At 44.4% G+C, this 288,358-nt stretch overlaps 5 protein-coding genes and 1 pseudogene across 5 annotated transcripts; 5 read left to right on the top strand and 1 right to left on the bottom strand.

Annotated features, from left to right (window-relative positions):
• The first annotated feature begins 19,048 nt into the window (after positions 1-19,048).
• LOC119979700 (pleckstrin homology domain-containing family S member 1-like) lies at positions 19,049-25,311 on the top strand. The gene is made up of 6 exons (XM_038822251.1): positions 19,049-19,154; positions 20,098-20,145; positions 20,802-20,926; positions 21,882-22,003; positions 24,534-24,665; positions 25,287-25,311. The coding sequence occupies exons 2-6, from the start codon at positions 20,133-20,135 to the stop codon at positions 25,309-25,311; spliced, it is 417 nt and encodes a 138-aa protein (XP_038678179.1). The 5' UTR covers positions 19,049-19,154; positions 20,098-20,132.
• Positions 25,312-31,570: 6,259 nt separating this feature from the next.
• Positions 31,571-52,434, top strand: LOC119950839. The gene is made up of 10 exons (XM_038773680.1): positions 31,571-31,646; positions 32,915-32,983; positions 34,704-34,820; positions 36,689-36,793; positions 38,193-38,254; positions 39,703-39,771; positions 45,349-45,447; positions 47,581-47,704; positions 48,730-48,814; positions 51,273-52,434. Exons 1-9 carry the CDS (start codon positions 31,611-31,613, stop codon positions 48,787-48,789), a joined length of 741 nt encoding a protein of 246 aa, XP_038629608.1. The 5' UTR covers positions 31,571-31,610; the 3' UTR covers positions 48,790-48,814; positions 51,273-52,434.
• Positions 52,435-120,047: 67,613 nt separating this feature from the next.
• Positions 120,048-165,818, bottom strand: dclre1a (DNA cross-link repair 1A (PSO2 homolog, S. cerevisiae)). The gene is made up of 9 exons (XM_038822043.1): positions 165,364-165,818; positions 146,215-147,849; positions 144,372-144,505; positions 142,217-142,335; positions 138,230-138,373; positions 136,932-137,077; positions 135,260-135,414; positions 122,502-122,643; positions 120,048-120,633 (listed from the first exon to the last, which is right to left on the bottom strand). The coding sequence occupies exons 1-9, from the start codon at positions 165,767-165,769 to the stop codon at positions 120,455-120,457; spliced, it is 3,060 nt and encodes a 1,019-aa protein (XP_038677971.1). The 5' UTR covers positions 165,770-165,818; the 3' UTR covers positions 120,048-120,454.
• Positions 165,819-165,992: 174 nt separating this feature from the next.
• nhlrc2 (NHL repeat containing 2) lies at positions 165,993-256,555 on the top strand. The gene is made up of 11 exons (XM_038822044.1): positions 165,993-166,210; positions 185,354-185,506; positions 199,033-199,488; positions 201,896-202,017; positions 203,851-203,980; positions 222,321-222,414; positions 225,775-226,003; positions 232,977-233,099; positions 233,743-233,952; positions 244,295-244,505; positions 253,425-256,555. The coding sequence occupies exons 1-11, from the start codon at positions 166,063-166,065 to the stop codon at positions 253,679-253,681; spliced, it is 2,133 nt and encodes a 710-aa protein (XP_038677972.1). The 5' UTR covers positions 165,993-166,062; the 3' UTR covers positions 253,682-256,555.
• LOC119979589 lies at positions 251,536-252,538 on the top strand (annotated as a pseudogene).
• Positions 256,556-280,679: 24,124 nt separating the features above from the next.
• On the top strand, positions 280,680-282,036 carry adrb1 (adrenoceptor beta 1). Its single transcript, XM_038822045.1, has one exon. The coding sequence runs from the start codon at positions 280,725-280,727 to the stop codon at positions 281,835-281,837; it is 1,113 nt and encodes a 370-aa protein (XP_038677973.1). The 5' UTR covers positions 280,680-280,724; the 3' UTR covers positions 281,838-282,036.
• Positions 282,037-288,358: the final 6,322 nt, after the last annotated feature.

Here is a 288,358-nt window from a genome sequence, read left to right as displayed (position 1 = left end):
TTTGGGGCTCTTTTAAGGGCTCGTAGTGGTGCTGTTTGGACTTTTCCCCGTGTGGGAACACTCCTTCTCAGATTCTCCACCGGTGGATGGCCTGGACTAGGAGTGGAGCGGTCAGAAAATCGGCTTTGGAAACTTCCGGTTGCGGCTATGCGGAGCTAAGCCGCACCGCAGCTCCCGCTACTTAAGGACTTTTGGGCAGATTTGAGGGCCCCAAACGGCGCTGTCTCGACGAATCCCGGTGGGGGAAGGTGTCTAGAGGAGCATTCCCCATAATTTATGGTGCTCACCCGGAGTGGGGCAAAGGAAAAAGCTGCAGCAGCTCCCCAAGAAAAGCGGGGGAAGAAGGACAAAATGGCGGCCGGCGGAACACCCGAGGGCTGGTGGAAGTGGGTGCAGGAGCAGCAAGCCTCTCTTCTGCGCTGTTTTGCGGAGCTGAAGGCTGAGGCTGAGTTGCTGGACTCCCTGAATGCGACTACCAACAAGCTGCTTGGGACCCAGGCGGCCCAGGAGGTGTCCATTCGGGAGTTGCAGCAGCAGGCCGCTGAGCGGGAGGAGGAGGCCGTGGTCCTCGTGGGGAAAGTGGAGTTGCACGAGGCACTTCTCAAAAAGTGGCAAGACTGCTTGGAGGAGCTGGACGTTCGCACGAGGCGAAAGAATTTGAGGATCCTGGACCTGGCGGAGGGGTTGGAGGGGTCGGATCGGCCGTTGTACGTGACCACGATGTTGAGCTCGTTGATGGGAGCGGGGTCCTTCCATTTGCGCCTGGAGCTTGAGGGAGCTCACAGAGTGCTGGCCAAGAGGCCTAAAGCAAATGAACCCCCGCGGGCGGTGCTGGTGCGGTTCCATCGATTTAGTGACCGGGAGTGTGTGCTGCGCTGGGCCAAGAAAGAGAGGAGCAGCAAGTGGGAGAGTTCAGTAGTGCGAATCTACCAGGACTGGGGTGCGGAGGTGGCAAAGCGGCAGGCCAGGTTCAACCGGACGAAGGCGGTGCTGCATGCCAAGCAGGTCAGATTTGGAATGCTGCAGTCTGCGCGTCTGTGGGTGACATACAAGGACCGGCACCACTACTTCGAGTCCCTGGAGGAGGCGTGGGCCTTTGTACAGGCGGAGAAGCTGGACTCGAACTAGGGCCTGGGGACACACTATGGCCATTGCTGTTATCGCTGTTGCTGTTCTTCAATTTTGACACGTGTTTTTTTAATGCTGGTTTTCTTTTTGCTCTGTTTCCGGGTGGGTCTGTCTGTTGGGTATGGTTGTGGGTTATGTGGGGAATGTTGGGGGTTTGTGTTTTATATGTTCTCTTCTGTACGGGGCTGGGGGTTGGGGTGAAACTGGATTTTGGGGAGCTGCGTCAGAAGGGTGGGGTGTGGCAGTGTGAAAGCGCGGGCTTTCCTCTGGTTTCCCGCGCTGTGGGGCAGGGGGGGCGGAGCTGGAGGTGGGGGCGTGGCCTCTACTGGTTTTCTTTCCCGCGCTGAGGTGTGGCAAAAGGGGGATGACCCCGTGCCGGGAGGGGATGGGTTTTGGCGGGAGCTGCCGGGTCAGCAGAAGTCAGCTGACTCACGGAAGTACCATGGAGGGTGCGTCGCGGCTAGGAGGGGTCCTAGCCTGGGGGGGTGGGGGGGATGGGGGGGGGATATCGGGTTGCTGCTGGAATGGCCAGGAAGGAGCTGGTGTGGGCCGGGGGGGTAGAGGAGAGGCGTTATCGCCATGGGGAACGGGTCAGGCGGGGCGAGCTGGCCTGGGGCGAGCAGTCGATAAGCTATGGCTAGCCGGCAGGGGAGAGGGGCGGGTTGCCCTCTGATCAGGCTGATTACCTGGAACGTGAGGGGGCTGAATAGGCCGGTTAAGAGAACTAGGGTATTTTCTGATCTGAAGGGGCTGAAGGCGGACGTGGCTATGCTCCAGGAGACCCACTTGAAGGTGGCGGACCAGGTTCGTCTGAGGAAGGGGTGGGTGGGGCAGGTTTTTCACTCAGGAATGGACGCGAAGAACCGGGGGGTGGCGATTCTGGTGGGGAAGAGGGTGGTGTTCGAGGCGGCTGAGGTGGTGTCGGACAAGGAGGGCAGATATATTATGGTGAAGAGTAGGCTGCAGGGAGAGAAGGTGGTGCTGGTTAATGTATATGCTCCGAATTGGGATGATGCCGGCTTCATGAGGCGCTTGTTGGGCTGCATTCCGGACCTGGAGGCAGGGGGCCTGATCATGGGGGGAGACTTTAACACAGTGCTGGATCCCCCACTGGACCGGTCCAGTTCAAGGACGGGTAGGAGACCGGCGGCGGCCAAAGTGCTGAGGGGGTTTATGGACCAGATGGGAGGGGTGGATCCCTGGAGGTTTGGGAGGCCGAGAGTACGGGAGTATTCCTTTTTCTCCCATGTCCATAGGGTCTATTCCCGAATAGATTTTTTCATCCTGAGCAGGGGATTGATCCCAAAGGTGCAGGATGCCGAGTATTCGGCCATAGCGATTTCAGACCATGCTCCGCACTGGGTTGATCTGGAGATGGGGGAGGCGCGGGACCAGTGCCCGCTCTGGCGCCTGGATGTGGGGATGCTAGCTGATGAGGAGGTGTGTAGGAGGGTACGGGGAAGTATTGAGGGGTATCTTGATACCAACGACACGGGGGAGGTCCGGGTTGGGATGGTCTGGGAGGCTCTGAAAGCAGTGATCCGGGGGGAGCTGATCTCCATCCGGGCCCATAGGGAAAGGAGGGAGAGGAAGGAGAGGGGGAGACTGGTGGGGGAGCTTCTGGATGCGGACAGGAGATACGCGGAGGCACCGGAGGAGGGGTTGCTGGGGGAACGGCGTAGTTTGCAGGCCAAATTTGACTTGTTGACCACCAGAAAGGCGGAGACACAGTGGTGGAGGGCGCAGGGCGCGGTATATGAGTATGGGGAGAAGGTGAGCAGGATGTTGGCGCATCAGCTCCGCAAGCGAGATGCGGCTAGGGAAATTGGTGGAGTGACGGATAGGGGTGGGAATGTAGTGCAAAAGGGGACAGAAGTAAATGGAGACTTCTACGAGGAACTGTACCGGTCGGAACCTCCGATGGGGAGAGGGGGGATGGAGAGATTCATGAACAGGCTATGTTTCCCAAGGGTTCAAGAGGAGCTGGTAGAGGGGCTGGGGGCGCCGATAGAGTTGGAGGAGCTTGTCAGGGGGATTGGACAAATGCAGTCAGGTAAGGCGCCGGGGCCGGACGGGTTCCTGGTGGAATTTTATAAAAAGTATGCGGATATGGTGGGCCCCCTGTTGGTGCGAGCCTTCAATGAGGCATGGGGGGGGGGGGCTTTGCCCCCGACAATGTCGCGGGCACTGATCTCTCTGATCCTGAAGCGGGATAAGGACCCCTTGCAATGTGGATCATATAGGCCTATCTCGCTCCTCAATGTTGACGCTAAGTTGCTGGCGAAGATTCTGGCCACCAGGATAGAGGACTGTGTACCAGGGGTGATACACGAGGATCAGACAGGATTTGTCAAGGGACGGCAGCTCAACACGAATGTGCGGAGACTGCTAAATGTTATTATGATGCCGGCAGTGGAGGGGGAGGCGGAGATAGTGGTGGCGCTGGATGCCGAGAAAGCGTTTGATAGAGTTGAGTGGGGGTACCTGTGGGAGGTGCTGGAGCGGTTCGGACTCGGGGAGGGATTCATCAAATGGGTGAGGCTGCTCTACGCGGCTCCGAAGGCAAGTGTAGTTACCAATGGAAGGAGATCGGAGTACTTTAGGCTCTACCGTGGGACCAGGCAGGGGTGCCCCCTGTCCCCCTTGCTCTTTGCACTGGCGATTGAACCTTTGGCTATGGCGTTGAGGGAGTCAGGGAGATGGAGGGGTCTGGTGCGGGGTGGGGAGGAACATCGTGTATCGCTGTATGCGGACGACCTGCTGTTGTATGTGGCGGATCCAGAAGGGGGAATGCCGGGGGTGATGGAGCTGTTAGCGGAATTTGGGGGCTTCTCGGGCTATAAGTTAAATTTAGGCAAGAGCGAGGTATTTGTAGTACACCCGGGTGATCAGGAGGAGGGAATTGGGAGACTCCCATTTAACAGGGCAGTGAAGAGTTTCAGATACCTGGGGGTGCAGGTGGCCAGGAGTTGGGGGACTGTCCATAAGCTTAATTTCACCAGGCTGGTGGAGCAGATGGAGGAGGAATTTAAAAGGTGGGACATGGTGCCGCTATCGTTGGCGGGTAGAGTGCAGTCAGTCAAAATGACGGTTCTCCCGAGGTTCTTGTTCCTTTTTCAGTGTTTGCCCATCTTTATCCCTAGGGCCTTTTTTAGAAGGTTTACGAGCAGCATCATGAGCTTTGTTTGGGCGCATGGGACCCCGAGGGTGAAGAGGGTCTTCTTGGAGCGGGGTAGAGATGGGGGGAGCTGGCGTTACCCAATCTCTCGGGGTATTATTGGGCGGCCAATGTGTCGATGGTGCGTAAGTGGGTAATGGAGGGGGAGGGGGCAGCATGGAAACGGATGGAGAGGGCGTTGGGGTGCTTTCCTCTTTTGTTGCGCTGCTGGCGCACATGTTCCCTGAACATAGCGCTGCGCTGTCTCGCTCAATTCCTGCCAATCTGGGGCATTCTCCTCATCTAACTGTGTTCCAAAGGTGCTTTGGAACCCATTCTACACTGAAAGCAACGATTGCAGCTTCGCAATTTGCTTCCTACACTTTGCGTGATCCACTGTGCTCTGTCTTTGCTCAGTGGTGGCAGCGTGGAGTGCTCTTAAAGCTGCTTTTAGGTCAGAGCATTGCCTCTGCAATGCCTCTACCTGCTTTTCTGATTCTTCTCGTATCAGGACTGCACGTTGCACATCCTGATAGGCTTTTTCATACTGGGTCTGGGAACTTCTCAGATGGGCTAGACACGACTGATGTGCCCTCTTGGCATCATCCACCTCTCTACCCTTCTCTGCCAGCTTCCCTCTTAGCTCAAGGTTTTCCCTTTCGATGTCCCTGACATCCACTTTACTCATTCTGTTTCGTTCCTCTAACTCTGCTCGGAGCGTCCGAACGACCTCCTCAGTGCCTCGCAACTGTGCCAAACAGGACACGATTGCCATCGGCTTGCGTGCTTTACTAAGATTTTTCTTATGAATTTGAGAGAGGTTCTCCCACCAAGTATGTCCTATACTCCCGGGAACTGTCTCCTCATTCATACTAAACTCATTCCAAAGGGGCCATCCTTTCCCTTTTAGATACTTGCGGAGTTCCAGCTCCCATACAGGACACTGGCCTACTCTGCTACTGCTGGTCGCTGCGACCACGAACTGCTCTGGGTTCATGAGGCGTTTCATTGCCTGCATGGCCATTTCCTCTTTCTGTCTTAATTTGGAACAGGGGATGTTCTGGTAATGTTTTAAAAGACGGGTAAGGCTTTCACTATGTTCCGCTTAAAAACTCCCGACAGTTTGTCGCAACAAAAATCTCTCAGGTTAACCTTACAACCCTGTTAGTTACGCATGCACGAAACACACTTCCGAATTATCCTTATTGATTTGAACTCCTTGAACACTTGTGATATTTCCTTTTTTCCAATTAGATTTCCAATTCAAATTTCTGGGTTCTCTCGGAATGGGGGTGCCACTTCTAATCGAGTCCCGTCTGGATGTCGCCACTAAATGTTGCTCGTTTTGAGTAAGTGTGCTTAACACTCACTTGGCTCTGTTTCTCTTTTATGCTCTGGAGTCGCCAGGTGCCGTAAAAGACACCGTCACAAGTATCAAGGTCAAGTTCAAAGCAATAAAACTGTACACCAATTAGTAAGTCCAAAACAATTAGAGTTTATTATAAAACAATTATAATAACACTCATGCACACACTAAAGACTAACTTACTTCTACCATTAAACAACTAATACTTATCTAAGAAGGAACAGGCAAGGTCAGGGAACAAGGCCTTTGTTCCGTTCTGGTCTGCAACTTCGGGTTACTATCGGTCGGCAAGGGTATAAGTAATGCCTGGGTCAAGTAGCGATCGTCGTTTGGCACTTACTTATCGATGGCTACTGCTCGACGGCTGGTGTAAAAGACAGGAGTGTGGAGGCTGGAGTTGGAGGCCGGAGACAGGAGACTGAACCATGTGCAGAACCTCTCTTTTATAGGTCCCAGGGGGTCCGTGCCCCTTGGGGCGGGCTACCTCACCTGCTGGGGATCAATTGGGCCTTTTCCCAATCGATATGATTTGAACCCCCCTATCCTAGGGCCGTTCCTTGATGGCTGGGGCGGTTCTTAGGACTCATTGTCCTGGCTTCGCTGGCTCCATCGTGTCTGCTTCGCTATTAAAAGTATCGATTGATACTTGAGTGTATCTATTGTGCCTGGGACTGTCCCGGTATCACCTCATTAATATGTAAACTGTTTTCCCATTTACAGCGCTGCCTGAACTCTGCAGCTGTCGGGAAACCGGTTTTTGCAAGTGTCTCAATGCTGAATGCTTCTGCAAGCTGTTTGCTCTTTACTATGTCCGTTTTTCCCTGTACTCTTTGCAGTCTTCCATTTTGTATTCACTGGTGTCCATCTTAGATGGCTACAGGAACCATAGGTTCGTCCCGGGGAACATTGATGGGGGATTTCAGGGTTGGCACAGAGCGGGCATCAGACAGCTGAGGGACCTGTTTATTGATGGGAGGTTTGCGTGCCTGGGGGAGTTGGAGGAGAAATTTGGGCTCCCCTGGGAAACATGTTCAGGTATCTGCAGGTAAAGGCATTTGCTAGACGGCAGGTGGAGGGATTCCCTTTGCTTCCCGCGAGGGGGGTGAGTGACAGGGTGCTTTCGGGGGTCTGGGTCGGAGAGGGGAAGATATCTGATATCTACAAGGTTATGCAGGAGGCGGAGGAGGCGTCAGTAGAGGAGCTGAAAGCTAAGTGGGAGGGGGAACTGGGGGAACAGATCGAAGACAGGACATTGGCTGATGCCCTGGAGAGGGTTAATTCTTCCTCCTCGTGTGCGCGGCTTAGCCTCATCCAATTCAAGGTGCTGCACCGGACCCACATGACTGGGACGAGGATGAGTAGGTTCTTTGGGGGTGAAGACAGGTATGTCAGGTGCTCGGGGAGTCCAGCGAACCATGCCCATATGTTCTGGGCATGCCCGGCACTGGAGGAGTTCTGGAAGGGGGTGGCGAGGACGGTGTCGAGGGTGGTGGGATCCAGGGTCAGGCCAGGCTGGGGACTCACGATTTTTGGGGTTGGGGTAGAGCCGGGAGTGCAGGAGGCGAAAGAGGCCGGTGTGCTGGCCTTTGCATCCCTAGTAGCCCGGCGAAGGATCTTGCTACAATGGAAGGATGCGAGGCCCCCAAGCGTGGAGACCTGGATCAATGACATGGCGGGTTTCATTAAGCTAGAGAAGGTCAAATTCGCCCTGAGAGGGTCGGTACAAGGGTTCTTTAGGCGGTGGCAACCTTTTCTCGACTTTCTGGCTCAACGATAGGGTACTGGGACAGTAGCAGCAGCAACCCGGGGGGGATGGGGGGGAAGGGGGAGGGAAAGGGGGAGGAAAAGGGGGGGGGGTAGACGATGACTATGTTTGTTTATTTAATTTTAATTTATTTTTAAGTTCTTTTGTTGTTCATTGGGGTTGGGGGGGTGGGGGGATGTGATACATGCGTCGATACGGTCTGGGGGGTGTTACAGTTATTATGGGTTATTTTGTTGCATTTCATTGTTTGTCGTTATGTTTTATATTTTCTGTAAAAAATTCCAATAAAAATTATTTTTTAAAAAAAGAATCAACCTCTTTGTTGTAAGTCTGAGTCACCCACGATTTGCCTTTTGATGTTTATGCTGTGTAATAGCATTCTTAATTCCGGACATCATCTAACAAACTGAACTAACTTGTTTGGAGAAAAGTGATGTGGGTAAAAAAGTCACAAAGAGAATCTTTCCTGATGGGAATTGTGGCTTCATGAATTCTAACAGGATATAAGTACAGAGTTTTCAACATGCAAAAGAAGGCCATTCAACCCATTGAGTCTGCACTGGCTCACCGAGAGCATTCTACCTAATCCCACTCCCCTGGCCTGAGCCCTGTAACCTTGCACATTCTTTCTTTTCAGATATGAATCCAATTCCCTTTTGAATCATTGATCGACCCTGCTTACACCACCCTCTCAGGAAATTCGCTCCAGAATCCAACCACTCCCGGTGAAACAATTTTTCTTCACATCACTTTAACTCTTTGTTCCCATTACTTTGAGTCTGCACCCTCTAGTTCTTGATTCCCCTTGAGGGGGAACAGTTCCTCTCTATTTACCCCTCAGGATCTTGAATGTCCTGATCGCGTCTCCTCTCAGCCTTCTTTCTTCCACGGAAAAACTCTCCAATCTATCCTGATAGCTACAGTTCTTTATCACTGGATCATTCTTTTGAATCTAATACCTTCAGATCTTTCCTCACGTATGATAGCCAGAACTAGATGAGGCATAGCTAGAGTTTGAAACCAGTTTGACATGACCTCCTTCCTCTTGTATCAATGCTACTATTAATAAAAGTGAGGGTACAATATGTTCTCTCAACATGTTCTCCCACCTTCAATGACTTATGTACATATACACTGAGGTCCCTTTGTTGCCATACCTCCTTAAGAGTTTCTCCCTTTAGTTTGTATCGCCTCTCTATATTTTCCCCACCAAATGAATTTTCTCTCACGTCTCTGCATTGAACTTCATCTGCCACATGTCTGCCCAATCCACCAACATGTCCAGGTCTTTTGAAGTTCAAGATTATCCTCATCACAGTTGACAATGTTTCCAATCTTTGTGTCATCCGCATATTTTTAAATCATGCCCAGCACACCACAGTCTACGTCATTAATATATATTAGGAAAAGTAAGGTTCCAACAATGAATCCTGCAGCACTCCATGACACATCTTCCTCCAATTTGAAAAAAAAAACAACCATTTATTATTATTCTCTGTTTCCTGTTTAGGCAAATTCTTACCCAAGTGCCTACTTTCCCTTCTATTTGATGAGCTAGAATATTGTTCACAAGTCTGTTGTGTGACATTGTACCGAATTTCTTTTGAAAATCCATACAGACCCCGTCAACAGCATTTCCCTTATTAACCTTTACTGTCACCTCCTCAAAAACTCCAACAATTTGGTTAAATGTGATTTTCCTTTAATTATCTAAGAACTCTTTTGATTTCTCCAAAACTCTTGTTTCCAGACATTTCCCTGCCACTGATTTCAAGCTGGCTGGTCTGTAGTTGCCATCTTTCCACTTTTACTCTTTTTTGAACAAGAATGTAACATTTGCAACTCTCCTCTGGCACTAGAACATAGAACATAGAACAGTACAGCACAGAACAGGCCATTCGGCCCTCGATGTTGTGCCGAGCAATGATCACCCTACTTAAACCCACGTAACCCGTATACCCATAACCCAACAATCCCCCCATTAACCTTACACTACGGGCAATTTAGCATGGCCAATCCACCTAACCCGCACATCTTTGGGCTGTGGGAGGAAACCGGAGCACCCGGAGGAAACCCACGCACACACGGGGAGGACGTGCAGACTCCACACAGACAGTGACCCAGCCGGGAATCGAACCTGGGACCCTGGAGCTGTGAAGCATTGATGCTAACCACCATGCTACCGTGAGGCCCCTATCCGTATGTCGAAGGAAGACTGGAATTTTTATCACCAATGCCTCTTGATGCGACCATCAATTCACTCTGAGACACGAGTTGGAGTAAATTATGGCTTTAATCGGCTTACAACTGAGCCTGCCTGCGACTGCACGATACTGAGGGCGGTCTTGCAGGACCACAGCACTTATACTCCCTAAAGGGGGCGGAGATAGGGCGGAGCCCTGTACATGCTCCTCATCTCCCCCTGTGGGCAGAGCCGCACAGTGGCTCACAGATAAGGCCCACAGGGACAACAGTAAGGTACAGTGTGAATTACTAGTTACACATTCACCACGCCTCTGAAATTTCCACTCTCACCTCCTTCAGTATTCTTAGATTCTTTGCAACCAGCCCTGGTGCCATATCAATTTGGAAGACAGCCTTTCTAACACCTCATCCCTCTCAATTGTCAATTCTTCTAGTGTACCAGTTATCTCATCTCTCACCTCAGCCTGGGTAGCATCTTCCTCCTTTGTAAAGATAGGGGCAAAGTACTCATTTAATGCCTTCATGACTAATCCTGCCTCCACATGCAAGGTCCTATTTATCCTTAATTGGCCCTACTCTTTATTTTACAACCTTTTTGTTACTTGTATGCTTATGGAAAGCCTTCCCTTTTATGTGAGATGCCAGTCTCCTTTCCTGCTCCCTCCTTGCTTTTCCAATCAGTTTCTTCACTTCTCTTCTGGTCCTTCTATATTCTGTCAGATTCTCCATTCGATTTTCTACCTGACATCTGTCAGACATGCTTCTTCCTTTCTACCTGCACCCCTATCTCTCTTGTCATCCAGGGTGTTCCAGATTACGAAATCCTACCCTTCAAGAGAATATACATTGACATTGCCTGCAATGCTATCTCATTGAACGTAACCCCATTGTTCAGCCACCGTCTTTTCCACCGACAGTTGATTCCAACTCCCTCAACTCAGATGCAGTCTCACTCCATCAAAGTTGGCTTTCCAGCAATTAATTATCTCTGCTCTGAAAATGTGAAAATGGAGAATACAAATATATATTTTAAATTATCCCTGCTCTGGATTGGTCCTTATTCTTTTCCATGGCCAGCCCAAACCTTATGATACATTGGTCACTGTCTCCTAAATACTCTCCCACTGATATTTGATCCATTTGGGCCAACTCATTCCCCAGAACAAGGTGCAACAGTGCTTGCCGTCTCAACTAAATACTTCCACTCGCTGGTGGTCTATACATACACCACTCATTGTCATTTTTTCATTCCATATCTCTAGCCAGAGAGATTCCACCCTTGACCCTCCTGAAACATCCTGTTTCTCCAGTATATCCAAAGATTCTTTGGGAGGCAAGGGATGAGATTGCAGAGCCTTTGGCTTTGATCTTTGAGTCCTCACTGTCCACGGGGATAGTGCCAGAGGACTGGAGAGTGGCGAATGTTGTTCCTCTGTTCAAGAAAGAGAATAGGAATGACCCTGGTAATTATAGGCCGATTAGTCTTATTTCCGTGGTCAGTAAGTTAATGGAAAAGGTCCTGAAGGTTAGAATTTATGACCATTTGGAAAGATGCAGCTTAATCCGGGATAGTCAACACGGATTCGTGAAGGGTAAGTCTTGCCTCACAAGTTTGATTGAATTCTTTGAAGTGGTAACTAAGTGTGTGGATGAAGGTAGAGCAGTTGATGTTGTATACATGGATTTTAGTAAGGCGTTTGATAAGGTTCCCCATGGTCGGCTTATGAAGAAAGTAAGGAGGTGTAGGGTAGAGGGAAATTTGACCAATTGGATAAGTAACTGGCTGTCACATAGAAGACAGAGGGTGGTGGTGGATGGAAAATTTTCAGACTGGAGACCAGTTACCAGCGGTGTACCACAGGGATCAGTGCCGGGTCCTCTGCTATTTGTGATTTTTATCAATGACTTGGAGGAGGGGGCTGAAGGGTGGGTCAGTAAATTTGCTGATGACACCAAGATTGGTGGAGTAGTGGATGAGGTGGAGGGCTGTTGTAGGCTGCAAAGAGACATGGATATGATGCAGAGCTGGACCGAAAAATGGCAGATGGAGTTTAACCCTGATAAGTGCGAGGTGATTCATTTTGGTAGAAACATTTTGAATGCAGATTACAGGGTCAACGGCAGGGTTCTGAGGAATGTGGAGGAATAGAGAGATCTTGGGGTTCATGTCCACAGATCTCTGAAGGTTGCCACTCAAGTGGATAGAGCCGTGAAGAAGGGCTATAGTGTGTTAGCGTTTATTAACAGGGGGCTTGAGTTTAGGAGCCGCTGGGTTATGCTGCAACTGTACATGACCTTGGTGAGACCACATTTGGAGTATTGTGTGCAGTTCTGGTCACCTCACTTTAGGAAGGATGTGGAAGCATTGGAAAGGGTGCAAAGGAGATTTACCAGGATGCTGCCTGGTTTGCAGGATATGTCTTATGAGGAAAGGTTGAGGGAGCTAGGGCTTTTCTCTTTGGAGAGGAGGAGGATGAGAGGCGACTTTAGAGAGGTTTATAAGATGATGAGGGGGATAGATAGAGTGGATGTTCAGAGACTATTTCCTCAGGTGGATGTAGCTGTTTATAAGGGGGCATAACTATAAGATTAAGGGTGGGAGATATAGGAGGGATGTCCGAGGTAGGTTCTTTACTCAGAGAGTGGTTAGGGTGAGGAATGGACTGCCTGCTGTGATAGTGAAGTCGGACACTTTAGGAATTTTCAAGCGGTTATTGAATAGGCACATGGAGCACACCAGAATGACAGGGAGCGGGATAGCTTGATCTTGGTTTCGGACAATGCTCAGCACAACATCGAGGGCCGAAGGGCCTGTTCTGTGCCGTACTGTTCTATGTTCTACTGTAATACCATCTTTAATCAATGTCGCCATTACCCCTCTCCTCCCCCACTTTCTTGTCTCTCCTAAATATCTTGTACCCAGCAGAAGGATACGGCGAAGGATCTTGCTACAATGGAAGGATGCGAGGCCCCCAAGCGTGGAGACCTGGATCAATGACATGGCGGGTTTCATTAAGCTAGAGAAGGTCAAATTCGCCCTGAGAGGGTCGGTACAAGGGTTCTTTAGGTGGTGGCAACCTTTCCTCGACTTTCTGGCTCAACGATAGGGTACGGGGACAGTAGCAGCAGCAACCCGGGGGGGGAGGGGGGGGGAAGGGGGAGGGAAAGGGGGAGGGAAAGGGGGGGGGGGTAGACGATGACTATGTTTGTTTATTTAATTTTAATTTATTTTTAAGTTCTTTTGTTGTTCATTGGGGTTGGGGGGTGGGGGGATGTGATACATGCGTCGATACGGTCTGGGGGGTGTTACAGTTATTATGGGTTATTTTGTTGCATTTCATTGTTTGTCGTTATGTTTTATATTTTCTGTAAAAAATTCCAATAAAAATTATTTTTAAAAAAAAGAATCAACCTCTTTGTTGTAAGTCTGAGTCACCCACGATTTGCCTTTTGATGTTTATGCTGTGTAATAGCATTCTTAATTCCGGACATCATCTAACAAACTGAACTAACTTGTTTGGAGAAAAGTGATGTGGGTAAAAAAGTCACAAAGAGAATCTTTCCTGATGGGAATTGTGGCTTCATGAATTCTAACAGGATATAAGTACAGAGTTTTCAACATGCAAAAGAAGGCCATTCAACCCATTGAGTCTGTACTGGCTCACCGAGAGCATTCTACCTAATCCCACTCCCCTGGCCTGAGCCCTGTAACCTTGCACATTCTTTCTTTTCAGATATGAATCCAATTCCCTTTTGAATCATTGATCGACCCTGCTTACACCACCCTCTCAGGAAATTCGCTCCAGAATCCAACCACTCCCGGTGAAACAATTTTTCTTCACATCACTTTAACTCTTTGTTCCCATTACTTTGAGTCTGCACCCTCTAGTTCTTGATTACCCTTGAGGGGGAACAGTTCCTCTCTATTTACCCCTCAGGATCTTGAATGTCCTGATCGCGTCTCCTCTCAGCCTTCTTTCTTCCACGGAAAAACTCTCCAATCTATCCTGATAGCTACAGTTCTTTATCACTGGATCATTCTTTTGGATCTAATACCTTCAGATCCTTCCTCACGTATGATACCCAGAACTAGATGAGGCATAGCTAGAGTTTGAAACCAGTTTGACATGACCTCCTTCCTCTTGTATCAATGCTACTATTAATAAAAGTGAGGGTACAATATGTTCTCTCAACATGCTCTCCCACCTTCAATGACTTATGTACATATACACTGAGGTCCCTTTGTTGCCATACCTCCTTAAGAGTTTCTCCCTTTAGTTTGTATCACCTCTCTATATTTTCCCCACCAAATGAATTTTCTCCCACGTCTCTGCATTGAACTTCATCTGCCACATGTCTGCCCAATCCACCAACATGTCCAGGTCTTTTGAAGTTCAAGATTATCCTCATCACAGTTGACAATGTTTCCAATCTTTGTGTCATCCGCATATTTTTAAATCATGCCCAGCACACCACAGTCTACGTCATTAATATATATTAGGAAAAGTAAGGTTCCAACAATGAATCCTGCAGCACTCCATGACACATCTTCCTCCAATTTGAAAAAAAAAAACAACCATTTATTATTATTCTCTGTTTCCTGTTTAGGCACATTCTTACCCAAGTGCCTACTTTCCCTTCTATTCGATGAGCTAGAATATTGTTCACAAGTCTGTTGTGTGACATTGTACCGAATTTCTTTTGAAAATCCATATAGACCCCGTCAACAGCATTTCCCTTATTAACCTTTACTGTCACCTCCTCAAAAACTCCAACAATTTGGTTAAATGTGATTTTCCTTTAATTATCTAAGAACTCTTTTGATTTCTCCAAAACTCTTGTTTCCAGAAGTTTCCCTGCCACTGATTTCAAGCTGACTGGTCTGTAGTTGCCATCTTTCCACTTTTACTCTTTTTTGAACAAGAATGTAACATTTGCAACTCTCCTCTGGCACTATCCGTATGTCGAAGGAAGACTGGAATTTTTATCACCAATGCCTCTTGATGCGACCATCAATTCACTCTGAGACACGAGTTGGAGTAAATTGTGGCTTTAATCAGCTTACAACTGAGCCTGCTTGCGACTGCACGATACTGAGGGCGGTCTTGCAGGACCGCAGCACTTATACTCCCTAAAGGGGGCGGAGCTAGGGCAGAGCCCTGTACATGCTCCTCATCTCCCCCTGTGGGCAGAGCCGCACAGTGGCTCACAGATAAGGCCCACAGGGACAACAGTAAGGTACAGTGTGAATTACTAGTTACACATTCACCACACCTCTGAAATTTCCACTCTCACCTCCTTCAGTATTCTTAGATTCTTTGCAACCAGCCCTGGTGCCATATCAATTTGGAAGACAGCCTTTCTAACACCTCATCCCTCTCAATTGTCAATTCTTCTAGTGTACCAGTTATCTCATCTCTCACCTCAGCCTGGGTAGCATCTTCCTCCTTTGTAAAGATAGGGGCAAAGTACTCATTTAATGCCTTCATTACTAATCCTGCCTCCACATGCAAGGTCCTATTTATCCTTAATTGGCCCTACTCTTTATTTTACAACCTTTTTGTTACTTGTATGCTTATGGAAAGCCTTCCCTTTTATGTGAGATGCCAGTCTCCTTTCCTGCTCCCTCCTTGCTTTTCCAATCAGTTTCTTCACTTCTCTTCTGGTCCTTCTATATTCTGTCAGATTCTCCATTCGATTTTCTACCTGACATCTGTCAGACACATGCTTCTTCCTTTCTACCTGCACCTCTATCTCTCTTGTCATCCAGGGTGTTCCAGATTACGAAATCCTACCCTTCAAGAGAATATACATTGACATTGCCTGCAATGCTATCTCATTGAACGTAACCCCATTGTTCAGCCACCGTCTTTTCCACCGACAGTTGATTCCAACTCGCTCAACTCAGATGCAGTCTCACTCCATCAAAGTTGGCTTTCCAGCAATTAATTATCTCTGCTCTGAAAATGTGAAAATGGAGAATAAAAATATATATTTTAAATTATCCCTGCTCTGGATTGGTCCTTATTCTTTTCCATGGCCATCCCAAACCTTATGATACATTGGTCACTGTCTCCTAAATACTCTCCCACTGATATTTGATCCATTTGAGCCAACTCATTCCCCAGAACAAGGTGCAACAGTGCTTGCCGTCTCAACTAAATACTTCCACTCGCTGGTGGTCTATACATACACCACTCATTGTCATTTTTTCATTCCATATCTCTAGCCAGAGAGATTCCACCCTTGACCCTCCTGAAACATCCTGTTTCTCCAGTATATCCAAAGATTCTTTGGGAGGCAAGGGATGAGATTGCAGAGCCTTTGGCTTTGATCTTTGAGTCCTCACTGTCCACGGGGATAGTGCCAGAGGACTGGAGAGTGGCGAATGTTGTTCCTCTGTTCAAGAAAGAGAATAGGAATGACCCTGGTAATTATAGGCCGATTAGTCTTATTTCCGTGGTCAGTAAGTTAATGGAAAAGGTCCTGAAGGTTAGAATTTATGACCATTTGGAAAGATGCAGCTTAATCCGGGATAGTCAACACGGATTCGTGAAGGGTAAGTCTTGCCTCACAAGTTTGATTGAATTCTTTGAAGTGGTAACTAAGTGTGTGGATGAAGGTAGAGCAGTTGATGTTGTATACATGGATTTTAGTAAGGCGTTTGATAAGGTTCCCCATGGTCGGCTTATGAAGAAAGTAAGGAGGTGTGGGGTAGAGGGAAATTTGACCAATTGGATAAGTAACTGGCTGTCACATAGAAGACAGAGGGTGGTGGTGGATGGAAAATTTTCAGACTGGAGACCAGTTACCAGCGGTGTACCACAGGGATCAGTGCCGGGTCCTCTGCTATTTGTGATTTTTATCAATGACTTGGAGGAGGGGGCTGAAGGGTGGGTCAGTAAATTTGCTGATGACACCAAGATTGGTGGAGTAGTGGATGAGGTGGAGGGCTGTTGTAGGCTGCAAAGAGACATGGATATGATGCAGAGCTGGACCGAAAAATGGCAGATGGAGTTTAACCCTGATAAGTGCGAGGTGATTCATTTTGGTAGAAACATTTTGAATGCAGATTACAGGGTCAACGGCAGGGTTCTGAGGAATGTGGAGGAATAGAGAGATCTTGGGGTTCATGTCCACAGATCTCTGAAGGTTGCCACTCAAGTGGATAGAGCCGTGAAGAAGGCCTATAGTGTGTTGGCGTTTATTAACAGGGGGCTCGAGTTTAAGAGCCGCGGGGTTATGCTGCAACTGTACATGACTCTGGTGAGACCACATTTGGAGTATTGTGTGCAGTTCTGGTCACCTCACTTTAGGAAGGATGTGGAAGCATTGGAAAGGGTGCAAAGGAGATTTACCAGGATGCTGCCTGGTTTGCAGGATATGTCTTATGAGGAAAGGTTGAGGGAGCTAGGGCTTTTCTCTTTGGAGAGGAGGAGGATGAGAGGCGACTTTAGAGAGGTTTATAAGATGATGAGGGGGATAGATAGAGTGGATGTTCAGAGACTATTTCCTCAGGTGGATGTAGCTGTTTATAAGGGGGCATAACTATAAGATTAAGGGTGGGAGATATAGGAGGGATGTCCGAGGTAGGTTCTTTACTCAGAGAGTGGTTAGGGTGTGGAATGGACTGCCTGCTGTGATAGTGAAGTCGGACACTTTAGGAATTTTCAAGCGGTTATTGAATAGGCACATGGAGCACACCAGAATGACAGGGAGTGGGATAGCTTGATCTTGGTTTCGGACAATGCTCAGCACAACATCGAGGGCCGAAGGGCCTGTTCTGTGCCGTACTGTTCTATGTTCTACTGTAATACCATCTTTAATCAATGTCGCCATTACCCCTCTCCTCCCCCACTTTCTTGTCTCTCCTAAATATCTTGTACCCAGCAGAAGTTAATGCCTGGCCCTCCCTTCTTTGAGCCAGTCTCTGTAATAGCAATAATAGCAACCTTCCATTTGTCAATCTGTGTGCCTAGTTCACCAATCTTACTAACCACACTCTGTGCATTCACATACATACACATGATTTCTGATTTAGGCTTTTATTAACTTTCCGCCTGACTCTCACCCCATCTAATGCCTATTATAGCCTTCTCTTGTTCTATCAAACTCTCCAAGTATTCTGTTTACCTTGCTTCTACTCTCCCATGTATCCTCCTTATCAGTTCATTCTTCCCAGCACCAGTTTATCCCCACTCCTGTCAGAATTTCTCTCCCAGTTCCTCATCTCCCTGCCAATTTATTTTGAACCCTCCCCAGCAGCACTTGCAACCCCTCCCACGAGGGTCTGATTGGTCCCAGCCCTGTGAAGCTGTTAAGCCGTCATTCTTGTATAGGTCCCACTTGCCCCAAAACCGGCCCCAATACAACTGCATACATCTCTTGGCCTTCCATTAAGTCTGGACGATAACAATTAGCAGGCTGATTCCATTTCTCAGGGTGTCAGAAGGAGGAGTGATCTTTTATCACAATCATTTCTTCTATTTTGCACTGACTTGACTCCCTCGGGTGTAATAACTGCTCAATTCTCCGTCGTCGAGATGCTCCATTTTGCCGTCAGCCCGGGGGTTTCCCGACGGCGTGGGGCTTCCCCACAATGGGAAACCTCATTGACCAACCAGCGTAACGGAGAATCCCGAAGGCGTGACGTACCAGAAATCTGTTGCGGCAGGATGAAGATGGGGGCAGCAGGGTAGCATGGTGGTTAGCATAAATGCTTCACAGCTCCAGGGTCCCAGGTTCGGTTCCCGGCTGGGTCACTGTCTGTGCGGAGTCTGCACGTCCTCCCCGTGTGTGCGTGGGTTTCCTCCGGGTGCTCCGGTTTCCTCCCACAGTCCAAAGATGTGCGGGTTAGGTGGATTGGCCATGCTAAATTGCCCGTAGTGTGCTAATAAAAGTAAGGTTAAGGGGGGGGGTTGTTGGGTTACGGGTATAGGGTGGATACGTGGGTTTGAGTAGGGTGATCATGGCTCGGCACAACATTGAGGGCCGAAGGGCCTGTTCTGTGCTGTACTGTTCTATGTTCTATGTAAACCCACCCCATGACTCCCAGCAGGATTACTGGACAGCGATCAATAAGAAAAGAAAATCCCGCACGTTTTTCTGGTCAATAGACCCACAAGACATAGGAGCAGAAGTAAGCCACTCGGCCCATCGAGCCCATGGCTGATATCACCCTCACACCCATTCTCCTGCCTTCTCCCCATAACCCCCATCCCCTTAAATTAACCCCGCTGAGCAGGATGTCAGCAGTTATTACACCCGAGGGAGCTGTGGTTTTATGGAGGGTAATTAGAATTTGTCCTCCCAAAACTTTCCACATTTTATGATGTCTGGCAACAGGTGAAATTAAAGGATGGGAAATCACCGCAGTGGTGGCCGGAAAATCCCACAGTGCTCCTTTAAATAGAGAGGGGAGTGGTAGTCAGCAGCAACTTGAACTGTTTCCTGAAGGACAGCTCAGTACCAGGTAGAGGAAGGAACCCAGTCAGTCACAAAGCGAGAGCTACTCCACAAGAACAACTGGATTGGTGAGTGCTCCACTCAAATGTACCCAGTGACAGCGAAAGTTGTATTAAAAATGCTGACTTTTCGGATATTATTGAATGTGAATAACCGGTTGGTGTGGCAGATAGCAATTGCAGCGAAGAAGGAGAATTAGTTTAATTGCAACAAACACCCATTAAAATGACTGGGTTTAAAGAAATGTAACGCATTTTCAAAATCTCCGTCTAAAAGTTGAAAGGCATTTGCCTCTAACCAGTCAGGGCAGCTCTGTACACTTGCAAACAATTAAATGTTATCTTAACGAGGCAATGTTGCTGGTGATGTTTCAGGATTAGGCCAGTTTTACTGGACGTGTCCCCCCCACCACCATCCATCTGCCCGACACTATTGGTTCAAACGACCTTTCGGGGTTTAGCTTGCGGTGGCTGGAAGGTTCCCCAATCTGAATTTTGGCACACAGACCGAACCGAGGCTATCTTTCCTAAGGGGTGTGAATCCAGAGTGAGCATCCAACTAGATCCTCTCTAGTGAGACTCCCTCCTCCATTCATCCTGGTTCTACTTGGCTTCGGAGTTCAATTGGGATCCGGATTCAGGATTTGCACGGCCAAATGGAAAATGACCAAGCGGAGCAGAAGGGGTTGGAGTGGTGGTGTTAAAATAAAATGCATCCAGGGACAGCGCTGTCTGTGGAAGTGGAGAGGTTGCACATGGGCTGCACATGGGGTTTGACAACTGGTAGCAAACCATGTCTAAACTCGACCTTTATAGTTTATGAATGGCGCTGGGATGTTTAATGTTAGTAAACCAGAGTGTCTGTTCTTCAATCACATGCTGGCATTCTTGTACTGTTAGATTGAGTATTTAGATCGAATTGATGTTTCTAATTCTTTCCCAGCAGTGTATTATATTTGTATTATACTTATGTTTCTGGTGCACTTTAGTTGATGATCTATTTCTTCTCCAGATTGTTCAGTTCTAGTACTTGTGCTGACTGTGAAAATGGCGAGGAAAGGTAAATATTTTACGTTATTCAAATGATCCATTGGTAAATGTTATCCATGGACAGCAGCCATGTATAATCGGGTGATTTAGCTTGAATTGGGGCTTCAGAGTATCATTGGCATATGGGGAGGAAATCTGCCTTTGCCAACTACTTCTAACAAAGGTGGAATTGCACATGCATTTGCTCCCACGGAGTCAGTTGTCATCAGAAGTGCTTTTTCAATTCCCAAATTCTTTATTTTTTAAAAATGAATTGGATGACCTCTCATTGTGAAAAGGTTTGATGGGTGTGAGCAAGGATAAAAATCGAGATGATGAAGTTCTTTGTAATATTATTAATTCTAGTTTGTTAAGATCATGGAGATGGTACCTGTGCAATGCAACTGGTCTTTAATTGTGGAAGTTGCAGAATTATATTATAACCTGAAGAGATTCTAAACTTAAGGACCTTTGCTTGATTTTTAAAAAAGTAAAGTGCTTGGTGTTTTTTTTTTCTTGCTCGAGCCTGAGTGTGACAGGATTGCGAGAACGAGAAGTGATAGCAAAACTTGCATTTTGTTTTTGGTTTTAAAGAGATTATTTGTTCTGTTGGTGTTTAGTATAAGAGACAACATTTTTGGTTATTATTTCATACCACTATTTGTATTACATGTTTTTTAAAAATAGGCACCCTCCTGTCCGCAGTGTTTTACGTTGAAGCAGAGGGCAACCAGGATCACATCAGTGAGAGTGAGATTTGTTTTGAAGGATATCTCATAAAATCGCCACCAAACAATAAGATGAGAATGCAAGTATGTTCAATATATTCGTTGAAATTTTACTTTTGGTGGCAATAGAAGTCCACTCTTGGAAATACTGCCACAGCAGCCTTCTCAAAACCGAGAATCAATGCAAAATTGCAATACGGGGAGCAATCTGTACCACTTCTTGTGGTATTTAACAATTGTCTGGTGCAATATCTTGCATAGGCATTTCTCAAAAAAGGAAAATAATTAGCATCAATTGTTAGCAAAATTTCTTTCTTGTATTCACATGAATGAACTCAGAACTTCAAAATTTAGAAAGTAGTTCCTTTTTTAAAAAACTTGAAGACATGTTCCATTATGGCGATGGACAGATTGTACTGCCAAAGTACGTTTAATGATCTCAATTAGCATACCCAGGATATGTTGATCATAAATGGACTTTCCTTTAACAGGAATACTATTGACATACTACAGACACATTCCCACATGTAATTAATTTGAAAGCGAATATGTCATTCACAAATCGGGAACAATATGCTTCCGAGAATGATACTGCAGTTATCTACACTTTATCTCAAGTTGGTAAAATTAGTGTAAAATTATATATTGTCATTTGCTTTTTTAAGCTACCGCTAATAATAGAGGGGAAATAAAATGGATCCGAATTACCAAAAGAATACTTTTAAAAAGAGAGTAGTTTCAGTTGACCTTTATATTGTTGTATACTGCAGCTACGCTGTAAAAAAAAAAATGATTTCAAGTCAACATTGTAAAACTACTGGAGAAACTCCTGTACTCATTTAAGATTAATTTAAAATATTTTCATTTAAAATTTGTACAATTGCCAACATTTCAATGAGGATTAAGCATTCTGCCAATGCTTATGAGCATAAACTTATTTGACACACTGCCATTGACTAACTGAACATAGGTGTAAGCTGTGAGTTTATTTTTGCAGAAAGTTTGGCGTTGTTGTGAACACCCTTTTACTGTTCTTTAGACATCGTGGAAAAAAAGATACTTTGTGTTGACAGAAAAGGAAGGTGAACACATTTTGAATTACTTCAAATACCAAGAAGACAGTAGAAAATCACCTCCACTCGGAAAGATGCACTTAAAAAAGTAATTATTTATTATTGATATGAATAGATATGTAATTCCTTTTCATGTAGTTGAGGTTTTCCAGTAGAGTGCTCATAGAGGATCTTTCAAGTGCCAGATTCTTGGAAAAATGTATTATACTCAGTCATATTTGCCCATTGTTGACAACTATATTTGACAATTTAAATTAATATTGCCAAAAGAGGTAGACCCTTCAAAGAGACATTGATTTGTTTTTAAGTAGGATTAGTTCCACTAACAATCCATCATATCTACTATTTTTCCAACCTACGCTGCAAGAGACCTTTCCTTCCGTCAGTTTTAGATTCCAAGCTCTATTTCCACCAACACTTTCAACATGCAGTGTCCCTGATTCTTGACAGCTACTCTTGGTTTTGACTTGTGACTTTCTATGTACGATATTGAAAGCAGGTGAAGTACAAGTAAGAGATGTCTAAATGCAGTAAGGGTATCCTTCGGTGTCATTCCCATCAATTTGTAACAGAGTCGGCCAATAATATATTACAAATGTTTGTTAAGACTGTTATGTTTTGGGACTGTGTTTTAATGAAGGTTAAATTTCGGGGTATCATGTGATTGGTTCTTAATTCTCGTGATAGCAAACCTGGGTGGTTTGATTGTTAAAGCTTAAAATGGGGAGATGGTGCAGTTGCTTTACTGGAAAGCAGCTGAAAGATGTTCAACTTGTAGAAAATAGCAGAAGTATCTGTGTTGGCAGTGGATAGACTATTAATTTCCAAACTCCTAGAGAGGTGTTCAGAATGTCAGGTTGTAAATGATGATATTTTAATTCCAAGATAAACTGATGGTGGGAATCTGATAGATAGCTAATCAGCAATTCTACTTTGATACAAGGTGCAGGTGGTTCACATTTTAATGCAGATGGACTTTGAGAGACGATGGGTGAGCAAGAAGCCATTGTGGGATTGGATTACAAGATTCTCCTGAAAGATATGCCTGAATTTCATAAACTGATCAGTCTGCAAAGATCCAAGAGAAAAAGAGGCAGCCGGTGGAGGTAGCCAGGCTTTATGGTTCAGAATGCGAGACTGCGGGTGGGTGTTTCTGCTCGAGTTAAAAAATACCATATTTGTGAGAATTTTAAACAAATCTGGAACGTTTGCCTAACTTGAGCTGCAGGAAGATTTCCAGGAAAACCCTCATCGTGAAAGATGGTTTGGGAGTTACCAGGCTAGGATAGGAAAAGAACAGAAATACATCCTCATGGTATTGAAATTAGATCTTATCACACGCTTATTCTAGATGGAGATTTAAGACCTGAATGCTAAAGGAAAGGTCAGAGTGCCACCCTTTGTCAAGGCAGAATTTGCCCATGTACGACATCAAGGGGCTTTAACAAAACTGAAGCCAATGGAAAAGGCCTCCAACGGTTAGGACATAATGCAAAGGAAGTTTGTTGTGGTTGGTGAAATCAATGCCGATATTCTCACGGGAAGGAGTTCCACTCAACCCGCTTTTGCTTCATTAACAACCATTTGTGTGTGTAGGGCCAGAAGTGGGGCTGTTTACTGATTTCAAAACTTGGCTCTCTATTCATAATTCCTAATAATGCAGCCATCTAAACTGGCCAACAACAGGACCTCGATAATAAACAAACATGAGCTGACAAGTGGCAGGTAATACTTATAACACAAAGTGCTAGGTAATGATCACCTCAAAAAAGAGTCCAGTCACCTGTTCTTGATTTTCAAGAGCACCATAATTGATGAATATGTCCTGGAGGTCACTATTGCCTGAAGCTGAATTGGACCAATAAAGTAGCACAGCAGTAGAGCAGGTTACATCAGCAGAGCTGGGACTGGCTACTTTACAAATCTCAAGTTAGGAAAGTCATTGCATACACACCAATCACCCAGAGATATGTGATCATTTATTGTTGATTACTAATAATAATCTTTACTATTGTCACAAGTAGGCTTACATTAACACTGCAATGAAGTTACTGTGAAAAGTCCCGAGTCGCCACACTCCGGCGCCTGTTCGGGTACACAAGGGAGAATTCAGAATGTCCAATTCACCGAACAAGCATGCCCTTCAGGACCTGTGGGAGAAAACCGGAGCACCAAGAGGAAACCCACGGAGACACAGGGAGAACGTGCAGACTCCGCACAGACAGTGACCCAAGCCAGGAATCAAACCTGGGTCCCTGGCACTGTGGGGCAACAGTGGTAGCCACTGTGCTACCATGCCACCCATTCAGTGCCTCACTAAGGACTCTCATGCCCTCTCATCAATTTGATTTGTTGATTTTTGTTTTCTTAAAAAAAAGACTATAAATAAGATATAGCTGGGACACTAGGTGGAGTGGGGCAAAGCTGTAAGACCGAACAAGTCAATAAAGAACAGCTTTGTGACTTGTCTTTGGCTTCATTTAGCTCCAACAGCATTCAAGATGTCTGTTTGATATTTCAGTTTGTCTTATCCCTATTTTTAAAAATATGAAACTGTACAATGTGAAATGCAATTGGGGTTCCAGTCGTCTGATATCTCTTTCCCTCTATTTGAAAAGTATTACAGAGATATGCTGTGGACCAGACAACCATGAAAAATGGAATCTGATTAAAAAAATGTTTAAATGCACCCCTGGGGGTGTCCTTTTTCTGAGGACAGAAGAAAGAGAATACTTTTTTATTGGAGAAATGTAAGTATGAAGGACTTAAACTATTTACAGTTGGAATTTTAAGAATCAATTGAATGTATTTGAAGTTTTTGAGGAGGAATTCACAGTGCATCTAAGATTAGCTAAACACTCTTAAACAAAACACCCCAAGGATTGCTATCTTGGTGATAAGACATCTTGCCTCATCATTGACCTGAACAAATTGAGCAATATATCTGATCATTTGCATCTCTTATTGGACTAGTCTAAATATTAAACTGAAAGCAGGTAGAGTACATGTTAAAAGTGTCTAGACACAGTACGAATTTGCTTCAACTTCTTTCTATCATTTTTGTTTAACTAGGAGTGCATGGAAAGACTCAGTGCAATACGTGCCACAAACTAATTTGCAGTCAGAATGAAGCCTATTTTACATATTTGAGCTGAAATCACCAGGATATAAAAATGTCAATAATGTTATGGTGATACTTTCGTAAAACTGATCTGAAGGAGGAATTGATTTTTTTTTTAAACCAAAATTTGTTCTGTTTGAGAATAACTTTTAGATATCTGCATAATTCTTATTGGCAAAGGTTTATTTGAAAGCTGCTTTGTAGATGTCATTTTGACAGTGTTTCTCTTGTAATGTTATCCTTTTGTCAGCTGTATTCACATTTCTACAGCCTAGGAGACTGGTGAATGCCTTAATTATGGCCACAATCAGTACTTGAAGGCCAAATTTCAGGTCCACTCAGACATCATATTACGCTCCAACATCTCCGCTGCACCGTAGCCTCCACTCAGCATTCCTAATTTTTTTTTAAAAATAATTTTTATTGAAATCTTTACAAAATATAAACATCACAACAATATTAACAAAACAACCGCGGTAACAACCCAAGAACAACACCCACCCAACTTCAAAAGCAGCTACAAACAAAAGAAAAAACAAAAGAACACCCAAAACAACAAAAGGGAAAGAAATAACACCCGCCACATCCCACAAACCCATGTACACAGTTCTCCCTCCCACCGAACCAAACACCCCCCCCCCCCCACCCCCCAGTTGCTGCTGCTGCCGGAAGTCCAGGAAAGGCTGCCACCGCCTAAAGAACCCTTGTACTGACCCCCTCAGGGCAAATTTCACCTTCTCCAATTTAATGATCCCCGCCATATCATTGATCCAGGCCTCCACGCTTGGGGGCCTCGCATCCTTCCATTGGAGAAAGATCCTCCGCCGGGCTACTAGGGACGCAAAGGCCAGAATACCGGCCTCTTTCGCCTCCTGCACTCCCGGCTCCACTGCAACCCCAAAAATTGCGAGTCGTCAGCCTGGCTCGACCCTGGATCCCACCACCCTCGACACCGTCCTTGCTACCCCCTTCCAAAACTCCCCCAGTGCTGGGCACGCCCAAAACAAATGGGCGTGGTTCGCTGCCCCCCCCCCCCCCCCCGAGCACCTAGCACACCTGTCCTCGCCCCCGAAAAACCTACTCATCCTCGTCCCAGTCATGTGGGCCCTATGCAGCACCTTGAACTGTATGAAGCTAAGCCTCGCACAGGAAGAGGAGGAATTCACTCTCTCCACGTCCCCTCCTCAATCTCCTCCCCCAGCTCCTCTTCCCATTTACCCATCAGTTCCTCCACCGAGGCCTCGGCTACCTCCTGCATCACCCGGTATATGTCCGAAATCCTCCCTCCTCCAACCCACACCCCCGAGAGCACCCTGTCCAGCTCCCCACGTGGGGGCAGCAAGGGGAACCCCTCCACCTGCCGCCTGGCAAACGCCCTCACCTGCATGTACCTAAACATCGCCCAAACTTCCCCTCTAACTTCCCCAAGCTTGCGAACCTCCCCTCCACAAACAGGTCCCTCAACCTCCTAACCCCTACCCTGTGCCAGCCCAGAAATCCGGCATCAAAGCTCCCTGGGACAAACCGATGGTTCCCCCATTTTGGGGCCTCCATCGAGCCCCCCACTTCTCCCCTATGCCGTCTCCATTGCCCCCAAATTTTGAGGGTAGCCGCCACCACCGGACTCGTGGTATACCTCGTTGAAGGGAGCGGCAATGGCGCCGTTACCCACGCCTCCAGGCTCGTGCCCACACATGATGCCACCTCCATCCTCTTCCATGCTGCCCCTTCCTTGTCCATTAGCCACTTACGCACCATCGCTGCGTTGGCAGCCCAATAATACCCACAGAGGTTGGGCAACGCCAGTCCCCCCCCCCCCCCCCCCATCCCTGCCCCGTTCCAAGAACACTCTTCTCACCCTCGGAGTCCCATGCGCCCACACAAATCCCATAATACTCCTGTTGACCCGCCGAAAAAATGCCTTCAGGATAAGGATGGGGAGGCACTGGAACAGGAACAAAAACCTCGGGAGCACCGTCATCTTAACGGACTGCACCCTCCCCGCCAGTGACAGCGGTAACATAATCCCACCTCTTGAGCTCCTCCTCCATCTGCTCCACGAACCTTGTGAGGTTGAGCTTGTGCAGGGACCCCCAACTCCCAGCCATCTGGACACCTAGGTACCTGAAGCTCTTCCCTGCCTGCTTCAGTGGGAGCCTACCAATCCCCTCCTCCTGATCCCCCAGATGCACCACGAACAACTCGCTCTTGCCCAGGTTCAACTTATACCCAGAGAAACCCCCGAATTCACTAAGAATCCTCATCACCTCCGGCATCCCCCCCCACCGGGTCGGCCACATACAGCAACAGGTCGTCCACATAAAGCGACACTCGATGCTCCTCCCCACCCCGCACCAGGCCCCTCCAGTTCCCTGACTCCCTCAACGCCATGGCCAGGGGCTCAATCGCCAATGCGAAGAGCAAGGGGGACAGGGGGCACCCCTGTCTCGTTCCCCGGTACAGCCAAAAGTACTCCGACCTCCTCCTATTTGTGGCTACACTCGCCATCGGGGCCTCGTAGAGCAGCCTCACCCAACGGATAAACCCTTCCCCAAACTCAAACCTCTCCAACACCTCCCACAGATACTTCCACTCAACCCTATCAAAGGCCTTCTCCGCATCTAATGCCACCACCATCTCCGCCTCCCCTTCCACAGCCGGCATCATAATAACGTTGAGGAGCCTTCGCACGTTCGTATTCAACTGCCTTCCCTTCACAAACCCCGTCTGGTCCTCATGAATGACCCCGGGCACGCAACCCTCTATTCTTGTGGTTAGGATCTTTGCCAGCAGCTTGGTGTCGACATTTAGCAGCGAAATCGGCCTATATGACCCGCACTGCAGAAGGTCCTTGTCCCGCTTCAGATCAAGGAAATCAGCACCCGTGACATAGATGGGGTCAAAGCCCCCCCCCCCCGCCCCCGACTCGTTAAAGGTCCGGACCAACAGGGGGCCCAACAGGTCCACATACCTTTTATAAAATTCCACCGGAAACCCATCTGGCCCCGGCGCCTTCCCCGACTGCATGCTCCCTATCCCTTTAACCACCTCCTCCAGCTCGATCGGCGCCCCCAGTCCTTTCACCTGCTCCTACTCCACCCTCGGAAATCGCAGCTTGTCCAAGAAGCGCCCCATTCCACCCCCTCCACTGGGAGTTCCGACCGGTACAGTTCCCCATAGAAGTCCCTGAAGACCCCATTAACATCTACCCCCCTCCGCACCACCTTCCCAGCTCTATCCGTCACTCCCCCAATCTCCCTGGCCGCGTCCCGCTTTGGAGCTGGTGTGCCAGCATCCTGCTCGCCAGCAGCCCCACCAGCAAGCGCCAGAGCAGACGTTGGTCCCTCCCTTCCCCCAGCCCGAGGTCCACCCAGTGCGGGGCATGATCTGAAATGGCAATGGCGGAGTATTCCACATCCTCCACCCTCGAAACCAGCCCCCTGCTCAGGACAAAACAATCAATCATAGAATAGGCCTTATGTACGTGGGAGAAAAACGAGTACTCCCTGGCCCTTGGCCTCGCAAACCTCCAGGGATCCACCATCCCCATCTGGTCCATAAATCCCCTCAACACCTTAGCCGCCCCCCCCCCCCCCCCCCCCCCCCCCCCGGCATCGCCCCAATTTGCGGCGTAAACATTCACCAACACCACCCGCTCCCCCTGCAGCTTACCACTCACCATCACATAACACCCGCCACTGTCAGCCACCACATTTAGCACCTCAAACGACACCTTCTTCCCCACCAGGATCGCTAACCCCCGACTCCTCTCATCCAGGCCTGAGTGAAATACTTGGCCCACCCATCCCTTCCTCAGCCGAACCTGGTCCGCCACTCTCAGGTGTGTCTCCTGGAGCATGGCCACATCCGCCTTCAGCCCCTTCAGGTGCGCAAACACCCGGGCCCATTTAACCGGCTCATTCAGCCCCCTCACATTCCAGGTTATCAGCCGGATCAGAGGGCTCCCTGCCCCCCTCCCCTGACGATTAGCCATAACCCATCCCTTGCCCACCACCGGCCAGCATCCCCCGCTCTGCCAGTTCCCTACGGCGGCAACTCCCCCCCTCCAGCACCCCCTGCATCCTCCAGCTCCTTCCGGACCATTTCAGCAGCAACCCGGTACACCCCCCCCCCCCCCCCCCCCCCAAGGCTAGGACCCCTCCTAGCCGCGCCCCTCCCTCCATAGCACTCCCGTGAGCCAGCTAACATCTGCTGACCCCAGCGACTCCCGCCCTACCTCCAACTCCTCCCCACGTGGGACTACCCCTCCTCCATCGTACCCGTCAACGGGTCCTCCTCCCCCCCCCCCCCCCCCCCGCTCTTGCGCGGGAAAAGAAAACAGCCAGCAACGGCCCGCGCTTCTCAGCCCCGACTCCGCCCCCACCATCTCCCAGCACGGGAAACCCGAGAAAAGCCCGCGCTTTCTCCCTGCCCAGCCCCGCCTCCTCTAGGGCAACTCCCATTGTCAGTCCCCCCCACCAGCTCCCCGAACTCCCCGTTTACACCCCTGCCCGAACCCGTCCACCAGACCCATACAGAAAAACCCATACCATAAAGACATAAAGACATCACCCCACCCACCCTAAGGCCAACCCACATCTTCCATTAAACCAAGCAAATACAAGTACAGTATTATACAACATCCCCCATCTTAGACCCTCAATTTGAGTCCAATTTCCGGCCTGCACAAAGGCCCACGCCTCCTCCGGGGACTCAAAATAATGGTGCCGATCCTTATAGGTGACCCACAGACGCGCCGGCTGAAACATGCCAAACTTCACGCTCTGTCTGTGGAGCACCGCCTTTGTCCGGTTAAACCCGGCCCTCTGCTTCGTCACCTCCGCACTCCAGTCCTGGAAGATCCGCACCACCGTGTTCTCCCGCTTGCTGCTCCTCTCCTTCTTGGCCCACCGGAGCACACACTCACGATCCACGAACCGATGAAACCGCACCAACACCGCCCGCGGCGGCTCGTTCGGCTTGGGCCTCCTAGCCAGAATTCTGTGGGCCCCCTCTAACTCTAGGGGCCCCTGGAAGGACCCAGCCCCCATCAGCGAGTTCAACATAACCACCACATAGGCCGCCAGGTCCGACCCCTCCAGCCCCTCCGTGAGGCCCAGGATCCGCAAATTCTTCCTCCTCGACCGGTTGTCCAGCTCCTCGAACCGCTCCTGCCACCTTTTATGGAGCGCCTCGTGCATCTCCACCTTCCCCGCCACGGCCACGACCTCATCCTCCCTTTCAGAGGCCTGCTGCTGCAGCTCCCGGATCGCAGCCCCCTGGGCTGTCTGGGTCTCCATCAGCTCCCTGTTGGTTACCTTCAGCGACTCCAGCAGCTCCAACTTAAGCTCCTGGAAGCAGCGCAGCAGAGTCGCCTGCTGCTCCTGCGCCCACTGCCTCCAGTCCTCAGGGCCTCCGCCAGCCGCCATTTTGTCTTTCTTCCCCCGCTTTTCCAGGGGTGCTTCCACCGTTTTTCTCCTTACCCCACTCCTGGTCCGGACCATAGGACCGTAGGGGTCGACTCCTGTCCTCTTCCCACGTTGGGATTTGCCGATAAAGTTCCGTTGGGGGCCCTGAAAAGAGCCCCAAAGTCCGTTTTCAGCGGGAGCTGCCGAATGTTTAGCTCACCAGGCTAAATTGCTGGCTTTTAAAGCAGACCAAGCAGGCCAGCAGCACGGTTCGATTCCTGTACCAGCCTCCCCGGAGAGGCACCGGAATGTGGCGACTAGGGGCTTTTCACAGTAACTTCATTGAAGCCTACTCGTGACAATAAGCAATTTTCATTCATGTGCGGCTTAGCTCCGCATTGCCGCCACCGGAAGTCAGCATTCCTCATTTCAATGAACCAGCAGGACCCCAGACTTGTATCGTGATCTGTGCTGAATTATATTTGCTCAATGAAGGCACTAAGGAGCTGAACCAAAAAACTTTGGTCCCTCTAACCTCATGGAGGGGGAAACTTTCCAGGGTTCCTATTCCTGCTAGAATGGTTAGGGTGCGGATATAGGGCCTTACACAAGACATGATATGCCTAGGCTGGGCATTGTTTGCTTTCCATAATCAGGAGTCAGTCAGGACTCCTACATGAAACATTCATGGTATGCAGGAGTGAATGTTGCAACTAGCCTGAGCAGGGAGTCACTGAAAATGAGTTTCGATGAAAGCAGCTTCATTACAAGACAATGTTGATTTTCTCGATGAAACTGTTCGCCTGTCTATTGGGCTGAAGTGAATGCTTTTTCACAACAGCTACTAAAACTATCTTATCACAAGATTATTTTAGATAAATTACTTCTGCAAGGAAAAGACAAACACTTCATCTCATCCATCTGACAATCCAGCTTTCGCAAAATATGTTCATGTGAAAATAGACAGAAGTTCGCAAAGTTTCTGTCAGTTCACATCTAATGGATAAATCATGAAGTTAAGGATCAATTGACATTAAACAGAGCAACGATATTGGCTAGATAATATTTTGAACCCACTGTTGTAGTTGATTTTTTTGTTGTTGTGCTGTTCCTTCCACAGGGAGTCTGTACAATTATGGCATGCCACAATTGAAAATGTACTCTGCATGAAGACAGTGCCACAGTCTGAGGAACAAACCCAGGTAGCAGAATATATTGACATTCTCAAACGTTCACAATTATTTAATAATATGTGCAAAAACAAATGCGGCCAGAATTTTTAGGAAAGGAACACATGTGCAATGCATGTATCAGTTTTATCTACAGGTTAAATTCCAACTGAAAAATGTTATTTAAAATTGGACAAATTTCATTGAGTCGCTTTAAATTCAAAATCTAAGATTTAGTAATTTAATTTTCATCTTGGTTATTATGGCTCCATGGGTGGCACAGTGGTTAGCACTGCTGCCTCACAGCTCCAGGGTCCCGGGTTCAATTCCGCCTCGGGTGACTGTGTGGAGTTTGCACTTTCTCCCCGTGACTGTGTGGGTTTCTTTCAGGTGCTCCGGTTTTCTCCCTCAGTCCAAAGATGGATTGGCCATGCTAAATTGCCCCCTAGTGTTCAAAGGGTTAGGGGGAGTTACGGGGATAGGGTGGAGGTGTGGACTTAAGTAGGATGCTCTTTCCAAGAGCTGGTGCAGACCCGATGGGCTAAATAGCCTCCTTCTGCACTGTAAATTCTATGATTATATGATTAAGGAAAATAATACGGTTAACAAATTAAGCACCCGCCGCAAGATCGCCATGAACAGGATGGGGACCATGTAAAGGTCCGTTGACCTCGGGTGGGAATTTCCAGTCACTGGGTAGGCCTGACTGAAGAATCCCGCCCAATAAATCAATTATATTTGAAGTTAATATGTAATTTTCCATTTATTGTCTGTTCATTGTAAACCTACAAAGGGTTACAGAAAAGCACTTAATCATCCAAGACATCTTATTAAAGTTGTCACATTCCAGATGACGAAAAACATTTTTGAGGTTCTCATTGCCAGTACTGAAATGCATATTTCATCACCATTTCCTGCTTACTTTTCATTCCATACTCCTGTGTACATATTTTTGTTGTAAATACTCAGCAGGTCAGGCAGCATTTGAGTGAACATTTCAGGTCAAGAACCCTTCAGCGTAACATTTATTTCAGATTTCTAGCATCCACAGCATTTTGCCTCTATTGTTCTACAGATATTTATTACACAGGAAATAGTTTGTGAATGAATGCTCCGGGTAAAGTGAATCATTTGCGATAATGTAGCTGTGGTCCGTAATTTTCTGTCCTCTTCATTTTACTGAATGATAATGTGGGGTGGGTTTTCCTGGCCCATACCACTCTATAATAATGAGAGGTGTTTAACCAACCCATTTTTCATGCTGGCCTAACAATTGCTGATCATAGACTTCTTGTCTGCAGGACAGTTCAGGAAAATCTGAAGAAACCTCTACAGCGGACAAATCCACTTCAATTCCAGAAGTAACGGAGGTAACACAATCTGTTTATATGCAATATTTGAAGTGTATTATGAAGTAATGATATATTTTACTCAAGGAGAGGGACATAGAGGATAATGGATAACAATTTATTTATTTTTCATTCATGGATGTGGGCATCACTGGCTGGACCAGCACTTATTTCCCATCCTTAATTGCCCTCAACTGAGTGGCTTGCTAGGCCATTTGAAAGGGTACTTATGAGTCACCCACATTGCTGTGGATCCGGAGTCCCATATAGGCCAGTCCAGGAAGATCAGATAAGTGGGTCAGGTTTTATTCCCTAAAGGACATTGGCGAACCAGATGGGTTTCTATGACAATCGACAATGGTTCTTGATTTCATGGTCTTCATTAGACTTTCTAATTGCAGATTTTCTTTGAGTTCAGATCCCATCAGCTGTCGTGGTGGGAATCAAACCCAGGTGCCCAGAGCATTACCCTGGGTCCCTGGACTTCTAGTCCAGTGGCAATACCACTGTATTGCCACCTATACCACCACCAGGAATTTCGGGTCCCGCCCATGGCGGGAATCACCGTTGACTTCAGGCGTGGATTTCACCGGACCAGATAATTCAGGCCATAGTTACTGAATACTGAGGCTTGAATGGAGCACAAACTTCAGTGTAATCTGATTGTGCCAAATGCTCTGCATGTGTAATATAATTTCAATGCAATGGTGGGGTGCATAAATGATTCTAGAATCTTCACAAGCAAAGCAGTTATCAAAACAAATTATTTTGAAAGCTTGGAGGCTTTTTTTGGGATATGAGTATTTATCTCGTGCATTTCCTGTCGCCTTAACTCATAGTTAGAGAAAATCAAATGCCGATGAACTGTAACAGTAATAATTGATTGATTAGCCCATAGCTACTCCGGTGAAGCTACTGTAGCATAATGGTTATGTTACCAGACTAGCAATCCAGGATTAAAGAAAGACATACATCTGCACCTTTCAGAACATCCCAAAGTACTTTATAAGACAATGAAGGACTTTTGAAGTGTAGTCACCGTTGTAATAAGGGCCGGGATTCTCCGCTGCGAGTCCACCCCGCTACTGCTGCTAGCGAGGGCGGATAATTTGATGCTCAGCCAAATCTCCCGTTCACACAGCGAGCCCAGAGAATCCTGCTACCGTGAACGGACGGAGAATCCCGCCCATAGAAAATGTGGCAGCGATTTTGCCTACAGCTAGCTCCCACAAACAGCAATATGATCATTACCGGATAATTTATTTTTATTTGCATTGTTGATTGAAGGATAAATATTAGCAAGGAGATAAGGAATGAAGTCCTGCTCCTCGTTCAAATTGTGTATATATGAGGGCAGAATATGTGAAGGTAGATGGGTTCTCCATTTTAATATCTCAACATAAAAATGGTCCACCCAACAGGCCAACACTCCCAGAATGCTACGTAGAGTGCCAGCCTCCATTTTTGTGTTCCAATTCTGGGGCGGTACGTGAATTTGCAATCTTCCTCGCGCAACCCTAATACAGTTAAAGAAAGGAAGGCTGTCCTTACCCAATCAGTTCTCTATGTGACTCAAGAGCAACAGCAATATGGTAAACTTTTAATTGGAATATGGTCAAAGTGTATTGTGTTGACTGATCTGTACATCTTATAGTGAAAGCACAGTGAATGGTCTAATTTGAGTTGTATATTATCGATTTAAACTGGCTTCATTAATAGGTCACTTTATTTTGGTTTACAGAGTCACAAGAGAAAAAGTGAATGGATGAAACAAAAGCCACACGTTGAACCTTCTTCATTAGAAGAGGCCATGCATATTTATGATAGACCCAGATCAATGCAAAACAGGTTGTCACAGGTAACACAAGTGCACATTTGTAATAGTCAGTTCCAAGTCACTTTCCATGTAATTTTTAGAATTATTTTTAAACTGGCAAAACGTCTGTGAGGTAGAGATGTTTACGTATTCGTAAAATATTGCCATTTGAAGATCAAAGATAACCTGAAACCTATTTTTATTGGTACTTGTTACAATCCCTGTGGATACCGATAACTTTTAAAAAAAGATGTGAATTCCCAGTGACCTACGCAAAGAAGCGCAGTTTTAAGACTCGTACTGTAACAAAACAAAAATAAACATCAACCAAACATTTCTTGGGAGGCAACTAAGGCACTAAACAACAGAACAGGCATCTCCCCTTTAACTTAACATAATGCCATGTTTACTCATTACACTGCACTCTCTGTAGACTTATGGTCTTAAGTTTACAGTCCAACTCCTCTCTGCATTAACAGGATCCCTTCTCCCAGCTTCACCAAGGGGAATCATCCACTGTCCATTTAATTAAAATACTGTGGATGCTGAAAATCTGAAATAAACTAGGTTCTTTTTACTCAACCCTTTGAGCAATGGACTCCATGTTCTAAAGGCTCTGCCTTGCAATTCCGTGGTCTTTTCACAATCTTTGCTTCCTCGAACACGGGTTCCATTCACACCAGCCCTTCACTTGGTGGTTAATCCAAAAACAGGCCTTTTCCTTCTGCTTGGCATAGGAGCAGCTGTGGTGAGTCTCCCCTAACTCTTTCAGTCTGACTGACTGGGAAACTAGTTTGCAGCAGGAAGACTGGCTGCTTCTTTGCATCCAGGTGTTAAAGCTGCAAGCCATTCTCCAAATCCTGACTGATTTGGAGTAATTACCCAAGTTACTTGACTTCAGTGTGCTACTATTCAATACAGGATGTCAGAAACGTTACATGAGCTAACTTAGTGAGCTGGCATAACTAAAATCTAGGCATTATTTTCAAAAATAGTTTCATTTTTAAAATCCGTTTATTACAACTTTACAAGTTATTTCACTTACTGGAAGCCTGCATCTATAGCCCGCTCCCTTTTCTAGTGGCTGGAATCCACCGGCCATTGGGATTCCCTTTTCCCGCTGGCAGCGAACCCCCACCCACAGGAAATCCCATTGACAAGCAGTGGGAAGGGAGAATTCCGCCTCCTGTGAACAACGTGCCGCTGGGGCACCGGAGAATTCCGCCCAGTATCTACTCTGGTATAAATTCTGTAACCCTACTATTTATAGGGTTATTCCTTCTAGATCAAGTTCGGCCAAATAAATATTAAATTGCACCTAATTGTATATCAGGTTTTTAATTGGCAATGTAATTCCCATCTTTGCTTAGAAGTTTAACTGATTATTTAAATTGGACTTTGATCAGCGTGCCTGTATTAAAAGCACAGGAAAGTGAGAGCTTCTATATAATATTCACCCAGGTGCAATTGAAGTCCCAAATAGAACAGTACAGCACAGAACAGGCCCTTCGGCCTTCGATGTTGTGCCGAGCAATGATCACCCTACTCAAACCCACATATCCACCCTATACCCGTAACCCAACACCCCCCCCCCCTTAACCTTACATTTTAGGACACTACGGGCAATTTAGCATGGCCAATCCACCTAACCCGCACATCTTTGGACTGTGGGAGGAAACCGTAGCACCCGGAAGAAACCCACGCACACACTGGGAGGACGTGCAGACTCCGCACAGACAGTGACCCAGCCCGGAATCGAACCTGGGACCCTGGAGCTGTGAAGCATTTATGCTAACCACCATGCTACCGTGCTGCCCTCAGCATGGTAATGGACACAGCAAATGGACACAATTGTTTAGGAAAGGTGTAAAACTACTTGTTTATCACTCAGTTTTTTTTACTATTCACAGCCCAATCAACGGCCAGTTCAGATGGAAAAGCTACGTTCTCATTCACTGCCTCCAGAATTAGAGCAGTCAAGTATTTATGATACACCAAGGAACATCCTGGCAGCTGTAAGTGTCATGGGTATTTAAAAATTTCTACTCATCTGTGTCGGAATTATTGTAGTTCCTATTTTAATATGTTATGTGAAAATGCAACTTGTCCCTCGATGAGTATTGATAACATGTTAAGGATGGGTTAATATTTACTGCACAATAACATATTTTTTAAAAGGATAAATTATTGAACTATCAACTCCCATCTAGGAACCCTAATTGTCATGGCTGGCATTCAAATGGGGTTCATTTCTTCATAAGCATACGGCATCTAGCATGGGTCACCACATTGGCAATGCAACAAACTACAAATCCCAGTTATCATCCCGTTCCCCAGCTCTTGACCTTTGCTATACTGCTGTGGGTAAAAACCAAACACTTTGAAGAGAGGCATCACTGCCCAGCCTGTTCATATCTCCGAGCAACTGATGGCAGAGTTGCACTCGAAAATGTTGCCCACGTTTTCTGCAAATCTAGGAAGGTTTGAGAACCCCCAGAGGAAAAAAGAGAAGGGAGAAATTAAAGGGTAGAGTATCCATGCTCTTATCAGATGGAGGCTGAAGCAGATGTAAGAGGCAATAATGTATCAAATTCAGGAGTGCTTAATGCTGACGTCAGGTGTTGCACAGTAGCACAGTGGTGGGGGAGAACGGTAGCACAGTGGTTAGCATTGTTGCTTCACAGCGCTAAGGTCCCAGGTTTGATTCCCGGCTTGGCTCACTGACTGTGCGGAGTTTGCACGTACTCCCCCTCCCTGTGTGAGTTTCCTTCGGATGCTCCGGTTTTCTCCCACATGTCCCGAAAGACGTGTTGTTGGGTGATTTGGACATTCTGAATTCACCCTTGGTGTACCCGAACAGTTGCCGGAATGTGGCAGCTCGGGGGTTGTCACAGTAACTTCATTGCAGTGTTAATGTAAGTCTACTTGTGACACTAATAAAGATTATTATTATTAAAATGGAAAATATACCATTCACCAGCACTGACATCACTCAACCGGATGAACATAATTGAACATGTATCATTTTTAGGGTAAATGTGCTTAAATTCCTCCTGATCATTTAGACAAGATATTAAGAGGACCATGAAATGTCAAGATTTATTTCTAGAAATTGATATTAAGTCCAATGATAATACTTGCAGGGAAGTGAAATTATATTCAGGAAACATTGTTTGTAAAAGTTTACCAGTGATCACAAATGGAATTATACAATAGACCAACTAGAATCCTAATTGTTAATTGACCAAAAAAAACACCCAGAAAGAACCAACATTTTTTAATACCTTGAATTTATTACGTATTTCTTGAGGGTCCGTGACTCTAATGCCAGCAGTTCTGCTCAAATGTTCAATATGCCTTATTTGCATTAATATTTCAAAAACTGATTTTAAGTATTTTTTTAAACAAATGCAGCAATGGAGAAAAGAAAAGACAGCATCTAGTGACTCTGGGATCTACATGTCCATGGCTTCAATGTGAGTTGTTGAAGATCGTACAAATGGGTTTGCATGGAAACTCAATATCCAAATAAAATCTCATGGTATTTTTATTGAATAGTTTTAAAAATGCGTTCCTCTTTCCTAATACATCGTCAAACTCCCCCTCCATATGGGCTTCTAATTAGAGGAAAATAGCCTAGAGTGTAGATATGATTGGTTTTAGTACTAGCCAAATATTGATCCCTTTTAATGTAAAAACAGAAGATGCTTGAAAAAACCTGCAGGTCTGGCAGTATCTGTTGAGAGATGAACAAAGGTAACATTTTGAGTCGGTATGACTTTTCTTCAGGGCCCTTTTTCAAAGATCGAGAAATTTGGCCACGCAATGGCCGAAATCTTCTATCCTTGTTTGCGGCCAAGAATTTCTGGTGCCGCTGCAAGCGAATGGTGGTTTGGCCGGAATGCCAAATTCTCCATTCTCAATCGCAACCAGTTCCGCCACAACCAAGACCCGAGGATCCCGCAAAGTCTAAAGAATTTTGTCAGCCTCTAATATGGCAGTTAAAGAAGAAGTCATTGCCAGCTGGAAGTGCATCATTTAACATATTGGTAAAGGCCATCTGGCAAAGGTTCTTAGTAAATCACCAGAACTAATTCCACACCAGCCTGGTCTGTCTTATTCATGTAATTAATGACTTTTCAAGTTGTCCTTCAACTGACTAAAACAGCTTGTTACTGTTAATGATCATCAGTTGGCATAAATGTAGTTATAGATATTTTAGCACTTGTTATAAGACACCATTAAACATTTTGATGATTATATGCTTGTTGGAATTCACCAGGAGCAAAATGTAATTCAAATTCATATTCAAATATTGAAATAGTTTAACCTGTTAAAGTTAGCATCTATGTTAATGATGTCCTTCCACTATATAGGCACACAGATAAGTAACATTCACGCCACACAAGTGCCAGACGTTAAACTATTTCCAAAGGGGGAGAACCTAACCATCGTCCTTTAATATTCAATTGCTATTGCTAAATCCCCAGTAGCCACATCCTAGTGGTTACCATTGACCAGCAACTGAACTGGACTAGACATACAGGGTGGAATTCTCCGACCCCCGCCGGGTCAGAGAATCGGCGCTGCGCCACGCGAATCACACCACACTGCCCCAACGCCGGGACGGAGAATCGGCGCCGGTGTGGTTGGCAACTCTCTGGCTTCAGGCCGGCGCGCCGATTCTCTGGGCCGAGCGGCCGTCAAGGATTCCGCACCTTCCGGGTGGCCCAACGCCGGAGTGGTTCACGCCACTCCTCGCCGCCGGTATTGCCCTCCTTGCCGGGTAGGGGAGAATCCCGCCCCATATGTATAGTTTGTTCTTTGAAGGATATTGAAAATGGTAAACTAAGTGGCTTTGTAGCATCAAGTTCTGATAATAAAACAAAACCAATGATATATCCATGTTATATTTTCTTGACAGTAGAGACAGTATCAGCACAATCTCATCTCTGATAGAGGAAGAAGAAGAACATCTTATGAAAGAAACCAAGTATGTACATCTGACAATTATATTTAGATGTGTGTGATAAGCTATAAGTAATCAATGAAATTTAAAGTCAATTTTCAAATGTCATTAACATGAGTTCTAATTTTCCAGTGCAGAATAGAAATGTAAGATCTTTTGCTCGCTTATTTACAAGTGCTACAGATTATTTTGATTAATTGTTTTAAGTCTTATTATAGATACAAATTCACAAGTCCTGTGCATGTGGCAGTGATATTGGCATTATGCTGTCAATACTTTCCATTGCTGTCCCTCCAGAGTTATGCTGTGTCAGTACAATGCCTTCTTATTTTCGAGTGGGACAGCCATATGCTTTCCCATAGAGCAAATTTCTCTAAAAAGACTCCTGTGAATCATGAGTCTGGACCATTTCCCAGTGGGGCCCACTTGCACCTGCTGGCAGCCTGATCTCGCTAGATGCACCAACCCACAGAATCAAGACGTGTCCTACTTGGGGCATGTACACCATATGGAGTCCGCATTCCTTCCCCAGCCATGTCAATGTTCTTGTAAGGAGTGGGCAGAGGCTCTGAATGGGAAACCTCAGGTTAGATAGGGAACCATTGTATGAGTCCTGCACTATTTCTGAATAATTCCATTGGAATTATTTTGAAATGCAATTATTGCAAAATGGACAGTTGTTCCTTTCATGCACTGTCCTCAATGCGCACTACATTCAGCAACAAGATAAATGTTTACTGTAATGATGTTTACGGGTGTAATGTTGGCAAGGGTACTGGGAGAACTTCCACCTTCCGATCGTGCTATTGATTGTCAATGTCCATCTGAATGAGTAGACAGGATTTCAATTTAACATCTTATCGAAGGAACAATGCCTCCATCAATACAGCATGTCCTTAGTACTGCATTGGATGCCAGACTAGATTGTGTACTCAAGTTCTGGGTTTTTAAAAAAAATAATTTTTATTCAAATTTTTCAACAACATGTTTTCTCCCAACAATAAAGTAAACAAGGTGTAGAAATAAACAGAAAGAAGGACCCCCCCAATACAAAGCAAAAAATTAATAACAATACAAAAAAGAAGAAAATAGCAAACACACCGTTGCAAAAACAAACCCCTTGCGCAAGAAGAGGACGAGTTCACCCTCCCCAGGACGTCCGCTCACGTCCCCTCGTCGTATTCCTCCCCTAGCTCCTCCTCCCACTTCACTTTCAGCTCTTCCACCAAGGCCTCCCCCCCCCCCCCCCCCCCGCATCACCTGATAAATTCCCGAGATCCTACCCTCACCGACCCACATCCCTGAGAGCACCCTATCCTGCACCCCCCTAGGTGGCAGTAGCGGAAACTCTGCCACCTGCCCCTTGACAAACGCCCTAATCTGCATATACCTGAAAGCATTCCCGGGGGGAGGCCCGACTTCCCCTCCAACTCCTCTAAAGTCGCAAACTTCCCATTGAGGAAAAGGTCCCCCATCCACCTGATGCCTGTTCAAGTTCTGGATTGCCAGTCCACACACTATGGAATCTGAAGGGACAATTTCACCAACTAGCTGACAAAACTATACAAGAGATTTAGCGTTATATTTCCAAAAATTAATGTCGAAATGTTTCACTTATTTCCTGGATTACAACATCATAAGAACTGGAGCAGGAGTAGTCCATCTGGCCCCTCGAGCCTGGTCCGCCATTCAATAAGATCATGGCTGATCTTTTTGTGGACTGAACTCTATTTACCCGCCTGCTCACCATAACCTTTTATTCATTTACTGTTCAAAAATATATCTGTCTTTGTCTTAAAAACATTTAAGGAGGTAGCTTCTGCTTCACTGAGCAGGCAATTCCACAGATTCATGACCCATTGGCACAGACAATTGACCCTGTGCCAGGGCACTGCTTATAGAATTATAGAATCCCTATACTGCAGAAAGAGGGCATTTGGCCCATCGAGTGTGCAAAGAACCCCTGAAAGAGCATCCTACCTCGATCCATGTGACCTTGAGGTCGCCCAAGGTTGGAAATGACCCCGGGTCTCTGGCGCTGTGAGGCAGCAGTGTTAACCACTGTGCCACAGTGCTCAGGCGTGACCCTCTTTCTCCAAGGGGCTATCCTTACATCTGCGCCCCCAGAGGAATCCCCTCGACTGCTTCATGCCTGCCAAAACATGTCATGCAGTGACATCACGTCGACGAGGAATGAATATTTTGTGAGGGGGGGATCATTTGGAGGGGAGGCGGCGCTTATAACATTGAAATGTTTTCAAATTTATTCAACTGAGGTTCACACCCTTTTTGGGCGTGAATCCCATGATGTTGCTGGTGTGGGCGGAAAAAATCGAGAAACGCAATCTCTCTGGAGATAATTTGGATTCCTTTGAGATTTTCCGCCCGTACTGCCAATCCAGCGAATGGTTAGTGCAGGCACAAGGTCGTGCCCTCTATTTAAAATCCAATTGCTTACCTGAGAAGAGAAAGCAATTCATTACCAGCATTTTAAAAGCATCGGACAGTTTTTTTCATGTCAGTGCTTTGTCATATTGACACTGATTGTCAGCAAAGATTTTCAGGACACTTTCTTTCTCCCTCAGACTTGATTATAAATCCCTCTTTTTGGAGAGCATCCGGTGCATGGGCTAATATTAACTCGATCACTTGGACCCTCTGCTTTCCCACCATCTCCCAACCTGAACCTGCTCTCCTAAGCCAGCGTAAAAGCCCCTCCATCCTCCCCAAAAGGGAGCGGGTTGCTGCTTTAAATATATTACTGGGGCCCAATTGCAATATTAATCAGAGGCCTGAATGGGCGACCAGTGACTTTGACTCCCCTCTCACTGCTGGTGACTCGAATCAGCACTGACTCTCTCCAGAGAAGAAATCATTCTCATAGGTTCCCTCCTAATGCAAATTTCTCATTCCCCCACTGGGCGTAGTGAATCTGACTGGGCTTCAGACAGAGCTCCAAGTGAATGCATGTAAATATGGACCGACCATTAAGATGTCTCCTGATTCCTGAGTTCACTGACCACTTTGGGTTCAATCAGGCCTTGAATTCAAATCTAGTCATACAAATAAAACAAAAGCTCCCTCCCTGTCGATTTAGAATAAAATACGTTTGTGTAAACTCAACCTGTTTAGAGCGGACACAAGTTTGTAACACACACTTGGCTAATAATTGGCAGACTCACTAAGAAAGTTTCATTGTTCCCGTGAATACTAAAAACCTTTGCCAACACAGTAATAGTCTCTCAGGATCTCTTTATGCTGACATTAGGTACAGAATTTACGTCTTCATTAACCAAAATACTTAAGCTCTCAACACAGATAGGAGCATGACGGTGTCCATGACTAATCACTTTTAACATTCTGATGACTATCAATATTTTTCTCTTAATATGAAGTTAACTTAATATTCATAAACTTTTGAGAACAGTTATAGGGTTCAAATAGAATCCATTATTAACAAGAAGTGGTTAGTCATAGTTAAATTATTTATTTTGCACTAATGCGCAAAAAAATTTCAATGAAAATACCAAGACATTTTTAAACATTTAAGAGAATGTCAGCTCAGCGTAACATCAAGTCAATATGCAGGACTAGCTCAAATCACTGGCCTCCCCATTATTCTCTATCTCTGCAGCTTTCAAATTGCAGTCTTCAGGCTGTAGGTCAGTCCAAGCCTTGGACATAGCCGTCAGCAAAACCACAGCAACAGCAACTCATTTCTGTGTGTGCTTTTGTTTGTTCCTGTGTGAATTGGTCCTCCAGGTTTATTTTTATCCTTCCGCCCTAAATTAGAAATCGGGCTCTCTCAATATTGGCCGCTTGGGAAATATGCATTTAAATGTTATATATGTGACCCCAGGGGCCTCGCGTATGCAGTTCAGTAGACCATATAAACAAAAATTTTGGGCACTTCTCCACTGATGAATTGAACCTATCCATCTATTCACTGACTATCATAAATTTGTTATGATAGAGGTCAGTCTATTTTAATACATTAAAATCTGTGAGTATGGTGGTAAAATTGTTGATTATAGAATATTTTAGGCACAGGACTTGTTTCCTATTTTGTTTTGTTCCTTGGTCTGCTTAAAGAACCTCCCCACATTCATCACATTAGCTCCAGAGACAAACAAAAGAAAAACAATGGACTCTGTTTTGTTTTCTTTCTCTCTCATTTTTTGGCGTTTTATTTTCACAAGAAGAGTAGTTCCATTTCCTGTGCCCTTTTACCAATTTTACGTTGCGCATTAGATATTTTTATCTAAAGTTATTTCTTTATCAGTTTTAAATAAACTCTACCAATGTTTCTCACTCTGCTAAAAGCCCATATAATAATAGTGCATTGTTTCATCCATCAAAACGGAGAGCACGGTAGCATGGTGGTTAGCATAAATGCTTCACAGCTCCAGGGTCCCAGGTTCGATTCCCGGCTGGGTCACTGTCTGTGTGGAGTCTGCACGTCCTCCCCGTGTGTGCGTGGGTTTCCTCCGGGTGCTCCGGTTTCCTCCCACAGTCCAAAGATGTGCGGGTTAGGTGGATTGGCCATGCTAAATTGCCCGTAGTGTCAGGTTAAATAAGGTTAAGGTGGGGTTTGTTGGGTTACGGGTATAGGGTGGATACGTGGGTTTGAGTAGGTTGATCATTGCTCGGCACAACATCGAGGGCCGAAGGGCCTGTTCTGTGCTGTACTGTTCTATTCTATTCTAAAACCCACAATAGCCCCGGTTACAGAACACAGATTGCACTGGCGTGCGTCTGGTGCAAAGCCAAGTGTAAGTTGTCCCCAGTCGTCTGGTGGACTGCTTACTCCATGGTCAATCTTCCAGCGCCCAGATAAAATTTAGCAGGCAGTAAGATTGGTTGAGCAGAGCTCCACTTCCCAGGGTAAAGCACAAACCTGAAGCCGGAGGTGTAACGCAGATCTATTGCTGCTGAACGGCCTCGTTACCAAATTACTGATCATCAGTCCGGTTTTAAATACATATAATATAAGCTATAATCGCCTGTGGCAAAAAACTACCGACGCAAGCCTTGTCAATATAGTTTTGTAAATGGTCACTGAACCTATTGAAAAACATGCATGATTGACCTTCCAGTCCCATATGAGGATGAGTAAAAAGTTCCCATTTATTTGCATGGATCCAGTAAAATCTTGGGTCTGGTTTTTGCTGCACCGAAAACACAGAAAAGTTTTGGATGAGATTTTTCCCGATTTTGACCTCCAGTGACTGTGTGGAGTTTGCACATTCTCCCCACGTCTGCGAGGGTTTCCTCCGGGTGCTCCAGTTTCCCCTCAAAGTCCAATGATGTGTAAATTAGGTGGATTGGCCATGCTAAATTGCCCCTTAGGGCCCAAAGGTTAGGTGGGGTTGTGGGGAGTGGGCCTAGGTAAGCTGCTCTTTCAGAGCGTCGGCGCTGATTCTATGGGTCAGATGGCCTCCTTCTGCAGTGTAGGGATTCTGCGATTATCTTTTGCTCGGTCTTGGAGTATCTTTTTGAAAGATTTTTAGCCTTGTGTGGAGGGTCAGTGTGAATCTCAAACCCTGACTGACAATGTTTTCACTAAGTAGCTGTCAACATTTGCAAATTTATTTTACTCAGCAATGATACAGAAGAAAAAAAGTTGGGACGATTTGATGTTACCATTGGCCAAGATATTATCAAAAATCTGCAGTTTGAACAAATAGATGAGAGAGTCTGGTAAGTAATTGCCTGTTTTTTATTATTTAATAAAGATATCAAATTAAAGGAAAAAAATATATTTTTTAAATTGTTTCATTAATTGTCACTGAAAATCAGGTTGTTAGTCGCTGTGTGTAATTTCAAAATAAAAATATTCACTACATTTTCTCAAACGTTTAAAGAAAAAGCTTGCACATTGTTGCTCAGGCATTTGAGGTGGGGATGGACAGATATTTGTAGCCAAGGCTTGTACTGGTCGACCAAGCAGGCCTGATAAAATGGCCGCCTGTATCATCCAGCACCGCAAGCAGTGGCAGAAGCGGCTAAGCACAATCTCTGGAATGGGTCTTTATGCTCTCTTATGTATGCTACAAAAGGTACTGCCCAGGATGCTTACAGCAGCAGCTTTCAAATATAAATGCAGAATTAATGATCAGAACATAGTTTTGAGTTTTCTTCACAAGGGACGGGATGACAGGCGCTGGGAACGGCCTCACTCCGTTCTCCAGAGGACGTTTTCGGGCATCCCAGTAGTGATGGGTCTCTAAAAATATGGAGGCAATTACGGCAGCATTTTAAAGCGGGGACAGGCTCGAGAATGATACCGATCAGGGACAATCATACGTTTGAGCCGGCTAGGGTTTAGGGGATGGGTAGATCGGGGGATGGCAGTAATGGGGGATTTGTTCCTGGAGGGGTGGCTTGTGAGTTTGGGGGCATTAGTGGTGAAGTATGGGCTTATGTAGTCGGATGCATTCAGGTATTTACAAGTCTGGAATTTTGCGAGGAAGATTTATTTGAGTTTTCCGGTTGCACCACCTGTGGCGTTGGTGGAGAGGGTACTGTCGCTGGCCAGTTTGGAGTATCTTCAAGTATCTAGGGGAGTCTGCTGGCGGAGGATGGGGCCTCACTGGAGGCGGTTAAGGCAAAATGGGAGGAGGAGCTAGGGGGTGAAGTGGAGGAGGGAGCTTGTTGTGAGGCCTGATGGAAGGGTGAATGTCACATCGTCGTGTGTGAGGCTTGGGTTCATACAACTAAAGGTGATGCATTGGGCGCACTTAGGAGGGAAAGGGTGAGTCAGGTGTTTGAGGGGGTAAAAGATAAGTGTGAGTTATGTGGGAGGGGCCCAAGGAAGCATATGCATGTGTTTTGGGTGTGTCTTAAGCTAGCAAACTTTTGGGGCTCTTTCTTCAGCACCAAGTCAGCGATCATAGACAGGGAGCTGGATCCAGGTCCCCGAGAGGCCATATTCAGGAAATCAGAGTTGTCGGACTTGCAGGCAGGAGCAGGGGCAGATGCTTTGGCCTTCCCCTCGCTGACTGCTTGCAGACGGTTCCTGCTGGAGTCTAGGTCACCTTCTCCACCCGTGCCTTGGTGTGGCTGGGGTATTCTCCTGGAACTTTTGTATTTGGAGGAAGTTAAATACACACGGAGTGGGTCGATTGGGAAGTTCAATATACGATGGCAACCATTTGCTAGGTATTTTAAAGAGCTGGTCACTGATAGCTGTTGGGTGGAGGGGGGCTGGGGGGGCACTGTTCATGTTTTTCTATTTGTGTACACATTTTTAAATGTTCAATAAAAGCAATTCACACGTGATTTGTTTAGAACGGTAATCCTTTGAGCTGGAGGAACAGATTTTCTTCACGCGCGTAGTTGTACAGTTGCCTGGGTGGTGTACATTGAGAAAAGCCAACAAGAGAGAATTATTAGGCTTCTAATGAAGTTTTCAGACTTCTGACCAATTAAAGGAGCAGTCAGAAATTAAGGCTGGTTACAGAAGTATGATTCTCCCACACATTTTTCCTCAATTAATCTATCCAGGCAGGCAAACATTCATATGCAAGGTCCCTGCCCTGAAATTCCACCCCTTCCCCCGCTCACCCCCTTCCAGCTCACCAAGGCAGGTGTAAGTTTCCATAAACTACTCGTGTACTGCCATCAAAACAAAACAAGCTTCCATTATGACTAAAAGCTCACGCCAAGGGAACTTGTGAGTAATGAGGCTGGTGCCACCTTGTGGTTTATTTTACATTAGCCACCAGTTTTCAATGCAGGTATCTATTTTTATTCTAACGTCCAATTCCGCTGCTACATTTCCTTCAAATGATCAGTGTCCATTAACAAAATTCTTGTTCTTCTTGGTGACAGTGTCATGTCTTCAGACAAAGAGTGTCCTTTTAATTTTGGAGATCAATTCTTGGCAATCAACAAACTTCAGATCAGTAATGTAAAGGAAGTCAGCATGTTTGTCAACAAGTCGATGGAACAGGAGGTACATCACATTCTAGCTGTACTGAATGCTATCTGCTGTTTAACTGTGTTATGTTGAAAGATGCCTTGGTAATTTGATGGTTGAGAAGATCCTTGAGAATGTGTGATGGCAGCAAGTCCCAGAATAATCCCCACCAGGAACCTTCACTTTGACCCTGTTGGGATATGTTGGGCCTTTTCTGCACACAGATGGCGAAAGCTCACATTACCACCAAGCACCCATCTGCTCTTGGGTGCTGGTAAATGCAATGTTATGTTCCTGTTTGGGCAATGGGGGCAGAGTATTTTGCCCCCATCACCCATCGTCCAAGAAAAAAGTAATCAGTGTCCCCCTGGTCCCTTTTATAAGGGAACTACCTACAGTTTTTTTTAAAGGAGGTAGAAATTTAAGGAGAAGTTCCAGAGGTTAGACTAGAATTGGAGGAATAGAGAGTATGCAGGAGAGGTAATACATCGGATCAGTGGAGGTTGTGGATGCAGTGGGGTGAGGCAGGAGAGGGATGAAAAGAAGAAAGAATTTGTATGCATTGAATCATTTCAAATTGGTAAACACGAAAGCTGCATAGTTCCAGGTATCTTGCTTGTTACTAACTAACATGAGTGATTGTATATGCACAGGGTAGCACAGTGGTTAGCACTGCTGCCTCACAGCGATAGAGACCCGGGTTTAATTCTGATCTTGGGTGACTGTCTGTGCGGAGTCTGCACGTTCTCCCCGTGTCTGCGTGGGTTTCCTCCGGAAGCTCCAACTTTTTCCCACAGTCCAAAAATGTGCAGGTTGGGTGGATTGGCCATGATAAATTGCCCCCTTTGTGTTCAAAGATGTGTGGGTTAGGTGGATTGGGCACAATCAATGCGCTGGGTTACAGGGATAGGGTGGGATAGTCAACCGAGATAGAGTGCTCTTTTGGAGTATCGGTGCAAACTCAAAGGGCCAAATGGTCTCCTTCTGTACTGTAAGGATTCTATGGATATTTTGCTGTATTTCTGGAACTGTAGTTTCACAGAACTGATTTTATTCCCCAGGTAACAGTCACGATATTGAGACTATCTGAAACACCAAAATGTGGCAAAGAGGGGCATTGAGATAAATGAAGGAAACTAATAAAACGTAAGTCATATTTACCCATTCACAGAAATTTAAGCTACTTATAAATGGCCTTTACAATTCAGATGACCACTGCTTGTGGATTGCTTTATTTCCTTATCTGCAAATACTAATATGTGGTACCACAGGGATCGGAGCTAGAACCCCAGCTATTCACAATCTATATCAATGATTTAAATGAGGGAGCAAAATGTAATATCTCCAGATTTTCTAGATGACACCAAGTTGGGTGGGAGGATAAGCTGTGAGGAGGATGCAGAGATCCTTCACTGTGTTTTGGGCAAGTTGAATGAGTGGCAAATGAATGGCATATGCAGTGTAATTTGGAGAAATGCAAGATTATCCACTTTGGTAGCAAAAATAAGAAGGCAGCCTATTATCTGAATGGCCATTATTTAGGAGAAGGGAATATGCAGTGAGACCTGGATGTCCTCGCACACCAGTCACTGAAGGTAAGCATGCAGGTGGTAAAGAAGGCAAATGGATGTTAGCCTTCATAGTGAGAGGATTTGAGTACAGGAGCAGGGATGTCTTACTGCAATTATACAGGGCCTTGGTGAGGCCACACCTGGAATGTTGTGTGCAGTTTTGGTCTCCTTATCTGCTTGAGAGGGAGCGCAACAAAGTTTACCAGACTGATTCCTGGGATGGTGGGACTGACCTATGAGGAGAGATTAAATTGGTTGGGATTCTATTCCTGGAGTTCAGAAGAATATGGGGGGGGATCTCAAGGAAACCTATAAAATTCTAACAGAACCAGACAGAGTAGATGCAGGAAAGATTTTTCCGATGGTGAGCGTGTCCAGAACCAGCGGTCACAGTCTGAAGATATGGGGTAAACCATTTAGGACTGAGATGAGGAGAAATGTCTTCACCCAGAGAGTGGTCGGCCTGTGGAATTCATTTCAACAGGAAGCAGTCAAGGCCAAAACATTGTATGTTTTCATGAAGCAGTTAGATGTAGCATTTAGGGTAAAAGGGATCAAAGAATATTGGGGGGAAGCGGGATTAGGCCAATGAGTTGGGTAATCAACCATGATCACAATGAATGTGCGGAGTCTGCACGTCCTCCCCGTGTGTGCGTGGGTTTCCTCCGGGTGCTCCGGTTTCCTCCCACAGTCCAAAGATGTGCGGGTTAGGTGGATTGGCCAAGCTAAATTGCCCGTAGTGTCCTAAAAAGTAAGGTTAAGGGGGGGTTGTTGGGTTACGGGTATAGGGTGGATACGTGGGTTTGAGTAGGGTGATCAGTGCTCGGCACAACATCGAGGGTCGAAGGGCCTGTTCTGTGCTGTACTGTTCTATGTTCTAATGGCGGAGCAGGCTCGAAGGGCCGACTGGCCTTCTCCTACTCCTATTTTCTTTGTTTCTAGCTTCTGACTTCTGTGAATCAGGCTGGAGAAGGATATAACCTATATCTTACCTGTAACAATGTAAGCCAGAAATTCAGAAGCACAACATTTTGTTTTCAGTTTACTTTAGCTTTTCTTTTTGAGAGAACCTTCTGTGAAAAATGTGCACATTATTCCTTCATTATGAATAAATATCCAGGTTGGTGTAGGAGAGTATTCTAGGGGTCATGGTTCATAACGCATCAAAGGCCCATGATCAGTTTCACAAGGCTATAGAGAAATTAAATGGTGTGTTGTGATGCATAGGTAGATAGTTAAATAAAAATACTTGCAAGCTATTGAGATATACTCATTGAATATATTCAGGGCAAGGATTGATAGATTTTTGGGAATCAGGGGGCTTGGGGACAGTGCAGGAAGGTGAAGTTGAGGCTACAGGTCTGTCATGATTTTGTTGAATGGAAGAGCAGTCTCGCACGGCCAAGTGCCCTATCCAGCTCCTATTTCTTTGATGGGGTTCTCCGGTCCCTCAGCCGCATGTTCCCCAGCCGTGCGCCATTCGCTGGCGGTGAGATTCTATCTTCCCACTGCTTGGCAATGGGATTTCCCATTGTAGCCACCCCACGCTGCTGGGAAACTAGCGGGTCGGGGTGCACTGTCGGCGGGAAAAGTGAATCCCAACAACCGGTGAATTCCGAATCTTAAGTTCTTACACAGATTTTTGAAATCTAACTAGGGAAGTCTAAAGTTTAAGGAAAAGGTAAAAGATGCAAGTTCATTACCGTGGGCTGCATGGTAGCACAGTGATTAGCACTGTCGCTTCACAGCACCAGGGTCTCGTGTTCGATTCCCGGCTTGGGTCACTGTCTATGCGTAGTCTGCACGTTCTCCCCGTGTCGGCGTGGATTTCCTCCGGGTGCTCTGGTTTCCTCCCATAAGTCCCGAACGACGTGCTGTTAAGTAATTGGGACATTCTGAATTCTCCCTCTGTGTACCCGAACAGGCGCTGGAGTGTGGCGACTAGAGGCTTTTCACAGTAACTTCATTGCAGTGTTAATGTAAGCCTACTTGTGACAATAAAAATTATTAAAAATACGTTCTTTATTTTACAGGGTTGTATAATCAAAGTGCTAATGGTCCAGGAACGATCGCCAGTTCCGATTGATTCATCGAGCAACAATTCATCAGTATTTATTTTTATAACGTGTTCTTCTCAACCTTAATACTTCACACCATTAATGATTGGTGTTGAATAGTCCTTCCATTTATGTGGTCGAAGTGCATAGAAACCTACCACATGTTCACCTGACATTTCCTTTATTATCTCTAGGTGAATGCTGTGATCAAATATAACAGTCTTCATTAACATTTAACGACCCTCAGTGATTTCTGGGCACCATTAGTAAAGTGTCCTATTTATCCAGCTGTGTTTTTTTAAGATGAACTCCCAGTACATTGTGATTTTAAGACTATTTAATTACTGAAATGCAAATTGTGGAGCTTTTGGTGAGCTTTAAGCACATACATACCAATACATTGTAAAGTGCTTAGTTTGTATCCTTTTTTTTACATGTTTATGCTATTTATTTTAAGAGGACAACAGAAAGATGTATTAACATTATTGCTGCTGCTAAAATTTGTCCTCCACTACTGACATGCACTTTATACTTAACCTTCTTATCCCACCTTTGCAAAATAATATTATTCATTGTGACAAGTTTAGGTACAATTAAATAGATTGATGCATTCAGATTAGTTGACAAATGTATATTTGTTGCAATTATAGTCAAATTTAGTGCAGAATAGAATTAATACTTGAATTGATGTAGCTGAATTGAAGATTTATTTTGCCATGTTGTACTATAATTTCCATGTCATGTTTAAATTGCTGCAACTTAAAATAGTCACAAAACACATGGTGTAATGCATGCACTACTCTGCCTCTTGTAGCTCAATAACTGCATGAGATTCTTCGGTACTGACACTGAGCCCCAAAGTTCCACTGTCTCCCGAATTGACATCCCACAACTTTATTAAGCACCAAAATTCTCTGTGCACCTTCTCAAAAGGTTTTGAATTCTTTACTCCAAAAAACGGTTCCAGTTCAAGCTGAATCCAATTCATGGTTCCCCAAAAGAGACATAGTAGATTCAACTGTGTTTGGAGCAAGCAAGGAGCTGAATTACGGGCTTGCCCCGTCCACTGTGCGCATTGGCTTTGTAACTCTTGAGAAAGGAATCATTTGTTTTTAATTAAATACATTTTTGAATTCTGCACCTTTTTTTTTCTTTTCGGACCTGCCGCATATAATCCAGGCTTACACTCGGGCGACGGGCTGGGGAAGAGCTGCATTGTTGATGGTGCCGTTGTTCAGATGAGCAGTTAAACCACCTGCCATCTTAAGTGCACGTTAAAACGTCACAAGGTTTGAAGTCAGTCGAGGTTGTTCTCTGCCCTGGCCGATGCTTATTCCTCGGCCAAAATCACCCCAACAAGTTATTTGGTCATTTGTCATTTGCAAGGTGTTATATAAAACAGGTGCAAGGGAAAGAGCTACTTTCAACCAGCAGATTGGGTACGCAACGTGCCTGAACCCTCGGGTGGAAGGACTGGTTCATTAATGTGCTGCGAGTTAATTGCACACCCTGAAATACGTGGCCCACTCCCATTTGATGGTATTGAGTTGGCACAAAATCAAATGCTTGGAGGGTGACTCAGCCAGCAGAACGTAGGTCCAGGGAGAGATGGAGTCTGTGGTGGTGAGGGGTGGAGCTGAGATTGTGGCGAGTGGAGGTTAAAGTCCAAGGTGCCAGCAGCTCACAAGGTTGCCAGGGCATAGAGCCCTGATTCACATGGGTCAACGGTTGTGAGAATTCAGGCCCATATTTCAGTGATGACTATCATGGCCGGAATTCTCCAGCTGTTGGGATTCTCTGTTCCCGCAGCAGTGTACCCTCCCAACCGTGGGTTTCCCAGTGGGATGAGGGAGGGGGCATCAGTGGGAAATCTCATTGATGTGACGAGAGTACAGAATTCTGCCGCCAGTGAACAATGCGCCATCAAGAAACACGTGGTTGGGAGACTGGAGAATCCAGCCCAGGTTAAAAAGTTTAGAGTCAGCTAACTACTATTGGATGTTTCATTCAAAGTTTTAATTTCCAATAAGGGGCAACTTAGCATGGCTAATCCACCTACCCTGCACATCTTTGGGTTGTTGGAGTGAGACATACGCAGACACGGGGAGAATGTGCAAACTGCGCACAAACAGTGACCCGGGGGATTGAACCCAGGACCTCAGTGGGTGAGGCAGCAGTGCTAACCACTGTGCCATCGTGCTGCCCTTACACTCACAAAGTTTTGACCTACCATGGAACAGTGAATGACCACACTCAGACTTTATAATTACTTAAAAAGCATTGTTTTGCAGACATTTATCAGTTCTTTTTTATTTTCACAAAAAATGTCCTTTAGGGAATACATATTCTAATGTTTTTATCAATAATAATGCTGTTAAATATAATATACAATAATTGCACTTCTTCAATGCTCACAATGAACCCATCCTTTAAAATTCTATGGATTCCTTAATACAATTTACTATACTTGCTTACAAGTTACCAAAGTTTTATCCCAATCCAAAGCTATAATATTATTCACAGAAAACAATTGCAGTTTGATCATTAGTCATTCATATTTTCAGGTAACATTTCTTGCTCAGGGGGTCCAAACTGATACTAACATTGGGTTACTTTAAATTAGTACTTTGGGATGCTGTTTTGAAGTACAATGGCAACAAAAATTGTTATTTTTTAAAAATATTTTTTTTTATTCTCCTTTTTCGCATTTTCTCCCAAATTTACACCCACCAACAATAAACAATAATCAGTAATAAACAATAATCAGTAACAAATATGTCAATCCCCATATCGATAACAACGATCCCATCCTCCCACCAAACCCAAAATATTCGCCCACCTGTTCACATAAACTGACAAAAAGGAATCAGGAATCACCCATGGCCACCATTAACACCCAACGCCTCGCTCCCTCCTACCCCCCCCCCACCCCCCCCCCCAACTAATGTTCGATGTTATCCAATTCTTGAAAGTGCATTATGAATAATGCCCATGAATTGTAGAACCCCTCCATCCTTCTCCTCAGTTCAAACTTAACCTTCTCAAGAGTCAAGAATTCCAGCAGGTCCCCCCGCCACTCTAGGGCACAAGGTGGAGAGGCTGCCCTCCAACCCATCAGGATCCGCCTTCGGGCAATCAACGAGGTGAAGGCTACAACATCTGTCTCCGCACCCGTTTCCAACCCTGGCTGGTCCGACACCCCGAATATGGCCTCCCGGGGGCCCGGGTCCAATTTCACGTGCACCACTTTAGAAATTATCCTAAAAACCTACTTCCAGTAATCCTCCATCTTTGGACAGGACCAAAACATATGAACGTGGTTAGCCCACTCCCGCAACATTCACACATATCTTCTACTCCTTCAAAGAATCGGCTCATCCTCGCCCTCATGAGGTGTGCTCTCTATACCACCTTCAGCTGTATCAGCCACAACCTCGCACATGAGGTGGAGGCATTTACTCTCTGGAGAACAAAAATTGTTCTGATGGAATGTTAGAGGGTAAAGGATTTCAATTTGAAATTAAATGAAAATCGCTTATTGTCACTAGTAGGTTTCAAATGAAGTCACTGTGAAAAGCCCCGAGTCGCCACATTCCGGCGCTTGTTCAGGGAGGCTGGTACAGGAATTGAACCCACGCTGCTGGCCTGCCTTGGTCTGCTTTCAAAGCCAGCAATTTAGTCCTGTGCTAAACCAGCCCCTTCTCCCATACCCTTGCACATTTTTCCTTTTCAGAAAATAATCCAATTCCCTGTTCTCAGGCAGTGAATTCCAGATCTTAACCACACTCACAGCATAAAAGCTTCGGGTGTTTCCATTAATCTTCAATGTGTGCCCTCTCATTCGCGATTCTTACATCTTAAGGAACAATTTTTCTCATCTATTTCCAGATCTTTCATGATTTTGAATACCTCTAGCAAATTTCCTTTCAGCCTTCTCTTCTGCAAGGAAAACTGTCCCAACTTCACTAATTTATCTACGTGAAGTTCCTCATCCCTGGAACTATTCTCAAGAATCCTTTCTACACTCGCTTTAGTGCTTTCACATTTATTTATATGCCGCCTTTCAGGATGTCAGGATTTTGCAAAGTGATTCACCACCAATGATGCTCTTTCGAAGTGGAGTCAGCATTTTGTGCACGTTTTGTGCATTACAAAGTATCAGAAACAGCAACGGGACATTTTTTTTTTTTTTTAAATAATTTTTATTGAAGAAATTTTTCAAAATACAAACATTTTAACCCCCCCTACATTTACATTTAAATTATAACAAAACAAAGTCAAACCCCCCCTACTTAACAAGAAAAAGAAAAAGGTCCCCCCCCCCCCTACTCACGCGTCCCCCCCCCCCCCCCCCCGCGGCGAACCGACAGTCAGACCAACTTATCATTTCTAGCAGCGTCCTCGGGCAGGCCTTGCCCGTGCCACCACCGCTACCGTACTTCCTTCGTCTTTGTCCCCCCTCCCCCCCCCCCCCCCTCCTCCCCCCTCCCTCCCGCCCTCCCCTCCCGGGTTGCTGCTGTCACGGCCTCAGTTTCTATCTCTGATCTAAGAGGTCCAGGAAGGGTTGCCATCGCCTGAAAAACCCCTGCACCGACCCTCTCAGGGCGAATTTGATCCTTTCCAATTGGATGAAGTTTGCCATGTCGTTTAACCAGGTGTTAACACTTGGAGGCCTTTCGTCCCTCCACTGAATCAGGATCCTCCTCCGAGCCACCAAGGACGCAAAGGCTAATATTCCAGCCTCCCTCGCCTCCTGTACCCCCGGCTCCACCCCAACCCCGAAGATCGCAAGTCCCCATCCTGGCTTGACCCTGGACCCCACCACTCTCGACACCGTCCCTGCCACCCCCTTCCAGAACTCCTCCAGTGCCGGACATGCCCAAAACATATGTGCATGATTCGCAGGGCTTCCCGAACATCTAATACACCTGTCTTCACCCCCGAAAAACCGACTCATCCTTGTCCCCGTCATGTGGGCTCTATGCAGTACCTTAAATTGAATGAGACTTAGTCTCGCACATGACGATGACGAGTTGACCCTCTCCAGGGCGTCTGCCCATGTCCCGTCCTCTATCTGTTCCCCCAGCTCTAACTCCCACTTATCTTTCAGCTCCTCTACTGGTACCTCCTCCACCTCCTGCATAATCTTATAGATGTCCGAGATCTTCCCCTCCCCGACCCAGACCCCTGATAGCACCCTATCACTCACCCCCCTGTCGGGGAGCGCGGGGAACCCCGCTACCTGTCGTCTGGCAAATGCCTTCACTTGGAGGTACCTGAACGTGTTCCCCGGGGGGAGCCCAAATTTCTCCTCCAGCTCTCCCAGGCTCGCAAACCTCCCCTCTATAAACAAGTCCCTCAGTTGTCTAATACCCGCCCTCTGCCAGCTCTGGAATCCCCCTCCTGTGTTTCCCGGCGCAAATCTGTGGTTCCCTCTTAGTGGTGCCCCTATCAGACCTCCCACTTCCCCCCTGTGTCGCCTCCACTGCCCCCAGATCTTGAGGGTGGCCGCCACCACCGGGCTCGTGGTATACCTCGTGGGAGGGAGCGGCCATGGTGCCGTTACCAGTGCCCCTAAGCTTATGCTGCCGCAGGACGCCCTCTCCATGCGCTTCCAGGCTGCCCCCTCCCCTTCCATCATCCACTTTCGTACCATCGATGTATTTGCCGCCCAGTAATATCCTGAAAGGTTGGGTAACGCCAGCCCTCCACTATCCCTACTCCGCTCCAAAAAGACCCTTCTAACTCTCGGGGTGCCATGTGCCCACACATACCCCATGATACTACTCGTTACCTTCTTGAAAAAGGCCCTGGGGAGGAAGATGGGCAGACACTGGAACAAAAACAAGAACCTCGGGAGGACCGTCATTTTAACTGACTGCACCCTCCCTGCCAGCGACAGCGGCACCATGTCCCACCTCTTAAACTCCTCCTCCATCTGTTCCACCAGTCTGGAAAAGTTCAACTTGTGGAGGGTCCCCCAGTTCTTTGCCACCTGCACCCCCAAATACCTAAAACTTTTAACTGCTCTTTTGAAGGGGAGCCTCCCAATTCCCTCCCCTTGGTCTCCCGGGTGTATTACAAAGACCTCACTTTTCCCCAGATTTAATTTATATCCCGAAAAGTCCCCGAACTCCGCTAGTATCCCCATTACCTCCGGCATTCCCCCCTCCGGGTCTGCCACATACAACAACAAATCATCCGCATAGAGCGAGACCCGATGTTCCTCCCCTCCCCTTGTCAGTCCTCTCCACCTCCCTGAACCCCTCAGTGCCATCGCCAACGGCTCAATCGCTAATGCAAAGAGTAAGGGAGATAGGGGACATCCCTGCCTAGTACCTCGATGGAGCCCAAAATATTCTGACCTCCTCCCGTTTGTTACCACACTTGCCATCGGAGCTGAATAGAGCAGTTTTACCCACTTGATAAATCCCTCCCCAAACCCAAACCTTTCCAACGTCTCCCACAAGTATTCCCACTCCACCCTGTCAAATGCCTTCTCCGCGTCTAGCGCTACCACTATCTCCGCCTCCCCTTCCACTGCTGGCATCATAATCACATTTAACAATCTCCGGACATTTGTGTTAAGTTGGCGTCCCTTCACGAACCCCGTCTGGTCTTCATGGACTACCCCTGGCACACAGTCCTCTATCCTGGTTGCCAGGACCTTTGCTAACAGCTTGGCGTCAACATTCAGGAGGGAGATGGGCCTGTAGGACCCGCACTGGACCGGGTCCTTGTCCCGCTTCAAAATCAAGGAGATCAGGGCCTGCGACATTGTTGGGGGCAGAACCCCCCCCTCGCGCGCCTCATTAAAGGCTCGCACCAGCACTGGACCCACCAAGTCCACAAATTTCCTGTAAAACTCCACCGGGAACCCATCCGGCCCCGGCGCCTTCCCCGCCTGCATCTGACCTATCCCTTTAATTAGCTCCTGCAGCTCTATCGGCGCCCCCAACCCTTCCACCAGCTCCTCCTGTACCTTTGGGAACCCCAATTTATCGAGAAAGTTCTTCATTCCCCCTCTCCTCTTCGGCGGTTCAGACCTATACAATTCCCTATAGAAGTCCCTAAAGACCCTATTCACCTCTTGCCCCTTCTGCACTACGTCCCCACCCCTCTCTCTCACTCCCCCAATCTCTCTGGCTGCATCTCGCTTACGAAGCTGGTGTGCCAGCATCCTGCTCGCCTTTTCCCCGTACTCATACGCCGCACCCTGCGCCCTTCTCCACTGCATTTCCGCCTTCCTAGTGGTCAGAAGGTCGAACCTGGCCTGCAAGCTACGCCGCTCCCTTAATAGCCCCTCCTCTGGTGCCGCCGCATATTTCCTATCTACTTCTAGGAGCTCCCCCACCAGCCTCTCCCTTTCCTGCCTCTCCTTCCTCTCTCTGTGTGCCCTTATGGAGATCAGCTCTCCTCTAATCACTGCTTTCAAGGCCTCCCAGACCGTCCCCACCTGCACCTCACCTGTGTCATTCGTACCCAGATAGTTCTCAATGCCCGTTCTCACCCTTCTGCACACCTCTTCGTCCGCCAACAGCCCTACATCCAGGCGCCACAACGGGCGTTGGTCCAGCGCCTCCCCCATGTCCACGTCCACCCAATGTGGTGCATGGTCCGATATCGCAATGGCCGAGTACTCCGTGTCCTGCACTCTCGGTATCAGCCCCCTGTTCAATACGAAAAAATCGATCCTAGAGTACACTCTGTGGACGTGGGAGAAAAAAGAATACTCCCTCGCCCTAGGCCTACCAAATCTCCATGGGTCTACCCCTCCCATCTGCTCCATGAACCCCCTTAACACCTCTGCCGCTGCCGGCCTCCTATTCGTCCTGGAACTCGATCTATCCAGCCCAGGGTCTAACACCGTATTAAAGTCCCCTCCCATGATTAGGCCCCCTGCCTCCAGTCCCGGGATGAGGCCCAGCAGGCGCCTCATAAAACCCGCGTCGTCCCAGTTCGGGGCATACACATTTACCAGTACCACATTCTCTCCCTGCAGCCTACCCCTCACCATCACGTACCTGCCCTCCTTGTCTGCCACCACCTCTGCCGCCACAAACGACACCCTCTTTCCCACCAAAATCGCCACCCCCCGGTTCTTGATATCCAAGCCTGAGTGGAACACCTGTCCCACCCACCCCCTTCTCAGGCGGACCTGATCTGCTACCCTCAAATGAGTCTCCTGCAGCATTGCTACATCAGCCTTCAGTCCCTTCAGGTGTGAGAAGACCCTTGATCTTTTGACCGGCCCATTCAGCCCCCTTACGTTCCACGTGATCAATCGGGTCGCAGAGCGACCCGTCCCTACTCCCTGTCGATTAGCCATGTCTTGTCCCTTGCTCGCCCCGGGTCATCCCTTCTTTTCTGACCCGCTTCCCATAGCGATGGCCCCCCCCCCCCCCCCCCCCCACCCCCCCGGCTCTCCCCTTCTCGTCCCTGGTCTTTCCAGCAGCAACCCTGTGTCCCCCCCCAGCCCCCCCCCCCCCCCCCCCCCCCCCCCCCCCCCCCCCCCTGGCTAGGACCCCTCCTAGCCGCGATGTACCCCACATCGTACTCCCGAGAGTCAGCTGGTCTCCGCTGACCCGGCTGCTCCTGCCACATTCCGACTCCTCCCGGTTCACCCCATCTGCGCCCGTGAAAGATCCCCTTAAAACCCCCGAGAAAGACCCGCATAATCAACCCGCTCCCCCCCCCCGTCCCGTCTCCCCAACTTAACGATATAAATACCCAATGGCAACTAAATACATAAATACTTAACTACATACTTAAATAACAAAATAATTAACTAGCTATCAACTAACAGTGTGCCCAACCATCACCCTCCATCAAACAGTATAAATAACCGCAGATAACCATAACCCGAAAAGAAAAAAAAGAACAAAAAACCCCCCCAAGCACCCAAAGAAAAAGGGTAAGAGGGGTAAATAACTAAGGGAAATTGGAAACGGGAAGAAACACCCCATAAGAAGCCAACGACCCACAATAGAGATTTCAACAGTACAAATATACAGACACACCCAACAACTCGAAACCTTCAAAATATTCAGAAAAGTCAACCGTTCGAGAAAAAACACCCCAAACAATCCACGAAACTGTTACCCAGTTCCGACCTGGCCTGAAAAAGAAAAGGGCCACTTGCTCAATCAAGAGTCCCCCGGCGGCTACGACCGCCGGTGCTCCCAGGTTTTAGTTCGTGTCCAACTTTTCCTCTTGTACAAAGGTCCAGGCCTCCTCTGGGGACTCGAAATAATGATGTTGGTCCTTGTAGGTGACCCACAAGCGCGCCGGTTGCAGCATTCCAAATTTGATCTTTTTCGCGTGTAGCACCGCCTTTGTCCGGTTGTACCGGGCCCGCCGCTTTGCCACCTCCGCACTCCAGTCCTGGTACACCCTTACCGTCGAGTTCTGCCACTTGCTGCTTTTCTCCCTTTTTGCCCACCTCAGGACTTTCTCTCGATCACTTAGCCGCTGGAACCGCACCAGCACCGCCCTCGGGGGCTCGTTTGCCCTAGGCCTCCTGGCCATGACCCGGTATGCCTCTTCCAATTCCAGGGGCGCCGGACCGGCCCCTTCCCCCATCAGGGAGCTCAACATCTCCGCCACATATCCCGGGAGATCCGACCCCTCCAGGCCTTCTTCCAGGCCCAGGATCCTCAAATTTTTCCTCCTCATCCGAGTGTCCAGCTCCTCGAAGCGGCTCTGCCACTTCATGTGGAGTGCCTCGTGCACCTCCACCTTTGCCCCGATGACTGTGGCCTCCTCCTCCCTCGCGGTCATCTCCTGCTGCAGATCTTTAATCGACGCCTCTTGGATCGCCTGGGCTCCCACCAACCTGGTGGCCGTCGCGTTCATGGACTCTAAGAGCTCCACTTTCATCTCCGTGAAAAAACGGAGGAGAGTGGCCTGCTGCTCCTCCGCCCATTTCTTCCACTCCTCCGATGCACCGCCGGCCGCCATTTTGATTTTCTTCCCCCGCTTTTTTTGGGGAGCTGCTGCCGTTTTTCTTGCCGCTCCGCTCCGGGTACCGACCATAAAATCGGTCTAGTTCTCCTCAGGGGACCTTCCCCCACCGGGATTCGTTTTTTCAGCGCCGTTGGGGCCCTCCAATTGGCCCAAAAACACCTTTGTTGCAGGAGCTTCCAAATGTGCGGCTTAGCTAGTCATAGCCGCAACCGGAAGTCAGCAACGGGACATTTAACCCCTCTTAACAGTCTCACAGATGGTACATTGTCAAATGCATTCTGAAAGTTCAAGACAATAATGTTCACTGGACAGCTAATAATAATGATAATCTTCATTGTCACAAGTAGGCTTACATCAACACTGCAATGAAGTTACTGTGAAAAGCCCCGAGTCGCCACATTCCGGCGCCCGTTCGGGTACACTGAGGGAGAATTCAGAATGTCCAATTCACCTAACAGCACGTCTTTCGGGACTTGTGGGAGGAAACCGGAGCACCCCGAGGAAACCCACGCACACACGGGGAGAAGGTGTAGACTCCGCACAGACAGTGACCCAGCTGGGAATCGAGCCCGGGGCCCTGGCGCTGCAAAGCAACAGAGCTAACCACTGTGCTACCGTGAAGGACAGCAAGCAAGTTCCCAGGGTTGGATGTCTAATCAGAGGCCTGCAACACTGGACAGGATCCACAGATCCCATCCGCAGAAATGATTATGGCTGAGGCTGCAGCTCAATAACGATGCCTGTGAGATGAGGGCTGATGGCTCGCCAGCCAATTAGTGGGAGCTCACCTCCTAGTTGCGTCTAGCCTCCTAATTCAACAGGCAGGGCAGAAAGGGCAATCTGAAGATATGAAAATCCTAGTGGCATCTGTAGTTTGGCTCTAAATGTATCTTTAATTTACCCTATTGACTACCTGCCACTGTTGGGCAGGTAGCTACTGCTGCTTACAGAGTCTGCCACCGGCAAATGCACACGGAGCCCAGAGCATGGTAGCTCGGTGGCACGGTAGCATAGTGGTTGGCACTGTTGCTTCACAGCCAGGGACCCAATTTCGATACCCGGCTCGGGTAACTGTCTGTGCGGAGTTTGCACATTCTCCCCGTGTCTGCGTGGGTTTCCTCCGGGTGCTCCATCTTCCTCCCACAAGTCCCGAAAGACGTGCTTGTTCGGTGAGTTGGACATTCTGAATCTTCCCTCTGTGTACCCGAACAGAGTTAATGTGAGCCGCCTTGTGTTACTAATAAAAATTATTATTATTATGTTGGAGAGACAACTAAATATTCAACTTTGAATCTTTTCTTACGGGCACGCGCCCAGAGAGCTGGGAACATGCCACCCAACCTGAAAACACCAGGTTAAGAAACTTGCATTTTATAGAATCTCTGTTGTGCTATTGTACCAAATGAAACACAGATGTTTTGTGGCTAATCATCCTATTTCAAAATGCTACAATTGTGAAACTGATCCAGGGGAAATGCATCTTCTGTGACCAGGAGTTAGCATGAAACATAAATACAGTTGGAATGCAAATCTAGAATCTTGATGATCAGTACCTGAAAAGAGCTAAAGCCATACCATGATATAAACGGCAAGAAGAATTTCCAACTCCCTGTTGTAACACGGGTTAGAAATCTCCGGTTCCCCAGCCACGTGCTTCCCAGCCATGCGCCATTTGCTGGGGTTCTATATTCCCGCCACTTGGCAATGGGATTTCCCATTGAAACCACCCAATGCCGCCAGGCGACCTGCTGGCGAGGGTGCGCTGCCAGCAGCAGGAAAAGTGAATCCTGACAACCGAGGAACTCCGACCCTGGTCTATTGCAACAAACTAGAAGTTTCAGCTAAAGTTTTCCAATGATACTATACCAGAAAATTAATGAATCTAACACCTTCTCAATGCAGTCAGACCCCTTTCATCAATTTAAAGCAAAGAAAAATGTTGGTAGCACGTCAGGCACAAAGGCGATTTTGTAATTTGCAACTTCCAACAAGCGTTTTGGGCACCATTAAAATGAATGCCTAAAAGGTCGACCATTGGCTGACCACCTACAATTTCCTCAAATTTGTGGGAAGTCCAGGCCACTTTCGCAGTCGTATAAAAGAACACACATTTGCATAGATTGACTCCACCATTCCCCATTTATAAGCTCTCCATTTAGAAACTATTGCTCATGCTAAGGAAACTAAAGTCCAGGGCAACCCAGTGAAATTGTTATGTCTCATTTTTAAACCTTTCCCCAATTCTGTTTGAAAAGAACACAATTTGAAAGCACTTTGCTGACAACACTGGGTTTAGTGAAATTCTGAGGTATTATTTCGACAATTGGGGGCAGCAGGGTAGCATGGTGGTTAGCATAAATGCTTCACAGCTCCAGGGTCCCAGGTTCGATTCCAGGCTGGGTCACTATCTGTGTGGAGTCTGCACGTCCTCCCCCTGTGTGCGTGGGTTTCCTCCGGGTGCTCCGGTTTCCTCCCACAGTCCAAAGATGTGCGGGTTAGGTGGATTGGCCATGCTAAATTGCCCGTAGTGTCCTAATAAGGGTAAGGTTAAGGGGGTTGTTGGGTTGCGGGTATAGGGTGGATGCGTGGGTTTGGGTGGGGTGATCATGGCTCGGCACAACATTGAGGGCCGAAGGGCCTGTTCTGTGCTGTACTGTTCTATGTTCTATGTTCTAAAAGGAAATTATAAGCATTTTCTTCTCTCATTTGTATGCTTTTGACTTTTCTGCTATAAATGGTTGAATAATCTTTTTGACCTTTCTCCAAATAACTCTGAGTTATTAAGCACATTAGCATAATTTTAAAAGAGTAATTTAATAGTAAAAATGCTATCAGAAGCCACCATATTTGAATAAAATCAACATGCAACTTCCTCTCAGCTTCAGTTCAAGCAGTTCATGTGCCAAGAATCACAAGGTTGCACAAAAGCTTATCCTTGCTTGCAATAGACAGTATCAAACAAGTCTGACTGCTGTGTTGAGGCCAATTGGAAAGGGTTGTAACAGTTCCAGTTCTGGGTTTTGTATTTTGTACGAAAACAAAATATTAGAGACTGACAGTAAAAGTTTATTATTATCCGTCGGGGGGGGGGGGGATTCCTCCGTTTTGGCAGCAGCGCACTCACGCCCACGGATTTCCGGACAGCGTGAAGGTGTCCACAATGGGAAACTCCATTGGCCTGCTGCTGTGACAGAATACAGGTGTGGCGGGACTGAGAATCCCGCCATGAACATTTGCCACGGCGAAGAGCCTCTCTGTCCCAGTCAAAATGGCAGACATGCCCAGAAATCAGTAGTCCTGCCCCCGAACATGGCACCGACACTTTTCTCAGGGGTAGGAATAGGTACAGGTTGGGGGTTTCAGATACACGTTACACAGAGGCAGCTGCCCATTTAAATCAGCAACTGCCTCCACTCCAATTGGATTTTAGTCTCACCAGTCTTTGAAATGTGAGGTGCACAGAGAATACCTGGGAGGACGAGGTCTGAATTTTATGCATTTCATTGGATAGCTGTTTGGGGAGGTGCAGCTGCCCTTGTGGAATTGGCTTTAAAGCTTGTCTCAACTGCCCCAGAATTGGCAAATGCCCAATTCAAAGTCTTGCTTTAACCCAAGGTTTTGGAGGGTGGGCCTACAGGACTCGGCGGACAGTTTCTTTTGCTCCTACTGACTCATGAATCCTGGTGCCAGGAAGAACTTTGTGCTTGAGAAAGGTGCATTAAGGCAGCCCGGTGGTGCAGTGGTTAGCACTGCTGCCTCACGGCGCTGAGGACCCGGATTCGATCCTGGCCCCTGGTCACTATTCGTGTGGAGTTTGCACATTCTCTTCATGTCTGCCTGCTTCTCACCCCCACAACCCAAAGATGTGTAGAGTAAGTGGATTGGCCATGCCAAATTGCCCCTTAATTGAAGAAAAATGTAAAGGTGCATTGCGTTTGTGTGAAGAATGTACAAGATGGGCATGATACCCTTGCCCTTGCACATAAATGCCATAGAAAGCAGTTAATCTGAGTTGCCAATGGCCAGACGGAGGAAAGAAGATCAGGAGGATAAGGCTGCTGTCGGCGCACAAGGAAGGAGAAGGAAAAGTAGCAGGGTAACCACGTACTACTTTTTGGAAAAGATGTATAGACCTAAGACATTGTTCCTCAATATGATAGAGAACCAGTGCCAAAGGTAACTGGTAAGCCTTCAGGTGCTGGTAGATATATGTTGCATGGTCCAGCAGCAACTCGAGCCACACTCTAATGCCCTGCCCATGGCTATAAAGATAACCATCTCTCTCAATTTTTAATCCTCAGGCTCTTTCAAGAGACTTGTAAAAGGCAAGGAACCATGCAATTGAATGCAAACAATGCAGTTCAAAGCTTGTAGGCTTCTCAGCATGCACAGAGGTTTGAGAAAGTTAAACGGGAATGATATTGACTGCGAAAAAAGCATTTCAGAGGTTTCCAACACTTCAAAGGAAAGGCCTTTATACTTCATCTCACAGATCTTTGCTATTGACATGCTGGAAATGAAATCAAAGGGTTCCAACACATCAGACAAAGACTTTTGACAACAACTTGACATGCTGGGAGACAGTTTAATGAATGAAGACCTGCCACACGACCCTCATCCCAGGAGAGACCCACAATCTGAGGCCCTCCAGTCCAGCGTGAGCACCCCCTATCCCCAACTTCCCTGAAGGACCCCCCCTTGGCAGGTAAGCATAGTGAGGGTACTTACCCCCTTGCCCCCAATGGGGTCTGACCCCACTTGTCAGGACAAGGAGAGATTGGCGTCCGCGGGACCTCAAGCTGGGGGAACAGGAGCAAACCGGGGAGGCTGGAGATTCCGGCCTCAAACCCAGTAATTATATTTAAATCCATGTTGATGATCTGTGAACAGTTTTTCACCAATTCTGGCTAAGCAGCTGATCAAGCCAGGTGCAGCAGGTAGGGAGACTCACAACGGGTTTGACACCCGATTCAATGGACCATCAAGGGCTAGTGGCCTGTGAATTGGGGCCCTAGAATTAAAAGTTGAATGATAACCATGAAACAATTGTTGTAAAAACCCAGGTGGTTCACTAATGCCATTCAGGGAAGGAAACCTGGCATCCTTACCCAATCTGGCCTACATGTGACTGCAGAGTTGACCCTCAAAGGCCTTCAGTTGCATCAAATCACTAATTCCTATGTTTCTAAGATGTCTACAAGAAGGCCACACCATCTTCTCAAGGGCAATTAGGGATGGACAATGAATGTCGGCCGAGCCAGCAAAGGCCATGTCCCATGAATGAATTTTTAAAATTACTGGGAGGATTTTTCCACTTGTGAGAGAGACCAAAACAAAAGGGCAATGTTTAAGTATAAAAGGTCTGCTGTTTAAGATGGAGAGAATGTTTTTCTGTCAAAGGGTCATAAGTATATGCCATTCTCTTCCTCGGAAAGAATAGAAGCTGGATCATTCAATTCCTTCAAGGCAGAGTTCGACATATTTTTGATAGACAAGCTAGTCAAGGATTATGGGGGGGACAGTCAGAGAAGTAGAATTGAGACCACAGCCAGATCAACCATGATCTTATTGAATGGGAAGCCTGCTTGAAGGGCTGAATGGCCTATTCCTGCTCCAAGTCTCATGTTTCATGGAATTCCTACAGTGCAGAAGGAGGCCATTCGGCCCATCGAGTCCGCACTGACCCTCTGAAAGACCACCCTACCTAGGGCCACTCCCTTGCCCCATCCCTATAACCCGAACTAATCTGCACATCTTTAGACCCTAAAGGGCAATTTAGCTTGGCCAATCCACCTAACCTTCACATCTTTGGAATGAGGCAGAAAACTGGGGCACCCGGAAGAAACCCACGCAGACAGGGGGAGAATGTGCAAACTCCATAGACAGTCACCCAAGGCCGGAATTGAACCAGGGTCCCTGGCATTGTGAGGCATTAGTGCTAACTACTGTGCTCCCATACCGCCTTCAATGTGACACAAAGATTGCGAACCAGCTTGCTTACTCTGAGACTATTACCATGGAGAGTGATAGTCAGTAACTAGGGAACAGAATTTGGACAGGGAACCGAAAACAATGGCTTCCAAATTTGTTGCTGATCCGGTGCTGAATGTCAAATACACACACTGTATAACATTAGAGAGAGATGGTGATGAGGTGGAGCTGGGTGTCATCAGCATACTAACACTATTCAACATAAACATAAGGACTAGGAGCAGGAGTAGGTCATCTGGCCCCTCGAGCCTGCTCCGCCATTCAATGAGATTGTGGCTGATCTTTTGTGGACTCAGCTCCACTTTCCCGCCCGAACACCATAACCCTTTATTCCTTTATTCTTTAAAAAACTATCTACCTTGATCTTGAAAATATTTAATGAAGGAGCCTGGGCAGGGAATGCCATAGATTCATAACCCTTTGGGTTGTGTCCTAAATCGACTTCCCCTTATTTTGAGGCTATGCCCTCACGTTCTGCTTTCACCCGCCAGTGGGAACAACCTGCCTGCATCTATCCTATCTATTCACTTAATAATTTATATGTTTCTATAAGATCCTTCAGATGGTTTCACCAATGGGCAGAAAATTGATGAGAAATAGGAGGAGGCCTATTCACCCTGCTGGTGAATGTAAATGGAACCAAGCGAGAGCAGTTCCACCTAACTGTGTAAGCGTGGAAACATATTGAAAGCGGGTGTTGTGGTCAAGTGTGTCAAAAGCTGTTGACAAGTCAAGAAGGATGATGAGAGAAAGTTTACCTTTGTCACAGTCACATAGGATGTCATTTAAGACTTTGATGAGAGCTGTTTCGGAACTGTGCTAGAGGCGAAATCCTGATTGGAGAGATTCAAAAATGGAGTTCCAGGAAAAGTTGGGAACAGATGTGAATGGCAACAACATGCTCAAGGATTTTTGAGGCTTCTCTTTTGCTTGTTAACGTTTGAAAATTGTGGTCCTGCACTAATTACTTTATAACATTTCACAAGCTGTACCTATCACATCACCACTTGGAAGGCACATCCACATCGAATGTAAAGTTTCTATCTTGTGCAAACTGGACCTTTTTAAAAGCCCTGCATAGTTAACACCCAGAATTTTGTTTGCACATCTCTTATCACTCTTCCTGTCTAGAAAATCAGTGCTGAGCCAGTTTTATACAAATATATAAACTGAGAATAAATGACTTACCCGTGAGTATTGAATCATAATCCTCAGCAAATGTTAGGACATTCCGGAAAGCCTAAAGTGTATGAAATGCTGTTAAGTTTCAACATGGAGTTTGGAACACTCGACACTGTAAAGGACCATAAAAAATAGCCATCTCCTATTAGCAAAGGCCCTTCCACCAGAATGAACCTGATTTCTCACGATGTAGCAGCCGTGTGTCTCTCTATTACTTCCAGAGAAAGGTATTGGTTATAATTTGTTCATACTAATCATGACATCCAGTCTAGGGCTTTCAACATTGTGGACAGAAGACATTAGCAACACATCTCTAATGCAAGGTAAATGAGTCACCTTCAGAAAATGCAATGGCTATCTTGGAAAACAAATAAGAAATGTTCCGTTTCTATGTGGATTAAATGTGTTGGGTGGAAAAAGGGTTTATGTATATTGACAGGAGAAAAATGAATATACCGCCAAAGTAAAAGGCAGGCAGTGCAAGTACACAACAGTGGATGGTCGGAGGCAAAAGTGTACAAGGCAGAACAGGTGCAGAACATTGGAAGGATTAACACATAAATGATAAGGCCCACAATCGCCAGGGGACCCAGAGCACAGTGAATGGTTTTGAGAGGGGATTACATGGTGGGGTTGGGGTGGTCACTGTAGGGGGTGGGGTGAGGAGTGATGGTCAGCAGCCAGTGCAATGGGGTAGCTCTCAGCAGGCCCCCTATTTCCAATGCCAGATCCCTCAAACGAGAAAGCACACAAGCACCCCAAAAGCGTTTGCTTTTCGGTTTTCCCGCTTGCTGCTAGGCAGTGGTGGTGGATTGTGGCTCTTAAGGGCCTCAATTGGCAATGGGATGGGAAGGATGTCCACAAACCTTCTTGCCTCAGTCCTAATTGGGTCCAAGACGAGAAGTGGCAGGGCCTCACCCGTCACTCTCCCACTGGATTAAATGTCCCCTGCACCATCCACTCAAACCCACCATAGGGGGAGTGCATTAAACTTCAGCCAAAATTTTTAAAGAGATTCACAGAAAGTAAGAGAATGAGAGTATTCCAATTGAGAGCATTACGTAGAAAACTACAAGAACAAATCTTCATTAGTTAATTAATTGCATCTAGTAGCCAAGACTGAATCCTTTTCTTTACATTCTTACCAGATATATTTGTTAATATTTATAATAAACTTTTGAAGTTTCAGTGTTTAATTTTTTTTAATGTTTTTTTTTATAAATGTTTTTATTGGGTTTTTGAACAAGGTATAATTACTGTTATGTACACAGAATAAGAAACATATATCTATATATAGACTAACTGGTGGGGTACTGTGCACCAGCTCGACAGCGGCAGCTCTATGCATCTGGCCGAATTATTTACACCACGTAAGTTCGCAACTGTTTGTGGGGGGGGGGGGGGGGGGGGGGGGGGGGGGGGGAGCAGGGGGGGGGGGTGGGGGGGACTGGGGGGAGCAAATATACATTTGGGTGCCGGGGAGATGACCACAGTGTGCGACACCTGGCCGGGCCGCGTGCCGCTGTCGCCCGCCTCTCCCGGACGGCTCTCGCCGCCGTCCCCCGCTCGCCTCCGCTGCTCCTCCTGTCCTCCATCCCCAACCTCCTCGTTCCCCGCTCCTGGAGATGTTGGCACATTTTGGCACCCCGTGTCCTCCTTCCGGCTCCCGTTTCCCTGCCCCCCGCTCCATCCCGCTGGTTCTCCTCTCCTATCCCCCCTCCCTCCACGGTTCGCCCCTCCCTCCTCAAGTTCAGCTGTCTCCCCCCCCCCCCCCCCCCCCCCCCCCCCCCCGGGGTTCGCCTTTCTCTCCCTTTCATGCCTTGGCTACCTTCCCCTGATTCTTAACTAAGTTCTCCTGATTTTTGGCTACCTGGCTATTCTTCCTCTTGTTCGTTGGCCACAAACAGGTCCCGGAACAGTCGCGTGAATGGCTCCCGCGTTCTGTGGAAGCCGTTGTCTGACCCTCGGATGGTGAATTTGATTTTCTCCATTTGGAGAGATTCCGAGAGGTCAGACAGCCAGTCTGCAGCTCTGGGTGGTGCTGCTGACCGCCAGCCAAACAGGATTCTACGGCGGGCGATCAGGGAGGCAAAGGCAAGGGCATCCGCCCTCCTCCCCAGGAATAGATCTGGCTGGTCTGAAACCCCGAAGACCCCCACCTTCGGGCATGGCTCCACCCTCACTCCCACCACTTTGGGCATTGCCTCAAAGAAGGCTGTCCAGTACCCAGCAGTCTGGGGCAAGGCCAGAACATGTGGGTGTGGTTGGCCGGGCCTATTTGGCACCGTTCACATCTATCCTCCACCTCCGGGAAGAACCTACTCATACGGGTTCTTGTTAGGTGGGCTCTATGTACCAAGTTTAGTTGCGTCAGGCTGAGCCTTGCACACGTGGCGGTGGAGTTGACCCTATGCAGTGCCTCGCTCCAGAGTCCCCACCCTATCTCAATCCCCATGTCCTCCTCCCATTTCTTTCTTGTTGCGTCCAGTACGGTTTTGGCCTTTTCTGTCAGTCGGTCGTACATGTCACTACAGTTCCCTATACTTGCGTCCAGTAGTTCTTCCAGTAGTGTCTGTCGTGGCGGTTGTGGGTACATCCTTGTCTCCTTTCGTAGGAAGTGTTTGAGCTGCAGATACCGTAGCACGTTCCCCCTGGCTAGCCAAAAGTTCTCTGTCAGTTCGTCCAGTGTTGCGATCCTGCCGTCCGTGTATAGGTCCTTGACTGTCAGTGTCCCTCCGTCTTGTCTCCACCTTTTGAAGGTGGCGTCAGTCAGTGCTGGTGTGAACCTATGGTTGTTGCAGATGGGAGCTTTGTCAGACATTTTGGTCAGGCCAAATTGATGCCGCAGTTGGTTCCAGGATTGGAGGGTGGCTATCACCACCGGGCTGCTGGAGTGTTTTTTGGGTGGGGATGGGAGTGCTGCCATGGCGAGGGCCCGGAGGGAGGTCCCCACGCAGGAGGCCTCCTCCGCGCGCACCCACTCGGCCTCTGGCTCCTGGATCCATCCCCTTACTCGCTCGGCTGTTGCCGCCCAGTGGTAGAATTGTAGGTTTGGGAGGGCTAACTCCCCCCTGGATTTTGTTTTTTGTAGGACCTTCTTTGGGATCCTAGCATTTTTACCCCCCCCCCCCCCCCCCCCCCCCCCCCCCCCCCCTTTACGAATGCCATGATTAGCTTGTCCAGCGCTTTGAAAAGTGCCTTGGGGATGTAGATCGGGATGGATCTAAACAGGAAGAGGAACCTGGGCAGTACGTTCATTTTGATCGTCTGGACTCTCCCCGCGAGGGAGAGTGGGAGTGTGTTCCATATTTGCAGGTCCTTTTTAACTTCCTCCGTCAGACTGGTGAGGTTCCATTTGTGGATTCCTTTCCAGTCATGGGCTATTTGGATCCCCAGGTAGCGGAATTTGTGTCGGGCTTGTTTAAACGACAGTCCCGTTAGTGCTGTGCCCCCCCCCCCCCCCCCCCCCCCCTTGCGGGTGTACTGGGAAGATCTCGCTTTTGCTCATGTTGAGTTTGTAGCCCGAGAAGGCTCCACACTCTTTCAGGAGCGCGATGATTCCGTCCATGCTGCTTTGTGGGTCCGAGATGTAGAGGAACAGGTCATCTGCATAGAGTGAGACTCTGTGCTCTCTGCCTCCCCTTCGGATCCCCCTCCAACTTTTTGCTGCCCTGAGCGCGATTGCTAGCGGTTCGATCGCTAGGGCGAACAGCAGCGGGGACAGTGGGCATCCTTGTCTGGTGCCCCTGTGCAGTTGGAAGTATTGGGAGTTGGTGTTGTTGGTCCGTACGCTCGCCATGGGAGTGTTGTATAGGAGCTTTACCCAAGAGGTGAACCCTGTTCCAAGCCCGAACCACTCCAGTACCTCTATGAGGTATTTCCATTCGACTCTGTTGAAGGCCTTTTCTGCGTCCAGGGAGACGATCACCTCTTGTGTTCTCTCCCCGGAGGGGGTCATTATCACGTTCAGCAGGCGCCTGATGTTCGAGGTAAGCTGTCTTCCTTTGACGAAGCCCACCTGGTTCTCTGTGACCATCTCAGGTACACAGTCTTCTAGCCTTTTGGCTAGGATTTTGGCCAGTATTTTGGCGTCTGATTTCAGCAGTGACATGGGTCCATTTGACCCACATTCCGTTGGGACTTTGTCTTTCTTAGGTATCAGCGAGATTGAGGCCTGTGCTAGCGTGTGTGGCAGTGTGCCCCTAGCTAGCGGGTCTGTGAACGTCTCTCGCAGGTGCGGGGCCAGCGCTGTCGCGAATTTTTTGTAGAAGTCCGCCGGGAATCCGGCGCCTTCCCCGTCTGCATGGAACTAATGCTGTCCATGATCTCTCCCAGTGCTAGTGGTGCTTCCAGGCCCCATTTTCTGCCCTCCCCCACGACTGGAATGTCCAGTCCTTCAAGGAACCGTTTCATCCCAGTCTCCCCCCTTGGGGGCTATGAGGTGTACAGGTCTTGGTAGAAGGCCATGAAGGTTTCGTTAATCTTTTCTGGTTCTGTTTCCAACGTGCCTCCGGTACCCCTGATTTGTGCAATTTCTCTGGTGGCTGCCTGCTTTCTCAGCTGGTGTGCCAACAGGCGGCTGGCTTTGTCTCCGTGTTCGTACAGGGTCCCGTGCGCCTGGCGGAGTTGGTGCACTGCTTTCCTGGTGGAGAGCAGGTCAAAGTTCCTTTGTAGTTCTTTTCTCTCCGCCAGGAGCTCTACGGTCGGGGCCTCGGAGTATTTACGGTCTACCTCCAGTATGGAGTCGACCAGCTGCTGCCTAGCTACCCTTTCCTCCCTATCTCTTTGTGCTTTGAAAGCGATGATTTCCCCTCTTAGTACGGCATTTGACGCTTCCCAGAACGTGGAGGGAGAGACCTTCCCGTTTTGGTTGTTCTCCGTGTACTCTGCTATGGCCCGCACTATCCTTTCGCTGAAGGCCTTGTCAGCTAGTAAGGCACCGTCCAACCTCCATGTGGGGTGCTGCGCCCTGCCCGTCTCTAGCCGCACATCCATATAATGTGGAGCGTGGTCTGATATCACAATTGCGGAGTACTCCACTTTGTCTATCCCTGGAAGCACCGTCTTCCCCACCACAAAGAAGTCAATTCTGGTGTATACATTATGTACTGGGGAGAAGAAGGAGAATTCCTTCTCCCCCGGGTGGGTGAACCTCCAGGGGTCCACCATTCCCATCTGCTCCATAAAGTGACTGAATTCCCTTGCCATGCTTGAGGTTTTCCCCGTTTTGGGGTTTGATCTGTCCTTCTTTGGGTCCTGTACACAGTTGAAGTCCCCCCCCCATAATTAGTCGATGCGTCACTATGTCTGGGATTGCTGCCATGGTCTTTTTGATGAAACACGTGTCGTCCCAGTTGGGCGCATACACGTTGACTAGTACCACCGGTGCCCCATCCAGGGCCCCGCTGACCATGACGTACCGTCCTCCCCCGGGTCTTACCATCCTTGTCGCCCTCATCGTCCTCTTGCCGATCAAGATCGCCACCCGCCTGGCCCTTGTCCCATAGCAGGGATGGTAGGTTTGTCCCACCCAGCCCTTTCTTACCCACAGTTGGTCCTGCTCGCTCAGGTGCGTCTCTTGGAGGAAGACTATGTCGGCCCTCATATTTCTGAGGTGGGTGAGGACTCTGGATCTCTTCACTGGCCCGTTAAGTCCCTTTACGTTCCAGGTGACTATCCTGGTGGGGGGCTTCTGCCCCCTCGCTCTGTCCAATTCTGGTGGGTTGTGGAAAGCTGTCTTCCCCACTAAGTTGCCCAGCATCTCAGCCACGTATGCTGTGGGGTTTCTACCCTCGATCCCCTCCGGCAGGCCCACTATCCTTACATTTTGCCTTCTCGAGCGGTTTTCCTGGTCATCTACCCTGCCCTTCAGGCTCCCCTGTGTTGCGCCGAGTCTCGCCACTTCCCTCTCCAGGGCCGTGACCCGGTCGCTCATGTCGGTTGCTGCTTTCTCCAGCTCCTTAATGGTCACCTCCTGGGCTTCCAGTTTCTCCCCTTGGGCATCCAATTTCCCCTCCAGTCTGGTCAGAGCCTGCTGCACCCCTGACATGGCCCTGGCCACTGCTGCCTGCACTGCGGCCTCTATGTTTGCTTTCACCTCTGCCTTGATTACCTGCAGCTGCTCCCTCAGCACCTCGGTAAAGGCTGCCTTCCAATTCCAACCCCCTCTAGCCCCAGGGGAGAGGGCACCTGTCTGTCCAGCTCTTTTTGATGCGGCGATACATCCGTTCCGCCGCTTTGTGCGCTGATTCGCTCGCCTGAGCTGGCTTGCCCCTTATCCCGTCTGCTTCTGGTGCTCCCTCCCCCTCTGCCTTGGCTCCCTTCTGGCATTTTTTCCTCCCCCTTCCCTTTCATCTTTTCTTCTCCCCTTGTTTTTCTTTTCCCCCCTTTTCCGCACCCTATTTTTATTTTATTTATTTATTTTTTGTCTCTTCCCTTTTTTCAGTGTTTAATTTAAACTGATTCATATTAGCATTCAGGTTAGGTGTCTCCATATTGCAACTGCATGTAATGTCTAAAAGAAAATTTCCAAAATAAATAGCCAAATGATTGGAAACATTCTCGTAAACATTATTCAATAGTCCTGTCTTACCTTAATAATTCGGCTGTTAGTTTGCCGAATGTTATGATAATTAATTTTTTGTGGCAAGCTTTAACAGACCATTGACCCTGATGTGACTTTGTCTTCTATTCAGATCACAATGACAAAATGTAGCGCCTACAGTATTTTGCCTGAATTGATTATCAACATTTTATTCTATGGTTACATTTATTTCACCTATTATGTCATGCGCACTTTAATTTAATTATCTTTTACTTTTAATAAATGATTCAGTACTGGTTCTCCATCCGTCAATCTCGGGAGATGATGGACTACACCCGGGGTGTTTGTCACTTCTCTGTTGAACACTGTCTGTCATGGCTGGAAAGGCTCAGTCATGAGTGACAGTCCTCTTTGCAGCTGGCACAGATGGCCCAAAGTTGACTGATGTTTTTTCTTTCCAGCGGGCTCTTTTTAACATCTCACGAACGTGTCATTAAGATATTATAGATTGTGCTGAAAAAAAGCTCATCTTTCTTTTAAAATGGACTCAAAGAGCCTTCAAAATGGCCACCAAAATACACCTGACCTTCTACAACTGTAATGTCTGTGAAGGTTATAATAATAATATAATAATCGTTATTGTCACAAGTTGGCTTACATTAACACTGCAATGAAATTACTGTGAAAATCCCACACTCCGGGTACACTGAGGGAGAATTCAGAACATTCAAATTGCCTCACAGCACGTTTTTTGGACTTGTAGAAGGAAACCGGAGCACCCGGAGGAAACCTACACAGACACTGGGAGAACGTGCAGACTCCACCTGACAGTGACCCAAGCCGGGAATCAAACTTAGGACCCTGATGCTGTATTCATGAAGGCCCCTCGCCAGAGGTGGGGTGATCCTCAGGTTAAATTACCAGCAGTCAGCTCCCTCCCTCAAAGGGGAAAGCAGCCGATGGTCATCTGAGATTATGGCGACTTTACCTTTACCTTAGTTTGTCAGGCTTCTCGAAGTCTCCAGGAGGATTACAAATAAACATACCCATACTTGTGAAGACATTTGACATTCAATGTGCATTTCCACGAGGGTAAACAGAAACTCTTGAACTTAGTTAGTAACTTTATTACTTTTGCTTAATTAACCTACAACAGGTTGTAATAAACTAACCATTCATGGTTTAAAACTAAAGCTTTGCAGCTGAGTTATTTTTGAAGTGATATCATGGTTGTGTTGTAATTCACCGACTGGCCACTAGGAGTCTCACTAGTATATAAGTGTATGTTAAAGTCAGCTGATCTCAGACTGGCTGGAGGAATTTGAAGAGAAAGGTTGCTTGGCATGATTTTACTGTTTTTCATCCATTGTCTTGTATATATAGTTTACCCACAGTTAACGTTAATAAATCTTTATAGCTTTAGCTACAAGTGTTCTTGTAATAAATCAGGCCATCTGACAAGAACGTCACGTGGTACCACAGCCGGTTGTATTAAACACTGAAAAAAAAACTATCAGCCTGCCACAGAGGCTTGAAGATTTTTCAGACTGCAGAATTAACTGCATGGAATTGTTGACGCCACCAAAAAGTCTCAGCTTTCATGGTAATGTGGGCTGCAACTGGCAAGTATTTAAACAACAATTTAATCTGTTTCTTACTGAAGTAAATTTAGAAGATCAATCAGATTCACGTAAGGCAGCGATGCACCTAACAGCAGCAGGGCCAGAAGTAATTATTGTGTTTAGTACGTTTAAATTTGCAACTGATGAAGATAGTAAAAATTTTAACAAAGTAATTTGAAGATTTGATGCCCATTGCAGCCCTGGAATGAGTGATATTTATGAACGCTGTGTTTAGATCACATTTACAGAAGACAGGAGACTCCATTGATTTAGAGTTGAAAGCTAAGACGTGTAATTTTTCTGCGGTGGAATCTTCCATGATTCCGAACAGATTGTTTTTGGTGTGAATAAAAATAAGCTGAGGGAACGGTTGCTGAGGGAATCGGAGCTGTCTTTGGAACAAACAGTTAAGATTTGTCAGGCTCACAAGCTAGCAACACAGCATTCCAAAATGTTTCTCAATAATGGCGGCGTCTTCTTGAAGGACACCTCTTTATTGAAGCAGGTTGAGGCAGGACAGCACCAAACCGACTGGAGTCTTCCCAGCTTCAGGCAGGTGGTAATGAAATGTGAAAATCTCTCTCACTGTTAGAAGTAACCGCTGTGCTTGTGCACTACACCAATCGAGCGAGGTAGCCAGTAACTGTTTCTTTCTGCATTGTGCCAACATAATCTACTAAACTGGAGTGCCCTCTATGGCAGTGTATCGGCCTGGGTAAATAGTACGACGACTCGGAGTTTCCCAAACATCAGGACCCATCTCTCAGCATTGTCAGCATTGTCCAAAGGAATGAATGAAACCAGTATAGCTCTGTACAAGCTCTGCTGCAGATGTAGTCAGGAAGCTGCCTAATGGATGACAGATTATCACCTATGGGACTTCGTTCTGGATTTTCTATCAGAATCACTACAGTGCAGGAGGCCATTGAGTCTACACCGACCCTCTGAAAGAGCCCCCACACCCCCACCCTATCTCCGTAACCAAGTCACCCCACCTAACCTTTTGGAGACTAAGGGACAATCTAGCATGGCCAATCTACCTAACCTTCACATCTTTGAACTGTGGGAAAAAAAAGAGCCCTGGAGCAAACCCACGCAGAAAAGGGAAGAATGTGTAAACTACACACACAGTGACCCAAGGGTAGAATTGATCCTGGTCCCTGGCGCTGTGAGGCAGTAGTGCTAACCGCTGTGCACCATGCCGTCCTTCTGGTTTACACTGTTAGCCTTCTCCTCAAGGCAGTGAAGCCATTTACCCATCTTTGGAGGTCTGACTTGTAGGCACCGCAACATAACCACATGCCAGTGGTTATGCATCTGAGGACCAGGCCTCCTCAGAGTTCCCTGTAGTTTACATACCTCACCATGGGGAGGCACTACATCGGGCTATGTACTGCCGACAGAGGCTTATGCACTCAGCTCTCTTCACAATTGTTATACTGCTAGTCAGCAGTGATAACTGAAAGCAAAAGGTAACAAGCAGACTGACCACTACACACCACCCACTACAATTACACACTTGATGCATCATATCAACTAGAGACATATAAATACTGATTAATTGACTAAAATGTCAGAACATAAATTACGGGTGATGTATATCATTAATACAGCGCACTATAAAATAAATAGGGAGAAAACTGGTGCGGAGTATATATACTGGAATACAATGGGTGAATGGTCAGTTTCCGTACTGTAATTTCTATATACTTCTATGTGATATACGGCTGTAAGATCTTTTACTTCCATCAGAATAAGGACAATTTAACACATCATCAGAAATGTGGCATTTTCTATAGTACTCCCTCAGTGCTGAATTGAATTGTCAGCCTAAGTTATGGTGGAATTTTAAAGCCTTTTCCGCCGTTGGGATTTTCCCGTCTCGTCAAAGTCAGTGGACCTTTCAGGGGCTCGTTGCATTTTACAGCCCTGCCCCCGTCACTATGGGGCTGTAAAATTCCACCCAATGTGTTGAAGTCTCCAGAGTAAGGCTTGAACCCATGACCTTCAAATGCACATTGATTAAGCAATTAATGCAAGACTCTAATATGACCTTTTCTTACGAGTCATCACCTGTTCAATAGGCCCCATTTGAACGAGTGAGGAAGCCCCGCATCTATTTAAAATTTCACTAGGATTCATTTTAGTGTTAGCAAGCACCCAATTCCTTTAATTTATACTAGTGCACCGGAAAGACATGCTGAAATGTCTCTTAGAAATCCAGTCACATTCATCGCAGTTATGCTATGGTGTTCCATTGCGCTGCACTGATTCATTTTATCTCACTACACACAACTATTATAATTAGTGAACTAATACGTTTTGCAAATGTCACTCTACTGTGAAAAGGCAATTAGCTTCAAGGAGCTAATTAACACTAAGGAGACAACTCCAGTATACTTCAACTGATAAGTCATACAGTGACAAAGTTCACCATGAGAGTGCATCTCATAGTTTTCAATAATTTGGCATAAGTACAGGTCAAGAAAGAACAGATTTGATAAACTGAACAGCGTGCTGAGCACAGAACCCGATTGCAGCTCAGAGGGAAAAACACAAGTGCTTTGGTCAGCTATTTTTAGAAGCAACAATTACATTGGCACTCCACTCTGTGAGTGCTAATCTTGCTTTTATCCTAGATCCAGCTGAGAATTACAGAGGAAGAGATAGCATCCGTCATTATAGGATACTCAGATGAGGGCAGATATATTTACTTTCTTTACAGTACTTTAAAGGGTTTTCTGGTGATTGAAATAGGATTATGTGAGAGTTCATACATTTTTTTTACATGTGGAACTGTTTCATAAAAACAGAATTAAATGCAAATGCACAAGAGTTATTGTCCAATGGAACAGACTTGTGCTTGGCAATTGCTTGTATCTCATTCACCAAAAAACACGCACTGGCAATTTATGCTCACACACCATTTTAGCAACAGTTATTAACATTAACACTTCAAAAGAAATTCGGGCCCATCATTTGCTTCCGATAACATTTAGCTTAATTCATGGGTGTCCTTCAGGAAAATAAACCTGACATTCCACAGGGTTTGGCATAGATTTGACTCCAGTTCACATGTCGTGGTTAACCTTTAATGTTCTCAAGACAACTAGGGATGGGCAATACATGCTGGTTTGTCAGTTGTCCACATTTTTGATTTTTAATTATTTTTATGGGATGTGAGCGTCTCTGGCTAGGCCAGCATTTGTTACCCATCCTAATTGCCCTAGAGAAGTGGTGGTGAGCTGCCTTCTTGAATCAGTGCAGTCCATGTTGTAATGATGTATAATGTAGGAAGTGTAAAGGATGAACAAGGTGATGTTCTTGTATCTCAACACTAGATGGCACCACAGAGTAGCTCCTAGGATTCTGGAAGAAGGAGTTAGTGAAAGGTTGAGGTGTTAGTTGTATTAGAGAGATATTATGGATTCTGTAGCATATATTCAATACTGTTATTTTCTTAGCTATTACTTAGTAAGTAGATGGAAATCATTTAAAGTAATGTAAATAAATTAGCTTTGTTTGAAATACATAGCTTGATGTTCTTTGTCAGCAGTACAACTTTTAACTACCTTGAGGGACTCAACAGGGGACATTACACATGTAAGTGTAGGTACATCCACTGTGCTATTAGGGAGGAAGCTCCAGGATGTTGACCCAGACACAGTGAAGGGACGGCAATATATTTCCAATTCAGGATGGTGAGTGACTTGAGTGAGATCCTTCAGGTGGGGTTCCCATGTATCTGCTGACCTTGACATTTTAGGTGGTAGTGGTTGTGGGCTAGAAAGGTGCTGCCTAAGCAGCTTTGGCGAGTTCCTGCAGTGTATCTTGTAGATGAGACACACAGATGCTACTGAGCATCGGTGAAGGAGGGAGTGAGTCTTTATGGAAGGGGTGCCAATCAATCAGGTTGCTTTGGGGCAGCATGGTGGCACAGTGGTTAGCATTGTTGCCTACGGCGCTGAGGACCCGGGTTTGAATCCCGGCCCTGGGTCACTGTTCGTGTGGAGTTTGCACATTCTCCCCGTTTCTGCGTGGGTTTCGCCCCCACAACCCAAAAGATGTGCAGGATAGGTGTATTGGCCACGCTAAATTGCTCCTTAATTGGAAAAATAATTGGGTACTCTAAATTTATTAAGAAAAAAAAAATCAGGTTGCTTTGTCCTGGATGGTGTCAAGCTTCTTGAGTGTGTTATGGGCGAGGGTTTAGAAAACTCCAAAGTATATCATGGAGTTCAGCTGACCTACAACTGTTTATTGATTTTGGGTATGATGAGCACAAGGGCCTGCCTTTCAGATGTTATTCAACAGAGGCCTTAAGCACTTTGAATCAAAAACAAAGTTTATTCTACGAATTTAGTTAACATTTTTATGAACACACAGTCTGCATTTTTATCAACTACAAACATAAATACCCCACACAGCTACAGTACTCTATGAATAACCCTTAATAAATTCCCCCCTTAAACTGTTCCAATTTAATAACAATACCCCATAAATTAGAAACCCCTTTTCAAAGGGGTGGCCCAGCACACAGCACTCAAGACCTGGTATGGATGCTGATGTGCCCTTTCCAAAACAGCAGGTTTGAATTTCTTCCAGAAAACAATTATTTATTTTCAAGTTATCAAGCAGTCTAGAAACAGCTTTGAAAATGCAGATGGAGAAAAAAAACCTTCTTTCAATTTGTGCAGAACAAAACCAGTTCAAATTCAAAGGGAAAGTAAAGCTCAGAGCCACAGCCCAGCTCACAATTCAAAAACAAAAGTAAAAACCCAGAGCCACAGCCCAGCTCCACCCACATAATGGCATCACTGAAGCCATGTGATAAGCCAAAACATTTCTTAAAGGAAAATTCCTATGACAAGTATTGTTGGAGCTGCGCCCATCCAGGCAAAAGGGAGTATTCCATCACACTCCTGACTTGTGCCTTATACTTGGTGGGCAGACCTTGGGGTGTTAAGAGGTGGGTTACTCGCCATAGGATTCCTAGACTCTGATCTGCTCTTGTAGTTACAGTATTTATACGGCTATCCAGTTCAGTTTCTGGTCAATGGTAACCCCCAGGACATTGATAGTGGGGGGAACTCAGTTATGGCAATGGCGTAGAATGTCTTGGGGCGATAGTTAGAATCTATCTTATTGGAGATGGTCATTGCCTAGCACTTGTGTGACAAAAATATTAATTGCCACTAGTCAGCCCAAGCCTGGACATTGTCCAGGTCTTGCTGCATTTGCATGTGGACTACTTCAGTGTCAGGAGTCACGATGATGCAGAATATTATGCAATCTTCAGCGAACATTCCCGAATTTGACCTTATTTTGGAAGGAAGGACATTGATGAAGTGACTGAAAACATCCAAAAACAAATATTTCTATCGGTTTGCCATTAATCTCAAAGGGTTGTAAAACCATTTTTACTTATTACCTTTACAATCCTTAAACTTCAATCTAGTCAATGCTTTACCAATTCATAACAGTTTTACTTTAGCTTACTGGTCCTGTCGATTTATGTTCACAATCAACAGTCCCAGTTCATTAAACAATCTCCCAATTTCTCTCTTCGTGGTATCAGCCAATTTCTCAGCTTTTAACTAATTTAAATTAATGGCATATTTTTGTTATTTTATCTTCACCATAGAATGTTCTCTATTTGTCAGTGTAATTGATTTTATTTCATTCCAGCATAGTTCCTCTATTCATCCAGGCTAATTCTCCTGTCCTTCCTTTGTGACAATCCCATAACTGCAGGTAGTTGGGTGGAAACAACAATTCTGGAACTTAATGCAATGAAGAATGAATCATTTTGTTTTCCTGTAACAAGAGAGACTTTTAAATCCAATCAGTAATTCAACATTTACAGGCAGTCCCTGACTTTACGTCGTTTGAGTTACGATGAACGACACTTCAAACGTTAGCAAATGACATCCCATTTCGACTTTGCAATGTCGGTTTTGACACTACAGCAACATTCATACAGCGCATTGATGTTCAACGCCGCTCATCAGTATGTCTGGACAGGTCGAACTGTCTTTATTTGGTTGGAGACGAGTGTTTTATTCTGTTAAATTGTTTTTGGCACGACCGTCATGATTTTACTGCATTTATATGCTTATCTTGTATTTAATATGCGCTCAGACGCACAGTCATTCAAGATTAAATAGGCAACTGACAGTCATCAAATGGCTTCATTATATCCCACACACTAACTCAGGAACTTGTGCTAAGGAACGCAGGCGACAACAATCCATTCAGCGACTTGACAGGGCAAGAGTTGAGAGCATTTAACACCGCTAGGTGGCCTATGAATAATTTTCAGCCTTGGTTCAGGAACCAATCCCCTATTTATCCCAGTTATCCCATCGTTCCTATGGGAAAATCAATTCCAATTTATGTCTTTTCGACTTACAATGTGGTTTTCAAGAACCAGTTGTGTGGCAAGTCTGACTGTAAGGCAAGCGTAACTCCTGTACACGCACCCTTCATTAAGGCTCCGACCTGTTATGATCATCCTTCACCTATCTCAACTTATCTTAACTCAACCTTGCATGCTGTTGTTGAACAATGAAGCTTCCTGAAAGAAGGTCACATTGTCCATCAATGTTCTGTCCCACTTTGCCTCCTTTCTTTAGGCACTGACTCTTTGGATTTTCAACCTTTCAGGATGCTCAGTGGGTTGAGAATTAAACAGCTAATCTGTCAGCTAGATTGACAAGAGAATTCGCACTTGGTGTAGGGGGGGCATGGAAGATCTCTGCTTGTCCTTGGTAATTTCAGGAGAAGAACCACAAAACCCAGGATAAAACAACATTGAAGACATCTGTACTATTTTTAGAAGATCTCCACCACTCCTGGCAAAGATCTTGGCCACATGCATAGAGGATTGTGTTCTGGGGGTAATAGGGGAGGACCAGACGAGATTTGTTAAGGGACAACACCTGACTTCCATTATTAGACGGCTCCTAAATGTGATAATGATGCCTGCGGAGAGTCACAAGGTCGAGGTGGTGGTGGGATTGGATGCAGAGAAGGCCTTTGATCGAGTGGAGTGGAGGAACCTGTGGGATGTCCTGGGAAGGTTCGGGTTTGGGCAGGGATTCGTGAATTGGGTCCGGTTGCTTTATCTGGCACCGGTGGCAAATGTAAGGACCAACCAGGTCCGGTCGGAGTATTTTAGTCTATGCAGGGGGACAAGGCAGGGGTGCCCACTCTCCCCATTACAGTTTGTCCTGGCCATAGAGCGTTTGGCAATAGCACTAAGAACATCAAACATTTGGCGGGGGATAGTGAGAGGGGGGTGGAGCCTAGGGCCTCGCTCTATGCGGAAGATTTGCTCCTGTATATAACAGATCACTTGGGGGGACTGCAGGAGTATGGGGAAACTGGAAGAATTTGGCCGGTTCTCAGGTTATAAACTAAACATGAGCAAGAGCGAGGTGTTCTCGATCTAGGCAAGGGGGCAGGAGAGGAGACTGAGGGAGATGGCGTTCAAAGTGGTGGGAAGGAGTTTTAGGTATCTGGGGATTCAGGTGGCTAGGGACTGGGGTCAGGTTCATAAATTAAATTTGGGCAGGGTGATTGAGCAAGTGAAAGGGGACTTCCGCAGGTGGGGTGTGACCCCGCTGCCATTGGCGGGGAGGGTACAGACTGTGAAAATGACAGTCCTCCCAAGATTGGTGTTTGTGTATCAGTGTCTCCCAATCTTTATTCCCAAATCATTTTTTAGGAAAGTGAATGTGGCGATCTCGGGTTTTGTATGGGCTTGGAAAGCCCCGAGAGTGAAGAAGGCCATTCTTGAGCGGGGGCGCGAGGAGGGAGGCTTGGCCTTTCCGAACCTTATTAACTAATACTAGGCACTAATATTTCAATGGTTAGGAAGTGGGTAGTGGGGGAGGGGTCGGTGAGGGAGCGAGTGGAGGCAGCATCTTGCAAGGGCACAATTCTGGAGGCTTTGTTCATAGCACCTCTGCTGTTCTCGCCGGCTCGGTACTCCACAAGCTCAGTGGTAGTGACAGCCCTGAGAGTGTTGGGGCAAGGGAGGTAGCACATGAGACTGGAGGGGGCGTCAGTGTGCTTACTGATCTGTGACAACCACCGGTTCGCTCCAGGGGGGATGGCTGGGGGCTTTAGGAGGTGGCAGCGAGCAGGGAGTGAGAGGTTTGGAAATCTCTTCATTGAGGAGGGGTTCCTAAGCCTGGAGGAGCTAGAAGACGAGTATAAGCTGTCGGGTGGGAATGGATTTCGGTACCTGCAGGTACAGGATTTTGTCCGGAGGCAGGTTCCAAGCTTTCCTTGCCTCCCTCTAAGGGGACTGCAGGATAAGGTGATGTCTAAAACAGGGGTTGGGAGGGGGTTCAGAAATATCTAAGGAATTGATGGAGTGGACAGGGGTCCCAATCGGGGAGATGAAAAGGAAGTGGGAGGACGAGTTGGGAGGGGAGTTGGAAGCTGGGCTATGGGAGAAGAGTCAATGCATCCTCGTCATGTGCCAGGCCCAGCCTGATCGTATTCAAGGTGGTCCACAGGGCTCATATGACTGTGGAACGGATGAGTAGGTTTTTTGAGGAGGTGGAGGACAGGTGTGGGAGGTGAGGGGGAAGTCGACGCATCATGTACATATGTTTTAGGCATGTCCGAAGCTGAGGGGGTTCTGGCAGGGATTCTCAGATCTCATGTCAGAGGTCCTGGAAGGCAAGGTGACTCCGAGTCCAGAGATGGCAACATTTGGAGTGTCAGAAGATCTGTGAGCCCGCGGGAGTGAGGGGAGAAAGGCCGACGTTTTGGCCTTCGCCTCCCTGGTGGCCCGGAGACGGATTTTGCTGGGATGGAGGGACTCAGAGCCTCCAAAATCGGGGGTGTGGGTCAGTGACCTGGCAGGATTTCTCAGGCTAGTAAAGATTAAGTTCGCCTTAAGCGGGGTTCAATACAGAGGTTCACTCGGAGGTGGCAGCCGTTCATCGACTTCTTTCAGGAAAACTGGCCATCAGCAGAAGGGGGAGGGAGGATTGGGGGGGGGGTTGAAAGGCATGGCAGTGAAGAATAGGGGCGGGGAAGCTAAGGTATAGGTAGCTAGGAGATAGGGTGGGGGGGAAGTTGGGTATGTTACTGTCGGGTTTTTGCGTGTGTCGGACCACTGTGTTATTTAGAATGTTAAAATGTCGAAATTATAAATGCCTCAACAAAATGTTTTCTAAAAAAAAGAGATTTCCACCACTCTTCTGCTACAATGGAGAACAGAAAAAAAAAACATGGAAAATCGATTGTCTCTGTGTCAGCCTACCAATTTACCCTGGAGATCATCAAAATCCGGTAGCTATTTCAGATTTCCCACTTGCTTCTGAAGACAACAAAGATCCAGCCACTGGGAAAATGGCTTTCACACATTTGAGCGAATGCAAGGATTCTTCTCCATCCACTCACAGTCACTTTAAAAGCAGACATGTAGCACTAAAAGCATTTTCCCTTCTTTGCACAGATTTAAAAGAATGAAAGGCAGCTTTGTACTTGATTTCTAAAAGTTCATCTTCATATAAAGACAGGTCAGCACAGGGAGTGAACTTTCAGACAGGTTAGTGGAAAGCAAGTGCCCAAGTTTGAATTAAGATGATTTGAACAGCCTCCCACATTTGCATTATTCTTGTGATCATATGATCTAACATATAGGACAGTGTAATGGTCCATAGATAAATGGCTGGGGTTTTCCAGCCATTCTCACCAGCGCGATCATCCGGTCCCACTGACAGCGACATTCTGCTGCAGGTTCTCTGGCGACAGAGGGTGTGAACAACAGGAAGCTTTGTTGACTGCGAGGGTGGTGGGGGGGGGGGGGGGGGGGGGGGGGGGGGGGGGAGGAGGGGGGGGGGGGGGGGAGGGGGGGGGGGGGGGACCAGAGCATCCGGAGGAAACCCACGCAGGCACGGGGAGAATGTGCCGACTCCGCACACACAGTGACGCAAGCCGGGAATCAAACCTCGAACCCCTGGAGCTGTGAAGCAACTGTGCTAACCACCGTGTAACCGTGCCACCCCTATAGCTAAATAAGGACGAGATCAGTGAATGAAATAGCTGTCTTTATTTTGAAGAGAATCAGCATATTAAAGGAAGGAAGCTACGTTTCAGTTGCACAGATCCTTGGTTCGGCCCCATCTGGAATCTTACACACAGTTCTGATTGCCATACCTCAAGAACGATATCTGGGCTTTGGAGGACATGTAGCACAATTTTACCAGATTAAGGCCTGGGGACAGGGTTCAATTATGAGTTATAACCTTGGCTTCTATTCCCTTGTGTTTGGAAGGTTAAGAGGCAATCAAATTGAAGTGTTTAAAATGGTAAAAGGATTCAGTAGCACGAGATAAAAAGAAGCTACTTCATCTGAAGAAGAAATTTGGAACAAAGAGGTGTAGTTTTGAAATGAGGCCTTCCAGAAGTGAAAGCAGGAAGAACCTTTTGCACGAAGTGCTGAGAAAATGTAGCATTCTCTCTGCCAAAAGGCAGTGGATGCTGTACCAATTGAAATTTTGAAGTTGGAGATTAAGAATTTTATTAGGTAAGTTTAGCAGAGGATTGGATCAAAGGGTGGATACATATGGAGTTGATCAGCTGCCATCTAATTAAATGACAGAACAAGCTTGAGGTGCCGAATGGCCTACTCCATGTTCTTACCATGGAGTTGGCATTTGGTTCTCATGGCATAATTATTTTGCAGCAGCATTTCTTTCATAAAGTGAACAGTGATCATTCCCATATACAATAAACTGCAATTCAACTTGTGCTGAACATTAACTGCAATTCAAACTGAGTTCTACAGCGTGTTACATTTGCCTCAGTGACATTGGTTCAAATCTATCCCCTGCTGATTAAATGAATTTCCTTTCCCTGCTAGCTAAAAGGATCACACGCGAAATGAAAGGGCAATCTGAAACCAGTCCCCACCAGGAGTGTGTCACTGCTCAAACCTGCTCATAATGCAGTATAAATCGACAGTAAAGTGGTGTTCCCACTCAAAGAAGTAGTGAGTACTGCTTTGAGGAATTAAAGCATGTTGTTGCGGCAGAGGACAGGAGCTGTGCTCAGTATTCAGCTACAATATACCTAGGAATATTTGATGCCGATTGCAAAAGTTACACAAGCATAAAAATGAAGCATCCAAACATATATTTATGTAAATCCTATGAGCACAGCTTCAATCAATCAAAGTCACATTTACTTTGATCTTGGATTGAAATAAACAAACTCATCTCAAAAATGAGTTCTTAAAATCCTTCAAAAGCAAATAGATTATAATCAGACTAGAATAAACAGGCTAACCAGAATCCTAACAATTAATTTCCCTGTGATCCCCAGGAGAGTACATGTTTTGAGTGGTCATCTACTCCTATCCAAACTATAACCTTGTTCATTTATTTATTTATTTATTTATTTTTATTCTTTTTTTTTTCAACTACGAAATACGGTGCAACCGGCTCGCGCCGTCCAAGCGGAAGAGGTACGACACACGCACGGGAGCTGTGTGCGACCCTTTAGTCCTTCCTTTCGTTGCCAGAGAAAGTGTGTTCGGCCACAGGAACGGGACCGCAGTGCTAGGAAAAGCCGACACTGAGGACTCGGAGCCTGCCCGTTCCAGGGCTCGAGATATTGCCACTGTGATCTGCTCGAGAGAACAAAAACGCGCGCCTCGGCCTCACAAGTGCTGCGAGCATTCTCGGTCCATGTCCGTCTGAGACTCGAGGGGGGGGGAACCACTCAGAATGGGGAGGGTCAACCGCTCAGCCTGAACACCAGCCCATGTAGAGCTGGCCCGCCGAGGGCCCTCCCACGTCGGACACGACCCGCCTAATCGTTCGAGGTGACCTTGTTCATTTATGATTTATGATTTGATTTCTATGCCATGACTGTTGTTATATTGCATCTTACTGGATAACCTGAACATTCGAAGTCAGAAAGCACCACCAGCTTTTCTCGACGATAAATGCAAGTCAACGAAGATCAATATGATGTGATTTTGTTACTTATGCTGCCCCCACATAAAATACTGATGACTTTTAACATTTGTGTTACCAATAAAATGCATACTTGTTCCCAATATAAAATTTTACATCAGGTACTCCTATGTACCTGATCCCCAGTGTAACTGGGATGTCTGCAGATTGTTACAGAGATGTGGGCTATTTTAGATTGGGGATATCTTATACTCAGATAAAGGGTAGAAAAATCTAATTTTCAGTACAGTTGGTAGAGGCTGCAACTGGACAGCAGGAGGAATTAAAAAAATAATTGAGCCTCATAATCAAGGCCATCAGATCAATAAAAGATTGATAAAAAAATATTACTAAAGCCCCAATTCCGAGACAAAGTCAGTTCTTGAACCCAATACTCAAGTTTCTATTTGGTACAAAGAAAATTAATTCCTGAACCCAGTAATGCTTATTTCCAGCTCAGTTTGGCAAACTTTGCCTTGTTGGAGATCTCAAGCTTAGATTTTTCTACTGATTCTAGAAGGATGGTGTCCGAGCTTCACTTACATTCCCTCTTGTTGAATGGATAAGCTTCACAATGGTCACACTCCAGAGTGCAATGTCACACAAAGCAATCTTTAAAAAAAAGATAAAAGAGCAGTAGATTCACACAAGTCTTTTCAGAGTTGAAGCTATACATTCACAACCAGATGCAATTTCCCTCAGGTTTACAAGAAGTATAAATAACTTGAAATTACCTGTTGAGATCTCCACAGGGAGCATTTGAGCAGCGGCTGCAAAAGCAGGTTAAACATGGCTCTAGTTTCGCAGCTCAATATCACAGCCACAAGGACAATTATCATTCCCGACACCTGGGAGCATAGGATTAGGAGTAGGCCATTCAGCCCCTCGAGCCTGTCCCCCATTCAATAAGATCATGGCTGATCTGTGACCTAACTCCATATGTGCCTTCCCCTTAATATTTTTGCTTAACGAAAACTATCTATCTCCGATTTAAAATGAACAACTGATCTAGGTTCAACTACTGTTTGTGGGAGAAAGTTCCAAACATCTACCACCTTTTGAGTGAAGACATTCTTCCCAACATCTCTGCTGAACAGTTTAGCCCTAATTTTATATGCTCCTTAGTTTTAGAATCTCCAACCAGTGGAAATAGTTTATCTTTATTACTGTTTCCCCATGTTCATATCTTGAATACTTTGATCAGATCACGTCCTAACCTTCTAAATTCCAGCAAAACAGGTCTAATTTGAGTAATCGCTCCTCGTAACTCACCTCCTATAATCCAGGTTTCATTTTTGTAAACTTCATTTGCACTCCCTCCAAGGCCAAAATGTCCTTCGTAAGGTCTGCTGCCCAGAATTGCTCACAGTACTCCAAGTGGGCTCAAACCAGGGTTTTGTACAGTTTCAGCATAACCCATAAAACCATTACAGTGCTGAAGCTGACCATTTGGCTCCTCGAGTCTGCACTGACCTTCTGAAAGAGCACACTAACCAGGCTATCCCTGAAACCTCATAACCCCACCTAACCCGCACATACCTGGACATTATGGGGCAATCTATCACGGCCAATCCACCTAACCTGCACATCTCTGGACTGTGGGAGGAACCCGGAGCACCCGGCGGAACCCACGCAGACACAGGGAGAAAGTGCAAACTCCACACAGTCCCCGAGGCCGGTATTGAACCCGGATGCCTGATGCAGTGAGGCAGCAGTGATAACCACCATACCCTCCTCACATTGCGAGCCTCGGGACCCCCTCCCTCACAATCAGAGCCCCGGGAACCCTTCCCTCACACTCCAAACCACCTTGGACTTCTCTCGACTCACATTCTGATCTCGGGAACCCCTCCCCCCTCATTCCTGTCGGCAGGGTTCTGGGCCCATAGCGTGTGACTTGGCAGCAGAACAGAAACTGGAGCAGCTGGAGACACGGAGGTGTTTGACTGTGAGAGGAGACTCCAGAGAAAGAGCAAGAGGTAGAGGAGCGAAGGGGGTGGGGAGTCAGAAAGGAAGGGGAGGGGGACACAGAGAACGGCAGAGGGAGAGAAGGGGAGTGAGAGAAATGGATAGGAGGGAGGGAAGAGGCGAGGAAAGGGAGGGAAGGGCTTAGGGAAGGGAGAGAAGGGGTGAGGGAAGGTGTGATTGAAGGAAGAGAAGGGGTGGGGCAATGAGGGAAGGAAGGGGTTGGAAAGAGGGAAGGAAGGGAGGGGTTGGAGAGTGGGAGGGAAGGAAAGGGGGAAAGGGAGGGAAGGAAAGGGGGAAAGGGAGGGAAGGAAAGGGGGAAAGGGAGGGAGGGAAGGGGAGGGCAGGCGGGAGGGAAGGAAGCTGTTGGAGGGAGGGAGGGCAGGAGGGAAGGAAAGGGTTGGAGAGAGACACCCATGTCTCTTTATATTCCAATCCTCTAGTATAAAGGCTAGCATTCCAATAGTTTTTTTGATTATTTTCTGCACTTATTCCTGGCTCTATCCTTTTTTGATCCAAAATGGATAACCTCACACTTGCTTAATTAAATTCTATCAGCCACAATTTTGTCCATTCATCTATGTCAATATCCCTTTGCAATTTTATGCTAAAATCTAGCCTGTCTACAACACCACCTAACTTTGTATAATCTGCAAATTTGGATACATGACTACATACCATCATCCAAGTCATTAATGACGAGTGTGAATAATTGAGGCCCCAACACAGATCCCTGTGGTACACCACTAGTCACCTTCTACCAACTGCTACCAGGGGGTCGATACACAACATCCATTACAGTTTTAAATCCTTTTCTGTTCCTCAGTTTCACCCAAATGGTCTCCACTGGATGTTTTCCCCTCATTATATCCTCCCTCACTATTGATGTGATAGTATTTCTAATCAGTAAGGCTGCTCCACCACTCTGCCATATCCTCTGTCCCTGTTGTAAATTTTAGAACCAGGTATATTTAGTTCCCATTCCTGACCATTCTGCAGCCATGTCTCTGCAATAGCTACTACATCATAATCTTCCATTTGAATTTGCGCCTGCAGCTCATTTAGTTTAGTCCTTAAACTCTGTGCATGTGTATCTATAACACTTAATTGGGCTATTCCCCCTAATCTGTCCCTCAGTACTGATGATTTATTGTTGTTTATTTTTTTCTCTGTATACTTCTTGTTGTTTTGCCATTACATACAGTTCCTGAATTGGGTTCCGGACTATTTCTTTATTCTCTGCCTGCTGCTTGTTTTAGGAAATGTACTGAGTTCCCCTGAGGCCTTCCCCAGTTTGTCAGTTTACAGTCCTTATGACCACCCTACTTATCCTTTCCCCTAGGACGCTTGTCCCAGATCAGTTCAGGTGGAGACCATCCCAATGGTGCAGATCCCTCCTGCTCCTGTCCCAATGCTGATGCCAGTGCCCCATGAAATGGAACACCTCTTTTCCGCACCACTCCTTTAGCCACATTTTTAACTTCCTTAATTTTCTCCCCCCTCGTTTGATTCCCGTCTTGGGTGACTGTCTGCACGGAGTCTGCATGTTCTCCCCGTGTCTGCATGGGTTTCCTCCGGGTGCTCCAGTTTCCTCCCACAAGTCCTGAAGCATGTGCTTGTTAGGTGAATTGGATATTCTAATCATGGGTGTAGTCGAGGCGGGGTTGTTTGGTTGGACGGGGGAGTAGTTGGGGGAAATCGGGGGCAGTTGTTGTAGTTGACGCGATAGTCTCTAGTTAGGGTTTGTGGTGGGGGGTTAGTCGGGTGGTGTAGTGATCAGCAGTATAGTTATCCAGGGGTAGAGCTGTTTTTAATCTTTCTAAATTTTCCTGGTTATAAGAGAGTCAGAACCCTCCAAGATCTCCGAATTTAAATTGGTTCAGAGGGTCCCAGACACAGCACAATTGCCCAAGGAAGTTGAAACATACTAGACAATTTCCATACAGTCCTTGCATGAGGACTTGCACAGCCTTGGGGTACCTCTGGGTTATGACCCTCTGGGGAACAGAAGATCTGTGACACAATTTACTCATTTTTCTTCAGTGAGCCCTTTCACATTCCCAGTTCAGAAACTCCTGGGTCCACTCCGTGACCATAATTTAGAAATATTAAGACACAAGATACACATGTGGAAAAAGTTCCAATTTAGAGCAGTTTCATCCACAAGCTTAATAAGGATTGTAAAAGGTATTTGTCTTGCTGGTCTTGTTTGTTTTTCATCTTATCGGTTTATCTTATCTTGAAATAGTTTTTATTTCAGTTTGGATATCTTACTTTTGGGATTGCTCATTGTATAAACAATAAAACAGACAGAGGCACAGGCTGCATATTCCAGCATGGCCCGTGATCAAACCACACAAATCTGATGAAAAATTGGATGTAGCATTATAAGAGTTATCTGGAAATTCTGAAAGTACATGGATTGGTCACGGAAGCATCCAGAACAAAAACCTGTTTAGTTCTCATTCTAAGTTCCATTATTCACGATCACAGATCTGGAAGAAAGGATACGATGGAGGCAATGAAACTAAATAGTTTCTGTCCAATTATGCCATCTCCTATGTATCTTAATAATAATAATAATCGCTTATTGTCACAAGTAGGCTTCAATGAAGTGACTGTGAAAAGCCCCTAGTCGCCACATTCCGGCGGCTGTTCGGGGAGGCCGGTACGGGAATTGAATCCGCGCTGCTGGCATTGTTCTGCATTACAAGCCAGCTGTTTAGCCCACTGTGCTAAACCAGCCCATTCCTATTTCCATAACCAGGAATTCCCCTCCATTATGAGTGACATGGTTGCAACCCCCCTCCATCCCATTCACTTCTGCTCTCACCTCTTCCCTTCCTACCCAGAATTATGATAGCTTCCCTCTTTGGCCTTACTTTCACTGCACCGGCCTCTGCATTCAATGGAACATTATCTGACGCCAGAGCATGATACCACCACGGTTTCCTTTCCCCTCCCCAAAACCCTTCCCTTCCCATGGCACCTTCCTGTGCAAGTACAAGATGAAACACCTGTTCTTTCACCTCCTTCCCTCTCATCATCCAGGGCCCAAACACTCCTTCCGCGTGAAGCAGCAACTTAAGTACAGTTCTTCCAATTTAGTATTTAGCATTTGCTGCTCACGATATGGTCTGTTCTGCAATGGGGCAATCAAATGCAGATTGGCTGATGGCTTTGTGAACTACCTCCATTCAGTCCGTCAGTGTGACCCTGAGCTTCTGGTCATTTGTAATTTTAATTCTCCTATACTGTTTGATGGAAGGTCAAGGAATAGGACCTTATTCTTTGATTGGACATGTTGATGTTCTGGACTCAAGTCTGTAGTTCAACAAATTCAGATCATAGTTTTTGAACAGCAGCTTTTAGTATTGATTCCGTTATATTTACAGCTTCTCTGGCGCAGTGTTAGCACTGCTTCCTCACGACACTGAGGACCTCGGTTCGATCCCAGGTCACCGTCCGTGTTTTTCCCCCAACTTGCGTGGGCCTCACCCCCACAACCCAAAGATGTGCAAGGTAGGTAGATTGGCCACGCAAATATTTCCCTTTATTGGAAACATGAAAAATTAAAAATATTTACATCTCATCCAGAGCCATGTTTTGTTTCTTTACCATGTTACATTACTACCCCTTTTAGCTTTGCATTATCATCCCTTTTGACATTGAAATTCTCATGCCTTCCACCTACTCCTTTGTTCATTTCTCCCTTTTCCCTTTCTTTGGACTTGTCAGTTATATCTCTAACGTTTTCCAGTTCTGATGAAAGATGATCAACTGGAAATCTGGGCTGGATTTTCAATCCAGAGGCATTTCCAGGTCCTGACCCTACTTTAGAACATACAGTGCAGAAGGAGGCCATTTGGCCCATCGAGTCTGCACCAACCCACTTAGGCCCTCACTTCCACCCTATCCCCGTAACCCAATAACCCCTCCTAACCTTTTTGGTAACTACGGGCATTTATCATGGCCAATCCACCTAACCTGCACGTCTTTGGACTGTGGTAGGAAACCGGAGCACCAGCGGAAACCCACACAGACACGGGGAGAACGTGCAGACTCCACACAGACAGTGACCCAGTGGGGAATCGAACCTGGGACCCTGGCGCTGTGAAGCCACAGTACTATCCACTTGTGCTACCGTGCTGTGTTATGTCAACATCAGTGATGTGAAGCAATTTCATATGCAAAGGGCCTGATTGGCCCAGGGCTGAGTTTGCTGCCCAATTAGAGAGGCAAGGAGCAGCCAGGAGCAGAGTCATTGTTATTGAGGACCCTTTTAAAAGGCAACCATCAGCCAGATTGACTTTGCTGTTCACTGATGTTCACAGCAACAGGGACCTCAAAGGACCAGTGGTGGCATAGGCAGGCATACATGGGCACTGCCACTCTTAAGGCTTCAACTAATGCAGTGGCAGACAGGAATTTTATCTTGTTCCCAGTGTCTGGTCGAAAAAAAGCATCCATGGACACAAAGAGGGCCGGATGGAGGTGGAGATGGAGGTCAGCAGCCAGGGAGTGACCAGAAAGATAGGAGTCTAGTGTAGAAAGTGATTCAATGACTTATAAGGTCTGGAATGGTTAATGTCAAGCAACATCCAGGTGACAGTCTCCAACTCTGTAGACACCTGCAAGCACATAGGCTGAGCAGACTAAATGCCCATAGTTCTTCTCAACTGTGTCAGCTCGAATGGTCAGCTACATCACTGAGGCAAAAGCAACCCTAGCATATTTGGTGCAATTGAATAGGGGTATCACTGAAGAGCACAGCATCTCGTGTCATTCTGGAATAGGTGAGGGAAGATGGTCTTTCCATAAATCTTTCTCTCTTTACCCTGCAGGAGAATAAATATATTCATATTTGTATATTCATATTCATAATCTTTCGAAATAAGGTATAGCTTTAAGTGGGTTTAAATTAATGTTTCTGTGCCTGAAAGGGTAAAACCTACAATTAAATTAATGCTGGACAAAGGTGTTTGTAAGTGTGGAATTGGTTTCAATCCCAACAGTGTCTCCATTGTGCTTAGAGAGGGCTAGTGCATGAAGAGTAAATAAACCAGCAGTGATTGCTTAGCAACTGGTGCCTTGTAAGGTAGAAACGTTTTTAAGTTTTAGTTTAGCTAATTTGATTGCAGTTGGAGATAGGTAGTGAGAGAGAAGGCAGCTCTCACAGCTCTGCTAGAACTAAGTGTTTTAGAAGACTAAAGAGGGAAAATCTCTCTCAGTTTTGCTAGAAGAAAGACCACACTATGGACTAATGGTTCAGAATAAAGAAATACTGGAAACCTAAAGCCCAGCTAGTTAAGGAAATTAGAGAAATGAAGAGAAGTTTCAAAGAAGTCTAAGGTTAACGGAAGAGAGGAGAATGGGAACCAGAACAGATTACAGTTTAGTAAAGTCACAGAGAGTTGAAAAGTTGATCATGAGAAGCCAGAAAGATATCTGCTGTAGTTCGAAGGTTTGTGAGAAGTTATTCAGTTTGGGAGACATTGTTTGAAATAATTTGTCTAAATCAGTGGTTGGACCTCGGCATTTGTGTAAAAGCCTTTAAGACAAAGGAAACCTGAAGGGACTTGGTATAAAACCCAAAAGCGAAACCTTGATGGAAGCAGCAGAGGAAAAGACTAATTTAAAAGAAGATTTGAAAGTGTGACTCCTGAAAGTGGAATTTGAAATCACTGCTGTAGAAGCCGAGGCAAGGGGCGGTATTCTCCGCTCCCAATAAAAATCAGGATGACCGTCGTGAAATCAGCTGAGCTTCATGACGGCCTCGGGGCCCGCTCCCCGCATCTAATTCACCCCCACCCGGGGGGCTAGGAGCGGGCCCCTGTTGTTCCCGGCCGCGACCTCGTCGCGCCGGGAATGACGCAGAAACGGCGCTTTTCTGATGTCATCTGCGCATGCGCGGGTTGCCGGTTCCAACCCGCGCATGCGCGGATGACATCAGCCGCAGACGGCACAAACTCGCGCATGCGCGGTGCCGTCTTTCTTCTCCGCCGCCTGGCAAGACGTGGTGGCTTGATCTTGCCGGGCGGCGGAGGGGAAAGAGTGCGTCCGTTTTGGACGCTGGCCCGGCGATCGGTGGGCACCGATTGCGGACCTGAGCCCTCCCGAGCACAGTTGCGGTGCTCCCGACCAAATCAGGCCCCTAGATGCCCCAAATGGGCATCTGCCGCCCGTTTCACGACGGCAGCGACCAGGTGTGGTTGCTGCCGTGGTGATACGAGCGTGAAGGGCCGGCCGCTCGGCCAATCGTGCTCGGAGAATCGCCTTTCGCCGTGCAAAATGGCAAGCGGCGATTTTTCCGAGCCCGGGGGGGGGGGGGGGGGGGGGGGGGGGAAGAAGAATCACTGGGGGCGCCAGGGGGGCGTAAAAAATGTCGGGAGGCCCTCCCACGATTCTCCCACGCCACGTGGGGAGCGGAGAATTCCACCCAAGGTGCCTCACAGTATAAGAATCATCTGGGGGGTTTTGAGGAGAACCCAACAGACATTCACTTCGGTTCAGAGGGGAATGTGTCTTACCACAGTCACCTTGTGTGAATAAACAAGACCTAAGTGAGTTAATGACAGCACTGTAACTTAAGAGGTACTTTGTGATCAGTATTAATCTAAAACCGGCATGTAATTGTCAATCTAAAGGGGAGCAAGGGAGTATTGTGTCATAATCCAATTTAGTCATGTTTAATAAAAAACAATTATTGTTGTTAAAACTAATTAGCGATCTTGTGACTGTTCCTCCACATTTTATAAATAAAAAGGTACAATTTACGGTCTTTTGAGCTAGGGTTCCATTCTGGGATCTTCCCGTCCGGTTATAACTGTGTTTCCCAGGGGTGCTCTAGTTTCCTCCCACTGTTCAAAGATGTGCATGTAATGAGGATTGGTCATGCTAAAATGCCCCTTTGTGTCCAAAGATGTGCAGGTTAGGTGGGGTTACGGAGATAAGGTGAAGGAGTGGGACTAGGTAGGGTGCTTTTTCAGAGGGTTGGTACAGACTCGATGGGTCAAATGGCCTCCGTCTGCGCTGTAGGGATTCTGTGAACCACATTCTGTCCCACGTCAATGTAGCGTACTCCTACCTCAGCTCCTTCACTTGTTGCTCATTGCTGGGCTTTCTCCACCAACCGCTGCTGCTCAAGTGATGCCAGCAACCTCACATGCCTCTCAGTGGTCCGATTGCTCATAAATGCAAGTTTCTCAACCCCGGCTACAGCAATACTGGGCCACTGGTTAAGCAGCTGAGTACAGTGTTCTTAAATATGCTGACCAGTACCATTAGTACTTGTGGCTCCCCACGACAGCTGCATCCCAACATAATCCAGGTACCCTGTTTTACCGCCCACCTCCAGATTGAAAACTTAACTGCTGCTCAAAAACCTTTTAAGGAGTTCAGCAATGAATTCAACAACCTGTTAATTGGAGATGTGCAAGGTTCCAGCTTTCCCAACCCCCACCCTCCCTTTAAAAATGTCATTGAGTTCCATAGGCGTGCGGATCTAGTGAGGCCTTCCAGGAACATACTTTCCAATGTATGGTCGCACCTGAACTCACCACCACATGCAATTGAAATACATCTCACTGTTTCTCTCTCCACAGATCATGCCTGACCTGGTAAATATTTCCAGAAAGTTTTAATTTCATTTCAGATTTCTAGCATCCACAGTCTTTGCATATGGAAAGAAGGATTGCACGGTGGCACAGTGGTTAGCACAGCTGCCTCATGATACCAAGGTCCCAAGTTCGATCCAGGCTCTGGATCACTGTCGATGTGGAGTTTGCATATTCTCCCCATGTTTGCGTGGGTTTCACCCCCACAACCCAAAGATGTTCAGGGTAGGTGGATTGGCCACGTTAAATTTCCCCTAAATTGGAAAAAAGTAATTGGGTACTCTAAATTTACTAAAAAAAAAGTTGGCACCTCATACAATGCAGTACTCCCTCCGTCCTGCACTGAATATCCTGCATGGCGGTTTTATTGCTACTTTTCAAATTCCTCCTTATTGACAAATGTGATCAAAGACATCTGTTCTTCACTGTTCATCTGGAACAACGTGACCAAAATTAACCTTATGTCTCTCTTTCGACTGCCTCCTCATGTTCCTGTACGTGCCTTTTGTCAGACTTCAATCCCATATTAGAGTTGCTCGTCTTTTCCAAGACATACTTAAAAGAAAATGAGTTCCAAAGCTAAAAATTACACCAAATGCTTCAAATCCTTTCAACGAAGGACATATACGTGACAAATTAGCATTTTCAACCCAGAGCCATAGGAAAACAGACTTAAAAGTCACTCAGTCACAAATTTATATTTAGAACTGCAGAAAACGTGTTGCGGCACATATCAACCAATCTCTTGGTCTGCAATAGCACCTTGATCAGCAGCAGTTCGGCTTTATTAGCAACATTTTTGGGACATTGATCTCAGTCCAAATCATTTATCTCATTGCATTGGAATGGGTCAATTTTAGCCTCAGTTCAACTTTTCTAAATGCTCCAATGCTATTAATTTTGATAAATCCATTCAGCTGCATTGATTTTGGTTGTTTTGAGGTCATGATATAAGAGAGACTATTTGTCGGCGTAGAAATTCTCGATTTACTTTGCCTTTGTGACAAGCGGTTCGCAAATCAGGAGGGTAGGCCTTTGGCTTGTTCCTCATCCGGATTTTCAGGGAGTGCTATTTTCCAGCTATTTTTAGTACTCTCAGTTGAACTATTATGGGGTACAAAATTATTTCAAAATATTCAATTAGGTTGATTGCCAGAATTTTGTGACTGTTCTGCAATGATTGTACTGTTTGTCTTTGTGAACTAATTTGGAATGTGCTGAAGGAAAGCTTTATTGGTGGCACAACTCTGAAAGTGGCAAATAGCATTTTGGCCGGGAGTCTCCATTCTGGAGCACCTAAGTGTTCACACCAACGGAGAATCTTTATTGGTCGCCACTGGCGCGAGGAATAGGGCCTGGTATGCGGGTCTCTCTCCTTCCCCATTCTAATTTATGCACAATGGAGATCTCATCAGATTCCATTGGAATCCTGGTATCAGGCCGCCCGCTCAAAATGGCGGCCCAATACCACAATCCGGGAGTGCCCCCCCCCCCCCCCGCTGACAAGTGGGGGCATCCTCCACCCCCACCATAGGATAAACGGGTCACCACCCACAGCAGGCACGGAGCAGGGTGACCCAACCCCCTCGATTATTCTTTTTATTTGTCTTCTATGTACATTCTGTGTATATTCCCTTGGTCGCAGAAAAATACTTGTACTTCGGTACATGTGACAATAAATCCAATCAAATCAAATCCTCACCAACATCCACAGCGCCCACCATCAGACCCCATCTGATGGAGGTCTCTGTTTGAGGTCTCTGAGGTGTCTCTGTTGGGGGCGTCTGGTGGGGTTCGTTGTTGGTGGTTCTGATGTGGGGTCTCAGCTGGGAGTCTCTGTTGGGGGTCTCGATAGGGGGCTTCTCTGATGGGGGTCTCTGATGGGGATTCCAATGGGGAAGTCTGATGGGGGTATTGGATGGGAGGTCTGATGGGGAGGTCTGATCGGGTCACCCTCATCTGTGTGCGTGCTGTGTGGAGTGGGTGACCCATTATTCCCTTGGTTGGTGGGAGGATGCCCCTACTTGTCAGTGGGAGATGGGGGCAGGATTTACATTGTGGGGGGAGTGGGGCTTTCTGATGGACTTTGGGGGGGCACCTCAGCCATGCTCTGACCCCGTTGATCCACCGTCCCAAGGCCACGCTCAGGCAAACTCAGACCAAAGCCCGCCCAGAGGATCCCCCACTGTGTCAGTCAGTGCTTAACAGGGAGTATTTTTAATTTCCACTTTTCCACTACATTTCTGTATATTTCTGTGTTTCGTTTGCCACTTTTTTGTGGAGGTTTAGCTGGTCTTGTCATTTTGTCACAGCAGCAAGCTTATATTTAGTCAAGCCAACGGTAAATGATGCAATTAGGAGACTTCAACACTGCAGGAGCAGATTTTTAAGAAGCAGTTATGTTAAAAAAGAACTCTTCCCTACTGACTTACACAGGGGAACAAGGATCAACAAGATATTTAAATCACACGTACCTCAGCACCTCCATCAGCAATCAAACAGGGCCTCGTTATTATGTTGCTGATTCACTGGACCAAAGATTTGATTTCCTGCTGACGCCTTTACTTTGCTAAAAAAGCATTGGAAAAGCTGAGAAAGTTTTCAGTAAACTTATTGGAGAGTTTTAAAAATAGTAAAAAGTATCTTGGTTCCTATTGGCAGCTACTTATTTCCAAATACCTGTGTCCGGTGCTGCTGAAACTTTTAAAGTGTTTCTTATTGTGTTATTACCCCCCCCCCCCCCCCCCCCACCCTCACCTGATGGTTAAATTCTACCTTAAGGCCCAAAAAAGCAAGGAGCTTACAGATCTTATGTAAATAGATTGGTCTCACATCAGGAGAAGGCAACCTTTGGTAGAAGTAGTGGAGAAGAAATTCAACTCACAGCTCACTGCCAGGATCTGCCCATTAGTCTACCTGGCATTAGCCCCCAACTGAAAGAGCTCCATTCGACTGCTGGTTTGGAACCGGTAGCATCTTGTCTCCAGTAAAGTGAGATCCGAGGCCAAACTTAGCTCAGGGTGGAGAGCACTGGTGCATGACGTCATCACTGGATCCATTTTGTCAAGTGTCTACCCCTTGACCTAATGTTCAATAATGGGCGGTACCACACCCTCTGCATTAGGTCTGGAAGATAAGCTATTCAAAGTACCATCATTCTGCTGTAAAATATGAGAAGATGACCTTTACTGCTTAAAATAAATTGTGCCCGGCACCAATCCCATTGTACCACGTGCATCGCGGGGAGAGGCCCAAAATGGGCTTCACGCCAGACCCTGAGCCACGCTCAAGTCGCCCAACACTCGGTGCCCAGCACGATCTGGATCACGCCCCAGCTGGGCATGTTACAGATAATCATATTTAAATGAGCCTTGAGGCTCCTCTAAATATGCATGCCCTGTTTGAGGTCACATTCCCCCGGATCGCGGGAGTTACCATGCTCACCACAAGATCTCACCCCGGCTGCCGATTACTACTGGTCTCCACAAGCGGAGGAGACCAGGCATTATGGCCAGTCCAAGGAGGTTAGAAGCCATTGGGTGGTCAGAGACATGGCACTGCCAGGGTACCAGGTTGGGACTTCCAGGGTGCCCAGGGCAGAGTCCGGGTTCCATTTTTGAAGTGCCAGGGTGCCTGGGTAACAGGTTGAGAGTGCCAAGGGGTAGGAACCGACAGAGGGCATGCCCATGAAAGAGGTGTTGAGCAGACCCGATGGGCCGAGTGGCCTAATTCTACTCCAATATATTATGGAGGGTATGAAGGGGCGTCATGGAGGTCGAAAGGGATCCTGAAAGGGGGGCCTGAAAGGGTGGAGGGGACTGAAAGATGGGGACCCTAAAGGTGGGGGGCCCTCAGTGATCCCATAATCTCACTTGGGAGCGGGTGGCGATGTCCCGATGAATTTGGGGCAGGGCCACCCTCACGCCTGGGGGCTCATGATTACCCTTAGCGATGGAGGAGAGGTTGCCCCTCAGGGATCAGGGGACGGGGTATTGCCCATATCTCAGAGAGTCACATGATCAATGGGGGCAGGGGAGGGGGGGGGGGGGGAGATGGGGGATGGGGGGGGGGGGGGGAGATGGGGGACCTTCAACCTCATTTTGAGATCTGGGCACCCTTTCAAAACTTCTGGCCGGCAAGTTTAGATCCCCACAGCAGAAGAAATTCTGGAATTTGGAATGCATTGTCCATCAGCTGTGCTCTTAACAAAAGCTGGGGCTCGTCTGGGATATTAAAATAATAATTCACTGATCGGCTAGTAATTGGCGAATTTAAATGTGACAAGAGTGAGGAGAGTATTGAACCAGGAGAGGTAGTGTGAGATTTTGAAGTGGGTGACTGCAACATGGCTTTGGCAATACATATAACGTCCGATTTCCCAGAGCCTACTACAAAGACGGAAATTCCATGATTTTTGGGCATGAGTGTTTTCTACAGAAAATTGGTACTGAACTTCAGCAGTGTGATTGCACCATTTGCGGGAATAGAGCATTAATGGTTTGAATAACATGTCAGAGGTTCAAAGGAGGAGACTAGGTGTGAACTTTGTAATCATATTCTAAAAAATGGACTCAGAAACGGAAGATAATTGAGTTTGACTTCTGAAGAGGTTAGTTCCGATAAGGAGAGATCAAAAGGGGAAAACGGTATATCAGGAGCAATGCAACCTGTGCAAGGGAGCTGTTCTGAGACCTCAGCCCAGAGCAGGAATAGCTCTTTGAACTCCCAACTGATGTGTTGGGTTAGCTGGGTCAATGTGGACTACGTTTGATGCAGTATAGAGAGAGACAGGCTTCCAACACTTGAAGAGATGCAACACGATTTTATTGAACAACTAACTATAATACATGCTTAACTGTGGGTTGACACTATGCTGACTTGATTGGAGACCTGAGGCTAACCTGACCAGACTAACTGACTACCACATGGTGTTTGTTCTCACGAGCTCTGTCTGTCTCAGAGGCTGGATCCCGAGAGAGCAGGAAAACTGGTGCCCTCTGGCTTTAGAGTGGCTGTGTCCTGTCTGGTGATTGGCTGCTGTATTCTGTATGCTCACTGGTCATCCTGTGTGTCAATCACTGCCTGTCTGCACTCTATCATATACCTGGATGTACATTATGACACCAACAAGCTTTGTCAGTGAGGAAAGCTTGCTTGAACAATCGGTTGTTTTGGCCTACACCAGAAGCAATCCCAATAGATATAACTGCCTGCTGTGGTAACTATCACTAGGTTCTGCTGATACTATGTTGTTTGGGGCAAATTAGTTTTGAAGTTAAGGAAGTAAAGGTGTTTGGAACTGGGTACAGTCAGGGATACTGCGGATGGCCGTTGATTTAATTAAGTGTATTTCTAGTTGGCTTTATTGTTCAGTAAACATTTACCTTATTTAAAATCCCCCCAAAACATCAGGGACATCAGTCTATGGCACTCAAATCTTTCCTCGCTTAGTATCAAATTCCAGAATACCATTGAGGGAAGGTGTTCCCAGCTTCCAGCTTGGATTTGGAATACTCTGATGTTTACTATCAGCGTGCTCTTAACAGTTGTATAATTTTTTAAATTCGGAATTTTTAATTGTAATGCTGTGTTTCATTCCCATGTCATTAAGTGTGAGGTTTTACCCGGACGGTAACTTCAACATGGAAAGGCAAAGGGTCATCAGAAAACATTGTAGCTTCAACTTCAGGTAACTTGTCAGTTCAGTCATATGATGTTCAGAACCTGGGCTCCTACCGTACTCATAAAATCAGATTATGCATCTAAATTTATATTTTTCTAATTGTATATCTTCTGCAGTAAAACAGAGCGTATAATTGTAGAAAGCTTTGCATTATCAAATTTGAAAGCATTTTAAATGTGTGTAGTTTATAAATGCCTTTTGTAGCACACAAACAGTCAAAGACAATTAAGGATTATTAATTTTGCAAAGCCTGCTGCAGTTTTGGCACAAGAACATAAGGCAATATTGGTCTTGCATAAAGCAGATCTAAGAATCTTGTTGTTTGACACGTACAAAACAGAACTAACAGACTGAGCTAAATGTGTATTTCTGTGTATGGTATTTTACATCAGTTTTCAATTTTAAAAAAGATTTCAAGGTATCAAAGCAATGGTTGCTTTCCAACTTGCCTGAAGCTGCTGAACCCTAATCAATCAGCGCCATCTGTTAATTAGCTCCTATTTGATGTAATGGGTCAAAAATGGACCATAGAACAAATGTCTCCAGCAACAAATTGGCCGTTATAATTACCCAATAGCAAGCTAAATTCATTTCTTGTTTATCTGGTTCGCCAAAACAAAAGGGAATTGTTAATTTTTCAAGTCCATCTAGCTTATTTCATTGTTTTTTTGCTATGAACCAATTACTCAAAGTATTTTGTCAGGATTTATTACTTTTACTTAAAAAGTCTTACTACAATCTTTAAAATGTAAGTACAAATCATACAGAAAATAAATTACTGACTAAATTTATTGTCCTTTTGTTTCAAACGGCTTCTTCCATCAAGACATCTTTGGTGAACTAGAATAGAAGTTTGATGAAGGGAATGAGTTGGATGTTGCCTGTATGGAGATTAAGAAAGCGTTTATAAAATTCACGTCAAAGACTAATTGACAAAATTGAGGTTCAGGGAATAGGAGGGTCAGGGTCAGTATGGATTGAACAATTGACTTAAGGACAGAAAACAATGAACCAGGAAGACACGAATTAGGAGCAGTAGACCATTTGATAAGATCATGGCTAATGTGATTGTTTTCATCCTCAAACTGAATCCGAAACCCTACATGTTATGATCACTGTTGCCCAGAGGCTCTTTACTATAAGGTAATTAATTAATCTTATCTCATTGCAAATTACTGGGTCTAAAATAGATCTGAAGTCGAGTCAAACGGAATCAAAATGTTAACTCTTTCTCTCTCCACACGTGATGCCAGACCTGCTGAGATTTTCCAGCATTTTCTGTGTTTATACTATATAGAATAGCCTGCACCCTGGCACTCAAATGTAATGCTCTAAAAAAAACTGTTCCAAATACAATCTGTGAACTTAACTTCCAGAATACCTTTGCCAATCTGATTCATTCAATCTATGTGAAGATTCAATTCGGCTGTGATTATTGCAGCATGCTTTTTATAAGCCCAATATACCTGTATATTGTGCTACATTGTAGCTATGATTAGGGGGGCTATAAACTACTCCCACAAATGACTTATTATCTTTGCTATTTCATATTTTTACCCAGACTGATTCTACATCTCGACCTTCTGAACGACCTTCACTACTGTACTGATGTATTGTGATGGTAACTGATCGCTTTTCAGACGGGAGGATGGTAGACAGTGGACTTCCCCAAGGATCTGTGCTAGGACCTAGTTTTTTCATCGAGAAAATGGTTTGGATGTTGAAATACAAGGTAAAGTTTCAATGATGATACCAACTTTGAAGAGTGGCAATCGATGAGAATGATAGCAATTGACTTCAAAAGGACAAAAATCAACTTGCAAAATCTACAGATGGAATTTAATACAGAGAATGGGCGCGATTTTCCAGAAAGACTTTGAAGTACGGTAACGAGCAGGAACTTCTGCAAGTTTCCTGGCACTCAGCCCAGCGAGGCCGGCAACACTACCCAATGTTAATTGGTCCACTTAACGAGGTCCTACGGGCTTCTCGCCGCAATTGAAGGCTCGCCAGCTGATACCCCGGGACCAGACTCGCCAGCAGCCCCCCCCCACATTCTCCTCCACTACCCTCACAACAAGGTGAAGCACCATTTAAACAGCACTTGCACAGCCAACCCCAGTTAGCTCACAGCTATGGTGCTGAGAAGACCTGTCTGAGAAGACCTGACACAGACCTGGGGAGGCTCCCAGATCCATTTGAGGCTAGGAGGGATGTTCTATTTCCCGGAGGTTCTCGGAGAGTGGGCCATAGGGCAGCCAGTGCCACCTGGAATGAGGTGGTGCCAGCCGTAAGCTTGGGGAGTGTGATCAGGAGAACGAGGTTCCAGTGCTGTAAGAAGGTCAACGACCTATACTGGGCAGCATGGGTGAGTTGACACCAACGCCCCCGCCCCGGGACTTATCTGTCCCCACGCAAGTATCCACCCTCCCAACTCTCCAAGCAGCCCCCAAACCTTCCTTCACCCGCTCTCCCTTCAATCCCACAACCCTTTCTTCACACCCCTCACACCACTGTGAACCACGCATGTGGCTAACGATGCCCTCTGTGTCTCCATAGGAGAAGTTCACCCCTAATCGCTGGGCGAGGGCTCAGACTAGTGGAGGCATGCCGGACTTAAGAATCATCACTACCTTCGAGGAACGGGCCCTGCAGTTTACTGGGGTGGCCCAGGACAGAGCGGTCACCAATGCGGGGTTTGGTGGAATCTGCAGAAGTGAGGATCCACTGGTCCCCACCCAGAGGACCTGCCAAAGGTGAGTTGCTATTGCCTTACTGAGTGACCCATTCCTCCCACTGACTTCATGTCCATTCTCCTGCAGGAGGTCCAGCCGACACCACTGGCTCGTCCTGGGTGGCCACCTCCCCTGCCTCCCATGACAGGCTTACCCGGAGTTGATGGAGATGATATGTTGTGGCTGGGATATTCAGAGTGAGATGTCAGCGACACTCCAGCAGGTCCATAGCTGACTGGAGGAGTCCCAGAGGCTGTGGGCACAGGAGATATCACTGGCAATGTGTGGCACCGAGGCCAACACTGCTAGGGTGCTGGCCGCAGGTGAGAGCCTGGTGCACGACGTCGGCACCATTATGAAGGTGTCCAAGGCAGTCGGTGACGACTATGGCTGAGGGCCTCAGCAGAATGTCCGACTCACTGAGAGCTGTGACACAGTACCAGGCTGACCTTGCTGAGGGACAAGTCCTGCTCTTAGATGGGATTGGCCGGAGATTGTCCCAGTCACAGGTGGGCATTGCCGAGGCACTGCAGAGCGGGGCCCAATCACTGAGAAGCATCAGCGAGGGCATCAACATCATGGTGCAGACATTGTGGAGCCACCAGGGGTGGCAGAGCCAGATGATGCAGCGGCAGCCGGGTCTCGAACCAGCTGCCCCTCTGTCCCAACGTGAAACCCAGGGCCCTATGGGCATCGAGTGGTAGGAGGGGGCACTGGGAGCCATCCCGGACCCATGGAGTGGGGATGATGACCACTAGCTCCTCCGAGTTCAACCCCATCTGATGAGGTCAGCACACGGGACAGGGTGGCACGACTGTGAACGTACAGTCGACAAGTGCGCCAGTGTCCTCCAACCCCAGAGGTCGCCTGCCAGGGGCATCGAAAGCAATGGGACGAGATAAGCAGCTGGCTGCCACCACCTCAGATGCGCATCCTGGGGACACACCTAGATGTAGCGGTAGAGCGAGGAAGTCGAAGCACTTTGAGGATTACTGAGGGCACTGGGGGAGGAGGTGGTGGGGATAGTGGGGCGGCACCATTGGGAGTGAGGAGTATGACACCTGTGACACATTAAAAGCCCTTGAGCACAACCATTATGACACCTCTGACACTTTCTTTCACTATGCGGGCTGATCTCCGAACCCTTAGCATATCTCTTCAGGCATCTCCCCTTCTCCATAGCACGCACCCACCATCCGTGGACATGTGCCGGAGCTGTGTCCCATCCATGGGTGTTTGGATGTTGGCTGCTGTGTGGTGTTGCCTCCCGTATTGTTTAAGCATAATGTCCATGCATCAAGGTCTGATTGGGATGCTAGGCAATGACTCCCACATGCTACATGGCCTGCCCACCCACAGGAATCTACTTGGGTTTTGTGAAGTGCTCACTTAATCATGATTGCCAATTTCTTATTAGCAATAGAATTCAGCCACACGGCCAGATGCCTCGGCAGTTATTCGAGGGTCTGGGTGGTCGGTGGGGTGACGGGCAGGGGATGAGTTTGGTCCCGGAATGGGACCACACAATTCAGGGGTTGCATGCTCTTGTCTTGTGTGTTTTCCCCTCCCCCTAACTTCCCCCCACCTTCCATTGGCGGCCCACCCGTCTGGAGGGTCCCCCACCTCCCACTGGGGTGGCAAGCCCAGCGTACCTGGGTTATTTGGCTGTGAGCAAAGATGGCTACCCACTTCCTCGCTCCCCGCAGAAGCCAGGTTCACGTTTTTCAAAAGGAGTACTAGTCACCGCTTGCTGGGGAAGTCAATGAATGATGAGAGGCCGTTGAATATGGGGCGACTGCTGTTAATTGTATGGTCAAGCGCTAAAGGATCTAACTGCTAAACTGGCAATGTCGAAAACTGTCCAGGTAAGTGATGGAAGATGAAAATGAAAATGAAAAAAATGAAAATCGCTTATTGTCACGAGTAGGCTTCAATGAAGTTACTGTGAAAAGCCCCTTTGAAAGCCCCTGTGAAAAGATGTTGTTGATAATGTTATTAAGCAATAATCTGATCACTGATGCTCAGTTAGGTTCTACCAGGCTGCCAAGCTCCTGATCTCATTGCAACCTTGTTTCAAACATGAACAAAATAGCAGGACTCAAGAGCTGAGGTGACAGCAACTGACTTTGACATCAAGCCAACATTTGACAAAGTGTGACATCAAGGAGCCATGGCAATAGGAATCAGTTGGAAAACTCTCCATTGGTTTGAATCATACCTTGCACAAAGGAATATGGCAGTGGTTGTTGAATGTCAATTCACTCAGTTCTGGGACATTGCTGCAGGAGTTCCACTGGGTAGTGTCCTAGGCCCAACCATCATGAGCTGCTGCATCAATTTTTTTAAAATATATTTTTATTCTCCTCCTTTTTCACATTTTCACCCGCATTTACACCCACCAACAATAAACAATAATCAGCAACAAATATGTCAATTCCCATAACAACAACAACGATCCCATTCTCCTACCAACCCCCAAACATCAGCCCGCATATTTACATAAACAAATGAGAAAAAGGAATCAGGGATTACCCATAGTCACCCTTAATACACAGCCCCCCTCTCCCCCCAACCCTCCCACCCCAACTAATGTTCGATGTTATCCAGTTCTTGAAAGTGCATAATGAATAATGCCCATGACTTGTAGAACCCCTCCGTCCTTCCCCTCAGTTCAAACGTAACCTTCTCAAGGGTCAGGTATTCCAACAGGTCCCCCCGCCACGCCAGGGCACAAGGTGGAGAGGCTGCTCTCCATCCCAACAGGATCTGTCTTTGGGCGATCAACGAGGCGAAGGCTACGATATCTGCCTCCGCACCCGTTTCCAACCCTGGCTGGTCCGACACCCCGAATATGGCGTCCTGGGGACCCGGGTCCAGTTTCACGTACACCACCTTGGAAATCACCTTAAAACCTGCTTCCAGTACTCCTCTAGCTTTGGACAGGACCAAAACATATGAACGTGATTAGCCCCCCCCCTCCCCCCCTCCCGTCTCTCCCCCCCCCCCCCCCCCCCCCCCCCAACAACGCTCACACACATCTACTCCTTCAAAGAATCGGCTCATCCTCGCCCTCGTGAGGTGTGCTCTATCTACCACCTTCAGCTGCATCAGCCCCAACCTCGCACATGAAGTGGAGACATTTACTATCCGGTGCACCTCACACCAGACCCCCTCCTCTATAACCTCTCCCAACTCTTCCTCCTTCTTTGTTTTCATCCCTTCCAGTGATGCCTTCTCCTCTTCCAAAATAGCTCCACACACCGCTGACACTACCCCCTTCTCCAGTCCCCTTGTCGTCAGCACCTCCTCCAGCAATGTGGAGGCCGGTTCATCCGGGAAGCTCTGTATCTCCTTCCTGGCAAAATCTCAAACCTGCATGGATCTAAACATTTCCCCCTGCTCCAGCCCGTACTTCACTTCCAGCTTCCTCAATCCTGCAAACCGACCCCGAAGAAACAAATCTTTTAGCGTCTTAATCCCCTTCTCTTACCATTTCCAAAAACCTCCATCCCACCTCCCTGGCTCAAATCTGTGGTTCCCCCGAATCGGTATTTCCCTTGACCCTGCCCCCAACCCGAAGTGTTGGCAAAACTGCCTCCAGATTTTCAATGAAGCTATTATTACCGGTCTCCCCGAGTATTTCCCCGGAGCTATCGGGAGCAGCGCTGTTGCTAGTGCTTTCAGTCCCGACACCCTGCACAAACTCACCTCCATTCTGACCCACTGGGAATCAACCCCTCTGATCCAGCTCCGCACCTTCTCCATATTCGCCGTCCAGTAGTAGTACATCAGGTTCAGGAGACCCAAACCCCCTGCCTGCCTTCCCCTCTGAAGCAGCACCTTTCTCACTCTGGCCCCCTTCCCTCCCCATATGAACAAGGTAATCCTTCCCTCAATCTCCCTGAAAAATGCCATTGGCAGGAAAATCGGTAGGCATTGAAAAATAAACAGAAATTGCATTTTAACCACCTGTACCCAACCCGCCAGTGACAGAGGGAGACTATCCCACCTTGCCAGATCGTCTTTCACTCTCCCCACCAAACTAGTGATATTGTACCTGCGAAGCCTCCCCACTCCCGGGCAACCTGCACCCTCAGATACCTAAAGTGAGTCCCTGCCCTACGGAATGGAAGCCCCCCCACCCCTGCCCCCACCCCCGGCTGAGACACCACAAAATACTCACTCTTGTCCAGGTTCAGCTTGTACCCTGAGAAAGACCCAAATACTCACAGTAGCTCCAATATTCCCCCGATTAACACACTCGGTTCCGACACATACATCAGCAAGTCGTTGGCAGATAAGGACACCCTATTCTCTATCCCCCCCACACTATTTCTTTCCATGCTCCCAAACTTCTTTATGCGATGGCCAACGGCTCAATCGCAAGTGCAAACAGCAGGGGGGACATAGGACATCCCTGCCTCGTCCCACGGTGGAGAGAAATGTATCTCGAGCTGATGTTGTTTGTGTGGACACTCGTCTTCAGCTCCTAATATAATAGCTTTACCCAGTTCACAAATCTTGGTCCAATCCCAAACCGCTCCAGAACTGCCATCAAGTACCCCGGTCAAACGCCTTCTCGGCGTCCAATGCCACAACCATCTCTGTTTCCTTCCCTTCCACCGGTGCCATAATGATGTTCAAAACCCTCCTAATGTTCGAAAAAAGCTGCCTCCTTCTCACGAAACCCGTCTGATCCTCACCCATCACCTTCGGGAGGCACTCCTCCAGCCTACCCGCCAGTACCTTTGCCAATACTTTTGCATCCACATTCCGAAGTGATATGGGCCTATACGACCCACACTCCATCGGATCCTTATCTTTTTTTAGCAAGTGAAATCGATGCCTGCCCCATTCCCTATCGCCTCTTCAAACATCCCCACCATCAGGGGCGACAGCTTATCCTTGAATTTTTTATAATATTCTACCGGAAACCCATCCGGCCCTGCCACCTTCCCCGACTGCATCCTCCCAATCGCATCCTTTATCTCCTACTCCACTATTGCTTCTTCTAATGTAGCCCTGTCCCCCTCCCCTAGCCTCGGGTATTCCAACCCATCTAGAAATTCCTGCATTTCACGGTCTCCCCCGGGTGGCTCTGACCTGTACAACCTCTCATAAAACTCCACAAAAACCTTGTTAATCAGCTCCGGGTCCACCAACAACTTCCCTGTCCTATCCCTCACCTGAAGAATTTCCCTTGCCGCTGCTTCCTTCCGGAGCTGACGTGCTAACATACTTATCTCCATGTTCATAAACTGCACCCCTTGCTCATCTCAGTTGGCGCACCGCCTTCCTGGTGGACAGTTGGTCGAAGCTCGCCTGTAGTTCCTTCGTGTTTTCCAGCTTCGCTGGGTCCCCATCTTCTGCATAACTCCTATCTACCTCCAACATCTCATCTATTACCCTCTGCCGCTCCAACCTCTCTTTGTCCACCCTGGCCTTAAACGAAATTACCTCACCCCTCATCACCGCCTTTAGAGCCTCCCAGACAACTGCCTTCGGCACCTCACCCGTACAGTTGAAACCTACATATTCCTTAATTACCTTTTCAATTCTCTCACAGAATAATTGGTTCCACCAAAGCCCCACATCCAGTTTCCACTGCAGCCTCTACGCTACCCTCTTCTCCAGCACCATATCCACCCAATGCAGAGCATGATCTGACACTGCAAATGCCGACTATTCCGACCCCTTAACCCCAGCCAACAAAGCCTTCCGCACCATGGAAAAGTCGATCCGCGAGTATACCTTATGGACTGTTGAGAAAAACGAATACTCCCGTTCCCTCGGGTGCAGAAACCTCCAAGGGTCCACCCCTCCCATTTCCACCATTAGCCCAGCCAGCGCCTTTGCCCCCCCTGATGGGACCAGCGAGCGTGGCCGTGACCTGTCCAGCCTTGGCTCCTGCACTAAGTTCCAGTCCCCCCCCCCACAATCAGCTCGTGTGTGTCCAAGTCGGGGATGGCCCCGAACACCTTCTTTGTGAATCCCACATCCTCCCAATTGGGACCGTATACACTTAACAGCACCACTAATCTCCCCTCCAGCGCCCCTGTCACAATCACATATCTACCCCCCTGATCTGCCACCACCTTCTCCATCTGGAAGCGTACCCTTTTGGCGACCATTACCGCTACCCCGCGAGCCCTGCCGTCAAATCCAGAGTGAAACACCTGACTAACCCAGCCCTTTTTAAGTCTCACCTGGTCCTTCACCCTCAAGTGAGTCTCCTGCAGCATTGCCAAATGGCTTCAAACTTTTAAGATGCACAAGCACCCTTGACCGGTCCTCCTAACCCTCTCATGTTCCACATGACTATCTTAACTGTGGGTCTCTTCCCCCCCCCCCCACCCCCCCACCCCCCCACCCTTCTGATCCACCATCATCATACCACCGGGCCCTGTCCCACAAGCCTGACCCACCCCTATCCATTATTAACATTGATCCCCTTCCCCCCCTCCCAAGAACCCCCCAAGAAACATCTCCCAGCATCAATCCCTTCCCCTCCCCTCGTAGGCCCATTGAAACCTGCTAACCAGGCTCCAATGTCCGCAGTCCTCCTCTCACCTCACGTCTGTTCACTAGCCATCTTTAGTTAGCTAGCGTGGGTGGCTCCCCCCGCCAAGATATATCGTCCCCTCCCACCCAGTCCCAGAGCAAGAAAAACAAAAACACCAATCCAACCCATACAATTCACTAAAATGAGATATAACCATTGTAACACAGAACGCCAATCAACCCAACCATTAACTCGAACTCTATAACAATGTAAAGAGAAGTAAATTACAATACACATCAGTAAACAGAAAGCTGTAGCATACATTTTCAAGCTCCCCAATCACAGTCCACAGTCTCTCTTCCAGCTCCGCTCCTCACGTCTGTCCCAAGCCTTCTGCCCTCACGAATGCCTCAGCCGCCTCCGCTGTATCAAAATAAAAATCTTTGGCATCATACATTACCCTTAGCTTCGCCGGGTACACCATACCAAATCACACTCCCTTTTTGTACAGTGCCACCTTCACTCGTCCAAATGCCGCTCGTCTTTTTGCCAACTCCACCGTCAAGTCCTGGTGGATCTGAACTACCGCACCATCCCACTGCACCTCGCACTTCAGCTTCGCCCAGCTTAACACCTTCTCTTTCATGCAGTACTTATGGAAGCAGATAATTACTGCTCTTGGCGGCTCGTTCACTTTGGGCTTCGGCCTTAGTGACCGATGAGCTCGGTCTAATTAGTACTGGGACGGGTTCTCACCCTCCCCCATCAGCTCGAGCTGCAGCATCAATGCCCTTCCCTCCATCACGTCAAAAGTGAGGATGTTCACTGATGACTACGCAATGTTCAGCACCATTTATGACTCCTCGGACACAGAAGCAGTTTGCGTATATGTGCAGACCTCAAAACCATTCAGGCCTTGGCTGATAGGTGCCAAGTAATATTTGCACCCACACAAATGTCAGACAATGACAATCTCCAACAAGAGAGAATCTAACCGCCTCCCCATGACATTTGATGGCATTACCATTGATGAATCCTCCACTATGAATATCCTGAAGGTTATCATTGACCAGAAACAGAACTGGACTTGCCATATACTTTGGCTGTAAGAGTAGGTCAGAGACTGGGAATTCCGCAGCGAGTAACGTACCACCTGACTCCCAAAGCCTGACTAGCATCTTCAAAGTACAAGTCAGGAATATGATAGAATAAACTCCACTTGTCTTGATGTGTTTGTCTCTAACAACACTCAAGAAACCGGACATCACACCATCTTAAACATTCTTTCCCTCCACCACTAGATGCAGTGACAGCAATGTATACCTATGTACAAGATGCACTACAGTAACTCACTAAGACTCCTTTGACAGAATCTTCCAAACCTCTGCCACCTCAAAGGTCAAAAACAGCAGATGTATGTTCCCCTCCAGGCCATACATCATCCTGACTTGGAACTATATCGCCATTCCTTTATTGTCACTGGGTCAAAATCCAGGAAGTCCTTTCCTCACAGCATTGTGGGTGCACCTGCACCACAGCAGTCAATCTTTGCGGTTTTCCCCTGGACAGCCAATTAATGGCCAGAGAATAGGTTTGCCATCCAATTAAGAAGGTGCAATGCAAAGCCTTCTAGCTTAGAAGTAGCAGCAGGTTGCAATGGAAGGTAATTAAGGTAATCTCATCAACTTTTAAAAATGTAAACTAAAAAAAAAACATTTTTTCCCCCCATGCCCCTAGAGGGAGGCCCCCTACATGTTGACCTATCGCTGCTGCAACACTCAGGCAAACAAAGATGACCTCTTGGCATGAATGGAGCACTGGCCTCCCTGTCTGTTCAGGTGAGGTAGTTAAATTAGCCTGCCCCATCTGCAAGAACCTGAAGACCAAATGGAAAATCTTAGTTGGCCTTCTGTAACTGGCCTGAATTAACTACCCTCTGCGAACAGACAGGTAGCCCTGCTGCCTGCCCAATCCTGTGTCTGTGAAAATGGCCTGGGGAAGAGGATGAAGCCAGGAAACCGGCACACAGGCTGGTGGCGTTATTTTTGCTGCCATTGACTTCCAACCCCAGCCTTAAAAAGTCCTAAATATTCAATACATTGTTACCTGAGTGGCAGATTCTCGACTGTCAACGAAAGAGTATTTTCTCACCTCCACTGATATATAACTAATTGGCAAAAGCGCCTTAAAAAAACCCCAATATTTTTCAAGCAACATGTAATTCAGTTCAGGAAAGTAAGCTAACCCCTGTGAATTTGTTTAAATATTCCAGCAGATGTTAAAATGGAATAGGAAATAACACTGACTGATGGGTAAATTGCATTATCAGATGATCGCAACTGTATGTTTCAACCCTAAATGCTGATGAAAAACATGTTTGTCTAAAGGTAGTTACTATGGCAACCATTGGTTATTTAAAGCACTTTAATCGCATTGAATAATTTAAATCCAAAACATTTTGCCATTGAGGATAGCAAATGTGGTCCCTTTGTTCAAGAAGGGGAGTAGAGATAACCCCGGTAACTATAGGCCGGTGAGCCTAACGTCTGTGGTGGGTAAAGTCTTGGAGAGGATTATAAAAGATACGATTTATAATCATCTAGATAGGAATAATATGATTAGGGATAGTCAGCATGGTTTTGTGAAGGGTAGGTCATGCCTCACAAACCTTATCGAGTTCTTTGAGAAGGTGACTGAACAGGTAGACGAGGGTAGAGCAGTTGATGTGGTATATGTGGATTTCAGTAAAGCGTTTGATAAGGTTCCCCACGGTCAGCTATTGCAGAAAATACGGAGGCTGGGGATTGAGGGTGATTTAGAGATGTGGATCAGAAATTGGCTAGTTGAAAGAAGACAGAGTGGTAGTTGATGGGAAATGTTCAGAATGGAGTTCAGTTACGAGTGGCGTACCACAAGGATCTGTTCTGGGGCCGTTGCTGTTTGTCATTTTTATAAATGACCTAGAGGAGGGCGCAGAAGGATGGGTGAGTAAATTTGCAGACGACACTAAAGTCGGTGGAGTTGTAGACAGTGCGGAAGGATGTTGCAGGTTACAGAGGGACATAGATAAGCTGCAGAGCTGGGCTGAGAGGTGGCAAATGGAGTTTAATGTGGAGAAGTGTGAGGTGATTCACTTTGGAAAGAATAACAGGAATACGGAATATTTGGCTAATGGTAAAATTCTTGGTAGTGTGGATGAGCAGAGGGATCTCGGTGTCCATGTACATAGATCCCTGAAAGTTGCCACCCAGGTTGATAGGGTTGTGAAGAAGGCATATGGTGTGTTGGCCTTTATTGGTAGAGGGATTGAGTTCCGGAGCCGTGAGGTCATGTTGCAGTTGTACAAAACTCTAGTACGGCCGCATTTGGAGTATTGCATACAGTTCTGGTCGCCTCATTATAGGAAGGATGTGGAAGCTTTGGTGCAGAGGAGATTTACCAGGATGTTGCCTGGTATGGAGGGAAAATCTTATGAGGAAAGGCTGATGGACTCGAGGTTGTTTTCGTTAGAGAGAAGGTGGTTAAGAGGTGACCTAAAAGAGGCATACAAAATGATCAGAGGGTTAGATAGGGTGGACAGCGAGAGCCTTCTCCCGCGGATGGAGGTGGCTAGCACGAGGGGATATAGCCTTAAATTGAGGGGTAATAGATATAGGACAGAAGTCAGAGGTGGGTTTTTTACGCAAAGAGTGGTGAGGCTGTGGAATGCCCTACCTGCAACAGTAGTGAACTCGCCAACATTGAGGGCATTTAAAAGTTTATTGGATAAGCATATGGATGATAAGGGCATAGTGTAGGTTAGATGGCCTTTAGTTTTTTTCCATGTCGGTGCAACATCGAGGGCCGAAGGGCCTGTATTGCGCTGTATTGTTCTATGTTCTGTTTCAGAGGTCAACGACGATAATACCAACATCCATGGTGGTAGATGGGAATGAAATTGTTTGGATTTTATTTTAGACAAATTATCAGTCCAAGTGAAAGGAGAACTTAATGAAATTCCTGACTATCTTGCCTCTGAAGTTTCACTTATTTTTCTTCTTATAATTGTTGCTCTTTCCATATCTTCAATTACAGAATACAGGTAGAATGTCTCACCCTCAAGTGGAGTCTTCCCTTCTTCCAATGCACAAAATTCCCACTTGTGGACAAGCGACTGATTGTGATTTATTTTTATTAACCCTACTGTATTTCATAGCATTTCTTGTAACCCACTGTGATACAGGAATAAGTAGTTTCTTGTAAGAATAACTTGGATATGATTCAAATACCAAGAATTGTTTCAATTTTTAATACCTCCATCCGCAAGGTCAGTCAGTTGTAATTTGTTTTTATTTGGAAGCAAAAACAGGCCACTAAAATAGAGAATGGTCACATTTACAGCAGCAAAATATTTAAAGATAACCTTTAGTATTGATGCATTTTATAAAACGTGGGAGTGTTTTACTCCAGCATTGGCGCCTGTTCCGGGACCCGATTCTGCGGCCCACAGGGGGCTAGGACGGCGCTGGAGTGGCCTATGCCGCTCCAGCTGCCGATCCCGGCCTGAACCCAGCGCCGAAGGGTCCACGCATACGCAGTTGGGCCGGCACCAAGTACCGCATACGCAGTGGCCTTCTTCCCCGCGGCAGCCCAGACGCCAAATGGCGCAGAGCTACAGGAGCCGGCGCAGAGGAAAGGAGAATCGGCGAGCCGGCTGGGCCGGAGAGTCGCTGCATACCTCGACCGGCGCCGATTCTCTGCACTGCGGAGAATTGCGTCCCGGCGTGGTGCAATTCATGTGGCGCCACGCTGATTCTCCAACCCAGCGAGGTGGGGGGGGGAGAAAAGGGGGAAGAGAGTCGGAGAATTCCACCCCTCATCTATTTTCAAAAGATCACAAATCTGCTTTATTAATACAAAATACATGCATATCATGTAGCACATATGGCGACCCGACTACCAAGTAAATCCTATTGGATAACATTGCTCTACAGAAACTGGGTCTGGTTGGAAAGGAACAGGAAATAAGTGAAAATCATGCATTTCACTCATGGTTTTCAGCATTAGCAATAATGTGTGCTTACTTCGAAGCTACTCCTGCTGAACAGTCCAATCTAGTAATATTTATATCTGCCAATAAATTAGGCAGTCAATAATATATTAGAGCAGTAAATTTATATAATTTTAATTAACCAGCAGAAAGAACGCAACTAATTTAAACAAATGGGACTGTGACATTGAACACCAGGGAATAGTTATTAAAAAAGAGAAGTCACACAGCAAACAGCACTTGAATGAAATTAGGTGTGTCCAACCATAACCCGATTTGTTTGGCAGCACAACAGAAGTGTCTATAACAAAGACTTATATGAAACTTTAAATTGAACACAGCACTATTACAATAAAAATCCTGTTGCTAGGAACGACTGCTACATCTATATACCAATGTAGCCACCTGGGGTGGCCACGTCCTGATTCCAAAATGGATACTCGCAAAGAGTACAGGGAAAAATGGACAGCACTAGAAAAACAAGCAGATACAAGGTTTCCTGTGGATTGGAACTTGCAGAGCCCAGACAGAACTGAAACTACAAGCCATTAGCATAGTAATGAGCTACCTCCGGGGACAAAAGAGAAACAATCAGTACCAGGGCAGACTCCTCGGCGCCAGTGGAGACTAAAACAAAGGCAGGCCAACTGTTACTTAGAGCCCGCCCAGCGATTGGGGAACGACCACGCTATTGGAGAGAATCGATACAAACGATTGGGACACGGTCCAATTAATTGGGACCAAGTCCTGTGTCTGCCCAGAAGGGCGCGAGACCCCTTGGGGTATAAAGAAGAGTCCCCAAGGTCAGTTCGCTCGCTTACTCTTCTTCTTCACCTTGGCTTTGGCTCTCAGCGACGGAGGCCCACCAAGCACCAGCCAAGTAAGTCCAAGATCAACGCACGCTACGAGATAGGCGCTCCTAGCTACTATTCTATACCAGTTCAAAGCCAACAGTATCAGAACCAGATAACGACCATTGTTCCTCTGACTGAATGGGCCCCCTAAAAGCTAAGTATAGGCTTTTAGTAGTAGTTGTAGTTTAGTGAGTAGAGTTCGTGCATGAGTAATAATTGACTGTGTGTAAATAAATGTGCATTGATTTCAAACTTACTGGTGTATCGAGTCATTGATCAGTATTTGGTTTTGAACCTTGTGGTGGTATCAGAAAGGTACCTGGCGACTCTTAAACAAAGGTAATTAAAACAGAGCAAATTAAGGGAAAGCATAACTAGCAACACCAATACAGCCAATGAAAAAAACCCACGAAAGCCAGCACATCTCTTCATTCTTTTTGAATGTGGCAAGTCTTGTATACTGATTTTACTTAGAATTGACTCAAAGAAGTCATACCATAAGGCATGTTCACAAGCTTTTCGGTGATAAGCTTGCCACAAGTATATCATAAAGCAGCGTTTTTCAAAATAGTTCTTCCGGGCCAGTTGCAGCAAGCATTCTCAATTTAAAAGCCGGACACGGCCGTTGGGCACTTCTGCAATAGGGAACGCCGCAACCGATTGCTCTGCGACCCTCCCGACACCAGTCTGCGACCCACAGTTTGAAAAAGCCTACTGTAACTTCTAATAATAAAGTTCAACTATAGTATCCTTAATATTAATACATTTTAAATGTTTAAAGTGCACAAAATTGGATGTCTTCTGGAACATTCAAAATCAAATCATTCGTGCAATTGCCTTTCAGAAGGAACTTTGCATACAGACACCCATGGTTACATGCATCTCAAGTGAAAGGATTCATCAGTGACAATGGACAGCTTTTGGCAACTCATGCCCGTGTTACTTTCTCACATTTAGTCAAGAATCTCCTCTTCAGTCAGTAGCAATGACAGTGCAAGATTTGCAAGTTTATATGTATTGTATTTGCCAAAGAATCCATTAACGAAAAAAAATGTTTACTATGGTTTGGATACAGAGGTTCAGTCATATTTTTCACCTTTATTTCTCATTCCTGTTATAAATAATGAAAACTTGGAAACGTATCATCATGCATGTTACTTGAGTTAAGCCACATCCATTTCTGGTATGATTTACATGTGTATTGTATAATATATCTATATTTCTTAAGTTAGTCCCAAAATCTTTCTGCATGACTATATAGTCAAGTGATGCAGAACATAAGGTCACACATTTCAGTTACTTTGAAATATATTATTTACAAATGTACAGTTTTAATTATATAAACAATAGATTTCTGCTCTCATTGCTTTATAATACTTCTAAATAAATGTAATAATTCATTCCTCTTTCAGCACCCTCTAAAATAAATGAAAATGGACTACACATCCAAATATTCTCTACACATTTATACAAAATATCAGTTCATTAAAATTGTGCAACTTTCCCTTGCTCAGCTTCAATCTTCCATTCGTTAAATATTTTGTCCATCATACTCCTTTCCTGCCAGCTTCCATTGTTAACTGTAGGAATTATTTTATCTGGTTTCAACCACTGCACAAATCTCTTCATCTCAAGATAACTGCTGTGTTCACTGTAAGGAATACCTGCAACACAGCAATTTTAGAAATAGAAAATCAGACATTAGTAACAGGATGGATGCTAACGTTACCCTCAGCCCCTCCATCAATGTACGTAATTATTTTGTAATGTTTGCACCATTGTATTATTTCTCGTTATTGTTTAATAACAAAGGGCGTGATTCTCCAGAAAAATTTCTAAGCTCATTTGTGGCGGGTTTTTTTTAAAAAGGAAAATTCGCACTGGCGAGTTCCCCACCGCTATTCAATGGCACTCGAGTCATTTTTTGGGGCCCTAAAAAATTTCTCACCGGTTTAGCAGAATTTCTTTTAGCACTGGGGAGCAGAACAAGCGGGGCCGCCATTTTGAAAGGGTACCCCGATCTCTAAGTGAGCTTGTGGGTCTACCCCCACCCATGGGCAATGTCATTCCCAATGGGCACTACCCCCATATCCCCCCAAAGTGAGGACAGCCCACTGTGGTCCCTGGGAGCCCCCTCTCCTCACTCTCTTTCTCCCCCCCCCACTCTCAATCACCCATACAGCACTCCCTCCCTTCCAGGACCCTCCCCCAACCTCCTGGAGCCCCCTACTTACCTGCCCTGCATTCCCCACCCTTCAAGCCCCCCCCATCCCCCATCACCCTCATTTCATGGTCATGGACCCCTTCAGCCACTGACTCTTGGCAGTGCCTCCCTGGCATCCTTGCACTACCACCCTGGTATGCAGGCAGTGCTCCAGCCAGCTTGACAGTGCCACCCAGGCAGACTGCCAGGGAGCCACCCTGCACTGACCCAGACCACCCAGGGGTCTCCGATGGCCGGGAGACATGTTTGTGTGGACCAGTGCTGATCGGCACCCAGCTACAGCCTCCCTGGGGAGACCGGAGAATCGATGAAAACCGTAGGATCCCGGACAGGTAGGTCGTAAGTAGGGCTACAACCTACTTCAGCGTGCGCTGTTTGGACCCTTTTGGGTGACAGTCCGACTCCAACATCTTGCGGGACTTGGGTAAATCCCATGAGCACGGAGGCTATTACTGGAGGCCTCTCCCGAGATTCTCCAGCCGCTTTGTGCTCTCACTCGAGCACAATCATAGAATATACAGTGCAGAAGGAGGCCATTCGGCCCATCGAGTCTACACCAGCTCTTGGAAAGAGCACCCTACCCTAGCCTAGCCTACAGCTCCACCCCATCCCCATAACCTAGCAACCCCACCCAACACTAAGGGCAATTTTGGACACTAAGGGCAATTTAGCATGGCCGGTCCACCTAACCTGCTCATCTTTGGACTGTGGGAGGAAACCGGAGCACCCGGAGGAAACCCACACACACGGGGAGAACGTATAGACTCAGCATGGACAGTGACCCTTAGCTGGGAATTGAACCTGGGACCCTGGAGCTGTGAGGCAATTATGCTAACCACTATGCTATCGAAGAGAATCGCGCCCAAACAATCTTGTGGTGAAATGTTTGTAAATTGCAAGTGCCTTGCCTGCCAATTGATCACATAATAGGTAACAAAATCTATCCCTTCTCCACAAAAACCTACCCTTTCTCCACAGAAATACTAATTAAACAGTTTTATTTTTGAACACCCAATTTACAAAATAAAGGTTTTTGAGGGAGGAGGAGTAGTGGTGGATTCGTGTGCATGGGGTTGCATGGAAAGAGGAGTAAAGAACTCAGCAATGCACAAAATATAAAATTCCTAGCATTTTTTAATTTAAGTATGAATGGGGGTTCATTTTCCTTTGGGAATGCTGCTTTTCTGCAAAAAAAAAACTATTCTAATTGAACACAACTTCAACATTTTACTATTCCACTTTTACTAAATGCATGAAGCTCGTAAAGAAATAGAGAAAAGAACTCCACACAGCTTAATATATACTTACCATAAATAGTAAACTTTCCTTGTACTCTAGGCTTGATGTCATAAATTGTGCCACTCAGGCCAGAATAGGTCCATCCAGTTGGTTTGAATGCCACAACATGATCATACTTTCCTGGGAACTTACTCATGTGTGCTCGTAAACCCTAAAATTGAAAGAGGTTTTTTTACTACGTAATCAAATAGGGGGTTTTGAATAACCAACTTTTACTGACATTTGATCTTGCCCTTGCTTATGAATTATTTTTTGACCGATTGCCATGTGGCTTGGAGTTGGTGATGGGGAATGGCTTCTAAATAGAGCTTTGGGCCTGTGAACGTGGAAAGCACAATGATGCAAATGCTCCTGCCTAAATTACCTTTCCCTCACTAAACAAGGTGTTGAGTAATGTTAGGAGAAACATAGAGCACTGAAAATATAAGCTAGCCAGCATTACAGCCATTTTAATAGCTAATTCCCAGCATTCACATGCTTGAGAAAAATGCAATTAATTACTTGAAGAACCAACTACCAAACAAATGCTAATGGTTTCATTATTAGGAGTTTGTTCTCTTCCATTGCATTTCATCCTTATTAGCTACTAATAATTATTTTGAAACAGTTTAATCTTTTTATATATAGTTATTTATGAACCATAGCTCCAACAAAAGATGTTCCCACTCTGTTTCAATACCAATTAGAAGCATCTCTCAAGCATGCTTTTCAGTGTAACCAGTCCCACATCCATCACAAGCTATAACTCCTAACAAAGCACAAACAAAATATCTCCATGTTTGTGAAAAACTGAAGTTTCTTAAAGCATTCAAGTGCAAAACAAATAGACAACTAGAATTCTACTAGTCGATAAACAAAGAACATTAAGCACATGTGGCAGCATTCACAGCCACTTTACAGACCAAAAAGGACAAATGGAAAAATACTATTACAAAAACAAAATACCACAGATGTTGGAAATCAGAAATAAAACAACCAAAAAAAAAGTGCTGGAAATAGTGCTGGTCAGACAGTATCTGTGGAGAGAAACAGAGTCAATGTTTCTAGTCGATGACTGATGAATGGTCATTAACAACACTTCAAAGTGATTTGACTGCTGTGTAGCAATTTGGGATAGTCAGAGGACATTTTTACAAGTACTTTAAAATCTTTAAAGTTCCTTCTCTTTTGCTGAATTAGCACGTGTAAATTAGATGAATTGCAAAAAATACATTTTGTTCACTGCAAGTTTAAAGTTAATGTTACTTTTCAACACTAGTCATTTAATTCTTTTCTGAATCTACCCTGTCTAATCCTGTTTGAATTTTACAAGTTCCTATGAGATCTCCTCTCACTCTTCTAAACTCCAATGAATATAATCCTAACTGATTTAGTCTCTCCTCATATGACAGTCCCCCATCCCAGGAATCAGCCTGATCAACCTTTGCTACACTCCCTTCGTAGCAAGAACTTCTTTCCTCAGATAAAGGACACCAAAACTGCACACAATACTCCAGGTGTGTCCTCACCAATGCCCTATACAATTGCAGTAAAACATCTCTAAAGCTATACTTAAATCCTCTTGCTATGAAGGCCAAAATAGCATTTGCCTTCTTTACTGACTGCTGCACCTGCGTCCTGGCTTTCAGCAACTGATACACGGGGACACCAAGGTCTCGCTGAGACCTTCTCTCAACTTACAAACATTCAAATAATAATCTGCCTTCCTAATTTTGCTACCGAACTGGATCGCCTCACATTTATCCACATTATACTGCATCTGCCATGCATGTGCCCATTCACTCAGCCTGTCCAAATCCCACTGAAGCATTTCTGCATCTTCTTCACAGCTCACCCTCCCACCCAACTTTGTATCATCTGCAAAGAAAGCTGTCTTTTCAGCAGATGCTTCAACAAAGCAACAGCAGGCCAGAGCTTATACATTAGCTTTTGTAAAACAGAGGGAGAGCTACATGCCCATTACCTGGAGAGGAAAAGATCTCGGGCAGAGTCCTAGCTCACCATCACCAACTTACTGATGATCTGCCACCCTGGCCTCCTCCTCCATGGACACAAGAGCGAGATGTAGCACTCCACCACCAGATGGGCCCCTTTATCACAAATTGCTGAAAGGTCAAGAGCTGAAGCGTCAAGATCATGGTGCCTTCCTTCCCTGCAACCAGCAGTTCACTTACATGCGATGCTGCTGTCCCCAGTGTTATCTCCACATGATTGTGGCGTAAGCTTTGCCTATGGCTCAGGAGTGCTTCGAGGCACACATATGGCCACTGCCCCTGAGTATATGTATCCTCAGGCTGCTCAGTTCATGGGTTTGCTGATGACAGAATTGGAGACCTGTCATCTGGGTGTTGCATTGCACTCACCTTGCCAGACCTCAAGGTCACAAGCACTTCCTGCACTGCATCCATGCCTTCGGACAACACTGCAGCTATTCACCACCTGAGCCAGCTCCAGCCTTGCCTGCTTTCTGAGGCTGGTTTTCTCCTGCCACTCTCTGGAAACAGTACACTCTTACTGGGCTGTTATCACCCCCAAAAGAGCCTCTAAGTAGGTGTTGGTAAATTATGGGACTGCTTCCACAGACGTCTGACATGCTGCTGCTCTGTCATTCCATAAAATACAGCGTCCTCATTAATGTCTGCTAAATGCCCACCACATAAACTCACACTTCCTCACCACAACCCTTGCTACTAATTGGACGGCAAATATTCATGGCCATCTCCTTAAAAATTGCACCAAATGTCAGAGATCAATGTGCAGCTGGGCCCCAGAATCAGGATCCCAATCCTGAAATGGAAATCCAACCCATACAATGGTTTTGGCATACTTCATTAATTATGCAAGTGGGAGAAAATTGGACAAACTGGTTTGATAAATACACTGGTAGGTTAATTCTTTGTAATGTATATCCTAATCACCAAAGAGCAATTCTACAAGAGTCTCTAGTTACTGCTTATAATCTACTAATTATAACTTTAACCACAAAATTGAGGGGAAATATTTAGCACATTAGATAAAAAGTGAATAATAGATAAGGCTAATTTAATATGCTGTAATAAGGCAGTTTCATATGATCATAAAGTGAATCATTAACCAGTTTAAATGAAAAATTATTTGGTATCTTCGATAGATAACATTTATAATTATACAGATTCTATGTCATGCAATATGTCTGTTTAGATTCCTACAACTATAAAGTGCATATTTTAACCAATTTAAAAAACAACACTGACAAGATAAAGTTCCTGTGTTAATGTTCAGCATTCAAATTACAAACTTGGGCTGTTACTTTAAACAATGCTCAAAACAGTGTTCAAACACACCAAAAGAACACTTCGGTATATAAAGAAAATCTTTCAGCCGAGCATAAGAAATGTAGTTTATCAAAATAAGCTCAGTAGGTTAAGCAAAAAGAACATAGTATGAAAATGTAATTGTATCTACTAAATTACTTGGAAACAATAAATCAGTCTGCAATATTCCTTACAATTGTTTACATCAGTTAAGAGCAAAAATCTCCGATGAGATTTACATTAGAATGGGAAATACTTAAATTATCTTCTCTGTACAGGAATATCCCATCTTGTTGAAATGGCTTAATTAGCTGTTACCAGCTATCTCAGGAAACCATAAACTCAGGAAGTATATAGAGGATATCCCACTGAGACTAGTAACATTTAACATTCTCTCTCACGTGAGAATGCCCAAATAACAAAGTATTTTCTGGAGTTAAAAGGTAATTCTAAATTAGACAAAAATGAATCCCAGTTCATGCCATTTAACCTCTTAAATGAAAATTATATGGACCACAACATTGAAAATTATGTTAATTCAATATGAATGTAGCAGATAGTGCTTTAATTTACAGTTGACTATTCCAAAGTATTGAATGGTTTCCACGTGCTGTTCCAGTTCTTGGTTATATTTGCAAACACAATACAGCCATATCTTGAGATGAAAGGTCCCAAACTTTTGAAATTCTGTCCCTGAACCCCATCACTTTCTCCTCCTCCTTTAACATTTTCTTTAAAAGCCTACCCATGACCAAGGCTAGATTGAGGTTCACAGTGCTCTCCAATTACCTCAAACGAAGTTGCCCACAAAGATCAATCAATTTTTATGGCATGATGTTCCCTTGGCTAAAGACAATTTAAATCTGGCACCAAGTCATGTGGATCTCCGAAAGAGTGTGTGAGTGAGTGTGTGTAAGTGCGTACAATCACTGTCAGTGGCTTCTGGATGCTGGATGTCAGTGGAGATGATGAGCATGATCTACCAGCCTTGTTGCGCCAGAATTGGGGGCGTGATGTGGGAGAAGCCTCTCCCCGGGCTTCCCGACAGCCGGTATGCCTCATGCAGATCTAATCAGATCTCGCAAACTGAAGTCAGCTCTATCTTCACCATATCAAAACAGCCACCCAGCATCTAGGAGCATCACCGAGGAGATCCCAGCCAAGGCAGGCCAGCACGGTAACACAGTGGTTAGCACAATTGCTTCACAGCTCCAGGGTCCCAGGTTCGCACTGTCTGTGCGAATTCTGCATGTCCAGGGAAAGGATATTGGAGCGGGAGGGGGAGGACCCAGTTGTTGTGGTCCACGTTGGGACTAACAACATAGGTAAAGCTAGGGTGGAGGACCTGTTCGGGGACTATCAAGCACGAGGAAGAAAATTGAAATACAGGTCCTCAAGGGTCATAATCTCCGGATTACTGCCCGAGCCACGTGCCAATTGGCATAGGGACAAGAAAATTAGGGAAGTAAACACGTGGCTAAGGGATTGGTGTGGGAAAGAGGGATTCCACTTCATGGGACATTGGCATCAGTTTTGGAACCGGGGGGGATCTGTACCGTTGGGACGGTCTCCACCTGAACCGATCTGGAACCAGTGTTCTAGCGAAGAGGATAAATAGGGTGGTCAGTAGGACTTTAAACTTCTGAGTTGGGGGGAAGGGAAAGTGAAAGCGACAGGGAGCATGGAGTTAAATGGCAAGATACGCAGGAGGATAACATGTAGGCAGGTGGATTTAAGCTTGAGGCAGACTAGGAATTCAACAAAAAGGAAGGATAACTTTGGACATCTTAGGACTTCCAATATCTGTAATGATAAGAAAGTTAGCATTAAGGCACTTTACCTGAATGCTCGTAGCATTTGTAACAAAGTAGACGAACTAATGGCACAGATCATCGTGAATGATTATGATGTGGTAGGCATCACAGAGACATGGCTGCAGGGGGTTCAGGACTGGCAGTTAAACATCCAAGGATATACAACCTATCGAAAAGACAGAGAGGTGGGCCGAGGGGGTGGGGTTGCCTTGTTAGTTAAGACCAAAATTAAATCTATGGCACTAAACGACATAGGGTCGGATGATGTGGAGTCTGTGTGGGTAGAATTGAGGAACCACAAAAGCAAAAAAAACCATAATGGGAGTTATGTACAGACCTCCTAACAGTGGTCAGGACCAGGGGCGCAACATGTACCGGGAAATAGAAAAGGCATGTCAGAAAGGCAAGGTCACGGTGATCATGGGGGACTTCAATATGCAGGTGGATTGGGTAAATAACGTAGCCAGTGGATCCAAAGAAAAGGAATTCATGGAATGCTTACAAGATGGCTTTTTGGAACAGCTTGTCATGGAGCCCACAAGGGAGCAGGCTATTCTGGACCTAGTGCTATGTAATGAACCAGACTTTATAAAAGATCTTAAAGTAAGGGAACACTTAGGAAGCAGCGATCATAATATGGTTGAGTTCAGTCTGCAGTTTGAAAGAGAGAAGGCAAAATCGGATGTAATGGTGTTACAGTTAAATACAGGTAATTACGAGGGCATGAGAGAGGAACTGGCGAAAATCGACTGGAAGCAGACCCTAGTGGGGAAGACAGTAGAGCAGAAATGGCAGGAGTTTGTATGCATAATTAAGGACACTGTACAGAGGTTCATCCCCAAGAAAAGAAAGATTATCCGGGGAGGGATTAGACAGCCATGGCTGACAAAGGAGGTCAGGAAATGTATCAAAGAAAAAGAGAGATCCTATAAAGTGGCCAAAAGCACTGGGAAATCAGAAGATTGGGAAGGCTACAAAAACAAACAGAGGTTAACAAAGAGACAAATAAGGAAGGAGAGGATTAAATATGAAGGCAGGCTAGCCAGTAATATAAGAAATGATAGTAAAAGTTTCTTTCAATACATAAGAAACAAACGACAGGCCAAAGTATATATTGGGCCAATTCAAACTGATTCCGGAAGGCTAGTGATGGGAGACGAGGAAATGGCTGGAGAACTTAATAAGTACTTTGCATCTGTCTTCACAGTGGAAGACATGAGTAATATCCCAAAAATTATAGAGGGTCAGGGGGCTGAGTTGAGTATGGTTGCCATTACAAAAGAGATGGTGCTAAAAAAGCTAAAAGGTCTTAAAATTGACAAATCTCCTGGCCCCGATGGGCTACATCCTAGAGTTCTGAGAGAGGTGGCTGAAGAAATAGCGGAAGCGTTGGTTGAGATCTTTCAAAAATCACTGGAGTCAGGGAAAGTCCCGGACGATTGGAAGATCGCTGTTGTAACCCCCTTGTTCAAGAAAGGATCAAGACAAAAGATGGAAAATTATAGGCCAATTAGCCTAACCTCGGTTGTTGGTAAAATTCTAGAATCGATCGTTAAGGATGAGATTTCTAAATTCTTGGAAGAGCAGGGTCGGATTAGAACAAGTCAACATGGATTTAGTAAGGGGAGGTCGTGCCTGACGAACCTGTTAGAATTCTTTGAGGAGGTGACAAGTAGGTTAGACCAGGGAAACCCAGTGGATGTGGTCTATCTGGATTTCCAAAAGGCCTTTGATAAGGTGCCACACAGGAGGCTGCTGAGTAAGGTGAGGGCCCATGGTGTTCGAGGTGAGCTACTGGCATGGGTTGAGGATTGGCTGTCTGACAGAAGGCAGAGAGTTGGGATAAAAGGTTCTTTTTCGGAATGGCAGCCGGTGACCAGCGGTGTCCCACAGGGTTCAGTGTTGGGGCCGCAGCTGTTCACCATATATATTAATGATCTGGATGAAGGGACTGGGGGCATTCTAGCAAAGTTTGCCGATGATACGAAGTTAGGTGGTCAGGCAGGTAGTGCTAAGGAAGTGGGGAGGCTGCAGAAGGATCTAGACAGTTTGGGAGAGTGGTGCAGGAAATGGCTGATGCAATTCAATGCGAGAAAATGTGAGGTCTTGCACTTTGGAAAAAAGAATCCAAGCATAGAGGAGTCTGCACGTCCTCCCCGTGTGTGCGTGGGTTTCCTCCGGGTGCTCCGGTTTCCTCCCACAGTCCAAAGATGTGCGGGCTAGGTGGATTGGCCATGCTAAATTGCCCGTAGTACAAGATTAATGGGGGGATTGTTGGGTTATGGGTATACGGGTTACGTGGGTTTAAGTAGGGTGATCATTGTTCGGCACAACATTGAGGGCCGAAGGGCCTGTTCTGTGCTGTTCTATGTTCTATAGACTACTTTCTAAACGGTGAGAAAATTCATAATGCCAAAGTACAAAGGGATCTGGGAGTGCTAGTCGAGGATTCCCTAAAGGTAAACATGCAGGTTGAATCTGTGATTAAGAAAGCGAATGCAATGTTGTCATTTATCTCAAGAGGATTGGAATATAAAAGCAGCGAAGTGCTACTGAGCCTTTATAAGGCTCTGGTTAGGCCCCATTTGGAGTACTGTGTCCAGTTTTGGGCCCCACATCTCAGGAAGGACATACTGGCACTAGAGCGTGTCCAGCGGAGATTCACACGGATGATCCCTGGAATGGCGGGTCTAACATATGATGAACGGCTGAGGATCCTGGGATTGTATTCATTGGAGTTTAGAAGGTTAAGGGGAGATCTAATAGAAACTTACAAGATAATACATGGCTTAGAAAGGGTGGGCGCAAAGAAACTGTTTCCGTTAGGCGAGGAGACGAGGACCCGTGGGCACAGCCTTAGAATTAGAGGGGGTAAATTCAGAACAGAAATGCGGAGACATTTCTTCAGCCAGAGAGTGGTGGGCCTGTGGAATTCATTGCCGCGGAGTGCAGTGGAGGCCGGGACGCTAAATGGCTTCAAGGCAGAGATAGATAAATTCTTGATGTCGCGAGGAATTAAGGGCTATGGGGAGAATGCTGGTAGGTGGAGTTGAAATGCACATCAGCCATGATTGAATGGCGGAGTGGACCCGATGGGCCGAATGGCCTTACTTCCACTCCTATGTCTTATGGTCTTATGTTCTCCCAGTGTCTGCTTGGGTTTCCTCCGGGTGCTCCAGTTTCCTCCCACAATCCAAAGGTGTGCAGTTTAGGTGGATTGGCCATGATAAATTGCCCTTAGTATCCAAAAAGATTAGGTGGGGTTACTGGGTTAGGGTGGAGGTGTGGGCTTAAGTGGGGTTCTCTTTCCAAGGGTCGGTACAGACTCGATGGGCCGAATGGTCTTCTGCACTGTAAACGCTATGATTCACCATTCAGTACTCGTTCCCACAAAAGGGGACCAGGCGGAATGGTACCCGAGGTGGGGGGTCTCCCACGTGATCAGAGGCCCCCCGTGTGGTTGGCCTCTGGACAGGCTGGCACTGGTGACACCCAGGCAGCTTGGCACTTCCAGCTTGGTAGTGCAATCTGGGCACCCAGGCAGTGCCAACCAGGTGTCAGTCTGGCAGTGCCAGGGTACCCTGGTGGCACCACCAGTTTGGCAGGAATACTGACAGGGTGCCATGCTGGCAGTGCCCACACTGCAGCTCAGACCTGGGGTGTATGTGGTGGTGTTCAGGGGGGGGGGGGGGGGGCAGAGGACCCTCCAACAGGCGAGTTGGGGATCAGGGGGTTTCGTCAGGCGTCCCAATCCCTTCCTGCACAAGGAGCTCCACTCATCAGAGCTCCTCAGTGCAAGAAATGTGGCCTTGGCAGGGCATCCCTGCCGGGGCACAAAAACAAGAGAGTACTGATAAACTGCGGGGGCATTCCCAGCGCTTAACCCGCCCAGAATGGCACAGTTTTATTTTGGTTAGATCGTGCCTTATATTTTGCTAACAGAGCCGGTGACAAGTGCTTTTATTTTTAAAAGCTCCTACGGATATTAACAGATGTTAGAATACAATGCGACTTAGAAAAAGTTGTTGAAATCTAAAATAAAATGACAAAGTCAAGATTTTAAATTGCCCACTGAATACTATTTAAGGGGCTGGTTTTGCACAGGGCTAAATCGCTGGCTTTGAAAGCAGACCAAGGCAGGCCAGCAGCATAGTTCAATTCCCCGAAAAGGCGCCGGAATGTAGTGACTAGGGGCTTTTCACAGTAACTTCATTTGAAGCCTACTTGTGAAAATAAGCGATTTTCTTTTCATTTCATTTAGGGCATGTACTCCATTTAAACTAAAAGATCTCGGGCGCAATTCTCCCATCGGGAGACTAAGTCCCGATGCTGGAGTTTCACTCCGGCGTCGGAGGCCGCTCCCAGCCCCCTATTCTCCCGCCCCCGGGGGCTAGGATCGGTGCAGCGTCATTTACACGTGTCGGGCCTTGGCGCCGTGTAAATGACATGGCCGGCGTATATGATGTCACCCACGCATGCGCAGGTTGGCCAGAGCCAACCCACGCATGCGCGGTTGCAATCCTCCCCACAAGTTGTCAGATGGATCTTGCGGGGCGGCGGAGGAAAGGAGGTCCTCCTTCAGAGAGGCTGGCCCACCGATTGGTGGGCACCGATCGAGGGCCAGACCCCTTTTGAGGCCCTCCCTGGTGCAAGAACGCCCCCCCCCCTCACAGGCCACCCCCCCCCCCCCCACCCCCCCAGCGTTCCCGTGCTGTTCCCACCGGCAGCGACTAGGTGTGGACGGCGCTGGCGGGAACCTGTCGTGTTCAGCAGGCCGCTTGCCCGTTACAAACAGCGATTCTCCCAGCGGCCAGCCGTGAATCTCGCCGCGCTGGTTTGGGAGAAACGCATGCGGGTGCCGGGGCGGGACTCGCTCAGCCCCCCGGCGATTCTCCCACCCGGCGTTTGGGGGGGGGGAATTCCGCCTCCTGTACTTATGCAGTTTCTCAAATTTGAGATGGAATTCATTCAAAATTGTGAAGTCATACAGATATGAAACTTTAACACTGTTTCTCTCTCCACAGATGCTGCTAAACCTGCTGAGCACCCCAGCGTTTTCTGCTTTTATTTCAGATCTCCAGCATCTGCAGCATTTTGTATCCATTCAAAATTTGCGTTTGAAAGAAAACAGAAACAGGCTAACATCAGAGTTATTAGCACAGAGGTATTAGAATTGTTTTAACTAGATGCAAAATATACTCACCAAGCTGATACAAATCAAAGTCAAAAAAATTGAAAAGTTGAAATTTTAAAAATAAGTTCACGGAATTTTAAATATCTGCAAATAGTTTGGTGGATCGGTTTTAACGCAACTGAACTGATCCAAGAAAATGACATGTTTGTGACCGATGCAACATTAAGGATACATTAAAAATGTTTGAATTTCAATCATCAATGTTTAATTTAAAAAACAATATAGCAAATATGGGTTTAATTTCAAAGAGGAAGCACTAGATTACTTTAAGGTTGTCACACAACTGGATGCTCAATCACTACCAATATTTGGGACATCAAACCATTACTTCCACTGTTATGATCCATATACTAATTAGCCAATTAGATTGAGAAGTGAAAACCATTAACCAGATTGACTTTCCAATTAACTTGTATGAAAAAAAAACACCAATTGAACATTGCTTCCAAATGCAAATGGAGCACAAATAAAAAGGAGCACAAATAACCATAACACGAGGGCAGCAGGGTAGCATGGTGGTTAGCATAAATGCTTCACAGCTCCAGGGTCCCAGGTTCGATTCCCGGCTGGGTCACTGTCTGTGTGGAGTCTGCACGTCCTCCCCCTGTGTGCGTGGGTTTCCTCCGGTTTCCTCCCACAGTCCAAAGATGTGCGGGTTAGGTGGATTGGCCATGCTAAATTGCCCGTAGTGTCCTAATAAAAGTAAGGTTAAGGCGGGGGGGGTGGGTTGTTGGGTTACGGGTATAGGGTGGATACGTGAGTTTGAGTAGGGTGATCATGGCTCGGCACAACATTGAGGGCCGAAGGGCCTGTTCTGTGCTGTACTGTTCTATGTTCTATGTTCTATGAACCAAAGCAGAATTAGATTTTTTTTTTTTTAAATGCTAGACATAAAAGTGCACTGATAAGCTCCATCATGAGACGAGATGAAGTAACTTGGGTACTAACAGTAGGATCTGTCCTAAAGATTAATACTTCAATAATATGGCAGTCAACTGAAATGTCGTGGGTTCAGAGACACATTTGACCCTTCGACCTTGGATGTGGTCCCTTCTATGGGATAATAGAATTTGATCTGGACAATGCCAATGAAGTTAAAGCATTACTGTTCATGAGGCCAGGAGAGTTGCCAATGTAACTTCTCGTATGTGCCTATATATTCCAAGCTACGTGGGAATTAAAGGAAATACATAAGAAACATTTATGACCAGGAACGAAAGGCCTCCAGGTTGAAATGGTCTTCATCTCTCAAACAGAAATACTGAAGCCAATTGACATCCAGGGTCAAACAAATGGCTAACTACCTGTAAGTGTACCTTCCAATCGAAGGTGATCAGGGAACACTTGTTGTTATATTGCCCACCCCAACTAAAATTCGGCTGAATAAGTAACCTTATTACATGAGTATTCTAGAAGCATTGCATCTTGTTGATTTAGCCGCTACGAGTGTTGACCAACTAAGTGCGTAACATTATTATTGTCAGGAAGCATTTCAGTTACTCTTTAAAATGGACCAAAAGAACTACTATAGTGCCTAGCAGGTGAGCTTATTATTATGAGTGTCTGACTCTGTCAGAAGAGTATACTACTGGTAACAACATTGGGAAAAGTCACATTAGAATGGTCTCATGAACTAGTTTCCCTGGGACACATTCTGGAAGACGCCAAATTCTGTGATAACTTGTGACCACGAACAAATACATAGTGAAAATCTATTGCTGAGGAGAAACCAAATGGGAGCACTTTGTATCGACAACTTTGCTCCATGAAATTTAATCCAAGAAACTTTAAGTAGTAATTCTCCTTTTGTACCAATGGTCAATTATTTTATTTTGCCCTCTATTTTATCTGTACATTGACATATACACAGTAGGGGGCTGATGTTATCATACATTTTAAAATGTGTAGCTTTCCCTTTTGTTTCAAGGGTTGATCCAAAAGGGACAATGTATAAATGGTACTTTATGGAGGATCATCAACAGGTGACACTACCTTAGGGGACTTAAAAATACAAAAAAACAGACATAACAGATACCACTAATCGAATTTACTCCTCAAGAAAGGCATACAGTTTCTACAGATTCAGCCACAAGTGACCTGATGTGAGACTAAGAGTTTTAGCAGGGGAAAAATAAAACAGTAGCACAAGTTCGGTGATGTGGAGTAGGAGAAGGAAAATATGTGCAACACCCTCTGTATTTATTTGTTTGTTTACAAATGGCGATAGAAGTTAAGAGTTAGTCTGTAGTATTGCAGGGTGTCAGCATTATCAAACAATGCTTGCAAAGTTAAGTTCCAATTAGGCTATAGGTTCGAAATATGCTTTCTTCAAGTTTACACTAACTTTAAAGAGAATAATTAGATTTTAAGTTAATTCAACATTTATATAGATTATAACTGACGCATATGACACATTAACTGTAAAGCCCAGATCCCTTAGAGAAGGAAGCGTTCAAGATAACTTACCTTAAAAGTAATTTGCATCATAGGCAGTAAATGAAGTTGAGAGTTTTCCCAGTCCATTGTGATGATAGAGTTCATTTGCTCCGATTCCAAACATTGTAGAATTTCCAGTTTATTTCGAGTAATACAAACTTTACATCCAAGTACCTCAGCTAAAGCTTTAAAAGAACAATGCACAGTTGGAGAAAACAATTAGAAAATCGTATTTTAATTTGTCCTTCCCATTTCTCTTCTGAATATCCAAAGAGAACTATAATTACATTTATATAAATTATAAAAAAGGTGCACAGGGTCCAAGCTAATTGAATGCCATGCCACAGCATATTAAAAGTGTGCTAACAAGTTGATTTACAGGTAGAGCTTTGATAGCTAGAAACTTAACTCGGACATGTTTACTTTGGTTTTTAAGGCTGGTTAAAATGGCAACTAAACCCTGGACCATCATGGTTCAAGTATCAAGATTACTAAATCTACCATAGAGATTGCCTCGATTCTGAGCACTCATTAACCCAGAAAGCACACTTAGTTCCACTTTCCCCCAACAAGGAACAAGCATCTCCATTAGGTGAGAAAAATATACAGGCGAACACAGCAGAGTGATCAGCACAACTTACTTTGTATTCTTAGTTTAACTGTATTGTAAGTAGTTTTAGGCAGAGGTTCAACATGGCAAAGACTAAAAATTTTGGCCGTCGTGCCTTTTGGATATAATAAATTCTTCCCTTAGAAGCTTATTTCTAAATTATTTTATTTCATGCATGCAGGGTTATCCATCTTCCCTCCATATTGTTCCCCCCCCCCATATTGGTTCAAGCATATAAATTAGGAGCAGGAGTAGGCCATCGGCCCCTTGAGCCTGCTCCAATCATTCAATATCATGGCTGATCTGATTGTAACTTCAACCCCACATTCCTGCCTACCCCCGATAACTTTCCGTGTCCTTGTTAATCAAGTATCTATCTAGCTCTGCTTTCAAAATATTCAAAGATTCTGCTTTCACAGCCCTTCGGGAAAGAGTTCCAGAGTCTCATGACCCTCAGATTTCTCATATCCATCTTAAGCCCCTAGTTTTAAACAGTGACCCCTAGTTCTAGATTGTTTGTCTGACAAGAACAAACATCCTCTTCACATCCACCCTGTCAATACCCCTCAGGATCAGGTTTTGATCAGGGCTCTCCTCTTACTCTTCTAAACACCAGTGGATACAAAGCTAACCTGTCCAACCTTCTTCAGAAGACAGCCTGCCCATTTGTCATATTGTTACCTTGTTACTGTGCAAATAGTCAAAAATTACCAATACTGAAAAACAAAACCCCTTCTCAGGCATGCCATGAAGTATCTTATACTACGCACAATTACAATTTTTCAAATTCAGAACTAAAGAATATTCAGACAGATGCTGAACAGAGCTCTCAGGAGGCCTTACCTTCATGCTATCCCATTTAGTTCCTCCAATACATGGTCACATCATTTTAGCTAGTCCTTTTCACACAAAACCTAACAGGCATTTGGATATGATGCTAGCAAGCATATTCACCGTTAATTGATCATTAGAAGTTGCAATTAATCCCATTTCTAAACAATTTAACAGTTTAACTGGGGGGAGGGAAGAGGAATCACACACACACACACACTGAATGCTTGTTATGCTTGTTGCATTACATGATATTCTTACCAAGGAAAACTTTCTCTTTTCCAATTGAATAAGTACCACAGACAATCAACGTCCTAGGATTCATCATTACAGTTTCAAAAGCAACATTAGCAGCAAACTGGATGGCTTCTTGCTGAGAAGGAAAGGTGTATTCTGGACTGCAGTATCTGCCAAAACAGACAGCACTTCACTCAGGAGGCAGTATTCCAATTCCATAATCATAAGAATGTCAAAATATCTTAATTAGCAGTTCGCCATTAAAGTATCCTTGAACTCTTTTCTCACTACTGCTATTTTAGGAACAGGTGCGTGGAAAGCAGTTTGTGGTTCTAGATCAATAAATTATATTCACAGTTCACAAATATTGCATATTGGCCAATGGAAAGAGCGCAAAATTGGCTGAATTTCAAGAAAATGCAATTGTGTTCTGCTTTTTTGTTACAAGAGCTCATGAATTTTGCTGAACCAGTTTTCCCAATTGAAAATCACTGACTAGGCCTTGTGTGACTACAGCAACGCCATTTTATCACAATGTTAGTAGAAAACACCTTGCACACAATTCGGGTAAACGCGTTTCACATGTCCATTTACTCTTTCACCGAAGTTTGGAATTCTAATATGAACTCAGATACAGCGAATCTTAGTGCAGTTTCTTAAGATTTTGTTTAGCTGTTATGAGCAGTATTTGACTTGTTATTGTTGAGAATATTGACTTGTACAACAAGATGTTCCAGTTCTGCTAGCTCTCCATCCATAATGTGGTTGGATGCTGCATGCCTATTGCCATCACTTGCTCTGTTGGAGCTGCTTGTTATTATTGGCAATTGGTGCAGTTGACCCCAGCACCCCACTCCATACAATGCTGCTGGTGTTTCCATAATGCTGAAATCTAATGTTTATTGTGTTGCACATTGGTAATTTACAGAACTATTAAGCAGTAGCTTGGTAGCTCACTGGGCTAAATCGCTGGCTTTTACAGCAGACCAGCAGCAGGGTTCGATTCCCCTACCAGCCTCCCCGGACAGGCGCCGGATTGTGGCGACTAGGGGCTTTTCACAGTAACTTCATTGAAGCCTACTCGTGACAATAAGCGATTTTCATTTCATTTCAGTAACCAAGGAAATAAAGCATAGATGACAATGATCAAAAACATTCACATGCTCTGCTTTAAACTTGCCAAACTAGGTTAAAATATGCAATCCAAATATAAATACTGAGATCACAAGCTAGGACATAATGCATCGGACAACACTGGTTTAAACTAAAATATTTTCACAAAAACATTCTATTCTTTTAGTCATGTAATAAATATCTCTTACGTGGTATCCAGATAAAGAGTATGAATTTTTTGCCCCATGAGATGAGTGTAGCGCTCCATGGAGGTATTAGCTCGAAAATCACCAGTGTGCAATAGCGTTTTACCATTTGGAAGCTGGAACAGCAGCAGGACAGCACCTGGACAGCTGCAGAATATTTACAGGTGATTAAAGTTAGGATAGAAGGTACTAGTTTTATAGTGCAAAAAACAAATTTAGGCTCATTAAACATTTGAACGTCAAAGTAATTAGTGAAAACCTTTGCAACTTTTACTATCAAGCTTACTTAACATCACTTGCCAGCATCAAGATCTTCAACAGCACGGACAATGAAAGCAATAGTAAGGGGAAAATCTAGGAACAGGATTGGGCCTTGGAGTTTGTCCCACCATACAAAAAAAAATTATGGCTGATTTGTGACCTAACTGCACATACATAAAGGGAAGTAACAAAAATTCACTAAACTCAGATTCAAAAATAATAATTGACCCTTTTGTGGACGAGTGTTTCAAAACTTCACTGTCCTTTCCTCATCACTCCCCAAAACAAAGTCTGTCTCTAATTTTTAGACGATACTCCTAATCCTAGACTCCCTAACTAGCAGAAGAAGCTCAACCTTTATGGCCCAACTTTCCTGCTCGATTGCCAGCAGGAGTACCTCCAACTCTTACCCACCAACCTAAATATCACACAATTTCACGCACTACTAGGGTAGGCGTGCATGCGCCTGCCAAGCAACGTCAAATTCTGGCCATGGACGAAAATGGTAATCCAGCGTTTAAAATTCTACAGGAATTGTAACACCAATTTACGGTGGTGTCAGATGAAAGACAAATGTTGGTCAGAACAATTGAAAGTCCTCTATCCTTCTCTGAATAGTGATATGGGACTTTTTACATTCCCATTAGCAGACAGATAAGACCATGGTTTCGCATAAAGTGAAAGATACCTCATCTAAAAATACAATACTCCATGGATGCGCCAGTGTCAGTTTTGATAGATGTTCAAATACTACAACGGGACGTGAACTCAACACTGACAGGCAAAACTGCTATCACAGAATCAAGGCTGATATATGATATATCAAGTCTTCAGAAGAAGCTATATATAAAATATCTGGAACTCATCACATGTTTAACCCAGTACTTCCTTTCACTCAAGCGTTATTTGAAGCATGTATTACAACTTAAAAAAAGAAAATTAAATCTTGGTGGAAAAATAGATTATGCCAGAAAAACAACTTTAGAAATATAGACCGAGGGAGATGGAAGGACATTGAGATTAGGATTAACTGAGTCCTGTGGAAACTGTATTTGTCAAATTGTTTAACACAGTAATGTGTCCAAATGCTATAAATTAAGATTGTTACAAATTTTAGGCTTTACTTTATAAATCAGCATTAAACATTTGCTGAATGTCTTTAAACCATGTAAAGTGGAACAAAACGTACAGTAAGCAGAACAATTGCATGACTACTTTTACCTCAGGAACAAATCTAACTTTAACCAAGACTAACCATTTTCCATGTCTTCTTAAGAGAGTCTGGTGGAGTCAGAACACCCTCAATACAGTGGTCATGTAAGCAAGCTTGTATCAGAAAGTGTGCAGGCCTATATATGCCAAAATATGTAACTTGAATATTGAGGCAGCAGAACGGAGATCAGAAAAATAAATAGTCATAAGTAGGAATACAAGGTGCAGCGACTGGTGTTTAGGCACTTTACATGACATTGAAACAACTCATCTGACTACACCGGCCTCATTTGCAGCTGAAAACATAATTCATGCCGTTGTTAATTCTAGACTTGCCTGGCTGGTCTCCCACATTCTACTCTCTAAACTTGAATCACCCAAAGCTCCGCTGTCATTGTCTTGACTCACACAAAGTCCCATTCACCTCAAACCCATGTTTGTTGACCTACAAAAAACAATACAGCAGAGGAACAGGCCCTTCCGCCCTCCCAAGCCTGTACCAGTCATGATACCAACCTTCACAAAAACCCTCAGCACTTCCTAGTGCCATATCACTCAATACCCATCCTATCCATGTTTGTCAAGATGCCTTTTGAATGCCATTAATGTATCTGCTTCCACACCTCCCCTGGCAGCTCGTTCCAGGCACACATCACCCTCTGTATAAAAAAAGCTGCCTCACAATCTCCTCTAAACATTGCCACACTGGACCTTAAACCTATGCCCCCTAGTGACTGACCCCGCCACCCTGGGAAAGAGTGCCTGCACTTCCCCCCTCAATCTTGTAGACTTCTATCAGGTCACCCCTCAATCTCCGAAGTTCTAATGAAAACAGTCAGTCTATTCAGCCTCTCCGCATAGCTAACACCCTCCAGGCCAGGCAACATCCTGGTAAACCACCTCTGCATCCTCTCCAAAGCTTCCATATCCTTCTGGTAGTGTGGCGACCAGAATTGTGCGCAATACTCCCAAGTGCGACCGTACCAAGGTTCTCTACAACTGTAGCATGACTTGCCAGTTTTTACACGATACCCCGTCTAATTGAAGGCAAGCATCCCATATGCTTTTTTGACTACCTTGTCCACTTGTGTTGCCACTTTCAAAGATCTGTGGACTTCCACGCCCAAATCTTTGACTGATATTTCCAAGAGCTTTGCCATTGGTATATTTCCCTTCTATGTTAGACCTACCAGAATGCATTACCTCACATTCATCTGGATTAAACTTCATTTGACATTTCTCTGCCCAAGTCTCCAACCTATGTCCTGCTGTATCCTCTGACAATTCTCAAAACTATCTGCCACTCCACCAACCTTGGTGTAACCCGCAAACTTACAAATCAAACCAGCTACATCATACTCTAAATCCTTTATATTTCAAACAAGAGACCCCCAGCATCGATCCCCGTGGAACACCACTAGTCACAACCTTCCATACAGCAAAACACCCTTCTACTGTTACCCTCTGCCTTCTGTGACCGAACCCTTTTTTTCAAATCCCTCCTTGGCTTCACCCTCCCGAGCTCTAACTTATTCCTGCCCTACAATCCTCAAGAAATATCCGTGCTCACCTAATTCTGGTCTTTTATGCATTCCCAATTTTAACTGCTTCACCACTGCTGGTCATGTTTTCAGTTACCTAGGCCCTAAACTCTGGGATTTCCTTGATACACCTCTCCAAATCAAACATTTGGTCATGTGACCTAATATCGCCTTGGTGGTTCAGTGCCACTTTTCCTTTTATAACAAAAATGAAGGATAATTGTTAATTCTCTGCAGCTACACAGTTGTTTCTTATCATAACTTTTGACTGCAAAACAATTAAAAGTTTGTACATCATTGAAACAAACACTGAGAAATATCTTGTCTGTTTAAAGCCAGTTGTTGTCAGCTTAGTTGTAGAAAACCCAATTAGAGCTGATTATTATAGACAGAAATCATTAATGCCAAAAGATTGGGTTTGGTAAAACTTTTTTTAAAAATGCCAGAAATGACAGACTGAGAAGTTTAGGGAATAAGTTCCAGAGAGAGTTGACTGAAATCTTATCACTAATGGCTGGCAAAGGGGGAAATAACTAATACTAATGGTGGAGTTGGAAAAATTGTGGTTTGGGGACATAATTTAAGACTAGACCAGTCGTAAGTCTCTGGAGAGATATGAAGATGAAAGGTTTAATCCCAATATATTGGGTGCCAAGAAGGATAGCAATAAAGACCACACAATCCCAGGCTTTTATGCTTCAAACAATTTTTGATTTTGCAGAGGGCAAAGGATATGGAACCAACAGGAATCTCTCATGGAATTAAAGGTTCAAAAGATGGAATTACATTGTGAGAATGTTGGGGATGAAAAAAAGGTTGGACTTGGGAGTACAAAACCCTGAGACAAAGATTGTGCAATGCAGAAATGTAACAGCCGATTGTAGGGCCAGTAGACAGTAAGTTGAGAGGGTGACCACACTAAAGAGAGATTGCGGTGATAATATCAGTACATTGCGATGGAACACAAGATACTTACTGGTTTGCATCCAAAAGCACCACCTTAACTCCATCCACCACACATTCCGAATTCATGGGTAGACTGGTGACATACTGAGCCTGCACTTTCAGCTTAGATATCACCAAATTGCCAGTTATCTGAAATTTACACATAAAAAATTATTTTTAGTAACCGATCAAGTGGCCTGTCTATTATGGTCATATGTTCATAGTACAGCCGTCCAGCAACTACACTTAATTAGTTGAGCAAATCACCACATATCGGGGTTGGGGGTCAAAAGTTTAAGAACTGGCAGTGTGTCCTCAACCCTACTATTTACATGTCCATTGGGGATAGGTTCCATGCCTAATCTTTGTGGCCAGGATGAATGAGGTTTCCAAGGAAAGCTTTAGTCTTAATGAACAGTCTGTAACAAGTCATATTTTGAATACTCTTGCCTAATAAATGTCAAACTTTCCAAAAGAAAGATTTTTGGAATGTACAAAAGTAGTTTTTGTCCTTGGACAGCAACAAGATCAGAATGGGCTCAGAATGAGTCACAATTAATAGTACTAAGTCAAAAACATAAAATTATGAGAATATACAGCTAGATAGGCAATTTGGTCCATCAAGTCTGTGCTGGTTTATAGTTCACCTGAGCGAGTCTCCTCCATTTCAGTTACCTAATCTCAGTCTGTGAGCATATCCTTCACCCCGTTTCTCACGTACCGGTCTAGGTTTCTTTTTGAAAGCATTCAAGCTATGTTCCTCAGTGAAAAGATATCTTCCCCCACCCCGGCCCCCATTGGATTTATTAATATCTATCTTGCCTCTGGTATTGGATTCTCTCACAAGTGGAAAGATTCTTTTCACATCTACCTGACCAACCCTTACATAAAAGATCTCAGGTGACCTCAAGTCTTCTTCCGTTCAATCTTTCCCAAAAGCTGTAACCTCAGTTCTGATACTGTTCTTGTAAACCTTATGCTGCATCTTTCCTTTGTCACCTAGATGTAAGCCTACATGTGACAATAAAGATTATTATTAGATCGCCAAGTTAGCATCTGCTAAATTTAATATTAAATTACTTGCTCCCAAGTCCAAATTGATTTTGGAAACAGTGCTATAAGCAGCAACTCCTTCCCAGGATAGAAGGATAGAAGGAAAGATGGATATATATATTTTTTTAAATGAAGTAACATTAACCATTCAAATTTTAAATCTGAGGTAGTGATACTATAGAAATATGACCAGCTATAAACAACTTCAACTTAAATTCTCAATAGGAATACAAACTAGTCTTCAATGTTCATCGGATTTTTTTTTTTATATAGCTCAGTGTAATTTGTAATTAGTAGCACTAGAAATAACTTAAATACTGCCTTTACAAAATGTTTACAATACAGTAATAAAAACAGAAAATACTAGATATATTTTGCAGGTCAGGTCTTGGACCTGAAACAATAATTCTGTTTTGCTTTCCACAGATGCAGAGTATTTCCAGCATTTTGTTTTTTTATTTCAGATGCAAATTGTAGCATCTTAGAATTTTACTTTTGTTTGACTACAATTATCAAATAGAAAATGCTGACTTGCCACAGGTACGAACTACAGTGACATTTAATCGGGATTCTTCGGCTGCGCCCATCCGCCTGCCGAATGGAAATTCCTGTCCAAGGTCAATGGACCTTTACATGCTCCGCATCTTGTCCATGGCGATCTTGCAGCGGGCGTGGCTGAAGAATCCAGCCCATTGTTTTCCATTAAAGTTCGTGCATATGGTTTAAACACTTGGCATAGGCTCACTTCCAAGTGAAGTACATCTATCGGTTATATTTACTGAACATCTACATAATTTAGTAAGCAGGGATGTAAAAGCATTCAATGATCAAACAAAACACTTTGCTCTTCAATTTACCATTTTATCAATAATTGCACAAAAGGTTAAAGTACACAGGAATACACATATACATTACATGCTAAAACATTGGGTGTAGCTGTAACTATAATAATCAAGGCTAGACCCAGGGTGGAGATAAAAATTTGTGTTCCAAAACTAAATTATTCAAGGCCAGACCCAGGTTGGAGATAAAAAATTGTGTTTGTGTAAAGAACATATCCGAGACATTATCACTCCTAGGATTCTATTGGTTGCATTTCATCAATTTGTTTAAACATACTCGTACAGACTTACCGTGCTGCAGTAAATAGGACATTTGAAATTCTTGGTAAGGCCTCCATAATGATCTGAATGAAAGTGAGTAAGGAAGTAGGCAGAACAACCCTCAATAACACCATATTGGAAGGCATCTACTGTGAAATTAGATCCTGAAAGAAGATCAGTTGTGAGGCAGATTGTTTGCTGTTGTACAATACAAATATTCAGTATTTTTCAAACTTTTCAAAAAGAATCAGTCATGACCCGAAGAGAGTTCTGACACAGCAAAGATTTATTTTGGAGGTGCCTGCATCTTAAATCACACCAAATCCCATCACCCTGACATTAGTGTGATTGTGTGTTCATCCTCTAAACTTCTTGCCGTTCCTTCAAGATGCTTATTAAAATCTATATTTTGATTACACTTTTGGCCTGGGATTAAGTAGAGTGCTCTTTACAAAAAGGACTACTGTAGACTCAATGGCCTCCTTCTGCTCTGTAAATTCGATGATTCCTTATGTTATCATAAATAATACATTTTCCAGGTTTGTGGCCAATACGTGCAACAAGTTTGCATTAACCAGAAAAGCACATTCTTGTGCTTTTATACCCACCCCTCCCAGAGTTCAGACTGAGGAAGGTGAGGTGGAGGATGCAGTGAATGTTGGCCTTCATTAAAAGCTCAAGGACAACACAGTTTTGTCTCAGGATTATAAATGCAGACAAAAATTTGAAAATGTGAAGCTTTTTTCATTAGAATGAAAATTATGGGATGATAAGGACAAGGCTTGTTATACAGAAGCAGACCCTTTGCTGGGATTGATTGAGTGGGTCTAGAACAGGGGTGGGCAAACTGCGGCCCGCCAAAGGTATTTCTGCGGCCCACCAAGTCATTAAAAAAAAAAAAAAAATTTTTTTTTTTTACATTTTTTTTTTTTAAATTTTTTTTTAAAAGGTTAATGGGTGGGGGGCTGTTGGGTTACTTACAGGTATAGGTGGATAAGTTGACTTGAGTAGGGTGATCATTGCTTGGCACAACGTCGAGGGCCGAAGGGCCTGTTCTGTGCTGTACTGTTCCATGTTCTATATGAGGCGCCCACAATCATAACCGGGTGAAGTAATTATTTTACTTAATATACTATGCGGCCCTTTGTGAATTGTGAATTTCTGAATGCGGCCCTTGCACGGAAAAGTTTGCCCACCCCTGGTCTAGAACAAGGGCCATAGATACAAGATGAACTGCAAGAAATTAAGAGAAAACTTATTTTCTCTTAGCTGAGGATCTGTGACATTCATGCAAGTGTTTTAATACTGAAGATTAGATTGACTGAGTGGATGGGAAATGAATAGTAAAATGGAATGGAAACAAGATTTGGACTATTTGCTTGCAAGAAGGGAAGACAGACATGGATTAGTTAGACAGAATGCTGGTTTCAGTACTGAAATTTCTATGCATTTAATCAACAAATTACAATTTAATAAGGACATCAACATGCGAATCTCCTTAACCAACTTTTACAATTTACATCTGCTTCATCTTGTCTAATGGACTAACAGTTAACCAGCATTGGATTTCATTTATATCTGAAACGTTACTCCTACTATTTGTTGCTTGCGTGTTATCACTGGAGATGTGAGAAGGATGGCTCATCAGTATTAGAATTAAGAACTATTGTAAACTTTAGATTCTCTGGAATGCTCGTAAAAATTAGAACATAAGTAGGTTCTGATTATAGAAAGCAATACACATATAAAATTACATTCTTCTACTTTACACAAATATACCATGACATAGTTGCTTATAATTTGACTCCTGGTCACTGTCCAAAGAAAATAAACTGGTTGTGAGCAAAGTAATTTTCATAAAATGATGGTTTACCTGGAATCTTCTTGTAAAAGGGGCATTGCTTATTTTTTTGATATGCGCTTCTTTGCCTTTTTGTTCTTGATGGTTGTCCATCAGCAAGCTCTGTTTGAAGTTTATCTACAGTGCCTATGCAAGGTTCATCACCTATAGAGCCTTCTATTTTCCTCTTCCTTTGTTTTTGTCTTCTTTCATTGTATGAAACCTCTGAAATCAATTCCTTTGCTTTTCCTTGAGGTATATTTGTTGGGCATTCTTGCTCTTCCTTGATTTTTGGCTGAAGTCCAAAAAAAACTCCAATATCAGTTTGCTTTAATTCTTTATTTATAGCACTCCTCTTCGGAATTTTTATAGGACCCCTTTCCAACAAGCCTGGTGATGCCATTTCCAAAGGCTTTGTTCCACTTTTTTGAACTCCAAAGCTGTGTAGAGTTTCAGGATGAGAGCTGCCCTGTTTCACAATGCTGAACGAAGGCAAAACTGGTGGGCGCTGAGGTACTGATGTCTTTATGGGACAACTAGAATTGCATCTCTCTTCTTCTCTTGTTTGGCAGTCACAAGGTTTTTGCACTATAACATTTTGAATAAGCTGCAATGATTTGATTGGTTCCTGTTTAATTTGTAGGGGCTCCTGTTTAATTTGTAGGGGCTCTAGTAAATGATCAGAACGGGAGTGTACTGGTTCCAATTTAATCAAGTTTGATTCAGTTAAATTAGATTGTGACCAATTATTACCCTGTTCAACATTCTCATTATCCAATGGATTCCAGTTAATTGCTGACAATACAGCCTGTGCCTGTTGTGGTTGGGTTGCAATACCTTTTCTATTTTTAGTTATAATATTGACACTGTCAGTTAATAGACTGGAATCTGGATCAATAGCAATAGTCTCTATGTCAGTTGTGACCGTGTCCTTAAATCCACTAGATTTATGAAACAATTCCTGCCCATGGTTTTTAAGGTCCCCAGAGTCAGAAAATGTGTCATCTTCCAGTTTACAATTATGATTAATAGTTTGACCATGAAACAATCTTCTCCTTGTAAAAGATAACATCTTTTGATCTGGAATGTCGCCACTACAAATGGGAGAGTAACTAATATCATCCTGGTTATTGTTGGCATTTGAAGCAAGGACAAAAGCAGATTCATCATCTGAATAACTTTGCAGCTCTACTATTGTGCTATTAACTTTTGTCACATTATAAAATCTGTCAATGTTAATCCCAGGTTCTATTGCAACTGTTAACTGTGGTGCTGAATGATGTAATTTTCTGGGTAGGTTACTAGGTGACACATCATCCGTTGAAACTTTTTCGGAAAGGGAAGTCACTCCTTTTGTTGCTTTTGCAGCTTTGAATTTGCTTGAGCTTTTCTTTGTAGCTTTGATGGCAGGTGATTTTAGCAGTAGTAGAGCATTTTGATTTTTGTTTGTCAGATGTTCTTCAATCTTGGAAGCCTGACTATTCAACAAGGATTGGTCATTATTGTTAAAATCCGGTGAAACTGCAAGGGCACCTCTCACTGAACTGCTGGGAAATGTTGATTGAACATCGCTCTGGCCCAATGCTCTTTTTTCAGCAAGTAGCGAGTGGGAGTAGCGTTTGTAGTGATTTGGAATTGTATTGTTACAAAGCAGTCCATCTGGGCATTCTGTTGAAGTAAAGTGAACTAATTTGTTAAGGAATCTTATCAATTCAATAGGCAATCAAATGTCTTCCAAAACGATCTGCTGGTAAATATATTCATTTCTCATTTATCAAATTTTAAGTTTGAAATTACTTTTATCTAATCTCTGTTTTCATTTCTCAAAGATAACAGCATCATCAGTAAAATATTTTTGTTAATATATGATTAATCATGCTGTACAATTCCATTCTGAAAATCCCAATGATTACATTTTGTAAGTAAGCTTTTTTGGCAAGAAGTCTAACCAGCAAGTATATCTAATTTATAACTGTTTTTATTCTAATCTTGCCATTTACACCAGCATTTCTATTTAATATCATTTATGTCTGAACACTATTTTAACAGGTTTAACTTAATCGGAAGCAACAAGACCCCAAAGAATTTGGAGGGATGGGTGCAGTTTTTAAGAACTCCCAAACCTCTGAAAAGCTTTATGTTTAAATGTAATTTCAGCTTTGGGAGCTATGTAAACATGATCTCTACTTTGTATAGAATGGTAGTGTCACAATGTTTATTTTACACTTTGCTTTATTTCTTTAAGCATCTAGCAATTGTTACAAATGTATACATATATCAGCTAGTCCTCCAATTTCAAATACCATTTTCCAAAAGTTTCCAGTGACTCAACAGCATTTCCCCCCCTCACAGATTGCCAATGAAATTGACACCAAAATTAGTTGGAAGAAGGCCTATAATTTTGGTGATGGTAACCTTCAGGCCCTCCTTAACAAAATATAGGGCAGGTGGACTCTCTCTCAGGCAAAACTGGAATATGCAGGCAACTGAAAAAGAAAGACCTGCCTTTCTAAAGCACCTTTCACAATCACTGGACGTTCCAAAGTACTTAACAGCCAAATAGGAGCTTACTAGAGTGCAGTTGCTATTGTAACAACAGCCAACTTGTGCACAAAAAGTTCCTTTTTTATTCTTTCATGGGGTGTGGACATTTCTGGCAAAGCCAGAATTTGTTATCCATCCTTAGTTGGCCTCGAATTCAGTAACTTCCTAAGTCATTGCAGAAGACAGTTAAGAATTAACCACATTACTTGTTCTGGAGTCCTATATAGGCCAGACCAAGTAAGGATGGCAGATTTCCTTCCCTAAAGGACATTAATGGACCAGATGGGTTTTTAAACAACCATTGATGATAGTTTCATAGTTACCATTACTGAGACTAATTTTATATTCCAGATGTATTAATTGAATTTAAATTCCACCAGCTGCTGTGGTGGGATCTGGACCCCTTTCACCTCAGCATTAGGCTGGGCCACTGGATTACTAGCCCAGTGACATTACCACTACAACATCTCCACACATTCTCTCCCCCCCCCCCCCCCCCCCCCCAAATAGTAATGTAATAATAGGCAAATAATTTGAGGTTTTTTTCCAAAGTTGATTGAGGGATAAATATTGGCCAAGACATTGGGAATAACTCCCCTGCTCTTCTCTGAAATAGTGTTGGTTGAACATTACATCTGTAAGACAGCATATCCAAAGTGCAGCACTCCTTCAGTGCCACACTAGATTGCTGTGCTCAAGTGCTGGAGCAGGATTTGAACATAAGGGTGACTAAGTGGCAAGAATACCACCAACTGATCAGAGCGAATGTAGAAGAATGAAGAACGGAGGCAAAGGCACTTGTTACTGCCATGACCTCCAGGGTGGTGCAGGATTTTCAGGTGAAATTCAACAATCTTACCAGAGCAGAGAAGGCAAGGCGCTCACCATGCTCTCCCTTTATTCCTCACCACCATAGGTATCACCATACTCTAGGTAAATAAAAGTTAGAGGTGAAATCAGAAGGTCAAACCTCCAGGAATACCTCAAGTCAAAATAATTCTCCTTCATTCATTCAGCCCCATTAGACAAACGCAAGCAATAGGTTTAGTCCTTAGGGCAGTCAGTGAATACCACCAACACTAGATGCTCTCTGACAGTCCTGTCCTCTTATTCATAACGAATCCAAACACAAGCTTGGGATCTTCTGGCTAAATGGACTCTGCCATTTCCTGAATTGGACTTCAAAGAGGTGTGCGGGGTACAGCAAACCAAGACTATCTTCGCCAGTCATTCTACTGAGTATTGCAGCATTCTCCCAATCTGTCCAGATACCTGACGCAGTAACTGAAAACTCAGAGGATCCTATCAACTACCTGCTGGCTGCATGAGCATGATTGCATACATACAAATCACAAATTAGGAGCGGGAGTAAGACACTCGGCCCTTGAACCTGTTCCATCATTCAATAAGATCATGGCTGACCTGACTGTAATCTTAACTCCACATTCCCACATACCTCCAATCACAAGGGGAGGAAATGTTAATCAACAATTTATCTAGCTCTGTCTTAAAAATATTCAACGACTGCTTCCATTGCTTTTTGTGGAAGAGAGTTCCAAAGACTCACGACCCTCATTTCTCCTCATCTCAAAAATAAGGCGACCCCTTATTTTTAAATAGTGACCCCCTAATTCCAGATTCTCCCACAAGAGAAACATGCATTTCACATTCACCCTCTTATTAGGATCTTATATGTTCCAATCAAGTGCCACTCATTCTTCTGAACTCCAGAGGATATATGCCTTACCACTCCAACATTTCCTCATACGACAACCCTCCTATTCTAGGTATTAGTCCGGTAAACCTTCTCTGAAATTCTTCCGACTCATTTACACCCTTCCTTAAGTAAGAAGACCAATATTGTATAGTGCTCTAGATGAAGTCTCACCAATGCCCTGTATAACTAAGTATAACCTCTCTACGATTGTATTTAATTCCCCTCGCAATAAACAATAACATTCCATTAGCCTTCCTAATTACGTGTACCTGCACACTAACCTTTTGCGATTCATGCACCAGGACATCAAGGTCCGTCTGTATCTGAGCTCTGCAATCTCTCACCATTTAGGTTTTTTTTATTCATTCATGGATTGTGAGCACCGCTGACTTGGCCAGCATTTACTGCCCACCCCTAATTGCCCTGAAGGTGGTGGTTAGCTGTCTTTCTGAACCGTTCACTCCATGTATAGAGGAATTGCAACAGTTTGTTTTATTATTCTCCCTGCCAAAATGGGCAATTTCACTCCTCTGCTGTATCATGCAGTCCCAGAATGCTGTCATTAGCCATGGCATTAAGGGTATGTCTTAGCACCAATATCTATCTGACATTTTCTGCTTGAATAAGCAGGCAATGGCAGAGTAGCAGACATTGAATGTATCATGGCAGTTCTCCATCTGCTGGTTGTTCATGTGAAAAATTGACTCCCAGATGTTACATAATCTGCAATTACGTGAATGAAAACCGTTTTGATTAAAGTAAATTACAAGGTTCTCATTCAGATTTGAGTGATGTATATCCCATTGATTACCCTCCCCCTACCCCCCATCCCCTCTGTGGAAGCCAGTGAACCTGTAAAGATGTATGGCTCTCTCTTTGTTCTACCAGGAATGTGCCATATTTAATAAACTCAATAGCCCTGGGGAATAAGATATTGAGAATGTCACGTGCAGTTTCCTGATTCATGTGGCAAAAGTTTGCTTAGATGAAACCTGAAATATTTAGGGACTTGATGGTCTTTACTGTGACAACCCACAGCTTGCAGCATATTGCTCAAGATCATCGAAAAGTATTCCTGAGATAGCCAATGGCTTCCATGGTAAATAGCAGTTCCTGGGCACACAGACGATGTGTCCTATCCTCAAATGATAGGTACCACCGTTACATTCTCTAGGGGGATAATATGGAGTGGGGTAAAATTATAGTGAAGTGTTAAATCTAACTGAAAGGCTATTGCAAGTGAATATTCCGTTATGAAATTGGTGCGTGGAGTGCCTAAAAATCTGAAATTTAGAACGTTATGGTGAACCTTAATGCAGGTCTCCAAATGAAAGGAGTTTTTATTTTTTTAAAAAGAGACAGAAATTAATGCAATATGGTAGCCAGAAAGCTTCCAAAACTGAATGGCCTTGATTTTGGGCACAAATTTGAGCCTGTTCTGACTAGCATAAATACAGAAAATTTGTATTCTATGTTGAAACAGAACTATTTTAATGACAGCATGAGATTTGGTTGGTGGTTTCACTAAATCAGCATAAATGATAAAGGAAATTCGGGCATAGAATAAGTCAGCCACACTTGAATTTTTCTTGGTATTTGAGCCACAAATTGGGTCATGATTAGCTGTCAGTTTGGTACTAATTTCAGAAAATGCAGAGGAGTCAATGTTCTGTAGAGTAAGGTAATATGTCCGACTTTTGTCATTAGTTTAGGTTTTTATGATTTTGTTTTAGAGTCAATTGATTTATTAGGTTTCCTAAGTTACTGCAGTCCATTATTTCTGAGCAATGCTGGTCAATAGAGTATGCTATCCCGGGTTTGCTACTCTTAATCCCATGAATAGATAAAATTCAAAACCATTGCATTAGCCAAAATAACCTTATTACAGCCTTGTCATTAGGTTCTTCGGTATAATAACTTTCGTTAAGTGTGGTTATAGTCACCGTACATAATGGACCTTCCATTTCCTCTTAAGATGCAAGTGCCTGTATGCAGTGACACCGATTTTCAGGAAAATGGAAAGTGCAGTCTGCAAAACAAATCTGAGAGGATATTCAGTGCACTTGTGCTGATCAAATGGGTATTATACCAGACTGAGACAAGATTTATGCCAAATCTTGGTGGAGGTTCATTTTAGTGTAATAACATGACAGTGTGTATCGCTGCATGAAATGATTCTATCAGCTTTTTTCCCATTCACAAATGCAGGTCATTGTAAATGGGTATTTAATAAGTAGGAATTGTTGGTAAAAAGGAAAAAAAAACCTTTCACAACCTTGGAGATGTCTTATGAATTACATCTGATGCATGGAAAATGTTGTGTACAAATTAGCTACTATGTTCCAAACAACATTGAGACAATGAGAAGATGCCTTAGTACTGGTGGTTAAAGGATAAAGTTTGTCCAGGACACCAAGAAGAACACTCTTCAAAATCAGTTGTGGGATATTTTATGTCCATCTGTGGGGGCAGGTGGGACTTTGGTTTAACATCATATCTGAAATACAGCGCCTTCAGCAGTGGAACAATTTCATCAGTGTCATGGAGTGTCAGCTAAGATCTTGTGCTCATATTACTGGAGTGGGACTTGCACTCACACAACCTTCTTGTGTCTAATCAGTGTTGTCAATGAGCCAAGTCTGATCAAAGAGATAGAGTGAAGATGTATCTGATTTGACTACATATCTCAGTTCTATATTAGGCTTGGAAAAGTTAAAGATGCAGGGACAAATAATGGAAAGAAAGAAAATCAACTGAAGATCATTAAAAAGGTAGTAAATGAGATATACTGCAAGAACTACAGCTGCAGACATTAATTGTGCTGCATGCTAAAATCTTGAATACTCTCACCCTGTAAGGATTAGAAATTTGAAGATCATTCGGTTCTCTTGGATTGAACTGGAGCTGTACCATAGTTTTCCATATCAAGTAATTCTCATTTTGTTTGTTTAATAAGATCTGTAAAACTAAACCTGGTTGTAACGCTCAAACTGGAGCAGAGGATGATCTGAATTCCTGCACAAATCTGGTACAAAAGTATGCTCCCTAACACATTTTCACAAACAAGTTAGGAGCTGCTACATGTTACGTAAGGAACAAGACAACAATCTTCCAGCAAAAATCTAAAGATATATTCTTCAATTTAACACTAAATTGCGTACACTTAGCTCAAAACTAGACCTTTTGAATAGTGAAATAGTGTCAAAATACTTAAGAGCTCCCGGTTTTGAACACTTAAAAAAACTCGGAATAATGATAGTTAATTGGAACTTGTTTTTCCTTTAAATCCTCATTTCTCCTCCAAAGAGTATACATTTTTCTTTGGAGATTCTTTGCCTCAGGTAATCTTTGAGTCTGACTCCAAATAAGTTATTTAAAATATTAATATTAACAATATTGCCTTTGGGTGGCAGCTTCCAGCAGTCCTTTCAGAATCACTGGCCTACCTGTTGAACTTCTAAAGAAACTGACAAACATAGCATGTGTCGTCCATTGGTCATGTAGTCATTCACAAACCAGTTTGGCCCACCGCTTTGGCAAGTTGGGGAAACAATGCCAGTTTCAGGTAACTGCCTTGGATACCTACTAAAAAGTCCTCAATATTGTGATGGTGTGAAATAGCCATGTATGTGCTGTTCACTATACTGAACCCCTGGGTGCCCTTTTAGGAGGTCCGCAGACTTTCAACAGACGTGGATATATGAAAATAATTGTGAAAAAGAAATGATCAAATAATTTCAAATATTTGTTGAAAAATCACTTTTGCCACCATTTTGGGCTCTTTTGAAGTATCATGCCCCAAGAGGGTGTTAGTGATCATGGTATTCCACATGTGGTTATGTTTGACACGGTATTGCAGTGGTGTGCCATTGTTGTTTGGCTGACCAGGAGACTGTCTCTCTTATTGCTTGCCATAGGCTTTTTGGCAAGATTTGCAGGTTTAAAATCGAACTGTGTGGCCAGATTATGAACACCTTCCATGGCCATCAAGTCCCAAGAGTGTGTCTTGAACCCAGACTTTCCTGCTCAAAGATAGGGACGCTCCCTACTGCGCCACAAGACACCCCTTGAACTCTCCCTAAACAGAAAAACAGTGGGCGGAATTCTCCCCCCCCCCCCCCCCCCCCCCGCCGGGTGGGAGAATCGCCGGGGCGCCACGAGAGTCCTGCCACGCCGCCCCGGCACCCGCACACAATTCTCCCACCCCCCCCCCCCCCCAAACCAGCGCAGCGAGAATCCTGCACGGGGGTGAGGGCGGCCTCAGATGGGGTCTGGCCCACGATCGGGACCCACCGATCGGCGGGCCGACCTCTCTAAAGCAGGACCTCCTTTCCTCCGCCGCCCCGTAAGATCCATCCGCCATCTTCTTGCGGGGCGGCCTCGGGGAGGACTGCAACCGCGCATGCGCGGGTGACTTCATTTACGCGACGCAGGCCGCGTCATTTACGCGGTGCCACGGTCCAGCGCGCGTAAAATACGTGACGCCGCTCCTATCCCTCCGGGGGTGGAAGAATAGGGGGCTGGAAGTGGGCTCCGACGCCGGAGTGAAACACTCCAGTTTTCACTCCGGCGTCGGGACTTTGTCTCCATTTCGGAGAATCGCGCCCAGTGTTTGGAATTATGGTTTTGAAAATAATAAATGTATGAAAAGTTAAAATGTAGAACAAAATGAGTTCCCATTATCAGAATTGTTATCTTAAGAATATGACTTCCTAGGAAAGCACTTAATTGATGCAACACCACACCAAAAAGATACCATACTTTAAATTTCACATTGCTGTATATTTGTTGCAAATCAGTGTATCAGAAACATTTCCTTAGGTTTAATGGTGTCAGTTTATTCTCTTAATATGTCTCAGCATCTAACATTTTATACGTGACGACTCACATTGTCCTGTATCTAATAATACAATAAGCATAATTCTTACTAAAAATCACTGCTCGTGTAATGTGCTACATAATTCACATCTTTTAAGTGAGCATAGCAATAACTTTCCAATAAGAGATATTAACAGTCCATTAAATAAACACTGCACTTTCGTAACAAATGAGTTATTGTTCATTCCTAACATTCAGATGGACTTTACAAAATTATGATAGCTAAAATCTCCTCTATATCATTCTGGACTGCAAACATTTATTACATAGCTGGAAGATATGTGAAACCGTCCCGATATATTTAATACAATTACCAGTATTAGTGTTTTGCATAGCTCAACACTTATAAATGGAAGCACTGGAATATATGGCTTAAACTTATGAAGATTATTTTTAACATTACAGTAGATACTAATACACTGTAGAGGTATTCCTTTATGCACTGCCCCAAAAGCACAATCTTAACAATGGGAGAATTTAAAAAAGAAAATCTTCTCCCATTCATCAGTTAAACATGTATGGAATGATGTAGAACATTAGTAATACTAAGGCTCTCCCAAATTCTTGGCACTGTGCTTCGAAAAACTTCAGCTGTGATCTGAACCTTTGAAAAGAATGCATTAAGTGGGAATGGGAGTATCAGCTAATTTATGTGGATTGAAAATTCTACCATATAAAGTAACATCTGTCAGATATTAATTCCACATATACTCTATCTTCATTACAACATATTTTCTGGAAGATAAGTATTGTTCCTCTTGCAAATTTAACGTACAAAATGTAGCATGAAAAAGTCAAAAGCTAAAGTCAAGCTGACTTAGTGCTATAAATGGGAATCTCATAATGTGGTTAGGTGGAATATATTAAAATTAGAAAAACACATAGGGTGATCTCACATCTCAATTTTTACTACTAAATAAAATCAAACCAGTCATGCCCTTCAACCTTCTCCCTGCTATCCGACTTAAACTATCTGTTTCTGTGCTGTAACTGTGAAGAACACCAATAAAACAACTCTGCTAGCTGTAGAAAATGTTTGGATCCAAGTTTGTGATAAATTCTATGCTTATTGAGTTGTGAAAAAAGGCACAAAAAGATGCTTCCTCCCCTTGCATCAATCACTTTGCTACATTTCAGAGATGTCTCCAACAACTATTTGATGGGCATATTACTGTTAAAACTGTGGTGTTACAGACTAAACAGCTTCACTGACGATTGCCAAGGCATGGCTTAAATGTGATTTAGCAGTTCTCCTAGCAACTGTTATTCTAATAACCTGCATTCTAATATTACACCACCCTATATTTTGCTTTCCTGTCAACTAGCAAATATCAAACCAAATTACAAAATTTTATCTCTTGATTATTTATATGGACGGTTGAAAAAAAAATCAATCCTCATATTACATCATGCCAGTGACGCACACAATATCATTAACATGATTAACCAGTTCTTGTTTACTCATTATCTCCACAGCAAACTGGAGTGAAAACAAGTCCTTTGGTTAGCTGGAAATTTGTGATAAAAGTATCAAATATCAGAGAGACGTTTCCCACATTAATATTTTTGACAAAAGGGACGTGCAGCGTTGATAGCAGTAGCTCAGTGGCCATCTGCAGATACTGTGTAAGTGTTTACAGAGCAAAATAAATGTTATTCTTCTGAAGTCTCAGTCACAAGCTAATTTTATTTTTATGGGTACACTCAAGTATATGCTGCCCATTCCCCCCCCCCCTTGAAAAACCCCAGGATTATCTATTGCCTATAATCATCCCCAGAAAACACCCAGCCTCCATTCAGTACCCAAACACATCAGCATGGCAGAAATCAAGAACTGGATAGAACACTTCACGCATATTTATTATTAGATTTTCATTTAAATATTGGGAAATTTTAAGTTTATTACACATTTTCAGATTGAAGAATAAAATGTCTTGTAGCAATGCAAAGACTAAAAGAAGTATGACAGTAAGCATTCCTTTGGAGCCAAAAGAAATGGGTGCAGGCTTTTTCCTAACCAAGACAACAGTGCACAATTCTGATTTTCGAAACATCAGCACAAAAAAATCAACAAGGGCTGAGAGAGTTAACACATTATTCTATTTTTTTGGTTTGGAACTACAGTCCTTACTCTATCAGATGTAAAGGCACTTCAGGAAATAAATATATCAACATTAACTGAGCCTAAAATTCTCCATATTTCACCACAATCAGCATTTCACTAAAAGACCATGAGAAAACACTTGATTAGTCTTTATTGGAATGTGGATACGGTTGCCAAGGGCAGCAATTACATTTCATCACATGTTGCTCGATATGTTGGTGGTGGGCTGCTTTCTTGAAACAGCTGCAGTCCATATGATGCAGGTGCAGCCACAATATTTACTTTAGGTATGGAGTTTCAAGATTTTTATCCAACTACAATTAAAAGGAACAATGATATTGTGTTCAGGATAATGAAAGACTTGGCAAGACTGCTCAGAGGCAGTGGTGTTCTCATGCATCTGCTGCCTTAGCTCTTCTAGCTGGTGGAATTTGTGGATTTGGGAGTTATAGCCACAGTACACAAATGATGAACTTCTGCAGCAATGGATGAGGTGCCAATTAAGTGGACTTTGTCGTCTTGAGATACCGAGCTTCTCATACTGTTGTAGCTGTACCCATTCAAGAAAATGGAGAGTATTCCAAAGCATTCCTGACTTGTGCCTTGTGAAAAAATGAAATGAAAATGAAATGAAAATGAAATGAAATGATGATCGCTTATTGTCACACGTAGGCTTCAAATGAAGTTACTGTGAAAAGCCCCTAGTCGCCACATTCCGGCGCCTGTTTGGGGAGGCTGGTACGGGAATTGAACCATGCTGCTGGCCTGCCTTGGTCTGCTTTCAAAGCCTGCGATTTAGCCCTGTGCTAAACAGCCCCTATTGTAGATGTTTGAGAGGTTTTGCTGAGTTAGAAGTGAGCCACTTCCAAGGATAGACACTTAAAGATTATTAATTAGAATAAACTAGTTGGTATTATATAGAATTGAGATGTCCCAATGGGGCAGCACGGTAGCACAAGTGGGTAGCACTGGCTTCACAGCGCCAGAGTCGCAGGTTCGATTCCCCGCTGGGTCACTGTCTGTGCGGAGTCTGCACATTCTCCCTGTGTCTGCGTGGGTTTCTCCTGGGTGCTCTGGTTTCCTCCCACAGTCCAAAGATCTGTAGGTTAGGTTGATTGGCCATGATAAATTGCCCTTAGTGACCAAAAAGGTTAGGAGGGATTATTGGGTTACAGGGATAGGGTGGAAGTGAGGGTTAAGTGGATCGGTGCAGACTCGATAGGCCGAATTGCCTCCTTCTGCACTGTATGTTCTATGTTCTAGATCAGGAGATAAATGCAGCATTCAAATTTGGTGCGAGTGGTAGAGACCAGAAAGGCCTTGAACTTAATCCCAGTTTGCACGGAATCTGCTGATCTTGAGCAATTAATCTGTTTCTCTAGGCTAAAAATAGGTTTAGTGATTGCTATCAATAAGTGCACATTTTTAAAAATTAATTTACGGGACGTGGGCATCGATGATTAGGCCAGTATTTATTGCCGATCTGAAGGTTGTGGTGAGCTGCCTTCTTGGATTGCAGCAGTCCATGTGGTGTAGGTACAGCTACTGTGCTATTCGAGAGGAAGTTCCAGGATTTTGACCCAGCGATAGTGAAGGAATGACAATGTATTTCCAAGTCAGGGCGGTGAGTGACTTGGAGGGGAACCTCCATGTGGTGGGGTTACCAAGTATCTGCTGCTCTTGTCCTTCTAGATGATAGCAGTTGTGGGGTTGGAAGGCGTTGTCTAAGGAACCTTGGCATGTTACTGCAGTGCATCTTGTAGATGGTACACATGGCTGCCACTATTTGTTGGTGGTGGAGGGTTTGAATGTTTGTGGAAGGGGAACAATCAAGCAGGCTACTTTGTCCTGAATGGTGTTGAGCTTCTTGAGTGTTTTTGGAGCTGCACTCATGCAGGAAAGTGGAGATTATTCCATTACACTCCTGACTTATGATCTGTAGATGGTGGACAGGCTTTTTGGGTGGGGTGTCAGTTGATGACTTACACGCTGTAGGATTCCTAGCCTTTGACCAGCTCTGGTAGCCACAGTATTAATACGGCTAGTCCAGTTCATTCTAATCAATGATAAACCTAGGATGTTGATTGTGGTGGATTCAGTGATGGCAATGCCATTGAATGTCAAGGGGTGATGGTTAGATCCTCTCTTGAAGGAGATAGTAATTGCCTGGCACTTGTATGGCACAAATGTAACTTGCCACTTGTCAGTCCAAGCTTGGATGTTGTCCAGGCCTTCTGCATTTGGACAAGGACTACTTCATTATGAGGAGTCACGAATGGTGCTGAATATTGTGCAGCCACATGCGAACATCCCCACTTCTGAACTTATGATGGAAGGGAGGTCATTGATGAAGCAGCTGTAGATAGGTTGGCTTAGGACACTACCCTGAGCAACTCCTGCAGAGGAGATGATTGATTCCAGCCACCACAAGCATTTTCCTTTGTGCCAGGTATGACTCCAACCAGAGGAGAGTTTTCTCCCTGATTCCCATTGACTCCACATTTGAAAGGGCTCCTTGATGCCATACTGGGTCAAATGCTGCCTCGATGTCAAGGGCAGTCACTCTCACCTCACCTCTGGCATTCAGCTCTTTTGTTCATGTTGAACCAAGGCTGTAAGGAAGTCAGGAGATGAGTGACCCTGGTGAAACCCAAACTGAGCACCTGTGAGCAAGTTATTGCTGAGTAAGTGCCTCTTGATAGCACTGTTGATGACTCATTCCATCACTTTCCTAATGATGGAGAGTAGACTGAGAGTGCTGTAATTGACTGTGCTCGATTTATCCGGTTTCTTGTGTACGGGTAGATGCCAGTGCTATAGCTATACTGGAACAGCTTGGGTAGAGGTCCGGCAAGTTCTGAAGCACAAGTCTTCAGTACTATTACCAGAATATTGTCAGGGCACAAAGCCTTTGCAGTATCCAGGGCCTTCAGCCATATAACGTTGAGTGAATTGTGTCGGCTGTAGACGGACTTCTGGAGGAGACCGAAATGGATCATCCACTTTGGTGTGAAAGCCTCAGCCTTGTCCTTTGCATATACGTGCTAGGGTCCTCCATCATTGAGGATGTGCACTCGGTCACTTCGAAGGGCCGGTCGAAGGCCCCTTCCCCCATCAGTTTCTCACCTACTTGTCTCCGCACCTTGACTTCCTTTGGGCATCCCCACAATCCACAGATTTCACCTCCTGGAGCAATTATCACGGTCCTCCAGATTCTCACTCAGTCTTTACTGGCTGCTCAATGCCATCCCCATCTACGCCTCCAGCAAGGTCAACCGATCCTCATGCTCCACCACCGACTCCTCCACCTTTTGGATCACCAGGCCCCGAGCTTCCTGCCTCTGCTCCACCCACTTAATCGCCACCCTAAGTGGCTCCACCTCCTTGGCCAAATCTTCTTAGGCTTCCTTCCTCTGCTGCTGGAATTTGCTTTGCTGCTCTACAGACCACTGGGTGGGCAGCGCTGCCTCCTTGATCCCCACCATCTTCATCTCAGAAACGTTCTTGCTTCAGTTGCTATATCTTCCTCATGGCACTCCTTGTCCGAAGAGCCATACACCAGTCCCGCCAAGGGTATTACATTCCCTGGGCACTCATGCACCTTTTGCCATCAAACACCCACACGATTGAGATAAGTTAGGATTAAAAAAAACTTGAGCAGGAGCCACCAAATGTGCAACCACTCACTATGGCCGCCACCAGAAGTCATCATTATATATTTTATGGAGTTTAAATTTCACTAACTGCCATGGTGGGATTCGAACTCGGGTCTCTACCTAGATTACTAGTCCAGTGACAATACCACTATGCCACCATCTCTTATGATCCTATTCTATCTAGTGCCTGTAAACACATAATTCAACCTCACACAGAATCACTTGCTAACTTGCATGCCATTTCCCCCTCTTTGCTCTCCAGTGTGCAAGAACCTGTTGTTGCCTCCCAAATATATGCCCAGCAACCCCAGATTTGGACCTTTTCAATCAGATCCCACACGATTGAAAGGGCCTTTATCTAAGTCACAAATAACTTCCTATGTGACTATCCATTCTAATCTTTAGAATCATTAAATTAAACATCCCCAAAGCAGGAGGCCATTCCATACAACATACCAACATACCAAAAGGGGCTGTTTAGCACAGGGCTAAATCGCTGGCTTTGAAAGCAGACCAAGGCAGACCAGCAGCACGGTTCAATTCCCGTACCAGCCTCCCCGAACAGGCACCGGAATGTGGTGACTAGGGGCTTTTCACAGTAACTTCATTTGAAGCCTACTTGTGACAATAAGCGATTTTCATTTTTTCATTTCAATTCCAGAGAACTATCCAAATCGTTCCAATCCCATCCCATAGACCTGTCATTTTTCCACTTCAAGTACTTATTCAATTTCCTTTTGAAAGTTATTACTGAATTTGCTTTCACTAATACATTCCAGATCATTTATTTTTTCTTCAGGTCACCTCTGGTTCTTTTGCCAATTACACTATCAAAACCATTAATTCTGAATGCCTCTTAATGAGTCTCCCCTTAACCTTCGCCGCTACAAGGGGAAGCCCCAAGTTTCTCTAGTCTCTCCTTGCAGATGACTCTTTCATTCCCCAGTACCATTTTAGTTAATCTCTTCTGCACCTTCTCTTAAAGGTCTTCACGCTACTTCTAAAATATGATGCTCAGAATTGGCACAATACACAAGCTTGGGCCTCAGCATTGCCTCATGAAATTTCAGCACAACTTCCATGTTTTTGTACTCTATGCCTTAAAGGATTCCATATGCTTTCTCATCTTATCCTGCTACCTTAAAAGAACTGTGTACATTGACTCCCAGGTCATTTTGTTCCATAACATTTATTAAAATTGTACCACTGAGTTGGGCCACTCTCCTCAGATATCCTACCAAACTTAATTGCTTCAACATTTCCCTGCATTATTTCATCTGCCATTTGTCTGCCCAATTCACCAATTTACCCACCTCCACCTTGAATTCAAATTTATTTTTCTCATAGTTTACTGCATTTCCAAGTTTTGTGCCATTTGCAAACTTTGAAATTATGCCCTGTATCCCCAGGTCCAGGGGACGCAATTCTGTCCAGTCTGGAGAAATAGTCACTTACCACAACACTTAAGGGGGCGATTCTCCGCTCCGCGGTTTCACGACGGCGCAAACAGGGCCTGGGCACGACCTATTCTGGCCCCCATAGGCTCCAGCCTCCTTACGCGGCGCCAGTTGGGGCAGCTCAATCCTGCGCATGCGCAGTTGGGTTGCGCCATCCTGCGCATGCGCGGGGAACTTCTTACACGCGCCAGCCCCGGCGCAATATGGCGTGGGTGTTCAGGGGCCGGCTGCGGCTGAATTTAGGCCCGGGGAAGGGAGAGGCCAGGCCGCCGATCGGTGGGCCCCGATCGTGGGCCAGACCCCTTCGAAGCCCCCCTCCTACCCCCAACAGGCCGCACCCAGAGCGTTCCTGCCGGCAGCGATCAGGGGTGGACGGCACCGGCGGGGCCCTGTCGCGTCGGAGCGGCCGCTCGGCTCATCCGGGCCGGAGAATCGCCGCTCGCCATTTGCGGCGATTCTCAGAGTGGCCCGGCGCAATTCTCGCGGTGCTGGTTTCGGCAGGGGGTGGGAGAATCGTGTGCGGGTGTCGGGGCACCCCGGCGATTCTCCCACCCAGCGTGGGGGGGGGGGGGGGGGGGGGGGGGGAACCTCCCTATCTTCTCTGCCTTAACTAATTTTGGATCCATGCAGCCGCTGTCCCTTTAAGCTTATGGGCTCCAATTCTGCTAACAAACCTATTCTATGGTACTTGATCAAACAACTTTCAAAAGTTCATGTATATATCGACTGTTCTACCCTGGTTCACGTCTGGTTTGTCAATCACAATTTACCTGTGCTGGCTTTCATTTGTGAACCCGTAATTTTCTAAACCTTAATTAATTTGTCATCACTGATGTTAGGTTCACTGGTCTTTAGTTGTTAGTTTTATCCCTCTGCCATTTTTAAAACAAGGGTGTAACATTTGCAAGCATTCAGTGCTCTCGCTTCACTCTTATCTAATCAGAAGATTGCAGAGTGTCCTCCTTTTTCACCATTGCTTCCCTCAGAAATTTAGGATGCAACCCATTCTGACAATATGCTTTTAATACTTTGAATGTTGACAACCTTTACAATCCCTCCTCTGTATCTATTTTTATTCTATCCAAAGTTTTCTACTGCCTCCTCCTTTACTGTGACATCAGCAGCATCCTATTTAGTGAAATAGATGCAAATTACTCATTTAGTACCTCAGCTTATTCCCTTACCTCCAAAAGGATCTTCATTTTGGAAGCAAATTACCTCCGCCCTTTCACTACTGTTCTATTATTTATATGTTAAATCATTCTTAACCTATCTATATCCTTTGATAGTGATCATCTTTCGCCAATGCCTCTATTCAATGGGACTGCCCTCAGCTGGTACAGTTTTATTTATTTAGTTAAAGCTAGAGATTCACCTACAATAGTTTATTTTCCTATTCTCACATTGTTACTTTTGGAGCCCCTCATGAATATACTCTTGGCCCACCCCTGATCTACATCATCCAAAAAGATGTCAGATTCAAAATGTATGCTGTCAACACTCATAATTCTCTTGGCCCTTTCCACTGCCTTTAATTTGTAATGCTGTTTTCCCAGCATCCGGTACTGGGTGAACAGAAATTTCCTCCAATTAAATACTGGGAAGACTAAAGCCGCTGTCTTCAGTCCCTTCCAAAACTGTTCCCTAGCCACTGTTTCCACCCCTCTCCCCCATTTTCTGACACCACAGCAGATTGTTTGCAACTTGAACATCAAATCTGACTCTGCGCCATATCCTCTCCATCACGTTCCACCTCAAGTGACATCACCCAATTCCACACCTGCCTCAACCCATCTGCAGCTGAAACTCTCATCTACATATTTGTTACCTTCAGACTCAACTATTCCAATGCTCTCCTAGCTGGTCTCCCTTCCATCACACACTGTAATCGCAAAACTCTGTTTCTCTATTCTGACCCACACAAAGTTCTGTTCACCCATCATCCCTGTGCTCACTAAGGTACATTGGCTTCTGGTCCATCGGCACCTTATCTTAAAATCCCTCATCCTGTCTGTTCAAATCCTTCTAACTCTACAACTCTTCCAATGTTCCTTCAATTCTAGCTTTTATGTTTCCCCAATTTTCTTCATATTTCTTGTGCCTTCAGCTGCATAGAACCTGTTCTTCGGAATTCCCTTTCTAAACCTCCACTTTTAAAATGCCTCTTTGACCAAGTTTTCAGTCACCTGCGACTCAGACACATGGACAGCAGTACATTGATGGGGTGTGGGTTAGGTTGATCTTAGATTAGGATAAATGGTCGACACATTGTGGGCCGAGGGGCCTGTACTGTGCTGTATTATTCTATGTTATCCCAGTATCTCCTGGTGTCAGTATCAGATTTTGGCTGACATTGCTCCTCCTGTGTTGTGGGTCATCTTCCTATATTAAAGGTCCAGTATAAACGCATGTTGTTGAGGCTCCCAGGGAGCTCCTTATATCTGGGGGGGGGGGGGGGGGGGGGGGGGGGGGGGAATTACTGCACAATACTCCAAAGCTACTCATTAAATGCCTTGATTGTAGTGAGTCGGTAGATGTTGGTTTAACATGAAAATAAAAAGCAAAATACTGTGGATGCTGGAAAGCAGGAGTCAAAACAGAAAACGCTGGAAAAGCTCAGCAGGTCTGGCAGCATCTGTGGGGAGAGAAAAATAAGCCAGATGGACACAAAACATTAACTCTTGTTCTCTCTCTCCACAGGTGCTGTCAGATCTGCTGAGTTTTTCCAGCGTTTTCTGTTTTGACTTCAATTTGTTGCGTGTTAAAATGCCATGATTCACATTTCAGAGACTGTAAAAACCCGCACCTATTTATTTGGCCACTTACCATTATCAGTGCAACCTGGAGTATCCAAACACTCTGTGACATGCCACCTGGGGGTTTCTATCAGCAGCAGGGAGAAGGGCATCTGACAGATAGGGCAGTGGCCATCATGGACAGGCCTGGCCTTTCTGGGGGTTTGTTTCTTCTCGGGGCACTCGGCCCGGGACGGGGGGCTGCCCGTGGGTGTCGTGCTCGACGCACCAGACGCGGGGGGGCTCAGCTGCTGACCGGAGGCCGCCCCGCCGCCTCCTCTCTCCGGAGACGCCCGGCGCCGGGACCTGGCGCCTTTACCCCGGCTCCTCGGCGGGGCCGGCTCACCCCTTCCCCGGGCTGCCCGAGGCGAGCCGGCGGGCCGTTTGCGGACGGAGCGATAGCCCCAGATGGCCAGCTCCTCCTCGGCGCTCGCCATCGCGCTGGCCGCGGCGCCGGCTGCGAAAGAGCCGGGCCGTTAAAAAACCGCGCTCGCTCGCGCCCGCCAAATCCCCACTCCCATCCGCAAATTCGACACGGTCCGTCGCACCGATCTGAGCAAGCAATTTGAAAAATAAAAACAACCGGGTCCCCCCCCTCAGCCCAAGTGTGAAACCTATGCAGGTAGACCTGATTTTTTAAAAAAATTAACTGCAAGGGCGGCGTGGCGAATGTGGTGATGGGGGAGAAGCCCGGCTCTTCTCTCTCTCACTGGCAGGCTCCGGGGTCGCCATGGCGGCTGTGTTTGCGGCCCAGGCTCAGCTGGAAGCTGCTTTACTGGAAGCTGCCGGCCAAGCCCAGAAAGAACAGCTTATCCTCCAGCACCTCAGAAAGCTGGATGGCAGGGACACCGATTTGACAGTCCCTGAGTTTGATGAAGGTGAGTTTTCTCCCTAAAGCAGTGATAGGAAGTAAGGAATCCATTTGTTTTTAAGGTTTTTAAAAAAATAACAAGGACTGTGAACTCGTCTGCAGTGCAATTTTCACATTGAAGGAGGAGTAACAGATTGGGAGGGATGACTTCATACAGAATACATTCCCATTTTATTTTAAAAAAAACTAATTACTGGGGATTTTGCCTTTGGAAAGTTTCCCCAGAGTAAGTTAACTCTCTGCCAGCTGTCGTGTTCTTGTCCGGTATCTGACAAATTGGAAACAAATCTTAAAAATTATTCGCAGAAACTGCATGATCATTTCTTGCTTCTGAAGTTTCCTGGCCAGCCAAAGTGTGCCATATGTGCATCCAGGCTGTGAAAACAGGATATGTAGTACTGTAGTAGGTCGTGCAGTTCCTTCCTTCCCCTGCCGGAACATTGAGCACATCTTGTCATGTCTAATTGACACAGCAACCGCTTCCGATAAATTTTACGCGTAAACTGTGACCTCTGTTGTCTTTTCAGATATGTATCTCAAAGTTTTTGAGGGCTAGTAATAGTCCTAATGTTTATTCCTCCACAGTGGAAAAGCGTTTATGGTGTTTTCTCAATTTCTTGGGGGTCCTGATTTGTGTCTCTATGCCTGACTCATCTTCCTGGAGTGAGACAGCCCCGACCGAGGTCACTAGCGTCGAGGGGTACTTTTAAGTGTTTTGTTAAAGTCTGGAACTGCCAGCTCCAGTTCATTTGCGAGAACAGCTTTCAGCTTCTCAAAAGCGGTTTGGCACCTCTCTTGCCACACAACCTTTGCTTTTTTTAATAGACAGACAAACTTGTGGTAGAAAGTCCACATCAAGAAGGCATACGGAATGTTTGCCTTCATCGGCCCGGGCATTGAGTTTATAAATTGGCAGCTTTATTGAACCTTAGTTAGGCCGCGCTTGGAATATAGTGTTCAATTCTGGTCACCACACTACCAGAAGGATGTGAAGACTTTGGAGAGGGTGCAGAAAAGGTTTACCTGGATGTTGCCTGGTATCGAGAGCATTAGCTATGAGGAGAGGTTGGAGAAATTTGATTTGTTCTCACTGGAAAGACAGAGATGAGAGGCAACCTGATAGAAGTCTACAAGATTATGAAGGGCATGGACAGAGTGAATAGTTAGAAGCCTTTTCCCAGGGTAGAAGAGTCAATTACTAAGGGGCATAGGTTTAAGAGGCAAGGTTTAAAGGAGATTTACAAGGCAAGTTTTTTTTACACAGAGGGTAGTGGGAACCTGTAACACACTGCCGGGAAGGTAGTGAAAGTCGATACGATAGTGACTTTTAACGGACGTCTTGACAAATACATGAATAGAGGGATATGGTCTCCGGAAGGGTCAGGGGGTTTTAGTTCAGACGGGCACCATGGTCAGTGCAGGCCTGGAGTGGCGGAGGGCCTGTTGCTGTGCTGTAATTGCCTTTGTTCCCTTAGAATCTCAATATATTTCTCATTTAGTTCCAAAAGTGAGAAAATCCACGACTGCCTATATCTTGCAGCTCTGGGCAGTACTTGTCCTCGATCCATCTCAGATCACAAATAGGCCACTTGACCCTTGGCAAACTTGCTTTTTGGGAGTTTAGCGACCAGGTAAGATGGCTAATCTTTGGATGAGGATTTCCAGTTGTTTTAGGAGTTTTTCCACAGGTGTCACTGTACACTAGCAGGTTGTCTTGATACACTACACAGCTGGGTAAGCCCATCACTGTCTGGTTCATCAGCCTTTGGACATTGCTGAGGCCAAACGGCATGACAAAATTGCCACAATCCACCTGGAGTCAAAAACACCGAGATCTTCTTTGCTCAAGTGGTCAAAGGCATTTGCCAGTATCCATTTAATAAAATGTTCTTAGTGATGTAGACTGCGTTTCCTACTCCCATCTATGCAATCTTTCAGTCAGGAGATCAGGTGAACACAACCAGGGACTGGGCTTGATTAGTCAGCTTTGGTTACTCAATTAATCTTTCAGTAATCAATGTAGAGCCTTGTGGAGCCATTCGACTTAGGCATGAACACAACCAGGGACTGGGCTTGATTAGTTTTGTTATGGGCCAGGGTTTGGAGAACCCCAAAGTGTATCATGGAGTTCACTTGAAAATGAAATGAAAATCGCTTATTGTCACGAGTAGGCTTCAATGAAGTTACTGTGAAAATCCCCTAGTCGCCACATTCCGACGCCTGTCCGGGGAGGCTGGTACGGGAATCAAACTGTGCTGCTGGCCTGCTTGGTCTGCTTTAAAAGCCAGCGATTTAGCTGAGTGAGCTAAACCAGCATATGGGCATATGAATCAACAATATCTATTGACAATTGCAACAGACAATAAAGAACAATAATTCTGTGAGGAAAAACTGTTCCTCGTGATATAATTTTGTTTTTAGATATTTGACCCACAACTTTTAATAGATTGTGGTATGGGAAGCACAAGGCCCACTCTACAGTTGTGGTAGAGCAGAAATGGAAAAGTATTTTTTAAAACAAAACAATGTTTATTCTATGAACTCAAGTTAACCTTTTTAAAACATACAGTGAACATCTTAACAACCATCAATTCAAATACAACACTAAGTAATCCTTAATAACTTCCCAAAAAACATCCAGAAGACAAAAGAAACACCTTTTAACAGACTCACATTAGGTTTACATTCACTACTGAGAACATTTATAATTCTGAATTCACTAAATTATCAAGAGATAGTCTTCTCATGGCGGAGAGATCAACAGTTCACCTGCTCTGTCTGACTTCAGCTCCAACACTGAAAACAAAACTAAAACACACCCTGCAGCAAACAGCCTAAAACAAAAGTAAAAAGCTGACAGACAGCCCAGCTCCACCCACTCTAACATCACTGCAATAGTAAACACCCATTTCTTAAAAGGTACTCTCACTAAAGATATTTATATACACACCCATTTATAAACACCCATTTTTCAAAGGTACTCTCACATGACAGTTTGTGCTCAAGCATATAATGATCTTCTGGACCTAGGTCAGTTTCATCTGGACGTAGATGGTGGGGAATCTGTTTCACGAGAGTAGTGCCTCAGACGTCTATATCAAGTGCAGTTAAAGTGCTTCAGCCTGGCTCATCTCTACGGATGCTGTTAAATGCGTGATTGGCCTTGCCAGATCATTTTTCTGTTCCACATTTAAATGGGGCCTAATTTCTGTAAAGGAGCTGTTTTTGATAACCAGATGGGGGTTCAATTTAGGCCACGTGCATGGCTTCCTCTAATTCGTCTTCACTGTCTCCTTCATCCTCCAATTGTTTTACTCGCTGACCGACCATTACCCACTTTCCTTTCCCACCTGTGGTAATAATTTGACATGTTGATATGTCACAATTGGTGTTTTTTCCTATGGTCTGAGGTGTCAATTAAATAGTTTATCTCCTCTCAGCACTTTGGCGGTCTCTACATTGGCAACTAGTCAGCTCTTAAACCCTTGATAAAGCATTCACAATCACATTATACTTTCTGGGATGTGTACAATTTTAACATGGAACCGTTGAAATAATAAACTCCAACAGAATAATTTTGCATTCCGGGTTTGAAATCTTTCTATAAATGCAAGCGGATTATGGTCCGTATAAACTAAGCTTTGTTTATTGCCATGCTGGACATATACTTCAAAGTGCTGAAGGGCTAGTAGCAATACTAATGTTTCCTTTTCTATGGTGGAATACTTTCTTTGGCAACCTGAAGTTGTACATTTGCTGCCTTTAATGTACAGTCTGCTACATCTTTTAACTTTTCATTCAGCAACTCCTTCTGCTTCATTAACAAGCAAACATGGACTGTATCTGCATTCAGTTTCACCTCCACCTTCTTAACTTGAACACGGTTTTCTTGGAGTTCCTGTCTTTTGGAATGGATGATAATAGACTCTTCATGTAATGAGCTGCTTCTGCTTCAATTCTTTCCGCATTCACTGTTATTTTCTCAGTTCTTTTACAATATCCTTCCTGTAGTTCCAGCTGATACCTGCACACCAACTCATTCTTCAGCTCTCCTCAATATATTTCACTACCAGCTCCTGTCTCTGGAGAACTCTTGTTCCTTTGGATTGTGAGACAGTTCAAAGGCTTCAATTCGTTGTCTAAGTTCAACCTTGCTATTTTGCACGGCTTCAATATCTCTTCAATAAACGTTGGGCACGATCTTCCCAAAAGGGGACAAAGTCCCAAGCGAGCACATTTAGCCGCGTGTTCAAAGCAACTCATGTTGAATAAGGGGTCTAAACGGGGAACGCGCGGCCGAGGGCGCACATAGCCCTGTTTTTTACAATGGGGAGCTCCGCTTGCCGGTTGTAGCGAGAGAGATTGGGACGCCATTTAAAAATGGGGTCCCGATCTCCGAGGCCCTCAAAAGAAAATCCCTGAGCTCCCACCAACCCCAACACATCACAGGAGAGCCCCTCCCCCTGCAACCGTCAACACCCATGGTGGGCAACTCCAGCTCAATCACGCACGTAATACAAAAAATGCCAGCTTGGCACCCTGGCAGTACTGTGGGGACCAGTATCAAACGGCACTCGCCCGAGGTCCCAAAGCCTCAGGTACCTTGTGAATCTGCACATTAAAGTAGAAGGCTTACTGCCTTCGGTCTAATATGCAGTTTGCATAGCACCTGCCTCCCTTAAAGTAGTTATGGGTTTGGCTACGTCAGTTGATGAAAATCAGTTGATTATCTCCTTAGACAAAAATCCTGTATATCTTTCATCTACCTCATTCATCACACCTCCTCCCACAGCAGTGTTTACCTCAGGTCGCCTAAGTCTAGCTAGAGCTACGATCTGCCATGTAGTATTCTCCACTTTTGACCCCTTTTCAGAATCCTCCTTAGTCCCATGGACTTTCCTCGTAACTTCCAACATGCTGAACAAATGTGTCCCACTTTATTACAATGGTCGCACCTAGGCCTTCGAGTCTCGCCTTGACCCTCAGTACCTTCCTTCCTGGTACTAGGAAGAGATCTCGGAGCTTTCCCAGCTACCCATTCTTTACCTTGGCTATCTGCCTTCCTTTCATTCTCCCTCTTCCTATCCTTTTCAAAATTAAGGGCATGATGAACAAAGGTTTAAATTTATGGATGAGCTCATAATCATCAGCCATAATTGATGTTTGTCTAGCGGTCACACCCTTGGTCTTCCAACATGGGTTCTTATCATAAAAGGTAGGGAATTCTTAAATTGTTCTAAGAGAATGACCTCTCTCAGAGGCTTTTAGGCAGTTTCAACTTCCAATGCTCATGCCCAGCGATTAAAATTGTACTGCTTAACCCTTTCACATTCAGCTGGCTCCTTAAATTCCAAAACATTTGCCTCTATGCCTCGGGAACCAATTCATATGCAGCCAGAAAAGCCTTTTTCACCTCATCATAATTCTTAGACACCCCCTCTGACAGGAAAACATAAACGTCATGTGCTCGCCCCATCAATTTACTTTACATAGGTAATGTCGGTTTTGGCCATTCCATTTGGGTTGCTATTTTCTCAAACGCGCTAAAAAAAGGTTTCTATTTCCTTTTCTTCAAATTTTGTGAGGGTCTGTATAAACTTAAACATAACACTACTGGGTTCCATTCCAGAATTAAGCTCCTGGCAGCTCCCTTTTAATTTCCAGTGCATTAAGCTCAAACTCTCTCTCCAATGCTTTTTCCTCTCTCTCTAATTCCAACCTCCTCATTTTCAATTTCCATTTGAAAAGCTTTATCCTTTTTCTTTTTGCTGCATTTTCATTTCTTTTTCTTTTTGCTGTATTTCCAGTTCTTTCATTTGTAACTGGAATTCAGCTAATTCTATTGATTGTTGTTGTGACCCAGGCTGGCATTTCTTTCAAATTTAAACGCTGAGCAATCGCTTCAGTTGTCTCTACCTTCCTAGATTTAGCTGGCACCTTTAATTTCAATTCAGCTGCCAATTCGAATAGCTTATCTTTTGAAAGCCCTTTTAAATAAACCAAAGACAAGTCTTCCAGCTGAAGAAAAATCTTAGCAGCCTCTAGACCATCCTGTTATATTACTACAAACATGGTGTCTCGTGTTAATTTATACTGTAACTCAGAAGTCACCATGTGCTGTTCGAAAGATCATGGCTCAGAGTCTCCAAATTACAACCCCCTGGCCTAGTGCATGTTCAATTCTAGCCCCACTTGACCTGGAATCGCAACACAATTGTAATTGACAAATAATTCTCAGAAAAACACTTGGGAGTCTTTGGCTCTTGGCTGCCCAATAACTACAGTCACCAGCTTTGGAAATTTAAACACAATTAATTTTATTACTAAAAATAACTATAACCAAATATGCAGCTATTATCGAGATAAGCTAACACAGAGGAGAAAAGTTTCTGTTAAGAAAAAGTTGCTGTCAGCCTTTCTTATTTTCTTGGTCACTGTAGTAAATGCTCACTTGCTCAAACATGCATTTTTTCCCAGATCTATCGTTCCAATTAACTGATTTTAAAATTTTGTAATTCATGTGTTTGTGAAGTTTGGCTTTTAGTTTGGAGGTTGAAATGTTTTAACGTTAAGTAGTTGAAACTTGTTGCCCGATCATCTAAAGTAGGTGTATATAAAAGATCCTTTTCTGTGTACTTACAAGGTCTGCGTTAGGTGGAAATTGTAGACAGTTAGAAATATAAAATATTTATGTAGCTTCCCTCAGGTCACGAATCTCTCATGGGTTTCTTTTAAAAAAAAACACATTTTATGATGATTTTATAACAGTAATTACAAATGTAAACATAACTCAATACATAACACCTCCCCCAGCCAGCAACTGTACCCAACCAACATGGCTTATATACACAGTTCCCCAGTCTCCCCTCCTCCACTTACTGGTCTCGTCTAAACTGAACTAAACTATTTCCCCTACCCCCTTCATTCCCTGACCCCCCCCCCCCCCTTACATCTGCTAGCAGTTTAATTTTACCCAAAGAAGTCGATAAATGGCTACGCCATCTACCTAACGTTGATCCTCGAAGGCAAACTTAATTTTCTCAAGCGTGAGAAACCCGGCCATCTCGCTAACCCATACCCCCCGTTTCGGGGGCTCCGAGTCCCTCCACGCCAATAAGATCCATCTCCGGGCTACCAAGGAGGCAAAGGCCAAAACGTCAGCCTCACGCCCCCTGGACTTCCGGGTCTTCCGACACTCCAAAAATCGCCACTTCTGCCACCTTTGTCTTTAATACCGTGGACATGACATATGCAAGTCCCTGCCAGATTCCCCTGAGCTTCGGACATGCCCAAAACATGTGGACATGATTCGCGGGACCCTCTCACAAACCGCCCACACCTGTCCTTCACCCCTTCAAAAGACCTGCTCATCAGGGCCACCGTCATTGTATCAGGCTGAGCCTGGCACATAATGAGGACGTGTTGACTCTACGCAATGCATCCTCCCACAGACCAGCCTCTAGCTCCTTACCCAATTCCTCTTCCCACTTGCGCTTTACCTCCCCTATCTGAGTTCCCTCCTACTCCATGAGCTCTTTATAATTTCCAAGACCTTTCCCTCCCCCACTCCCGTTTTCAAAACTACCTTGTCTTGTATCCCCTGGGGCGCCAGAAGTGGAAAGGTCGAAACCTGCCTCTATACAAAATCCCTCACCTGCAGATAATGAAACTGCCTCCTGGAAGTTCAAACTCCTCCTCCAAATTCTCTCTCATGGGTTTCTTAATAGAACCAGTGAATCTTCAGCTGGCAGTTAGATAGATAGATAGATAGAGAAATACAGCACAGAACAGGCCCTTCGGCCCACGATGTTGCGCCGAACTTTTGTCCTAGGTTAATCATAGAATTTTGGACAATTTGTCATGGCCAATCCACCCAACCTGCACATCTTTGGACTGTGGGAGGAAACCGGAGTACCCAGAGGAAACCCACGCAGTCACGGGGAGGATGTGCAGACTCCACACAGACAGTGACCCAAGTCGAAATCGAACTTGGGACCCTGGAGCTGTGAAGCAATTGTGCTATCCACAATGCTACCGTGCTGCCCTTAAGAAGTTAACCTACACTCCCTTATTCTACCCTAATCCAAGTACCTATCCAATAGCCGTTTGAAGGTCCATAAATTTTCCGACTCAACTACTACCACAGGCAGTGCATTCCATGCCCCCACTACTCTCTGGGTAAAGAACCTACCTCTGACATCCCCTCTATATCTTCCACCATTTATCTTAAATTTATGTCCCCTTGTAATGGTGTGTTCCACCCGGGGAAAAAGTCTCTGACTATCTACTCTATCTATTCCCCTGATCATCTTATAAACCTCTATCAAGTCGCCCCTCATCCTTCTCCGTTCCAATGAGAAAAGGCCCAGCACCCTCAATCTTTCCTCGTATGACCTACTCTCCATTCCAGGCAACATCCTGGTAAATCTCCTCTGCACCTTTTCCAAAGCTTCCACATCCTTCCTAAAATGAGGTGACCAGAACTGCACACAGTACTCCAAATGTGGCCTGACCAAGGTTTTGTACAGCTGCATCATCACCTCACGGCTCTTAAATTCAATCCCTCTGCTAATGAACGCTAGCACACCATAGGCCTTCTTCACAGCTCTATCCACTTGAGTGGCAACTTTCAAAGAACAATGAACATAGACCCCAAGATCTCTCTGCTCCTCCACATTGCCAAGAACCCTACCATTAACCCTGTATTCCGCATTCAGTTATCCCTATTAGAGATATATATTATTCATGTGAATTCTAGGATCAGAGTTGTTTTGAAGGCAAAAGATAATCAGTTTAAATTTATATTTGGGAGCATCCCAGTTGTGCCTCATTGCTGTGGAAGTAGGTGAGGCAGAAGTTACCCTTTTATTTTGGGTTTATTTGTGCATTTTCACATGGAAATAGGCAGTCAGTTTAGGAACAGAATTGAAACAGGCAGATAAATAATCTATCAGGGATCTGCTAAGCACTGTGGACCATAAGCCGACATCTATTAGGAACCAGTGGTGTTTCTAATTTAAAAGCCACAATTCAAGAGTGTACAATCACAAGGTTGACAAAGATCATGAGGATCACAGAGGCAAATGTCAATGGTAGAGATCTTGTACCATGGAGAATAGCTGTAAGACTGAGCAGAAATCAAAGTGAATTGCAGAGAGATATGGCATGCCTTGGTTTGACCCCAAGAGAAATGAATAAATCCTCAAGATCTTATTAAGTATTGAGGAACTTTTGAGGTGAAGGTAAAATGGGGTTTAGAACTTGGGTAACTCGAAAAATATTGCTTCATTCTTGTAGAGGGAGGATTTTTATTTGAAACGTGAAATCTCGCAGCATAGTTCCTTCAGTTCATTACTGGGAGTTCAAATTTCTCCTTAAACTGTTACTGGTCACTACAGAGATTGTAACACCATGGATAAATTAATTAAGTTTGAAAGCATAATTATATTGAGGTTACATTAATTCCATGAAGCTGAGGTGATAGATGGCTTTTATGTTCGAATTAGTATGCTGCTCTGACATTGTAGCAAGAGGAAGTGTTGAAGCAAGTGAAGCAATGCCAAATAGGTACTAGAAATGCTAAATTTAAGAAAATAGTCAGAAGTTTCCAATAAAAGATTCTAACTTAAAAAATGCATCAAGTAATTTTCTTACTGTTAGAATTTAGTTAGTTTTAACAAATTGTCTCTAGAGACATCTTTAAAATTCTGAATAATTTAAAATTTTGGATTTGTGATTTTCTTTTACAAATGTTGTGGTTGATGGTTTGATAAAAATATGTCTGTGCTTGGCTGTAATTAATTACACTTTGAGCGTAAACCTCATCCATTTATGAATATATGAAAATCACTTAAAATTTAGTCAAATTGATTTGAAACATTTTTGCATGGCCAGTGAGCAAAATTGAATTGATATATCTGAAGTCAAGCACAGCATAGCCTGGTGACAAACACAAATTATCAGGATCACTGGTGTTTGAAGTGATTAATATTTATACATGCATAACAAAATATTAATTACAGAGAGAAAAATTGGAAGGAACAATCCTAAAACCACAAGCAGGAGTTCTCTAATGGTTTCTAGTACAACTGGCATGATTGTATGCCAGCATATATTGTTTCATTCAATTTCAGCTGTGGAAGTAATTTTTTCTTGTGTAGTTTGACAGCCATAATTATATTGCATATATATATATTTGATATGTAGGGCGGTATTCTCCCCCCCCCCCCCCCCCCCCCCCCCCCCCGTGTGGGAGAATCGCCGGGGTGCCGCGCGAATTGCGCCAAGCCACCCGACCCCTGCACGCGATTCTCCCACCCACCCACCCCCGAAACCAGCGGCGCGCGAATCGCGCCAGGCCGCTCGGAGAATTGACGCAAACGGTGAGCGGCGATTCTCTGGCCTGGATGGGCCGAGCGGCCACTCCAACACGACAGGGTCCCGCCGGTGCCGTTCACCCCTTTTTTAAAAAATAATTTTTATTGGAATTTTTTACAGAAAATATAAAATATAACAACAAATAATGAAATGCAACAAAATAACCCATAACAACTGTAACACCCCCCAGACCGCCTCAACGCATGTATCATATCCCCCCCAACCCCAACAAAAGAACTTAAAAATAAATTAAAATTAAATAAACAAACATAGTCCTCGTTCTCTTCCCCCCCCCCCCCCCGGCCCGGGTTGCTGCTGCTACTGTCCCAGTATCCTATCGTTGAGCCAGAAAGTCGAGGAAAGGTTGCCACCGCCTAAAGAACCCTTGTACCGATCCCCTCAGGGCGAATTTGACCTTCTCTAGCTTAATAAAACCCGGCATGTCATTGATCCAGGTCTCCACGCTTGGGGGCCTCGCATCCTTCCATTGTAGCAAGATCCTTCGCCGGGCTACTAGGGACGCAAAGGCCAGCACACCGGCCTCTTTCGCCTCCTGCACTCCCGGCTCCACCCCAACCCCAAAAATCGCGAGTCCCCAGCCTGGCTTGACCCTGGATCCCACCACCCTCGACACCGTCCTCGCCACCCCCTTCCAGAACTCCTCCAGTGTCGGGCATGCCCAGAACATATGGGCATGGTTCGCTGGACTCCCCGAGCACCTGACACACCTGTCTTCACCCCCAAAGAACCTACTCATCCTCGTCCCAGTCATGTGGGCCCGGTGCAGCACCTTGAATTGGATGAGGCTAAGCCGCGCACACGAGGAGGAAGAATTAACCCTCTCCAGGGCATCAGCCCATGTCCCGTCTTCGATCTGTTCCCCCAGTTCCCCCTCCCACTTAGTTTTCAGCTCCTCTACTGACGCCTCCTCCACCTCCTGCATAACCTTGTAGATATCAGATATCTTCCCCTCTCTGACCCAGACCCCCGAAAGCACCCTGTCACTCACCCCCCTCGCGGAAAGCGAAGGGAATCCCTCCACCTGCCGACTAGCAAATGCCTTTACCTGCAGATACCTGAACATGTTTCCCGGAGGGAGCCCAAATTTCTCCTCCAACTCCCCCAGGCTCGCAAACCTCCCATCAATAAACAGGTCCCTCAGCTGGCTGATGCCCGCTCTGTGCCAACCCTGAAATCCCCCATCAATGTTCCCCGGGACGAACCTATGGTTCCCCCTTAACGGAGCCTCCATCGAGCCCCCCACTTCTCCCCTATGTCGCCTCCACTGCCCCCAAATCTTGAGGGTAGCCGCCACCACCGGACTCGTGGTATACCTCGTAGGAGGGGGCGACCATGACCGTTACCAGGGCCCCCAGGCTTGTATCTCCACAGGACGCCCTCTCCATCCATTTCCATGCTGCCCCCTCCATCACCCACCCACTTGCGAACCATCGACACATTGGCTGCCCAGTAGTACCCCGAGAGATTGGGTAACGCCAGCCTCCCCCCATCTCTACCCCGCTCCAAGAAGACCCTCTTCACCCTCGGGGTCCCATGCGCCCAAACAAAGCTCATGATGCTGCTGGTCACCCTTCTGAAAAAGGCCCTAGGGATAAAGACGGGCAAACACTGGAAGAGGAACAAGAACCTCGGGAGAACCGTCATTTTGACGGACTGCACTCTACCCGCCAGCAATAGCGGCACCATGTCCCACCTTTTAAATTCCTCCTCCATCTGCTCCACCAGCCTGGTAAAATTAAGCTTATGGAGAGTCCCCCAATTCCTGGCCAGCTGCACCCCCAGATATCTGAAACTCTTCACTGCCCTCTTAAACGGGAGCCTCCCATTTCCTCCTCCTGATCTCCCGGGTGTACTACAAATACCTCACTCTTGCCTAAATTTAACTTGTAGCCTGAGAAGCCCCCAAATTCCGCTAACAGCTCCATCACCCCCGGCATTCCCCCTTCTGGGTCCGCCGTATACAACAGCAGGTCATCCACATACAGCGATACCCGATGTTCCTCCCCACCCCGCACCAGACCCCTCCATCTCCCTGACTCCCTCAACGCCATAGCGAGAGGTTCAATCGCCAGTGCAAAGAGCAGGGGGGACAGGGGGCACCCCTGCCTGGTCCCACGGTAGAGCCTAAAGTACTTCGATCTCCTTCCATTTGTAACTACATTTGCCATCGGAGCCGCGTAGAGCAGCCTCACCCATTTGATGAATCCCTCCCCAAATCCAAACCGCTCCAGCACCTCCCATAGGTACCCCCACTCAACTCTGTCAAACGCTTTCTCTGCGTCCAGCGCCACCACTATCTCCGTCTCCCCCTCCACTGCCGGCATCATGATAACGTTTAGCAGTCTCCGCACATTCGTGCTGAGCTGCTGTCCCTTGACAAATCCTGTCTGATCTTCGTGCATCACCCCTGGCACACAATCCTCTATCCTGGTGGCCAGGATCTTCGCCAGCAATTTGGCGTCAACATTGAGGAGCGAGATAGGCCTGTATGATCGACACTGCAAGGGGTCCTTATCCCGCTTCAGGATCAGAGAGATCAGTGCCCGCGACATCGTCGGGGGCAAAGCCCCCCCCTCCAATGCCTCATTGAAGGCTCGCACCAACAGGGGGCCCACCAGATCCGCATACTTTTTATAAAATTCCACCGGAAACCCGTCCGGCCCCGGGGCCTTACCTGACTGCATTTGTCCAGTCCCCCTGACTAGCTCCTCCAACTCTATCGGCGCCCCCAGCCCCTCTACCAGCTCCTCTTGAACCCTTGGGAAACATAGCCTGTTCATGAAGCTCTCCATCCCCCCTCTCCCCATCGGAGGTTCCGACCGGTACAGTTCCTCGTAGAAGTCCCTAAAGACCCCATTTACTTCTGTCCCCTTCTGCACTACATTCCCACCCCCATCCGTCACTCCACCAATTTCCCGAGCAGCATCTCGCCGACGGTGCTGATGCGCCAACATCCTGCTCGCCTTCTCCCGTTACTCATATACCGCGCCCTGCGCCCTCCTCCACTGTGTCTCCGCCTTTCTGGTGGTCAACAAGTCAAATTTGGCCTGCAAACTACGCCATTCCTCCAGCAACCCCTCCTCCGGTGCCTCCGCGTATCTCCTGTCCACATCCAGGAGCTCCCCCACCAGTCTCTCCCTCTCCCTCCTCTCCCTCCTTTCCCTATGGGCCCGGATGGAGATCAGCTCCCCCCGGGTCACTGCTTTCAGAGCCTCCCAGACCATCCCCACCCGGACGTCCCCCGTGTCATTGGTATCAAGATACCCCTCAATACTTCCCCGGACCCTCCTACACACCTCCTCATCAGCCAGCATCCCCACATCCAGGCGCCAGAGCGGGCGCTGGTCCGTCGCCTCCCCCATCTCCAGATCAACCCAGTGCGGAGCATGGTCTGAAATCGCTATGGCCGAATACTCGGCATCCTGCACCCTCGGGATCAATCCCCTGCTCAGGACGAAAAAATCTATTCGTGAATAAACCCTATGGATATGGGAGGAAAAGGAATACTCCCACGCTCTCGGTCTCCCAAACCTCCAGGGATCCACCCCTCCCATCTGGTCCATGAATCCCCTCAGTACTTTGGCCGCCGCCGGTCTCCTGTCCGTCCTTGAACTGGACTGGTCCAGTGGAGGATCCAGCACTGTGTTAAAGTCTCCCCCATGATCAGGCCCCCTGCCTCCAGGTCCGGAAGGCCCAACAAGTGCCTCATGAAGCCAGCATCATCCCAATTCGGGGCATATACATTAACCAGCACCACCTTCTATCCTTGCAGCCTACCCTTCACCATAATATATCTGCCCTCCTCGTCCGACACCACCTCAGCCGCCTCGAACGCCACCCTCTTCCCCGCCAGAATCGCCACCCCCCCGGTTCTTCGCATCCAATCCTGAGTGAAAAACCTGCCCCACCCACCCTTTCCTCAGACGAACCTGGTGTGCCACCTTCAGGTGGGTCTCCTGGAGCATAACCACGTCCGCCTTCAACCCCTTCAGATGAGAAAATACCCTAGTTCTCTTAACCGGCCCATTCAGCCCCCTCACGTTCCAGGTAATCAGCCGGATCAGAGGGCAACCCGCCCCCCTCCCCCGTCGGCTAGCCATAGCCTGTCGACTGCTCGCCCCAGGCCAGCTCGCCCCACCCGACCCGTTCCCATGGCGATAACGCCTCTCCTCTACCCCCCGGCCCACACCAGCTCCTTCCTGGCCATTCCAGCAGCAACCAGGTATCTCTTCCCCCCCCCCCCCCCCCCCCCCCCCATGGTACTTCCGTGAGTCAGCTGACTTCTGCTGACCCCGGCAGCTCCCGCCAAAACCTATCCCCTCCCGGCATGGGGTCATCCCCCTCTTGCCACACCTCCTTGGCACCGCTTCAGCGCGGGAAAGAAAACCAGTAGAGGCCCCGCCCCCGCCGCCAGCTCTGCCCCGCGGCGCGGGAAACCAGAGGAAAGCCCGCGCTTTCACACTGCCACACCCCACCCTTCTGACGCAGCTCCCCAAACTCCAGTTTCACCCCAACCCCCAGCCCCGTACAGAAGAGAACATATAAAATACAACCCCCAACATTCCCCACATACCCCACACCCATACCCAACAAACAGACCCACCCGGCAAAAGAGCACAAAGAAAACCAGCAAAAAAAACACACATGTCAAAGTTAAAGAACAGCAACAGCGAAAACAGCAACATCCATAGTGTGTCCCCAGGCCACTACTTCGAGTCCCCAGGCCCTAGTTCGAGTCCAGCTTCTCCGCCTGTACAAAGGCCCAGGCCTCCTCCGGGGACTCGAAGTAGTGGTGCCGGTCCTTGTATGTCACCCACAGGCGCGCAGGCTGCAGCATTCCAAATCTGACCTGCTTGGCATGCAGCACCGCCTTCGTCCGGTTGAACCCGGCCCGCCGCTTAGCCACCTCCGCACTCCAGTCCTGGTAGATTCGCACTACCGAATTCTCCCACTTGCTGTTCCTCTCTTTCTTGGCCCAGCGCAGCACACACTCCTGGTCGCTGAATCGATGGAACCGCACCAGCACCTCCCTCGAGGGCTCATTTGCCTTAGGCCTCCTGGCCAGCACTCTGTGAGCTCCCTCAAGCTCCAGGGACAAATGGAAGGACCCCGCCCCCATCAACAAGCTCAACTTCGTGGTCACATACGCCGGGAGATCCGACCCCTCCAGCCCCTCCGCCAGGCCCAGGATCCTCAAATTCTTTCGCCTCGTGCGAACGTCCAGCTCCTCCAAGCGGTCTTGCCACTTTTTGTGAAGTGCCTCGTGCAACTCCACTTTCCCCACGAGGACCGCGGCCTCCTCCTCCCTCTCAGCGGCCTGCTGCTGCAACTCCCGAATGGACGCCTCCTGGGCCGCCTGGGTCCCAAGCAGCTTGTTGGTAGTCGCATTCAGGGAGTCCAGCAGCTCAGCCTTCAGATCCGCAAAACAGCGCAGAAGAGAGGCCTGCTGCTCCTGCGCCCACTTCCACCAGTCCTCGGGTGTTCCGCCGGACGCCATTTTGTCCTTCTTCCCCCGCTTTTCTTGGGGAGCTGCTGCAGCTTTTTCCTTTGCCCCACTCCGGGTGAGCACCATAAATTATGGGGAATGCTCCTCTAGACACCTTCCTCCACCGGGATTCGTCGAAACAGCGCTGATTGGGGCCCTCAAATCGGCCCAAAAGTCCTTAAATAGCGGGAGCTGCCGAACGTGCGGCTTAGCTCCGCATAGCCGCAACCGGAAGTCGGTGCCGTCCACCCCTGGTCGCTGCCGGCAGGAACTCTGCGGGAACACTCGCGGGGCGGCCTGTGGGGGGGGGGGGGGGGGCCTCCGTAGGGGTCTGGACCGCGACTGGGGCCCACCAATCGGCGGGCCGGCCTCTTCCTCCCCCCCCCCCCCCCCGCTGGCCCCTGAACACCCACACCATAGTGCGTCGGGGCTGGCGTGCCCATTTGGCGATGCGTACAGAGGCTGGAGCGCCGTGCTGGCCCTATGTGAGGGCCAGAATAGGACGTGCCTGGGCCCTGTTCGTGCCATCGTGAAACGCGACGGCGCGAACACTTGCCCGCCATATCAGAGAATCGCCCCTGTAATTTACTGTTGGTAAGACATTCGTATTACAACAAGATCTAACATATTTAGGTGATCCTTGTGTGCGTGTCATGCAAATGTTTAACATTTTCTTTTAGAAGTAGTTAAGGCTTTAGATTTATTGTTTGAATTTTAAAAATAATCTGCAAATCACATTTTTATTTACACCGTGAGTACTGGTAGCCTCAATGTTATTTTTGCTCGAGAAACCGGGCAAATATATTTTTGGACTACTGTTTTGAGAGTACATGGATTCTCGAAAACTAGCCATGAGGGTGGTGTTTCAGGCAGGTTATTCGTTTTCTGTAAACAATTCCATTTACATTACCATCTGATTATATGCTGCCTATATACAGTGCAAATTGAAAGGATTTCAGAATATAGGTCCAAATGGAACATAGCTCCACTTGTAGTTCTTTTAAAAGCTTTCTGTTACTATCAAAACAATATACTCAATTAGCTATTAATTCTTACAAAAGACACCAGTTTGGGTATATGAGGTAGATTGCTCTTGCTTATTGCTTATGTTTCTGTGTTGAAGGCTACAGCTCAGTTTTATGGAGTATGAAATGTACATGTCACATATTTGGTCCTATGGGTTTGGTGTAGATGCCGATTGTGTATTATGTTGCAGTTTTTAATGGAACTCTGCTGGTATGTGAAAACTCATTTCTATTAGAGTTAAAATTGAAAATTCCAGAAAACTTATAATCGGGTTGAGTATGATCCAAGAACTAGTCAGCATGCAGAAATACGGGCATTTACCTGCTACTTCATCTTATTGGAATTTATTATGGGCAGTATCAAAGATTGTGTGTATATCTTTCGCATTCTTGATCATCACTAAAATTTTCTATTCCATGCCTTTTTTAATGCTATTTTTTGCTGCATATATTGCCATCAGTTTCCTCTGTACAGCTTTTCAAAATACCTGTTTGCATTAAGTCCACCAACTGCCTCTCTGTGACAGAAGTTTGACTCTTATTTGATATTCTTTTCTTTCTCCTTCCAAATACTTTGCTTTGTTTAATTTTTTCAAGAAGTTTGCATATCTTCTAGTTTTAACTTTTGTATAGTCTACAACAGAAATGTTATCATGCCTTTTCTCTTGTCTGATGCTGACAGACCCCACTCTGTGTTTCCTTAATTTTCTGTTCAATGTCTGATTTACAGTATATGATTTTTTACATATCTCATTTGGATTATTCTTATCCCGTAAAGATACATGACATTATTAATCAGTAAAATGCCATACATTTTTAGCAATCTGCATATAAGTGGGCATATGAATATTCTTTTGCACAGATTTAGCTCTACTGCATATATGCTAACAGAGCATTCTGAAAGGTCTGTCCACATTTATGGAACAAAACCGTCATGCATTATTTTCACAACAGTTTAATATTTATCTGTTATTACCATTTTTGGAGGGAGACTAGCCAGGAGCAACTCTGAAGGGTGGGAATGAAGAGAGGGGACAAGTTGGGAGGGATGAGGAAGGGCGAGAGGGAAGCTGGGAGCAGTGTTTTGCAGTAGTTAGATGCAATTGAAAACACTGGTGGCAATGTTTAGAACAAAATTAGTGATAGAAAATTAGATTTCTATTGGGGTTTATGCAAGAAGAGCATTGAATGATGAAATACTTGAAGGTGATAGCCAAGGTTGGGGACTGGTGGAGAGATCTCCATGTGGAATCTTGCACATTAATAGTAAGCTTGCTAGACATTTCAAAATGGGTGTGGGGAAGGTAGCTGTAAGAGGCATACTTCATTTAATACATTTTTGGAAGGTGTGGTTGCCTTCCTTTGCCTGATATATTAACAACTTCCATTAGTATAGCACCTTTAATGTTCAAAGACACTTCACAGGTACTTAATCAGATAAAAATGGATGCAAGAATAAGGATGTTATATGAAAGTCATCGTAGTAAGGTAAATTACGTTTTTGTAGCCATTGAACCCATTTCTTGAAAGGGGTTGTGTAGATGTTACCAGGCCCAGTAGGCCTGGTAAAACAGTAATGGAAGGCGTGAAGAGAGGCGCCTGTTGACTTCCTGCACCACAGAATATTCTCAGTGTGGTAACCTCAGTGGTGCAGCCACCAACCAACTAGAAGCTGGTAGCATGTTCCCCAGAGGATGGCCAGCTTTATGACCATCATTCTGGCCATGAACCACTGCTGGAGAGTTAACCAGGATCTGCCTGCCTTACCTTGGCTTTGAAGGTGACTCAACATGGAGGCACCATCTTTTTCCTGCAGCCTCAGCAATGACCACAGAAGCCATCATTATCAGTGGCACAGCCTAGCTGCTGGCCCTCCAATTGGGTTAGCAGCTCTAGGAGGGGTGGTGCCATTCTCAATTGTATGATGGTGCCATTCTCAATTGTATGATGGCAGCCTCTTAATTAGCTGCTGCTGATAAGATGCCATCCAGGGTCCCGCATCCATCTGTGGGGACTTGTGTCCTGCTAACAGATCCGGTGGTGGAACAACCGCAACCCCTGCTTTGATGAAGTTCTGGCCATTGCCTTTTCAGGCCTAGACCCCTGACTAGTATAGCATAGACATCACCATTTATTTTTAAGAAAGCAAAGCATTTGTAGTATTCCCTTAATTCTATCACCTTACTGAATATTTTCAATGTCAGCAAATGTTAAATAGTACCTCCTATTTCTTTACCTGCAGGTCTGGAGTGGGTGAACACTGAAGAACCTCTTCTCCTACATAAAGACCTTTGTGGTAAAGTGGTGGTACTGGATTTCTTCACTTATTGTTGCATCAACTGTATGCACTTGCTGCCGGACCTTCATGCCCTAGAACAGAAACACTCTGCTAAAGGTATCTGTCACAGGAATTTTCTTTAGGGAAGGCTGGAAATAAGTGGAGTTACTTGAACCATATTCTTTTGACGCAGCTGGCCCAAGCTTGTGCTTATCCATAATATTTGTGAGCAAATGAAAAACTTAATAATACAGCACAGTCCATTACTAGGACTAATATATAAAAAGATCATTTCACTTTTTCCAGTTAATATGATTGGTGCTGTTTTTCTACTATTGAAATGGAATTTGATTTGTATGTGGAATGTTTTTTACTATTTATGATTGCAGTTATCGTTATCGGAGTCTGCCTATTTTATGACACTGACATTCTTGGTTGATCATTTTTCTTTTTACAGCTCTGTGGAAATAATCTGTAAAATCATGGTTTTCTCTAAATCTGACATTTTAAGCATAAAAATTCATGATGCTGTTGATTATCAAATATAAACCAAGTTATGCACATATCGGAATATTTTGAGCACCAGTCATCAATATAGTTTAGGAATTCTCATTTGCATGTAATTGTCTTGGATAATTTACCATTTAAAGAAAACACTGAAATTGCTTAATCTCAGTAGGCATTTGTAAATTTGATGTTACCGTACGGCATTATAATTAGCTTTTACAGTAAAGCTTTAAATAGACTGATATATATGTTCTTTATTCAGCTTTGTAAAGTATAGAATGTTAACTTTACAAGAAAATTGGTATGTGTCATTGTGGTGGTTTGAAAATAAGGAAATCACACCACTTTCTATATGGTACTGGTAATATATAGAACATGGTGGAGTTATACTTTTTTTCTCTTCTCTGGACTGAATGGAAGGAGATCTATGTGTAGAATTACGATAATCGATGTACTTGCAATACAACAACAGCTTTTACTTATATATCACCTTGCACATAGTAAAACATCCCAAAGTGCTTCACAGCAGAACAACCAAGCAACATTTGGCACTGAATCATATAGGGAAAAAATAGCATTCCTTCAGAAGCACTGAGTATTGAGATTTTAAGCTAGTTAATTTCTCATAATGTGCTGTTTCTGAAAATTCTCTCGTCTAACTGATTTTAAATCTCAATTTCCTAAGTGCTCTACTTTGGCTAAAAGTAAAGGACTGTGTGATCTTAAAATGGGATTGCTGATCTTATGGAATCCAGTGCCTTTTATGAACTAAGTTGTCATAGAATCCCTACATGCAGAAGGGGCCATTTGGCCATCTGCACCGACCCTTCAAAAGACCACCCTACCTAGGCCCAATCCCCCGCCCTATCCATGTAACCACATCACTAAGGGACAATTTAGCATGGCCAATCCACCTAACATGCACATCTTTGGACTGTGGGAGGAAATCGGAGAACCCGGAGGAAACCCATACAGACACAGGGAGAATATGCAAACACCACGTATGCAGTCACCCGAGGTCGGAATCAAACCCAGCTCCCTGGCATTGTGAGGCAGCAGTGCTAACCACTGTGCCAGTGTGCCGCCTCCATCATATATTGAATGGTCTCTGAGTATGTGTGACTTTTCAAAAACCATGGGCACGATTCTCTGCCCCCCACGACGGGTCGGAGAATAGCGGGAGGGCCATCCCGACATTTTTCCCGACCTCCCTCTATTCTCTCCCCCCCCCCCCCCCCCCCACGGCCGCCCCACGACACGAAATGCTGCTCGCTGTTTTTTTACGGCGAGCAGCGATTCTTCCCTATCCGATGGGCCGATTTCCCAGGCCTTTATGGCCATTTTCACGAATTTAAACACACCTGCTATCACAGTTCGTGAAAACGGCCGCAAAGTGCCGTTCTGCGCAACCATGCCACCGATTGGCACGGCCGCACGACGGCCGTGCCAAGGGTGGCATGGGCCCGCGATCGGTGGGCACCAATCGCGGCCAGCGGGTCCGATTCCCGCGCACTCTTTGTCCCTCCGCCCCCCCGCAGGATCAGTCCGCGGGGCGGCTGAGGGCCATGACGGACCGTGCATGCGCGGGTTTGACGCATATGCGCAATGACGTCATCTGCGCATGCGCGGGTTGGAGCAGTCCAACCTTTTTTTTTTAAAATTTAGATTAGCCAATTATTTTTTCCAATTAAGGGGCAATTTTAGCGTGGCCAATCCACCTACTCTGCACATTTTTTGGGTTGTGGGGGCGAAACCCACGCAGACACGGGGAGAATGTGCAAACTCCACACGGACAGTGACCCAGAGCCGGGATCGAACCTGGGACCTCAGCGCCGTGAGGCGGTTGTGCTAACCACTAGGCCACCGTGCTGCCCTTGGAGCAGTCCAACCTGCGCATGCATGGCTGATGTCATCGTGCGCGTCAGCCGGCGTGGGTCTTGGCGGCCGGGCTTAGCAAACGTTCGCTAAGCCCGCGCTGCCGTTCTTCCCGGGGCCGCGATGCTAGCCCCGACCGGGGGGGGGGGTGAATCGGGTCCCGGGAGGGGGCGCGGAGGCTGCCGTGAAACACGGCCGGTTTCACGGCAGCCTTTACGACTCTCTGCATTTGCGGAGAATTGCGCCCCATGGCCTTCAAATCTTTTCTCTTCAGATAACAATTCAATTCCCTTTTGAAGACTGATTAAATCTGCTTCCACCACACATTCAGGCAAGAAGTGAACCTCCCAAGTCTGTGTCATTAATATATATCAAAGTTAGCAGAGGTCCTAATTCTGGGGAATCACTCCTGTCTAAAAAACAACTGTTGACCACTACTGTTTCCTTTCATATTCATGCTGCTGTTGTCCCATTTGTTCCATAACCTCTAACTTTCCTGCAGACCTGTTCTGAACACTTTTTGAAAGTCCATGTACACCACATCAACTACATAACTGCCATCAACCCTCTCTGTTGCCTCATTAAGAATCCATGTTGGCTTTCCATAATTAATTGGAATTTTCCCAAGTGACTATTGTCCTTAATTATTATTCCTAAATGCTTTCCCACCACCAAAGTTAAGCTCGTTGATTGGCCTGTGGTTGTTGGGTTTATCCTTGCACCATTTTTTGAAGTTGCAGTTCTCCAATCCTCTAGCACCACTCCTGTTTCTGAGGAAGATTAGAAGGTCATGGTCATTACCTCCACATTTTCCGTCATTCTGTAACTGTCCTTGGATGAATCTCGTATGGCCCTGATGACAGCTTATAGATATCTTCCTTTACCAAGGAAGAAAATGCTGTTTAAGTCATAGTAAAAGACAGGATAATTGAAACACTAGATGGTCTAACAATTAATAAAGACAAATCCAAAGTAATTATTTAGTAGCTCAGGCATAGCCCCGGCTTCCATGTAGAAATGCCCTTTTTAATCTCTAAATGGCCCTATTTATATGCCTACATAAATCTTTTGGATTCCATCTTACATTATCCTGCCAGTCTCTTCTCATACTTAATACTTCTCATTTATTTTTCACTTCTCTGAACTTTCTATAGCCAACCTGATTCTCAACTATCCACATTATGCAATCTTTTTCTGCTTTATTTTATTTTCTATTCTTTTCTTCATCCAGGGAGCTCCGGATTGATTGTCCTAGCTGTCCCATATGCGGTAATGTACCTCAACTGTCCCTGAACTATCTCCACTTTGAAGCAGCCCATTGATTGTACTGTTACAGTTTTGGATTCCACTCTTTGATTCCAATTTACCTGGGCCAGATCTATTCTCATCCCATTGGAGTAGTCTTCCCCAATTAATTATTTTCAGCTGGAATTGCTCGTTGTCCTTTTGCATAGCTAACTTAAACCTTATAACACAAGGATCACTGTCTCCTAAATGTGCCCCGATTGACATTTAATCCACTTTTCAACTCCCTAATTTTCCAGAACCAGCAGTGCCTCCTTCCTGTTTGGACCGCAAATGTACTGATCTAGAAAATTCTCCATTGCACACAGACCTCATTCTCCCACATATCCAATGCTGCTGTCATCACCAAGTTCCTTGAGCTCTTGCATTGCAACAACATTTATTGGACTCGATTCAGCGACAGCAGTGTGCCCGGCGCAGATCCTGGCACAAGGGGTGAATCCCGCAAGAGCCCCAAATCGGGCTCCGCCAATCGCGAGTCACCCGAACAGCTCCGCCCGGCGCAATTTGGACCTCGCCCTTGCTGGGCGTGATCCGATCTGTTTTTAAATGAGCCATTAGGCTCATTTAAATACCCGGACACTGCTTTCACCTAAGGGTTTGCGGCCGCGCCTGCAAGACCTCGCAGTTTAGCACTGGTTTCCACAAATGTGACGGCACCTTGAGGGTTTAACAGGCCATTAGAGACCCTCCGGGTGTTGGAGACAGAGCAAGGTGATACCCTAGCTTCTGGGCACCTTGGCACTGCCTGTCTGGCATCTTGACAGAGCCTGTTTGGCACTGGTGCAAACGGCATTGCCAGACTGGCAGAGCTGAGGTTGCAGTTAGCAGTGCCAAGAGTCCGGCCTGGGGCGGGGAGTGCCATGCTGATAAGATCGGGGGTGTAGGGGGATTTGAGGGCCCCAGAAAAGGTTGAGGTGGTGAAGAGGAGTTCTAGAGGCCCTCGGCAGCTGCCAAGAAGCACCCTGCCAAATGCATCCGAAAGCGGACTTTAACGTTTTTCCTCTGAATCACACCCATTGTCTTTATTTTGAAATCCCTCCATGGCCTTGCCTCTCGGTCTTGCAATATCAATAGCCTGCTAAAGAATGTTCTATTTGACCAAGTTTCCACGTGTTCCACCCCTCAACCCGATTCACCAAATCTCTCTTGCCTCTTCACTTTTGTTTGATATTCACCCTTTTCTATCCAATGCCCTGTAAAGTTGTCATCTCATTGTGCAAGAATTCTGTAAGTAGCTGATATTATTGCTACAAAGGACTCTGTTAGGATGCCTTTACTTGTGTTTTTTGTACAATAAGACAAGGTATTTTGCTACTTTTTAATATCGCAAAGGAAGCTGACAGCTCAATTTTTGCAAACTTTCAACTCTTGACACCTCTGTCCTTGCAATCTAAAGCCCAGCTTCAATCCCCCTTTCCTCTTCCAAGTCCTTGAACATGCAGTCTCCTTTCAAATTTATGTTAATCACTCCTGGAACTCGGATTTAATTTTTGCAATCAGATTTTTACCATTCACAGTACCAAAATGGCTCTTATCGAATTCACCGATTACTATGTGACTGTGAAGGCTCTAGCAACAGCGCAGCTCCTGACGGCCCCGGGGAAATACTCAGGGAGTCCGGTAGTAATAACTTTGTTGAGAATTTGGAGGCCGTTTCACCAGCACTTCGTGTTAGGGGCAGGGTCACGGGAAATGCCAATTCAGGGGAACCATAGATTTGAGTCAGGGAAGTGGGATGGACATGTTCAGAGATGGGAGGAGAAAGGAATTAAGACACTAAAAAATTGAGGGGTGGTTTGCAGGATTGAAGGAGCTGGGAGCAAAGTATGGGCTGGAGCAGGGGTAAATATTTAGATCCATGCAGGTTCGAGACTTTGCCAGAAAGAAGATACAGTGCTTCCCAGTAGAGCCAGCCTCCACAGCTGCTGGACGTGCTGACGACAGGGGGACTGGAGAAGGGGGTAGTTTTGGCGGTTTACGGGGCTATTTTGGAAGAGGAGAAGGCGCCTCTGGAAGGGATCAAGGCAAAGTGGGAGGAAGAGTTGGGACAGGGTGTGGAGGAGGGGTTCTTGATTAATAAGGGGATCAGGGATTACGGGGAGAAGGCAGGAGAATGGGGATGAGAAAATATCAGCCATGATTAAATGGCGGAGCAGACTCGATGGGCCAAGTGGCCTAATTCTGTTCCTATGTCTTATGGTGTGAGGTGCTCCGGAGGGTGAACGCCTCCACCTCGTGCGCGAGGTTAGGGCTGAGACAGCTGATGGTGGTATGTAGAGCACACCTCACAAGGACAAGGATGAGCCGGTGCTTTTGAGGGGGTAGATGTGAGTGAACGTTGTGTGGGGGGGGGGGGGGGGGGGGGGGGTGCGCCACCCAAACCATGTTCATATGTTTTAGTCCTGTCCAAAGATAGAGGATTACTGGAAGGAGGTTTTTATGGTAATTTCTAAAGTGGTGCACGTGAAACTGGACCCGGGCCCTAGGGAGGCCATATTCGGGGTGTCGGACCAGCCGGGGTTGGAAATGGGTGCAGAGGCAGAAGTTGTAGCCTTCGCCTCGTTGATGTTGGGATGGAGATCAACCTCTCCACCCTGTGCCCTGGCATGGCGGGGGGACCTGCTGGAATTCTTGATTCTTGAGAAGTGTAAGTTTGAACTGAGGGGAAGGATGGAGGGGTTCTATAATTCATGGGTGTTATTCATTATGCACTTTCAAGAATTAGATTACATCGAACACTAGTGGGGGGGGGGGGAGTTGGGGGGAGGGGGACTGCATGTGTTAATGATGATTATGGATGATTCCTGTTTCCTTTTTGTTATTTGTTTATGTTAACATGTGGGATGCTGTTTGGGGGTTTGGTGGGAAGATGGGATTGTTGTTGTTGACATGGGGATTGACATTGCATTTGTTATTGATTATTGTTTATTGTTGGTGGGTGTAAATTTGGGAGAAAATGTGAAAAAGGAGGAGAATAAAAACATTTTTAAAATACCTATGTGACTGTGAATATTGTAAACTACCCCTCTTCATCCTCCTTGACTTGTCTGCAGATTTTGACATGGCCGACCATACCAACGTCCTCTCCTCTGTCTTCCAGTTGGATGGGACTGCACACATTTGGTTTCAATCTTAAATCGTATTTTCTCCTGTAGTGTGTGTCTGATGTCGGAGTCACAGGAATGTAAATAATGTACAAGAAATGTTGGGGTTAATTATTGTAACTTAAACTGGACCATATATACACATTTTTAGTTTTTGTTCTATCCCCACGGCTCCTGGGGTCATGTGAAACGTGATCTCACTTTTTATGATGACTCTCCACCCATAGTAACTTATGAGCCCACAACATTATCTGTCCAGTCATTGCCAGAAACCACCTTTGCCCACTAGTCTACATTGGTTCCTGGTTAAATAACACCTTGATTTTGAAATCCTGGCCTTTAGATCCTCCCATGGCCTAAGCCTTTGTAACCTCCTTCAAGCCCACAACTCTCAAGAGATATCTGTAATTCTACAATTTTGGCTCTTCAGTAGCTATGTTTTGTTTTATTAATCATTCCTGGGATGAGGGCTTTGCTGGCATGGCCAACATTTATTTCCCATCCCTAATTTCCCTTGGGAAGCTGGTGATGAACAGTATTCTAGCAATTCAGGAATGCTGTTTGGGAGAGAGTTCCACAATTTAGTCTGAACGACAGTGAAGGGCTGACAGCATATTTGCAAGTCAGGATGGTGATTCCATCACGCACCTGACTTGTGCACTGTAAATGGGGATAGGTTTTCGGGTATCAGAAGGTGAGTAATTCACTACAGAATTCCCAACGTCTGATTGCTTTTGAAGCCACAGTATTTATATGGATTGACCAGTTAGATCAATGGTTGCCAGTCAGCCCCCACCCCCGATGATCAAAATGCTGATGAACATCTAAAGGAAAGTTCAAGAAGGCAGCTCACCATCAACCTCTTATGGGCAATTAGGTATGAACAATGAATGCTGGCCTAGCGAGCGACGCACGCATCCCATGAATGAATTTCAGGAAGTAATTACACTTTTGATCTTGTGGTGGAAGAGAAATAATTGATAAAGCAACTGAAAATAGTTGGTCAGGCACCAGCCTGAGAAGCTCCTGCAACAGTGTCCAGGGTCTGAGATGATTAGTATCCAAGAACTAGAACTACCTTCCTTTTGTGTTAGGTTTGACCCCATCCAGCAGAGAGGTTTCTCTCTGATTCCTATTGACTTCATTTTCACAATGATTACTTGAAGTGCCACTCGGTCGAATGCAGCCTCGATGTCAAGAGCAGTCACTCTCACCTCCTCTCTTGAATTCAGTTCTTTTCTCCATGTTTGGTCAAAGGCTGTAATGAGGTCTGGAGCTGAGTAGCAACCAGAAAAGATTTTGGAAAGCATCTTTGAATAATCTGGTGACCAGATTGTGCATCCACAGGCTGATATTCTCCCACTATAAAATGGTAGATCTTGTGAAGCATGACAATATTAACATTTGAAAATACTTATCACCGTCTACACGAGTAGCAGATGCTACAGATTTAATTTTCAGTGTAACACATGCTTCACGTACCAGGTTTAATGTACAGGTCGAGTATCCTTTCCCCTAAAACCTCGGGACTGTTTGCTTTTCGGTATTCGGATATGTTCGGATTTTGGATATATAGTTAGGATGAATAAGTGGTTACTTGTGTAAACCTAGTTAGTAACGAGGAGTTGGATAAAAGATTTTCTGTCCCTCAGTGGAAAGTCAAACAGTGAAACAAGGGAAAGCAGCCTCTGACAGACCCAACTCAGCACTCGTATCTGCACCTCCAAAGACTTGCTGATTCTATTTGATTCCCAAGTGGCAGCATTTCCTTGTTTGAACTTTGTCGCTATGATAGGATTTGGGTCATTAGCAAAGAGTCTCACAGCAGCTGGGCACAATGTAAGATAACAACTAGACTTGCCACGCTAAAGATTAGGTGCAGTCGGCGAAGTTTATGTCAGTTTGGGTCAGAGGCTTCCTGTGGTCAGCAACTTTCATGTTGGCTTGGGCCGTGTTGGTTCAGGTGGATTTCCCACTTCAAAAGTCGATGAGGTTCAAAAAAAGGTTTGTGTTTTTGGATCTGCTCACTTTTCAGATTTACGAATAAAGCATGCTCAACCTATGTAACTGACTGTGAGAGAATGTTTCTCTGGTTCTTTCAACTGATAGTTTCCTCCTCATCAAAACAATATTATTTAAGTTTTTAGCAGCTACTGGACGTTAAAGTACAGTAATATATCTCCATTAACACTTAAATTAGCAGCAAACTCTGAAATTAAATAGAGTCTAACATCATTCTTAAAAACTATTCAAAGAGAAATAGAAAATGTAATTGTTAACAAGACAGGTTCCGTTCTTTGGAGCTATTTTTGGACCCATTACTGATTTGTAATTTCTTGAATTAAATTTAAATGTAGTGCGATCATTTGTAATTATTAATATGCTCTTTAATATGGTTTGTTTGTTCTTTTTTAGCTTGCAACATTATCTATTATATATCAATTTTGCTGTTTCCACTGTTGGTGGAACCAGCCAAATAAATGAGATCTTCTGGGATTACTAAAAATATATGCAAATAATCTCCAGAAATTGAATGGGGCAATCAAACAGATGAGTTTGGGTGACTCGGTGAGCATTAATCTGTGATAAAAGTTACATGCATCAGTTACACGGGTATCAGGAGATCAAACGTACCATATACCACCCAAGTTGTTTGTAATGTCATCTCAGACAGCTTGGTGCCATTGATACTAAAAATAGGCAGCTTTCATTTTGTAGTCAACTGAAGATATTTTACACGGTGATGACTATTTAAGTGGGGAAACAAAGCCCAAAATAATCAGTTGCAAGGAACATTTTAGAGCAGAATATTTTTTTTAAATTAAAAGATAGGGAAGACGTGATTCAGGACTGTAATTTTGCATTTCAGGGTATGTATGTGTTTGTGTGTAAAATAGCAAATGCATTATAAAAAAAGATCTTTGTATTAGTAGATTCATGACAGATAAGACTAGCAGCATTCTTGCATGAAAATTACTTATCAAATTCCTTTGGCTTTGTCAATCTGCTACTGAAATGCAACTCAAACTTTAAATCGATTAAAGCCAAAGATTTAAGTGGGCTCCAGAGACTCTCTGTTTGCCACAACAAAGGACCACTTTCACAGACAAGACATGTTTTCTATGAATCAAAATGTGCAATTTTGCAAAGTGACATGCAGAATGAGCAGTTAATCTTTTTATTGGTGCACACTGCAATAATATGGATCATCATTATAAGTTCCTGCTCTTTCCAACTTTGATAACTGTGTATCTCAAAGAATAAATTGGATCCATTAAGAAATAAAATGTGGCAAAAGGAAAACATTGATATAAGTACTGGAGCACAGAAGTAACTTAATTTATAGTTCCTGCTTTAAAATAATAAAAACTGCTATTTCAACAATTCCCTTCTACCTAAGACCATTGTCCATGGTATGAAGTGTTACATGATACTGAACTGCCACAGACCACACGAGTGTCACAGATCAGCAGAAAGGGAACTGCTAAACCGGGAAAAGGCTCCAGGATTCATTTTTCAGTCAAGTGGTTCTGGGCATGGAGAATCAACACCAGCATCAGCAACACAGTACTGAGATATCTTGCACAACACACTCATACCACTTGGGATGTCAGCGATGCCAAATGATTAGCTCTGTTTACTCGCAGCCGGGTAATCTAGATTCTAAGCAATTGCATTTTTCTGGAAAGCGTGCACATAATCGACTTAGTAGTGTTATGTTGTAACTGATAATTGGTAAATCAAATAATCTGGCTTGTTTGTTGTATACTTTCTTGTCTCCAGCATTCTTTTGTCAACATTGAAGTGAAAAAATGTAATGTACTTTTTCCCGTAATATAGCCAGTCATTAGAGAAGAAAAGGAGTCCAAAATTACACTATTTATATGTTTCTGAAGCATAAATGTTGAAAATCTTTGTTCAGGTAGCGACAGAAGGATTGCATTTAACAAGTACCTTATCAGGATGGCCCAGTTAGTTTTCCAACTAATTAAGTACTTTGAAAGTGCAATCACTGTTGGTTTTCAGTCAACTTGCACATTACAAACCCCCATCAAAAATAAATGAATCTGTTTTTGAGGTGTTATTTTATTTTGTGATGGTGGAATACATTTGTTATAAAGAAAACAACATTTAGGAAAAACAAAATGATACTTTACAATAGTACTTTAAACTAAATACACAAGTTGACACATCATAGTGGTACACTGACATGAAGCACACAGGCCTGAATTTCGCTTCTGGGTTGGAAGTGTGGAGTTGGGACAATTTTTGGCTCTGCAAATCCAATCCAGAAGAAAATGCCCCAGAAGATCGGAATTTTAGTCCATGGAGGGTGACCCAGAATGAGTGGGGAGGCTGTCACATACGGAGGCAGGTCGGGCAGATGGTTGGCTTAGTTGTGTTAACGTTTTTAAAAATGTATAGTAAAACATAAAAGGCCTGACCCTCCAAGTCCGCCATGCGCTGCCATACCCCATCTGTGCAACTTCATGCCCCCTTCCCACTCCCGACCTACCCCATGGCCCCTCATACTCTCCATGCCAACTGATGCCCCTGAAATCTTGCTGGCCTATTTTCCATCCCGCTGCCACACATGGCCCTTTATAGCCCCTATGCCACTTCATGCCAACACATGTCAACCTATGCTCCCCACTCAAAACCCTTCACCCATATATCTTGCATGCCAACTCACCCAATATCCACTATGGCAGACCTCTGGACCCATGCAGATATGAAATAATAAAGTTCAAACTATTGCAAATTGTTTTTTTAAAACTCTCAAAACTCATTCACTACATTCACATTCCTTCAACTACATAGGGCGGAATTCTCCGCTCCCTGGAAAAATTGGGAAGGCCATCGTGAACTCGGACGAGTTTCACGACGGCCTCGGAGGCCGCTCCTCTCACCTTATTCACCCCCACCCGGGGGGCTAGGAGCGCCGCTCTGTTATTCTCGGCCGCCGGGCCTTGACACAGACGGCGCACCGAGAATGACACGACGGCGCCTGTGTGACGTCAGCCACGCATGCGTAGGTTGGCCGGCTCTAACCCGCCCATGCGCGGCTGACGTCACGACGGCTGACGGCTCAAACCCGCGCATGCGCGGTGGCCGGCTTCCCCTCCGCTGCCCCGCAAGACGTGGCGGCTTGATCTTGCGGGGCGGCAGAGGGGAAAGAGTGCGTCGCTTTGAGACGCCGGCCCGACGATGGGCCTTTGGCGCCCATGTTCACGACGGCAGTGACCAGGTGTGGTTGCCGCCGCCGTGAACCGGTCGCGAACAGCAGGCCGCTCGGCCCATTCGGGCCGGAGAATCGCCGGTCGCCGTGAAAAGCGGCGATTCTTCTGAGCGGGGGGTGGGGGAATCGCTGGGGGCGTGAAATGAGTCGCCCGGCCCTCCCGCGATTCTCCCACCCGGCGTGGGGAGCGGAAAATCGCGCCCATCATTCCTTATAAAAGCAATTATTCCATTTGTTTACCTCTCATAAAAACAGACATTGGGATTCATGGTGGTACTTCAAAAGCCCTCAACTACTTGAAGCTGTCAGTCAACTTGTGAGATGGCAAACACCCCATTGTGAAGGTTGTGAAATTAGTCATGCAGAGTTAATCCAGTAATAATTTGCCCTCGTGCTTTGGTCAATAAACAGGAAGCAATTATTTTTTAAGGACATAAAGATCAGAATTGTTTGACAGCTTGACTGTTGCTTTGACAGTGCCTTTTTTAAAGCCCTCTTGACAGTTCCAATGAGTTGGTGTGCACATTCATGTCCAAGTTTAACAATCCAGCCTCCTCAACCTCTCAGGACCATATTGAAAGGGGTACCCAACCTCTTTTTAGGACTCTGCCAAGTTTATATCGCTCCTATCAAGTCTAATCTGCACATGTTGTGTTTTCCACTCTTGACTGATGAAAATCACACATGAATAGAGGCAGCTGCTGTTCTGGATGGGTCGTTGTCTCTACAAAACATGCATGCACAAATCCCAACCCAGTCCCATTCCCGCCTCACAAAACTGGTAGGTACGTTGTTCAGGGGCAGGACTTCAGAAATTTGGACTCTGCTGTTCTTTCAACTAAAATTCCAGGCCCTAGCATTTTCCCAATCAGTAGGGTGCCTTTGAAGCAGCCCTGTGTACACAAATGTTGCAAGAACCAACATGGTTCTTGCAGTATACCTCAGAACAACCGACTGCTTGTCTGTCTTCTGAAAGAAGAGACGACTATTTTTAAATGGATGTGAAAACTGCGGAGCGTGTACAGTAAAAGTTCCACAAACTTATATCCCCTAGCATTCAGCATACTGCAGTTTCGAATGTGAAAATAATTCTTAATTACAGCATATTGAGTATATAATTTGACCCTTTTTTTTCTGACCCTGTGCCTTTTTCCATTTTAAAGTTTACCAATTATTTTCTCTTGCTCTTGTAGACCAGTTACAGTTATTCTCAAATTTTTTGCTTCTTTTTGGCCAGAATCACAGAATAAATACTACAGTGCAGAAAAGGCGCTTCGGCCCATCGAGTCTGCACCATATCATGAAAGGCCCTGCCCTGACCTGCCCACCTAATCCCACTTACCAGCACTTGGCCCATAGCCTTGAATGTTATGGCGTGCCAAGTACTCATCCAGGTATGCTTTTAAGGATGTGAGATATCCCACCTCTATCACCCTCCCTGGCAGTGCATTCTAGACCATCACCACTCTCTGGGTAAAAATGTTTTTCTTCAAATACCCCCCCCCCCCCTAAACTCCCACCCCTCACTTTGAACTGTACAGTGGTAATTTTTCTTCACAGTAACTTTGTTTTAGAAACTGATTATGTTTTATTTTGTATTAATTTTTCAGATGGATTAGTAGTTGTTGGTGTCCACTCGGCGAAGTTCCCAAATGAAAAGGTTCTTAAGAACATTCAGAGTGCTGTCCTCCGTTATAATATTACCCATCCAGTCGTGAACGATGCTGATGCAAAGCTGTGGCAGGAGCTTGAGGTGACATGTTGGCCAACATTAGTAATTCTAGGTCCACGGGGAAATATGCTGTTCACTGTGATTGGAGAAGGACACAGGGAAAAGCTCTTTTCCTTTATTTCAATAACCTTGAAATACTACAAAGAAAAAGGAGAAATCAAGGATCATGGCATCAAATTGAAATTATACAAAGATTCTTTGCCACCCTCTTTGTTGCTTTTTCCGGCTAAAATTGCAGTGGATAATGCTACAGGAAGACTAGCAATTGCTGACTCTGGCCATCATAGGATTTTGGTGACTGAAAAAAATGGAGACGTTCTTTGCTCAGTTGGAGGTAAGACCCTCGCAACTCTATTCTTTGGCCAGGATTCTCCTTTCCCCACCGCTACGATCGGACGGAGAATGGAGCGTCACCTGAAAAACAGGTTCAGCGTCATACGCTATACCCGTTGCCATTCTCTGCTCCCCTTCTGCCGGCCGTTGCGCGCTACCTGCCCCGCGCCAGCAGGAAAATGCTAATTCATGATAAGCATGCAATTAACGGGCCAGAAGCCCAATTTTACCCCCTGCCACCCCTTCCCGGTGATACTCTGATCCCCCACAGGAGGAAATGCACCACGGGGGCTTTGTTTCTAGGTTGGCCAAACGCAGCCTTGGAATGGTGGAGCCTATGGGGGAGTTCAGGCTGAGGAGGCTGCATAAGAATAAAAAAAACAGACCAGGAAGGTGCTGTTGAGCAGAGGGTGATCTTCAGGTTTCCTAGGGCTAGAAGGGGCAGACCAGACAGGATCCTGATGGGAATAGAGCAGGTAGATGGGATTGATTGGATTGTCTACATAGAGCCAGCAAATAATAACAATCGCTTATTGTCACAAGTAGGCTTCAATGAAGTTACTGTGAAAAGCCCCTAGTCGCCACATTCCGGCATCTGTTCGGGGAGGCAGGTAGGGTAATTGAAACTGCACTGCTGGCCTTGCTCTGCATTAGAAACCAGCAAAATACTCAGTGGCTGAATGGTCTGCTTCCGTGCCATAATGACAATGACTTCATAACAAAGTCTCTGGTGGTAGTAAAAATCAAAACAGTAACAAAATGTTGTGGCTGATTGGAGCTGGATTTATTTGAAACTCACCAGAGAGTATTTATTTGTTTAAAAGATGCAGCTTCTCAGCTACTTTAAGAATTATCTAGTGAATAAAGCTAAAAACTGCACTAATTAAAATTTGTTTCCGCAAACTACAAGCTTTTTTTCATTGATACATTATAACAATAACAAGTTGACTGTAAATTCAATTGTTAGAAATGCCACACCTTTTCGAAGTTACATGAGCAAATGTTAATTCAATGTCAAAACTGGGCTTTCTAACCTTATCTTAGCCATAAGTATTATTATTAGCAATTTACACACGGCAGCCTGTTTGATGTCCAATGCAGATTTTATTTTCATCAGGCAATATGTCCTGTATCTGAAAATGCTTTGATTTGTTTTTCCAAGATTTAAAAGAAGATAGACTTGCATTTATATAGCACATTTCATAATCACCAGACATCTCAAAGCATTATCTATCCAACCAAGTATTTTGAAGCCTAGTCACTACTATAATATTGGAACAGTGACGGCCAATTTGCATACAGCAAGCTCCTACAAACAGTAAAAATGACCAACTTGTCTGTTTGTGTGATGTTGATTGAGCATAAATATTGATCTGGACAGCAGGGTAATTCCTCTGCTTGTCTTCAAAATTATGCCATGGGATCTTTAATGCCATCTGAGAGACAGACAGTACCTCATATTAATGTTTCGACTGCAAGATTGCACCTCCAAAGGCGCAGCATTTCCTGAGTGCGGGAGTGGAATGTCGGCCTTGATTTTTGTGCTCAAGTCCCAAAGTGTGATTTGAACCTCAAATCTTCTGATTTGAAGGCAAATGTGCTACCAACTGAGCCCAGGCTAACAGACGGCGTACATTTATATAATTATAAAGCTGTTGCTAGGGAATGTATTGAATGTATATCATTTCATCCATTGCCCATAGGGTTGGAAAGGAAAACATTTGCTGCTCTTGAGTCTTGAGGTTGTTGTTGGCTCTTCACCTTTTTTTTGTCATCTCTCCTGAACTATCTAGTTGCAGTTCCATGAGCAGTAAGAGAACTAGGGATTATGTATTTGTGAGTTTAAATTGCAATTGTCTTTATTGGAGGGTATCGTAGACAAGTCTAATTCGGTCTTTAGCTGATAGCATTTGGAGAAATGTATCAATTGGAGTGAGTCAGATTTTCTGATCTTTCTGGCCAAATAGTACACTGGATTGTGGCTTTGCTAAAACTAATGAGTCTTTAAACCTGACTAGAAGCTGCACTTATATTAGCCATAGGCTTGCCAGCAAGTAGCTTTAGAGGGGAGTATTTTTGGGCGTTGATATTTCTTAAATCTCCTAAATTCTGCATTAATTTATAACTCTAAATGATGTTCATGGAAGCCATGTACCAAATTATTTACTGATACTCATTCTATGTGTATACTGCAGAGTTATGGATTTTAGTTACAGATAAGTAGAACAGTGTTGTAACCTGCAAACATTGAATTCAGCAAAACTTTTGAGGGATGTTCTTTAATATCTTTTGCACACTTTAAGACCTATTCCAAAGCTTCTGATATTTTAGTGAAGCAGTTTGCTGTTAATAATGTTGTCATTACTGAATTACAGTAAAACATATTCCAATTTCTTTTTTTAATCCAGGACCAAAGAGTGGGTGGAATGATGGGAAAATTTTTGAAGCCCGTTTTAATTCTCCTCAAGGGGTATTGATGAAGGATAATATTATCTACGTGGCAGATACTGAGAACCATGCAATAAGAAAGGTAAAAAATATGTCAGTATTATGTACAGTAGTTCTACTTCAATGAAGCATCTAGTATTAATTTGTCTCATTTATTTTAACCATATAACTTAATATTAAAAGTTTATATCATATTGGTAGTTTGCAGATTATTTCTAATGCTTTGTTTAATCACTGTTTTTATTATTCCATTTTACATCAAATCCTATGTATTTATATTAGGTAAACTAATATACACTTTAACTGTCTTGGTTTTTAACCTAAAAATAAATGTATTGGTATGCAATTAAGTATATTAGTTTGCATTAATATGACACCTTTGATGCACTAAATCATCCCAAAGCATTTTACCGTGGGTTGCCAAACAAAATTTGACCAGCCAGATGAGATATGAGGACAGAAGAGCAAAGCTTGGTCAAAGAGGAAGGTTTCAAGCAGCATTTTAAACAAGGCAAGAATGGTGGTCCCCTTAATTGGGGGGGAAAAAAAGAATTGGGTACTCATTAAAAAAAAATGTTAAAAGGAGAGAATGGTGGAGAGGTTTAGCAAGTGAATTTACATGCTTAGGGCTCAGGTAGCTGAATGTCTAACGGAGTAATTAAAATCAGGAATGTGCAAGAGGCCAGTTTTAAAAGAGCGTAGAGATCTTTGTAGTTCCGCGCATGGCTCAGCTTAAGGAAGTGAGCAGATAAAACATCTGGATGGGAATGTCTAAAGCAGGGGTGGGCAAACTACGGCCCGCGGGCCGCATGCGGCCCGCCAAAGGTATTTCTGCGGCCCACCAAGTCATTAAAAATTTATTTATTTAAAAAAAAAATTTTTTTTTAAGGTTAATGGGGGGGGGCTGTTGGGTTACTTACTGGTATAGGGTGGATACGTTGACTTGAGTAGGGTGATCATTGCTCGGCACAACGTCGAGGGCCGAAGGGCCTGTTCTGTGCTGTACTATGTTCTATATGAGGCGCCCAGAATCATAACCGGGTGAAGTAATTATTTTACTTAATATACTATGCGGCCCTTTGTGAATTGTGAATTTCTGAATGTGGCCCTTGCACGGAAAAGTTTGCCCACCCCTGGTCTAAAGATTGTTATGATCCTTGAGGAAACCAAAATTTAAAAAAATAGATGAATTTCTCTGTACCAAATTAAAGCAAGAGTACTTCTGTATTAACCAATTAACTTAATTGAGTTCCTTCTTTCAAATCCTTTTTCTATGCCCACACTACTAGCAGATGGGAAGCATGACAAGATTAAGTCCCAAACTACGACTAGCTTCCAACAGACTCACTTCTCCCTGCCAAACTAGGCTTAATTTTCCAATGTCCTTCAAAACTTATTCCACTCTGCTGAACGATCCCAGCACCAACTTTCACCAGCAAGGCCCACCTAGGCAACACCTTGTTCCTTGGATCTCAAAATCCCGTCAGTTGTTTTCCCTTCCTTTCTTGCAGAAAACCAACTTTTACAAGCATTCCATTTGGGTTCTAATGCAGCCTGTTCACCCAGTTCTTTTAGGAGTATCCTGAGTCCAATACTTGAATCCTTGGGCAGATGGTATGCCGAAGGCAAGGATATATTAACATCCTGGCCAACAGCAATTGATCTCAATTGGGTGTCCTAAAGTAAATGGCATAGTAGCTGATAGGCTTTCCAGACTCTCCAGATGGCTGAAACAACCAGCATGTGAATAGGTGGCTAGTCTTTACTACGTTACTGGACCACCAATTCCAGATCACCCAGAAAGGTCAGCAGTGAAGAATTTCCATGAGTATAATTGAAGGTCGCCATATGTTCTGTTTAGTTTGTTTGTATTCCTAAATGAATTTGACAGACTCTTATTTATTTCCTTGTTTAGATTGACCTTATGACAGAAAGGGTGAGCACAATAGCAGGAACAGGAATTCAAGGGACTGACCAAGAAGGTGGTAAGACAGGAGTGGAACAGTCAATCAGTTCGCCATGGGATCTAGCTTTTGGCACCAGTGGTGAGATTATTACTATCTTTTTTTTAATTACTTTATCTGAGTTACAAAGCCAGGGCTCAGAGTGTGGGTCAGAGGCAAACCCCTAATCCAGCTCCTTGCCTGCTCCAAAAACCAATTCAAATTGAATCCAATTCATGGTCCCCAGAAGAGAGTCATACCAGATCTGAGCCAAAAGGCCCAATCTACGCTCTATCTTAGCCAAAAGGCCGAGAAGCGATGATTATTACTATCTTTTAAGCATGGATTGCATTTATATGTTCGAGAAATAAATTATTTGTAGTGCTAGCTTATGAAGTTGCGTTTTTTGTAGATGGGTCGTATTATGTCAGCAATAAAGAATGTTTTGTGTCATGCACAATCTGTACATTTGAATTATTTTCTCTGTGAATCATACCTGAGTTTGATCAATTTGCATGTACAATCACTTTTCTCTTCTTTGTGGCCTGTGTCCATTTTTTAGCCAGTTCCTTCTCACTTATAACCGTCTCTCAATATCTTTGTGTGGCTTTCTGATTGCTTTTCACATGGACAACATAGTAATTAATTTCCTTTGTGAATGTCCGTGAATTGAAAAAAGGATAGAAAAATGGCCCAGGTAGAAATTAGTACAAAGAAAAAAGAGTAATGCCCAATGTGAATAGAGGTAAATAAATATAAACTGTGGAACCAATAAAGAACAAATGAATGGCAAGAGCCAAGGTTAGAAGCAATAAATAAATATCATCCAGAAGAGCAGAAATAGAAATGTCAAGAACTTACTCAGAAAATGCGTACATCACTCCCTCAAATATTTCTGCTATGGCCCGCATTTTAATTTATTCACTGAGGGTCCATACTTGCAAAATGTAACACTGTAACGTAGTACATATGCAATGCCTTGTGGTTTACTGAGTTCAAACATGCAAAAAGCCCTAAACATATCAACACTACCAAGTAAATATCACACAGACAAATTCGAGTAGAACTTGAGGCACAGTTGGCAGGTATATTGTCAAATCTCCTGAAATTATGAACAGAAATGGGGAAGAATTTGTCTCTATTAAAGACTGTGTAGTCATTCTATCCTGATTTAAAGTCTTAATTGCATGTGAACAGGAACAAAGACGCCACAGAGACTGGAAGACCGAATGTTTCCTTGTTGATTACCCATGACAGGCTTTTAGTTTTTATTTCTGAACACTAATTTATCTTTATATCTTGCACACATCAGTATCAAACAGTATTTCAGAGTTCTGGTTTGTATTGTCAAAAGAAGCAGTTGCGTTTGACGTATGTTAAGTAATATGGCTGACTTTGTAACAAATTCAAATGTAGGAAAGGTTTACATTTGGGACTGCTAAACTGTAACCCAATGCAACTTTCAATTAGAATACCTAATTGAAAGCTTCAAGCAGCGCAAGAAGGCAGAGTGGATAAGTCTTTGGAGCTTGAAAAACAGCATGAGAAGGGAAGGGAGTGATGGAGACTTCCAAGCTTGAAACAGCATTAAACAGTTTTCAAAGATAAAGAAGAAAAAAGCTCACCAACCAATGGCTTAACTGTTCCCCTGTGATGTCCCAGAACCCAGTTCTTGGGCCTCTTAGTATCACCTCTATCTAGTTCGCTCAGAATTTTCTGTGTGTCAGTAAGATCACTTCTATTTCTTCTAAAATTTGGGAAACTCTAAAAATAAGAGGTCTCCCTTTTAAGACAGGAATGTGGGGGGGGAAAAATGTCTGAGGAATGTTTGTATTTAGAATTCTTTTTCCCAGAAAGCAGTGAAGGCTGTGTAATTGAATTTATTCAAGGATGAATTAGATCACTTTTTGATGGACAAAAGAGTCGAGGGTTATGGAGGGCAGACAAAAATGTGGAAATCAGACCACAAACAGATCACCATGATATTATTGAATAATGTACAGGCTCAAAGAACCAAAAGGCTTAATCCTGCTCCAATATTCCAAGTTATGTCTAAGCCATGGCAATTCAGATCATGACCCAAGCAACTCAGGTCTTCTTGTACTTCCAGTCTTATTCTCAAATTGTTCAATTTGAATTTTGTGGACTTGAAATGGTTTTTGTTAATGTAATTATTTCCTTCAAAATCAGATTTCACAAAATGTTCAATTTGCGTTTTATGGTATTACAAAAATGTGTTGGTACCAACACATGTGACCCTAAAAAAAAGCTATGCTGGTATGATCCTAGCCTTACTCCAGGATTGTGCACATGATGGAACTTTGCTGCTGACTCTGTAGAAGTTCCTGGAAGTACAGGTAATGGCCTTCCACAAGCATGTTGGGAATAGATAAATAATAATGTTTCAAATAAATATAATGCATATGTAGTCTGATTACTTAAATGTCTATTATGTGATGTTCACAGTGTGCTGTTGTACTGATGGGGATTCTTTCATTTTTGCCTTACTTTGAATGTTAAATCTGGTCTTAAATTTATTCTGCATGTATGTATAGTTTTAATGAATGTTACCTCGAAATTAATACCATAAAACGCAAATTGAAATTTTATTTAAACAGCCATATATAAATCCTTTGTGAGTTTTTTCTTTAGAATTATGGTCGTGTGCTATGTGCTTTGGCTTAAGGAAGCAAAGAACAAGGAAGGAAAAAACTATTAGTTTTTCGAAGTTCATTTGATTCAAAGTACAAACTCTGAATTTGAGTCATTTCAATCTGCCTTCATCTAAGCCAATCTGTTTTCATCTAATTGTTAGTCAGTTAGCCAGCCAGTCCTATCGTGAATGTTTGTTTTGATAGATTATTTTGCATTTAATGAGATTGTGGTAATTTATGCAATTTATTCATGAGGGTGCTGAATCTATACCTTTTAACTCAAATTACTAGATCTATTACTATAGTTTAGTAGTAAATACAGTACCGAAATTGAGGCTGGTCAAAGAACCCTATAGATTTAGTTTGGAGGTTTGATTCAGCATTCAAACTTGGACAAATGTTAGTTTCCAACTATTGTGATGCCAACAGCAGAGTTGTTGCTGAGATGGGACAGGTAAAAGAAAAATTGGAACTATTCTTGCTATGACAATGTGTATTCTAATATAAAGGTTAACATGAGAGTACAGTATCTCCCACACAGTGATGTAAGAGAACACCTAGGGGTCACTCAAAAGTTGGACAGAGCTATGCGCACAAGCCCTTGGCTTGAACCTTTTACTAAATCTATGTAAATAGCACTTGTAGTCAATAAATATATATAGTTAACCTACATAAGACTACAGGGACTTCATTGAGACCTTCGGAATGGTATCCAACATCCTACAACATGGTGGCAATGAATGGAAAAACCCCAAACCTCACATAAAATGCAGAGAAAGACTATAATTCTGCAAGGCTAAAGAATTCAAAGAAGCATTTTGACCTGAAGAATAGCTCAAAAAGCAGGTACGCAGAGGAAAATAGCCCGGCAAAAACTCCAAAGAAAGGCTGAGAAGCTGAAGGCAGAAATTTAAGATTTTTCTCATTGCAGCAGAAAACTCCATAGGATCTCATCAAAGTCTAGATTTAACTCCCAGAGTGTGGAATCAGCAGACCTAGTAGTGTGAGAGAAAACTTTTAAATTCCTGGGTAAAGCAAGTCCTGGGAAACTTGTAAGTAGTTCAGTGGTCAGAAATTCCCATTTAAAAACTCCATTAGAAAAATCAGATTCCTGAGTTAGCACCTGAGCATGTTGCATCTTAGCTCACTCCAAAGGTTGGGGGATGGAGAGGCATTAATTAATTCGGACAACCGTAGCTAGAGAATCAGGTTTAAAGGCCAGGATTCGATTCTTTCCCAAGCCTAAAAAGCTGAAACGGAGACGTCTGCAGCTAGTCAATCTAAGTAGCCACTGTTCAAACTTTGGCCAAGGCTTAGTGCGAAAGCCATTGCAGTGGGTGCCCACCTAAACCAGCAAGTGCTGGTAAACCTTTTGTTTTAAAACAAAAGGTGGTGCTATCTTGAATTTCAGCAACATCTTAAAGCTGAACCTACACTTTAAAAAAGGTCAGTTTGGACTTATCCAAAGTCCAAATCAATCACATAATTGGGAACATTGGAGAAAGAGATTTCTTAGATATCGGATTGCTTGCATAAAAATACAGAAGTGCAACAATTTAACACACTGCTTTACTTGGGAGGCCTGGTAGCTAGACAAGGAACCAACAAATCATCTGCTAAATTTTAAGAAGTAAGAAAATCATTCAATAATTATTTTAACCTAAAAAGTAACAAACCATTGAAAGGGCTAAATTTAATAAGCATGTCCAGCAGCCAGGAGAACCTATTGCCTCGTTCATTAAGGATCTGTACAGGATGACTGAACGCTATGAATACAGACCGAACTATCCCGTTTAGAAAGCTATCCCATTTGTTCGGCAGTCTGAATGCCGTGTTCAGTACAGGTCCATTTTAAGAGGAGAAAGTAAACCTTGGTACAAAGGAAACCCTTCAGCCCATTTAAACAGCACAGAAACAGAAACAAGAACACTCCAGACCAAGGGGAGCAATACCGTAAACAACCAGTGGAAGGACCATGTCAGCACTCCTGTGGCCAAGAAGCCCCACATGGAATCAGAATCCCTCCAGAGCAGGAGGAGGACATTCGACCCACCAAATCTGCACCAACCCTCTGGACGATCACCCTAACGAGGCTCCCGTCCTGTCCCTGCACCCCCATAACTCCACTTAACCCGCACACCCCTGAACACTGAGGGGAAACTTATCATGGTCAATCCAACTAACCTGCACACTATGCAGGGAGAATGTGCAAACTCCACAAAGACAGTGACCCAAGGCTGGAATTGAACCCAGGTTCCGGGCTCTGTGAGAGTAGTGCTAACCACTGTGCAAGATGAATATCCTGAACTTTCAGCCCGATGCTTTTAATGTAAGACAATTCTGTGCAAGGCCACAACATCTAAACACACAGAAGACCCAAAGATGAGAGCGAGACTGAATACCAAAAGGACATGCAGCCATACTTCTTCGGTGAGGTCAAAGATCCTGGATTCTCATATTGGAATGCAGACGTTTCAGTTAACGGTCACCTCACCAACTTTAAATTGGACACAGGAGCCAATGTTATGGTCGTGTCGTACAGCGAACCATAGCTGGATATGCAATGGCTAGTACCGCACATGACATGGTATAAATCCAAAGAAGAAACCAAACCGTGGCAGTCACACTTTTGAGGGCCATGGTAGCCTGCCGAATAACAATCTTAAGTTGGTTGTTATCAAAACAAATCTAATATGGTTTAAATCCCATGGCAGATTTCTCACCTAGTACGTCAAGAAAAGGAACTGTTTTGGGTTTTGCAAGCATGGGCTGATTGGGTACGTTGTGTACCTTGCCCGCTGCAAACAGTGGAAGGGACATGCTGTTTGATCTGCCAGTCTTTGGGAGGTACAACCTACATGTCTAGCATCACACTGGCACTGAAATTCAAATATCACATTACTCATTTGATAGGTAGAATGTCTTTTTGGCTAGATAGCAGCAAGCTGTTAGTGGGCAAGTACCACTCATGTTAGAATTGCATAATAACAGATTATGCAAAGGAAGCATTAGGGCAGCAGGGTAGCATGGTGGTTAGCATAAATGCTTCACAGCTCCAGGGTCCCAGGTTCGATTCCCGGCTGGGTCACTGTCTGTGTGGAGTCTGCAAGTCCTCCCCCTGTGTGCGTGGGTTTCCTCCGGGTGCTCCCACAGTCCAAAGATGTGCGGGTTAGGTGGATTGGCCATGCTAAATTGCCCGTAGTGTCCTAATAAAAGTAAGGTTAAGGGGGGGATTGTTGGGTTACGGGTATAGGGTGGATGAGTAGGGTGATCATTGTTCGGCACAACATGGAGGGCCGAAGGGCCTGTTCTGTGCTGTACTGTTCTATGTTCTATGAAACAGTTAGCTTCACCCGTTGCTTAATCTTTTGAGATACCATAGCCTTTGATGTGCCATAATTCAGCATCAAACTTGCATAGTGAATAAATAGCTTCGGCTCTACTAACAAAGTTGCCAATAAGGCCAGTCTTATAGCGAATGGAACTGTAGGAATCTTAACATGTATAGTAAGCAATGAAGGTAGCATAGGAGAAATCCCCCTGGAAAATTTCTCAACTAGTACGTCAAGGGAATGAGAGTTTGTTTTACTGTTGGATTTCAAAGTTGTTTCTGCGATTGGACAATAATTGCTAAATAATCCGCAGCATGTTAAGAATTACGCTGACAACCAATTTAAGATTGTCAGTCGGCTCGCAATGTGGTCCATTTATGTATACTGGAAACTGCCTATATTAATACATAGGGTCCGTACTTTCCAGGCTGAAAGAACACGTACATACATTGTGCCTGTTTCAGCTAAACAAAACAAGTGACAGTCATTCACTGGTTCATTCCTCAGGGCAATGCTTAACCAACCAGAGTCAAGCTGTCTGGTGTCAATTTCAAACACTACTTGCAGTTAACTGTCAATCACCATCAACTGATGCATTCTTCATGGCGATGTCTCTACCAATCAGAGTCCACTTGTCAACCAATCAACACTCTCTTGTATCCTTGTGACTGTCCTGATGAGTGCCAGATGAAAAGCTTCAATAAAAATATTTTCTTTTCAGCAGTGTTCAGGTTCTGTACTACCAATTGACTGAAAATTAAATTGTCACATTTGTATTTGGTAACTGCTGGTTATTTTTCAGTTCTGAAATAGCCCAAAGATATATTTTAATTCTCTAGATAGGAGCTATAGAACAGGAATAGGCCTTTCAGCCCATCAAGCCTGCCCTGCCATTCAATACAATTATGGCTCATCGGGCACTTTGATACTTTTTACCTACACTATCCCCATAGAATTATTCATAGAATTTACAGTGCAGAAGGAGGCCATTCGGCCCATCGAGTCTGCACCGGCTCTTGGAAAGAGCACCCTACCCAAGCCCACACCTCCACCCTATCCCCATAACCCAGTAACCCACTCAATATTAAGGGCAATTGTGGATACTAAGGGCAGTTTAGCATGGCCAATCCACCTAACCTGCACATCTTTGGATTGTGGGAGGAAACCGGAGCACCCGGAGGAAACCCACGTGCACACTGGGAGAAAGTGTAGACTCCGCACAGACAGTGACCCAAGCCGGGAATTGAACCTGGGACCCTGGAGCTGTGAAGCAATTGTGCTAACCACTGTGCTACCGTGCTGCCCAAACTCTTTAGTATTGTAATGAGAAACCTATCGATCTCTACCTTAAACATACTCAATGACTGGACTTCCGCTGCCCTGTAGGGTAGAGAATTGCAAAGATTCACAACCCTCGGTGTAAAGCAATTTCTCCTCATTTTGGCCCTAAGTGGCTTCCCCTTATTTTGAAATTGTGTACCCTGGTTCTAGACTCTCAACCAAGGGAAAGATCTTCCCTGAATCTACCCTGTCTATTCCTTTAAAAAAAATTTAGGTTTCAATGAGTTCACCTCTCATTCTTTAAAAATCTAGAGAATACAGACCCAGTTTGCCCAAGCTCTCTTCATAAAACAGTCCTTAATCCATGCCAGCATATTGCCTCCAATCCCATGCTTTTATTTTTTGCAAGCCAACTTCCTGTGAAGGACCTTATCAAAAGCCTCTGGAAATCCAAATATACTACATCCATCGACTCTCCTTAGCAATTTTGTAACTAACACCCTCAAAAAACTGAAAATTAATCAAACATAATTTCCTGTTTGTAAATCCAGTTTGATTAGGCCTAACCAATCATGATTATCCATTTATCATATACTTTATCATAGATTCTGGCATTATCCTTACTACTGATGTAAGGCAATCAAGTCTATAGTTCCCTGTTTTCTCTCTCCCTCTCCTAAATAGTGGGGTCACATCTGCTACCTTCCAATCTTGAACCATTCCAGAATCTATCATTTTGGAAGATGATAAGTGATGGATCCATTATCTCTATAGCAACCTCTTTTTATACTCTGGGGTGCATAATATCAGGTCCCGGGGACTTCTAAACATCCAGTCCCATTAATTTCTCCAATACAACCTTCTTACTTATTGTAATTTCCTTCAACTCCTCATTCTCCTTAGACCCTTGACTTTCTACATCTGGGAGATTTCCTATATCTTCCCCAGTGAAGAAAGATGCAAAGGCCAAACCTTTACGGCCATACTTGCCAGCGGGATCCTCCAATCCTGCTGAGGCGTGACCCCCTTGCAGGTTCCCAGTGGCAGAAGGTGCAAACAATGAGAAAACCAATTGAAGATCCTGCCATGAGCCAGTGCCGCAAAACATGCTGCACGAAGTAGGGAGGGGAGGGGAGGGGGAGGGGGGAGGAAATCCAGCCCAAAGTAATCATTTCAATTCTCTGCCATTTCTCTAATCCCCGTTATAAATTTCTCCCCATTATAGATTTTGGATATAATGTGATTGTGCTGCATTGGAAAATACCATAAGATTAAAAACTATTCTCTTTATAATAACATAGAAATATTAAGCATATTCTTCAAGTCATTGTTTACTCCCACATTCTAGGATTAAACTTCATGTTCAACGTTGCAAATGTTTCTAATCACTTTTGTTCCCGGGTTTAAACAGAATAAAGCCTCTCAAAATTTAACTACTGTCTGTTGAGATATTTTTCTGCCAAAACAAATGTTTTCTATTAAAATGTGCTACAAAGTCCTGAGTTTTCTTTGAAAATGCATCCAATATGTCATTTTCAAAAATTGCTATAATGAAAAAGTATTTACATTGCAAAACATATTGTGTAGAAGTTACTTTCACCTGTAATTGCTAAGAAACCTGATGTGCCCATGATAACATTCCTTTCGTCTTCAGAAAGGAATCATTTTTTTTTGCAAATTAATGTCTGTTGAAATAAGTGAAAGAAGTGCTGGTACAAGAACATTAAATGGTTGTACAATAACATCAACAGTATGTTGGGAGTGTACTTGCGCAAATCCTTGGAGGCAGCAGGACAAGTTGCAAAAGCTGTTTTGCAAAAGAAAGTGATACAAGATCCTTTAAACAGATAAGAGACATAAAAGCAAGAAAATTATACTAAATCCTTATTAAACACTGGCTATGTCCCAGCTGAAGTACTGTAGCCAATTCTAGGCCCCACACATTTGGAAGGATGTCAGAGGATGCAGAGCAAATTAATTTGAGTGGTAATAAATGTTTGATAACTATAAGCATATTAAATATGGGAACAGTTAATAGTAGTCATCGTTTATGATCAAATATATTTTTAAAATATATTTTATTCCAAACGTAACAAAAAATTACACAAGCGCCAAAGAAACAGTCAAAGTACAAACAGTTTGTTATTTTTCCCCTTTTTAAATCTTGCCCAACTCAACCCTTCCTCCAGAAAATATCTCCACCCCCACAGTCCCCTTATCTTTAAATACAGATATAAAAAGCCACCATCTCACATGAAATCCCTCCTCTGACCCTCTAAGACCAAACTTAATTTTCTCCAATTGCAGGAATTCCCCCATGTCCCTCAGCCATGTCAATGTCTTCAGTTGTGCTGCCTTCCTCCACCGTGGCAGAATTTACCGCCGAGCAATCAAAGAGGCAAAGGCCACAACATCGGCGCCTTTCCCTTCCAGTAGCTCCAGCATCTCCGACACTCCAAAGATTGCCACCAGAAGGCACGACTGCACCCTCACCCCCCATGATCTCCGACAATGTTTCAAAGATCAATGTCCAAAATTCTACCAGCTTTGGGCAGGACCAGAACATTTGTACGTGATTCGCACCCTGCACGCTTCTTGCATCTATGCTCCAACTTGGGGAAGAACCTATTCATCGGAGCCCGTGTCATATGGTGGTGACCACCTTGATTGAACTGTATGAGGCTCACCCCGGCACATAAGGCACGTTGACCCAGTACAAAATTTCACTGCAGGCAGATGCCCCCCCCTCAATCCTCCAGCTCCACCCACTTCCCCTTTATTTCTCCTCATGGTGCCATCCCCATTTCTAGCAGCTACCCATAAATATCTGAAATCCTCCCTTTCCCCAACTCATCATCCGATGGCAACCCGTCCAGTAGGGTATGACTCGGCAGCTGAGGGAACGAAGGGAGCTCCTTTCGCACAAAGTCCCGCACCTGCATGTATCTGCATTGACTTCCCCATGGCAACTGGTATAGCCCCGCAACTCCTTCAACCCTGCAAGCATCCGTTCCACGAACAAATCTCTAATCCGCTCAACCCCCTCCCTACTCCAATAGGACCCTTTACATGGGGTCCGTCCTCTCTGGTGCAAACCTATGATTCCCACATACCGTGGCCAGTACGAACATCCTCCCGACTCCAAAGTGTTGCCTAAGCTGGTTCTAGATCTTAAGGGATGCCACCACCACCGGGCTCACAGTATACTTGGCTGACAAAAACAGGAGAGGGGCCGGCACTAAAGCCCTTCAGCACATCCCCACCCAGGAAACCTCCTCCATCTAACCCCTCCTCCCACCACTGCCGCACCATTAAAATATTTATTTTAATATATTCAACTGTCAAGATAAATATATAAATTTGACTGGATTAAAATGTAAGGCTCTCTTTACTCATTAGAGAAGTTTGTTTTTTTGGTCAGAAAAGCTATTTGATCCACTTCTGAAAAATGTGACTAGTTCTTGTTTGGGAGCTTCAGTTATGAAACATCTCGATGAAGGGAGTTAAAATAACCAAACGCAACTTCTTATCCCATCCGAAATGTGCCTCAGAGCCAGCACTGAACAGTATTAACATTGTTGGAATTTCTTGTAAGAGAAGCAATATGGGAGAAAAGTCAAATATAATTAGTTAATTTGAAGGAGCTGTTACAGGCTAGCAAAGGTAATAATAATAATCTTTATTGTCACAAGTAAGGTAATATTAACACTGCAATGAAGTTACTGTGAAAAGCCCCTAGTCGCCACATTCCGGACCTGTTCAGGTACACGGAGGGAGAGTGCAGATTTTCCAGGAGCTCCACTTGCCGGAACCCCTCCGTGCAGGAGGAGATCAGGACGCCATTGTTATGGCATCCCGATCTTTCAACTCCCCAAGGCGACCCCCTGAACATCCCAAAGCACCTCCTCGCATCTCAGCTCACATGGACAGGGCAGCCCCCCCCCCCCCCCCCCCCCGGATATCCGATCTCTGGCATGGGGAAAATGCCAACCTGGGCACTGCCAGGCTGTCACCCAGTTGGTGCCAGGCTGGCAGTGTCAAGGTGCTCAAGTGGCACCAGCAGTGCCAGGGTGCCACCCTGCCCAGAGGACAACCATCTGGGGGCCTCCGATCCCACAGGAGACCCCCCCTCCCCCACCCCTCACTCCTGTGCTGTTCAGTTTGCGGGACCCAGCACTGAATGGTGCTTGCCTGAGATCTTTTTTTTCTTTTATAAATTTTACAGTACCCAATTCATTTTTTCCAATTAAGGGGCAATTTAGCGTGGCCAATCCACCTACCTTTCACATCTTTGGGTTGTGGGGGCGAAACCCACGCAAACACGGAGAGAATGTGCAAACTCCACATGGACAGTGACCCAGAGCCAGGATCGAACCTGGGACCTCAGTGCCAGGTGAGACTGCAGTGCTACCATTGCGCCACCGTGCTGCCCTCTCACCTGAGATCTTTGACGCGAAGGGATTAGATCCCAGGGCCTCAGCATGCTTCTCTTAGCGTGAGACAAGCTGTCTCACTAATATGCAGATTTGTCAAATACCGATCTCGCCACAATGGGCAGAATTCAGATCACGACTTCTCGCGAGATCCTGTTAGATTTCTCAAGTCATAGGCAGCCGAGTATATTCTGGAAGAAGGATCTCACGGCATCTACCAGCCACGACCCGATCAGACGGTAGGTCACGCCCAATATGTTTCCTTGAGCACTTGACAGATAATTTGTTTTTGAAGGGTGAATTATTGTTGGTGTCATCGATCACATGTTCAGCTTTTGACTATATTTCTAGGTATGCCCTTTGATTTCTGAAAATAGTACTCTAAAGCATTTGAAGTTAAATAAACTGCTTTGGGATACTTGTATTTGGTATTAAGAATTTAGTTTACATGTCAGGATGACAGAAACTGCAGCTTAGCCTTATATGTTATGGGTATAATTAAGAGAGAAGTCAACAGAGTTCTGGGCACTAAAGGATATAGCGATAGTGCAGGAAGGTGGAGTTCAGAGGTCATGATGTTATTGAATGGCGGAGAAGGCCCAAAGGGACAACTGACCTAATCCAGCTCCTATTTTGTATATTCCTTGCGTCTTTTTTGGACTAGCTTGTAATAATGGGTATATTCACCTGAAAGAACTTGCCAACATTAAACTTGATGAAACCCAATCAACTAGTTGTTTACTTAGTAAATATTTCAAAATCAGCCATGTATATTTTTTATGGATTGACTGATGAGGTATTATTTAGCTGTTACCATTTAGTCCTGTCTATAGAGATAACAGGATAAATCTAGTGTGACCTGTGATCTCATTTAATTTTTAAGCGGATGTTGGGTCTGATCCTTGATGTGAAACATACTGATTTCATGGTTGAATTAAAATACAGGGACTAGTCATTGCATTAAGTTTAATTCTATAAGCTTTAAGTTTTAATATTTCCACAGTTCAATTGATTCAAGTTCTGATTTTCAAAAAACTTTGTAAAGTGTTGTGGGTCTGAACAAACTGGATGTTATTTTATCTTTAATCCGCTTTACTTGCTGAATATAAAAAAATGCTGTTGAGTTAGCATGGAACGCTGACTAATGGTTCAACAATTAAGCTCTTTTATTATAATAATAGTCCGATTTCTGAAATAAAATTAACATGTTTAAACTTGTGCAGCTTGTCAGGACTCTTGTGTTACTGAAAACTAAAATACTGATCTTTGAAAATGATTTTACAAACTGTTATCTTGAAGATCAGCCATAGGCAACACTTTTCTATTTAATTTTTTCAGTATGTGTTTTGTATATTTCATGTTTGTAATTGCTGAAATTTTGTGTTTGAAACATTCCCTTGTGGCAACCAAAAATCTACTCAATCTAACTGCATGCTTGTATGATTGTTTTCCTCTTGCAGATAACATTTTGCTACTGAGTATGTTCTTTTAGGTAAAAGCTTGGCGTGTGTACTATGTGCAACACCATACAGCATGTGACTCAGACAGCAATGTAACAGTTACACTATTAAGACGCAATAAAATAATTCTGCAAATCTAAGCTCAGATATACAATTGCAAACAGGCCAATTTCAAGAGAATGGGGGAAGAGCTTTCACAAATTCCCTATGGGGTAATACTCAAAAACCTCAGTCAGGATTAATGCCACTCTTATTGCAGCAACGAGGGAGTCATGTGGCCTTCAGAAGGATGTAAACGATCCACTGAGACTGTTTTGAAGAAGAGCACGGGAATTCTCTGTGTCCTAGCCAATATTTAGTATCAACTAAACAGACTTATCTGATCATTATCGCAATGCATTTATGGAAGCTTGCTGTGCACAAATTGGTGATCGCATTTCTTAAATTGCAGCAGTGACTGAACTTCAGAAGTACTTCATTGGCTGTGAAATGCTTCAGGACATTAAGATCATGAAAGGTGCTATACAAATGTAAGTCTTTTATAATTTTGAGGCTGCCTTGCTGTCACTGTGTAGTCAACCTGCATTCAGATGACTTCTTCAAAGCATAATGGTAATCCCAATCTCTGAATCAATGTAAATAAGGACCACAAGGATCCCTATCATTAGGAAAGTTAACCTTGTAGGGATTGTAATATTCCACGTAGAAAAACAAAAGCTAATCTGGAGCACTCTGTTTCAAATTAAGGCACAATATGCATAAAAAGACCAGCTAGTAAAAGTCAAATTCTAAACTGATGAATTTTGTCACACAAAAAGTTATTGACACACCATGTTCTCTTGGGTAGTGTATTAGAGCACTGCAAAATGCTTCAAGCTGGGGAAATATGGTTCATGCAGAAGGATAATTTAATGGGGTCACATTATCTCCTTGTGCCAGTACCTATGTATGTGATCTTCGTGATCACTTCTTTACCTCGCTCTTTGTTCTATAGCGTGTACTAGAATAATGGTATTTCCAATTAATATTCAGGATAAAACAGAATACCAATCTGCCATTTTGGCAATCAGACTCATAACTATCATCAAGATAAATGAATTTGTAGCTGAAACTAGCATACAGAAGTTTGAAAATTGTGCACTTGTTTATTTCTTCCAAAGACAGATTTTAAATATTGTGGGAAATCTAAATAGTAATTGCTTTGTGGTGAAAGTATTTTTCTTGCCGACATATGCTTCCTGTTGAAAGAGTTATAATTTATTTTTTTCTGGCCACAATTTGAAGAATGAGTTGTAAATTAAGTTGTATTTTTGTGTTACGTGTGAAGCACAAAGATATTCCAAATGCAATTTTGCCATTGCTTTTCAATTTCTTTGCTTGAGGTGTTGGAAGGAAAAAAGATACAGGGTTGGATATTATACAAAAAGTACAAACAACCACAGTAAACTTAAAAAAAAGAAAACTATAACCTAATCTTTTTTTTAAATTTAGATTACCCAATTATTTTTTCCAATTAAGGGGCAATTTAGCGTGGCCAATCCACCTACTCTGCACATTTTTGGGTTGTGGGGACGAAACCCACGCAGACACGGGAAGAATGTAGAAACTCCACACAGACAGTGACCCAGAGCCGGGATCGAACCTGGGACCTCAGCGCCGTGAGGCGGTTGTGCTAACCACTAGGCCACCGTGCTGCCCTACTATAACCTAATCTAAGCAACCCCCCACCCCCACCCCCCCCCTCCCCTGAAACAGCTAACAGTGACCAATTCCCTGAAATACAATATAAACAGTTGCCATCTCTGGTAGAACCCTTCAATTGACCCCTCATGGTGTATTTGACCTTCTTGAGGTGCAAAAACTCCATTACATCACCGATCCATGCCTAGGCGCTAGGTGGCATTGCTAGACTCCAACTCAACAAGACTCGCTTCCAAGCAACCAACAAGGCGAAGGCAAGGACATCTGCCCCTGCACCCGTCCGCAGCCCCAGCAAGTCCAAAACCCCAAGTGTAGCCTCTAAAGGACAGGGCTCCAACTCAAGTGTTCAGGATCACCGACATAGTGCTTTAAAAAAAAAGACCCAGAAACCCACAAGCTTGGGGGTTGTTTTGCGGGATTAAAGGAGCTGGGAGCGAAGTATGGGCTGGAGCAGGGGGAAATATTTAGATACATGCAGGTTCGAGACTTTGTCAGAAAGGAGATACAGTGCTTCCCAGTAGAGCCAGCTTCCACGTTGCTGGAGGAGGTTCTGATGAAAGGGGGACTGGAGAAGGGGTAGTATCGGCGGTTTATGGGGCTATTTTGGAAGAAGAGAAGGCGACGCTAGAAGGGATCAAGGCAAAGTGGGAGGAAGAGTTGGGAGAGGGTATGGTGGAGTGGCTCTGGTGTGAGGTGCTCCGGAGGGTGAACACCACCTCGTGCGCGAGGTTGGGGCTGATGCAGCTGAAGTAGTGTATAGAGCGCACCTTACAAGGGTGAGGATGAGCAGGCTCTTTGAGGGAGTAGAAGATGTGTGTGAATGTTGCGGGGGAGGCCCCGCAAACCACGTTCAAATGTTTTGGTCCTGTCCAAAGCTGGAGGATTACTGGAAGGAGGTGTTTAGGGTAACCTCTCAATTGGTGCACGTGAAATTGGACCCGGGCCCTCGGGTGGCCATATTCGGGGTGTCGGATCAGCCGGGGTTGGAAACAGGCGCGGAGGCAGATGTTATAGCCTTCGCCTCGTTGATCGCCCAAAGGCGGATCCTGTTAGGATGGAGTTCAATCTCTCCACCCTGTGCCCTGGTATGGAGGGGGGACCTGCTGGAATTCTTGATGCTTGAAAGGTCAAATTTGAACTGAGGGGAAGGATGGAGGGGTTCTGCAATTCATGGGCATTATTCATTATGCACTTTTGAGAATTGGATCACATCAAACATTAGGCGGGGGGGGGGGGGGAAGCTAGGAGGGTTGGGCGGAGAGGGACTGCATATGTTAATGGTAGCCATGATGTGGAGATGCCGGCGTTGGACTGGGGTGAGCACAGTAAGAAGTCTTACAACACCAGGTTAAAGTCCAACAGGTTTGTTTCAAACACGAGCTTTCGGAGCACGGCTCCTTCTTCAGGTTTCACCTGAAGAAGGAGCCGTGCTCCGAAAGCTCGTGTTTGAAACAAACCTGTTGGACTTTAACCTGGTGTTGTAAGACTTCTTACTATGTTAATGGTGACTATGAGTGATTCCTGATTCCTTTTCATCATTTGTTTATGTTAACTTGCAGGCCAATGTCTGGGGTTTAGTGGGAGGATGTGATCGTTGTTATTGATATGGGGATTGACATCACATTTGTTACTGATTATTGTTTATTGTTAGGTGTAAATTTTGGAGAAAATGTGAAAAAGAAGGAGAATAAGAAAAGAAAAAATGCCGTATTCACCTTGTCTGAGCGGAGACCAGCCTACCCTCCAAATCCCTAACCTGAATAACCTCTCTAGCAGCCTCCTGCCACCTTTGCTAGTGAGCCAAAAGATGGTTGAACTTCTCACCATACTCAGACACCACCCCGCTCAATTGCCTCAACTGGGGCACCGCCTTATCCATAGACAGGTCAAACAGTATTTGCAGCTTTTTCCTGCATGCTTGCCAGAGGGTTCTAGAGTTGGGTCACTCACATACCTACAAGTATGCGCTCCTTCCTAGCCTCTCCATCCATGTGTGCCCTATGCAATATGATCTTCCCTCTAATTAAAGCCTTCAACACCTCTCACAGAGTAGAGGGCAATACCATCCCATTGTCATTGGAACTCCACATATTCCCTTATAGCTCTCGAATTCTCCCTGCAAAACCCCAAAAGCCCTGCTCCAACCTCCATACCATGCGCTGCATCCGACCCGCCTTCAAAACTAGGTCTACCAAATGTGGAGCATGGCCAGAGATAACCACAGCTGAATATTCCGCCTTCTTCATCTCTGAAAGAAGAGTCCGACCCATGACAAAGTAATTATCCTCAAGTACACCTTATGTACCGGGGGACATCCTTATCCCTAGGATGCATAAACCGCCAATGGTTTGCCCCCCTTGTCTCCTTCATGAACGCAGAAAGCACCTTTGCCATCCCAGAAGGGGTCTAACACACAGTTTAAATCCCCCCCATCCCAGAATCAGTTGGTGAGTGTGTAGTTCTGGTATTACAGACAAAAACTGCCTTATAAGCATTATATCATCCCAATTCGGGGCATACACGTTTACTAAGACCACTGACTTTTCTTCCAGTGTGCCTGCAACCATCACATATCGCGCAGCCCCCCCCCCCCCCCCCCCCCCCCCCCCCCCCCAAATCAGCCAGGACATTCCCCGCAAGTCCTCCGTTCAGGCCCCTTATTCAATGCGAGTGCCGGAAAACATGCAGCTGAATGCGCTCGGTAGGGAACTTTGTTGCCTTTTGGGAACTGGGTGAAAAACCTGGCTCACCCAGGCCTTCCAGAGCCTGATCTGGTCCCGCACCTGCAAGTGGGTCTCCTATAAAAACACCACATCGCCCCCAAACTCTTTAAATGAGTTGGAGATTATGTGGAGATGCCAGCATTGGACTGGGGTGGACACAGTATGATGTCTTAGAACACCAGGTTAAAGTCCAACAGGTTTATATAAATGAGAGCTGCCTCTCATGCGGCAACTAGGCCTCCCTCACACCCTTCAACATCTCGCCTTGCACCTTCACAGCTTTCAAAGTCTTTACACAGCTGCTTTTGGATAGGGCCCAGTGCCTCCTCAATGGTGGCTTTGAAACTTGTTTCCTTGCCGATCAAACTCTCTGTGCATCTGCTTTCCAAACTTCTCTAGCTCCTGCACCATCACTACAGCTGGCGTGTCTCCCGTGATGGGCGCGGCCGTCTGCACCATCTTCTCTCCCTCAGATTCTCTCGCCGGGCTACCAGCCTGAGATTTCTTTCAAGTGGGCTTTTTCAATGAGATTTTCAAAATAGCTCCATCGACTAACCATTATCCAATTCAGGCAGCTGGGTTTAGACACAAAACCCCCCTGAAAAATATGCAAAAGGTATTGAAAAACAAGGACCCTGGCGGGATCCATCTTTTGTACAACTTGCTCTTACATGACATCACCGGACGTCCCTAAACTGCCATTTTTAAAGGTCCATAGAATCTTCCAAACTCTTTCTGGTCCTGCGATTCTTAGTTTAGACTCCAGTCAGGAGAAACAACCTTTTAGTGTCTACCATGTTCAGTCTCTAAGATTTTAAAATGTTTCAAAGAAATCACCTTCCCCTCTCTTTATTGCAGGCAATACCAACGGTAGTCTTCTGTATGTTGCAATGGCAGGTACTCATCAGATATGGGCCATTTTTCTAGAAGATGGAAAACTCCCAAGAGGAATGTAAGTAATTGTTGACGATGATTTATAGAAATATTCTTAATTGATAGAGAAATATTTTGTTGGATTTTTGAGAAAAATTCTGCAGGTTTTCTTAAGCTGAATTAACTTGTGTCACCTTCAGTTATGGCTTAAAATTGGCCCACTGGCATGGATTTGTGTCTTCATCGGCTGGGCAGTACTTTGCCAGACAGTGATTGGTCTTTTAAATCCTCTAACAATGCACTTTTAGGTAGTGCAATTGAACTAAGGGTCTGGTTTAGCACACTGGGCTAAATCGCTGGCTTTTAAAGCAGACCCAGGCAGGCCAGCAGCACGGTTCAATTCCCGTACCAACGTCCCCGAACAGGCGCCGGAATGTGGCGACTAGGGGCTTTTCACAGTAACTTCATTGAAGTCTACTCGTGACAATAAGCGATTTTCATTTTTCATTTTCATTTTTCATTTCAATTATTATGTTTTTAGTCCAGAGCCAAGAATAAATGAGCCAAGTTCATCAATGAATGCCCTGCCCCCTTCCAACATTCACCAATTTTATCACTGAGGTGTTTTGTAATTGTAAAAGTAGGAAAACAGCATGATCGAGTGTTTGAACAATGTTGAAAATTATTAAATACAAGAAGGCAGACAGTCTGCCCTCTTGATTCAGTGGCTCGCTTGATTGAGGGTAGGATTTCTCTATCCTAAATATCCATTTAAAAAAAAATCTTAATGATTTTCAAGTGTTGCCTGAAATAAAGTTGGAAATTATTTTATGACTAAAACCATGAATGCATTTGAAGAAATACTTCCTTGTAGTTAGATGAAACCTGGAACACTACCAAAAACTATTCTTATCTAGATTATTTCAGCTATTATATTAGGAATGGGCTAATTGGTGTAGTGTCTGTTTATATCTGCTAAATATCAGTAAATGTAAACAAACCTTCACAAACATTTCCTAGTGGAAACAATCCATACAGTTTAAATCTCTGGGCTATAATTTGACATGGGGTGAATCAAGTGGCATCTTCTGTTAGTTAGACTTGCCCTTTCACATTAACGCTTTAAAAATGTTTAAGTAGCAAATTGCTGAAAGCACTAGTTGATAATGTCACAGGAAAGAAAGTAAGGCATCTGGGACCTGAGTAAACAGGGCAAGCAACTGTTATTGCTTTAACAAATCAGATTGATGTGTTGTGTTATTAGGACAAGGACTGAGAAGTGAGTCAATTCAAACCAAGAGAAATTGTGTTAATATTGAATGGAAGAGGCTTTTTAGAAAGTCATGTTTTTAAATTCTCCAACAACAATAAATTCTTGAAGGAATGAGACTGCACGTTTATAATAATGGATTTTCAAAGCCAGAGAGCTTGATTGGGAGTAATTAACACTTGATAAGTTGTTAAAAAGCACTGGATTTGAATACATTTATCACTGGGACGAAATTAGATCTATCAACCATACAAATACAGCAACTTCACACCTTTCAATGATCGGGGCGGGTAGCACGATGCAAGTTTCTCTAACCAACAACATTTAGTTATCCATGTTTAACAGCAAACCATTTGTGCGTAAATAGCAGCAAGAACCATTAGCCTCATAGCTGTTTTGACAGAAAACTCTGGCCCAGGAGAAAGAGTTTTAGGCCCACTAAAATATTGTTTGTTATTATGTATTACAGTACGCCAGCTAGAATATATGCCATGAATCAGTCATCTAGCTTTCTCTACCTTTTTACTCAAAGTACTGGAAATATCAGGGGCGGGATTCTCCAACCCCCCGCCAGGTCGGAGAATCGCCGGTGGGGGGCGCGGTGTGAATCCCGCCCCTGCCGGCTGCCAGATTTTCCGGTGCCGGGGTTTTGGCGGTGGCGTGAATCGCGGCGCGCCGGTCGGCGGCTGCTGGCAGCAGCCCTCCCGGCGATTCTCCGGCCCGCAATGGGCCGAGTGGTTGCCCGTTTTCTGCAGGTCCCGCTGGCGTAAATCACAGCAGCTACTTACCAGCGGGACCTGGCTCCACTGCAGAGTCCTCGGGGGTGCGCAGGGGAATCTGGCCCCGGGGGGGGTGCCTCCACGGTGGCCTGGCCACGATCGGGGCCCACCGATCCGCGGGCGGGCCTGTGCCGTGGGAGGCACTCTTTCCCTCCGCACCAGCTGCTGTCAACCTCCGCCATGGCCGGTGCGGAGAAGAACCCCCTGCGCTTGTGCTGGGATGATGCCAGCACACGCTGGCGCTCCTGTGCATGCGCCAACTCGTGCCAGCCGGTGGAGGCCCTTCCGCGCCGGCAGGCACGGCGCCAAACACTCCAGCACCGGCCTGGCCCCTGAAGGTGCGGAGGATTCCACACCTTCGGGGCGGCCCGACGCGAGAGTGGTTCACGCCACTCCTCGGCGACGGAGTGGCCCGCCCCGCCAGTTCGCAGAGAATCCCGCCCCAGATCCTTGTCATCCAGCATGTAGGGAAATTAAGTGTAGAGTGTTTTATATACACAGTCATTCCTGTAAATATCTAAAAACAAAATAATATCACGAGCAACAGCCTTTCCTCACAGAATTATTGTTCTTTATTATCTGTTGCAATTGTCAATGGATATTGTTGATTCATATGCCCATATGATGGTTTAGCTCACTCGGCTAAATCGCTGGCTTTTAAATCAGACCAAACAGGCCAGCAGCACGGTTCGATTCCCGTACCAGCCTCCCCAGACAGGCGCTGGAATGTGGCGACTAGGGGCTTTTCACAGCAACTTCATTGAAGCCTACTCGTGACAATAAGCGATTTTCATTTTCATTTCAGATTACATTCAGGTCTGCTTCAGCCTTAGATTCTAAAAATTTGAATATGGTATGGTAATAATCAAGATTTTTTTTAAATCAGGCCGGGACGCTTTGCAACACTGGGAAACTCGGATGCAGCTTTTCTCCACCCCTATGAATCTCGAGGGAACCCAAACCAAACTTAAAATCTGAAGGCAGCTACAGAGCTCTCCGGCTGCTGCTAATCTGCAAAGGCACATTCCAGGCAGTGACACAAGCCTGTTAAATCTTGGTTAATGTAGCTTCCAAAATGGTGGTGCATGTGTGAGGAACACACTGATATGTTATTCTATGTGAACAGAACAGGGTCCAATTATTTTGAAGACAATATGCTACTTATAATTTGGACCATATTCAGAAGTTCATAATCACTTAATGGTTCAAATATTGCACTAGTACTTGGTATACTTGCATATCTTGGTTTACCTACATAATTTCTCTGGAGAAAAAAAAACGAAAATATTATCTTTTTTTTGTGAAAGAAAAATTGCAGCTAACAAAAGTTCAGCTATAAAGTTCATATCAGTGTTCCAGATGTGTATATGAATTTGCTTGTTTCTCCTAGTGAGTGCAAGAAGGGAACATGCATTCGTTTTGCTGGGAGTGGTAATGAGGAAAACCGAAACAATTCCTATCCTCACAAGGCAGGATTTGCTCAACCATCGGGCTTGTCTGTAGCTCCTCTGGAATGGAACTGCCTTTTTGTTGCTGACAGTGAGAGCAGCACAATCCGTTCTGTATCACTGAAGGATGGTGCTGTAAAAAACCTGGTGGGAGGAGAAAGGGATCCTCTGGTAAGTAAGATTAATCCTAAAATTAGGCTTGGTTGAGTAAATTCTGTATCTGCAATGATACAAGCAGTCATTTATACTAAACCCATTTATAGAAATGAAATGCATGCATGGCATTTCAGAACATTAATATGTTTGCATTTTAGCAGTTGGTTGAAGTACATAAAATCTTAGAAACGTTCAGTTGCACAAAATATTTCTTATCACTGTTTTGGTTTGTGACCAGCAAATTATACAAATTATTTCAGTGGTCAGAAATGACGGGCTGCTATGGCCAAAAGATTTACTTTGCCACATTTCATCCTTCAGGCAGCTGTTTTGGTCTGGTTTCTACTTTAATACACAGGACGATTTGTAGTAGTCGGAAGCCCAGTTGGAATTTTTTCCAAAATGAATTGTTTTATGTGTGTTTACTTTCTTTTCTATGTTAGCTACAAGAATGTTATGTTGCAGTGAGTTGTTCAAATATGTATTAACTATCATGTTTTATCAAACCACATACTACTCGATTTATGATTTAAGTGTTCAGATTAGGAGTAGAAAGGGCTGATTGAAATCACTTAAGAATGATGCAGCGGTTAGAGCCAGAGGTGGAGAAAAACCTGAAAGCTGAACAACTAGCTTTTGGCAAGGGTGAAGCACATGAGACCATGTCGTTGCCTGAGCGACCTTAATTGAAAATGGTTTGAAAATAATCTGAAAACAGATGCTGTCTTTCTCGATCTCACTGCAGCACATGACATGGTGTGGTACACTGGTCACCTTGTCAAAATCTCAGTCCTCCCTTCCCAAATTACTGATGCCATTGAATTATTATTCTGAGATAAACGTTTCAGGGTGCACAAAGGTGCATTCAACGGGAAACCCTATTTACAACAGTGGAATCTTCAGTCAATGGAGGGCCGCCTCTGCTGCCGCAAAACCCTTGCCGGGTTGCGCGGAAAATCCTGCCCTATATCGACAATTTGCCTCCAACCCTGTCTTGGAAGATCATCTATGCTGATGGTATCTGGTGTGCCTCTCAGGCTTGGACATTTTCTAAATCAGAGGCAACACTAAATAACGATGTTTCAAAGCTGGCCAACTGCTGCAAGACATGGTGCCTCCAGCCCAACAGCAATAAAACAGTCTCAAGAATATTTCATTTCCACAATACCATTGCCAAGAGGGAATTCAACATCTCCTTGAATGGCAAGAGATAGAATCATGAACAATATCCCGTTTACCTTGGTGTTGCAACATGTCAAGACTACTTCTCCACTTGCATAAGAAAATGGGACTACATTATGAGACCATACCCTGTGCTTTTATATTTGATGCTCTTCAGTGATGCGATTATATATACTTTGATCAGCACCAAAACATCTGTAGGATTATGTGAGGACTTGGCAATAGGCCAGCAATAACAGATTGGGCGGCAATATTATGTAACATTCACACATTGGGATTGGCAATTACTGCTGTTGGATATGCATACTGTGGCAGCTTCTTTAAGGGGAGCTGTCATTTCCTGCATCTCTTCAACATCCTGTGGGCAGTTAACTCGGTGTTGACCATGGCTGTTTCCTTGTGCCTAGTCCTGTATATATTATTGATATCTTTGCTCAAGTAAAATTTAGCATGTTGTAAAACCTTCAGCATGGTGCTCACTGGCCCCAGCATTAAACTGGAGCATCAATCCTCCTAAGGATTCCAGCATCAGTATACCATTTTTCAAAACAGCTTTATATATTCCACAGCCTACAGGGAAAACTGTTACATAGGATCCTTATCCCTTTTAAGAAATTTGCAGTTATGCACTGGCAATATAATTATCTTCCATTCTATTGTAGTTAATCTCTTGTTCTGAACTCATTCCCCTTAAGTTCTTTTTTTCAGGCAGCAGTAACAGTCTTGACTGTCTATACACATTTTACAAGCTAAGACGTCTGTATCTACCCGTATTTAGACAATTGGCTAATCAGAGCCTCTTATCAGGAAATTGCATACGTAGGCAGCTGAGCCTTGCTTGCAAAGAGAAAATGCTGGAGCACAGAAAAGGTCTTCCATCAGCATCTAAGAGGCAGGTTAATGTTTTGTGTGGAGATGTCTTTCGGATGCTGGTGGATTGATCCGTATATTTCCAGCTTTTTATGTCATTATTTCAAATTCATAATTTCAACACTTGTGTCTTTTCTTTCCTTTAAGTAACTTGGCCTATTAGAGAAGTTAGACTTCTTCATAAATCAAGATCCCAGTCACAGAAAGAAGTAGTCTTTCATGCCCACCTGCTTTCTGACTTCTTAATGGTTAGCTTTGTTCCCACTAGAACACTTCAGGGTCACGAAATTCAAATGTGTAACTTGAGGGAAAGAAGCAAAATTCGTTTAAAAAAAAACATTGTATATAAATGTTTGATCTGATGGCAGCAGCTATATTTCTAGCATGCAATACTATATACATTTCAGTGCACCATGTCATCTGAACTGCTTGTTCAGCAATCAGTGTTACACTCTCTATTGGCCCTGTGCATTGATGCCATGAGGTTATTTCAAGCAAAATGCAGTCTGTAAGCTACAGAAATGCAACTTCTGTCTCACGTCCCATCTTGATGACCGATTTCTCCCTTGGAGAAAGGACATTCATGGAACATTTCAAATTCAGTACAAGTCTAGACAGATGTTGACATAGTTGTGAAGTACACAAGCAAGGAGAGATTCCTTCCTGTGCAGATCTGGCTGAGCTCAGCAGGCTAGATTATGTACAAGATCAAGCATCAAGAGTTTATTCTTCACATTGGCATGACATTTTTTGATCTTCAATAATTTGGGTTATCAAGGTAGTTCCTGTGACAGCTTGATTATCTTTGCTGCAACTTCTCAGTCAATGCCTGCAGAGAACTTGAAAATATTTGAGATTTTGCTGGAGTAAGGAGTTATTTTGTGCCCTGTGTGTCATACGCTGGATAAATTCACAGATATAAGGTGGAGGATACAATCTCTGACAATCCCTTGGTGCTCAAAGGTTAGGTGGGTTTACGGGATAGTGAGCCTAGGTAGGGTTCTCTTTCAGAGAGTTGGTGCAGACCCAATGGGCTGAATGGCCTCCTGCACTGTAGGGATTCTATGATTCAAAAATCTCAGGAAAATCTGACTTTTAGATTAAACATCAACATCTGTTAGACGTACCAATATAGACAGACTAGCTACACATGGAAAAATAACCTAGGTGGCTCACTGGTGTCATAATTGTTGAGAGTCTAAAGTTCACCAAATAGGTTATTGTCAAGGCACCTGACAAAGTTTGAAAGCTTGCAAAACTAAATGAAAGAGCCTTACTCTGGATGTTGAAACCATGACAACATTCCTGGAATATAATATTGTATTAATCTTCCCATAAGCACTAGATTGAGTTTAAGTTGCTTTGCAAAGTCAATTTGGTAACTAACTTAGTTTATAATCTTTCATCAGTGGAAAATCCAGTAGAATCGTAGAATCCCTACACTGCAGAAGGCGGCTGTTCAGCCCATTGGGTCTGCACCAACTCTCTGAAAGAGAACCCTACCTAGGCCCACTCACCCGTAAACCCGTAACCCCACCTAACCTTTGAGCACCAAGGAACAATCCACCTAACCAGCACACCTGTGGACTGTGGGAGGAACCGGAGCACCCAGAGGAAACCCAGGCAGACATGGGGAGAAAGTGCAAACTCCACAGACCTGAGAACATACTTAGACCTGAGAACATACTTGAACCTGGGTCCCTGGCGCTGTAAGGCAGCCGTGCTAACCACTGTGCCATCACTAGCGTGTACAGATTCCTGAAAGGTATTGTCTCTAAAGTCAGTCCTTCACAGATTGCTGCAAGTTGAACTTCGAATTTGCCATGTGCATCAGAATGTTTTGAATCCGTGAATTTAGGATCTTAGATTCCTGTGCTTAAAAGGATCACTTTCACAGACCTTGGGCTGATTCTCCTCACCCCGATGCCTTAATCACGTCCGGCACCAGGGCAGAGAATCCAGTTCCATGCATGGAATCGGGACTAGCGCCGGTTCCTCGATTCTCCGGGCCCCGAAAAGCAGTGTACCCGGGGAATATGCCGCACCGCATATCCGTCACCTGCGGCCATTCCCAGAGGCCCACCCAGCTATTCTCCTCCCCGACTGGCTGAAGTCCCGAAGGCGTGGACCACTCGTGGTCCTGCCGTTTGGGATACTCATGTGGCAGCTGCGGACTCAGTCCACGGCCACCATAGGTCGGGGGCTGGCCGATCGGAGGGCAGTCCAGGACCAGGGTATTTTAGAGCGGGTGGTCCGGGTCGGGCGGGCGGCCGATCCGAGGCACTATTTGCACAATCCAGCTCCATGGTCTGAGTCCACCATGGAGCACGGTGCAGCCGCTGGAGGCCGCCACCATGTGCATGTGCGACTTCTGACCCGGAAGTGCTGGGGGCTGTGTCTGCAGCTGGAGCTGCGAGCTTCACGACGGTTCCCTGCTAGCCAACTGCAGGGCTGTGAATATGTGGCCTATTGACACCAGTTTTTCTGGCGTAGAAGGCCATGGTTTTCACGACGGCATGGGGACATAGTCCCTGAAATGGAGAATCCAGCCCCTTGTTTAAGCTCCAAGGGTGCACATGAATAAGGCAGATAAACAGGCTACATAATTTTCTTGCCGTAAAATGGAGGTAGCTGAGAATACACTTCTGCAAGTTAACCCACAGTTATGGGTTTGTGTTTGTAAGATCAGAGGTGAAACTGGGTAAGTTGGTAAATATTGTAACTCATTGTGTTATAGCCCAAAAATTGGCCATTTGGCCCATCATGTCCTAGCCAGTGTTGAATTCTAATTGATGCATCTAGTCTAATCCACCTGGCCTGTTTGAATATTCAAGGAACTATCTAATTTCTTTTTAAGGATTTACCCATTTTTTAGGCTCTACCTATTGAAATTCCACATTCTAACCACCATCTCTGGAAAATAATTTATTCTAGCCTTTCCTCAAACACAAAATATACTGTGAATTTCATGATTAAGAGGGAATTTAATTGGCTAAATATGTACATTCACTTAATCTAAGTTTCTTCAGAATCCTTGGGTTTTTAGTTTTTACCTTCACCAAACATGATTTGTTATTTAATTGTTATTATTCAATAGTTTTGACAATCATTTCAATTTCAGTTTATTCATTCCACATTTCTACTACAACGCACAGTCATATTACACTCAATAAGTTCCAAATATTTATATCTTGATTATAATCATAGTTATACTGACTATATAATGAATAATAATTGAACCAAGATAAAGAACATCTGAAGTGCAGTTAACATTACTCTGCTGTCAGTTTCAAAAACAAATCTGAAGATCTTTTAAGGTGAAAATGAATACTCTTTGAGTAAGCAACCGTGCTCAACATTTTCAGATGACTTCATCTTGACCCTAAGAATATCAAATTGTAAAAGTGCTCTTTTTTGGCTTGGTGCAAGTTGTTTCAAAATCAGTGCTAAAAGTAGTCTGATAAGATTACAAGTGCTGTCTAGTTGCCTCTTCTGGAGGTCCAGAATGTTGATTGCAGTGGTTCAGTGATACTTTCTTATACTGTCAGGCTAAAGTGGTGTGAAAAGTTTATCTTCCAGCATGCTGTTAATGTTTCACACTTGGTACTGTTCCCAGTCATACATCTGGTAATGGAGAAGCATTGCTCAGGTCTATTTCAGGTAATGGATGGAAAATTATGTTAAACATATCACTAAGATATCAAGTCTGGTAATGTGCTCTTAGTGGAAGATTTTGCAAGTAAATACTTTTGAAAAGCACTTCTCAAGCTTAAAACAAAATTTAGTATGTGTGGTTTGGTAGGCGAATACAAAGTTTATTTTAAAGCAGTGAAGAAGGACAATTTAAAGGAAGTATTCCAAGACATCCACAGAATTTCAGTTTCAGAGCACCTTTATTGTCTTCAAGGGAGATCCAAATAAAAAAGAGACGGGAGTTAATAAATATTAAAATATAATTCAGCGTTGGTCAAAAATTGAACCTTGGACTTAACTTCAATAATTTAGTTAAGCAGCCTCCACAGTAAACTGGTCCATCTCTGAAGAGTATACCTCGCTAGCAGGGGTCCTCGGGTAAGTCCCAGAAAGATGGGGTATGGAGGATAGCAGAAGAAGAGTCACTTTTCTTAGGAGCTCCATGTTTTTGCTCCATTCAGGACAGCTTAATTTTCTCGAGGGATCCCACGTTAGCATATGCACGGGGCCCAAATCCTGTTCTAGGCAGCCTGAAAAATGGCCCAACCTAATTTTGATCAGACAATTTTTAGGCATCCTTGTTGGTCCCTGTTAGGTTTTCCTGCATCCCTTTTGAGCATGTAAAAGGGTCGATTGATTGATTGTCACATGTAACAAAGTGAAATTAAATGAAATGAAAATCGCTTATTGTCACGAGTAGACTTCAAATGAAGTTACTGTGAAAAGCCCCTAGTCGCCACATTCTGCTTGGACTTGGCCCACCTGCTTGGTCTGCTTTCAAAGCCAGCGATTTAGCCCTGTGCTAAACAGCCCCTGTACAGTGAAAAGTACTTTTCTGCAGCCAAGGGAATGTATACAGTACATACACAGTAGACAAAAAGAATAATCGACTAAGTACATCGACAAATAGTGATTGGTTACAGTGCGGAACAAGGATCAAACAAAGCAAATACATGAGTAAGAGCAGCATAGGGCGTTGTGAATAGTATTCTTACAGGGAACATATCAGTCCGAGGGAGAGTCATTGAGGAGTCTAGTAGCTGTGGGGAAGAAGCTGTTCCTCTGTCTGGGTCTTCAGACTTCTGTATCTTCTGCTGATGGAAAGGCCTGGAAGAGGGAAAAGCCTGGGTGTGAGGGGTTTCTGACAATGCTGTCTGCCTTCCTGAGGCAGCGGGAGATGTAGACAGAATCAATGGGTATCAATTATCTAGTAATAAATCAGAGACTTCTTTAAAATTTTCAGAATCTATTTGCTTTCGGAGATCTGGATGGTATTGGGATAAATGCAAAGTTGCAACACCCCCTTGGAGTGGCTTGGAATGAAAAGACGGGTCTATTGTATGTAGCCGATTCCTATAATCACAAAGTAAGTGTTCCTTTTGTCCAAAAATAAAACTACAACCAAATTTATTTCATTTCTAATATTGATTTTCAAACTCTAGAAATAAGATTAGCTATAATTAACGTGTGATAACAAAATATTTCACCCAACTTTATCTACAAAATAGAAGATAAGGCTAAATGTGACACATATTGCATTGCATGCTTTCACGGAAAATCTGCATTTACAAGAATCATTTCAGATGCAACAGGGAAACAGTATTAGCGCCAGACAGAAAAACAAGGCTTAAGAAATAGGAGAAATTAAATAGGTTTAATACATTGTGTACGAATTATCATGAAATGTGTATTTATAAGTGACTGTCTATGATTTAAAACTCTACATTAAAGAACAAAATAATTAATAAGGCCTTTTTATCATCTAATATTGGTTCACAAGTATCTTCCAAGTGATCACAATTTATATTTCAAATGTTACATTTTTTTTTTGCAGCGTATGGGAAAAACACTTTTTTTGAAGAAAGTCAAAGGCACACTATAGACACACACACATCTGTTACAGGGTACTAAATATGAAATCTCTTACTGAGAAAATGAAATCTGTATTTTAAGGTTATATCAGTTTTCTTTTGCTAGAGGACTGAAATATTTATTTATTTTGTTCTCAGATCAAAGTAATAGATCCAAAAACAAAAAAATGTACTACGCTAGCAGGAACTGGTAAAGCCAGCGATGTTACTGCTTCTGATTTCAATCAAGCTACATTCAATGAGCCAGGAGATGTGTGTATTGGTGAACATGGGAATGTACTATATGTGGTGGACACTAACAATCACCAGGTCAAGGTCCTTGATTTGGAAATGCAGACTGTCTCTGTGGTAAGTTACATTATTTGCACCAATTACTGTACATCATGGAACATAAGTTGGTTAACCACCCTTTCTTGATTGGCATAGTGTTTTTTTGTGGAATTGGGCAGACTTAAAGCAGCTGAAGGCAAGCAGCGTCATATAGACAGAGGAAATAGGATCTAAATAAAGTCAGCAATTAGTCTGATGCAGCAATTGCAACAAGGACCAGAACTTTCAATTCTTCAGAAGCCAGATCTCAAAGGTTAGAAGAAAACAAGGCTGCTTTTCTTTGAAACTAAAAATTCTTATATTCTACTTAGACTGCAGATCTCGATTTCAAATAATCTGACTTTTTAATCTTAACGTAAAAGATTTTAAAAATATGTATTTACAAAAGGTGGACATTTTTGACTAGGCCAGCATTTATTGCCCGTCGATAGTTGCCTTTGAGAAGTTGGTGATGAGCAGTCTTCTTGAACCGCTGCCATCCCTGAGGTGTAGGTACACCCACAGTGCTATTAGGAAGGAAGTTCTAGGATTTTGACTCCGTGACAGTGAAATAACGGCGATATATTTCCAATCCGGATGGTGTTTGACTTAGAACATAGAACATAGAACGATACAGCGCAGTACAGGCCCTTCGGCCCTCGATGTTGCACCGACATGGAAAAAATCTAAAGGCCATCTAACCTACACTATGCCCTTTTCATCCATATGCTTATCCAATAAATTTTTAAATGCCCTCAATGTTGGCATGTTCACTACTGTTGCAGGTAGGGCATTCCACGGCCTCACCACTCTTTGCGTAAAAAACCCACCTCTGACCTCTGTCCTATATCTATTACCCCTCAATTTAAGGCTATGTCCCCTCGTGCTAGCCACCTCCATCCGCGGGAGAAGGCTCTCGCTGTCCACCCTATCTAACCCTCTGATCATTTTGTATGCCTCTATTAAGTCACCTCTTAACCTTCTTCTCTCTAACGAAAACAACCTCAAGTCCATCAGCCTTTCCTCATAAGATTTTCCCTCCATACCAGGCAACATCCTGGTAAATCTCCTCTGCACCCGTTCCAAAGCTTCCACGTCCTTCCTATAATGAGGCGACCAGAACTGTACGCAATACTCCAAATGCGGCCGTACTAGAGTTTTGTACAACTGCAACATGACCTCATGGCTCCGGAACTCAATCCCTCTACCAATAAAGGCCAACACACCATAGGCCTTCTTCACAACCCTATCAACCTGGGTGGCAACTTTCAGGGATCTATGTACATGGACACCGAGATCCCTCTGCTCATCCACACTACCAAGAATTTTACCATTAGCCAAATATTCCGCATTTCTATTATTCTTTCCAAAGTGAATCACCTCACACTTCTCCACATTAAACTCCATTTGCCACCTCTCAGCCCAGCTCTGCAGCTTATCTATGTCCCTCTGTAACCTGCAACATCCTTCCGCACTGTCTACAACTCCACCGACTTTAGTGTCGTCTGCAAATTTACTCACCCATCCTTCTGCGCCCTCCTCTAGGTCATTTATAAAAATGACAAACAGCAACGGCCCCAGAACAGATCCTTGTGGTACGCCACTCGTAACTGAACTCCATTCTGAACATTTCCCATCAACTACCACTCTCTGTCTTCTTTCAACTAGCCAATTTCTGATCCACATCTCTAAATCACCCTCAATCCCCAGCCTCCGTATTTTCTGCAATAGACGACCGTGGGGAACCTTATCAAACGCTTTACTGAAATCCATATACACCACATCAACTGCTCTACCCTCGTCTACCTGTTCAGTCACCTTCTCAAAGAACTCGATAAGGTTTGTGAGGCATGACCTACCCTTCACAAAACCATGCTGACTGTCCCTAATCATATTATTCCTATCTAGATGATTATAAATCGTATCTTTTATAATCCTCTCCAAGACTTTACCCACCACAGACGTTAGGCTCACCGGCCTATAGTTACCGGGGTTATCTCTACTCCCCTTCTTGAACAAAGGGACCACATTTGCTATCCTCCAGTCCTCTGGCACTATTCCTGTAGCCAATGATGACCTAAAAATCAAAGCCAAAGGCTCAGCAATCTCTTCCCTGGCTTCCCAGAGAATCCTAGGATAAATCCCATCCGGCCCCGGGGACTTATCTATTTTCACCTTGTCCAGAATTGCCAACACTTCTTCCCTACGCACCTCAATGCCATCTATTCTAATAGCCTGGGTCTCAGCATTCTCCTCCACAATATTATCTTTTTCTTGAGTGAATACTGACGAAAAGTATTCATTTAGTATCTCGCTTATCTCCTCAGCCTCCACACACAACTTCCCACCACTGTCCTTGACTGGCCCTACTCTTACCCTAGTCATTCTTTTATTCCTGACATACCTATAGAAAGCTTTTGGGTTTTCCTTGATCCTACCTGCCAAAGACTTCTCATGTCCCCTCCTTGCTCGTCTCAGCTCTCTCTTTAGATCCTTCCTCGCTTCCTTGTAAATATCAAGCGCCCCAACTGAAACTTCACGCCTCATCTTCACATAGGCCTCCTTCTTCCTCTTAACAAGAGATTCCACTTCTTTGGTAAACCACGGTTCCCTCGCTCGACCCCTTCCTCCCTGCCTGACTGGTACGTACTTATCAAGAACATGCAATAGCTGTTCCTTGAACAAGCTCCACATATCCAGTGTGCCCAACCCTTGCAGCCTACTTCTCCAACCAACACATCCTAAGTCATGTCTAATGGCATCATAATTGCCCTTCCCCCAGCTATAAATCTTGCCCTGCGGGGTATACTTATCCCTTTCCATCACTAACGTAAAGGTCACCGAATTGTGGTCACTGTTTCCAAAGTGCTCACCTACCTCCAGATCTAACACCTGGCCTGGTTCATTACCCAAAACCAAATCCAATGTGGCCTCGCCTCTTGTTGGCCCGTCAACATATTGTGTCAGGAAACCCTCCTGCACACATTGTACAAAGAATGACCCATCTAATGTACTCGAACTATATCTTTTCCAGTCAATATTTGGAAAGTTAAAGTCTCCCATAACAACTACCCTGTTACTTTCGCTCTTTTCCAGAATCATCTTCGCCATCCTTTCCTCTACATCCCTAGAACTATTAGGTGGCCTATAGAAAACTCCCAACAGGGTGACCTCTCCTTTCCTGTTTCTAACCTCAGCCCATACTACCTCAGAAGAAGAGTCCCCATCTAGCATCCTTTCCACCACCGTAATACTGTCCTTGACTAGCAGCGCCACACCTCCCCCTCTTTTGCCCCCTTCTCTGAACTTACTAAAACACCTAAACCCCGGAACCTGCAACAACCATTCCTGTCCCTGCTCTATCCATGTCTCTGAAATGGCCACAACATCGAAGTCCCAGGTACCAACCCATGCTGCCAGTTCCCCTACCTTATTTCGTATACTCCTGGCATTGAAGTAGACACACTTCAAACCACCTACCTGAACACTGGCACCCTCCTGCGAAGTCAAATCTGTGCTCCTGACCTCTATACTCTCAATCTCCCGTACCCTAAAACTACAATCCAGGTTCCCATGCCCCTGCTGAATTAGTTTAAACCCCCCCAAAGAGCACTAACAAATCTCCCCCCCAGGATATTGGTGCCCCTCAGGTTCAGATGTAGACCATCCTGTCTATAGAGGTCCCACCTTCCCCAGAAAGAGCCCCAGTTATCCAGAAATCTGAATCCCTCCCGCCTGCACCATCCCTGTAGCCACGTGTTTAATTGCTCTCTCTCCCTATTCCTCATCTCACTATCACGTGGCACGGGCAACAACCCAGAGATAACAACTCTGTTTGTTCTCGCTCTGAGCTTCCATCCTAGCTCCCTAAAGGCCTGCCTGACATCCTTGTCCCCTTTCCTACCTATGTCGTTAGTGCCAATGTGGACTACGACTTGGGGCTGCTCCCCCTCCCCATTAAGGACCCGGAAAACACGATCCGAGACATCACGTACCCTTGCACCTGGGAGGCAACAGACCAAACGTGAGTCTCTCTCGCTCCCACAAAATCTCCTATCTGTGCCCCTGACTATTGAGTCCCCAATTACTAATGTTCTACTCCTTTCCCCCCTTCCCTTCTGAGCAACAGGGACAGACTCCGTGCCAGAGGCCTGTACCCCATGGCTTACCCCTGGTAAGTCGTCCCCCCCACAAGTATCCAAAACGGTATACTTGTTACTCAGGGGAACGACCGCAGGGGGTCCCTGCACTGACTGCTTCTTCCCAGTCCCTCTTACAGTTACCCATCTATCTCCAGTCTTTGGTGTAACAATTTCCCTGAAGCTCCTATCTATGACCCCCTCTGCCTCCCGAATGATCCGAAGTTCATCCAGCTCAAGCTCCAGGTCCCTAACACGGTTTTTGAGGAGCTGGAGTTGGGTGCACTTCCCACAGATGAAATCAGCAGGGACACTGACGGCGTCCCTCACCTCAAACATTCTGCAGGAGGAGCATTGTACTGCCTTCCCTGACATCACCTCTAGATTTAAAAAATAACAAGAAAAAGAAAAAGAAAGGAAGAGCTTACCTGATATTACCTCAAACCCTGCTCCCGCTCAAAGGTAAGCAAATTTAAAGGCACTCACTCACCTTCACGACAGGCCCCTGCTCCCGCTTCCCAACCACCGTGGGGTGGGGGGGTTGGTTAGAGGAGGAGGTAGGGTGGGAAACACTCACGAAGTGTTTCAGGTTTAACTGTCACTTGCCAACAGCCTCTCCACAAACCACCTTCAACTTAGGCTGACCGCACTGCACGTATGCAAATTTCCCCAGAACAGCTGATCAGTAGCTCTGCTCTGCTGCCCTCTGCTGGATTTGGAGGGGAAACTCCAAGTGGTGATGTTCCTAGGTATCTGCTGCTCTTGTCCTTCTAGATGGTAGTGGTTGTAGATTTGGAAGGTGCTGTCTAAGGAACTGTGATGAGTTCCTGCAGTGCATCTTGTAGATGGTACACACGGCTGCCACTATTTGTCGGTAGTGCAGGCACTGAATGTTTGTGGAAGGGGTTGCAATCAAGTGGGCTGCTTTGTCCTGGATGGTGTCAAGCTTCTTGTGTTGTTGGAGCTCTACTCATCCAGGCAAGTGGAGAGTATTCCATTACACTCCTACGTACCTTGTGGATGATGGATAGGCTCTGGGGAGTCAGGAGGTGAATTACTTGCCGCAGCATTCCTAGCCTTTGGCCTGCTGTTGTGGTCACAGTATGTATGGCTAGTCCAGTTCAGTTTCTGGTCAATGGTGACCCCCACAATGTTGATTGTGGGGCATTCAGCGATGTCAGTATTGCCATTGAATGTCATGGGGCAATGGTTAGATCCTCTCTTTTTTGAGATGGTCATTGCTTGGCACTTCAGTGGCACGAATGCTACTTGCCACATATCAGCCCAAGTCTGGATATTGTCCAAGTCTTGCTGCATTTGGACATAGACTGCTTCATTATCTGAGGAGTTGCGAATGATACTGAACATTATGCAGTCATCTGCAAACATCCCCACTTCTGACTTTATGATGAATTAGCTGAAGATGGTTGAGTCTAGGACACTACCCTGAGAAACCCCTGTAGTGATGTCCTAGCGCTGAGATGATTGACCTACAACCACCACAACCTTGATGCCCTATGTGACTCAAACCAACAGAGGGTTTTCCCTCTGATTCCCATTAAATTCAGTTTTGTTAGGACTCCTTGATGCCATATTCGATCACATGCTGTCTTACATCAAGGGCAATCACTCTCAACTCACCTCAAGCACTCAGCTCTTTTGTCCAAGTTTGAACCAAGCTGTAATGAGGTCAGGAGCTGAGTGTCCTGACAGAACCCAAACTAAGTGTAAAGTATCAAGCAAGCGACCACTTGGAAGCAATGACTACGGAAAAAGTTAGATTTATTTCCTCATATATTTACACCTCCTACTCCCCAAAGGGTCTCCCGCACCTGGCTCACCCTTGGGACAGGGTATTTATCTCCCAGTCATCTCTGGTTTAAAGGGGTGGCTCACGCCCCCCCCTCATCTGGGTAGATCATACACAGGCGAGGCCACAGGGACTCAGAGGTTGCAGATCCCTGGGCCTCCTGTAGGGTTATAACATCCAGCACCCAGTCCGATACGTCTTCCATTTCGATAAGGGGAGAGATTATTGGCTCTCTTTGCCCGGGGCTGTCTATCCACCGTCCGCTATTGTTCTGGAGGAAGGGGCATTAATGGCCTTAGGGGGCCTTGGCTGGTCCTCAGGCACCAGTACAGCCCAACTTCGGAGATGGCCCACGTGTCACTTGAGAGTCCTTTCCTTGTATCCATACAGAATATGAGACTGGGCTGGACCGTTTTATTACCATTCCTGGGATCCACAATGTGCCATCTGCAACATTTCTAATGTAATCAGAAATCGCTAAAAATTCCCTAATAGGTCTGGTTCATTTTGTTCCTACTTATTCCTGTAGGTCGCGGATCCTTCCTCCAGTGTCTAGTGAAACAAGGCTCAACCGTGTGTGCAGTTCATGTCAGATCAAAAGTTCAGTGGGCACTACCCCGGTGGTTGCATCCGGTGTGGTCCTACAGTAAAAAAAGAAATGGGCAAGACGAGTTTCTGGGGAAGCTGAGGTCTGTTTTTGCATCCCGAACTTAAACATCTGCACTGCTCACTCAGCCAACCCATTGGGTGATGGGTGGTAAGTTTCGGTTCATACATGACCGATCCCATTTTGCTTTAGAAAATCGGCGAATTCCGAACTTGTAAAAGTGTCATTGTGCAATACCATTACCTCGAGAGGTCCGTGAACACTAAAGGTTTGCCGGAGCCACTCGGTGGTGGCTCGTAGAGGTCATACAGTGAACATCCATCCATTTTGAATGTGTACCCACGACCATTAGACACATCACCCCTTGAAAAGACCCCTCAAAATCCACATGGAGGCGGACCATGGCCAGCCCGCCATTCCCATGGGTGAACTGGAGCTGCTGGGGGGAGCTTTTCGTGTTCCTGGCACCATGTGCATTGCTTTGCTAATTTTTCGATATCTGTATATTTTCTGGGCCACCACACATAACTTGGGCCAACGGTTTCATTTTGGAGTCTCCTGGGTGTCCGCTGTGGAGGTATTGCAAGATTGCCCCCTGGCCGCGCTCGGAACGACCACTTGACAACCCCACAGTCGGATGCCATCCACCACGCTGAATTTGGCCCCTTTTGTGATAAAAGCACGTAGATCCTCTGGGTAGGTACAATGCTGGGCCCCGTACAGAACTGTGTGGCAGACTCTGGCTAATAGTGGGTATGTCTGTGTTTATGCTTTTACCATCATCACAGGTAACGAGTCCATAAAGTATAGGGCAGCGATTATCTCATCTGATGCTGTTGGCGTACTGGTGGGCAGAGGGAGGTGGCTGAAGGCATCTGTGTGCGGAATCTTTGTCCCGAAGCGATATTCCAAGACATACTCATACGCTGCCAAGAGCAGAGCCCAACACTGAAAGCGGGGGGATTGCCCTATCCTCTGAACAAACATAATAAGGACTTATGGTCCGTATAAACTGTGAATGTATACTGATGGAACCATTACTTCAAAAACCAGCGGCAAACCTTTTTTTATTTGAGCGTAATTTTGCTCTGCTGCCGCCAAATTGTGTGAAGCAAACGCAATGGGCCGCTCCGTATTGTTGTTCATTCAGTGTGCCAGGGCAGCCCCGATGCTGTAGGGCGAAGCCGCTTTGCATTGTGGGGGTGACACGGGAGAATATGCAAACTCAACACGGACAGTGACCCGGGGCTGGGATCAAACCTGGGTCCTCGGCACTGTGAGGCATCAGTGCTAACTCCTGCGCCACCATGCTGCCGAAGCAATAAAGGTTTTGACCGGTCGAAGTGAGTCAGCAGATGCAAAGATGATAGTTGTGTTTTACTTTGTCGAAAACTATCTGCTGTGGCGGGTTCCAAAGCCAATGTTGGCTCCTCTTTAACAACTTATGCAGCAGGGCCAATGCTCTTGCCAAGTTTGGGATGAACTTCCTGTAATAGTTTATCAGGCCTCAGAAAGGCAGAGTTCTGTTTGATCCTTTGGCACAGGTGCCTGCTGGATTACCCGTACCTTATCATCCACTGGGTGTATCCCGTTTCTGTCCACTCTGCAGCCTAGGTAGATTACCTCTTTCACGTGGAATACGCATTTTTCACACGGTAGGCGGACCTCGACTGCCTTGAATCAACGTAGTACATCCTCTAGGTTTTCCATGTGTTCCCGGTCGGAGGAACCGGTGATCAGCATGCCATTCAGGTGAACTGTTTCTTGTGGTAATCCGCAGAGGATACTCTCCTTCACTCATTTGAAGATGAACTAATTGAAGATGAACGAGCCTCATGTCGAGCTTGGTAAAGGTACGTCATCTGCTGAGCCTTGCATATAGATCCTCAATCTTGGGTACTGGATAACAATCTAAACGGGATGTTTGATTGATTGTCATCTTATATCTCCGCAGAGGTGGACGGAACCGTCAGGCTTCATTGCCAGCACGATCGGCATAGCCCAATCCGCAAATTGCACCAGGCGGATGATTCCCAAACACTTCAGATTTCACTTCTGCATCAACCTTTGGTTTTAGTGCATAGGGGATGGGGTGGGCCTGAAAATACCGTGGCTGGGCCTTTGGATCCACTCAGATCTTGGCAGAGGCCCCCCCAGATCATACCGAATCCTTCTTGGAAAACCTCCGGGAAGTGGGCCAATACCGCGTCCGTCCCGTCGGGGTACATTCAGTACACTTAATACCAGTCCATCCGGAGACGGTTCAGCCAATCATGCCCCAGCAAATTTGGGCCCAAGTCTTTTGCTACCATCAATGGTAGGTTTGCCAACTGTGCTCTGTATTCCATAGGTATATCTGAGGTGTCCGTGATCTCCAATGGTTCCCATGTGTATGTAGCCGGCCGAGTGTCGGTGCCTCGCAACACAAATGCATGTGCCTGAGCGGATTTGGTCATAAGTGCGGCAGATGACCACAGCTCTGGTATCGAGCTCCATTTGTATTGGGAAACCGTTGGACCGGGCAGTCACTTGGATGGGCGCCACCTGTGGCGCTGAGATGCAATGAAGGTAGTGAGTCCCCACCAGCCGGTCGGCTACGAATTGTGTCTCCCCTCTGGGACAATCATTGGGGTAGTGGCGGTGGGCGGGTGGGCTTCCTCGCTGGCATCCATTTCATCTGCTTCTCCTGGTACAGTGCATTTGTCCCGTACGTCAGGGGACTCCAGTGTGGGGAAGTTCTGGTGTCTCTCACTAGGAAAGTGTTGCCTTTGGTCCTGGTCTCCCGGAGTGCAACTCCAAAGGCAGGAGTCTGGAACTACTTCACAGGAAAGTGGTGCTCCGCGCCCAGCTGGGTGTCCTAGGTTTAGGACAGCCTTTCCACGAAGCTCCTGGACACTGCGTTCAGCACCCTTCCGGGACAAAGCTATTTTGGTTGCTTTCTTCAGGTCAAGATGTGTCTCTCTGAACAAGCGTTCTTGAGTTACCACATCTTGGATGCCGCAAATCAGCCAGTTTCTGAGTACCTCGCATAACATCAGGCCAATCACGCAAAACTTGCCGAGCTTCTGTAAATGGGTGAGAAATTTAGTTACAGATTCCCCCTGGTTTTGGGCTGCGTGTGAAAACAGAATTGCAGATAATTAGCGGTGGTTTCAGATCAAAATGGTTGCTTACCCAGGTAACTCAATCTATCAACTGGTGGGCGTTGCGTGAGTCTGGAAAAGTCAAACTTTTGATGATGCTGTAGGTCTCTGTGCCACAGACCCCTTGAACGATCACTGTCTGTCATCCCCGACAATAAAAAAATAATTCAACACTTTGAGAATTTTAAACAAAACGGTTTCAATTAAATTATAGTTTCCCCTCTCTGAGATGACTGTAGTTCACCTGAAAGTGATCTCTGCCTGAAACCTTCTTGCTTGGTTCACTGGTACTCTTCACATCGATATGTGTTTTGTCTTCTTTCTGGATTGCTCCCCTGTGGACCTTTTTCCCCCAGGAGTTTACAGAGATTGGCACATCTATCCTAATCCCTGAAAACAGGCATATGCAACCATCTGAAACAATATTTAGCATTTTATGGGTTGCTTGTTAAGGACTCTTCATTTGTCACTTCCCAAATGCACAACAAATTTTTGATTTGTTTCCCATTTGCTTTTTTTAAATTCCCCACTCAATTCTTATTTAACCCGGCTAAAACCTTGCCGTACCACACACTGCATCGTTTTGTACACCGATAACTGAATGCTAAATTACCCTTAGTTTATAAACATACTTACATAACATTGTGATGGTTGTGGAATAATTATTTTCATTTTTATTCAGTTGGCAATCACAACTGTGGTTACTGTAGATGCTCCCAAATCTTCAGAACAAAAGCAAGTTCCTCGGTTACCGAAAACAGCTGCTTCAGTGCAAATGGCTCCATTAGTTGTGTCATCTGGTCAGACACTTCAGTTCCGTCTGATGATTGACCTTCCAGAAGGAGCAAAACTTACAGAGGGAGCACCCAGTTTCTGGGCACTCTTGGCAGAAGGTAATTTATATTTTAAATGAATTTGTTACAATATGCTAGAATCTATATGCTATATGCTCGGAGTAACTACACAATTATTTTGTAAACAAGTACATATGTATGCCAGTTAAGGTAGTTTGTTTCAGGATTGACTATTGCAACTATTGATTTCTAGGTGTAATAAATTATGTACGTACAAATCTTTTCTCTCAAATTCAGAAAGATTGTGGAAAGACCTTTTATTTGGCTTTGGAAAAAGTACACTAAAACAATTTATTTTTTTGCTTCCGTTGAATTAGTCAATGTCAAAGTTAAGACCAGACCTAAAAAGAAATATAGGCGGCATTTTGTCCAATTCTGGGAGACTATTGTGTCCGGTCACAGGGCTAATCTATTCCAAGTGCAGTGATCAAATAAGGCCAGTATAATTTTATCAATGAAGAAGGCATTGGATTTTCCCACGGCCTGGCAATCTTTCTCCATTCCGCACTCTAAAACCTCAGCATTGGCAGGGAACAAAGGGCACTTGTAATTTCATAGTGCCAGAATATTCTTTTCCATGATGCAAAGTCTTCTCAAATTTCCAGAAATACCTTGGATCTTAAGTACCGCAAGAGGCAGAAAGTTGAGTTGGTCTTGAAAAAGCGAAGCATTATTCCTGCCCTTTAATACCCCTGGAAGATTAGAACAGATTGCAGTTTACCTCCTTCCATTCAACAGAGATAAAAACCATTTGCCCAGATGATTCTGATACTAAAAGCTGGCTCCAAAAAAATCTCCCATAGAAGGATATTACTTATTTCCTGCCGTAACTCTGGAAACTATGGGCCTGAATGTAGCTCTCATATGTACCGACGTTCAAAACATGCACTTTTGATTATGCTTTCTAAAGTGGAAAGTAATTTAGCTTAAGTACGAAAGCATTATTTAAACACTAACTGGACTTAATTATAATAGTTATTTTAGTTATAACCTACATACTGAATGTAGTTCAGCAATGCTGAGGTGAGGATGGAGTCAGTGGATCGGATAGAGTATTTGATGGAGACTACTGTAGTACTTTCAAGACTGGATGTCAGACAAGCAACCTGATATCCCAGAGGCAATGGAGGAGTAAAAAGGGGTGACAGAGGTGTAGAATTCGGTGTCATCAGCTTATATTTGAAATCTGAGTCCAGTTTGTGGATGGTGTCACCAAGGATCAGCATGTAGGTAAGAGCAGGAACCAAGGAAAGATCCCTGGGTAATCAATGATAGTGTCATGGTGTCATTAATGTAAGCAGCTTTCAATTCCAGATTTCCCCATTAATCAAGTGAATTAAAATTCCACCAGCTGCCATGGTGGGATTTGTACTGGTTTCCCTAGAATACAATCTAGGCATCTGTATTACTAATCCAATAACGTTATCACTATGCCAGCACCACTAGCAACAATGCAGGGTAGAAAAAGGTTATTGTTGTTGCTCCGGCCACTATCAACTGTATAAAAGTGAATTGGATAATGGAAGAACAGGATTGGAGAAGGATGGAATGATTAACAATACTAAAGGTTTCAGAGAGGTTGAAGAGGTAAAATTGAGAATCATGAAGTACTTTTTATTTGAAGTGAACACAGAAAAATAGTTCGTCATCACAGAGAAAAAGAGAAAACTTATGTTAACTCTACGTAACTTGTTGCATGGGGAAAACTCAGGATAATTTGCACAGTTACCTTCCAAAGGAATCCAGTGCATTGGAGCAAATTCAAAGAACATTTGTGTAGGTGACTCTGGGATTTAAACTTATGTCCATGGGACATTGGCATCCTGGCAAGGCCAATGTTTATTGCCCATTCCTTTACAACTGAATGGCTTGCTAGACCATATCAAAGAAAGTTTAAAGTCAATCGTATTGTTGTGTATCTGTAGCCACTTATAGGAACATAAGTAGGCCATTCAGCCCCTCACACCTGTCCCACCATTTAATGAGACCATGGCTGATCTGTGAAGCTTCCTAACATCTCTCCTGAATGGTCTAGCCCTAATTTTTAGACGATGCCCCCTAGATTTAGAATCTGCAACCAGTGGAAATAGTTTATCTTAATCTACCCTGTATTTCCCTGTTAATATCCTAAATACTTCAATCTAATCACCCCTTAACCTTCTAGCGAAAACAGGCCTAATTTGAGTTATCTCTCCTCGTAATTTAACCCCCATAGTCCAGGTATCATTTTTGTAAACGTATTTTGCACTCACTTCAAGGCCAAAATATCCTTCCTAAGATGTGGTGCCCAGAACTGCTCACCGTACTCCAAGTGGGGTCTAACCAGGGTTTTGTATAGCTGCAGCATAACTTCTGTGTCTTTATATTCCAATCCACTAGATTTGAATGCTAGCATTCTATTAGCCTTTTTGATTATTTCCTGCAATTGTTTGTGGCAGCTTCAGGATCTATGCACCTGAACCCCCAAGTCTCTTTGGACATCCACTGTACCCAACCTCTTTCCATTTAGAAAGCACTCTGCTCTATCCTTGCTTACAGTATATAGAATAGTACAGCACAGTACAGGCCCTTCGGCCCACAATGTTGTGCTGACCATTACAGTAACTTCCATCTGCCCCAAATTTGCCCATTCACCTAGTCTGTCAATATCTCCTAGCAATTTTATGCTACCATCTACGATGTCCACAATGCCACCTAACTTTGTATCATCTGCAAATTTGGATTAATGACTTTCTATGCTATAGTCCGTCATTAATGAATAGTGTGAATAATTGAGGCCCAACACAGATTCCTCTGGAACACCACGAGTCATCTCCTGCCAATTAAAGTATTTACCCATTATTCCCCACTCTGTCACCTTCTTCAACCAATTTCCTAACCATGTCAATAATTTGCTCTCGGCTCCGTTGGCTTCCACTTTAGTTAACAGTCCCTTGTGTGCGACTTTATTAAATGCCTTCTGGAAGTCCACATAAGTAACATCCACAGATATTCCCCTGTTCACTACCTTAGTCACCTCTTCAAAAAGTTCAATAAGATTAGTCAGGCATGACCTTCACTTCACAAATCCATGCTGACTCTGCCAGATCAAAGGCAATTCTTTGAGGTGTTCAGTTACCCTACCCTTAATATAGACTCCCAGCATAGATATTAGGCTAACCGATCTGTAGTTCCTTGATTTTCCCCTTTCACCATTCTTAAAAAGTGGAGTGACATGTTCAATTTTCCAATTTAGAGGGACTACACTTGTACCTAGTGAAATCTGACAGATTATAGTTAGGGCATCTACAATGTGCTCCTCTACTTCCTTAAACACCCTCGGGTGGAAACTGTCAGGTCCTGGGGATTTGTCATTCTTAAGTTCCATTAATTTCCTATTTACTGATGCTGTTCTTTCATTACTTGGGTAACTGTCTGTGTGGAGTTTGCACTTTTTCCCGTGTCTGCTTGGGTTTCCTCCGGGTGCTCCGGTTTCCTCCTACAGTCCAAAGATGTGCAGGTTAGGTGAATTGGCCACGCTAAATTGCCCCTTGGTATCCAAAAGGTTAGGTCTGGTTATGGGGATGGAGTGGAAACCTGAGCTTAAGTAGGGTGCTCTTTCCAAGGGCCGGTGTAGACTTGATAAGCTTAATGGCCTCCTTGTGCACTGTAAATTCCATAAACACATTTTACACAAAAAAGGCGATGCCCAGCAAGATATGTGCTCCCTGAGCTGGCATCACAACTGGTGGAAGCACAGCCAAGTGCGAAAAGGCAAAGGAGGCTCCCTCAACAATCCATGGTGGGAAAACTTCGGACTTGGGCGGAGGGGGTGGATTTAATAACCCTCAAGACCCATGGGGACACATTGATTGATCTCCCCGTGGGACTCATGGAATACAAACTCCTCACTAGTGGGTGGAGACCTGCCCAGTTGAGTCTTGTTATTTCATTATTTAATAAGATGGTCGAATGAATCGACATGGCATGACCAGATCGCCACCGAAACAACAACCAACTGCACAGCATCGCGCCTGGACTTGATAGTCAAGGGTCACCACAGACCAGCATGACACCTCCCTGGAGGACAACCGGGAGCAGCAGCGAAATTGTCAGGCCTGTGGTCGCAGAACACGCAACAACTGAGGCCACCAGAATCGGCAAGCGCCATCCTGGGCAGACAACAAGGTCGCCTCGAGCCAGGGTCTTGCACATGGCTTAGCCTGAGGAAGATGACCTGATCCAGCTGAATTGCATCACGGCCCCTAAAGTGGCACTGATTCAGATTAGACTTCAAGTCAACAGGCACCCCCTGGTAATTGAGATTGACAAGGAGGCTACCTTCTCCATCACTGGACAACAGACCTTCTGCCAGCTTTGCAAGGGCATCCTGCCCTTGAGCTTGCATAATAGCAAGGCCCGGTTGGCAAAATATACTGGGAAGCTGCTGAACATTATATGGACCACCGTGACCCCAGTAACCCACAGGCAACAGACAGTCAGGCTGCCACTAATAGTGGGTACAGAAGCCAGCACCCAACCTGATGGGCCATGAGTGGCTGCAAACTCTTCATCAGGACTGGCAGAAAATCCTCCGGATGGTCACCAGCAGCCTGTATGATGTTTCGGGAAATATCCGGAGGTGTTTCAGGAGGGCCTGTGTAAAATAAATAGAGCCTGGGCAAAAATTTACGTCAAGCCAGAGGCCAAGCCCAAATACTTCAGAACACAACCAGTCCCCTATACCTTGCTCACAAAGGTGAAAAACAAATTTTGGCACTTGAGAGTTGATTTGCCTGGTCCGATTTGCAGAGTGGACTGTACCACTGGTCCCAACCCAGTGTCAAAACTGGATAAGTTGATTCGCCTCTGTGGCGATTACAAATTGCGAGTGAACAGGGCCTCCCGCCTGGACCAATAGCCCATGTCGCATGTGGAAGATCTGTACACTAAGCAGCAGGGGCCACAAAGCTGAATATAAGCTACGCATAGCTCCAACTAGAGCTAGATGCAGCATCTTGAAAGTACGTGACCGTCAATATCCACAGGGGCCTATACGAGTTTACACATCTCCCCTTCGGGGTCGCATCCTCTCTCCAGAGAGTGATAGAAGGCATCCTCCAGGGGCTACCCAAAGTGGCGGTATACTTGGACGACGTTCTCATTACGGGACCACCAAGAAGGAACACAGACAATTTGGAAGAGGTCCTTAGGCAGTCCTCCCAAGCGGGTGTCTGCCTGAAGAGAGGTAAGTGTGTGTTTCAGTCGAAGGCGATCACATACCTGGGATACCACATGGACAAGGATGGCTTGCACCCAGTAGAATAGAAGGTCTAGGTCATAAGGTGACCTCTGACACCAGGAAATACAACCGAACTGAGGTAATTTTTGGGGCTTGTGAGCTATTATGGGAAGTTTATCCCGAATTTAGCCACTCTGTTCACACCTCTTCACACAGATCTTCAAGGATTTACGCATTGTTATGCCCAGCCAGAAACTTCTCCAAATTGAATCCTGCCTCAAAGGAAACACCTTCTAGACTTTGATTTCTCGTATTTTGGAAATCACATGAACTTGGGGGGTGCGGCACGGTAGCACAGTGGTTAGCATTGTTGCTTCACAGCGCCAGGGTCCCAGGTTCGATTCCTGGCTTGGTCACTGTCTGTGCGGAGTCTGCACGTTCTTCCCATGTCTGCGTAGGTTTCCTCCGGGTGCTCAGGTTTCCTCCCACAAGTCCCAAAAGACGTGCTGTTCGGTAATTTGGACATTCTGAATTCTCCCACCGTGTACCCGAACATCTGCCGGACTGTGGTGACTAGGGACTTTGCTTTTTTTTTCTTTCTTTTTTCTATCAATTTTGAATACCCAATTCATTTTTTTCCAATTAAGGGGCAATTTAGGGCCAGTCTACCTATGTGCACGTCTTTGTGTTGTGGGGGTGAGATCCACGCAGACACGGGGAGAATGTGCAAACTGCACACGGACAGTAACCGGGGGCCAGGATAGAACCTGGGTCCTCAGTGCCGTGAGGCCACAGTGCTAACCACTGTGTCACCTTGCTGCCCGTCCTAGGGGCTTTTCACGGTAAATTCATTGCAGCGTTAATGTAAGCAAACAATTATTCTTAACACTAATTTCTGTGGTTTCTGTTCTATCGCCCCCATGCTATGTGTGCGCACGCATGTAGTGGAGGGGAGGTTGTGGACATTTTTACATTTTTTGAATGTAAAATAAATAACTATAACGAGAGCTTGCTGAGGATTATTAGCAAATTGGGTCACGCAAACTGAGGGACTGGGAAAGCACATCACCACACACTTTAAAAATAGATCAAAGTATCTTCTGCTTATGGACAGGTGGTAAGAGGAAATAAGTACAGTTCACCAGTCTCTTACCTGTCCATAACACCACCATTCCTGTTTTCTTGACTCTGGAGTGCAGCGGTTCAAGAAGACAGCTCGCCACCACCTTCTGAAGGACAACTAGGGATGGGCAATAAATGCTGGCTAACCAGCATGCTATAAAAGAAAAAAAAGAAAGACACATTTTAATTATTTCCTGTGAAGCATGCTGCCCTGGTTCTCTCGCCTCTTTGTTCCTTTTCTATTCAGTTCACCTGGAAAATAGGCTTTGTTTCTCCAATGGACCACATTATTTTCCTCTATTTGTCTCACTATTTGAAAATAGGATCTTGGAATGCTTCCCTTCAGCTCATATACTATTCTACAAATGTTTACGGTATGCCTACCTTTCGGGTTTCTTCTGTTTTAGCAAAAATTCATTCATTGTTCTCTGGCTACTCATTCAACATTGAAATCAATACAGTAGATTTAATGGATAAAATGGAAAATAGAGGCAGTTTTTACCTTGCTTGCAATTAAAATATCAAAATATGAGAATTTGTTTTTAAAAAAAGGATGCGAAATAATATTCATAGATTACGATCTAGGCTAAAATAGAAAACGGCCTCTGATCATTTAACCTAACCCTCCCAGATTACAGCCCCACTATTGTCTTCTTACAGAGTACATTTTTAAAATCAGTCCCATGTCCTGGCCTCAACTAGCTGTTCAGCCTCTTGTATAAAGATGTTTCCCTGGCCACGCGCGAGCCTTGTCTACCTACCGCCGCTCACAGGAATATTTTTTTATTTTCTTTAATCCGTCGGGTTATGCGCCCATCCCGCCCGCAATCATGACGGTGGGTAAGAGCAGCAAGATGCTTCAGCATATCGACTACAGAATGAGATGCATCCTTCAGGACGGGCGCATTTTCATTGGAACCTTCAAGGCTTTTGATAAACACATGAACCTCATCCTCTGTGATTGCGATGAATTCAGGAAGATCAAGCCAAAAAACTCCAAGCAGCCCGAACGTGAGGAGAAACGTGTTCTTGGACTGGTCTTGCTTCGAGGTGAAACCCTGGTTTCCATGACTGTGCAAGGACCTCCTCCCAAAGATACTGGAATCGTCGCGTGCCTCTTGCTGGTGCTGCTGGAGGTCCCGGAATTGGCCAAACTGCAGGTTGTGGCGTTCCTGCTGGAGCATCAATGCCACAGGCCCCAGCTGGATTACCGGGTCCTGTCTGAGGAGTGGGAGGACCATCTCAGCAGGTGATGACACCTCAGGCGCGTGGAACTGTTGCAGCGGCTGCCGTCACATCCAGTATCGCAGCAGTGACTCAACAATATCCACCAGGTCGTGGAGGCCTACCGCCAATGGGACATAGAGCTCCCCCTTCAGGTATGATGGGCCCTCCTCCTGGTATGAGGCCACATATGGGTCCACCGATGGGAATGCAGAGCACCAATGGGGATGCCACCAGGAAAGCGAGATCCTCCACTACCTGGCATGCGACCACCAAGGCCATGAGAATAAAACTAACCTGATCGACTACTGTTTGACTGCTGTAATGGGGGTGGTGTCCTGAGCAGAGATTTTCCGAATCTTGCCATTTATAATGGCTGGTGGTTGCAATGCAATCACTGAAAAGTCTGGGACTTTTATGAGTAGATTGGCATTACCATAGAACCAATGAGATTTGTGTTTGCTTTTTATTGTAATATTTGACATTTTTATTAAAAGGATTTGGTTAAAAAAAACATTTTAAAGATGTTTCCCCTAATATATACCTTACATTTTTCTTTCGCCTCTACTCTACAACTCTGAATCTAGTTAGAAAGAGGAAGGAGTACATTTTTAAAAAATTTAAAATACTCAATTCAGTTTTTTTCCAATTAAGGGGTAATTTAGTGTGGCCAATCCATCTAACCTGTACATCTTTGGGTTTTGGGGGTAAGACCCATGCAGACACGGGGAGAATGTGCCAACTCCACACGGACCGTGACCCGGGGCTAGGATCGAATCCGAGTCCTCGCCGCCATGAAGCAGCAGTGCTAACCACTGCACCACCGTACCGCCCTAAGGAAGGAGTACATTTTTAATGTCAAATGGAAATTAATGCAGGAAAGAATTGAAGTAGAAAAGCGATGAAATGAGGAGAAAGGAATGAAAGGCATTGGTGATGAGCAAGGGACCATATTTTCAGGAATTCTCTTTATATAGTTCTAGAATACGAGAATATTTAGAGGCTAGCATAATCATTGATCTTGATTGCAAATAACGGTGATTAATTGTTCCATCCCTACCAATATCATAGTAAGAAGTCTTCCAACACCAGATTAAAGTCCAACAGGTTTATTTCGATTCACTAGCTTTTGGAGCACAGCTTCTTCCTCAGGCTCCTTCCTCACTGCTCCTTCCTCATTCATCTGAGGGAAGGAGCTGTGCTCCGAAAGCTAGTGAATCGAAACAAACCTGTTGGGACTTTAATCTGGTGTTGTAAGACTTCTTACTGTGCTCTCCCCGGTTCAAAGCCGGCGTCTCCACATCATGGCTACCAATATTGTGTAATGTTGATGAAATTGCATGTTAATTTTAAATTGGGACTTCAATTTTTATATATTTTTTAATTTGCAGGGCACGAATGGCTCTTTGCAGGACAGAAGATCAGTGGAGATATAGTTGATCTTGTGAATGTGCCTGAAGTTTTCTTTGTTGTGCCTGCCCAAGTACAAACAAATGCACTTGTGTTAACTATAGAGGTGTGTCTCTATTTTTGTAATAAGAACAGCAAACATTGCGAAATGAAAGGAATTTCATTTAAACAACCGTTACAACTCTCAAACATAGGTCAACAAACTGTTTCAAAAGTGAATCTCCCCTTCAGCTTTTAAACAAATGGCGTTACAAATTAAATCTTAGAAATTCCCTCTGCAGATAACTAAGAATCAAACAAAAATGTACATTTTAACTTTATACCATAAAGATCAGTTTGTTAAATATAATCTTTGAAAATAAGTTGACGCAATGGATTGATAAACTGCCCATTTATTTATAGTCACCCAAATTTGAATTCAGCCCAGTCCAATAGGATGAAGATCTTGGCATGACTTTGAACAGTCTAAATCCAGTCCCAATTGAGTATGGGCCTACAGCAGCAATATTCGTAATTTTAACATTCATGGAATTGCAATTCACAACTTCACTTATGCCACAAAGAAGGCTGGGTTCAGAAATAAAAATAGTGCACAAGGCCAATAAAGACACTTGATCTTCTGTGGTTGTATCTGAGACTCATTTTTGGCAAAATAGAGGGAGGTTTACTCTGCAGCTGGCTGTATTCGACCTGACCAGGAGTGTTTGAAATGGAAAAAAATGTCATTCCCCAACATTAGCCTCATTTGCCTTTGGGAACCACAACATTCAAAAAAAAACGAAAGCATATGCCTTTAGTAATTACTAATGTAAAAAATTCTGCATATAATTCTACTTTAAAATAGTAGCAAACACGGTTTCCTGTTGAAATAATTTTCTGTATTAAAGGTATCCAGGTAAAAAAGACTGAGGAAAATGCATTTAACCAGAGTTAATGCAGTTCTGTCCAAATTCTCAAAAAGTGAGAGAGCTCTCTGCATTCCTGGCTTGAGCTTTGAAGCATAGCCAATAGAAACTGGTTACAACAATAAAATTCCTAGTGCTGTCTCACAATTGTAATCAGTGCGATATTACTTATAAAACACAAACAGCTGTTATTTAGAACCAGAGTGATAAAGTGCCACATAAAATCAAGAGAATGGTGACATCATATTCTTTAAAAGCTTACAAATACCAAAATGTTTGTGTTTTAGTTTATTTCTATTTAAGCTTCTACCAATGAACAAATGAATTGGATGAAAATGAAAGAAATATTGTGCATATTTAAATCAGATATGAATAATGGCATATTAAACATCTCTCAGAATTTGTTCATTTTGATAAGTGAAAGCAGAAAGCACTTTGAATTCTGATAAAATCAAGTTAATGATTTGTAAGTCTGAACTGTAATATAATTTTGTCCGATTAAGATCAACAAACGTCAGCCCAACTCCTCTTTTACCAAAATGCAATTAATCTTAACAGTATTTGAGTTTTACAAACCAAAAACAAAGTGAACAGTGCTTTCTGTTGACTTCTGTGTGCATTTTTCTTTCAGTCAATGTGGCAAGTATCTTTGTATTTCTTAACTAGAAATGAACATTTTTAAATGTTCAGAAAGAACACATTTATCATACAACTGCTATGCATACTAACGCAATAAAGTTAATTAACTTTTTATGTAAATGGGAAATTGTGTTGTGATAAGTCTTCAAATACTTTTGGAGTAAATTTACTCCTAGTCTCACAACCACGTTGTCAGTTTTGTGCTTTGTGGCACAGAGACTAGCACATGCATTCTTATTTATAATAAGGCTATGCTAAACTTAGCATATAACCAATTTTGGTTCTTCAAAACACATTAATATAAAGGATATAAATTTATGCTAGCTTTTACAATACATATTGTACTATTGCATCAAAGGTTAGAAACTCAAAGCGAGTTATTATTTAGAAGTTGCATATTAAAAAATATGTTGTATCACACACTGGTTTTCCACATTTTATGTAGAACAGTCATGACATTTCCTTATTGTCCTGGTGTATGGCAGAAATGAATGATTTCTCTCACAATCACAGCCATAATTCAACCATGCAAATTAACTCATCACAGTATTGTAAATTTGCATTAACAGCAGTTACTTTTCAATCTAATAGAGTATTGTCTTGAGTGAAAACTGGTCATAGAACAGTAAAGTCCTCCAAAATAAATCTTAGACTTTTATTCTGTATGGGCTAGAGAATTTGTTTGCAGGTTATTCAATAATGTGACAGATAACATCAATATTCTTCCAGCAACATGAACTCGAAGAGTAAAAAGATTTGATTGGAGCTTGCATTGAAGTGATAGTTGTGTAATGCAGTAGACTTCATAGACTCATAAGTCTCGCCATCATGGCAGACGAGCCCAGAGGTCCGCCCCTGAACATGGCACTTAGCATTTTGCGGGGAAGAAAATGTGGGTGTTCATGCTTTTTCTCTTCCCCTTAAAGAGGTGTAGTACCCCTTTGGATTTGGTTCCGGGACACCATTGGGGGAGGTCATGTGTCCATTGGGGAAGGTCTTGTGTCCTTTGGAATTGTTAAAATTGGGCATAGATGTGTTTTGAAAAGTGCATTAATTGTGAAGCAAATTGGAACTGTCAAAGTTTCAAGAGGGCTTGTCAAAAGTGTAAAGAGGAACTGTTAAAATAATCTGTCAAAGAGAGCTATCAAAAATGTCAAGAGGAACTGACATAGGCACCTCTTAAAGGGAGCTGTTAAAATGAAAAGGCATTTAAAAAATCTGCTCTATAAATCTTTGCAAATAATTTCTGGAATGTTTAAAAAATAAATTTCTTGCAATTTCATTCATTCTGTTGACATAAACCTGAGGGTTTCCATTCCTGGATTAATGCTGCATAACTGATTTTGCAACCATTCATTTTCATATTAAGGTGCATCATTTCACTGTTTCATTGACACTCTTTGAAGTGGGACTATGAATTCTGATGTTATAAGGGATTATGCATTTGAATGAAATGTTTGGTTTTTTTCAGGCTTTAGGTAGTTGAGGAATTTCAGTGTCGTACATGGGTTTTATGAATGATGTTTTTTTCAATATATTAAAGTCTGCAATAGACGCTTCGAACTTTATTTTGTCGAATTGTATTTTGCTGCCTGGGTCCTGATGTCTGCCCATGATAGATACCGGATGTGTTGGCCTGGCAGGTGTAAGGACAAAGGGAACTCAGGGCATGGATTGGTCCCTGCACCAGGAATCTTCCTTCCAACTTCCAGTGTCACCCACCATGTCCACTGATATAGCTCCCCTCCGCGTTCACCATCATCCATGGGGATTCGAATTCTGATCCCCAGAGCACTACTGTGGATCTCTGGATTAGAGGTCCAGTGACAGTACCAATATGCTATTGGCTCCCTATCTGTGTATGAGACTCGTGGACCTAAATCCAGGCCATATTCATTGCAATGCAAGTTTGGAATAGTAGCAAAGTGCATTATTTCTAGCTTTAACAACTGCTGAATATTTTGAGTAACTTTGCATATAATACAACGCAAAAGCACTTAATGTCACAGGATTTCTGTTCTGACTGGTAAGCTGAATAATTGTGAAAACACAGGCATAAAATACAATAATAATAATAAATAATCTTTATTGTCACAAGTAGGCTTACATTAACACTGCAATGAAGTTACTGTGAAAAGCCCCTAGTCGTCATATTCCGGCGCCTGTTCGGGTACACAGGGAGAATTCAGAATGTCCAAATGATCTAATAGCATGTCTCTTGGGACTTGTGAGAGGAAACCGGAGCACCCGGAGGAAACCCATGCAGACACGGGGCGAATGTGCAGACTCCACACAGACAGTGACCCACGCCAGGAATCGAACCTGGGACCCTGGTGCTGTGAAGCTATAGTACAAACCACTATGCTACCGTGCTGCCCACCAAAACAGGTACATTTCAAACATCCTATAACTTGGGACTATGATACCAAATAAGTCTGTTTTTCATTTGGATAGTTAATGCAGATAATTATAAAAGTGTTTTGATTGCAGTTATAGAACAATAAATACTTGTTGCTTTATTTGGGGGAGATGGTGGTGTAGTGGTAATGTTACTGGACTAGAAATCCAGAGGCCCAGGCTAATGCTCTGAGAATACATTTTTGAAATCCCACCATTGCAGCCAGTGAAATGTAAATTCTGTTAATTAATAAATCTGGAATTGAAAGTTAATCTCCGTAATGGTACCCATGAACTATGATCAATTGTTGTACATCTCCTGTGGTTCATTAATGTCATTTATGGAAGGAAATCCACTCTCCTTACCTGGTCTGGCCGGCATGTGACTCCAGGCCTACACAATCTGGTTGACTCTTAACTACTCCCTGAAATGGCTTGACAAATCATCAGCTCAAGGGCAATTAGGGATGGGCAACAAATGCTGGCCAGCCAGCAGTGCCCACACCCAATGAAAGTATTGGTAAAACTTAGATTTTTCTTACTCAATTAGTAAGCAAGAAAGTATGAAAGCACACTGACAATAAGTATTTTCTTTAATTAATGTCAGTTGCACAAACGTACCAGTCAGAACTCTTTAAAAACTGTAAATCTCAGCCTTGAGCCCAGTTTAAAAACTGCTTGACAGTATTGTTCCGACTGTTTCCTTTGCAGACCATTTTGGTAGTCGGAACACTTTTCTTCACATACATGTATCAAAATTCCATATTAAATCAGATAAAATCAGAAAAAATGAAACCTGAACAAACCACATTGACCTCTAAGTTTGTTTTAAATATTGAACTAAGTTTGTGTTGAGTCTGTGAGTAGCCCACCAGTCTCCTGGATACAGCACTTCCTGGTTGGGTACATTTCCTTTAATCAGAATTGCATTACCTGGAAATTCACCTGTTCCAGATTCAAATTCAACATAAAGATAGTCTTTCTTGTAGTCATCGACAAGACTATCTCACTCACTATGCTCAGCTGCATGCCAATTAGAAGAGTGTTAGTCATGGAACTAACTGTCCGCGTGGAGTTTGCACATTCTTCCCGTGTTTGCGTGGGTTTCGCCCCCACAACCCAAAGATGTGCATGTTAGGTGGATTGGCCATGCTAAATTGCTCCTTAATTGGAAAAAATGAATTGGGGACTCTAAATTTATAATAAAAATTTTTAAATGCGTTATTTATGTTATATGTTCTTTATTTGGGCATCACCATTCTGTGACACACAGCACAGACGGATGCATGCATCTGCATTCTTATACCACTAGGTGGAGATTTATAAACTCCAGAAACCGGAGATCTCCGTACCTCTGCCTAGTAAATTCTGAATTTGGCCAGTTATCTCAGATGGTTAGAATATGGGGCTTAATAATGCCGATGTCATGGCTTCAATCCCTATTCCAGTTGAGATGTTCTTGAGATCTGCCTCTTCTACTTGCCCCATTGTGATACTGTATCCTGGCATCATTGAGCCATGATTAGAGATCCTCGAACCACCAGAGACAGTACATTAAGGGAAAGAGAGAGTAAATTCTGAGGAAATTTTGCTTTGTGTTTATTTTCTGTAAAGGTAGGCTAAGGTTGATCCACTAATATTAAGGGGCAGCACGATGGCGCAGTGGTTAGCACTGCTACTTCACAGTGTCGAGGATCAGGGTTCAATCCCGGCCCTGGGTCACATGTGGAATTTGCACATTCTCCCCGTGTCTGCATGGGTCTCACTCCCACAACCAAAAAAGATGTGCAGGGTAGTTGGATTGGCCATGTTAAATTGCGCCTTAATTGGAAAAAAAAGATTTGGGTCAGCTAATTTTTTTTTAATCCACCAGTATTACATAGAATATACAGAACAGTAATGGGCCAGTCGACTTAAATAGTCTGAGGGTGTTTATACTCCATTTAAGTAACAATAGATTGTTTCAGTAAAGGTGATTTTTAAAAAAAAATTTATTACAAGTGCTTGTATAAAAAGAAAAACAGCTTAATTACTTTTGTGTAAATAAAAATCTTGCTACGGTGTATTAACTTGAGCAACAGATGAGCCTCAATCAAGAGCTCCTGTTTCTATTTATTGCAGGGTTGTCTTTAATTTTTCATTAGATCTGTTCATTATAAAATGTCTGTCTTTTATACATCCATGTAAATTCCCAAGCATATAATTTACTATTGTATAATACTGCATTAATATTCATATTTACGCCTTTCCAGAGAGTTGCAACTCTCTGTAACTTGCCTATCTAATCTATGTATCTTTCATCGTACCTTGAAATTAAATTTTGCTGTTTCGCACTCTATCTCTATGGCTCTTCTACTGGTTTCCAGTTACTTTTATTTTTCACTGTCTGTCTCATAATGCTAATCTTTTTTTAACTGCATCAGCCAATGTATTTCTCCAATCTTTAACATAACAAAATTAATTTTAGTTACCAATATGAGATCAGGATGTCACACCAGAGTACAAAGTGGCTAATTTTCTTTTGGGAACTATGTTCATTTGAGCATGTTCCCCAAAATAGCTGAATAGAGTCATAGCTTATAGATTCATAGACATTTACAGCACAGAAGGAGGCTTGCTATCAACCTCATCATCAAGGAACAGTATGAAGAGTTAATAAAAAGGCAAATCCTTGGTGGGTGTCAGGCTTCAATTTATGAAGTCTTGCCTGGTACACCAATTTTGGAAATGCGTTTCCTCCCAATAGGTTCTCATTTATTTCATAAGCATGCATTATAACAAGTTCTGGGTTTCTATCAGAAGATTAAATTAATTATTGCGTTGTAAATGGTTAATTGTCTTTGACCATGATTAAATATGCTACTTGAAATCTCAAAGTATTTATTAATTAAACCTATTCTGAGAAAATGTAAACCCTGTTCCAAATTCCTTCCTCATTGTAACTTTTATAGATTAGCCTTTGAATCCAGGATTATACAGCTGTTTTATTAGATTATGGAAATGGATTACCACTGGTGAATTTGTGGAAAAGGTTCTGACCAAAACATTGTACAGGCTGTGCCAACCTATCTATTTCCATGTAGTGAAAACTGATTGATGGTCTTATTTAAGCTGTCAAAGACTTTACACATGAAGCATTAACTGCTTCTTTATTTTGTTAGCGGTTTAAAGGGGGTGATAAATTATTTGAGACAAAGATTAAATATTACTGCATAGACTGGTTAATAGTCGTAACGATTGGCGAAAGTAACCTGAGCCAGAATTACTGATGTTGATACCTCAAAGGACTTACTTAGAAAAAAGATCAGTAGACGTGGGAAGTTTCAATAATGTAAGAAATCATATAATCCATGAATGCAACATTTCCCTTCTAAATTTTGTTTTTAGCTGAGGTTATTGTGTAGTTTTTTGTATCTTCCTAGATGAAGTCCCACTTTATCAGATTTGCACAGGTGAGGTAGAATAGAGAGCCTTATCAACTGTCCAGGTAATAAATCAAAACACCAGCTATTGAAAAGCTACAATGTTTCAAATTCCCATTGTGGTTCACTGAGTGAATATGCCAAATTAATGCCAATAGTGCTGAATTTAGGTATAATTTTATGCTGTATGTTTTCATCGATGTATAATTCAATGTTGTCAAGCTCCAATTTTCCAAAAGTGGGACTGATCAAACCCATTCTGTAGGCTGTGTTCAGAGAACAGATTACACCAAAATTTCCACATGTAAAGTTCCCCTTAAAGTGAACGGGCAACTTACAGAGGGAAACTTTGCCCGAGAGAGGCTGACCTATAGCACACTTGGCTGAGCTTGAAAAATCCGGGCCAGGCAGAAACTCAGACAGGGTTACACTAAAAGGGAATGTGTGGTGAAAGGAAGGTTGAGTATTCAAAATTACACAGTGGAGACTTGTGGATAGTGCTTCCTTTGCTGACGTCCTGTCACAGGAGGGGGCCACACAATAGGTGGACATATTTAAGGGCTGAATTTTACACTTCAATGAAAACACAGCTGCCAGTTGGGTGAAGGCGGTTCGCTGAGTCATGCAGTCACCCAGGCCCTTTATACTTGACTCCCAATAAGAAAGAATAGTACTGAAAACAGGAGGAAGGTGAAAGGTCCTGTACTTGTTCATTGCTTGCGGCCCATTTCAGCAAACTGCAAACATAGCTTGAGCGTTGTTCACTCTCTAGGTGTTATTGCAAGTATTGTACACACAAGCAATGGCCTTTACACGTGTGCTTTTCATTGTACTGAAGCAGTGTTGGGATTTTTTTATGTTAGTGGCAGTAGCAGGAAAGGAACTGACCTGATGGGCTGGGTGGCTTCCTTCTGCACTGTAGGGATTTTATGGAAATTCTAAGTGCTAACTCTCCTGTGCTGTTAGGGGCTATTCCTGCTAAATTACTTCAGTGAATAAAGTTTTAAAGGAATTTTTCTATTTTTCATGAACATTTTCTTTAGTGAATTTTGTGCGGAAGAAGGATGTCAGCACTGAGAAACTGAATACTCCCAAAATTCGGGCAGCAACAAGTTGCGCCGCTGTCAGGCCTCTTCCGCCGACATGGTTTAAACCACCTCTGTGCCGGCGGGAGCAGGCGGCGGGAGCAGACCCCCTGGGGTCCTGGGGGGGCGCAGGGCGATTGGACCCCGGGGCGTGCCCCCACAGTGGCCTGGCCCACGATCAGGGCCCACCGATCGGAGGGCGGGTCTGTGCCGTGGGGGCACTCTTTTTCTTTTGCCGCCACCACGGCCTCCACCATGGCGGAGGCGGAAGAGACCCCCTCCACCGCGCATGCGCCGGTGGTGACATCAGCAGCTGCTGACGCTCCGGCGCATGCGCGGACTCACGGCGACCGGCGAAGGCCTTTCGGCCAGCCCCGACGCCGGGTGGCGTGGCGCCAAAGGCAGTCGGCGGAGCGGGAGCCACTCCGGCGCGGGCCTAGCACCTAAAGGTACGGAGAATTGCGCACATTTGGGGAGGCCCGACGCCGGAGTGGTTGGCGCCACTCCGCTACGCTGGGACCCCCCGCCCCGCCGGGTAGGGGAGAATTTCGCCCCTGGAGTCTTTCCAGAATTTTCTGCTTTTATTTTTGGTATAACACCGTCACAGTCAGAGCAATGATCCCTCCACTCTCTCCAATATTGGTAGAACTGTACCTCTGTCAGCATCAGTGAATTCATCTACCACCGGAAGAATATTTTTAATAATTATTTTCTTGAAAACTCACCTATTGGTAGCAACAACCATGGTGGTTGCTGAAGGATCCAGAAGAGAGCAAGACCGGCTCCGATTCTATTCTGAAGAAACCAATCCCCCCCCCCTCCCCCTCCCCGAGGCAGGTAAAAGGCATGTTCTGGGTGCAGGACATTAATACAAGACATTGGTCCTGTTGCACCTGTTTTACACATGTACACTGGAACAAGGTCTAATTTCCACTCCAGTATCTCTAATTATCACAAATCACTTTATGCTGCAACAAAACGGCAAAGTATTCTATTTGAAAATACTATCTGTCTTCCCTAATGCTCAAGATTTAGTGTGAACAGACATTAATATTTTAGAGGTATAAACTGCAAAATTGCATTGATCTAATTATATCAATTTGCCTTCATTTTAATATATTTGTGAAGCTCGCTTCTTTTAGATAGGCGCTTCCGTCACCCGAGGGCCTGCCGGATGATTGAGCAGGTCATACAATGGATGGAATTCATGCGAAATTGATTTCACAGTCCATTATGCCCATTTTGTACCTGTTTACAGGATGAAGCAGGCAACAAAACTGTTTAACTCACTGTGCCACTGTCAGCTTTTATAGGGAAATCATACTGTTAGATGTTCAAGCATCTTTAATTGAAGTTTAAGTAAATGCATTAATGAGTACTGAGTGTTCAATAATAAAAGACAGGTGTAAGATTGAAAAGGTTACTGCAGTGTTTCAAAGGGCTACAGAATTTTATAACCTGACTCTCAATCCAATAAGAAATCTTTTGCCATTTAAAATCGGAAAGCTACAGTAAATATTTTTTATCCCTTGCATGCAACCATAATACTAGCACTTTGAACTTGGGTTATATTCAGTCGTTAGGTTACTTGAGAAAGTAGGAGCCTACGATCTGTCTATTTATATGGTAGGCAGTTAATACTTCCTCCTCCATAAAAGGCTTTCCTAATGCACCATATATATTCAAGCATATTTTTGTGCTTCTTTGGTAATAGAGAACCAATGTAAATATTTTTACTTGGATTCCAACGGTCAGATTGCAAATAAATACTTCATTAATTATTGCTAGCTTTGTCAGAGAAGCATTGCTATTGAATATAATGGATTGGTCAATCATACTCAGTGGGCTGATTAATTTAATATAGTTCTGACCTTTAATAAGCTCCATTGTTGATGTTGACAGAAGCCAATGTACAGAATAACTTTAAATATATTCCAAATTGTAACAGAGCCTGCGGTGTCATTTCTACTCTAACACCAACTGCTACACAATCAGTATTGAAGGGAAAATAGTCTGAAGACACCAAGACACACATCAAACCCAATGAAGTTTAAAATAGATATTTCAATATTAGAGATTAATATTAAAGTACCAATTTCTGGTCTTGTTCACCTTACTTTATGACCAAACTAAATACACAGAAGTGCAACATGTATTTATAAACTCTGCAGTTCAAATCTCAATTCCAACGCAGAGCCTTGCTGAATGGAATTGCAGATCAGAGAACGTGGCACAGAAGTCAGCACGGCCCATTTGCAGCACTCCTTATTTTGTAGCCATTTTTTATAATGGCTGGAAAATTGGAATCAAGTGGATCAGGGACATTTGACCGCTTGTGTTTTATTTTCAGTCTGCACTGAGTAAAGTATCACAATTTCAAGGGTCATATCTAAAGAATGAAACAGACATTTTTCTTCCTGAGTTCTCTGCCTGAAGGCAGGTCCAACCCACAGTACCATGATCCACCACAGATCGGCATGGAGGCAGGTCCTGAACCCATTCCAGACGGAGGAGGGAAATCAAACCCTAAGCTGTTGCCACCAATCTGATCCAAGCCAGACATCCAGCCAACTAGCTCCCTGAAGACTTGCTGTAGCAAGATGCACTTTTCCGTATATGTTGTAGACTGGAGCTATGGGTAGTGATGATGGAGGTTCCCATTTTCTTTCATGACTGACCAGGAATCTCTCCTGCTCTGACCATCTAGCATTGGCATATATTGGAAGGATTTACAAGTTGATATTCAACCTGTTACGCTGCATTATGAGCGCATCTCACATGGCCAATAAATAAATCCCAGAGGATGATTTGAACTTGGAGCTTCTGGCTGAGAGGCTATTACTCTACCTCAAGACCTCCTGGGCAACGTTCTATGAATATTATATTTCAATGGGTTTCAAAGCATGAATAAAACCCTGCAGTTTTCTATAAAAAGTACTTATTTAGTAATTGGTTGAGATTCTATTTACTTTAATCAGCTGAAATGGGCATTGATTCAAGGTATCCCATTTAATAGTGTTACCTTTGGCAAGAAGCTTTGCTGAAGATTAGCAGGCATTACCCATACGTTTGTTCATACTATACACATTGCTATACAATGAAAACAGTAAACAAACATAATGGGTCAGTTCTAGCTGTTCCAGAAATCTAACCTGTCTGACACTCCAAAGATGCATATTACGAATTTGTGAAAATCTGTATTAGCCATGAACACAGCTACTTTTGTGCATTAGTGCCTTTTTATAAACTTAATCAGTGACCAAAGTCATTAATCTTTTTTTAAAAAGGCTGCCATCTGTGTGAAATTTAAGTTGCAACTCATTTCCTGATAAAAATGTGCCAGAATGTCTCAGCAAACCAAGTTATAGAGGACTGTTGTGTATAGGGTAGTCAACAAGTTCCGATATATCAAATGTGATTTATTTCCCATTACTCAACAGTGCATGGTTTGACCTGTTTCTTTCATATATTTTCATTCTGCCTTTTGGATAATGTACAGATTAAACAAAAGTCTTATACTGCACAAGTTTCAATGCCCATGTTCAGGAAATACTTCAACATGCACGTATTAGTGCCTCTACCTCGAGCATGAATGTTCTCCCTTGGTTTCTTAAACAAGAGTACTCTTATAATACATTCACCAACAACCCAGCAATCTAACTTATTACAATACTACACTGCAAATATGTAAAAATAGTTATAATCATATATAAACGTTATAATGCTTGAATAGCATCTTCCCAAATTAATCTTCATTAAGCTTCGTACTATTCATATTTATTTTTCTCCTTCATTTTGATACTTTTTGTTTTATCTTTAGAAATAAGAGACTAGCAACTAAATGGTGTTGATCTCCAAAACTCAATTTCACCCCAATTTCTAAAACCAAGTGGGCCAGAATTGGCTGTGGCAGGGCATCTAACAGCATCTGATACGCATTAGATTTGCCTTACATGTTCAGGTTTTTATGTTTGATGAGTTCCAGTTGACTGAAAGTGTGAGTTGTTATTGGCACAGTGAGGGAGAGAGGGCACCTGGGACCTTAGTGAGCAGGACACACAACTTTATATCTCCTTAACCAAGCAGACCGAGGATTGGAAAAATAAATAGCACAAGGGCTGAAAAGAAAGTGTCAATTGGAGGGAATAAATTCAATGTGATCTTAAAATTGAGGATACACAAGAGGCCAGAATTAAAGCAGCGCACATATCCCGGCCAGCTCTGGGCTGGAGGAAACTGCAGAGATTTGGAGGGGCAAGGCTCAGAAAACATGGATGAAAATTTAAAAATTAAGATATTGCTTGACCGGGAATCAATATAACCAGTGAGCAAAGGGGTAATAGGAGAATGAGACTTGCTGCAAGTTAAGACACGGGTGATAGGGTTTTGGATAACCTCAACTAATTCTCCACATGTTAGGTTACTGGTTTCAATTGGTTTATGCAGAAAGTAAAGCGTTTCTTCCCAGGGACTATTGGAGGAAATATTGCTATTCAATTTTTCCAGATCAAATTTTAAACTGATATCAACAGACAAGTTGTTCACTCTCTGCTTAAGTAAAGATACAGAACACAGAGGGAGTGGACCTAGAAATAGTGAGGAGACTTAATTTGAAAGTGATTATCTAAAAGGAACAAAAGGATCTTGTCAATAAAATTACTTAAAGCTACTCCAATCAAGTTTGCAGAAGTAGCTTTAAAGTATGCGACGAGTCTGTGCAAATATTATTAAGGACAGATAATGCAATAGAAGATGTTATGAAAATAACATTAGTCAACCAATGCATTTCGGATGATCTATACTTGCATATAAACAGCATGCAGAAGCTTTGACCATCCAGCAGCACGCCGTCATGAAAGTGGCAACAGGACAATCATCAGAGTTATCAGGGCTCAATGTCTGCTTATCCCATTTTGAGGTTACATCATTATTAACATTGATTTTGGCAGATTACAATTAACCTCACTCTTCAACTGGCTTTGAATAAATATGGTCTGGTGCCATCATAGGGTAGTATTGTCCATAGGCAGTTCAATCGTCCATGATCAAAATATAAAAATCAGAATTCCTATAGTGCAGAAGGAAGCATTTGGCCCACCGACCCTCCCACAGTCCAAAGATGTGCAGGTTAGATGTGTGGATTGGCTATGCTAAATTACGCCTTAGTGTCAAAAGATGTGCAGATTAGTGGGGTTACTGGGATAATGTGGCGAGTGTGCTCCTTGCCTAGGTACAGTGCTCTTTCAGAGGGTCGGTGCAGACTTGATAGGCCGAATGGCCTCCTGCACTGCAGTTGTTCTATGGTTCTATTTCGATATTGAGTTATTACAAGGTGCATTGATTTAATTTGCACCTTACTATGATATGCACACGTAATATTTTGAGAGTATAATCGTGGAGCATAAGAAATAGGATCAAGTGTCAACCATTTAGCTCCTCTAGAATGCTCCGCCACTCAGTAATATCATGACTTATTTCATTTTTGCCTTATCTCTACTTTCCTGCTTGCTCCCCATAACCCTTGACTACCTTGCGATCAAATATCCGTCTAACTGAGCCTTGCACATATTCAATGACCCAACATCCACTGCTCGCTGAGGTAGAGAATTCCAAAGATTAATGACCCTCTGGCGAAGAAACTTCTTCTCATCTCCATGTTAACTGGGAAATGCTATTGGTGTGTTTGAATGGCGGCCGATAGAAGCTTGGGAGCGTGTCCTGGAGTCAGCGTCGCAGTGAAAAAGTCTGGGAAGTGAGTCCAGCAGTCAGCACTGCAGTGAAGCAGCCTGAAGAATGTGTCCTGCAGTCAGCATCACAATGAAGAAATCTGGGAATGGTGTCCTGCTGTCAGCATTACAGAGAGCAGTCTAGGAAGTGTGTCCTGCAGTCAGCATCACAGTGAGACAATCTGGGAAGTGTGTCCTGCAGTCAGTTTTGATAGAAAACAAAAGTTAACTGAGAAGCACCAGGGATATATAAAAGTCAGAGCTAGCATCATAAAGTAAAGTGGTAAGTAATTGTAATAAGTATTACAAGGATAAGTAGATTGTAGTAGAATTAGACAAGGAGAAGTTAAGAGGAGTATCTTTTAAGACTAAATAATTATAAAATTAGCAAGTAAGGTGAAGTACATTTAAGTTTAACACATGGCAGGTGAGGTCAGCTGAGCGGAATGTGTGACCTGTCTTATGTGGGAAGTCATAAATCATACTGCCATCCTAGATGACCACATGTGTAGGAAGTGCTCCTAACTGCAGAAACTTGACCTCTGTGTTCCGGAGCGCAAGCAACAGCTGGAGATGCCGTGGTACATCTGCGAGGTTGAAGAGTTAGATGGATAGCACATTCCGAGAGGTGTTCACAGCATAGCTCAAGGGACTGGAAGAAGTGTGAATATCAGGCAGTCCAAGAGAAACAGGCAAGCAGGGCAGGAGTCCCCTGGGGTCATGCTCTCAAATCAGTTTGCCATTTTGTAAGCTGATGAGGGGGCTGGTTCCTCGAGGAAGAGCAGTCAGAGCTAAGCATCTGGCTCCATAGGTGACCTGACTGTACAAGAAGAGTGATAGTGATCGGGAATTCATTAGATAGTGGTATAGCCGCACACACGAGTCCAGGATGCTGTGTTGCCTCCCTGGGGCTAAGGTAAGGGATGTCACTAAACAGCTGCAATGCGTCCTAAAGGGGGAGGGTGATAAATCAGAGGTCATGGTAGGCACTGGTGCAATGATATAGGTTGAATGAGGGATGAGCTCTTGCATCCAGAGAGCCAGGCAGCAGATTAAAAGTGGGACCGAAAATGTTGTAATCTCTGGATTACTCCCGGTGCTACGTGCCAGTGAGTACAGAAATAGGAGAATAAGGCAGGTGAATGCGTGGCTCAAAAGTTGGTGCAGGCAGGAGGGTTTTAGATTCTTGGATCACTTGGACTGTTTCTGGGAAAGGGGAACATGTGCAAGTGAGACAGCCTGTACCTGAACCAGAATGGGACCAAAATCCTTGTGGGTGTGTTTGCGAGTGCCGTTTGGAGGAGTTTAAACTAGTTCAGCAGGAGAGGGGACAGAACATTAGTACAATAGAGACACAGCATACTATAGTAAAATAACCAAATCCAGGAGGGTTCAGCCATGTCTGATTCCAAGGGAGTACGGTAAGGCTAGATGGTCTCAACTTCAATGCTAGGAATATTATAGGTGAGACTGATGAATTAAGGGCATGGACTGACACATGGAATTGTGATTTTTTGCCATCACGGAGATGTGGTTGAGGGAGGGGTAGGACTAGCAACTCAACATCCCAGGGTGTGTAGGATCCTCAGGTGAGGTAGGGGTGGTTTAAAAGAAGAGGTAGTGTTGCATTATTAATTGAGGAGTCAGTTACTGCAGTAACGAGGGACGATATCTTGGGGAGGGTCCAAGGCTGGTGAGTTTACCATAGGAATAAAAAAGGGGCAGTCACATTGCTGGGAGTGTATTATAGGCTCGCAAACAGTAGGCAGGCAATAGAGGGCAGATATGGAGACAATTCACTGACGTGTGTAATTATTTTAGGGGACTTCAATTTCCCCAACATTATTTGGGGTAGGCATGGTGTAAAGGATTTAGATGGGCCATATTTCTTGAAATGTATTCCGGAGAGCTTTTTATGTCAATATGTAAAAGGTCCAACAAAGGATGGCGCAATGCTAGATCTAAATCGGGGAATTAAGCCAGACAGTTGTTCAAGGTGGCAGCGGGGAGCACTTTATAGATAATGACCATAACACAGTACAAACAAAGTTTGTTATGGAAAAGGAAAAAGATTGTCCGCAAAAAAAAATGGTTTTGGATTGGGGGAAGCCATATTTTATTAGAATACGGTAGGGTCTAGCCAATGTAGACTGGGAACAGTTTCTTGGGGGAGTAACTGCAGCAGAGCAATCTACCAGGCAGGATGGTGCCACAGTGGTTTGCGCTGCTGCATCACGGCACCAGGGATCCAGGTTCAATTCCGGCCTTGGTTAACTGTGTGGAGTTTGCACATTCTCCCCGTGTCTGCGTGGGTTTCCTACAGCTGCTCCAATTTCTTCCCACAGTCCAAATATGTGCAGGTTGGGAGGATTGGCCATGCTCTATTGCCCCTTGGTGTCCCACGATGTACAGGTTAGGTTATGGCCATTGGGGGGGGGGGGGGGGGGGGGGGGGGGGGGGGAGTGGGTCTGGCTGGAGTGTTCTCTCCGAGGATCAGGCTTCTGCACGGGAGGAATTCTTTGGTTCTACAGCAGTAAGGACATTCAAAAAAGATAATGGGGTGAGTACAGGCCCAACATGTCCCCCTTTAAGGTGAAATGTAGGAGAAACAAGACCAGAGAATCCTGGATGTCTAGGAAAATTCGGGACTGAATAAGAAAGAAAAGAGAAGCTTTTTGCAGGTACAAAGGGAGAAAATCAGCAGAGGCCTTAGTGAACCATAGAAAGTGCAGGGGGGATCTTAAGAAAGCAATTAGGAGAGCAAAGAGGGGGCATGAAAAAGCACTGGCGGGTAGGATTAGCGAGAATCTCAAGATATTCTATAAGTAAATTAAAGAGAAGAGGATAAACAGGGGAACAAGTAGGGCTCATTAAAGTACATTGATAGGGTGTTAAACGAGTACTTCACAAGAAGGAGGCTATAGGTACATACCTCAGTGAAATAAACTATGAAGTTCTTGAACAGTTTGGCATAGGAAGTGGGGAGGTATTGGATGACTTGGCGGGCTTAAAGGTGGAGAAATCTCCAGGTCTAGGTGAGTTGTATCCTAGGCTCCTGTGGAAGGGAAAGGAGTTCATTACAGGGGCTCTGACTCAAATTTTTAATTCCTCTCTGGTCACAGGGGATGCGTCAGAGGATTGGAGGACAGCTAATGTTGTTCCACTTTTCAAGAAGGATGGTAAAGATAAACCAGGGAATTACAGACCAGAAGCTCTCACATCAGCGGTTGGGAAACTATCGGAGAAATGTCATAAGGCTATAGGCCAAGTGCTGGAAAGTGCGATTTGTGTCAATTCAGTGTAGTTTTGTCAGTGCAGACTCGTCGGGCCAAAGGGTCACTTCCAAACTTAATGACTCTCTGTGACTCTATTGTAACATTGCCAAACTTGCCAATCTCTGATTGGACCAGTAGTCTGAGAGGTTGAACACCATCCTTAATTGGACGCAGTCCTCACATCAGCCTCTTAATTGGCTTTTGCTGGTATCCCATTGGCCACCCATAAAGGCTCAGGACCCCGCTCTCAGCTGCAGTGGCTGGATTGCCTACCTTGTGGGAAAGTCCAGTCCACAAGATACCTTGCATCGGACAGTGGTATTTGGTTATGCAAAATGTGATGCAAATTGCTTGTTTGTGATTTGATTTGAGTGATTTAATAATTTTATTGATGCAAAGTTCTCTTTGTTCTATTTTTTCCAGAAACTGACCAGTGTTTCATGATCTTTTATTTTGTCGAGTTACTTAAGGTTGATTTAAGAACATGCCTAGGGCTTCCATAATTGTGCAATTTTGCATGAGCAGCTTTTTTTTTGCTATCTGTTAACGTTTATAGACAGTTTCTGCTATTAGTATAGAAAGCTGTTGGCCACTTAAAAGAGTCTAGGAAAAATATGAAGGATGGTGTACCCAGGGTTTATTATATTATCTTTGTTGTATTAATAATGTATGTAAGTGTGGTTACATTTCACACAGGTAGTGATTTGTTTTCCTAATTGTATACAAGAAGTAAAACAGCAAATAATAGTCAATTCAAAAATGGATTCTTCAAACTTTTTAAAAATCCCTTCTGTAAGATTATTTAAGAGCACAGAATATTTGTTTTGCAGTATGGCTGTTAACTGGGATGAAGCTCGGACCATTAAAGCTAAAATGAATAGATGCACCTTCAGAATTGTACGTGCTGGTTCACATAGCATGTTTTTTCTTCTTCCTGTAATTTTATCTAAAGGTTGTCATTATCCAGCAGACCTTTAGGTAGCTTATCCCTTCATCTGTCACTATTCGTTTACGAGTGTTGCTCGGAAACACTCTCACAGAGAGATAGAATATTTGAATGATACTTTACTGTTAAGCTCCCAGGCCTTATATTGAAGGATTATAACATCTTCTTTCTATAATATAGGATCTTAATCTGTAACTAGGGTCAGTTATTATCACTTTTGTTGAAACCTTTATATATACCAAAGTCATTAAACAGATTGTTTCCTTAATTCAATCTAGTCTTTAATAAAATGAATAAAAGTTTTGAGTGAGCAATGTTCACTTTAGAGCTATTGGGCTGGATTCTCCGATTCTGCGGCTATGTCCGGATGATGCACCTGGTCTTATTGCCAAAAGGTCGGTGCTTCCACTGCACCGGTGGGGGGGCTTTACCTGCTGATACGGATGCAGAATGGCTGGGTCCGTGGCTGCTCATGCGCACGGCGGCAGCCTGCAGCGGCCGCGCCGTACAACATGGCGGCGGCCGTGTGCGGACCCGGCCTGCCAAAAAACTGCCCCTGTAACCCCCCCTCACCACCCTCCATCAGTCCCCACAGCCCCTACCAAAGTTCCCCCTGCCAGCGGAATGTCCCACCCCCCCCCCCCCCCCCCGAATATGGCGGCGCTGGACACAGGACACGCAACCGACGCCGTCGGGAAGTCAGCCCATCGGGGGCGGAACATCAGGGGAGGGTCTCGGGTAACGTCCTGAGGCCATCCCAATGGTGTAGGAGTACGCCGTTTATGGCTTAAAAATTGATTATCCGGCCAATCACCAATCACAATTTTGGCGTCGGAAATCGGAGAATCCCGCCCATTGTGGTCTGTCATAATTAACATGCATTTTGAAGATATGCATATTACTCTGTCATTTCATCAACATTAAACTATTTGTCAAGATTATATTCACAAAGAGGCTTGGACAGTCAGCTGCTTCTTACAAACTATTGTACGTTGATGTACACTTCCCATCAGAATTTGAGCCACAGAGATGTTTATTTGAATTTCCACAGACATTTACCTTCAAAGTAACTGCTAGGAGTCTATTTTCACAAAACTGAAAACAAAGTAGTAAATCAATTGTAAATTAAGTGGGCGATTTTGAGCCCACCCTAGCCATTCACGGGATTGGCGGCAGAAAATCTTGCGACAATTGGGAAATGCAAAGGGTGTGAACCTCATTTTAATATATTTACATTCATTTAAATATTATAAGCAGGCCCCTTGCCACATGATTCCCCCCAACCTCACTAAATATTCATGCCTCGTCGATGTGATGTCATGCGGCAAGGTTCGCAACAGTTTGGTCAGATGGAAGGCAGTTACAGGGATCCCTCTGAGGGTGCAGAGGTAGGTATAGCCCTCGGTGAGGGGGCAAGGGGGAGATGAACATGCTCCCTGGCACAGATTGGCACTGCTGGGCAGAGCTGGGGCGGCTCCCAGTGGGATTTTGTTGCAGATGAGTGATGAGAGCGAATGCTAACAATTACACCTACAGATACAAGATCAGGCCCACGAATCAGATTGTTTATATAATCCACATATGAGGAATCTAATGCTCCCAAACATATTCCCATTTTCCAGCATTAAAAGAAGAAAATAGAATGTCACATTCCTCAGTACAGAACATTGTTACATTGATTATTCAATAATAATTACATCAAAGGACCCATTAATATTTTAATTTAGAGATGAATCTTTGTTTTTTGACACCTTCATGATAATGACATGACTTAGGTTGTTGAGGATCACACAATATGCAGACAAATGACATTTCACAGCACACCCGTTACACATGTTGCTCTGCCTATTCTTATGGCAGGTAAATCAAACTATGTCTGGTACAGACTACTGACACCCTTACTAGTCCATTTCTCATCTAGTAATGTCCACATGTTAGTCTGTGGTAATATTGACTTTGTTTGCATTTAGCCAGCAGAAAGGAATGTTCCCCCTTCCTTATCAGTGAGAACACTAGGGAAACACTGCATAAATTACAATTATCTCTAAGTAGCCAGTATAAGATATGTTGTCACTTGACACCATAGAAAAGCACACAGACAGGTATCATGCTCAAAAGTAAATAAGTAAAAAAGTAAAGACAAGTTGTCTTTAATAATTACACTTGTCCATCAACTATTGTCATGCAAAAATAAACACTGGTGGTTTCAAATTGTATTTTGGAGAAAATATTTTAATTATAATGTTTCAAGTTAATTATGAACATCTATGTTCTGACCTGTGACTGGGACATTATATTCACATATCAAAAGAAAAGGAAGACTTGCATTTATATATATGCATCTTACGTAGATTGCCTTTCATATGCCCCAAATTGCTTCCCAAGCCATGATATATCTTCGAAGAGCTAACAATTTTAATATAGAATACAGGTTATATTAAAAATTCAACCCGAGAAAATTAATTCAACATTTTTGCAGATGAGCAATGCCATTCCACTCATTTGACCTCTCCATCCAAATACCAATCCTACCATTTTCCCAAAACAGCTCAATTTTTAAAAATAATTCCAGTGGCCAGCCTTAATCACTCTTCCTTCTTTCAATGACTCTTTCAACTGTGACCACTTTCTAGATAAAGAAATGACTCTGATCGTCTCTGCAAATTAGAACTCATATGATTTGGTGTATAATTCAGTTTTTGCATAACCCCACCTCAAAGTGTTTAAATGGTGGTGAATATCAGATTAATTAAAAGCTGCAGGTCTCTTTAAATTTCTAGCCTTGCTAGATTTTTATTTTATCCAGTAAGCTGTATTTGTCTCGATTGAACTTCAGTTGCTCTTGGCCAACCCAAGTGCAAAGCTTTTTTGAGTTTCTTTTGTAACATTTTCATAGAATTTTTCAGCCCATCGAGTCTGCACCGGCCTTTGGAAAGAATACCCTACTTAAGCCCACACCTCCACCGTAACCCAGTAACCCTACCTTACCTTTTTGGACGAAGGGCAATTTAGCATAGCCAATCCACGTAACAGATTGGACTGTGGGAGGAAACCAGAGCACCTGGAGGAAACCCATGCAGACATGGGAAGAACATGCAGATTCCGCACAGATAGTGACCCAAGCCAGGAATCGAACCTGGGACCCTGGAGCTGTGAAGCATCAGTACTAACCACGGTGCTACCATGTCGCCTTCCTTGAGTAGATTATTTCAAAACAATGATTTAAAGAAATATTATATAAAATTATTGGAGCAATGACTAATATGATACATAAACTAACTTGATTAATAGATTTTCAGTTTAGGTTATGGAAAGGTAAGACATCTAGAAAGAAGATATAGAATTCCATTTCTGTTCTAGCCTACTGCTTACGGGTTTAATGTACCAAAAGGATTTGTAGGATTTAAATAGACCCAAATGGAAAGGACAATGATTTCACAGTTTTGCTTACATTTATTAAAATTTCTGATTGTAATATCAAGATTTCATGATTGGAACTAGTAAAATCTGACATGGTGCCAGGATTTATTCTATTGCTTGTACGATGTGTATGGATAATCTGAACCAAAAGAATTAAGTGCAAAAAATTATTTTAAGATAATTGCAGTTCAATTTAATCTATTGATGATAGATAATTCAAACAAAATGAACAGATGGACGGACACAAAAAATGGAAACCTCACACCTTACTTTTAGAAATCTATATCAAGGAGCCACTGTGACATGGAAAGAGTTATAAGCAAGTTTGGGAACAGACGCCGGAATGTGGCGACCAGGGGCTTTTCACAGTAACTTCATTTGAAGTCTACTTGTGACAATAAGTGATTTTCATTTGCATATTCATGATTTCCAGCAATGCGTGCATTATTTTTAAATTCCATACAGATTGCCATTCAATAAAAAAATGTCAAAGTTGGTTTGTATATGACAGAGACAATGATTGGAATTCAAAACATAAGGGATTGAAGGTTGTGCTATCTTTGCAATTACATTTGACACTGATTTGAATAAATGGTGACTCCATTCAAAAATGGACCAGATGAATAAATTGGGTTCAATAACTCAAACTACCCCATTAAAAAAAGGAACAGCATAAGGAACAATGTGAAAGTTAAAACAAAAGGTTGCAGCATAGTTGTCATTTATGCATTGCTTCGTAGCTGACCAGAGCTTCTGTTGACCGGCTGCCAAACCTCTTGTCAACTTGAGAGGCGTGAATGACTGAAGTATTGAAAGGCATTGCAGTTCTTAGATATTACTCAATGAAGTGTCATTTCAAGAGCATACAGGATAAAAGAGTAATCTGCATAGTTTCGGACTTTGCTTCAGAAAGGTTCTGGAATTACTAGTGGATAAGTGCTGCCTGGTAAAACCAGCATTTTTGGACTGTCAATATGCAATTGGCAAAGTTTTACTTAATTGGCTCAATGGGACGATGAATGGACATGGAACTAGTTGCAAGCTACCTATCTGAAATGTGACTCGGTGCTAAAAAGCAGAAGATAATGATGCATAGAAAATAATTGACTGAGATAGAAAAACCACAACACTTTGCTCTGGCTCCTCCTATTTGTGAATGACCTGACAAAGGGTATTTCTAGTAATATACAAGCTGTTGATAACACACAGCTAGATTTTGAAGTGACCAGTTAGTAAAATCAATTAGAGTTCAAAGGCACCTGTATAAAGTGCAGGAGCTGAGAAGTGGCATATTTAACTACAAAGTTAAAATGAGATGCAGGTGGTCCAGTGATTAACTGTTAGCTTCTTAATCAGGATGTCACTGGTCTGTAAAGAAATTATCACAGAAGTGATCCATCTGAGAAAGGTAATTTAGGAAGTATTTTTCTTCTCATCATTCTTTTCAAAAGGGAACCTATTCAATAGATTTCTATATACAGTCTATGTAGACTATATAGATATATACATACATTTGTTATGCAGACTATATAGATGTATACATTCTGTATAGACTATATAGATATGCATATTCTGTATACATCCTGTATGGACTATATTGATATATAAATCCAATACTCTATATAGATCCTACATAGAGTATATAGATATATACATTCTGCATAGATTATATATATATATATATACATTCTGTATATACTGTATTGACGTACATCATATATAGATTCTATATAGACTACTTAGATATCTACATTCTATACAGATTCTGTTTAGACTATATAGATATATACATTCTGTATAGCCTATATGATATATACATTATATATATATAGTAACAACCACATTATATATAGATTCTATGTAGACTACATAGATATATACATTCTATATAGATTTTATATAGACTATATTGATGCATACATTCTGTATAGACTATATTGATATGCACGTTCTATATATATTCTATGTAGTCTACATAGATATCTACATTCTATATAGATTCTGCATATACTATATAGATATATACATTCTCTATAGACTATATTGACAAACACATTCTATATAGATTCTTGTAGACTGTATTGGTGTGTATATATATATATATATATATATATATATAAATATATTTATTTATATATATATTTATTTATATATATATTTATTTATATATATATATTTATTTATATATATATATTTATTTATATATATATATTTATATATATATATATATTTATATATATATATATATTTATATATATATATTTATATTTATATATATATATTTATATTTATATATATTTATATTTATATATATTTATATTTATATATATATTTATATTTATATATATATATATATTTATATATATATATATATTTATATATATATATATATTTATATATATATATATATTTATATATATATATATATTTATATATATATATATATTTATATATATATATATTTATATATATATATATATTTATATATATATATATATTTATATATATATATATATTTATATATTTTTATATATTTATATATTTTTATATATATATATATATATATATATATATATATAGAGAGAGAGATATACATTATATACAGATTTCATGTGGACACGAGCATTGCTAGAAGGTCAGCAGAATTCCTGTGGGAGATTAAAAGAAATACACATACCCAATGAAAGTTGGATATCCATCCTCCTTGAATGTCGCTGCATGAAAACAAATCATTCAGTCCATCTAATCTACACCAGTATTTTCTCCACATGAAACATCTGGTCCATTCCCACTTTCTTGGTTTCTGCCTTACACCATTTCCTTTCCAAGTAACTATTCCCTTTTAAAGCAATTTAGTGGCCACTCCAGCGACAATTTTGGCAAAGAATTCCAAATTCCAGCTGCATTCTGTGTACAGATTTTATTTTTCAATCTCCCACTCACTTCCTCTGCTGCTATGTTTTAAATTTCTAACTCTCTGGTCACCAAGTCAGCAACCAATGGGATATAATGACTTGCCCTTGGTTAAGTATAATTTTGTTATGAAAAATGAGCTTCTATAAAATGCAGAAAAATAGAAATGTTTGGGTGGGATTACAAGATACTCAACAAAAGTAACCAGGTCAATTCAAAATGAAATACATTTTGCAATGTATCCCAGTATACTTGAATCAAAGTCAAAACAGCTTATTTTATCCTGCGTCATTCACTGGTAAAGGTATACTTGGAATATTATGTGCAATTTAGTGAAAGTTGAGTAATTTGAAGATGTTCAGAGGATGGCCGCAATGATCTTTCTCAAAACACTTTCATCATGAGAAAAGAATCACAAAATTTAATTTGTTCTCATTCAAAAAATGATTGCCACCATACTTTCTTTACATCAAAGGATTGATAGCAGAGATCTAAGTGAATTATTCAACTCACTGTAATAATAGAATCAGAGCATGGATACAAAATTGGCAGGGCTCAGAAAAGAATAGGGGAACAGAAAATATTTTCCCTTTCAACAATAACGTGTATATGAATAAGCTATCAAAAAATGTTTAACGCAATGTCAAAAAATGTTTAATGCACTGTCAAACAACCACTTTAAAAAAAGAATTGAAGATTAATATTATATTGAAATGTTAATAAAAGTTAACAAATGCTAAGGAATAACTCTAGCTTTTTCAAAGGCATAGCAGTGGCACTGATAATCCCTCTGTCTGCTGCAATGATACTCCAATACTTGGGAACAAAATGAACAATATTGTCACTGTTTCAAAAATGCCACCTTCAGCGCACAATTGGTCAGGGGTGGATAGCAGAGATAATAATAATTTTTATTATCGCAAGTAGGCTTGCAATGAAGTTACTTTGAAAAGCCCCTAGTCACCACATTCCGGCGCCTGTTCCGGCACATGGAGGGAGAATTCAGAAAGTCCAATTCACCTAACAAGCACGTCTTTCGGGACTTGCAGGAGGAAACCGGACGGCACCCGGAGGAAACCCACGCAGACACGGGGAGAGCATGCAGACTCTGCACAGTGACCCAAGCCGGGAATCAAACCTGGGACCTTAGCGCTGTGATGCAACAGTGCTCACCACTGTGCTACCATGCTGCCCACTTGCAACTAATGAGCCAAATTTTCACTTGATAATCTTTAGGGGTTTACACAGTAAGAAGTCTGACAACACCAGGTTAAAGTCCAACATGTTTGTTTCAAACACTAGCTTTCGGAGCACTGCTCCTTCCTCAGGTGAATAGCAGTGCTAGAAGGAGCAGTGCTCCGAAAGCTAGTGTTTGAAACAAACCTGTTGGACTTTAACCTGGTGTTGTAAGACTTCTTACTGTGCTCACCCCAGTCCAACGCCTGCATCTCCACATTTAGGGGTTTAAACAGCTTTCACAGTTGTGTACATTTTGACATATACATTTTCTTCAAGAATCAAATAAATTAGGGGGTGCACAAAAGTGTAAGTTGCACATGGCATGTTGAAAACAACTGACTGATTGGAACTTTTAAAAAACACATATTCCTTCTGATGATATGGAAATCCTCAATGTAAGCAGCTGCAGGTTTGAAGAGCAGCCTTCAGAGAGCGACCTGGGACAACTTTCGCCTGGTTGTTTTTTTTTAAAGATCCGTGTTTCGTGCCGCGGCTGAACATTCTCTGAACTGCAAATAATCTTCTCCAACAGTTCTGATATGGAAAAGGGTGGGGCGTGTTGCACTGAAATTAGAGCGAGCAGCTACAGTCTATTCCTGGCCAAGGAAATTGTTTACAAGGAGCGAGGACTTACCATCACTGCCTGAATAGTTGTCACCATCCCAATCCATGGGATTGCTGCTATCTGTGAATGAGAAAGTAAAAGTGAAAGATGGGTTCCGTTTGCTGAGAGCTGAGAAACGTGCAGTCCCCTCTGGGTGGGTAAACTTTGCAAATGCAATTTGGGTTGAGCCTTGTTATTAACTCTCCTGTTTCTGTAAGGTTTAGGGATTCTCCCCTCCCGGATCACATTGGTTCCCTGTGGAGGTGATTGTATCAAGGATATTGACCAGGGGCCATTGTAGAAAGTTTTTGTGAAGTGTCAGAGCCACTCAGACTGAAGGCGGCTGCTGGACACAGAGTCAGGGAGAGGGTACAATGGGCTCATTGGGTTAACCCAGCCGGCGACGTAAAGAAAGGGGGAGGGCGCTGCGCTGATGTGAAAGAAGTTGCAGGTTGTTGGTGCCAGAGGAGTGCGATGAGGGAGGGCAGGAGTACACACAGCCTCGGCGGGGGGAGAGGCCGGGTGGCAGAAGGCACGCGTGCCCCGGGCTCTGACATCCTGCCCTAGGAGCGGCGCCCACCATGGCAGACGCCGGCAACCCCGCCGACTGCAACGTCAACCGATCGGCCACCATCATCTTCGTCAACCCTGCGAACGGGGTAAGTCCCAGCGCGCCCGAGCAGGGGCTGCCCGAGCAGTGGGTGGTGGGCATGGGCACGGTCATGGCCATCATCGTCCTGACCATCGTGCTGGGCAACCTGCTGGTGGTCCTGGCCGTGGCCAAGAACCAGCGGCTGCACACGCTGACCAACCTGTTCATCGTGTCCCTGGCCTGCGCCGACCTGATCATGGGCTTGCTGGTCGTCCCTTTTGGCGCCACTCTGGTTGTCCGCGGCACCTGGCTGTACGGTTCGGTTTTCTGTGAGATCTGGACTTCGGTGGATGTTCTGTGCGTGACGGCCAGCATCGAAACTTTGTGTGTGATCGCCATCGACAGATACATCGCCATCACCTCACCCTTCCGCTACCAGACCCTGCTGACTAAAGCCAGGGCGCGGGGCATCGTGTGTGTGGTCTGGTTAATCTCTGCCCTCATCTCGCTGTTGCCCATCCTCATGCACTGGTGGAGGGACGATGACCCCGAGGCCCTCCGCTGTTACAATGACCCTTGCTGCTGCGATTTTGTCACCAACAAGGCGTACGCCCTCGCCTCCTCCACCATCTCATTCTACCTGCCTTTGCTCATCATGATATTTGTCTACGCGCGAGTCTTTCAAGAAGCCAAGAAGCAAATGAAGAAGATCGACAAGTGCGAGGGGAGGTTTTACACCAGTCACTTTATCCCAAACGGCCGCGCAGCCCGCAGGAGACCCTCCAGGATTATAGCCATGAAGGACCACAAGGCTCTGAAGACTCTGGGGATTATTATGGGGACGTTCACCCTTTGCTGGCTGCCCTTCTTCCTGGCCAATGTGGCCAAGGCGTTCCGCACTGACATCGTGCCCGACAAACTCTTCCTCTTCTTCAACTGGCTGGGCTATGTCAACTCAGCGTTCAACCCCATCATTTACTGCAAGAGCCCCGATTTCCGAGCTGCCTTTAAAAAGTTACTCTTCTGCCCCGGCCAGGCAGACAGCCGGCTCTACACGGGCTCCGGGGAATTCTCCCGTTGCTCGGGAATGTTTGGGAGCACTCTGGATCCCAGGGGCCTGGAGAGCTGGTTAGATTGGAGCAGGACGCAGGAGGGGGACGGAGGCCAGTTAGACAGGCAGCAGCAGCAGGATGAGAGCCAACGAGCTGGAGATGAGGAATCGCACTTCTAGAGCATCCCACACTCACACCCAGTCAGGGGGTCCGCCCACACAATGCCAGTTTATGGACACAAGCAGAAGTTTCCTTTAAAGGGTTGGCGATCAATCAGAACAGGAAAAGTGTCACAGGGTCACACGAGTATTGTCGGTGTTAGGTCAGCACCAGGGTGGATCATTCCCATAATCAACCCTTCTGCCAATATCCACTGGAGTTCAGAAGAATGAAGGGGGGGGGGGGGTCTCTTAGAAACCTATAAAATTCTAACAGAACTGGACAGGGTAGAAGCAGGAAGGATATTCCCGATGGGGGGGGGGGGGGGGGGGGTGTCCAGGACTGGGGGGACACAGTCTGAGGATACAGGGTAAACCATTTAGGACAGAGATGAGGAGGAATTTCTTCACCCAGACAGTGGTGAGCCTGAGCCATCCCCTACCACTGAAATCAGTTCGAACCAAAAACATTGTGCGTTTCCAAGAAATAGCTCTCAGGGCAAAGGGGATGAAAGGATATTGGAGGGGGGGGGGGGGGGGGGACGAGGCGGATAAAGGAGGAACAGGTTAGTGAGCTGGATGATCAGAATGAATGGTGGAGCAGGCTCGAAGGGCCGAATGGCCTCCTCCTGCCCTTATGTTCTATGTGTAATATTGGACAGGGGAGAGCAAAAGAGAAGGTACTTAACATTAACACTAAGATTTGGACTCCGGGTGACCACCGTATATAAAAGGAGTTCGGACAGGACTGGCTTTGGCGATATTCGATAACTTGGGAGAGTAGGAAAGCTCACTTTTCCAACATGAACTGTGTTAAATTACATTCCACAATGAAAGGAGATTTTCAACCAAAAGGAAACAGGATTGACGTGGCCTCTATTTACATGAGCGATTGCCTTATCAGACCAGTCCAAGTCACTAGGACGAGGGATAGTAAACAGTCACTTATTTATGTTGCCTTGTTATTTTAAACATTTTCAGTTGTGTGTAATAGAGCAACCATAAGTTTTTATTTCAGAACAACTTGAATTCACAGTAGTTTTATTATCTAAAGAAACTTAAGATGAAAAAAACTAGCGATCTGTCAATTACCGATGATTGTAGCCGACACTTTGACATATCCAAGTTCAACAATTGATCAAGACGTGTTGCCAAATGCGTGAAAACATTTTTCACTGTAAAATTGTGTTTTGAATAACACTACCTCCGGCTGTGCAGATTGTGTACAGATCTATTTATATTAAACGTTGTTTATATTAAACAAATGGCAATTTTATATATTTAAAAACAGACGAAGCGACGAGCAACCTCAAGAGTTGGCAGTAACAAAGATTGACGAACAGGGGTCTATGACTTATTTAAATTATTTAAAATTGCACAGGGGACCAACTTCACTCCACGTGTAAGTTCCCCAGGTGTTGGGAGTTGGTGTTTCTCCAGGACGAAGATTATCTGCACTATGTTGTAACATTGCTTATATATTTTACAGCTAATCTTATTGAGGACATGTCCAGCCAAAACACCCCCCACCACCCCTGTTTTCGGAAACAAAACACCCACAACGGTGGGTGCAGCAAGGGGGAACTCGTGTTCAATGATGTACTGTAACATTTGCGTGCTAAACCAAAAAAAGTGTTTTCCCACCTACTCCGTCTGAAATTCACGTCCAGCCCTGTGTAATGTATTTGCCACGATGCCTGCTTTTTCGCACATAGATATTTATATAAATACAGCTCGATAACGTGTGGATATTTGGTATGTGTGCAATAAACATAATTAAACATTTGCTGTGTACGTTTGCGTGAATTCCCGCGATAGATTGAGCGGCAGCAACACTGCCACATATCATTCGCAAACCTCACTGGACTGGACTTCAAGGCCTGTCGGTGTTGGTTTAGGCAACCCGGTTCGGTTCTGTGGGTCGGATATACATTTGGAATTTTACAAAACGCACAACACTTAGTATCATTTCAATTTTATTTATACGTCCTGAATAATTTGCAGACCGCACATTTTAAGGTTAAAAAAAAACTATTGCTGACAACTTTTTATCCTTCGCCTGCTAGGATGTTCCTTCCAGGTGGAAAAAAAATGTGGTTGCATATTACTTGACTCGTAAAATAAGCAAAGTGATCATCGTAGCTTCGAGGCTGCTACTTAATGTCCGAGTGTGGGGCAACCGGAGTTCTGAGAAGTAGTCACATTATTAGCAAAACTGTGCTTTACTCGTCAACATGGGATTGATTGGATAGTTGGAACCTGGGCTGATTTATCATTCAGCCTGGTAGGCTCAGAGCATCGTGTGAGGATATTTACTAATATTCCTTGCCGCGAGCGCTAAAATTTATTGTTTGTTTGGCAGCTTTTAACATTCCTGGCTGATTTATGACAAAGCAGAGTGAGAAAGGTTAAAACAGCAACCGTTCTTATTCCGACACCCGAGCAACTGCGGCTGAAGGCGGATCAGGGAAAAAGTGGCAATATTTTCAAACTGATGGGATGCCACAGCCTGGCTCGAACCGGGCATATCCTTTTGTCCTGTGGTGGCCAATGCTTAGTCCCCGCCCCAGCTTGAACTGCCGTGTGAAGTAAGGCAATGTTTAGAAAGAGAACACTGAAGGTTAAATTGCTGCACCACTTTCTGGGTGACTGCAGAAGGGGTGTCTTTTAACTTTAAATTTAAGGTTCAGAACGATTGAGAAAGCCGGCGGTGCTGCTATTAGTTTTAAATGTTTTTTTTACTCTCTCTCTGCATGCACCAATTCCTAATTTCGCAACAGTTAGAAAACGAGCAAAAAAACAAAACCCTTTTCTAGGTTGGAATTACACTCAGGGCCGGAATTCCGGCTGCAGTCTCCCTCTTGCTGTCCCCCCGCGAGTGTGTGTGTGTGGATTTTATTCGTTCTTTGTTGCCCTGGAGAATTTCCCTTGAGAAGGTGGCGGCGACATCCCGGGTCTTTGCCCCAAGGGACCAGAGGCAGAGCAGAATTATGGTTCCCAGTCGAATGTTGCTGCGTTGTTGTTGAATCTTCTCGCAGCTTTGTCTAATGTGAGGGCGGTTATAACTCAGTGAAGCTCAAAAGGTCGTTTCCAGCCGCACGCATTTACACCCAGCAACAGCACGGAAGCTTTTCTATAAGGGAATTGATCACCCAGCAAGGGAATGCACATATACAGAAAGGAATTATACAGTCTAGGATATGACAAATAGCCAGACCATTTAAAAAAACATATTCCATGGGTTGGGAGCGTCGCCAATACTTGTCAGCATGTATTGCCCATTCCAAATTGCCCCCAAGTAAAGGTGTGACACCAGGTATACTAGGCCATTTCAGAGGCATTGCTGTAGCCTACAGGCCACACTGGGTAAGGACGGCAGATCGTCCCCTCCTTAAAGGACATTAGAAACAGAGGGTTTAAAAATTTTTTTTAAAGCCTGTATTATGTGCTCAAATCTATAGAAAGTCACATGCTGAGACTTTATTATTTAAACTTTAATTAAACAATTTAACTTCATATTTAAATTATCATTATGCTCAGCCTCTAGATTACTAGTGTGGTAACATATAACTTATAGCAATGGGAATAGTAACCATACACTCCGCCTCCTGGTCGAACGTAACATAGCTGAAGATGATAATTTCTTGCTAATTGTCTAATCTTCCTGGACCTCACATATGTCCAGAACTTTTGCTGTTTAGGAGAAATTAAACACAACATTCTTCAATTGATGAGTTGCACATTACACAATGAGCAATTGATGGACCAGGTTACAGCTAGTGGTACAGGCCAAAAATCTCTTTTTCTTAGGGTTAGAATATAATAAACCAGGTTTCTTCCCAGTGAGTTAATGCTTAACAATTGGGGGAGACAGTGATTAAATAATTGCTGGTTCACAGTAAAGCCGACAGGAGGAAACATATCCCCTATTCGGCCTATGAAAGCAAATTGTGGTTCAAGGCAAACTGCAGAGCAGAGGATAGCTGGTAAAACCATTTTAGTTGCTACATCCCATTTGGCATCAAGTTCTTAGTTTCTCAAAACTCAGCATTTTGTCTGTTTGTTTGTCTGAATGGTTGCCTATTAAAAACTGATTTCTAGAAGACAGACCATTAGTTGATGGAAAAATGTGACACGTTTAAACTAGGTGTCACTAAGCAATACAATATTCTACGTTGAGTCGAGTTGCACATGAATGCCTTTCTATAGATTTGAGCACATAATACAGACTGATACTCACTGCAGTACTGATGGAGGGCTACATTGCCACATTGACTGGGTCTCTTATGAGAAAAATGGCAAAGGTCTTATCACCAAACTCAAGTAAAGGTAAAAAGATTCCTGCTGTTATCAATAGTCACGTAATCTCTTTAGGTCAGTTTCATCCACCAAATAGTTAGCAGCCAAACAAAATTGCTATAGTACATCCTCATGGCATCTCAAAATGCTTTATAGCCAATAGATTATGTTTGAAGTACAGTCACTATTGTTATGTGGCAAATATGGTAGCCGATTTACACACAGCAAGATGTCACAAATAACAAATGAATGACTCCATCATCTGCTTGTAGTGGTATTGACAGATAACATACCTACTTGAAGGGCACCAATAGCAATTGCTATATGAGCAATCAGTTTCTTATCCTTAAATGTTTCTCCGGTCATAACACTATTGTATAAGGTATGGTGGATGAACTGCACCTCAAAATGGTATGAATTTAACACTGTGACAGTGATTTGCTCATGTGCCTAATCTTTCCACACATTTATGTTTTCAAACTGTGTTGAGATGGTTTGAATGGAAATCATTCATCAAAAGGCATAATATGGGGGAAATGGAGAATTTCTATGCAACTCATTTTGAATAGGGCAGTGTGGTAGCACAGTGGTTGGCACTGTTGCTTCACAGCTCCAGGGTCACAGGTTCGATTTCTAGCTTGGGTCACTGTCTGTGCGGAGTCTGCACGTTCTCGTGTCTGCGCGAGTTTCCTTCGGGTTCCAAAGATGTGCAGGTCAGGTGGACTGGCTATCTAAATTGCCTTTATTGTCCAAAAAAGATTAGGTGGACTTACTGGGATGGGTTTGGAGGTGTGGGCTTAATTGGGGTGCTCTTTCTAAGGGCTTGTGCAGACTCGATGGGGCTAATGACCTCCTTCTGCACTGTAAAGTCTATGATTCTATGAATGGCTAATACACAGGAAAATTAGAAATAATGTGGAACTCATCCTACGTCAACCCAAAAGTGAAAGTTTGGGAAGGAATTAACATGGGGAGCATGCAGATATGAAGCAATATGGTTGTATATTTATTAAGATACATTTGCCTAATACTGGATGAACAAAATCATCCTTTACACATTCATAAGGTCAAAGAGTTTGTTCTCTTCCATCTTAAAGCATTATTAGGTCATTATGATATCCAGTCACCTCGCATGGTATAAAGATCTTGATGTAAATTGCTCCACCACAGCCCCAATCACCCCATCATATCCAAATTTAACTTCAGCGTTATTGATGAAAAGTAGTAATAACAACGCCGGGTACATTTGTTCAAAGCCTTCATCCTTTAAGACGAGGCACAACAGTTAAAAATCATCTTAAAATCATTTCTCCTTTTCCCTGCACACTTTCCTACTAGCTTGAGAAGCTCCATTATGATGAATGGTGTTGAAAGCATCATCACCTGTGGAGAGGAAATCAGAGGCTTTTACAATTCAGCTTGATGGGGACTTTTATTTAAAAAAAAGTTACCTCGACCTTTAGTAACATGCTGTACCAAAGTTATAGGATGCCATTTTATGGTTCAAAGTATGTAAATCAATCGGAGATGTCTCGCTGAAGTTTCAGGGAGTTACATTGCAATATTTATAATGCAAAGTTAATTCAGATTTCAACAGATATATATTGATATTGGGCAATCAGTCCGACTCTTACAGGCAAATAAACAGCTTGAATGTGGGGAAAAAACCCAGGAATTACACCTTTTACAGTAAGAAAATATATGATAATTTTCAAATTACTGCAGAATTTGGGGATATTCAATTGGCAATGAAACCTCTCAAAGCGGAAAACTTAATTACGCTGAGTATGCATCTTCCTAAATAGGGGTTTAAAAAGGAACCTGAAACTTCAATTTGTTTTTATTGGTTCACAGGGTGTGAGCAGTGCCGACTAGGTCAGCATTTATTGCCATCCCCAATTGTCTTTGAGAAGGTGGTGGTGAGCTGCCTTCTTGAACCGCTGCAGTCCATTTGGCGTAAGATCATCCACACTGCTGTTAGGGAGGGAGTTTCAGGAATTTGACTGTGACAGTGAAGGGATGGCGATATTGCTCCAAGTCAGGATGGTGTGTGGCTTGGAGGGGAACTTGCAGGGGCTGGTGTTCCCATGCACGTGCTGCCCTTGCCGCCACTGTCTTCCCCCCCCCCCCCCCCCCCCCCCCCCCCGCCCCCACCAATGAATTTTCTCATGGTCAATTTATTTTCTCGCCTTGCCCCCAACTACTCAGCTCATCCCTCTTATTCTCTTACACATAGTGCCTTG

This window comes from Scyliorhinus canicula, chromosome 16 (assembly GCF_902713615.1).
Source record: "Scyliorhinus canicula chromosome 16, sScyCan1.1, whole genome shotgun sequence".
Classification (NCBI taxonomy): Eukaryota; Metazoa; Chordata; class Chondrichthyes; order Carcharhiniformes; family Scyliorhinidae; genus Scyliorhinus; species Scyliorhinus canicula.
Note: the sequence above shows the minus strand (reverse complement) of the source record. Positions and strands in the feature narration are given on the sequence as shown.

Bases quoted from the DNA above. Each gene is read 5' to 3' on its own strand.
- LOC119979700 (XM_038822251.1), top strand. The intron at 22,004-24,533 runs GTAATTATTTAT...CTATTTGAAAAG, and splicing joins GGAAAGATGCACTTAAAAAA to TATTACAGAGATATGCTGTG. The intron at 24,666-25,286 runs GTAAGTATGAAG...TCCTTTTGTCAG, and splicing joins TACTTTTTTATTGGAGAAAT to CTGTATTCACATTTCTACAG.
- LOC119950839 (XM_038773680.1), top strand. From the start codon at position 31,611: ATGAAGACAGTGCCACAGTCTGAGGAACAAACCCAG. The intron at 31,647-32,914 runs GTAGCAGAATAT...TCTTGTCTGCAG, and splicing joins AGTCTGAGGAACAAACCCAG to GACAGTTCAGGAAAATCTGA. The intron at 45,448-47,580 runs GTAAGTAATTGC...TCTTGGTGACAG, and splicing joins CAAATAGATGAGAGAGTCTG to TGTCATGTCTTCAGACAAAG.
- dclre1a (XM_038822043.1), bottom strand. From the start codon at position 165,769: ATGGCGAGCGCCGAGGAGGAGCTGGCCATCTGGGGCTATCGCTCCGTC. The intron at 144,506-146,214 runs GTAAACCATCAT...ATCTTCTTTCAG, and splicing joins CTTTTACAAGAAGATTCCAG to GATCTAATTTCACAGTAGAT. The intron at 138,374-142,216 runs GTAAGTATCTTG...AATATTCTGCAG, and splicing joins GTGCTTTTGGATGCAAACCA to CTGTCCAGGTGCTGTCCTGC.
- nhlrc2 (XM_038822044.1), top strand. From the start codon at position 166,063: ATGGCGGCTGTGTTTGCGGCCCAGGCTCAGCTGGAAGCTGCTTTACTG. The intron at 185,507-199,032 runs GTATCTGTCACA...TTAATTTTTCAG, and splicing joins ACAGAAACACTCTGCTAAAG to ATGGATTAGTAGTTGTTGGT. The intron at 244,506-253,424 runs GTAATTTATATT...TTTAATTTGCAG, and splicing joins CTGGGCACTCTTGGCAGAAG to GGCACGAATGGCTCTTTGCA.
- adrb1 (XM_038822045.1), top strand. From the start codon at position 280,725: ATGGGCACGGTCATGGCCATCATCGTCCTGACCATCGTGCTGGGCAAC.